Source organism: Phlebotomus papatasi, chromosome 2, assembly GCF_024763615.1.
Source record: "Phlebotomus papatasi isolate M1 chromosome 2, Ppap_2.1, whole genome shotgun sequence".
In the NCBI taxonomy this organism is placed as follows: Eukaryota; Metazoa; Arthropoda; class Insecta; order Diptera; family Psychodidae; genus Phlebotomus; species Phlebotomus papatasi.
The window spans coordinates 82,040,866-82,329,223 of NC_077223.1; the positions used below are offsets into that span (position 1 = coordinate 82,040,866).

General features: G+C 34.0%; 6 protein-coding genes and 3 long non-coding RNA genes across 29 annotated transcripts in view; 5 read left to right on the forward strand and 4 right to left on the reverse strand.

Moving 5' to 3' along the window:
- Positions 1 to 41,690, reverse strand: part of LOC129804647 (prominin-like protein) — an 89,656-nt gene extending 47,966 nt beyond the window's left edge. For 17 of the 21 annotated variants that reach the window (XM_055852168.1, XM_055852164.1, XM_055852163.1 and 14 more), the window contains exons 1-2: positions 41,271 to 41,684; positions 1,403 to 1,698 (exon numbers count right to left, since the gene is read on the reverse strand). In XM_055852168.1, the coding sequence (XP_055708143.1) occupies positions 1,403 to 1,649 (247 nt within the window). In that variant the 5' untranslated portion in view covers positions 1,650 to 1,698; positions 41,271 to 41,684. Of the gene's footprint in view, positions 1 to 1,402; positions 1,699 to 5,586; positions 5,710 to 41,270 lie in introns of those variants that run through there. The other 4 variants (XM_055852165.1, XM_055852151.1, XM_055852147.1 and 1 more) reach the window with 2 other exon arrangements.
- Positions 41,691 to 44,679: 2,989 nt separating this feature from the next.
- On the forward strand, positions 44,680 to 45,850 carry LOC129804662 (brachyurin-like). Its single transcript, XM_055852191.1, has one exon. The coding sequence runs from the start codon at positions 44,682 to 44,684 to the stop codon at positions 45,627 to 45,629; it is 948 nt and encodes a 315-aa protein (XP_055708166.1). The 5' UTR covers positions 44,680 to 44,681; the 3' UTR covers positions 45,630 to 45,850.
- Positions 45,851 to 47,716: 1,866 nt separating this feature from the next.
- Positions 47,717 to 50,784, reverse strand: LOC129804663 (brachyurin-like). Its single transcript, XM_055852193.1, has 2 exons — positions 49,744 to 50,784; positions 47,717 to 49,006 (listed from the first exon to the last, which is right to left on the reverse strand). The coding sequence occupies exons 1-2, from the start codon at positions 50,459 to 50,461 to the stop codon at positions 48,831 to 48,833; spliced, it is 894 nt and encodes a 297-aa protein (XP_055708168.1). The 5' UTR covers positions 50,462 to 50,784; the 3' UTR covers positions 47,717 to 48,830.
- A 2,354-nt stretch (positions 50,785 to 53,138) lies between these two features.
- Positions 53,139 to 69,570, reverse strand: LOC129804664 (alpha-tocopherol transfer protein-like). Its single transcript, XM_055852194.1, has 7 exons — positions 69,140 to 69,570; positions 59,777 to 59,871; positions 59,559 to 59,712; positions 54,123 to 54,211; positions 53,843 to 54,055; positions 53,388 to 53,538; positions 53,139 to 53,310 (listed from the first exon to the last, which is right to left on the reverse strand). The coding sequence occupies exons 1-7, from the start codon at positions 69,315 to 69,317 to the stop codon at positions 53,270 to 53,272; spliced, it is 921 nt and encodes a 306-aa protein (XP_055708169.1). The 5' UTR covers positions 69,318 to 69,570; the 3' UTR covers positions 53,139 to 53,269.
- A 13,128-nt stretch (positions 69,571 to 82,698) lies between these two features.
- LOC129804665 (uncharacterized) lies at positions 82,699 to 83,791 on the forward strand. Its single transcript, XR_008752012.1, has 2 exons — positions 82,699 to 82,997; positions 83,080 to 83,791. It is a non-coding gene; the product is annotated as an uncharacterized LOC129804665 (long non-coding RNA).
- A 5,580-nt stretch (positions 83,792 to 89,371) lies between these two features.
- LOC129804666 (uncharacterized) lies at positions 89,372 to 90,356 on the forward strand. The gene is made up of 2 exons (XR_008752013.1): positions 89,372 to 89,721; positions 89,804 to 90,356. It is a non-coding gene; the product is annotated as an uncharacterized LOC129804666 (long non-coding RNA).
- Positions 90,357 to 92,240: 1,884 nt separating this feature from the next.
- Positions 92,241 to 196,469, reverse strand: LOC129804678 (protein rhomboid). The gene is made up of 7 exons (XM_055852215.1): positions 195,162 to 196,469; positions 117,893 to 118,005; positions 115,808 to 115,925; positions 97,605 to 97,747; positions 97,404 to 97,525; positions 96,832 to 96,978; positions 92,241 to 93,664 (listed from the first exon to the last, which is right to left on the reverse strand). The coding sequence occupies exons 2-7, from the start codon at positions 118,003 to 118,005 to the stop codon at positions 93,360 to 93,362; spliced, it is 948 nt and encodes a 315-aa protein (XP_055708190.1). The 5' UTR covers positions 195,162 to 196,469; the 3' UTR covers positions 92,241 to 93,359.
- LOC129804680 (chymotrypsin-1-like) lies at positions 135,151 to 136,111 on the forward strand. The gene is made up of 2 exons (XM_055852218.1): positions 135,151 to 135,237; positions 135,298 to 136,111. The coding sequence occupies exons 1-2, from the start codon at positions 135,180 to 135,182 to the stop codon at positions 136,038 to 136,040; spliced, it is 801 nt and encodes a 266-aa protein (XP_055708193.1). The 5' UTR covers positions 135,151 to 135,179; the 3' UTR covers positions 136,041 to 136,111.
- A 90,398-nt stretch (positions 196,470 to 286,867) lies between the features above and the next one.
- LOC129804693 (uncharacterized) lies at positions 286,868 to 288,188 on the forward strand. Its single transcript, XR_008752014.1, has 2 exons — positions 286,868 to 287,215; positions 287,826 to 288,188. It is a non-coding gene; the product is annotated as an uncharacterized LOC129804693 (long non-coding RNA).
- Positions 288,189 to 288,358: the final 170 nt, after the last annotated feature.

The following is a 288,358-nucleotide window of genomic DNA, read 5'->3' on the forward strand; positions in this document are numbered from 1 at the left end:
TGCAAAAATAGCCCCGTTTTCCAGTAATATTTTGGAGATCTCACAGGAAAATTTCTTCGGAAAATCGGATAAATTCAACGACCCTCCCCTGCTATATCATTGAAAAAAACTCACACTATTTTAAAAATATTACACAATATTACCCGGGGAAATAAATGTGAAATTTTCCCTCAAAAATGGAAATTTCATACAGGTACTTTGCTTAATACTTCATTGTAGCTTCGCATTGCGGACTTCCTAAAGGATTCATCAGGTACGAGAAAACAAATTTTCTCCCGAGGAATGAGTCAATTTTTTTTTAAAGTCTTCCTAGGGAATTTTGTAAAAAAAACTAGGTAGATTTTTTTTGCAGCCTCCAAAATTTTCATAAAAGGCAATTTTTGACGAAAATTGTTTCCAAGCAGAGTTCATAAGACGACGATAGCTACGTAACCTTCTATTACAGGGACCTTATATTTCTTGTAGATAACAATGAGAGGACAAAATCAAGACTTATCAAGAGGACTGGAAAATTCTCTGCAAGGTAACGTGACTTTCCAGTTCAGCTTCCTTATAGGTTTCTTTCAGGACTTCATTACAATTAAGTGCCGAATTTCCGATGAGAAGGCACGGAAAATTCCGTGATATTTCTTTAAGATTTCCCCTTGATATTTTTTATTGGATAATTGTACTATTCCAATGGATAATGAAAGGGGAAAACATTCTCCTGAACATTTTTTTAGAACAGACTTCTTCTCAAGTGCTTCTGCATTATCGCCTTTTCTATGCGTTGGTTTCTGTCTCGACTGTTTTCTTCAGTCCTCGTCGTGTTCTAAAACCATTTAACAGCTGTGACTTGAATTAATACAAAAAAGTAGATCATGTACTAAAAAAATGTTCAGGAGAAAGATGTCTCCTTTTCATTTATCATGGTTCCTGTTCTAAAAACACCAAATAAGACACATAAGAACGAACAAATACTAAAAAAAAATGTTCAGGAGAAAAATTTCCCCATTTAATTTTTCATTGGAATAGCACCATTTTTGTCCTTCTTCCCATTACATTAACTTTTAAAATGACTCAGTTAAGCAAAAATCTATTTTCGTAAAATTTCAAAATTAAACCATATGTAAAAACATATATTACACCCAACAAATATGCAATATAATTACCTGAAATGCAATATTTACATAAAATGAAAGTAGCGATAATATCATATTTCAATTGAATAATAATGAGCATTTAATTTTAATCACTTTGAACAAGGCTCAACTTCCATTGAATCATTATCCAATTTGGAACATTATGATTCATTGATGAATTAATAAGGACTTTCAATTGTTTATTATCACCACATATTCATCAAATAGCCCATCATTATGACTTAACCCAAAAATAGATCAGTGAGATATCTTGAACTTACCTTCGGGAATTGCATCGGGTCCAATGAATAAATCAAGAACACGATTGGTAATATGATACATTGGGGCCATTCCTCGAGCATGGTAGCCCGTTGAGCTCTTGTACGTGACATTTTGCTCCCAATTGGAGAAGGAAGTCTCTTTGAAGTCTAGAATTCGGCCACCATCGTGAGCATATCCAGCCATCACAACCATTGGTAGTGAAACCCAAAAGAACAGTCTTGGTAATTGATAGAGTATCGCCATCATTGCGTGCCTCTTCGTGCTCCAGAAACACAACCACCGAGTAAAATTTCTCCTGCAAAAAAAAAACTCAAGTTGAAAGAAAAAGTAATAATGGATAAGCTGAAAGAATATCAGCAACGAATCCGCGTATTACTTTCTACTACAGAAAAAAACACACACAGAATATAATGGCTCTTTTTATCTGTTTTTTTTTCTTCTTCAGCAAATATCCGGAGATATGGGTACTTTCATGGAGGGAAATGATGTGCAAAGGAATGCCAGAGAACAGACAAATTATTGTCTGTGGGACACATAAACACATTTTGCTCTTCCATCATCCACGGAAATATATATTGCCCTTTGAATATATCGCGCTTTGTCCAAACTCAAATGCCCCTCAACTGTGAGAGGGGAGACAATGCTGTAATCATAAAGACCTAACATCAGTGAAATGATGGAGCAAAAGAGCCACATCAAAGTGGGTGATTGGGTCAGTTATGTGTTAAAGCAATATAGGCGCTAGCAAAACATCTACAAACTCTCCCCTGAATGTGTCACCAGAGGCGAGAAAGTAGTACAAATAGCATAACTTTGCCAAAGTTCTTTTCACACATCCCCCAAAAGCAGAACTCCAGAAAAATCCCAAAATATAGGCCACAAAGGTTCTTGTTCAACATTTTTCCACTTCATATAAAATTTCCCAACAGAGTATTGATTTTCATACGAATAAAAAATGCGACACAGCTCACAGATGACTGAACTTTTCGAGACAGAATGTCAGTATGTGGTATATGCTTTTCGAATTAAAAAAAAAAAAACACTCATTTTTCATGATGTGCGCAAAAGTTCACAGTAAGCCCAAATGGTGATGCCGCGGAAAATAAAAAATAATCAAAAGAATGCAATACGTTTCCTTCCATTTTTGGTAGATGATTTTTTGGCATAAAAAACAAGTTTTTAATTAAAATTCCAAAATTAAAAATGAATAAAAAAAACTAACAGTTGACTAACATTCTGTTACAGGATAAATCCAACTCAGACATGTTATAAATCATATCACAAAAAATAAATAAAACGGCATAGCTGATGAACAGAAGAAAAAAATAGGCCACGCCCCCTTAATGAACCATACAAATTGGTTCAAAAACCAACCAATTGATTAGGAATTTGTTATTGTTACACGTTAGAACAGATTCAGAATAAATTCGTATAATTAAAGAGTATTAAAAAAATTAGCCACGCCCCTTTTAGAAACTATGGTCAAGTATTGCTTAAATATCTGCATATTCAGTGTCAAATAAAGAAATCCTACAATAGCATTCAAGGAAAATATTACAACCTTTGCAGTTTTTGGCATTACCCGAAGGATTCCGGCTACTAAAATATAGACCACGCCCCTAAAAGTTTCAATAGTGTAAATATATATTTTTTTTTTTCAAATGGATTTGTATTCTTTATCCAATACATCTAAAAATCTTAAAGGGCAGTGCATAAAATAAACTAGAATAGAAACACTGAAAGCAAATGGGCGGGGCTTAAAAAGGCATAGAACCAGCGTACTATCTTTGTACCATCTTAAAACATCAAAGATACACTTATATGATCAATAGGACACTTAATGGATTCAATAGGATTCAATAGGACACTTATATGATAAAGTTCCTCAAATGTAAACATTTGAGGAAGGTTAGGGGAATGTAGGCATGGTTCGCACAGAGTGAAGCTACAAACGATGTGAATTTTCTCTTTGTTTGCAAAGAGCTGACTTACCATTTTTTATCTCGTCTCATGACCTTAATAACTATTTTATGCCCAAGAAATGACAAACTAGCTCTTTGTAGACAAAAATAAAATTTGCGTTGTCTGAAGGTTCACTCTGTGCGAACCATGCCTACATTCCCCTACATTTCTTGATAAACTGTGGACAAATTCTTTTGCAAAATGTGAACAATATTTTCAAAAACTTGATGGGATTTTTGTGAAATGCACATAAATTAAGGTAAATAAGTTTAGAGGATTTATCATAATAATTTTTTGGTAAGTTAATTAGAATTCATAATAATACAATAATATTGAGATATCACCAGAGAAAATGTTTTTAATTCAGACCTCAAAATTTACATTTCGAATTCAACCCTCGTCCTTTATATTTGAGGAATTTGAATGTAGCTCCAATAATTTAAATTTGCGAGTGAAAACACTTCAATTAGTGCAAAAACTAGCTCGACCTCTGTCGAGCTATAAAAATACATTTCCTTGCTCCTTTATGGCATACCGAAAAATTATGCAAAATTTGTGATAAGATTTACGCATGGAAAGTTTGACAACGCTTCGATTTTGTTGATAATTTCCTTCATTCTCTTTCTTGAATTGACTTCTGTGTGACAAATTCTTTTCTCAGATAGTTACACTACAAAAACAAATGGTTTATTGGAATATTTTTACGTATATGGAATTTAAATTCAGTGAACGTTAAAATGCGTATTAAATAGCATTCCCCTGCGCACATTTAAGAGAGTTTTTTTCTTTTCAACAATATTCATCTATTAATCTATTCCAAGATATGATTGTACTATCTCCAGTATTTCTAGTAAATTGTCTGAATGTGTTATGGTACTACTGAAATGTACTGAGGTACTGAGAAAAAACAGTTGGGACAGGAACCAACACAAAAAAAATTCGATTACACATACGCACATTAGAACAATCATGTACTAAAAAAATGTTCAAGAGAAAGATATTAACTTCTACTTTTTCATTGAAATAGCACCGTTAATCTTTTAAAACAAAAAAAAAGTCAAGTATATTTGCATATAATTCCTTGTAAAGAGATCAAATACTGCGTTCTTGAGAAATATGAATTTAAAAAAAAAATTAGGTCATCTAAAGGATATGCAATGAATCAAATTTTCAGTAAAATAATTGAAAAATAAATTTTGCACATTTTGCAGAGATGTTTGATGTTTAACATTGGTAATCTAATTTCATATAAATTTTGTTTACACTGCATAGATTGAGCTAAATTGAATTTCTCGTGACGTTTAAAGTAAGAAGAAGAGTGCGAAAGAGTGAGATAGACATATGCAATGGATTCGAGAAGCGATGCGAATTCCGTACTTTATGAAACTTTTCTGAACTAATAAATGGTGTGCCGGAGCCATGAGAAATTAAATTTAGATCAATAAAAAAAATTAAAAATAATCATAAATCCCTTTTCCAAGAACATTTCGCTATTTTTGACTATTTACTTAAAATCCTTACAATATAGCAGCCATATTCATTTCTCATGGCCTTTTTTCCCAAAATGCTTCAAAACATGGTGCAGTAGTGCAGTACAAAATGATAGATTAGTCAATCGCTAATATATTTAAAAGTAAAATTACTTGTGCGCAGCCCATTATATTCTTCAAGTATTCCGCGGAATAGTAGTCACGAACACGAGTATAATTATCAAAATCCAACGAATAGAGCAAGTTTTATAATAATTTCCGCGAGTGTTGGGAAGACACTCACTAAGTCAGCAACAGTACATTGAGCTCAAACGCAGCCCCAGAGGCTATTTACATGATGTCGCCGGTCGGTTCAATGACATACTCACAATTAAATGCGGGTCCCCTACATTTTTTTCTTCAATTTATCCCACCCAGAGAAGCTCCATAGGGCTCAAATGCCACACACACACGCTGGAGGAGTTGAGAATTAAAAAAAATCAATGAACTCAAAATGCAACAACTACAAACAGCTGTGGCAATTAGCAGTGAATCAAGATTTTTTTTTCAGTGTTATTCTTGAATTTTATGGAGAAAAAACAACACTCATAGTTATTTAGCAATTAAAATGAGAGGTGAGATTGAAAAAAAAGCAAGATTTTTTTTTCACTGCTTTTTTTATGTAACATATTCAACCTTTGTGCTTTATTTTCGAAACCATAAATATGTAATTCTAATTGCTTCAAACTCACACTGCACTTTTCCCTCTCCTATCTTAAACCAATTTTCTTTTGTGAGAATTGCGTTCTTGAGGAACGAAAACACTACACAGAAACGAGTGATGAAGTTATACTGACGATGGTTTCCAGTAGAATAAACAAAGCTCCGTGAGATTAGTATCCATTATTAGACATTCTCACTTTGATAATGTCTTGAATTCTTATCGCTTTTGCTATCGTATGAATTCACCTTATCATATTCGTGTGAATTAATATGCTATGACTCAATAAATTATCCCACGGTAAAAGCTAGTGAATAGATTGTTTTAGCTTATGTATGATTCAATTTACAACTCCGAATAAGTGACGGATTTATCTCGGAAACTGCTTGAGAAATTTTTCAGCCTCAGGCACGGTTTTGGAACAATTTAAAGCCCCAAAGCAAGAGCCTATAACCACCACCATTAAAAATTTTGTAATTGGAAGTGAAAATATGATCGGCCGACGGTCCTTCAGAAAATACCTGTTCTCTTGTATAATTCAAAATTTCTGGATATTAGAATCCATTTGCCTGGATAGTACGCTGAGTTACTTTTGAGATAACACACAATAACGAAATTCGAACATCTAAGTTGTAAAATTTACAAGATGGCTTTATGTGCTACTATTTCCGAATGATGAATCCTAAAGTTACATCTAGAAGATCTGAAAAATAAATTCTACAATAATGTTGCAAATACAAAGAATTATAAAGAACTGGAATACTTCCAGAAACTATAATTAAGCCAAAATTCTCAAAACATTTTAATAGTCTAGTAGGGTAAGTGTGCTAAAATCCGGCCAGCTTGCAATTCTGTCCACTTCTTTTGCTCTTCAAATTTCCTTGAATTTTTAGTTTTTACATACTCTAGAGATTATATAATGCAAAAAATAACAAAAAAAGTATCTTCGACAAACAAGATGACGTGAAAAAGGCTTTGGGAGAATTCCTGAAAGGCAAGGATCTACGAGAATGAAGGTGGCCGAAATAGGCCACCAAAGTTATGTCTACATTTTTATTAATTTAAAATGTATTAAGAATGATTTTAGAGTAAATAAAGACGATAAACTTTCTACAAGGTTCCTAGCAACACTCCTTAAGAATACGGAATAAAAAAAATCAATTTGCATTAAAAATATTAACATTTCAAACTTGAGACAATATTACAGGGTAAAATTAGCATTTCCGGAATATTATTTTAACTTTTTCGGATTTCTCTCCGTGCACTTACGGTATTAGAGTTTTCGTCAGGCAGAATGGATGGAGCATGTCCTTTAGTAGCAACTTTACATAGTCGGGTATGCGTTGCTCGCACGAATTATACCGGTAAACAAAAACCTCACTTGGTTATAGCACATAGCCCGTTCAAGACGAAATTCAGGTTAGCAAAAATTATAATATCTGTGGAGCATTGCAAATTTCAAATATCTTTTAATACATTTAATAAAGGAAACTTTCAAATACAGAAATTGTAGAAAATACAATAAATTTTTGATGAATGATCAAAGGGTTCGGAATACATCTCTACTTATTTTATTTCAATAAGAGCTTTATTTCAATCTCTCAATCTAATAAAAAAAATCGTTAAATTATATCTTATTTATAATAGATAACTTACAGAAATTCTATAACATGAATATAACTATAATAAAACTCATTTACAAAATTCTCTTTCACCAAAAATTTCATAGATGTATGCACACAAAAAAAATAAAGTGATATTTTTCATAAAAAATGTTTCAAGGAAATACAATATAATCCTGAAAATGGCTCAAATGATTTTATAAAACCTCACGATTAAAAAAAGTTGTCAAAAACATCAACAATCAAATTAATTTATTTTTAAAAATAAAGAAAAAAGACCTTTAAGATATTAAATTTTATAAAGTATGACTCCAATAGTCATAATGCATAAAGAATGAAATTCCCTTGTTCATACTGTAATATTCCAGGGAAAATGAACTAGTGCCTGTAACAATTAACAACATAAAAAACTTAAAGTTGCTGGCCCTTCCGGAATTTTTCCAAAATCTTTATCACTTCATCAAAAGCTAAAAATTCATAGAAATTTGAAGAACAAAACAAGTGGCCGAAATTGCAAGCTGGCCGAAATTTGCTACAGTTACCCTGTGTATTTCGTTCCAAATCGGATTATCAGTAACCTACGATCAACTGGTCGGTCAAATATGTTTTGCAACTGCTCGTTTTCGGAATAGACTTTATCAAAAACCTTACCTACTCTGTAAGTAAAAGCTCGATAAAAAATTGTTGCTTGAACTATAGCATCGCAATAGTTGTGATAATAAAAGATTTACACCCATTCTGAATTTATATGAACTATTATGATTCTAACAATCTCAGTATACGCTTACAATCTATACATGGGATTGATTTAAACGAGTTCTTATCTAAAATTAAAATTTTATAGCATATACTTTGGAAAACTCACGATTTACCAATTAATTCAGTCTTAAAATTTGCGCATGAAGAATTTCAAATAGAAAACCTTCACTGAATCATCAACGATGATTATTAACTTTCAGCAAATTTTCTATGAATGAAAGTGACACTTGAAAATTTCTCAATTAAATAAATTGAACTTCTTTGTTAGCAAAATAATCATTCTTGTACAATCAAACAAGATAAATGTGCACGTGTAAAATGGCGCTAAAACAACGCAAATACGACATTATTAAATATGATTAATAAGCAGTAATGTTACATTTCATGAGCACGAAATAATATCCAAACAAAAGAAACCAGAACATTTTCGTGTTAAATTAAAACAAAGAATATTATGATGAAATAGCGTTTTCTTCCTCAAATCGACAACCAAAAAAAAAAAGAAAAACAATTCATTATCATTATTTTATATACCTCAACATTTTCCTCCTTCCCATGAACTAGACCCGCATTTCGCGTATGTAAATAATTTAAATGTGAATGTGAAATTTTCACGCACTTTACACCGCAACTTTTATTTCATTTTGTACATAAAACACGCGCAGCTTTTCTTTGATATTATAAAAGAAAATTTCAATTCCACCTCGACCTTCTTTTTCTCTCTCTTCAGTCCCAATTCCTCTTTCTCTCACCAGCTGTTTCTCAATAACATACCCTCATTCATTCATATTTTTGCATTTACGCTGCCTCCTTATTTATTTTATGCCATCATGTAATGCGACTCGTCATCTGATGCAAATGAACATAGAGAGAAATTCAATTCTTTTTTTTTTGAAGCATGGATTGTTCCACCTTCGCGGCCACCATTCATCCCACGTGTATCAAATTTAGGGTGACAAGTAACAGCAATGTTCAACAAAAAGAGTGAAATTCAATACATTTCTGCATGCAACAATTTTTTTTACGAAATTATTCATAGAGCAACTTCCTCATGAATAAATAAGTAAATGTTTTTGGACATTAACAGCGCAAAATATTAACAACTTATTTTATGTTTTACAAATTTTACTGCACGTGGAAAATAATTGCAATAATTGCTTTTTTTATTAGATTTTAGCAGTTTTTTCTACGTATAGGCAATATTTGTCATAATAACTGAGTTCCTCACCAAAAAAATTAAGTAGTATGAACATTGAATTATTCAGGAAAATCACGTGAAACTTTAACAATTACTTCGTGAAAATTTTATGATTATTGCTAAGATTTTGTGAATATTTTTTGAATATTGCGAATATTTTACTTAGTTAATATTCCGTATATTCTTGAATATATTGTGAATATTGCAAATGTCTTGTAAATATGTTAAATATTTTGAAAATATTTTTCAAAATCTCGATACCCCTTGACAATTTTTATATCCCACAAATACACACAAATTAAATGGAGTATTTTCCAACTTATTAAAATGGATAAAAAATTAACATCTAGTTCAATGCCATTTTTACAGAGAATATTTGCCTAGACAAAACCAACCTTTCGTGTTTTGTCTACCAACATTTTATGAAATATTCTGAAAAGAATTTCAGCAATTTCGTGTAAAAGTATATTATGCAAATTCTCTTTCTCTATCTCCCCTTCCCTTTGTCCTAAAATATTAGTTTCCATTATTAAGCGAAATGACTCTTTGTGCATAGTTCAACACTGAAGTTCACAGCAAACAAAACCAAAGTTAATTGAAACGCCATATTGACGGGATGCAAGTAAAATAGCGATTTATGCAAGACTCGCAAAAAAATCTCAGCATTGACATACAAAAAAATAGCATGATATCATAAAAGATAATTTCATCATCGATGATTGTCCAATAAAAGTCGTTTTTTACCATCTGTCTTTGCCATTGAAATAAAACTGAAACGAGTTGTTCGATACATTGAAGATGCTTTGAACTTAAAATCAGATACCCAAATGGAAAGGTACATGCCACCAAATCAATAGAGATAACATAAAAATAAGTATGTCTTAAATTGAAAGGTATCAAAAAAGTCTACATGATATTTTGCCCTTCACTTTTTTGCAGGAAAGAAAAACATCACGGAAAAAATAAAACTTTATTGCTGACCTAACAAGAGAATAAACTAACTAGGGTGGTGACATAGGTTATGGCCAGTGTTCTTATGGCCATCTCGTACATTTCTTAAAATTTGATTGCAAAATATTATACATATATCAGATTAATGATTAATGAATTAGTTTAAGTAATTTTAGAGATTACCCAGGCTGGCATTTCGTTCTTATACGTAAATACCATTAAATAATCCCTAATAACGTTTTTTTAAGATCAAAGACTTAAAATGCTCTAGAACGCGTATTTCTTATCCGAATGGAAATATGTGTGAGCTCTTTAGAAAGGTCTTGGACTTCCTGATAAAACTGAACCGGTTCATAACCGATAACACATGTATTTTAAACAATGTTTTGAACGATTTATAAATCAGTTGAAATAGGTTGCGAACCGTTAATGAACCGGTAAGTAATTTCCATTCGATAAAATCAATTCTATTACTCTTCAAACTATTTTGTCGTATCTCTTCAGAGATTTATAAGTCAGTTTAAATCGATTGAGAACCGGTAAACAGTAAATGATGTGAATGTAAGTTTAACGTATAGCATCTAAGTGGCGACTTTGAGCACTTCGCAAAGACTCGGACACTTTGCCACCCCTATAATAGAACCACTGAAGATGAAAATTATCTTGATTACTAGCTGTAAATGATACGTTAATTCAAAGTGGCCATAAGTGGTGAATTTAGCATAGACATAATAACTAAACTTTATAATCGGTTGTTTACAGAAAGTTATGAAAAATCAAACTGAATATACAAAAAGGGACTTTTTGTATAATATTATATTATTTCATTTGAAATAAAACTATCAAATCCGTAGCAAACTTATGCCTTTTGTGGCCATAAGCTTAGTCTCCACCCTACTCTATCATAAAAATTTCATGTGGATAAGAATTGCGCAAAGACTAATTTTCTCATGAAAGTCCACTTAGTTTAGAAATAAGTAACACAATTTAGTCTCACATTGGATAATTTAAAAAACAATTGCAATTGAAATTATTTAAATAAATCTCAGTACATTTTTTACGAGTTTATATTAGATAAAAATCCTAATAAAAAGAATGTAATTTCTGGTTTCCTCTACAAAACTATCGTCATTCTAGATAACATTTTTCTCATCGCAAAGACCAAAAAAATGAGTGACTGACGACAGAATGGCTGCGCGAATAGATAAATAAGCACTTGAAAAAGACAATCTCAGTGTTGAGGACATGATAAGAAAATTAAACAATGTCCGGATGCCAACTTTCCTACAAATTTAATTTACCGCCATCGTACACAAAAATGCAAAACTTTACTTCTGTATGGTAGTTTTCAGTGTCTTGTCCATATTCTTCTAAATAAATATTTATCCGGAATTGTAGCCGACTTTTGCTCAATGCCAATTTATCTCACAATTACGAAACTTCGTCTATTGAAGATTGCGTTTCCGGCCGTGCTGGTAAAAACTTTTTCATCCTAACCGAAAATAAAGGCCCTTGTTAGACATACAAACAATTTTTTTTTAATCTTTTGTTATGTCCATCGACTGCACAGAAGCACTAACAAGTTAAGAATTTATGTGCCATACTTTTCATTCATTGATCATTTTCCTGTAAATATTTACACAACTTGGCACAGACTCTCAATTTCTTATAAGACTTTTTTATCTCCATTTCGCCAAGTATCTTCTTTTCACAATCGCAGCACATTTTTTTTCTGTTCGTTCATTTGAAACCTCTGAATACATAAACACATTATTAAATTGCAAATTTATCGCAATATTAATTTCATTATCACTTTACATAATATTTATAGCTGATCATATCAATTTAGCACAAAAAACGGTTGATATTGATATGTTTAATGTTTGCAAATTTTGCTTCTTAAGTAAATGAAATTCGATTAATCGGAAAAATGGTGATTAAAACCGAAACAGAAGAACCACTGCGTTAAGAAAAAAATTGTATCTAAAAATAAAATACAAAAATATATTCTTTTATGGTTTATTATTTGTTGTGAAAATTTATCTGAGGAATGCTGACACGTAATTTCAAACTAAGACATTCCGAAGCTTCGTGAACAAATAAATAAATAAAATTTGAATTTATATTCAAATTTTCTTTTTTAGAGGATTCAATCTGATATCAGGATTCCAGGACTAAAAATTTATAACAATAAAGATAACACCCCGATGACTTCAAGGCCTTCTGTAATTGTATAAGTACTGACGTGAGAAATGGTATTGGAAATAGGAAGATGAAAACTTCCTCCGGTTGCGTCAGGGTTGTTTATCCTTTCAGGACAAGAAAAACAGGAAGAACGAATTTTCCTACGACTCGAAAGACCGTACATAAGACTATCCACAAAGACGATCAGAGAAGAATCAAAACGACGCGACGCCGAACATAGTCAAAGCCACCCCCACACCAACTATGACAGACAACCAGTCCTAAATTAAACAAAGCTTATTAAAAGTTTAGGACAGGATAAAATAATTAAAAAATCTAATCAATTTTATTATCAGATTTAAAGTTTAGAGCTTTTTAGGGAATCTTAGGGAAGATTCAAAAAGGATCTTTTTGGATCTTCCAAAGATGAGCTGCAGCGCACACTTGACCAATTTGTCAATGCTTGTGCTGAAATATGTATGAAAGTGAACGTGGTTAAGTCGGAGGTAATTGTAATCTCCCGACAGCCTGTACAATGCACTATAATTGTTAGTGGAGTCCCATTGAAACATATGGAGAAGTTCAAGTATCACGGGATTTTATTCACGAGTGATAGACATAGTCCGTAACCGTAGGACATTCATAATTAATTGACCTTATGTACTTTGTCCCTAAGCCAAGGAACCGGGATTAAATGCGATAAATAAGCATACAACACTTTAAGAGATATAAAATAAACCTTTCAAAGGAACAAAAATATGATCCATACTTTTGAAAACGATGGAATTATTTTTTTATCAGAAATTTTCAATATTCATCGGTAGTCCTGAAAATTTTTAGGAACTACTCTCGGGAACCCCTAGTAATGCGGAAATTCTCGAAAATTCCTAAATTCAAAAAGTTTAGAAGCTCACAAGAGCCCCTATAACCCGAAACCGTTTCAGGAACTGGCAGGAAATCTAGGAAATTTTTAGGAAACCCCGATAACTCATGGAAATGCTATTATTATTAATCGTATAGAGACATTGATGCCATTTACACCGCCGCGCCGCATTGGATTGAGATTGAATTTTCCCAAAATTGGTTAAATGACCTCAATTAAATCGTTTAGATTGCGGCCTTATTAAGACTTAATTATCCTAAATCCGGTTTTGGAATAGTTCAATCCCAATCTAATGCGGCGGTGTAAATAGCTTCATTGTATTACAAGGTAAACATTTTTAAACAATGTCAGTTCTCGTATTGGAAGAATCTGGTAAGTCCATCCAGGACCCAGGAGCGCCTTCCCATAGTGTGGATGCTTCTTGCATGCTCCCGGATTTGTTGGGCGAAGGTTAATGTGTTATATTACGTTAATGTGAAAATAGTTTAAATCAGACATTCAGATCTTTGCACCGGGCGGGACTCGAACTCACAACACTGTGAGTCAAGCCAGGGATCGATCCACCCAAGAGCCAACGGTCTTGCCTATTGCGCCACTGAGATCTCCATGGAAATGCTAAGAACTCTTGAGAACACGCGGATCCCTTACGAAACTGGGAAACCTTCGTAAATGCAGATAACTTTAGGAATCCTTGTGAACTCGGAAAATCTTTGGAAACTGTTTGAATCTTGATTATTCCAAAGTTGTGTATATCTTTTACAACAACTATTACACAATTTATGTAAAATAACATAAATATTTAATAAAAGGTGCAGATATTACATAAATGTGTAACAGTACACAAAAATTACACATTTACGCAAATTTACAATGAAAATCACAGTATGACCGCCCAAAATTTCTTACAAACCCATTTTTGCAATTGCCTATTTTTATAAAAAAAAAGTAATGATTTTTTTTTTTTTTTTTTTTGTAAAATTAATACCGTCAAGATATTTACGGATATAGAACATAACAACGCAGGATTATACCAAACGCACTAAATATTTTGTTTTTCAAATTTTTTTTTGACATTTCAGCGAGAGTGAAAGAGATCTAATCCTAGTCATCTCACTCACTCTACCAAGAATTTTAAAAACATGTTTACAAAACAAAAATTATTATGCGTTGGGTATTATGCCCAACGCATAATAATTTTTGTTTCGTAAACATGTTTTTGACATTTCAATGAGAGTGAATGAAACATAGATCTAGTCATCTCGCTCACTCTTACAGGAAATTTCGGAAACATATTTACAAACAAAAATTATTGTGCGATGGGCATTATACCTAACTTCACGTTTCTATAAAAAGGCTTTATTTGGATTACAAACCTTCTTTCTAGTCACCAACGAATTGAGGCCAATCTATCAATAGGATACCACACTTTGGGTAAAAATTGTAAAGTACACAGCCATTTATTAGTCAACTTCCGTTCGCATCGTTTATTTATTTATTCATTTTTTTCAAGATGAAAAATTGTGTCATAAAATCAACACAGATTTAATGGAAAATCGAGAGTACTTCAGGGCAAAATGTAGGTGAGAGAACTTCAGAATCGCCAATCCAATTAATCGGTGCTTCCCGAAGCTATTGCAAAAGCATACAATCCATAAAAGAACCACCACATAAATCCAATACCACAATAAACAGACTATTTGGCACACAATGTGCTTGCGTGAAAGGAATATGGAGCAATGTGAATTAATCTGGGAAGATTTTATGGAAGAGAGAAAAATAGGTAGTGTAAAATTTGAAAAATAAAAAAAAATAACATCACATAATCTTATTATATCTTGTCTCACATTTTCTCCAAGCATCACGTGTCTCAGAAGCATAAGAGTTCCCTCATGCAATGAAAAAAAATACTATATTTTTCAAAAACCTCTTGTATTGTTCCTCCATGTTATGCATATTTTTTCCACACGAAAAGGGTGAATTTATCAAACTGACAATTGCTAAGCTGTTTCTTTTCTCTGGCAAAAGCAAAAATTTCAGCTTGGTTGCAGATTGTGAGAATAATTCCCATAATAGTGATTAATTGTAAATTATACTTGAAGATGAAACAGGTTTATGCGTCATAGGTTTCAAATTAGCACTTTAACGGTAGATTTAAGAGTGTTAAGTTACAAAAAAAAAGTACAAATGAGAATTTTTATGATCCACAGGCCGAAAGTGATTCATACTTTTAGTGCTTTTTCCCCACTAAAAATTACCTATTCAGTTGGCATATTTTTTGCTCGGTTTTTTGAGAAAAGAACCAAAACAAAAAGAAGTTCCATTTCATTTCTCATACAAATAATACCAACAAATATTCTCAACAGAGTGTAAAATGTCGCACATTTGCAATAGAAATGGCCAAATTATTTCTTTATAGGGACTGTGGGAAGTGGAGTGAGGTCAGCTGGGATCGATAACTTGGTTTCGATTTCGATAAGTCGATGTGTTTCCCGGATGAAACGTGACAGCGCAAGAACAAGTCAAGAAGATGAATGAAAAAAAAGTCGAATGTTGGAGAGTCGAGATCGAAAATCAAAACTAAAATTTTCCAGGTTACCAAAATTGATCCCTTCGAAATCGAGTTAGAATATCGAAACTCGAAATTTAGAAACTCTATCCCGCAGTTGCGGGATGTGTGGCACCTTTAAATTTGGGGTAGCTTAGAAATTGGGATTTTCCGCCTATTTTCAAACAAAATTGAGCATTATTAGAAGCTAAATTGCATTATGATATGGTTCACACAGCTCTCTCCGATATCCGGCACTTCGATATCCGACTGACAGCTGCCAAACACTGACGGTTGATGAATTCGAACTTTTTTTTTTACTAAGTATGCAATAGGGTGTTTCAAAAAAAAAAAGTCTTTTTGGCCCAGGCGGAAAAATGTTCTATATGATGAGACAATTAAATGCTTCTTAGACATGAAAAATATCGGACGTTGTTTAGAGGTGCTCCAAGGCCACTTTAGGTACAGTGAAAATCACCAAAAATTCATAAATTCGCCCGGAATAAATTTCTCTACGACAAACTACTGAGAATTTTATCTCAATATTTTAGTGGAATATTGCTAATTTAGTAGACAATGTTTTTGCAAAATTTCATTGAGATCGGATAAGAAATAGATTTAAAAAAAAAACAATTGGTAAGTTCAAAACTTTAAGAAATAAGAATGTGCCAACTCACATATTCGCTAATAATTCATCTTCTAGTGATCAGAAATTAATTAGTGATAGCTCATTGGAAAGGTTATGAGTTGTACTACAATGTTTGTAAACATACCAAGTTTGGAAAATCACCGCAAGGTGGCTCAAACATGAAATGTCAGTAAAAATTGCCAAAATTTTACCCTAGAGTTGGTAACTTGAAAATTCATCTATAGAAAACTTAACAAAATATTGAAGTACTGTTTTTTGCTGATCATAAAGGATACGTAGGATTACTTATTATATATATGATCCCCCGTTCGGACCACTATAAATGCATGATTTGTGTGATAGAGGCTTCCTACAAAAATACAAACACTCTAGCTTAGAGCAAAATTCATTGGAAATTGTCTAGAGCGCACTGAAAATGTAACTCTATGGAAACTCTATCAAGTGGAATTCTTCAGGGGGCCACCTTGATTAGAATCAAGCGTCAATTTGATCTTTAACATCTACTTATTAAGCACAAAGGAAATTTCTTGAGGACATAGGACGTTCCAAACATTTTATTTTCTTTTTTTTCCTCACTTTTTCAATTGATCTAAAAAGTAACAAAAAATGTCCTAATGTTTTCTTATGTTTTCAGACATAAGAAAAAGATTGGGCGCTGTTTAAAAGTGGTACAATGGATTTTAAATTGGTTAAAAATTAAGAAAAATAAGTACGATTGTCAAGAAATCAATTTCTATACTGAAACTCAAATAAAAAGGACAGATAATCCTAACCGGCTTATGTAGGTGAGATTCTTAACGTGAGCTAACTCGAAATGCATAAAAATTCGATTTAGAGCTGAAGTAGGGAGACGCCATTCAGTTATCTTGAATAAAATTCGTGAAATTATACAAATTTTGTATTTAAACCAAAATATCAAGGATTTGGATGAACTGACAGAAAAGTGTTATATGGGTGAAATGTAGACCAGAATGTTCTCTGTAATTTTCCCATAGAACATGATCTCATCGATTACTCAGAAGCCAAGATAAGCGAGGTTTTTTGTTTCTTAACTCGTTTTTTCATCCAGAGTGCCCCAAGTAGTCATTTGTTGAGCTTCAACTATTTCAAAGAATTGTTGTATTTTGCGGGACTTTCCATTTAAAACCATATTTTAAGTGTCTTGGTGGAGTAGAGGCAGTCAAATTGGCATCTGAGTGATTTCAAAGCGTTATTATGGGAAAAATCAATTTTTTCACACTTAAACGGCAAAATCGGAGTGATAGCGTAGTCTGACCGGAAAATGATGTATGGACGAAATGTAGAGACAAATGTTCTCTACAATTATGTCGAAGCAATCATCAAAATCGGTTCAGCGACAGTCGAGATAATTGAGGTTATGTGATATTGAAATTCGTTTTTTGACTGTGGCGCCCCTGGTGTTGGTCCCACGAAGTTCAAATGTTCTAGAAAGTTGTAGTATTTGGTGAGATCTTTCGTTTAAGCCCTCATTCATCAAAATCGGTCACATAGAACCGGAGATATGATTTTTTTAAATTTTGTGAACTTTGACCCCTCATATCTCCGGTTCTATTGAAACCACAGCGCACATACGCACCATTTTGGAAACGTCCTAGACTGGACTACAACATACTAAAATTTCATTAACTTGCACAATGCCGTTTTTGAGAAAAGTGACTTTGAATTTCGATGAATTTTGACGCTATCACAGCGCCACCTGTAGTGACTTTTTGAACTTCCATCTGAAAGTGCTCATCGAGACGAAACCAAAAAGGTAAAATTTATGTCGATATGTTAATTAGAACCGGAGATAGAGGCCGGTCAATGTTCGAACTTTGACCCCTTATAGCTCGGGTCAGGGGTTATGGATCGACTTAAGGTTTTTTTTGTTTGATAGGTATAATCAACGGCTACAACATACTAAAATTTCAGCCCGATTGCATAAGGAATTTTTGAGTTATTTAACTTTTAAGATTTAAAAATTTTCTTTTTAATAATAGCGCCCCTAGAGGTGGTTTTATGAACTTGCGATGTTAGAAGAGGAAGTGGCATTTCACGAGAGCTTTCGAAAAAGCTCTCATTTTTTTAAATTCTGACAATTAGAACCGGAGTTATGGCCATTTTAAGAAAATTTTTTTGGACCCTTATAGCTCGGGTCAGGGGGGTCGGGGGACCTTAAGTGTGGTATTGATGGAAAGCTCTAAGGCCCAGCTATAACATACTAAAATTTGAGCCTGCTCGATGCCATAGGGCCGGAGCTATTGAGAAAACAAAAAAGGGGGGTCTTCAAAATGGCGGAAGGAGGGGTGGGGGGTGGGGGGTCAATGCACCATGTTGCAATTTTCATACGATATTTAACCTTTGCCGAAAACCGCAAGTCGATATCTTTTTTAGTTTAGGAGCTATTAAGCTCCAAAGAGCGGCCGGCCGGCCGGGAACGTAACTTAGCCCCCCATATATTCGTGATCAGGAAGTGGCGAAACACATTTTGGCCAAGTTTGAGCGCGATCGGAGGACATGAAATTTTGTTAGGATTATAGTAGGTGAGATTGTTAAGAATCTCACCTAATATTTAAGAAGTCTCTTTTTCTTCTTGTAAGGAACACATAGTACTGCATTTCGTTTGTCTACGAACCCCTGCTCTGATTATATAAAAGGTTCCATTTCAGTGATAAAGGCATGGATAGAGTCACCGGAGTTACCTTAAATATAAAAATTGAAATCTGTCTTATCCCTTTTAGAGAAATTTTGTTTTCCACTTTACTTCAAGATATTTAAAAAGAATGCCTTAATTTCTAATTCTTTTACAGTGCTATTACACAAGGCTTTCCACAATTTAACTTTACATTAAATTTTGAGCATTAAGATGTTACAATGATAATGATTTTACAATTTAATTGTTTTTACAATGGCCTAAAACGCAAAATCCTTTCCTCCTAAGATCTGTCCTTGACAAATTTCTTTTAACCCCCAAAAGAAATCTTCATGTAAATTTTTTACGAAGCTTTTTTTAATTTACCCAAGTGGCAAAATATTTTTCTTTTATTTTTCTTGACCCGGTCTTTACATCGTCCTAAAACACAATGTCCTTTCATCCTAAGACATATAATAATGATAAATTTTTTCTAGCCCCCGCAAGACGTTTTCACGTAAATTTTTTACGAAGCTTTTTTTAATTTACCCAAGAAGCAGAATCTTTGTTTTTTTAACCCTGTTTTTACATAGACCTAAACCACAAAATCTTTTCCTCCTAAGACTTGTCCTTGATATTTTTTTAGCCCCCAGAAGACGTTTTCGCGTAAATTTTTCACGAAGCTTTTTTCTTTAATTTACCCAAGTAGCCAAATATTTTTTTAATTGACCCTGTCTTTACGTCGACCTAAAACAAAACACAAAATTCTTTCCTCGTAAGACCTGTCCTTGATATTTTTTTTAGCCCCCAGAAGACGTTTTCATATAAATTGTTTACGAAGCTTTTTTTTTTAATTTACCCAAGAAGCAAAATCTTTGTTTTTTTAACACTGTTTTTACATAGACCTAAACCACAAAATCTTTTCCTCCTAAGACCTGTCCTTGATATTTTTTTAGCCCCCAGAAGACGTTTTCACGTAAATTTTTCACGAAGCTTTTTTCTTTATTTTACACAAGTAGCAAATTTTTTTTTAATTGACCCTGTCTTTACGTCGACCTGAAACAAAACACAAAATTCTTTCCTCGTAAGACCTGTCCTTGATATTTTTTTCAGCCCCCAGAAGACGTTTTCACGTAAATTTTTTACGAAGCTTTTTTTTTAATTTACCCAAGAAGGAAAATCTTTGTTTTTTTAATTTTTTTTACCCAGTTTTTACATCGACCTAAACCACAAAATTCTTTCCTCGTAAGACCTGTCCGTGATATTTTTTTATCCCCCAGAAGACGTTTTCACGTAAATTTTTTACGAAGCTTTTATTTAATTTACCCAAGAAGCAAAATCTTTGTTTTTTTAACCCTGTTTTTACAAAGACCTAAACCACAAAATCTTTTCCTCGTAAGACCTGTCCTTGATAATTTCTTTTAACCCTCAAAAGACTTCTTCATGTAAATTTTTCACGAAGCTTTTTTTTATTTAGTCAAGTAGCAAAATCTTTTTTTTTTAATTTTTTTTACCCTTTTTTTACATCGACTAAACCAGAAAATTCTTTCCTCCTAAGACCTGTCCTTGACAAATTTCTTTTAACCACCAAAAGACTTCTTCATGTAAATTTTTCACGAAGCTTTTTTTTTTAATTTACCCAAGTGGCAAAATCTTTTTTTTTAATTTTTTTGACCTTGTTTTTACATCGACCTAAAACACAAAATCCTTGCCTCCTAAGACATGTCCTTGACAAATTTCTTTTAATCCCCAAAAAACATTTTCACATAAATTTTTCACTTAAATCATTTTATCCCATTTTATGGACAATATGATGGAGATATCAACTTGGAATATTCTGAGTTCCCCCCATAAGTCGATCCAGTAACTTCAGTTTCATCCCAATGTCTATTCTTCCCCTCTAGAGATCACTATTTTGGACATATCTTCAGATCGAAACCATAGATCCTTTTCATTTTTGGATATGTTTTAGATATAGCTAAGGCGAACATTTTATCCTCAGACATCAATATCGTTCAGAAAATACTATTTGGAATGTAGGAGATAAGCTTTTAAACTTTTACAGCAGTGAATTTCAGCATAAAAAATTTAACCAAATAAACGGGAGGCAGAGCGTCCCAGGCTTGGCGAACCGCTCGAACACCAGAGAAAAAGCTTTGCCTTTATGCATTTTCGAAATTCTTCTGGTGCATATAAAATTATTGACGAATTTAATTTGTCTATAAATCACCACAAAACCGTCTTGAAGTTGAAAATTGTTCATGAAGAGGGTTTCAAAATTCAAGTTTTAAGTAATTTATTGACCAAATCGGGTGAAAATTAGGCCTTTGACCTTTAAAAACTGACACTGACGATTTTTTCGGTGAAAGGTGTCAAAGGACGAAATCTTCAGCTGGACTACCTCTAAAACATTTCCAAAAATGAGCGAAATCGCCAAGGCCAATTGTTTTCAAAGTCAAAAACATGTTTTTGGAGGGGATAAAGGGGTGGGGGTAATTTTGGTAAATTAGTTCGATAGAAAATGTTGACTCGTGGGGGTGGGGTCAGCGAAGGCCGGAAGTCAATATCTCTTACCGTTTGGTAACCAGGATCGAGATATGTTGATAAAACTCGATTGTTAAAACTGTTCTTTCTTGACGTTTGAGCATTTAAAATTGATCGAACGTGTGTAAAACTTCAAGATCTATCAGAAAAAACTACATTTCTACATTTCGTCTAAATCAGTTAAAAATACATACGGAATTTTTTCATTGGCCTTGAAAATTCCAAGTCGTATAATACAATGACAAAAAATGAAACTAATTTTCAAGCGCTCTTGCAGCAAAAAGAGAACAAATAAAAAAAAACATTGAAAAAATTGAATTGAAATAATTATTTTTATTTATTTATTTTATTTTATTCTGTATTACTTTATTACTCTTACCAGGACCGAATTCGCGTGGGTTCCCAAGGATCTCTGGCACTAGATCTCCATATCTAATGTTTTATAAAAGCATTTAAATTTTAGTTTTTTTTTAATCCAATGATTTCTCATTGAATTATCACACCTTCTTCCTAATTCCCCCAATTAGGGACTTGATAAACCCACGGTTTTGAACGGATTTCTAACACTTCCTATCAAAATCTGGTAAGCTTTCAGATGTCTGACCCATTTTCCTGAGATTTGTCTTCAAAATTCCCCAGTATTTCTTAATCTTCCAGAGTGTAGGACGGGTTAAATATGTTTCCCATAGCCTTGAAACCTTTGAAAAGATGAACTTTGAGTTTCCGCAACCTTGTTTTAGCATTTTGACGCTGTTTGTCGGTCCAATGGGAACAGCCTGAAGTTTGAAAGTTATTAAATCATTCCTCCTCTTGATTTTATGAACGAAGCTCCAATGTATTCCCATTTATTTGCCAACATTTTACAAGAAAAGATCGAATTGCTTCTCAAAAACCTCTTGCACTTTCTGTTACATCCTCTTGTCCTGAATATTAGAGGTTCGGCCACTTAGTCCTGGCTTCTCAGCAACAGTCATAAAATTCTTGAACCGAATTATAATCTTTCAGATAGTGGTATGACACACCTTCCGGTTAATTTCTCGATTTCAGCATTACTTACATTTGGACTCTTAAGATATCTGTCAAATTTCAATTCTCGCAAGGAAAGGATTTTGCGTTTTAGGACGATTCAAAAGCAGGATAAAAAAAATATTTGGCTACTTGGGTAAATTAAAAAAAAAGCTTCGTGAAAAATTTACTTGACAACGTCTTCTGGGGGCTGAAAAAAAATATCAAGGACAGGTCTTAGGAGGAAAAGATTTTGTGTTTTAGGTCTATGTAAAAACAGGGTTAAGAAAACAAAGATTTTGCTTCTTGGGTAAATTAAAAAAAAAAAGCTTCGTAAAAAAATTATATGAAAACGTCTTCTGGGGGCTAAAAAAAATTATTAAGGACAGGTCTTACGAGGAAAAAATTTTGTGGTTTAGGTCGATGTAAAAACAGCGTAAAAAAACAAAGATGCTTCTTGGATAAATTAAAAAAAAAGCTTCGTAAACAATTTATATGAAAACGTCTTCTGGGGGCTAAAAAAAATATAAAGGACAGGTCTTACGAGGAAAGAATTTTGTGTTTTGTTTTAGGTCGACGTAAAGACAGGATCAATTAAAAAAATATTTGGCTACTTGGGTAAATTAAAGAAAAAAGCTTCGTGAAAAATTTACGCGAAAACGTCTTCTGGGGGCTAAAAAAATATCAAGGACAGGTCTTAGGAGGAAAAGATTTTGTGGTTTAGGTCTATGTAAAAACAGGGTTAAAAAAACAAAGATTCTGCTTCTTGGGTAAATTAAAAAAAGCTTCGTAAAAAATTTACGTGAAAACGTCTTGCGGGGGCTAGAAAAAATTTATCATTATTATATGTCTTAGGATGAAAGGACATTGTGTTTTAGGACGATGTAAAGACCGGGTCAAGAAAAATAAAAGAAAAATATTTTGCCACTTGGGTAAATTAAAAAAAGCTTCGTAAAAAATTTACATGAAGATTTCTTTTGGGGGTTAAAAGAAATTTGTCAAGGACAGATCTTAGGAGGAAAGGATTTTGCGTTTTAGGCCATTGTAAAAACAATTAAATTGTAAAATCATTATCATTGTAACATCTTAATGCTCAAAATTTAATGTAAAGTTAAATTGTGGAAAGCCTTGTGTAATAGCACTGTAAAAGAATTAGAAATTAAGGCATTCTTTTTAAATATCTTGAAGTAAAGTGGAAAACAAAATTTCTCTAAAAGGGATAAGACAGATTTCAATTTTTATATTTAAGGTAACTCCGGTGACTCTATCCATGCCTTTATCACTGAAATGGAACCTTTTATATAATCAGAGCAGGGGTTCGTAGACAAACGAAATGCAGTACTATGTGTTCCTTACAAGAAGAAAAAGAGACTTCTTAAATATTTTATTTGAGTTTCAGTATAGAAATTGATTTCTTGACAATCGTACTTATTTTTCTTAATTTTTAACCAATTTAAAATCCATTGTACCACTTTTAAACAGCGCCCAATCTTTTTCTTATGTCTGAAAACATAAGAAAACATTAGGACATTTTTTGTTACTTTTTAGATCAATTGAAAAAGTGAGGAAAAAAAAGAAAATAAAATGTTTGGAACGTCCTATGTCCTCAAGAAATTTCCTTTGTGCTTAATAAGTAGATGTTAAAGATCAAATTGACGCTTGATTCTAATCAAGGTGGCCCCCTGAAGAATTCCACTTGATAGAGTTTCCATAGAGTTACATTTTCAGTGCGCTCTAGACAATTTCCAATGAATTTTGCTCTAAGCTAGAGTGTTTGTATTTTTGTAGGAAGCCTCTATCACACAAATCATGCATTTATAGTGGTCCGAACGGGGGATCATATATATAATAAGTAATCCTACGTATCCTTTATGATCAGCAAAAAACAGTACTTCAATATTTTGTTAAGTTTTCTATAGATGAATTTTCAAGTTACCAACTCTAGGGTAAAATTTTGGCAATTTTTACTGACATTTCATGTTTGAGCCACCTTGCGGTGATTTTCCAAACTTGGTATGTTTACAAACATTGTAGTACAACTCATAACCTTTCCAATGAGCTATCACTAATTAATTTCTGATCACTAGAAGATGAATTATTAGCGAATATGTGAGTTGGCACATTCTTATTTCTTAAAGTTTTGAACTTACCAATTGTTTTTTTTTTAAATCTATTTCTTATCCGATCTCAATGAAATTTTGCGAAAACATTGTCTACTAAATTAGCAATATTCCACTAAAATATTGAGATAAAATTCTCAGTAGTTTGTCGTAGAGAAATTTATTCCGGGCGAATTTATGAATTTTTGGTGATTTTCACTGTACCTAAAGTGGCCTTGGAGCACCTCTAAACAACGTCCGATATTTTTCATGTCTAAGAAGCATTTAATTGTCTCATCATATAGAACATTTTTCCACCTGGGCCAAAAAGATCTAAAAAAAATTTTTTATTTTGACACACCCTAGTATGCAACTTATCCAGCATGAATTAAAATGTTATTTTCACTTTATCAAAGCCTTTGATACTTAATTGTGTTACAAAATGAAACATAAGCGCACCACAAAGAAAATTCTGTTGTTTTTCGACAGAAAATAAATTCACACAGCGCAAAATAGAAAAATCGTTAACCAGATTCAAAAAACCCAAATGTCATTTTGTCCCTCCGTCAGCCGGATATCGGAGAGAGCTGTGCAGTTCCATTTTAAAATAGGACAAAAATCTCAATTTCAAAGCTGCTTAAAATTCAAAGGTGCCCCACTTCCCCCTACTTAAAATAATCAAAAGGCAAGTTGGTCACCTTTTAGTAATTGTACCTAAAACCAAGAAATTGACTTACATGGAGTAAATTTTACCTTAATTTTAGTTCGGTTAAAGTAAAAATTTCATGTTTTTAGCCGAAGATTTTTCTGCGTGTACCACGAAATATATATTATACCACGAAATATTGTGAACCTTTATACCGATTAGACGTATATTTCTTTAGACAATACAAAGCAGTTATAAGGATAATTGTATATGTAAGACTAATCGGTTCCGCGGCTAAAGACCCTGCCGTTATTTTGAATTCCCAAAGACTCATTGGGTACGTAATGTGCCTTGTCCCTTAGGGTTAGCCCTCTGAGTGGGAGGTGAAGGGTGTGCATCTTTAAGCTTATGTGCCTTAGATGGTGCGCTCTCAACAGAACGTCAGTCGATCCTGAGCTACGAGTTCATCAACACACCCTTAACAAGCTTTCCAAGATCTCGGTCATCTTAATCTCACATATAGGACATTATAAGGAAAATGAAATATAATCTATGCTTTAACCATGGTTGAAATGGTTTAAAAAAAATATGGTTAAAGCATAGGATATATTCGATTTTCATTGTGACCTTCATAATTGAAAAAGCTCAGAGAAGCTTAATTCGAGCTACCGGAGCTACCTAATCTCAGCATTGAATAACCTTTATTTGCAAATAATTGATACTAGTAGAACATCTTTTTGCAAGTGAATTGATTTCCTTTTTTTTTTTTTTTTGCCCACCCTACCTTAGGTCTTATTGGCGAATAAGACCTAAGGTAGGGTGGGCAAAAAAAAAAAAAAAAAAAAAAAAAAAAAAAAAAAAGGAAATCAATTCACTTGCAAAAAGATGTTCTACTAGTATCAATTATTTGCAAATAAAGGTTATTCAATGCTGAGATTAGGTAGCTCCGGTAGCTCGAATTAAGCTTCTCTGAGCTTTTTCAATTATGAAGGTCACAATGAAAATCGAATATATCCTATGCTTTAACCATATTTTTTTTAAACCATTTCAACCATGGTTAAAGCATAGGATATACTCGATTTTCATTGTGACCTTAATAATTGAAAAAGCTCGGAGAAGCTTAATTCGAGCTACCGGAGCTACCTAATCACAGCATTGAATAACATTTGTTTGCAATTAATTGATACTATAGTAGAACATCTTTTTGCAAGTGAATTGATTTCCTGTAGTCTTGCAAAAAGTTGCATAAATTATTTTTTTTAATTTCAGAACCCAAAGTTTTATTCGATTTAGGAAAGAAGCTTTGAAAGCTTCTCAGATTCGGACAGAGAATGCTGCTGCCTCAAATCGTCCATTCTGCCGCACTTTGATGTCTCTGAATGTAACATTCATTTTTTAAAGTAGTTTCATGTGCAATAAATTATACTTAACCCATTCACATCTCATACTATTGAAAATATTGTGTAAGTCGTACGCATTGCAAACACATTTAAAAAAAATGATATGATGATCCAGATTTTAGAGACAATCGTTCGAGTATTTCTCTTACATGGAAAATACGCTTTAGGCATTGAACAAAGAAGAATAATGGTGAAATTCCAAAATGAATATGTTTTTTATATCACTTTACTGTGCCTCGGTATTATCGACTTTTGTTTGTGGTGGTTCCTATCTCGAATATTTTCCCCAATCATCGCCATGTTTTAACCCTTTATGGACGATTGGAACACCGGTGACCCATAAAGAAAATAATTTTTCTTCACTACCTAAAATTATTTTTTTCTCATGTCCGTACATAATTGTAAAGTAGAAGGTTGAAGGAATCTGGAATATTTTTTGCAAGTCTCTAGCTATTTGCTATATATAGTAAATATTTAAGCTCAAAAATAGCGAATTTTTGAATTCCCAAATTCATAATTGATTTTATTTATTATTTATACTTCCAATTTTTTTTAAGCAAAACCCTTTTGGCAATAAAAATCACAATACTCATACGTAATATTTTTCATTAAAGCGAAAAATATTATTCATTGGTATTTTCAGAAAAATTACTTAAATTTTTAGGCTATTTTCGTTCCTATCGTTCATAGAAGCAAAGAACATACCGAATCAGACTCTGTTGGATTTCAAGGTTAGATGTAAGACTTATCATTGATTATGTTTCTCAGTTTAATTTTTATTGTTGATTTTCATTCCGTGAAAAGTGTCTCGTCGTTAAAGGGTTAAAACTATTTTCAAAACAACTTGTGCCCCTTCTATTGCAATTGTACGTTATGTGAAAAAAGCGTTCTTGGAAGCCAAGAATATTACGACCAAAAGAAAATAAAAGCCTCAACCAAGAGCAACTTTTGCGATCTAGAGACCGTTGTTAAGCAATCAACTTCTTTTTCTACCATTTAAAAATTCAGTCTTTTAGTACCGCTCTCTCTCAGCAGCGGCGACTACCGCACTAATCAAGTGAGGCAAATTGGAATAATTTCCAACAGAGAAGTCGAAAAATTCGTCCATGCGTAACATCCTTTTTTCCTCATCCCTCTTCAGTGATTTCCATTTTAGCTACTGTTTAAGAAAGAAAAGAAACTGAAAAAAAACTTTCTTTCTCATATTCCTTTTGAATTCATCTCATCTTTCCCAAGACATATCTCACCAAAGAACATTTTTATCCACCATCCACTAAAACAAGGTGAGGCAAAAAACTCATTTACTTATGAAAGACTGAGCACATGTGTCTCTTTCTTAGAGGGGCAAAACTTACACCATACATAAGACTCTAACATCTGCAACATTCGCACAACAAAAAGCCACTAACTTGGTATAATGCTCCAGAGAAACTTTATCAAAATTCCTTGGTTCAATGTGACAGATTTAGAAAGAGCGAACATATTACCGCTGTCTGTCTGGATTTAGAGTAAATTTTGTGCAAAAGGAAAGATTCACATACATTATGGTCTTTGTCTTTGGATTTAGAATAAATTAAACTTCCATCCATCAAAATCTTATGCACCCAGTGTAGACCAACGTTAGCTCACACATTACTCATCCATTTGGAATTTTATGCAACTCAAACAGTCTCAAGAGAAATGTATTTGACAGTGAATTCTATTCAAAGGTTTCATAACACAAACTCAAAATTCCTTGATAATCCTATTGTCTATGCTCACTAATGCCGGAGAATAAACCATTACTGAGGAGGTCATTGTGCTCAAGTCTTTTGACTGACCTTCTATAGCAAAAAAAATCTAATATTCATTTGGGAGTGCAATTATGTTCATGATATGCGGCTTTAAGCTTTCAATGGTTCAATTATGACTGAAAATTAGGAAATAGTCGAGACGCATACCCAATAGGCATAAAAGCGTAGAAAAAACTATTCCTGTATATTGTAAATGATGCTTTTTGATGCATTTTTCTCTGCGAATCTTCAGTATAGTACAAGAATAAATCCTTTGGATAAGTAATACAGATAACAAATATGTTTGGTGTGTGTCTTGGCTAAGACATTTTCATCGCGCGGATTCACCATTCGCAGTTATTAAACTATAAAACGAGTAAATCGAAAATGCAGTAAACAATTAACAAAAAACGTTGGACAAAAATCCTAGTTTAGCTAAGACATATATTTCAATCATTGTCCCAAAATCGTATTTTGGTACAATTCGTATTTTGGGACAATTCAGTCTTAATGTAGGGAAGCAATCTAAAAAAATTCGATTTTGGAACAGTTCAATCTCAATTTAGCACAGCACTGTAAATAGCCTCATTGTTTTTTGTCATACCTTGCTAAAATATCAGTAAGCCGAGACATCTACCATTAAAGAAATCGTTTGGTTATTTTTTTTCGTTGGAAAGCTTCTGAGCAAATTACAGCTAAGTTAGTTAGCTGCTGAGCAAAATGCAGTTACATAAGTTTTTCATTGACATTGACCACCGGTCGAGACGAGGAACCGGTCGACTCGAGGGCACTTTACCTTATGTGGTTTGAATCCCGGCTTATCATTTTCTAGCTTCCAAAACAAATATATTAATATCAAACCCTAAAATTTCAAGGAATTACTACCAACGTCATCTAGGTTCAGCGAAACTTCAGCACTAAACTACTAAGAAAAAAAATTCCAATAATCCCTCAACTAGAAAACTTTTGATAGTTTTTCTTCTAGAGTGCAAATTACCCAAAAAAAAAAAACAAATATCCAACAACTCAGCATTATATCTCGTGCTCAATTCAACGCTTATCACATCATTGAGTTCAAGCGGTAATTGCGAAATATTGAGTTAGAATAGAGGAAATGATATAAATATGTGTGCTTCAATTATAGGACAATTTCCTAAACAATTTCTCACTTTTATTATTGCACCTTTTTGCCTTAACAAACACCATTGCACTTCTGTAAACAATTTTTCTCTGCTCTCACAGAAAAAAGCAAAAACCCTCTAGAAATGGCGATGTGAAGTAAGAGAGGCAGATAATGACCGGAAACGTACTCGTCTTTATACAAAAAAGGGCTATTTAAGTGTGTTTCTGTATATAGATTTCTCTCTACAAAGAATAAACTAAAGCTCAGTGAAATCTGTCACAAGAAGACTCTCCTGCAGAAGATACGAAAAAAAAAATAAGAAGAACTGGAAGTCATTTAAAATGTCATAAAAATAGGAGATAATTTATTGCTATTGCTTCTGAATTTGAATTGGAGATGCGACAATATTAAAATGTGTAACTTTTAGTCATTTATTTTCACTGAAACATAAGCAATTCTCTTAAAAGAAAATATTAGGTCATAAATACAGGAGAGAATAAATTAATATTCTCTGAAGTAAAGTTTATAATGGGGGAGGTTCAGAGCTCCCCAAAGTTTTATTTTCGGTCTCTAATCCCTTCTCTTTATACTATATGGATTTTTACCAGTTCTTTGGTGTTAGGCAGCAAAAAAACATAACACCAAAGTTAGACTAAACACGTTTCTCAGATAATCAATGTGCCAGTGTTTTCCGTAGCAACACTTTCCCCCACATTGCACATCCAATTATAACCACATTAACCGATCCTAGTGATGGCGAGAAAGGAGGCACGAGCAATTAGAGGAGAAAGCCCAAAATGGGAGCAGGATGATTAATAAAGAAAGCTCCCATCGGAGAGTATTTCCCGAAAAAAAGCACATGGGTGTGGCTCTTATGTTCACCTATCACCTTCATGTTATTACATTAATACATTGCATTTAATGTATCATATAAATATATTGTAATAAAATATTTAATTACAGTAAAGAATTCACATTATTCATAAAGTGTTGAAATGCAATGCTTTTTATGGGATTTAAATTGGAAGTATAAACTAGAATATTGCTTGGCATTCTGTATTTTAATGATTTGTATTAATTATCTAAGCTCCGCCCATAAAAAATAAGTCACGCCTTTTCGATATCCAATACTTAAAAGAACTCAATATTTTTGAGTATTTATTACTAAATAGGAGAGTATTATAATATAAATACATTCGTTCTCTGCCTACGTTTATAACTGGAGAAAATTCCAAATAAATCGCCCATTAAAAACAAGCCACGCCTCTTATATTCAAAATGTTTAGTTTCTATAAGGCACGTTAAGAGTTGGATTTTCGGTTTAATAATTTGGGATCTTATATAACTGTTTTATATTTATCTTAAGAAAGGCTTAAAACTAAACGTTTATACCCTCGTTTCCGAAGAACTCCGATTTCTAAACAAAAAGCAAGATCATCGAATGACTTTTAATACCCGACCTTTAATTAAACTATTCAAAAGAAAACATGTGGCTGAACCTTTATCAATTTCGGAGAAGCGAAAAATTGGGAGTATGAATGATTTTGATCCAAGAAAGACTCGTTTTATCGTCGAGGTATCCATGTGTTGCCAAAGAGATGGCAAAAGTACGTAGCTAGCAAAGACCGATACGTAAATAAACGAATTCGTCTACGAATGCGTCTATAAAATTTCCATCTTTCATTGGCAAAAATATTTTGGTTTTGCCAAAAACATTTTGCAAATATTATCAAGCGAATGGAACCATGTTTAGGCTCGTGGAAAAGTCTTGGAATTTCTCACCAAACTGAACCGGTTCCAAACGGGTTTGATCCGATAATTAACCGGTTCATAAATCGATAATTAATTTTTATCCGAAATTAAATTATATTAATCCTTAGATATTTAGGGCAATGTTTTGAGTGATTTATAAATCGGTTCAAATCACATTGAAAAGTCTGGGACGCATTTGCTACCTCTTTTTAATCAAAGTTTGTAAATATTTAGAATATTTGACAGATGTCTGTCATTTTAATATGTTTATTATTCAAAACCTTTATGCGATTCCAGCACCCCTACCGCAATCTTGGAAAACTTTTAGTATTCTACACACACTTTTTGTCTATTCTATCAGTTTTCAATTTAACTCAAAATAATCTAGATTTCGCAATCATCAAAAACACAGGCCTCTGAATTTAATCATAACGCGTAATTTAACATCACTACCTTCACGGGAGAAAAATGTTGCACGTGAGAATTTGCGCGAAATGAAGAAAAATTGGCCAAGGAGTCCATATCATAATTGATGATCATCTAACACACCTTTACCACTCAATCTTCCCTAGATTCTCTTATTCAGCTCTTCTCTATTTTTTTTTCTTTCAATTCTCTCATAAAGTTTTGCAGGTGAATTGATTCCCCTTGAGATTAATCCGAATGAAAATCAGTGACCGTAACATCACGCAATTACCTGCAATTTTTTATTATTTCAAGTGTACTAGCAGAAGAACAAATCTCATTATTCAGTATATTGTTTATTATTGCCATTTTATTTATTTTTCAATCTCTTCAGACAAGTTCACTTCCGAATTCAATCTCTTATCTAACCTTGTTTTTCCTGCAAAACACCTCAAGTTCTGCAGTTGAAATTATTTTATATTTCCCTTCCCACAAAATAAATAAAATAATAAAAAAAATCCAGTCATGCCGCAATTCCATTTTATCCAGGAAATAAACTTGGGAAGATGTCACTTGAGATATGAATTTTCCAAACTTAGATGACACATATTAAATGGGAAAAATTCTCCATGGAAGGATGTGCCAAGTCACATAAATTTACTTCTAGAATTGCCAAGAAACTTATATTTCTACAATTTTGGCTTAAACCCGAATTTTTCCCACAACTAATGGACAATTGCATACTTCTAAAAGGTACTTCAACACATAACTTTGATTATCTTCAATGGGTTAAAGTAAAAATAAACATTTTATTGCTACCAAATTTAGAGAGTTTAAGGGCCATTAGCCTGAAAGTATTGTTAAGAACTTGCTGAGTAATATCGATTTTACTTTAACAGAGACAACAATCTAGCTCAGGTACAATCCCAAGAAAAAGAGACTATCGATGGGTCATTTTTGAAAAGGTTAACAGCCTCAGAACTTCAGATAGAATCACTTGTGATGGATATCGAGGAACAGTAAAATACTGTTGCAGTTCTTTTTTCTCTGAAACATCGACTAAATAAGGTTCAATTGAATACAATTAATGCATCGTACCAATAAAATATTGTGATATAGTTAGCACATTAAAGTGTTCATTAGAATAGCGTACCAAGTCAAACAATAAAGTCATAATTAATACCCAGTACAGCAGCTCGACCACCAGAACCAAGAGTCTCTATTCAAGAAGAAAATTGCCAACACTGTTATCTTTCCATTAAAGCAAATTGCTCTTGGAGTTCAATTCAGCATATTGTGTGATCCTAAAGCATATGAAATAAACTAATCCCCATTGAAATGTCACTTTTATAAGCCCGAGAGGATTAAGGCAGAAAAATATTAAGCCAAGGATCAACTGAAAAGCACTTTGGCAAAATGTTCTTATGCAAGATTATCGTGACAATTTAAGAAAGTTCCCTGAGAACCAAAAATAAATTAACAAGAAATTAAATCGAAAGGTGAATAACCTCAAGTAAAAAAACGTAAAACTCCATTTAATCAAAAGTTAGGCTTAGAGGAGGGTGGGACAGTATAAGGCAACTAGAGATTGTTTGAAAGCATTTGAAAAGTTACGCAAAAAGGAATACAATTTGAGATATAAAATCTGCATTAGATAATGTTGAATGGATATCATTTGTTTGTTTCTTTGTCATTTGCGAACATTTTTAACAAACTTTCACAAACAAATAACAAAAAAGAATGTAACATTCCCCAAAGCACATGTAGGGGAAAGTGCTCTCCCTTTGAACGTTCATGCCTTCAAATAATGTCAATTTCTTCCGTTTTTCGTAAGAGATTTACACTAAATTATCACGGAATTATCAACAATAATTGATGATAAGCCAACTAATATTTGATAGAAATGTGTAAGTCTCTCAGGTAAACTAAAAGAAAATTTACATTATTTGAAGGCATGAACGTTCGAAGGGAGAGTACTTTCCCCTATTCATTAAATGTTTAGTAAAATATTCAGTCAAATAGGAAGCTATCACACCTTTGGAAAACCTTTCCAAACTTGTTTGTCAATTTTGCTAACTACACAAAAATATTTTGATAAATTGTTTGTAAATGTTTGTGGGTAATGTCCTAACCTACAAAAAATTTCGTAAAAGTTTTCTGTTTAAAGAGCATTTTCTGTTCTTTTGCAAACATTTGTTCGTACACTTTTCTTTATTTGACAAAACTTTACGAACTAATGAGAAATGTTTCACGAACATTTTTTCTGTGTTTACAAACATTTCATCTTACGAACAATCCGAACAATGTGCAAAAAATACGAACTATTACCAACTTTGGGTTATAAGATTTTCAAGCATTTCGTAAGTCTCCAGTAGGAATTCACAAACATTTACCAACAATTTTATGCAATATTTTTTCCTTTATATAAAAACTACAAATTTGTTTGTAAAGAATAGTCTGCTTTTGGCTTTTGACAAATTGTTTTGTTAAATTCAGAAAAGTTTTGTCACTTTAACAAGATAAATTTGTCAAAAGTATATTCTTCCATATAGAATATGAAAATGTTTGTTAAATGAATGAGAAAAAAAGTTCGTCAAATTGGGAAACAACATTCTTTTCACAAAATTTTAACAAAATCCAGTTGGTCGCTTTACAGACTTTTTGACTTTTTCTTTCATATTTATTAAGCTACTGTAAAAAAAAATTGTTAAGCGGACAAATACATTTTGCTAAAATTTTCTCAAAAGGATGTTGTTCATCAATTTGACAAAACTTTTTGTCACATTTTATATGGAAAAACTTCCTTTTGACAAACTTTTAACAAAATGCAGTTGGCAGTTGATCCGCCAAAACTTTTCCATATTTTGTTATGAAAGAACATCCTTTTGACAAACTTTTCTTGTAACTTAGATCAAATTCAGAATAGTTTCATGCTTGCCTGGAATTGCATCATCCTCCCTTACTTTAAATGGATAAAAATATTATTTTTGCTTTTTCTCAAACTTGAATATTTATATTATGTTACTGTAGTGACTATATTACGGAAATAAAAATAAAAATATTATTTTAAGTGGATTTATCATAAACGATCCAGATAGCGAAACGCCCGGATTAGCACACTTGAACTTTTCTTAACGATCTGAGTTTCTATCATCACCACTAGAGGCGCTGTGTGGTAAATATTGAAGAGATTACCTATTCCTACCTGGCCAATTACCATAACATAAGGCACAAATGAAATATCTTTAACAAGTTTGCTTGAGAATAGTTAGAAAGTTCCTCAAAGGAAATATCGATAAAACCTGAGAATTTGAAAATGAAACGAGATCTCATAAATGCACGAACAAATAGTGACAAATTTTCCTCATTTTCTCACGTTTTCCTACAATTTTCACATGTTTAAATAGAGTTATTTTGATTTTATGACAGAGACACCCGATAGTGTTGATAAGCCTAGAAACGAGAGAGCTTCAGTCAAATCACAATTATTTCTCATTGTGACAATTTGACAGAACACATTATCTAATCCCCAACTAAATGACACTCTCAGCATTTGAATTGTCCACAATAATACTATTTCTGCCTCTGTGGCAGCTGTTTCAATTGTTACAAGTATGTTCTATATTTGCTCAGCGATTACGATTTCTTGTTATTTCTTGTGCATAAAAGATCCCACACCGGACTTTTTAGAATAAACAAATAATATCCTTTAACTGAACTGGAAAGAGGGTTGAAGGTATATTTGTAACCCCCAGTGAACAACTAGGTACCCGTTTTAATCTTGAAATTCTCGTTATACAAGAACAACTTTTACTGGAATACTGTGAATAATTTTGTTAACAAAAGAGGGTTATTTTATCCACAGAAAAAGCTGGGAATTTTGTCCGAATGACCTAATTTTGTTAGGAAAATATTTTGCAAAACAACTCTTAGTATAACTTGTAATTGGTATCAATTAAAAAGATGAGAAATGCTTATTTTTGAATTCTTATCAGTCAATTTGTTAAATTGGCTTCTTTTTGTATGCTTTTCCCGCAAAATGCTTCGCAATTCACTGAGATTTCTCGGCAAAACTTCTATACTAAAGATAATTAAAGTGTGAATATGATCGACACGCCATTGTTTTTGTTAAAGGGTAGATAACTCTGCCGTTCACGGTTCACGGAAAAACTGCGAATTGTGCCGATTTGCCGATTTGTAACGAATTTTTGTCGATCTCCTGCCAGTCTGCCGAGTAAGTCTATATGATTAGTGTTTCCGCTACAATACATAAAAATTTACCAGTGGAATTGTCTGTAGGAAATTCATGATACGAATTTATATGAACACTATACTTCATAAGAGCTAACTGATATTTAAATCTGCCGATTTTTCGGTAAAATCGTGTCGATCTGCCGATTTTTGGTAATGATCACGCCGATCTGTCGATTTCTGGCCAAATTGTGCCGATTGTTGAATTCTTAGCAAAATAATACCAGATCGGCACAATTTTGCCGATCGTCACTCATAGTTTGTTCTAATAGCCACTAATTCACCCCCCGGTTATTGCGAAGAACTTCGTATTGCTTTCTAGCAATATCTAATGACATAGAAAATTTTTTTTTAAACATTTGTAAAAAAAAAGAATTAACAATAGTTCTCTCTTATATTTCAAATTTTCAGTAAGAAATAAAATACTAAAAAATTGTATTTTTAGTAAACAAAATTAGCAGAAAGTCTTGTGTGCACAACAAAAAAACTAACATTAAAATAATTTACTAAAATAATAGTGCTATTACAATAAAAAATGATTGTTTAGCACTCTTCTGTTCTCAAGTGTTTCTGCATTATCGACTTTTCTTTACGTTAGTTCCGGTCTCGACATTCTGCATTCTGAAGCAATTTGTGTGCACCTGTGCAAGGGTCTAACTTCAAAACATTCCATTTTCACCAACATTTCTCAATGTGTATAGCCTTTAAGAAATTGTCTTTTTTTTTCTTTTTCGGATTCCTAATTTCACTTATATCCAAAATTTTAAATATTTTCAACTAATTTTCCGGTTGGATCCGCTATTCATTCAAAGCGATTTAATTCGGTTATAACCTGTTACGGTTATTACCTGAAACAATAATGAAATCTTGTAGACATAAGTACTCTGCAGATATTTTATTTCTCATTGTTTCTTCTATAATATAGTTGATTTAGTAAATACTGAAAAAATATTGGTTTTTCTTACTGATAAAATATGAAAGTTTCTTATCAATTAAGTATTTGTTTTACAGATTGAAAAAAGCAGTAGTAAAACGTAAAAGTTTTTGATAATTTTTAATGCTTCGGAATCTTGCTAAATGGGTAATTTACTGTTATCTATCGCAAATATTATTTGAGACATTAAATTTTGAGTAAAAGCTGAACGGTGTAAAGTAAGCTACACATTGATTAGAAGATATCTAAATTAATAACCACACTATCACTGCAATCAATAATGCAATATTGATATAAATCGTTTAAATTTTTGCAAAAAATCACAGGAAATTGTGGGCCCATGATATAAAGGTTAACAGCCCACGCCTGTCGATCCTCTACCACAGGCAACAAATTTCTCAAGAAAATAAAACAATTTAAAACGCTTAGCATTTGGAAAATTTAAACAATAAACAGGGAAAGTGCTTATAATTTTGGACAGTCTGCATATAAGCATCGATATCCTAAGTTTGAAGTGCCATATTTTCAATACTAATTGACTTTTCTTGTTACTCTCTTTTCAGAAGGATTGTTTAGAAACTTGGCAAGCTATTTATCATCTCATTTTTACCAAAATTAGTTTTAATACGTTTAAAAATGAATTGATATCTAGAGGTGAATTTGACTCTTATTTTGGACAACTTGGTTATTAATTTTTACAACTTGTCTGTAAATTTGGACAGATAATCCGCCTCAACAGGATGCCCATTGTTCTTCATTTTATGAGCCAATCTTACCAAGTCCTCTTCCTGGTCATGTAAGGGAGACGTGGAATGTCACAAGAAGCCCAGAAACTTTCCATATCATTCATTAAAGTGAGTTGACTTCGGTACTCCAAGTACGTGCGGATTCGCTCATTCCCTGCCCTTTCCGGGAGCCTTTCAAGGCATTTCTCACTGCATCTCTTTCGTAGAGATGATGCTCCTTTATTTCTCCAGGCATTTGTCCAACCTAGTCATCACAAAAGCTAAAACTTCACGAAATTTCGTGAGAAAAACACCTGTCCAAAATAAGAATCATCACCTCACTGGTGAATGTCTTAAAAAATTTCCCATTTTTCACAAGAAAAATATAATTCACAAGGCAAATCTCACTTCAGGTCAAATGTACAAATCATCAGTAACGTGAATCAACACAATATTCAATGAATATTCAATAATATCACTCAAAAACAGCGAACAAACTTTGTTAGTACTTCACCAAAACTAAATAAGACTGAAGTAAGCCACGAAGTTCTGTCATATTTCTCGTAAGCAATTGCTCACACTGAATTTTCAACAAAGCAATTTCAACTCAAATCATATTCAAATTTTAACGTATTTAGTGTTAAAATCTTCCAAAAAGAACAAATATTTAGATAGAATTCATTATTCATCAAATATTGGAATAAAAATCCATCATTTTAATCAATTTATTTTTAGTGTCCAATGTTATCCTCAAAGTGTCCAAAATAAGAAACTGGACAAAATTAGAAGCATTTCCCCTATGTGCCAAAATATTGAATTATCGCTATCAGACAACAGAAATTGCGGATTTAAGAGAATTGAAATAAATTTGTTTTGAATGTAATGACCTTTATACACTAGAGAAATTTATGTCCATATTGAATAGCTTTTCCAACACAAGCGTAGGGAATTTGCTTCAATATAGACATAAATTTCTCTAGTGTGTTGAGGCCTGAAAAGTCTCTACTAGCAGTAATTTTGGTCAAAAAATGAATTTTTGACATATTTTAGATATATCTACCTACGGAGTGCAGACAATTTCCTTCAAAAAATCAGGGGTGGAATGATAACTTTTCGACACTATCGAATCCATAGTATCGATAAATCTAGGGGAAACTGGGGCACCACCAAACACGGGGTACCACCAAACACTGCGATTTTTTAATCGGATATTCGTCTTCATAGGATAAGACCTATAGGAATTTACAGGCACTATAGGGATGCTTGTCCACTGAAGAAATGATCGAGATAGTCCAAGTAGTTTAGAAATAAAAATTACTGTTTGGTGGTACCCCGTGTTTGGTGGTGCCCCAGTTTCCCCTATATCTGATAGATTAAGTGAATGTCGATTTTTTTCGCATTGTTGTGCCATTCATTGTGACATTCTAAAAAAATGTCCCTGTTGATAAATATTTATATTAATTTTAGTAAGTCCTGGGTTGATATGATAACATATTTTCGATACTATCGACTGTTAATTCTGAAAAATTTTAACGATACCAGGACGTCCTGTAACTAATATAGATATTTATCAACAGTCACATTCTTTTAACTCTTTCCGGACCGCAGCATATGCTGCAAGCCAGTTTCACCCTTTTTTAACTCTTTCGTCTCTTTTGGGACGAGAGTACCCAAAGCAGCATATGAATGTTCTGTGAAAAACAATGTTTTTTAAGTATTCAGAACTGATAAAAATCCGATTCTTGTGGATGATTACAAACTATAAGGATGTCCAAATGTAAGATATTTTTTGTAGGACCTCAATTAATTCTTGAGCTTAGATATTTTTGATTAAAAATTGTGAAATTGGCTTGCAGCATATGCTGCGGTCCGGAAAGAGTTAATCAAAAATATCTAAGCTCAGGAATTCATTGAGGGCCTACAAAAAATATCTTACATTTGGACATCCTTATAGTTATACATCCTTATCCACGAGAATACGATTTTTATCAGTTTTGAATAATTAAAAAACATTGTTTTTCACAGAACATTCATATGCTGCTTTGGGTACTCAGAGTCCCAAAAGAGACGAAAGAGTTAAGAAAGTCACATTGAATGGCCAACAATGCGTAAAATATCAACGTTCGCTTAATATCAGATATAGATTTATCGATTCGATAGTGTCAAAAAGTTATCATTCCACACCTGCTATCGTTTAAATTTTTCAGAATCGACAGTCTCTGGTATTGAAAATAAGTTATCATGTCACCCCAGTTTTTGACGAAAATTATTCCCAATGTGTGGAAGCCGTAATGGCCTCTATTTCAAGACAATTTCGTCAAAATGGAGCATTTTGACGTTTTCAAAGAGATGTCAAATGATTTACTTCAAAACGATCCAATTTGATGAACATGCAAAGTTTCTCACAAAGTGTAAAAGTTTTAAAGTCATTTTTAAATATTATCTTTGAATTCTAATGATTTTCAATATCATTACTGACATAATTTGCCTCGTGTGTAGACAGCACAATTGCATCTACAAACTATAAAAAGTTTTCCTATATATTTAGCAAATTTAAGCAAATTGTTTGTAAAAACTGTCGAAATTATTTCAAAATCCACAATATTAACAAGAATTTCTCTGGAAAAAAAGTTTGGTATAGCGGACAAAAGCGTTTTTGTTATTTTTTTAATAAAGGATGTTTACAAATTTGACAAAGCCTGTTACTGCGGAACAAACATCCTTTTGACAAACTTTTCCTCTTATGGTGTCTACACACTAGAAACAATTTTCATCAAAAATTACCTTTTTAAAAAAATTCTGACGTTTCTGCCTACAAGGATAGGGGAAATTTTCTTTAAAAAGGCATTTTTTTAAAGAAATTTCTACTAGTGTGTAGACGCCATTAAATTTACAAAACTATTTTTTTTACACCGTAAAGACCTCTACACATTGGAAGGACTTCCTGAAGAATGGCAATTTTGACCGAATTTTTGACATTTCCACCTACAGCACTGGATGTAATTTCCTTCAAAAAAGCAATTTTTGACGAAAATTGTTCCCAATGTCTAGAGGGCTTAAGGAAAAACAAGTCTAGAAAATGTTTAAAATTTCAAGGAATAATCATCATAATTTGTCTTTGACAAATGCAGATAAATAATCTTATCAAGTGCAAAACTGTTACAGAACATCAAAGGTTTATAAAATCACCGGTAGAGGATTTGGTAAAAATTTTGGCAGATTTTCAATTTCTGGGGAACAATCTTTTCAAAATAGGAAAAAATAATCTAAATGGGACTATTTTCGATCCTAATGTTGTCAGAGAAACTTTCCATGAGAGATTAGAAGGGACAAGTGGTTCCCTAATATCATCCTTTGTTGTCCTAAAACGCCCTTTTGTCCCCCCAAAAAAAGGGAGTTTGCTCGCTGGGACAAAGAAAATCAATCAGGAGGTCGTTGAACGAAAGTGGCGAGCCCAAGAAAACTCCCTGGGGAACTCTTCCTAATCCACACCAATCAATTCCAGACATGTTCCCACAACTTCGCGACGAGACAGACAAAAAGAAGACCATGAGAATCTACAGAGAAGAACTTGTTCTTTTGGGCGAGTTGCTTCGCCTCTTTGGGGCCAGAAGGAGGAGGACTTTTTCCACTCACCTGTCTGCTTCTTGCGCGTCTTTGTTTACAGTTATCCACCCAGAAGCCACTGTCCGGGAAACTGGCTTGATCTGGGCCTGGAAGCTGGGTCACTTCCTGTAGCCCGTGAGCACAAAAGTGGGACTCTCACTCCCAAATGGCCAGAGATAAAATCACTTTTACCAGAAGCAACACAAACACTTTTTTTTGGCAATTCACTTCTCTGGCGTCCTGGAGGGCTAATCCCTATCTTCCCAGCACCAAACACTCTCTGCCCAGATAGATGGGTTCTTTCTGCACGGATTGCACACAATTTCAGCGACAAAATGAACACTTTTCACCACAAAATTGACTGAATAAAAACTTGAGAAAGCAATGCCACAAAGAAATTAGCGAGCGACCAACACTCTCGCCGACATCTTGCTCCGAACTAAACTGTTTGGCCACAATTTTTCTCTCTCTCTTTCAATCAGCGCCCTCCGTAGCTCAACAGAGAAGCAAATTTTGTTCTAGTGCCATCTCGCAGCGCTAGCTGAGACATACACCTACTGCATAAAATTTCTTAAGAGAATCCTCCAAAGCGGGAAGTTGAATGAATTTCAGCACGTGAGGAGAATATTGAATCCATTGATAAGGTTCGCGTTAGTAACGTGCGGTTCGTGTGGTACTTTCGGAGGTAATTCCCATTCATAAAAACAAGCTTATCAGATCACATCGATCAAAGTGCCAAGATTTTGGAAGAAGGAGGTCTTTAACGGGAAAAAACATGGATAATCTCTCGTGTTTCCAAATCGATTTTAAATTTAATCAATTTAAATTTAAATATTTAATTTTTTTTCCTAAAGTAGGGTAAAGTTATAAAAGTTGGACATAGTGTTACAAGTTGGACAATTCGCCGGTGCAGGTTGGACATGGCTTTTTTCTTGATAAATACAGTACAAAATTTGTTTTTAAGCACAAGGAACCAAATTATAAAACTAAAGCTTTAAAAATATACAAATAAAAATGAAGTACTAAATTTATCAAGAAAAAACTTGTACCACTTTACCCTAGTTTTCGTCTCATAATTTTGAAATAAATCTGAAAGATATAAATTATAAATAGCCGCAGCAGAATGGATATCATTTTTGTAAAAATGACCAGTAAAAAATTGTTTTTGTTAATTAACTAATCTATTATTTTATAATTATAATTATAATTAATCAGTGAAACAATCAGTGATAATAGGGTCTTACGTAAATACTTTGTATTTTTGGGAATGAATAAAATTCAATTTATAGTGAATTTCAACTTATTCGATCCATTTTGCTCAATAGAAAAATCAATTTTGGTCAGGAACACAATAATTTTCGATCCGTAGAGATAAATTAATTTTCAGTAAGATTGTGAAAACTGCTCTCTCTTGGAGTTCGAGCAGTTAAAAAAAAAGTAAATAAAACGAATTTTGTAGGTAAAATGCTGAAATTTGGTCAGGAAAAATCGATTTTATCCAGTAAAGATAACGAATTTTTGTAGGCAAACATTTCAGATTCGGTGAGAAGAAAAAAAATTATTTGGATCAGTACAAAATCAACTTTGGTCAAGTCAATTTTGGTCAGTAGAGAAAATAATTGTTGTTAACAAAGAAATCAAATTTCTGCTCGTGAAAAAAATTGGTTAGAAACAAAATCGATTGACTTAGTTAGTCAACAAATTAATCAGTTGATCAGTTTAAAAAAAATTGGTCAGTAAAAAAAACAAAGTTTTTCAGTAGATAAATCAATATTGGCCAGAAAAAAATGTCGAACTGTGTCTGTAAAAATCTCATATTCGATCAGCAAAAACGATTTTGGCCAGGAAGAACTGAATCTTTAGTTAACAGAACATTTAATTTTGGTCAGTGAAGAGAAGCGAATCATGTCACAATAACTTAAATTTTGTCTAGTGAAAATATCGTATGTTCGTCAGTAAAAAATCAATTGACTAAACTAAATCAGAAAAAATCAATTTTGATCAATGAATAAGTGATCAGTGAAGAAGTTATACTTTTCTGTGAAAAAATTAATTCTGATCAGCAAATCAAATTTTGTGGGTAAAATACTCAAATTTGGTTAGTAAAAATTCATTTTGAGGCAGTAAATATATCGAACTTCGTCGGAAAAAATCTCACATTTGGTCAATAAAAAATAAAAACGAGTTTGGTCAGTAAAAAATCATCTTTGATCAGTAGAACAATCAATTTTGGTCAGTAATAAAAATTAATTATGTCACTCAATTTTTTGCCGCCAAAAATTCAATTTTGATCAGTAAAATATTAAATTTTGTTCAGTAGAGGATACACAGTTTCTCGGTGGAAAAGTCAATTCTGGGCAGTAATAAATTGAATTTTGTAGATAAATTACACACATTTGGTTAGTAAAAATTCAATTTTAACTAGTAAAAGTAACTAATTTTGTCTGCAAAAATTTCACATTTTTATCAGACCAAAGAAAAGATTTTGGTCAGAAAAAAATCAAATTTTGTCAGTAGAACAATCGATTTTGATCAGTAAAAAAGCAAATGTTGTCAGTCAAAAATCGATTGACTAAACGAAATCAGTAAAAATAAAATTTTGATCAGTAAAAAAGTAAGTTTTCGTAAATACATATAGATAAGTAATATTCTTTCATTACAAAAATCAATTTGGGCCATTAAAGTCTAATTTTGTAGGTAAAGTACTGAAATTTGTTCAGTAGAAAATAATTTTTAATCTGTTTGTTTACTTGGCTAATAATACAATCGAATTTTGTTAATAAATAAAGAGATTTTGGTCTCTTTTAAATAGTTTTTCAAATTTGACTTGTTAAATTAAACCCTTAGTTCTCCTGTGGATTTCCATAACACTTTGTGAAACTCACAAACCACAATCCAAATTTACAGTGAAGGAATCTCACCTCTATAAGCTGATCTAGGCTTATCACTGGTCTGATATTTCTCCCCAAAAGAAAAGATTTGATTTGACGCTCAAGAAAATATTTGATTAAAAATGTGTCAAAACTATGTAATTTTTCAAACAAATACAATATTGTTTTAAGGTGTCTTTTTTGACCAGATTTCCAACAAATTTTTAGGATAATATTTTTTATAAAGATGACTAGTATTACCATCACATTTTTGAAAATGTTTGTATGATACTCTGAGTTGAAGAAAATAAATGATTAAAATAAAAGCAAGATTCAAGAAAAACGTTTTAGCGGGAATTTTTATTTCCAAAATGCTTTTAATTGCAAGATTAAGAAAAGCCCCTTTTTGCGTATTCATTCATCAATCCTCAAATTATCTTATTCCTGCGCGTTTCCCGCTATCAATGGGTATGTTCAGTAGCAATCGCAGGTCAGTGATAAGATTCTATCTGAAATTGTCCCATGGTCAAAAACAAGACCACCGAGCGTATAAAAAGCCCAGGAGAGGTTCATGGCAAGATCAGTTGTGAAAATGAAGACAATCTTGCTGCTGTGCGTTGCTGTGTTTGCCCTGGCCCAGGCCGGTAATACCGACATTTATTGGTCAACTGTGAGGCCATTGTGGGAGATCCCATCATGGCAGGAGACCCATCCTAAGCTTATGGAAATTGTGGAAGCGCACAAGGAACTACCACAGATTCAGTACGGACCAGGAGGACGCATTGTTGGCGGAACTTATGCCCAGCCTCATCAGTTCCCCTACCAAGTTGGTCTGATCCTTCACTTGGACGGTGGCAACGGCTTCTGCGGAGGTTCCCTGCTGTCTAAAAATTACGTCATGACTGCTGCTCATTGTCTGGATGCTGCTGGTTCGGCTATTGCCATCCTGGGAGCTCATCATGTGTTCGAGAACGAACCCACCCAGCAGCGTATCTTCTCTCCGGGCAGTTCCTTCAGGCTGTATCCCAACTGGGATGCTTCCCTCGTTCGCAACGATCTGGCCACTCTGCGCATGGAGAACTCAGCTGAGTACATTCCAGGCCTCGTTAACAGCGTTCGTCTGCCCAACTTCCGTCAGATCGATGTAGACTTTGCCGGTCAGATGAGTAGCATCAGCGGCTGGGGACGCTTCAATGACTCCAGCAACGAACTCTCCCCAACTCTTCGCTATGTACGCCTGCCCATCATGACCAACCTGGCCTGTACCCTCCGCTGGCCTGGAATCATTCAGCCCTCCAACATCTGCGCCGATGGAGCCAACGGTGGTCCCTGCAACGGAGACTCTGGTGGACCAGTGAGCGTCATTGAAGCTGATGGAGTCACAACTCAAGTGGGTATTGTGTCCTTTGGACTGGCTCTGGGATGTGAACTCAACTGGCCCAGTGCCCATGCTAGAGTCACATCCTTCCTCGAGTGGATCGACGAGAACACCGACCACGAGATCCGCGAAAACTGGTGATCAGTTCCTTTCTCATCCCTTCCCGAATTGATTATGCAATAAAAATCACCTAAATTGCAAAAATGTCTCCCTGTCTCAACCCAATGGACAAAGCCAAATAATGTCACCATCGCGATAAGATAGGCATGAACATTTTACCTGGATCCAAAGGTAGATTATTTCGCAGCTTCAGGGTGCTCGAGTTCTCTTGGAATAAATAAATTTAAAAGCAACAGAAACCACTTGTTATCACTTGAACAGAAAACTTTTGATAGCTTTTGATTTGCAATCTTTCTGTAATCATGAGTATCCTTCTCATGTTTTGGACGTGGTATCAGATATTATTTAAGAAGGGCAATAAAACGATAACTAAGTACGCGTGTTTTGCTAAGGGAAAATTGTTATCAGATGTATTGATAGCGCTTTTGAAGAAATGATGAATGGTTTAGTAATTCCTGGGTTAAATATGAGTATATGATAGGGTGAGACAAAATTAAGCTTGAACTCAAGTATGACGCAGTTTATTGTTTAAAATACATGATAAACCTTATTCAAATTCTTAACGTTGTAAAGTTGTTCTGGCCCCTCCCATGGAAAATCAGGCCACGCCCTCATGGCTAGTATCTTGAAGAATGAAGAGGAAAAAGAAGAGTAACAGGACGTCTTCTTTCAGCACTTGTCTTCTTCGGTGAATGAGAATCCTTAAGGTCCTTAAACTTCAATCGGCCAACAGGGCCATTAGTTGAGAGACATTACTTAATTTATTTCGGTCGTTTTGGAGAAGTCTAAGCCATAATCGTTGAACAACTCTATATCTTTTAGGTAAAAATATTGAACATGTCTAAAAAAAATCCTCATAACACTCTACAACAGAACTTAATATGGTTTTCAGAGATTTCAAAATATTAACGTTCTAATTTCCTACACAGAGTCTACGCCAAACTTCTCTATATCGCTTAAATAGTATATGGTCAAAGCCAGAAATATTACTGCCCGTGGATAGTCTTGCAACCAGGGTTGGGCGAATTTTTTACATTTTACATCATTTTTCACATAGTAAAAAAAGCCTTTAACATGTGTTACATTTTTAACATGTAAAGTTAAAATGTAAAATTGATTGACACTCATCAAATATCAAATTCATTTTTTTTATTTTTTACTCAATCAAAGATTTCGCTGTAATCAGTAAAATATTTTGCGGCTTTTTGCTATAAAGCTTGTCGTCTAAAATGCATGATGAAATTTACTAATTTTCTACTACCGTGTTGAACCAATACAATAGTAACCATCAAAACGATTAATAATTTTTGAACTTCTATATCTACATGCTGAGGGAGTTTTCCAACTGTTCTGTGGTTTCTGCTAATCATCAATATTGCAAAAACCATTGAAATTAAGATATATTTTAAGATTGTTATTAAGATATACCTTGTCCAAGACATCAAATTCCTGAAAACAATGTTCATAAGGAGAATCAGTGTCTCCTTGCTAACACTGATTCTGTGGTAATAAATGTTTCTGTGATAATATTCTAAAAACCATCCTGCTTTATTATTAAAATGAGACTAACGTATTAAACAAAAATTCATCCCTCCTACAATAGATAAAGAAAAAAGAAAAACATGTTAAAAACAGCAATAAAAAAAGAGAAAGAAAAATAAAAGAACGATTTACAATAGTATAAGAAAGGTAAATGAAAATTAAATAAGAAAAAAATCCAATAAGTGTTCTCTTAAGATTCAGCCTGAAAAAAGCGTCGGATGCCATCTGCAGACCTACGCAGATCTCTTGGAACGGAGTTAAAGATAACTACGCCCTTTAAGTCACTCCTGACCTTAGGCACTATGAGTCCCCGAACCCTGGCCGAGCCCCCCTAACCAGAAGACTCGACAGGTACTGAGGACACCCAAATATTAACAAATTAAATAGAAAAAGCACAGCTCTTAAGTTTAAGTGTGAAGTAAGGTCACAGCCAATAAATACATTTCTATGGGGAGTGATATTATATCGATTTTTAATAAAATCTTCATAGAATCCGAGTAAAAACTATCTAAATTGATAAACGTTTCATTCCAAAGCTGTGAGGATTTTATATTCAATTTAAACCGTTTTCTGCTGCAACTGTGCGCTCTTTATTTGCAATTTTAACCTTTTCGTGTTGAAGCTATGAGTGTATCACATACAAGTGAAATCATTTTAAGCTTAAGTTGTGAGGGATTTGAACATACACTGGCCGCTCTTTAATCCGGATCGGCGTAATCCGTTTGTTTTCTTGATGTTGTTTCTTCTGATGATTCTGGTGATAATGTTTTCTTGATATTCCTCGTAATCAATATCAATATTTATATAGCTTACAGGAAATGTTTAAAAGATTCAAAAATGCCTAATTTTCCTTTTTACATTTTGCATATTTTTTACATTTTTACATATTTTTAACATTTTTACATGTAAAATGTAAAAAAAATATTTTTTAGTATGTAAAGGCACAACACTGCTTGCAACAAATTTCTTAATTTTGAAGTTATCATCATTCTTTCTATACTCAGTAAAGTTCATTCAAGACAATTTTTTGAACATATTACCGGCTCCTTTTGACCGTGCAAAAAATATTAGTGTTCTCTGATTTTAGATAAATTTTACTATAATCCTGCTTTTCTTCTAATACAAAAAATTATATCTTATTTCTAATAATTTAATACAAAACTCATTTTTAAATATATATTATATAATCTTGCAGGTTCATTTGACAATATATTAACTTTAATACATTTTGAACTTAAACTCAGGTCAACAATTTATTCTAGGTTGTTTTCATAAATCGATATTAAGTGCGTTTATAATGTCTAATACGATTGAGTCTTCCATTAATAGACTTTATCAGTTGAAATTGCTTTACAATCATCTATTTATCAATTTACAACCACCATATAACTTTATTTCCCAATAAGGCAGTATTGTAGTATTTAAGATATGCCCTCCTTTTCAACAATACACAACTTCCGCAGTTAAACTTTCAAGTCATACTGCAAAATCACTGAATGTTTCCTGCTGTAGACTCGATGAGATTCCACATATTCTTTCCCAATTCATCATAGCGAAAAGGCATGACGATAAGATATGGTATTACATTATCAATAACAGCTCAAATTGCGAATGAACTCCGTTTTATTGCCAATGTAGATTATAAGGCTTTCCTTTGTCCGTTGGATTTCCCACGACTTGCTACAAACGAACTGGAAGATCGGTATGACAACCGAGCCAGCAGAGGAAAGAAGTCAAGCGCACGAAGACATTTGGCCAGTTGAACGAGCATCCGATGCCACTTCCGAAAGATACGATGCCGATTTGAGTATAGATCCCATCGTCTTCCATGATTACCAAAGGTCCTCCAGAGTCACCTTAAGGAAAATTTTGGGGATTAGTTCTCAAAAATTCAATTGAATTGGAAAATATAATCGTTATCTTAAGTATTGGTACTTGGTTCGTTTTTAGCTTAGTCACCTACGCGATTTTTTAAGTTTAAGCATCTCATACTAAATTCGAACGAGATTTCACGTAAGCGAACACTCAGGTTTAGATTTTCTAACATTAAAATAATGAGAAAATTCTAGCTATCAATATGTCTCACTTGCCATATTTGGGATCTTAGTATTTAGCTTAGTCATCTATAGTGAAGAGCTGATAAGTTTGTTTATCATGTTGTTTTGGAATACAGAAAGATTTGGAGAAGACAAGTTCTATTAAAAAGAAGGCGTCAGCTTAAGAAAGCGGGGAAAGGTAAGTAACCGTGTACGAACTAGATTTAAAGAAAACAATGACTTCAGATGAACCAAGATTGCCCTGCTAGTTTAGCTTAGTCATCTAAAAAGGTATTCAATTTGTAATCAAGTAGTTTGAAAATTACAAACCCTAATCATGGAAAGGTTTACTCTTTAAGAGCCGGAAAGGAAGATAAGCTATTGTTGAAACAACTTCGAAATTTAGTATTCAATAGTTCTTAACCTAGTTTGCTAAAACGAATGGCTGATTCATTTCCTATCAGATTGATTTAAGCCTTACGCAAAACCGAACCTTATGTTTAGGAACTGAATAGTGTTCAAGCAACGCGAGCTAGTTCACTAGAAAATTTACTTACCTTGACACGTTCCTGACCGATTTTCCCCACGTGTACAAATGTTGCTTTCCTGAAGTGTAGGGTATAGAGCCCTACATGCCGTATTAGAAATCACAGATAACTTTACGTAGTGCAGTACATCCGTTCCATCCCAGGAAGCATCAGTTGTTCTCCCCCATCCTGATGCTATTGTTTCCTCATTCTGGAATGTTTCATCGATGTGCTGATAACTAGGCAGACGAACTGGTCTGATTGCGTCATTAAATGTGACTGGCATTGGCATCTTAATCACAGAGATATCATTCTGGTAGCCAGATGTATTGTACAATTCATGTACAACAATGTCGCTACGGAAGACGGTTTGTACAACCCGAGTCCCTTCCGTATAATCAGACAAATTGTGAACCCCCAAGTAGACCGTAACAAAAACACTGAGGTCCGTGCAATGGGCAGCTGTTAGCACATAACTCGCACTGATCAACGATCCCCCACAGATAGTACTCTCATTCTCGAGACGCACCACAAGGGCCGTCTGATACGGAAACTGATGCGGAAATGCTTCATTCCCGTTCACAATACGCGATCCAAAATCAACGTTCGTCCGTTTAACTAACTCCATCAGTGCAGGATGCTTCTCCTGCCACTCGGGAATCTCATAAGGAGCCCTCAAACTCCTCCACCATGGCAGAGCCGAAACACTCGCAATCAAAAACAGAGAGCCCAAAAGTAGTGACCACATGTCGAGAATTCGTGAAGAACAGACTGATGTGAGTTATTTGCAAGAGACTTTATAGAACGATATTGTATCATATCAAAAAATGCTTCGATAAGGTAATCTTTATCGCTCATTGAGTTATTCGCATTCTTTGATGCTCTGACTGGGAAAATAGCCAACGGAAATATCTCAACATTGTTCTGCGGACACACCATAACTTCGAATCATGAGTTTCCTCAATTTGGAGGCCTATTGTTTGCCTAAAGATTTATAGAGGCACGCTTCGTAGGGGACATAAATTTGAGGTTTTGTGAGACAATTTCAAATTGATTGACTCATTCTGGGAAATTGGTTTTTATAACTTAGTAATAGATTCCATAGAGTTAGCTCGTTTTGGGCTTATGCTGCTTTGAGATTTAAGCAGTTAAAGACGGTACATTTCGATGATCGGTAACCTGTGACCTACAGTTCAAAATTAGTTCTTCTCAAATACAGGATGACTGACAAACTTGAAGATTATTAAGGAGGATAATTCATCGTTAAATGTAAAGACTTTTATGAGTTCCTTAGTCATAAGTCTTAAACAATTTAAATGGAATTGAGCACTTTTGGTAAAAATAATGTGTTCGAAGTGGTTCAAAGTACGAAAGACAAAATTCCTACTGTATAGAATTATGATCTTCCTAGTCCTCACGTATTCTTCTGAAACGTGGGTCCATGACAAATAGAATTTACGGATCCTAGGACTTTGAGAAAGGACGATTCTGAAGCCTACTATCATAAGTTGTATAATGCTACAGACAGATAACTGTCATTAAATAAATATAGCATAATAGGTTCCAGTAGACTAGTCATCTAGTTCGCAGGAATGAGAACGAACCAACTTTGAAGGACTTTAGGAACAAATTTTATGCTTTGGAATGTAATGGAAAAGGACGACAGTTCATTAGGAATGTGGAATTGAAGAACAGTGGCGATTAGTTCAGAGTCAGGGTAAGACCAGTACTTGATCGTAGGAGCCGTAGGAGCGGTTAAGTAAGTTAGTAAGTTTGAACTAAGGACCGCTATAAAATCGAAATCGAACCCTAATTTTTTTAATCTTAATCCAAGCACCTAATCTTTAGACGATTATTTACTCTAGATTTTTTCTAAGAACGCGTTTGAAGCAATTACAAAGCTGAGCTTATATTAAACTTCAGCTAATTACTTTAATACATTTGAGAATGTAGGGGACTTAAGAAGTAGTTTTGCTCACGTGTAATTTCGGAAAAAGCAATGATGACTAAACTAATTAATAAAGCCAATCTTCTGTGTTCCAATGGTTTCAATAGATTCGATTGAGCTTGTGCAAGCTTGTACTTGTCCGTTACTTATGTTCAGGGGCCTCGCGGCATTTCATTTTTCCATACGTTTTCGCATATAGGCACTGAGGGCTATTGGCAAGTTTTTTCCTAAAGAGAATTGACTAATCACTCTGATATATTTCGTTATCGTTCAATAAAAGCTATCTATAAACATATATTTCATAATGTTAGCCGAAATAATACAAGAACTACGAGCAAATTTGTTTAAGTCACGGTGCAATGTCTGCAAAACTTTTTCAAGGAAAAGTGAAAAATAGCTTCACTTTTTTTTAGGCTTGATGAGCCCCTGCTTTATGTGACTGTCCCAGTTTTTACAGCACAAAACGAGTATTACTGGATAAAGCGGTGCTCTCTTGGGAAGTATTATCAAAACTGAAGCCGAGCTGTATAATGTAGTTTATCCAGAAAACTGGCTGGCTTAGTACACATAACCCTTAAACTAAGGGGTATAACAGACGGGGATACATGGGCCCATATTGAGGCCTGAGTGCAGACGATGAGCTGGAGAGGACATGCAGTTCGTGACTGAGAGGCTGATGCAAGAATCGCGGTTGGGGCTGAGTGTGGAGCTGGATTGTATATGAACGGAGCTGTTCACCGCCCCCAAAATCTAATATAATCAACCTCGTGACTTTTTCTATCTCGAAGAGTTGTTCCCGAGTGACGGTAGGATGGTTACAGAACTCTCGTCGCGGATCGGTCACGCTTTTGCAGTAATGAGAGAGCTTGGCAGAAGCGTAGTGAGGAAAGCCAATGTAAGAAATATAAGTCATTGTAATAAATTTTCGGTTTTCAAAGCTGTGTTCAATCTAATTCTCAATTATGGACATGAGTTTTGGGTAATGACTGAAAAAGTAAGATCGCGATTACAAGCTGCTGAAATATGTTACTTCCGGGCAGTTAAGGGGATCATTCGTCGAGATCGAGTGAAGAAAGTAGCCATTCGTGAGGAGCTAAGAGTCGAAGAGTTGCTTCTTCAGGTTGAGAGATCACAACTTCGTTTATATAGGTATGTCCAGTGCATGAATGAAGAATAATTCCGCAGAAAAGCTATGCAAGCCATTGTAAGGAGGCGTCGACCTCGAGGCAGATCTAGGACAAGGTGGCTGAATCATCAGAATCTTGTCTTGCAGCGTTCTGGGATCGACCGCAAATGTTCTTCTGAAGTGGCGGAGGATCGACTGGCGTGAGCTGCTAACCTGGGTATTCTAGGCCCGCAACCGCGATTGGTAAAAGCTCTTTAAAATTATAATGCGATGATTATGATTTTTACCACTTTCGTACTAAATCCGTTTCATGATATCGCATCTTGTGAAACTCTATTGAAAAATTCTTGATTAATTTTTCACTTCCTTTATTTCGTCCATAATCCATACAAAACAAAATGCGAGAACGCGTGGAGATAACTTCAATTGGAAGGTGGAAAAGTTGCAAGCGACATCTAACAGTATAAGTTTAAAACTCTACCCTAGCTGTTACAACTATTTGTATACCCAAAGTTGCTGGCAGCTGAAAACAAATAGAAATGGAATTAATTATTTCAATTGTATTTTGATTTCTATTGAGTCATAAGTTACTAAACTCACCTTCATATTCTTTACTGTGGAATTGGAAAAGATCCGCCAGAAGAGTTCCATCTACTTCAGGAGCCATAAGGGTGCCCCCGTAGGCTTGACGGAGACAATCTTTGCCCATGTACGAGGTGAGGGTCTTAAAATCCTTGTTGAGAAAATGAATCTAAGGATAAGAAAATAAACAATTCATTTAATCGCTTTCATTGAAAAAACTTTATATAATTGAAATTGAGAGTGTTGTGAATGAAATATTCAGGTGTAAGTGCAGATTGAGTATATTTATAAACTTAATGTGACTCTTAAGTGGACAGGTAGCCTTCAGGAATGAGCTCAACACTCAAACCTCAGTGAGACATCAATATGACACTCGAGACATGCATCTATTCTACTTTTTTTTGTAAAATGTATTAAAACTTATAAAAATGCTTCTGAAAAAATTAATTTTCAGATCAAAATTTGATACTCACTCTTTTGCGTAGTTTTTCATTGAGGAATGGTTTGAAGATGGCAAATAACATGTTGAAGATGTAGGAATTGTTAACGATGTGCACCTCTTTGAGGCGAATACCAATGCACTCCTGCACCCAGTGAATCAGCATTGCCGCGAATGATGGATTAAATTGTGTCAGGTGCGAGAGGGACAATCCTTCCATGTTGAGAATCACAACTACGCCATTCACCTGAAAGCAAGACATAAATTCCAATTAGAATGCAAATCGAATCAATATGTGTATGACTATAGAGCACCTGAGTTTTGGGTTCAGCCATTGCGGCTTCCAAGCAAATCTCCACCGTTCTGAATAGTTCATCCAGAGAGCACTCATTAAGTTTCCATTCTGAAATATAAAAATAAATATGATTAGAAATATAAATGATTTTCTGAGTTAAATGGAAACTTAAAGAGCTTTCTCTTTGGCTTATTTTTAATATTAACAATTTTCTTATTTTCAGTCATTAAAAAATCAAAATTATTATATTTATTGACGAATGAAAGGTCTTTAAGCCCGTTTTAAATATTCTAAATATTATAGAAATTTTAAAATTATTATTGAACACTTATGGCCTCTACACGTCTACACATTGGTAGCAATTTTTGTCAAAAATTGCTTTTTTGAAGGAAATTCCCTGCAGCGTTGTAGGGGGAAACGTCAAATTTGTCAAAAACGCAATTTTTGACGAAAATTGCTCCCAATGTGTAGACGCCTTTAGATGAGATTCTTTACAATCTCAGCTTTTGTGGTCCGAGGTGGAAATGTGACCTCGTCAGATCGGATCCAAATTTTGAATTTGCACGTTTTGATACTCATAGATCACGAATATCAAATGTGCTAATAATCGATTTTCGTGGACGTCCGTTTGAAGTGTAATAAAATTCCAAGGCTTAGAATTAGCCCGAGAAAAAGAAAGAAATATAAACTTGTATGAAAAATATTTAAAAACAAAAAAAACAACGATTCTGAAAAATACTACAAAACTCAAATAAAGATATTTAAGATATTTATCCATTTCTTATATTAAAAAACAATCACTGTACAATTTCTAAAAAAAAATCAAAATTCAATAAATTGAATTCTAAAGTTTTATTATTTAAAAAAAAATCATAAGGCTTTTCAAGTCTCTTGAAGAATTATCAAAGTTAAATTTTCGCTGTAAAGTTTTTTGAAACCCCTTCAAATATCAAATACATTGCACATTTCCAAAGAAACTTTTTTCCATCTCATTTTTCAATTTTAAGACTTATCTATTGCTTAGATTTAAAAAATCGTAGGACTTTCAATTTATTGACAGATTCTCAAAATTTAATACTCCTTAGAAAAATTTAATAAAATCTTTCAAGAACATTATTTGTAACATTTCAAGAAGCCCCTCCTTGAATATTTTTTTGAATTTTCAATTTTTCTACATCCAGGATTTAAAATAACACCATTTTTTCATTTATTAATAAATCTTTTATAAATTAATAACTATTTGTGAAAAATGCCATGGGAAATCTTTCAAATTTTAGGTATCATACAAGGCACAGACCAAAATTTAAAAATATCTAATTTTTCTTATTTGCAAGTAACGTTTTAATACCTTCATAATCCAAGATTTTTTTATTATTGTAAATTGTTCGAATCATTTCCATTAAAAACGCATATTTATTTAAAATTTATTATACAATTTTATGAAAAAAAAAACATTTTAAAGATTGGCTTTCATTAAAAAGTAAAATTAATAAAATATTATTTTCTAATATTATTTTTTAAAAACTCTTGAAATAGATATTTAAATTGTTAAATGAAATAAATTCAAATCTCTCTCGGTGTGTATATTATCTTGTGAGAAATTAAAGTTGACTATTTTGTAGACAATGAGGAGGTTTTTATCTCAAAAACAAATAAAATAAAAACATATCGCAATCTGTGTATTTAATTAACTTATGATTTGTACCTGTTAATTTTCCGGAGTCCAGAACATTAATTTAAGTTTGTGAATTTATTTTTAAACATTTTTTACTAAATAAAATATCCTTGACTGAACTTTAAAAGTGCTTGATATTCATTTACTCATTTTATTAAATTCAGCACAATATGAACTAGCATTTTTATTTACGGAAAAACAATGAAAATGACTTGAAAAATATTAACAATATTAGAGCGACAAATAAATTACAATCTGAAACTTTACGATTTTAAAGCTTATTGAATTACAATTAAATTACAAATATTACGATTTTTACCCTTTTTTACCAAATAAAATTAGTCAATAATAAATTTTATAATTGTTAACTACATATGAAAAAGCTATTAAGAATCTATGAGTTTTCTTTCTTATCTAAACATGCTTTATTTCTACAGAAAGTATTCAAAGAGAGAATTAAGTTACTAGCCCTATTGCCTCCCCAAAAAGTTCATAAATCATTTGAATTGACGTTAGTATTACAACAAAAAGTCGAATGACCGGAAAATACGGCTGGAATACTCAGCTGACATTATTATTAAATTTTCATCTAAGAAAATTACATCTTGGTGTATTATTATAACGCAGATATGGAAACTTGTGCATATTTCTTCTGCTTAGGCTGGAATTTTGAAAGGTTGTTGGTTAATTATGAAATGGAAAAACTTGTTTATAATGCAATTTTCTGATAAATTAAACTCTTGTTTGCCATCCCCCGAACGCACAAATTTGAAAGTTAAAATAATTCTCCTCTTGCTTAAGCTGCATTTTACTCTAAGATTGTTTGCTGCACAGTCCTCTGACTTTGAGAGAAAATAATTGTGGATTTTTCCGGGATAAATTGAAATTGTCTGATTAGAAGTTGATAGGTCATTTGTGAACGTGAGATAGGCGGAAGTGGGAGGATATAATTTGTGTAGTCTTTTAGTAATAGAAAAGCACCAGGTAACAGTGAAGAATAAAGAATACTCAGTCATCTTACTAGCAAAACACGCACGTTGGTATTCTCATCAATACTGATCATTAGGGTGCATTAAACACTTTTGACCAATGAAGTAACATACTTCTCCGTCACGTTGATTAAATGCTTAATGGTTTATATAATAATATCGAATATTTGCCTAAAAATAATTCTTTTAAAAGTACAAAAAAAGAAAGATTCGAACATACTCTGGCTTCGAACACTTCATATTTTTCCCCATGAAATGTGTGACAAAATACTAGATTATTAAAATTATATTGCCAGGTTCATTTAAGGAATTTAGAAAAATATGAAATGTTTGAAGCCAAAATGTGCAAAGCTTGAAAGCCTTGCCTTTGTTCCCTGTTTATATCTTGAAGATATCCTAAGTAAGCTTAAAAAAATTAAATCTCATTTAATGTTTTCAGCTTAGAATTTCATAATAACAAAAATAAGAATAATGTGCTAGTAAATCTTGTAAATTTTCAACAAATTTTTAAAATATTTATATCAATGATTTAATTCTTTTTTCTTAACCATCAAATAGATATATTTTAAGTATTTAATGGAATTTGGAAATGGCGCGAAAGCGGAAATTTCTGATAAGCTTTCTTCTTTGATAAGCTTTTTTTTCGCCAGCTATTTCTAGTAAGTACAGTAGAGTCTCGCTATAGTCCATATTTGGTTTCAAATTTGATACTTGGGTCGCACTATAGTCCATGTAATTTTTTAAAATTATCAACGATTTTTAGTATTGAAATTGCTCGACGGCTTCCACTTTCTTTGCGATTGTGGTACTTGTCCTTGCTGTCTTCATTGTGGATCACAATTATCACAACTACTTAATAAAGTTTGCCAAAAATATTAAAATAATTATGCATGTCGCATACTAAAAAACATAACCTAACTTAAAATCAGTGTTTTGAAATCAACGGTCGATAAATTGTGGACTATAGAGCGATGGCCTATAGCGAGGCTCTACTGTAACTCTTCTAAATTCAAATAATTTATAATTTTCACTAAATTTTCGTGTTGTTATCATTTAAATCAGACATTTAAAATAATTCTTATACAGAAAATAGATAAAAGAATTATGATTAAAGACTGCAACATATTAGACAGTATTTTGGTAAAACGGTCCGTAAAAATGAAAATTTGCATAATAGTGAAATTAGAATATTATTTTAAAATAGAAAAATTAAAAAAAAAGTTGTAAAGCTTTTAAATTTTTTACTGAGCGAAATTGTTTTTTAAACTTACTAAAATTGAATTACTTACTTATCAAAATTGAATTTTAATGATCATTTTGAATTATTTACTAATTTGGTTGTTTTTGATTATCGAATTTGCAAATTTATTGAATAAATATGTTTTTCCCTCTTCATTTCAAGAACGATTTTTAAAGGCTTGAGTAGACTAGCAAAAATGGTCTGTAAATAAAATAAAACGTGCCTGTAGCACGTATCAAGTATGAAGCTTGCATCATTTCCTCAAAATAAAATGATTTTTTGAAAATTATTCATGGCTTGACGAATTATCTTTGGCAAACTTGTGTTCATTAGTAGATGATGCATGACACTTTGCAAAAATAGCAACTTGTAAAATTCAATGGATAATTTTCAAAAAATTATTTTATTTTGGGGTGACGATCCAACCATCACGGTCGATACATGCTTCACTTCTTCACTTTCCTTGGCAAATTTTAAATAAATTATGCATTTTTTAAATTCGTGAAAACTGTAAAATATTATTTGCAAAAGGAAAATTAAGAAATTATGAACATTTTTAAGTTTTTTGCCAAAGATTTACGTTTCTTATTAACAAAAATAAAATATTTTACTATCAACAAATGTTTGCAATTTTTAAACGTAATTCAACTTAATTTGTAGTATGAAAGCTCCCATTATCTTCAAGTTGTAATTTTATCGCTTGTTAAAAGTTAAAGGGGCATAGAGGGCGCTTAAGTGGTTTTCAGATTGTAGATTTAGCGATCTTAAATCTAACTTGTTCCTTTAAGGCAATTATTGTTGTATTACTGCCAATATGTTTTGAAAATTTGGTGGTATGGGAAAGTAAGGCACCTTTGAATTGAGGCAGCTTTTAAATTGAGCTTTTCTGTCATATTGTTAAATGAAACTGGACCTTAATTTAGCTCAACAAACCAAATTCAAAGCTAAATTGATAAGGCTCAATTCCATTTAAAAATAGAAGAAAAAAGCCCAATTTTAAAGCTGCCCCGACTTCCCTTATTGTAAATTTGTTAAAAGACCCGAGATAAGTAGTTACAAAGATGGCCGAAAAGTGGACAAAAGTGGAAAAATTTTGCTTAGTCTTGGAGAAAACTATTCTTAATTTAGAAGTAACTCATTTCGGGAAACTCGGCGGTTACCCAAATATTTATTCGGGGAACTGACACCTCGATCTCGAACCATTCCAATTTTGTACCAAGATTACCACCTTTTCTTAAACGCCTTAGTTCAAACTTAAGAAAAACTACATGGACATATCGATGAGTACTGTTTCTCAGTACCTTTAAAGCTATAACTAAAATAGCGAAAAGTGGCTTACCCATCATATAAACCTGATCACTGTGCAATGTGTAAGAGATCAAAGTAATTCAAGGTCCTCGACGTTTTTCTCACTCAGAAAATTGCATATTGACTGTTATTTTAACATTCTATTGCCATTTTCTAGCAATTAAATGAGATTTCTTCCCGCAATTGCAATTTCTCCGTCGATTTTTTTAATGCACATAAGTCTGAAAAATCTTCTATACTCACTCTTTATCTCCACAATGAGAATTCTACAGCCATTCCTTGTTCGCAATGGACTCAAGTAGATGACTTCCTTCTCAAAAACATGTCTCACAGTTCGTGGTACAAGATCTTCAGCGTACTTCTTGTACTTGATCTTGAATTTGTAGTATTTCTTCATCTGCAAAAGAAATATGCGTATTCAGCAAAGAAAGTATTTTTGATAAACTTAAATAAATTCTTACTCTTTCCAATGCACTTTCTGGATAAAATTTGCATGGTCTTAAAAATTTAAGGAGAAAAGCATCCTCAGATAAGGGAACGTTCAGATCCTTCTCTTCTGCAATGAAAAAAAAATAGAAAAAAATAAAAACAATTATCTTAATCGATTAGAAATGCAGTTTTATCAATTATAAATCCAATTATAAAGCAGTTGTTCTGAAATGTAAATGTTAAGATGATGGTATTTTTATTTCTATTTTTATAGCGATGAGAATTGAAGAAACATGTGAAATTCCATCTCCATAGAAAGGTTATTTGAATTTTAAATTTGTTTTTAAATTATCATAAAACATGATTTTTTCAACAAATTGGACATCACGGTTACTAAAAAGTAAAAATTGATATTTTTACTCAAATAATCTTTAAGTATTATTTAATTTGATTTTGTCTGAATCACTAAAGAATAATTAAAATAAATTATGAACCAATTAAAACCAAACATAAATACTAAGAAAAGCAATTGCGTGGTCCAAAAATCATCTGAAAACTCTAAAGAATGCTAGTTGAAAGGGTCGCCAAAGACCATAAGCAACCATAAGACTGAATATCCCTCATCGTATTCCTCTAGTACGGCAACAAAAAGGCAGGATAATGAACAAACACCGTGATAAATTCTCTAAACTTATTCAGATATCCAGAATTTTGATATATTACAATCATATGATAAATAAGACGTAAATATTTCTTTAATTCAATCAGTAAGAATAATAAAGTACTTTATTCGTGCCAGATGATTTTTTCTTATTTAATATCATATTTAAATCAAGGTTAAAATTACACAGTAAATTAACGTCTATCAAATCTGTAAAAAAAGATTAAGAATTTTTATAGCAATAATGAAGAGTTTATATTGCTGATTTGCAATTTAATTTACAATTTGAACTTTGGCTTTTTTGTGATGCTAAATGTGGTTGAAAAAGACATGGTTGTTAAATAAATGGTAAAGCTATTACGCCTTAATCTTAATGTTACCTTAGCATATAATTTCAAAACAGGTTAATTTAATAAATCATTTTGTCTGGAATAGTTCACTAGAATTTGTAGGCAATGAGCCGATTGGAGTAGCAGATATTGATTATTTAAAACAGAATATCCTTATGGTTAGCATCAGAACTTAAGTAAAGGGTGATTTTTAAGGAAAAAATCGGTTAAAAATAGTCCCTCAAAGTGATTGACCTTTGACCTTCAATAATTCGAAACGATGAATTTTCCGATCATAGGTTATGTTTGGACGAAATGTTCGCCTTCTAAAATATTTCCGAAAATCATTGAAAGGGGTGGCAAAGCGTCCCAAGCTTTGCGAAATGCTCGAACTCGTGACTTAGCTTCTATATACCTCAGGAAGTACTTTCGCACCATTTACCATTTACCGGTTTTCAATCGATTTGAACCGATTCATATATCATTCAAAAGATCCTGGGTAAAGAAAAAAAATCTACAGACATTGTTTTTTTTAAGGTCAACGAGGATCAGAAGTTGATGTCTTTTACCGTTTAGGCTCCAGAACGGTAACAAGTTGAAAAAAGTCGATTATCTAACTGCTCCCTATTAGAGTTCGAGCAGTAAAATATAAACTCCCTTTAGTGTGCATCTAGATTACAGTGAAGGCGGTATCTTACAGAACCGCTGGACTGTGCCCAGACCAGATGCTCAAGCGCTAGATGAATCAAACAAGCCAGTTTCCTAGATAAATTTCATAAAACACTACGACTTCTTATTCTTGTCCTTATTAAATCTTCATCAAATTAGTAAGTCTTCAACAATTATCCTATTTAACTTAATAGGGACCATTGCTTACTATATTTTACGCAAAATAGGTAGTTTTAAAGATATTTAAAGTTTTTGTACGAAGTTACCCACAGATAATTTGGCACTGCATTGTTTTTCATTATATTTTCCTTCATTCTCTTTCGTGTTTTGAATTCTGTATGATTAATTCTTTCTTTAGACAGTTACACAATATAATTTTAATACTAGGCAATCAAATTTCGAACATCCATTTGGTTTACAGTGGAATCTTCTTGCCCGCGACCCCAATAGGGGTATGCGGTCGAAAATGACGACAATGATGATGGTGGAATCTTCTAAATTCGAAGAGTATAAATAACATTTCTCACCTCGCTAGTTCGAACGATATTTTCGAAACTAGCAAAAGTGTCTTCTTGAAGTGGCAGAGGATCATCTTTGTCTTTCTAATTTGACAGACTCTACTGTATTTGGAATACTATATTAGGAGCTCAGAGCAATGCATAGGGTAATGCATAGGACTTGGAGTTTTTTTGCTCCGAGCGCCTCATATATCCAGAATTCCTTAACCTCAAAATTGTGACCATCAAAATGGGAGTCTTTTAACGCAAATTTTTCACAGTATGCAGCAGCCTTTATTGATGTATACGAGTATTAATCGAAGCCTAACTCAATGTGGAGAGAAGTAGTTGAAGCACCCGTGCTTTGTGCGATTCCAAGCACCGTAATGACTATTTTTTTCATTTTCTGAATAAACATTACCCACAATATATTTTAAAAACTGGGCACTTTACTCTGGTTTTTAAAATATGGGTGCGATGAGTCAAATTTATTAAGAAACATACAAAAAATTTAGTCATTACGAAGCTTGGGATCGTACGAAGCATGGGAACTTTCCCCTATAAAGTTAACAGTGACTTTTCCTTTTGCAATTTCTTCTTTGATTTTATATCCTGATATAGAAAAGTCACAATCTCATAACCGATCATAGTAATACAGTGCGAACTCGATAGAGTCAACCCCAGATAGAGGCAATCTCCAATAGAGTCAACAGCTATTTTTTTACTCTACGGACTCCGGTAGAGGCAACTTGGACCTAAATTGACTCTGATAGAGACAACTTTTCCTTTATTGTTGAACTAATATGATCTTATTATAATTTTTCTAAATTAAAATCAGTGTTTTGGTGTATCAATGTAACGTTTTTAGCACAAGAAAAAGTAGTAGCACAAGAGTAATTTATACTTAAGATATACTAATTATAAAAACATTACCTAATCGTTAAATTTTGCCCAAACATACGACTGCTTATGGGCTAAAGGGAGTAGAATTTATGGGTTAATTAAATAAAATATTTTACTATAGTGTTGAATTTATCAATTATCCAGTACAAACATAAAGTATAATTACCCCATTCTAATTGATTTCACATTCTAATTGATTTTTTTCGGACTCCGATAGAGTCAACAAATCCAACAGAGTCAACAGGCTTGGAAATAATTAGTTGACTCTATCGAGGTCCCACTGCAATTAGTTACCGTTCACAACCGATAACTAATTTTTATCAATTCTATTACTCCTAAGCTATTTTGGGCGATCTTTTGAATGATCCAATATGTCCAATAAATCGGACGTGAACCGGAAATCGGTAAATCGTGCGAAAAGACTTGTGATGTATAACATCTAAGTCACGACTTCGAGCAATTTGGAAAGCTGGAATGCTTTGTCACCCCCTTTCTTTTAGTAATTTTAATATTGTTATTATTACTATCTGGGATAATATTGTTTTTGTTAATAGTAACCCTGAAGTGCACAAGTTAATCCAGTGTTAACATTTTATTTTTCCCTCAGTTGACTTCCATGAACTTAAAATATCGTCTTGCTAGAACTCAATGATATTAATGCTCTTTGTACTCTGTTCTAGATGTGATTGTTCTATTATTTTAACAAGTTCGTCGCCAACAAAAGACTGATTCATTGCATCAACGCACATCGACATCCGATGAGTTAAATGACCATAGTTTCTTTAAAAAGACAAGAATTGATTATATTTTACGATGCAATCCAAGGCTGTAAATACCAGAAATTGTCCCGCCAATGTCGAAGATCACTGTACAACCTTTGGTACAAAGAACATTTTTTCCGCAATTTTTTCTCAATGAATGTCCCAAAAATCGGCAAGACCAGTTTAGTTTACTGAATTAATTATAAATTTATTTTCTGATGACCACAAATCTCGTTTAGGCCCAAGCTTGAATTTATGCAAATTTGCTGTGTTAAGAAAGCCTTTGAATCATTTTTAGGTGGTTTAACAACATCAACCAAGAGAAAGATTTCAATCGTACATAAAATGTTAAATCATCAAGGTTTAGCGCCAAAAATAAGGTGTTTTTTGTGTGGAAATTACAGTGAGTGTCAATAATTTGTTGCCTAATGGATGTTTGAGAAATCAAGTGAAAAAAATGATAGAAAAAAATACTTTTCCAAATTTTTCATTTTGCAGATGAGTTCCTTGTAATCCGTAGATATTATTTATAGTTTTCAAAAAAAATAATTAATTTTATTTCATATCAAAAATAATTGTTTTCCAAAAGTTGGTCATTTTTGAAAAATCAAAAGTTTGTTGCCTCATTAAAAAAACTAATTTTAAATGATCTAAACATGCAACCAACTTAATGTAAACCAGTTACATTTTGGGTTTATGTCATTTGAGAGGCAAATGGTGGGTTTGTACATTTTTAAAGTTGTCAATGGTAAATATATGTATATAAAAGTGATTATAGAAAACAAGAAATAATCAGTTTTTTGATAATTCATAATTTAGGTTATAATGGCAAATTACAAAAAGTTGATAGGTGGGATATTGTCCAGAGATACTGCTGGAAGGAATCGGCGTCGCTTAATTGCCAAATTTTATGGAAATTCATGAAAAGTTATACATAAAATGGTCAAATATTATAGTTATGAGGCACGAGTACATCTGAAAAACGCTACTGGTAGACCCAGGGTTTCGACTCAGAAAGTCGATAACCGCATTCTAGGTATCTCTGATAGTAACCTCATGATGTTTGCTTCAAAAATTCAAAGTCGGCTGGTTACAGAAGGCATACAGGCTTCAAAACCAACCGCAATTTAATGAAAGTGGTAAGAATAATTACTTGGTTTGCAGGTTTCCATTGGTAAACAAAACCAATCTGGTTAAAAGGTTGTAAATTCACTTGGAGCATGCTAAAAACGTAAAAATACAACGTATTACGCAGTTTGGTTTTGATTACCAATGGAATCTTGCGTGCCAAGTACCTATTCTTATATTTTCTTTCATTTTGAGTTTGATTTTCGAAGCATTTGAAGCCTGTATGCCTTCTGTAACCAGCCGACTTTGAATTTTTGAAGCAAACATCATGGGGTTACTATCAGAGATACCTAGAATGCGGTTATCGACTTTCTGAGTCGAAACCCTGGGTCTACCAGTAGCGTTTTTCAGATGTACTCGTGCCTCATAACTATAATATTTGACCATTTTATGTATAACTTTTCATGAATGTCCATAAAATTTGGCAATTAAGCGACGCCGATTCCTTCCAGCAGTATCTCTGGACAATATCCCACCTATCAACTTTTTGTAATTTGCCATTATAACCTAAATTATGAATTATCAAAAAACTGATTATTTCTTGTTTTCTATAATCACTTTTATATACATATATTTACCATTGACAACTTTAAAAATGTACAAACCCACCATTTGCCTCTCAAATGACATAAACCCAAAATGTAACTGGTTTACATTAAGTTGGTTGCATGTTTAGATCATTTAAAATTAGTTTTTTTAATGAGGCAACAAACTTTTGATTTTTCAAAAATGACCAACTTTTGGAAAACAATTATTTTTGATATGAAATAAAATTAATTATTTTTTTTTGAAAACTATAAATAATATCTACGGATTACAAGGAACTCATCTGCTAAAAGAAAAATTTGGAAAAGTATTTTTTTCTATCATTTTTTTCACTTGATTTCTCAAACATCCATTAGGCAACAAACTATTGACACTCACTGTACATCAAAAAAATAATTTTACTGAATCAGTGGAGCGAAGTAGAAGAATCATGTGAAAAAATACCCAAGAAACATGTGCGTGTACGTAAAGGTGTCTACACATTGGAGCTGATTTCATCAAGAATTATTTCAAGAATTTTTTAGAGAAAAATTCATATTTTTGAAGGAATTTTTGAAGAAAAATGCCTCCACATTGGGTTTTTTATTTTCCATCAAAAATTTTTTTGACAGATTGCCATCATTTCCAAGTCTCTACCTCTTCAGACTGTTTTTCACGAAAATTTGTTGTTTCACTACTGGAAAAAGTGAGAAAAGCGTTTGGTGAAGTTCCTTGGGATAGTATTTAGTGAATTTGTGAAGAAAATCTTCTAAATATGCAAGGAAATAGTGTTTTTCTGGAGATGTCGTTCCTGGTGGAATCCAACCCAGCCTTGAAGGAACATTTCCTGTGATTTTCCTCCAGAAATTGCCGGAAGTTAATCCATTTGTGTATTCTTGAGGTGTTCCACAGTACAGTGGCCTCGTACTCCATGGATTGCAAGATGGATGGAAAGGAGAAAATTTACGGGCACTTTGGAATCTCTGCCTTGGTTACCAATCAAAACAAGAGCTAACCAGAGCCACCGAGGAGATCTCAATGCAAACGAGAGCTGTCCGGAGCTACCAGAAGCCATCACTTGAACCCCCAGAAGAACATCAGAATGATCTTTTATATCATTCACTTTCTCAACCACTAGGAACTCTGTGGGATTGCTTCCTTTCGAGAACATCAGAACTGGATAGCCACATGCCTTCAATTCCTCATGTCAATGGAACATGGAACCCAGTAAATAAATCAGTAGTGGAATTATTTTGGAACATCCATGGAATTTTCACAGGAATATTCTTCTATTATATTAATTTAAAAAAAACTACATTTTTTACATAATAGAGATCCTTTATGTATTTTTTTTTTAAATTTATTAAGGGGTCCATCTGGAAGATGTTTGCCCCGCCTTTATGTAATTTCTAATGATTATTTATTAAAAATTCCTACTTTTAATAACATAATGAAATGTAAAGTACTAGATTCAAAACTCGATTTTTTGGGAGTCTTAAAGTGTAATTTTTGGAAAATACTCTTAAGATCTCATAAAAAAATCCTCCTGATATTGATAAAATCCTTTCCACAAGCGTTAAAAACTTGAATGAAACTTTTTACTGATCAAAAAAGACAATAAATTTCAAAGGCTGTCTCTTATTTGAATTTTAATGCGAAATTAAAATTGAAATAAATTTTATTTAATTTTTGGGAAACTGCTCTTAACATATTATACTAGATTTTTTTTTAGTTCATTTATTTTAAACCGCTTGTATTATATTATAACATCCCCACATCAGATATATTTTCCACTACTAAAAATAAGCAAACCTAAATATTTAAAAATCCACGTAATCTTCTAAATTAAAAGTCCTTTACATTGCATTATGTTATTAAAAGTAGGAATTTTTAATAAATAATCATTAGAAATTACATAAAGGCGGGGCAATCATCTTCCAGATGGACCCCTTAATAAATAAAAAAAAATTACATAAAGGATCTCTATTATATAAAAAATGTAGTTTTTTTTAAATTAATATAATAGAAGAATATTCCTGTGAAAATTCCATGGATGTTCCAAAATAATTCCACTACTGATTTATTTACTGGGTTCCATGTTCCATTGACATGAGGAATTGAAGGCATGTGGCTATCCAGTTCTGATGTTCTCGAAAGGAAGCAATCCCACAGAGTTCCTAGTGGTTGAGAAAGTGAATGATATAAAAGATCATTCTGATGTTCTTCTGGGGGTTCAAGTGATGGCTTCTGGTAGCTCCGGACAGCTCTCGTTTGCATTGAGATCTCCTCGGTGGCTCTGGTTAGCTCTTGTTTTGATTGGTAACCAAGGCAGAGATTCCAAAGTGCCCGTAAATTTTCTCCTTTCCATCCATCTTGCAATCCATGGAGTACGAGGCCACTGTACTGTGGAACACCTCAAGAATACACAAATGGATTAACTTCCGGCAATTTCTGGAGGAAAATCACAGGAAATGTTCCTTCAAGGCTGGGTTGGATTCCACCAGGAACGACATCTCCAGAAAAACACTATTTCCTTGCATATTTAGAAGATTTTCTTCACAAATTCACTAAATACTATCCCAAGGAACTTCACCAAATGCTTTTCTCACTTTTTCCAGCAGAAAATAACAAATTTTCGTGAAAAACAATCTTGAATCGTGATGGTTTCCTTCAAGAATTCTGTCAAGAATGACTTTGATGAATTTTATTCCAATGTGTAGCCGATAATTTCTTTCAAAAATTCTTGATGGAAATTTCCTTCAATTGGATATGATTTTTGAAGAAATTTGTCTACACATTAGACAAATTTTCTTCAAGAATCCATCTTTTTGTCAAAAATTCTCACCAATGTGTAGGCAATTTTCTTGAAGAACACTTCTTGAAGCTCATTTTTGATAGAAATTTCTTATAATGTGTAGACACCTTAAGGGAATGAAATGGTTTAGTTTTAGATCATTTAAATAGTGAAACACCTTGTCTGCCTGGTGACCTTACACGAGGTGTCTTTTCTGTTTTGATTTCAAATCATATTATATAGAAAAAGCAGAATTTCCACATGGAAAAGCCAACGGATATACACGCTTTTACTCAATTCAAAGATTATTTCCTATTAAACAGAACCCAGTATTTTGCCATTTTTATTGGCCAACATAATTCTCTATTGAGGAATTATATCGTATGATTAAATACAATTCAGGCGTTTGCATTATCAAAAACTTCAACGATGTTTATTTTAAAATGCTAAATTTCTCACATTCACTTTTAATTTGAAGAGTAAATAAAACGGTTTAATGTAGATTTTAGCTGAAAATTATTGAATTAGAACAAGTCAGTTAAGAAACTTAAATTAATATCTCACTTGTCAGAAGTTCAGCATCAACTTTTTTTTGGTTTTATATTTGTAAACACTCAAAATAATGTTGTTTTCCAGCAATTTATGATAATTATACTTGAGATCACTATTTGATTTTCAAAATTGTCAAATATTCTTCCGAATATTGAAGATCAAATAGTGTTCTTAAGCACAATTAACATAAAATGCTGGAATACAACAAAAGTTCAAACATTAGAAATTCTTTATTCCAGATTCTAAAATTAAAAAATTCACTGATTCAAATCACAAATACTCCACAATTCTAATATCCTGCTAAGAATTAGAACTCAGAAGTTCAACGTTAAACTTAAACTATTCCTCACTCAGGTCATTTGGTCACTTTAGTAAATAAATATTCCACACAGAACATTCTATTTACCCAATTATTTATCGAAATGCGCGAGACAATTCTGCCTTCAGAGAATTCTTAAGCAAAAATACGAACAAAGTAAAATCTAGGACTTTTTGCAACTAATTTGCAAAATGCTGGAGTTACTTATAAGTCGTTAATTTTATCACAAATTCATAGAATTAGTTTGTTCTCCTTACCTTCGAGCAGTTGTCGTAATTGCATAAAACTCTTTTGCTTCAGATCTTCCGTTTCTCTTAGCTCAATAAAAGCCTTTTCGCGGGTTTTTCCCTCAATTTCCTCCTTTTCCAAACGGATAATGTATCCATCACCCAGATCAATGAAGGGGATCTTATTTTCGTCGAATTTCATAGACATCTTGTTTGTTACTGTTGATGTCTTTAGAAAAAAATAACAATGCACTCCACTTCTTTGCTTAAAATAAAACACAAAACCGATGTACAAAAATCTAACAGATTAATAGAAAAACGTAGATTGATCTCATTTAAAAATAAAACTGTTTTGTTTTAGAGATTGCACACTGCGTGCAATCTCGAGACTAACTCAATGTGAAATGATTCTGAAGCGCGTACGTTTCTTCCACCAATGTTGGATTTCGATATCAACCAAGGCACTATATGACTATATTCACTCAATCACCCACAAATACACACGCGAAACGTGACAAGGTGCAATACTTCTGGGAGTAATGTACATTTGATTTAAAGTGACCATAAATCCTACGAATTATGACTAAGATTTTTTTTTAAAGTAAACATGAGACTTTTTGGATCTTTCTCAAAACTGTGATATAGGGTGGAGGCATTACTTATGGCCAGTCTATAGGGGAAGTGAGGGATGGTTCGCACGCTTTTTGGAAGTTAATATTCAAGATTTTTTTCTGGCTGAACGGTAAAATAGACAATCAATTGCGCTATACCACAAGAATCTCTGGTCTTTTAATTTTCTATACGTGCCTCAATCACTGCCGTAAAATCTTTTCTTTTTCCTGGACAGGAAAATGAAAAAAGTATGATGATTTGTGCGAACCTTGCCTGTGAAGGCAAGATTCGCACGATGGGTTGTTAAGGTTCGTCATTGCATTTTTTTCCTGGAATAACTCTTGCTCACAATAAAAAATTATTTACCGATTATTAGATTCAAGTTCCACGAATCCACGGAAACCATTATTTCACTAAAAGAATATATCTAAAACAGTTTTCTTCTAATTTTTCTGAAGCACTGTTTTTCTTGCAATTTTATATCGAAAAATCGACTGAAATGTGTAAATTTCAAATGTGACAACCCTATAAATTTATTAGCTGTCTTTTCTTCATTTTCCTTTTCCTTTGTTTTCCTCTTTGAGGTTATGTTGTGATTTTAAGCTGCTGGAGTAACCTGATGAGTTGGCGAACCATAACACTTTCAGTGGTTGAACCAATACGCAGTGTAGTATTTAGGATTTTTTCGCCACTCGGAAAATAATTTTCCTCCGATGCAAAAAATATTACGTAAATATCAACCCAGATTAACCCTTCATCTATTGGTGTAAGTGATTATTTCTGGAAATCAATTTAACTGTGAGATATCACACGAAATGTGAGTCATTAAAATTTCCCATTTTAGGCCATTTTTGCATTTGTGATTCTAGAACCTAGGAAAGAAGGGCTAGGTTGCCTATTTTTGCAGTGAAGATGAGGTTTATGATTATCTATCTAATGCCTAAGAAATGAGGAACTAGCACTTTTCAAACAAAAAGAAAACTCGGATTGTTCGAAGGCTCGCACGTGCGAAGCATCCCTCACTTCCCCTACTTGTGGTCACTTCGTAGATTCTTCAATTTTTTCCCCCAAATTAATTTCGAAGAACCACAAAATTAGGAATATTTGATGTGCTATCATTAAATGAAACTCTTAAACTGATTTACTTTTATATTTCGGTAGAATTTTAATTATTTTGTAGGAATTATTTCACTGATGCGGCAGACGGTCAAATATACGTCAAATCGTTAAGAAATTTACTAACGATCTCACAATTTTTAATGACTAAATTTTATATCATCAATCAAAAATATTTACTACTATTTTTCAAAACTTGTTTTCTTAGTAACTATATTTTTATTTACCACTTGATTTTGATGATTTAAAAAAAAAAAGTAAAATAAAGACAAGGCCATAAGTTATGACCTATTTGATAAGATTATTAACTTGTGGCCACAGAATTTGACGTGTGGCGCCCTCACAGATATTTGGTTTAGCGAGTTGACAGTTGTGTTATTTTGATTCAGTGAATTTGAGTTTTCTAGCAAAAATTTAATAAAATTTAAGGTAAGTGTTGAAATTATAACATAAAATTGATTATAAAAGAGTAGTGTGTAGATCTTGCTGATTTTTTTCAATAAACCTGCATTTTCTTGTAAATAACCTAACTTTTTCTCTTATATCCCTCTTAGGACAATACAAAATACGAAAAAGAGCCCTATTATTGAACTCAAAGGATGCAAGAAGTATTGAGAAGCATTGAGAATGGAGTGATCACGACTGCGCAGAATCAATGTTAGTAGTCTGCTACTATTATGAGTAAAATGTTTGAAAAACTATGAAAAACTTGTTAAGAAAAATAATAAAAACTTATGAAAGTGTTTAAGATGCTTTTCTTTTTTTCTAGTAAAATTATTTTATTACTAAGTTTGTTTTATATCATTTAAAATTGTGGCCATAAGTTATTCCGCGAATGGTCATAAGTTCGTAAAAGTGGCTACAAGTTATGAATTTTACATGGTTGGGAAAACTACATATTTTTCGAGGTTTCAGGGATTTTCATAGGAAATTCATTTGAATATATCGAAAGAAACTACATGAAAGAAATTACTCTTAAAATTTTGTTTTAATTGGTCTAAAAATAATCAACTGCTATAGGCAGATATGTCCTTAATGTGGCCATAAGTGATGCCTGCACCCTACATTTAAAAAAATCCGGAATGCTCAATGACTCAATTTTAAGGAGTTAAAGAACATCCAACTACTTAAAAAATATATGAAAATGTGATAAACGTCAGCGCTTTCTAAGGAAGCTAATATGGCATAACTTAATCTGAATACCAAGTACTTAATTAAGGCCTTTCTTAAAGTTTTTAATTAAGTAGCTTGCATTAGGGCCATGAAAAGTATTTTCGACGTTTTCGATAATTGATTAATTTAGAACTTTCAATTAAGCGCTTTTTAAGAAGTTACCCTAATGTCTGTAAAGCTAATATGGGCCAATCCATCTCAAAACGACCGAAAAAATCGCAAATCGAGGGGTCATGGTCTTAGATGTTTTTGAATTTTACATATGTTAAAGTACACGATAAAATAATATACCCCTATTTTTTTTTCGTCTGAAAAAAATTCCTGGCCGGAGATACATGGCGTCAAAGATGGCGCCTCGCGCTTCATTCCTCAATTGCGATTTTTAGCAAATATTTTAAAATGCTCTACTTCGGGAACGGGTTGAGATTTCTTCTTACTCTTTTTTTTATTTGAAAGATAATTTTATACTCTTTAAAACGATATACTTGATTTTGCATTATCTGCTTAAGTTTTTTTGTAACGGTATTTTAAAAAAAAATTGAAAAAAATTAAAAATTAATTTTTCTCAAAAACCCCATTCTCAAAAATTTTGATTTTTTTACTGTTGATCAGTAACATTGAGTACTACATTCCCTGAAAAGGCGAGCTTCCACTTTTGCACTTACTTTTTTTTAAAAATATTTGAAAAATTACCATATTTTCAAAATTAAAAATAACCAGTAAAACTCAAAATTTTGAGTTCAACTTTTCAGGGAATATAGTACTCCACAATACTTATAAACAGCCAAAAAATCAAAATTTTTCGAAATCAAGTTTTTGAAAAAAAATTTTTTTTGAGTTTTAAATAAAAATGTCTTTTATTGACAAAAATCAAACTTTAAGATACATTTGACACATGTGTCAATATGTAGATTTTTTTTTAAACGGAATTTCAAAAAAAATTTTTTTTTAATATTTCCAAAAATAATCCAAAAAAATTTCCAAATTTTTTTTTTGAAAAACTAAAAGAAAATAAAAAAAACATAATTAGTACATGTGTTTAATATGATTTAAAGGCTTATTTTTGTCAATAAAAGACATTTTTATTTAAAACTCAAAAAAATTTTTTTTTTCAAAAACTTGATTTCGAAAAATTTTGATTTTTTGGCTGTTTATAAGTATTGTGGAGTACTATATTCCCTGAAAAGTTGAACTCAAAATTTTGAGTTTTACTGGTTATTTTTAATTTTGAAAATATGGTAATTTTTCAAATATTTTTAAAAAAAAGTAAATGCAAAAGTGGAAGCTCGCCTTTTCAGGGAATGTAGTACTCAATGTTACTGATCAACAGTAAAAAAATCAAAATTTTTGAGAATGGGGTTTTTGAGAAAAATTAATTTTTAATTTTTTTCAATTTTTTTTTTAAAATACCGTTACAAAAAAACTTAAGCAGATAATGCAAAATCAAGTATATCGTTTTAAAGAGTATAAAATTATCTTTCAAATAAAAAAAAGAGTAAGAAGAAATCTCAACCCGTTCCCGAAATAGAGCATTTTAAAATATTTGCTGAAAATCGCAATTGAGGAATGAAGCGCGAGGCGCCATCTTTGACGCCATGTATCTCCGGCCAGGAATTTTTTTCAGACGAAAAAAAAAATAGGGGTATATTATTTTATCGTGTACTTTAACATATGTAAAATTCAGAAACATCTAAGACCATGAAGGGTACCCCTATGGTCGTCTTGAGATGGATTGGCCCATATATACTTCTATTTTCTTAATGTTTTTTCGTTTTTAAAAATTATTCACTCTTGCATACACCATTCACTGATATCCTTGTCAATCAATACAATGTTCCAAGCATTGTTGGGCCCGACGTACAGATTCACTGTTCGAACTTTTCCAATCGAGCTCCTGAAATTCCTCTGTAGAAATTCCAAACGAATCTGGAATAAAAAAAAATCATAATTATGATGGGTGAAAAAAATAATAGTTAAAATTTGGTAAAATTTTATTACTGAACAACGGAGTTTATGAAGCTAAAGAAGAAAAATATAGGAGTTTGTTAGTCTTTGGGGCACTCTACACTCCCGGATTAGACTCTCTGGTGAGACTAGGGAGAGGATTTATCAGAATTTAGTAATCTCTTGGGTAATTTAAAATCCCGGATTACGATCTATACCTCTAACAGTATTCGCTCCCGGATAGCAAGTTGAGAACATGATAAAAAAGATCCAATAATTGGGTCAAATTCAAAATAAATTTTCTACAAATTTCACGGTGCTATCACACTAGGATTTTTCACGTTTTAATTTTAAATTCAATTGAGCCAATTGAGCATTAAGATTTCTAGAATTTACTTGAAAATTCTCACAGCCAGGGCACATTTTGCAAGAAATTTGCTCAATTTTAAATAGTGCCGCGAGATTTTTGATTGTGAATGACTCCGGAAAATGTTTGATAGTAAAAATGTCTTATAAGTCACTTATCTGTTATTCAGAAGGATCCCAAAGGCCAGAAAAAAGTTTTGTAGGGAAAGGGCTCATGCAGAGACTCTCATGCAGTTTTATTGAAAATCTGTGTGAAGTCGTCCCAGTTACAACTCCAAACTGAGATATCTTAACACAACAATTTCCTTCGAAAGGCATTGGAGGAATTTAATGAATTACGCACGATAATCAAGCTTCTCTTCATACAAGTTTATCACTAAAACACTGTATTTATTTCGTTTTCTTTTGCCTTAAATAATATTATTTAGAGTAAAATAATTTAATTAGAACAATTTAGTTCAAAACGACTATTTGTTTAAATGCTATAAAATTGAAATTAATGAGCAAATTTAACTTTATAATTTGCTGAATTCACATTAATTTGAGCAACTACATTTATACTATTTTAACTTATTTAAACGTGTTGGAATAATCCTAGTGTGATAGCACGGTTAAGTTGCTAGGACTAAATGGAAGATGTTCAGTAATCCCTTTAAGGACAAATGGCACACCGGTGTCCCAAAAATTATATTTAAGTTTTCGGGCTATTTAGAGGGAAAAAAACTTTTTTATTTAGGGAAAAAAGTGTAATTTGTTTTTGGGACACCGGTGTACGACTCATCTTTAAAGGGTGAAACTTTCCAAAGCATAGTCGGCTCCATAGGATTAACTTATTTTGACTTAATAATTTTGCCACTGAATGACTAAAAGTTTTGCAAATGGAAACACATATTTGATATATCGTCAGTTGGATCAGCGACTGTACTAACTGCGTTTGTTTTGTGTTTGCATTCGTCGTAAACCGATGCATCGCTGCTTGCCGTGTGCAACGAATACAGACTAAAAGTAAATTTAGAAATGATTCTGTATTCTAATTTTCACTTTCTACTGCCAGATGTCACTACCATCGCCCAAAAAAGCCTTAATGAAGTACTTATTAAGCACTTATTTTATACACTTGGACAAAGCCCTTATTTAAGAGCAAGGAAAAGGCCTGTAATTATAGTATTGCGTCAGTAACAGCTTACCTTGTGTTTGCCAGGTAATTACAATTTTTATAAGTAAATACTAGATGAATTCAAGCTTGAGTTTTAAGTTCTAACACGTCGTTCAATATAACTACAGTAAAGCAATAAAAGATTTTTTCTTTGATCAAATTTCTGCGCACTTATAGATATATTATATACTTACGTCACTTACTTCTCTTTTGACTTGACTATCTGGAAATACGTAGCATGATCTATCTATTAAGTTACTATACTTAAAAAGACACACTTTTCAAAATATAAAAAAAAATCAGTAAACTCCCACATCATCCACCACTTTAAATTAAATATACTCAAATAACCATATAAATATTATTGTAGAATGTAAAAATGTGTCAATTTAAAGATTAAAAATTTTTGAAGATACAAATTTTCCTAATCTAAAAGATGTACCGGAATCATTAGGAACCATAATATTTTGTTATATTAAGAAGTTACCTATTCGACTTAATTCTTCAATTTAATTATTAATAGGTTCGAAGGAACAGCTATCGGCATATTAAGAAATCGTATCGTGGTCTATTGGCACCCTATTTTCTAGCATTTTGGATATGAAATTTAAACATATATCCTTAAAAAAAAGAAAATTGATAAAAAACCCCATATTGCTTGTATTAGGTGTGATTCCTTCATAATTACACCTATTTTATTAGTTATTATTATTATTTCAAGTCCCGCCCGGTGCAAGCAACTAAATATCAGAAAAATACATTTTCACTGTGATAAAACGTAATGTAATACACCGCATCTTCCCACAAAAACTCTGAGAGCATGGTAGAAGCATCCACATTATGGAGAAGTCGCTCCTGGGCGGTCTACATATGAACTTAGCGGATTCTTCCACCACGGAATGCAACAGAAATATAACATGATTACATTGTAATAAAGTATTCCGATACGATTAATAATAATAATTAAGTTTCAATAATTTGATGATACTGCCAATAGGTATTTTTGCCAAACAGGTGTTCCTTCGATTTTAGTCCTTAGGAAATTATTTTTCATAATTATTGAATTATTTAAAATGTTTAAAACAATACAACAATAAAAGAATTGTAAAAATGAACTTAGGTCGTATAGTTTTAATTATATGTTAGTAAAATATTATAACACAAATATTAGCTTTTTATTAAACTAAAGTTCTTACTTTTATCACAAAGATTTCTGGCAAATTACTTCAAAACGATAAAAAGTCTACAATTTTCACATCTGTAAGTTTTCTTATAAAAATTTAGTCAGTACTTCATAGAATTTAGGGGAAGTGTGCCTAATTTCAGCCAGCTTCTAATTTCGGCCACGTTGAGTGTAATTTCGGCCATGGAAATAAATTTATTAGAATTATGTATGATATCTTCGAATAGTCAATGAATTCATTTTGCTTTTAAATATTTATTCATTTTAGGATGTATTAACACTAAGACCGTTAAATTTTAGGTATAATTTGAATTTAAATTGCGTTGTAAAAACTCAGTGCGGAAAGAGTCCTACAAAAAATGTGAGAGATAGATTGTGTTTCTAGCAGTCTTACGATTTGTGGTGAAATGCAAAAGGTTTTCTTTCGGTGTTTTTCATGAAAATTGAATAGTTTTCATTAAAGTTTGTTTCTGTTTATGTTAATAGGGAATCAATCTTTAAATTTCGGTTGAAATTTTCCAGCTGGATCCTGTATTTTTCGTAAAAAAGTATATACTTTGTGAGCGTCTCTCCGGTGAGGTAGTGTTGGATATTCCAGCAACATCTTTTGCTTTCCTAAATTTCTTATTTTGTGTTTTTTTTTCAATTTCTGCGTTCTACAATGTCCAGAGAAAAAAACCATCGCTTCTATGAAAAAGATGATGTGGAAAAGGCCTTGGAAGAGTCCAGGAAGAGCAAATTGCTACGGGAATCTGCGCGTAAATTTGAGATGCAACTCTTTAGGTCTTTAGGATAAATTACACGGAAGATATCAGGGCTTGTGGGTCATATAAACGTATTAAACTAAATATTAAACTCGTTCCGTTTGACGTTTTGAAATTTTCTATCCATTGCTTCACAAGAGGTGGTCACAAACAAGGTGGCCGAAATTTCACTCAAAGTGGCCGGAATACTACCCAAAGCAAAGTTCATATTATTATTAATTTTTCAATATTTTAGGAAGTAATTTAAAGAAAACAAATTTGATAAACTAGTCTTCAAGGTCCCACACAACCCTCCAGAAAAGGAAGTAACAAAAAATATCAATATGAATTAAAAATATTGCATTTCAATTTTAGGACTTCGATGCTTATATGCAACTATGCCGAAATTTGGCACACTTACCCTAACCATGTTAATTTTTCTGAGTGTAGGAACATCAAAGAAAACTATAAAGATGATGATTTTGTTTTTTGGAAAATTTCAGAAGTGCTAAAAAAGGATGTACTGGACACTGTACAGCCATTCAAGTATTATTATCCACGCCTTGACACGCGATGATTTTCCCATAGAAATGTAGTGAAAATAACTTATTTATTTTATGTCCAAACGAGAAGTTAAAACTTTGTATTTTAGTTTCCACAATGTCTCTTTTTATCTTTCTCTTTCGCCCATCTACTTCCTACTATGTATTTTTCACGCTAAATTAACTTTAAATTTAAAAAAAAAGCTGTTGACATTTGTTGATCCAATGATTTTATTGAATCAATTGCGAAAGTTGAGGCTGCTGCTTTATTGGAAGATAGTTTATGGATCATCTAATTAGAGTACAATAATGAAATTAAAGTGCCTTCAATTTCTTTGACGTCTTTCATCAATGCTTCACAATTTCTTCCGTGGAAAAAGGGAGCATCAATGAGATGGAAAATGGTAAAGTTTTAACTGGAAATAGTTTTATATTTTCATATGCAAAAGCGCCTAGAGTTAAGCAAAACTTCATTTGAAACATTTTAAACATCTTTTTCTTAATAAATTTTACTGGTTTTTTGTAGCACTTATAGTTTGACTTTATTTTTGGAACAAATTTTATTTAATTCGAAATTATCATTCAGTAGTATTTTTAAAAGAATTTTTTAATGATTATTATGGTATGAAGTAAGTCATATCTTATAAAATGCCAACAGATGAATCTATGATAAGCTATCAGTGTTAATTAGTATCTTGACAGACGTTATGGCTTTTTGTGTTTTTGTGTCGCCAAATGATGTTCTTGAAATAATTGCGGTTAATACTTATACTTATCCTCCTTATCCTCAGTGTATCATCTTTCTTGTATCCCATTGAATTTTACTCGGTTAATAACAGTAAATACTTCCACGATTGGGTAAAAATACTCCAGATTATCTCTGACCTCTATAAATGTACAATAATCTCATGCAGAAAAAATGTTGAAAATTCTACAATTACCTGAAGTTTAATCACTCCCAGTAGGGGTATTCTGTAACAATATTAAAATGTCACATGACAAATTTAAAATATTTTATGAAGTAAAATCGGGTATACTGTAAGAAGATGCGATTCATGTTAATCACTGACTTAGAGTAAAGTTGTAAAAACTTGTATAAAATAAACTGAACAAAATATTAAAAATCCATTGACACCAGACGATAGGCACCACTTAATACTACAATTTTGCTCATCTAAGACATCGCGCTCCGATCACTCTATAGGGGAAATGCTCATAATTTTGTCCAGTTTCTTATTTTGGACACTTTGAGGATAACATTGGACACTAAAAATAAATTGATTAAAATGATGGATTTTTATTCCAATATTTAATGAATAATGAATTCTATCTAAATATTTGTTCTTTTTGGAAGATTTTAACACTAAATACGTTAAAATTTGAATATGATTTGAGTTGAAATTGCTTTGTTGAAAATTCAGTGTGAGCAATTGCTTACGAGAAATATGACAGAACTTCGTGGCTTACTTCAGTCTTATTTAGTTTTGGTGAAGTACTAACAAAGTTTGTTCGCTGTTTTTGAGTGATATTATTGAATATTCTTTGAATATTGTGTTGATTCACGTTACTGATGATTTGTACATTTGACCTGAAGTGAGATTTGCCTTGTGAATTATATTTTTCGTGTGAAAAATGGGAAATTTTTTAAGACATTCACCAGTGAGGTGATGATTCTTATTTTGGACAGGTGTTTTTCTCACGAAATTTCGTGAAGTTTTAGCTTTTGTGATGACTAGGTTGGACAAATGCCTGGAGAAACAAAGGAGCATCATCTCTACGAAAGAGATGTAGCGAGAAATGCCTTGAAAGGCTCCCGGAAAGGCCAGGGAATGAGCGAATCCGCACGTACTTTGAGCACCGAAGTCAACTCACTTTAATGAATGATATGGAAAGTTTCCGGGCTTCTTGTGACATTCTACGTTTCCCTTACATGAACAGGAAGAGGACTTGGTAAGATTGCTTCATCAAATGAAGATCAAGGCGGATTAGCTGTCCAAATTTACAGTCAAGTTGGACAAATTAATAAACAAGTTGTCCAAAATAAGAGCCAAGGTCACCTCTACTTATCAATTCATTTTTAAACGTATTAAAACTAATTTTAATAAAAATAAGACGATAAATAGCTTGCTAAGTTTCTAAACAACCCTTCTGAAAAGAGAGTAACAAGAAATGTCAATTAGTATAGAAAATATCGCACTTCAAACTTGGAACTTCGATGCTTATAAGCAGACTGTCCAAAATTATGAGCACTTCCCCTATGCCCCATTTGTTGGTTTTTGTCATGTTCCAAAAATATGAAATACCTATTTTAGAGCAAATTCCCTAAAGATAACTCAGAAAATACCTTTTAAAACTTGCGTGAAACATACATAAATGTTGAGATTCTTCTATAAATAGAACAGGGGACCATCAACATAACTTTCATTTACATTCCCAATCAACATTCAGCCGCAAGAAGAAACCTCTAAGCCCCTTTTGGAATACTCTTTTATGATAAGTATAAAAACGCATCAGCGGACATTTCGCAAATATATTTCAATGACTTTAGATCATACTTTCATTTAAAATTAGCCTCTACTAGAAATAGTAATAGATGTATGGATGGAAATAAATAAAAACAAAAATTTAATACTTAAAGGAAAAGTGGAAGTTTTTTTTTAACTCTTTCGTCTCCTTTGAGACTCTGGGTACCCATGGAAAAAATAATTCTTTTTAGACTAACGTATGGCCAGTGAAATCTGCACAAAAGTTTGAAGGCTTAAAAAAAATTAAAATGTATTACCAGTCACTTTTATACCACTTTACAGTGTTGCCAGATGTATTCTTAACATAACATAAAAGTTTTGCTAGATTTAGTTAGGAAACATGGCTCCCACAAATAATACTGAAGAGTATAGACGAAAATTAGTTTGTAATTTTCAGAACAGTCATCCCACATTGAATAAATCTGAAGTCGTAAAACATTTTGTGACTATGGGAATATCACGAAGGAGTATTTATAGCATCTTGTCGAACTATGGGAAGCAAAAAATCACTACACGAGCTAAGGGATCTGGAAATTTTAGCACCCTTAGTCAATCGAAGATGCGGGCTCGACTTGCAAGTTAACATCCAATAAAGTTGCAAAGTCGTACCGTGAGCTTGGTAACAAACTTGAATGTAGCAAAACAACGGTGAAGAAGTATCTGGAGTCTATGGGAATCAAGAGGAGAACCAGAAAACCGAAGCCAGCTGTCTCAGAAACTCAGGAAAAGACTCAGAAAATTCGTTTGTCTCTTTTGATCCAAAATGTTTTTCACGCTCAGAGCGACATTGTTTGTGTCATGGACGATGAGTCCTATTTCACCATGGATGCTAATAAGTGGCAGGGGCAGTATTATTATGTACGTGACGATAATGTAGACAAGAAAGATAAGTACGTTGAGCATACTAAGTACCCGAAAAAGGTCCTTTTGTGGCTTGCAATCAGTCCTGCTGGAATGTCTGAGCCCGCGTTCCTCACAAAGAGTCTAACGAAAAATTCTGACGTCTATATCAGAGATTGCTTGCCTAAACTGGAAGCTTTTATCAATAAGTATCATCGAAGGGACAATGTGATCTTCTGGCCAGACCTAGTACCCAGCCATTACTCAAGGAACACAATGAACGCATTGGAGGAACTTGACATACCTGTTATCAAGAAGGAAGAAAACCCCCCTAGCATCCCCTAATTGAGGCCTATTAAATCATTTTGGGCTAATATTAAGTGAAAGGTGTATGCCCGAAACTTTCGACCCAAAACCGAAGTCACGCTGAAGGGAAAAATAAAACGAGAGTTGAAGAAGATGCCAACATCCACATTTTCGACATCAATGGCGGAAGTTCCCCGAATGTACCGAAAAGCTCATCGGATCGGGCCGGATTTTTTCCTGAAATAAGTTCATACATATACCTTTCAAAACATGTAAAAAAATTATAATAAAACTATGTACAAATATTAGAAAATTGTGTTTGAACTTTATGCAGATTTCACTGGCCATACGTTATTTAGAATCGATAAAATTCTAGGATATTTTTTGCAGAATGCTAATTAACTCCTGAGCTTAGATATCTATGGTTATATCGTATAGAAATATTTCATGTAATGTAATCATATTATAAATATTGCTGTTGTATTCCGTGATGGAAGAATCCGCTGCGTCCATATGAGACCGCCCTGGAGCGCCTTCTCCGTAATATGGCTGCTTCTTCCATATTCCTGGAGTTGTTGGTCGAAGGCGGTGTATTTTATAAGGTATTATAGCGCTGCTTGTCCACTGAAATAATGGTTGAGATAGTCCTTTAGAAATAATAATTAGTTTTTGGTGCTACCCGGAGATTTTTGGTACCCCAGTTTTCCCTATTCTTTGGCTTAGAAGCAATTTTTTTTTAAAAATGCCTTTTTAAAAAAAATCCCCTATTCTTGTAAGCAGTAACATCAGAATTTTTTAAAAAACGGCAATTTTTGACGAAAATTTCTTCTAGTGTGTAGGCACCATTAGTGTTATAAAAATCCCTTCAAAACTTCATAATGGACTAAGTCTTAGGTCTGAAGCCCGTATTGCAGTGTCCAAACGGAGATCATCTCCAACCGGCAACAGTGTCGATCATTTTACCACGATTTGCCGTGACAAAATGTTAATTGTTTTCTTACGTTAAACCCATCACGAACTTTTCCTGAATAAATGTGTTGCTATCTCGATTTTTTTTTCAATTCTTTGTGGTTCTCTTACTATATAAAGAGTCAGTTCCAAAGTGGAAATTTGTCAAAAGTAAGGTTTCACTTATAAAATCGATAACGTGTCTAAAAAAAAAGTTTCGTTTGAAAATGAGAGTGTTTTGGCAAGTTTGTTTTCTTGTAATTTTTTGTGTAATTGAAAAAAATTTGGGACAAATCTGCGATAGTACCGACTCAAGAGATGCATATTGTAGAGAAAATCCTGCATCATATACCTGTTGTAATGAAGTCATAAAATTGTGCTGTGAGAAATGTTTAAGAGATGTTAGAAATTGTGTGGACTATTTTTGTAGTAATGTAAGCGTAAAATTACATACATTTCTTGCATACTATTGTACAATTAATTTTTAATTAACGTCATTTTGTTTTTATAATATAGAATTGTGTAGTCAACGTTATAGAAGTCCACGTTAATGCTGATACATCAAATGATTCATGTGATGATATGGGGTGCTGCGATTGTCCCGCTGATTGTTCCACCGATTGTGCCGTCGATTGTCCCATAGATTGTGCCGCCGATTGTGCCTGCTCAGAAGACAAATAGGAAAAATTAAAAACGGTTTTGGCTCATTTCGAATTCACGGCAACCTATCTCTTTGTGGAAAGGATATTGTTGGTCAGCTCAACAACCGGGGCGACTGCGTTTATTATAAATATCTATGGAGCGATGCATCATTTCCAAGAAATACAAAGTTAATGCAGATAGCACAGTGGTTGTTCCAACCGACCGACAATATGTTGAAATTTTTTAAACAATTCATTTTGGTAAATATTTTAATAAGACAAGAACTGGAATAGTTTGTAATATATGTTTCTTTGGAAAAACTATGTGAAATTGAACAATATTTTCTATGTAGGGAAAACTGGGGCACTACCGAACATAGGGTAGAACCGAACACTGATTTTTATTTCTAAATAAAATAAAGCATGTAGACCTGCATGTAAATAAATGATAAATTTTTCTAAAATGAAAAATGGCTGTCACATGTTAAACACAGTAGGGTAGAGTAAGCCCTTTTCGCCACCTTAAGGTTTTGTACCCTTGTAATTATTACAATTTTTGTCGAAATAAAAAGAAATTTTCTGTACAAGTGCTTTGATGCATTGTCTCTCTAATGAACCAGGAGACTTTCCGGGAATCTTTGGGCATCTAGTTGAAAAAATACATTTCCTGCAACAATGCATGTTTCAGTACTTTTCGCCACTTTGTAAACACTTTTTCGCCACTGTGTAAGCACTTTTTCGCCACTTGTTTTTAATTGATTTTTAAGAAACAGCAGCTTTCGAAAACTCGCAAAAGTACATTGCACAGTACTTTTCTTATTTAACACCTATATTAGACAATTATTAGAGTATTTCGAATGATTTTTTGCACATTTTTTTTTGCGACAAAAATCAATTGACAATTACGTCTGTTTCAACTAAATTCCGCGAGGTGCGCCACTTGTAAAATACTTGGAAAAATGAGTGGCGAAAAGTACTTACACAACCGAAAAAAGTAAGCCCTATTTCACCACATCCGTATTTCTTTATTTTTTGGAAAACATTATTAAATAATGATATTAGAGGGAAGCTTAGTTAATAACAAAGTGACTTTCAGTGAAAAAATATCAAATACTGTACTGCAAAAACATATAATAAGGCAAGACAATTTGTCTGAGCGTTGACAAGTTTATTAAGAACTCCATATTTTTTTGGTGACTGTTCACCTTGTCGACAATTTCTTCAATTAACTTGCAAATAATCTAGTCGGTGGAGCACCAGTTACGGTTTTCTGATCCGTTGGACTAGAGGTTACGAAGTAATAGTCATTTCGTAGTTCCATGAGCTCATAATTCCCTGAAAAAGTGATTTTATTTGTAGGTGGCGAAAAAGTGCTTACTGGCGAAAAAGTACTGACTCTACCCTATAAATGACAAAAATAAACGTATCGGAAAGATAATTTTATTCGTATATATTTCTCTAGGATTTTGTTTTTTTAGTCCAATGACTTCTCGCCGAATTTTCGCACCTTTTTCTTAATTTCCTTTAGTAGGGAGTTGACAAATTAATCTCCATGGTATCGGAGGGCATTGTTCCACTTCCTCTCGAAATTAGGCAAGTTTTCAGATGTCTGACTCTTCTTCCTAAGACTTATCTTCAATATTGCCCAGTATTAGGTGAGATTCTTAACAATCTCACCTACTATAATTCTAACAAAATTTCATGTCCTCCGATCGCGCTCAAACTTGGCCAAAATGTGTTTCGCCACTTCCTGATCACGAATATATGGGTGGCTAAGTTACGTTCCCGGCCGGCCGGCCGCTCTTTGGAGCTTAATAGCTCCTAAACTAAAAGAGATATCGACTTGCGGTTTTCGGCAAAGGTTATATATCGTATGAAAATTGCAACTTGGTGCATTGACCCCCCACCCCTCCTTCCGCCATTTTGAATACCCCCATTTTTTTGTTATCTCAATGGCCTCGTCCCTATGGCAACGTCCCTACGGTCCCTACGGTCCGTAAAGCAAATAAGGTCCGTAGTAATAAGGGTCCAAAAAACAATTCTTAAAATAGCCATAACTCCGGTTCTAATTATCAGAATTTAAAAAGTGAGGGCGTTTTGGAAAGCTCTCGTGAAATGCCACTTCTCCTTCTAACATCACAAGTTCATAAAACCGCCGCTAGGGGCGCTATTTTTAAAAAGAAGATTTTTCAATTTTCTAAGTTAAATAACTCAGAAATTCCTTAATGCATCGGGCTGAAATTTTAGTATGTTGTAGCCGCTGATTATAGGGGAAAGGCTCATAATTTTGTCCAGTTTCTTATTTTGGACACTTTGAGGATAAAATTGGACACTAAAAATAAATTGATTAAAATGATGGACGTTTATTAAAATATTTGATGAATAATGAATTCTATCTAAATATTTGTTCTTTTTGGAAGATTATGACACTAAATACGTTAAATTTTGAATATGATTTGAGTTGAAATTGCTTTCTTGAAAATTCAGTGTGAGCAATTGCTTACGAGAAATATGACAGAACTTCGTGGCTTACTTCAGTCTTATTTAGTTTTGGTGAAGTACTAACAAAGTTTGTTCGCTGTTTTTGAGTGATATTATTGAATATTCTTTGAATATTGTGTTGATTCACGTTACTGATGATTTGTACATTTGACCTGAAGTGAGATTTGCCTTGTGAATTATATTTTTCGTGTGAAAAATGGGAAATTTTTTAAGACATTCACCAGTGAGGTGATGATTCTTATTTTGGACAGGTGTTTTTCTCACGAAATTTCGTGAAGTTTTAGCTTTTGTGATGACTAGGTTGGACAAATGCCTGGAGAAACAAAAGATCATCATCTCTACGAAAGAGATGTAGCGAGAAATGCCCTGAAAGGCTCCCGGAAAGGTCAGGGAATGAGCGAATCTGCACGTACTTGGAGTATCGAAGTCAGCTCACTTTAATGAATGATTTGGAAAGTTTCCGGGCTTCTTGTGACATTCTACGTTTCCCTTACATGAACAGGAAGAGGACTTGGTAAGATTGGTTCATGAAATGAAGAACAATGGGCATCCTGTTGAGGCGGATTAGCTGTCCAAATTTACAGCCAAGTTGGCCAAATTAATAAACAAGTTGTCCAAAATAAGAGTCAAATTCACCTCTACATATCAATTCATTTTTAAACGTATTAAAACTAATTTTAGTAAAAATAAGACGATAAATAGCTTGCTAAGTTTCTAAACAACCCTTCTGAAAAGAGAGTAATAAAAAAAGTAAATTAGTATAGACAATATCGCACTTCAAACTTGGAACTTCGATGCTTATAAGCAGACTGTCCAAAATTATGAGCCCTTACCCTACCTACCAAACAAAAAAAATACTTAAGTCGATCCATAACCCCTGACCCGAGCTATAAGGGGTCAAGGTTCGAATATTGACCGGCCTCTATCTCCGGTTCTAATTCACATATCGACATAAATTTTACCTTTTTGGTTTCGTTTCGATGAGCACTTTCAGATGGAAGTTCAAAAAGTCATCACAGATGGCGCTGCAATAGCGTCAAAATTCGTTAAAATTCAAACTCATTTTTCTCAAAAACGCCATTGAGCAAGATAATCAAATGTTAGAGTGTTGTAGTCTAATCTAGGATGTTTCCAAAGAGTGGCGTGGGTTCGTTGTGGTTACAATAGGACCGGAGATATGAGGGGTCAAATTTACCGAAATTCAAAAAAACATATCTCCGGTTCTGTTTGACCGATTTTGACTTGTGAGGGCGCAAATGAAAGATCTCACCAAATACTATAACTTTCTAGAACATTTGAACTCTGTGAGACCAACATCAGGGCGCCACAGTCGAAAAACAAATTTCAATATCACATAACCTCAATTATCATCTTTACACCTGATTCACCGATTTTGATGATTACTTCGACATAATTGTAGAGCACATTTGTCTCTACATTTCGTCCATACATTATTTTCCGATCAGACTACGCTATCACTCCGATTTTGCCGTTTAAGTGTGAAAAAATGGTTTTTCCCATAATAACGCTTAGAAAACCACTGAGATGCCAATTTGACTGCTTCTACTCGACCAAGATACTTAAAATAGTGTTTTAAATGGTATGTATTTATTTTCATCTTGAGACATCACCTACCTCCCATGCGTCCATCCCGTCTTAGCGTCGATTACCAACCTCCAGAGTAAAACGATGGAAAAACTCCTTCACGGGTTGTATAAGCCATATTAACAAATACAGGGTACATTGTTTTTGTTTGTATAATTTCACGAATTTGATTCAAGATAACTGAATGGTGTCCCCCAACTTGAGCTCTAAATCTAATTTGCATGCATTCCGAGTTAGCTCACATTAAGAATCTCACCTACATAAGCCGGTTAGGGTTATCTGTCCCTTTAATTATAAATCGCAATGTAATTTAATTTAATTTAATTAATAAGTAAATTTCAAGTAGAAAAACCATTTTTCGTATTAAAAAAATTCACAAGTATACATACACTTAAATCTCCGATATTCCGGTTTATGATTCCCGGATAACAGCGGTCAACTACTTGAAAAATTAAAAAAAAATTGACAAAATATTTTTGGTAAGGAAATTAGTTGATTTGGTAATTTCGTAATTCTTTTGCAGTTTTAATGCCTTTTGATAACATTAATTACTTTCGCTTCCTTTCCACATATAATTTGTTGTCTTTTACTTCTTCAAGTATAATTTATTTTGAATCCGGTCACGTCGAATCCAATTTGGTTAAATTTAACCTTGTTCCTTTTTTTCCTTAGGCTATTCTAAATTTTTTTCCTACAGCTATCGAGGGCACTCAATGGGTCAAATGGTAGAGCACTCGCTCTATGATGCAAGTTTCCCGGGTTCGAATCCCATTTAGGTCACCAGAAATTTTTCTGGCATTAAAGGTGTTCGGATTGCATCCTGTGAGCTCCATTGCACTTTATTTCACGGGCATGGGACTGAAAAACTCATCCCGTACACACTGAGAAAAAAAAGAGGGTGCGATTAACTTTTTTCCTCAGAACTTTAACACTTTTTAGGTGTAAAAATATATCAACATTTTTTAATGTTAACTTTACACCTTTTTAAGGGTAAAATTAACATGAAAAAGGGTAACTTTAACCCCCAATACACCTAAAAAGGGTAATATTTACACTGATTTCGGATCAATACTGCAGGGTAAAATTAACACTTTCGGAATGTTATTTTAATTTTTTCGGATTTCCTTCCGTACAAGAAAAAAATAATAATGCATGTCTAGAAATCCCCTTGTGGGAGGGCCTAGTTCCTTCATGGAATGTTGTGCCAGCATTATTATTATTATTATTATCGAGTAAGGTTAAGTTCTTTACTCCCTGTTCTTTCCTATCTGTATTATAATGACTTAGCGACCGTCTTAAAAAATTAATTACGTTGATTTCCACTTTTATGTAAATGATTGCTGTTATGTCCTCTGCTCATTTACAGGACTTTAGAGAGCCTTCATTTTACAATTTGACACATTAAAGATTAAAATGATGCAAATACATAAATCTCAAACCCTGTGTACGGAGGATATTCTTCACTATCGTATTCGTCATCTCTGAGTACGTCATCATCTGATCATACAAAGGAATCTTAACTAATCCACTTAGTTTTGCTGTCTTTACATCACTACCGTAAAAATTAGGTAGGGGAGAGCAGGGCAAAATTAGTCAGCTAATGATTTTTTTTAATTATAAATTTTAAAAGAAAAACTTGTTTAAATTAGACTGATATTTCAATGAATTGTAAGGGAGTAAATTACTCTGGGATAAATAGTAATTTGCTCAATATTCTTTCCGACCCCTCCTATTGTGTTTCTTTGAAGTTTCATATTTAATGGTTTTGCTTTAATATTGTAAATATCCCTTCAATGCTTTTTAATGGAAGAATGATCAATCAATTTGAAGAAATGATGAAGATGGGCAGATTTAGTTGGAGTTGGATACAAGGAAGGTTCCTTTCTATTTCCGTGCCACAGTGTCCAAACGGAGACCATCTCCAACCGGCAACAGTGTCGTTCATTTTACCACGATTTGCCGTGACAAAATGTTAATTGTTTTCTTACGTTAAACCCATCACGAACTTTTCCTGAATAAATGTGTTACTATCTCGATTTTTTTCAATTCTTTGTGGTTCTCTTACTATATAAAGAGTCAGTTCCAAAGTGGAAATTTGTCAAAAGTAAGGTTTCACTTATAAAATCGATAACGTGTCTAAAAAAAAAAGTTTCGTTTGAAAATGAGAGTGTTTTGGCAAGTTTGTTTTCTTGTAATTTTTTGTGTAATTGAAAAAAATTGGGCACAAAACTGCGATGATGGTAGTGAGCAAAATTCATTCTGTGAGAGATACAGTATAGAGACATTTTTGGATGTCACTTTTGAATGTTGTATGGATGTTTTTGTATACTGCTGTAAACGTTGTCCAGATCCAGAAGATATATTTGGATTTGAAAATTGCGTGGGTTATCTTTGTGATGGTGATGATCTTGTAAGTGCAAGAAATATATTTCCTTCCTAGTTATCTTGTAAAATCGATGTAACGAGTGATTTGCATTTTTTTTATGTTGTAGCAATGTCCTGGAGTGCCTGAACGAGTTGCTTCAGTTGATGTTGACTTATGGGGTAATAGTCCTTCTGCTGATGTCTCTTTGCGCCCTATGCAATTTGTAGATGGTACTATAACAGGAATATTCAACACTTTTGAAGGAGATTGCTGCCCATGTCCAGATTAAGCTTTACTGGCTCCGTATGCGTTTTGAAATTTTTGTCAGATTAAAATTAATTGTTCTATAGAGATGTTTTAAAGCAATATCTATCTATATATCTTGTAGAATTCTCGTGACTTTTTGTAGATCTCATTTAAAAAATACATTTTTTTCCAATTATTCTTGTTACATTCGTTGCAGTACTTTTAGCTACTGGTTCTATAATGATTTATTTTTAAATGCGTGATATAATACCTCACTGGAATGTTAGAATAGTGCATATTATGTGTGTTGAAGTTAAATTAATTTGAATTAGTTGTGTTTATTTTAGGTGGCCAAAAGGGCTTACTCTACCCTATAATGTAAATCTGTTATAATCTCTAAATAATTCACCTCAATAAATATTTGATTAAAACAAGCTGTTCAAGGGTTTTTATTACTTTGGAAAAATGGTGTGAGATTCGTCGTCATTTTCGAATTGACTGTGAATTTCTTTTAGTGGCAAAGTATTTTATTGCAGAAGTACACAAATGTCGGTATAAATTTGGTAAAATTTCCATGGTATTTAATACAAAGAAATAGGGGAAACTGGGGCAACACCAAACACGGGGTAAGACCATATACTAATTTTAATTTTTAAACTGTTTGGACTATTTCGGTCATTTCTTCAGTGGACAAACATCCCAATGCTTGTCCACTTCTATAATTTCTATAAGTAAAGCCCAATTTCTATAAGTAGGGTAACGTGTGGTATTTCGGGACACATGTTAGCACTTTCAAGCTTCAAACCGCTTAACGACTTCTCAAATAATTTTTTTTTCTTTGTTGATACAAATATTTATGTTCCTTATGCTATCCAGACTAAGATTCTTATCGAAAAATGTTGAAAAATGTAACATTTTTTATACAAAATAGCAAAAACTGAAAAAACGTAAGAGTGGTTGTTAGGAAGTACTTATGTTCACCACTAGATGGCAGTATTAAGTTACACTGAGAGAAGGTCTTCAAATAAATAAGTGTGGAAATGAGCGTTGAAATAACTCCGCCCGAAATTAGACTTGATGATACACACATTCTTTACATTGAGTGTTGAATTTAAGGTCATTTTTTTTTAAATGAGTGTTATAATAAATCGCACTAAGGCTTGGGTAAACTCCCATCATTCTTGAGCGTATGAGTGTTGGTACAAACCTTATATTTCTTTGAAGAGACTAACCCCAACGCTCAAGTAAGTGTTCATCGAGTGTCCCATAAACACTCGTGAGTGTTGAACACTCGCCTGCCGCATAGTCACAAAATTGACGTACTCGAACTCTCAATACAGAAGTTAATTGCACTTAATAATCATAATGCCCCAGTATTTAATCACTCCATAATCACTGACTGCCAGCTTTTTTGGTGTGATATTTGATAAACTTTCCCCACCTGGTTCGAAAATTAGGTATATGAAAATTCGAAATTAAATTTGAATTCTTTGAACTTCAACGACTTTTTGTGCAAATAGAGTTCCATTTACATTTTATCCAAGACACTATTGGAGAATCAAAATCTACTTCTGTTTGGGCTCATTGAAGTTCTTAAAAAGAAATAGAGAATAAATATACCTACTTACCTGAGATTTTACGTGTTCGAAAAATTTATTCAACCGTTTGGAAATCCGAAAACCACAATCCCAAAAACCAAAAAAAAAATTGAAAAAGAATAATAAAAAACTGCAATACTGTGAGATTATGTGATTTTATTCATTTCTTTTTTTTCACTTTCATTTTCTTCTTCATTATCAATTTCATTTTACACATCAATCCATTTCTTATCAATTTTGCTCACTGAAATATATTTTCTAGTACAAAAAACATTCAATTTTTGGCAGTGTTTGCAGTTCATGAAGGTTAGAAACAAAAACAATTTTTCTTTCTGAAACCAAAAAAAAAAAATATCCAAAATTCGATGAAGAAAAATGCAATTAGAAAATAAGAATGAAAAAAATACCTATGGAATAGTCTGAGATTATTTTTCAGTTGTTTTTGTTTTTCTTGTGAAAAATATAAAGTTATTAAATAAATCTTTGGCATATTTAGATAATTTTTTTTCTCTCTCACGTGGATACTCTTTTTTTTCTTTTACTCTTTGCTCTATTTCTCTTCCTACGAAGCTCTATAATTTACGCTTTTTTAACTTTTTATTTTGTTTTAAGATAATTTTTCATCGACCAATTTGCATATCGCTTGGATTTCTTTTCAGTTTTCATTTTTACTTTATTTTTCCTTTTTTTTTTAATTATAAGTTACTATACGCTAATGCATCTTTGAATATTGTGACTTGAATAAGTTTATTTCTTTTTTTTTTTGTTCCATTAAATTACTCGATCATTTCACTATCTCAATATTTCCAAATACTTTCGAAAGATCAAATGAAATTCAATAATTATTATCTTACAGTGCTAATCTTTGCGATTTCTTTTTATTTGTTATAATTTCCTTTCTACATTTCTCACTTTATTTCTACATTGACTAGTTTAATATTTATTTTATTCCTTTTATTTTTTTCTATTTTTTTTTTGCCCACAGAATATTTTTCTTTACGTCTTTTTTATTGAAAGAATTTTTTTAACCCAGTTTTTGTGAAGAAAATCTATTTTGCAGCCCTGGAATATTTCATTTGTAGCAATTTATCTTTTTTTTCTATGTTGGATTTCAGTCTTTGGTTTAAATGCACAACACAAACGAACAATGCATTGAGTTCAGAGGTTAATAAAAGAAAAAAAATAGTCACAATTAGCAACAGAATAAACAAATAACAAGTGATAAAGACATGAAGAGATAGGGGGAACAAATTGCTCCAATTTTCAATAGAAATTAGGCCTTTATTCTTCCATTTTGATAAATTTTTTCATCGCTAATTCAGTGGTCAAAACTCCCATTTCCTTTTCAAATTTGAAAGATAAAAGTGACATGATTTTGTGTTGCGTCTCTAGAAATATTCACTATCTCCTCTTCCTATTTCCTACAACTTTGAATTCTTTGTGATGCATCTTGTGGGACAGAAAAAAAGTGGGATTATTTGTAACATCATCCACAGCAGGATCCAGTTCCTTCAATTGTATTTACACAAAAAAAATCTAATAAATACTTTTTTTTATTTACAGAATAATCAGTTTTCTCTCAATCAGTTTCTCACTCCCGAAGAAAAAATCCTATTTACACAACATAAACATAAATAGATGCAAAAAAAAATTACAGGAAAATAATTACATATTTTGTTCAAAATTGGAGAACAGTAAAAAAAATCCTCCAATTTAGACTGAGAATAAATTACAGGGAAACATTTTTTTTTCAATGAGAAGTGTACAAAATATACATTTTTCCTCGATTCATCCTACAATAAGGACAATAAACCCAAAAAAGACGCCTTTTGTAGTCTCTTAAATACCGAGATCGTGGAATATGTGCTCCTTGATCACCTCCCCCTGCTCCTCCAGTCGCTGTACCGTGACTGTATTGAGGAGATTGAAGACCACAGCAAAGATTGTGCAGGCTGCATAAACACCCAGAGCTACCCACCAAAGGAGTTGCTCATGCAGTTTCTGCTCGAAATTCTTGAGTACCAACAGGCCAATAGTAAGGCCAGCCAAGGCACCCGTCAGATGCGCCACATATGACACAGATGGCGCCGTTGTGTTCTCCACAGCATATCGCGAGTAGATCGCAAAGCCAACATCACAAGAAGCTGCAAAGGCAACAAATAAAATACAAAAGGTTAAATAAAATTGCCCAATCTTGACAATTTTTATATAAAAAAGGTTTGTGTCTTTGCTAAAAGAAGTAAGAAAGCTAGAAAAATACAAGAACTAATGAATAATTGTGCTATTTTAATTTATTATTAATTGTCTTGAGGCTCCAAAAAATTTGATATGTCTTGCCCATAAAACGGACCACGTTAATGGCACGCGGACTTGCCATCATCAAATCCCCTACAAACAAAACCCCCTACAAACACAAAAGTAAGGAGTGGTTCAGATTACCCAACCGCCACACAGGATGTTACAATATATTCCAATTAAAAATTTGGATGATTTTTTTAGCGCTTCACTGTTAAGTACTTCTACATAATTCGTTGCCTATTGGTTCCTGTCACGACTGTTTTGTAGTTTTAAATCACAGAGAAAACAGTTGAGATAGAAACCAACACAAAGGAAAGTTGATACTGGGCTCAAACAGAAGTAGAGTTTGATTCTCCAATAGTGTCTTGGATAAAAGGTAAATGGAAATATTTGCACTACAGTAGACTCTCGCAAATTCGGCTCTTTTAAGATCGGGCTACTTTTTAATTCGGGCAGCGGTTACATTTGAAAAAAGTTTGTTGTCATTCTTCAAGTTTGATTATAATTATCAAATGAATCAAACACGCTCAAATTTGGTATGGTTTGTCTTAGTTTTGATGTGGTTTTGCATTATTGAGGGATTTTCATGCAAGTTACGTTATATATGAGTGTGTAAACTCAATATCTATATGCACATGAATAAAAAATCGTTGGATTTCAAAAAGTTTGTCGCCCGAATTTCTGTCTAATTCGGCTGACATTTCGGTCCTATATGCCCGAATTTGAGAGAGTCTACTGTATTTGCACAAAAAGTCGTTAAAGTTCGAAGAATTCAAATTTATTTTCGAATTTTCATAGTAAATTTTCGAACAAGGTGAGGAAAATTTATCAAATATCATATTAAAATGCTGGCAAAAGGGTTACTCAGTGATTATGGAGTAATTAAATAATGAAACAAGAACAGTAAACGTCATTATTCTGTTATATTCCCCACAAGAATGTGAAGACCGCCACATTTTGACACTTGAACACTTCAAAATTCGAAATAATCTTTCCGTACAGAAGTAGATCTTGAAAAATTCGAAAATATATTTGGAGATCCAAAAAAGAGACTTTCTTACTTCTTAATACTTTCGCAAGGTGGCGGAAGTTACATCCTGTTCGAATTTCGAAGTGATCAGTGTGAATATGTGACGGTCTTCACATTGTTATGAGGAAAAAAACAGAACAACGACTTTTACTGTTCTTGCTCCAGTATTTAATCACTCCATAATCACTGAGTCTTTCCGTACAGAAGTAGATCTTGAAAAATTCGAAAATCTATTTGAAGATCCAAAAAAGAGACTTTCTTACTTCTTGATAATTCCGCAAGGTGGATGAGGTACATCCTGTTCGAATTTCGAAGTGCTCAGTGTGAAAATGTGACGGTCTTCACATTGTTATGAGGAGAAAAAAACAGAACAATGACGTTTACTGTTCTTGCTCCAGTATTTAATCACTCCATAATCACTGAGAAACCCTTTGCCAGTTTTTTTGGTGTGATATTTGATAAACTTTCCCCATCTTTTTCGAAAATTTATGAACATTCGAAATTGAATTTGAATTCTTCGAACTTCAACGACTTTTTGTGCAAATAGAGTTCCATTTACCTTTTATCCCAGACACTATTGGAGAATCAAAATCTACTTCTATTTGGGTTTATTGACCCCATTTCATACAAGGTGTTATAACTTGTTATACCCAACGAAACCCAAAGATCACTGACACACTCGACCACTGAGGAAGACACGGAGCGTGTCGAAAGCTCTGGTAAAAGAGTTGAGTTTTTGATCCTGGGTTGAAAACTCCACCAGTTGTGTTGCCGCATCCGGGCGGAGATTCTCTCCGAATAATTCCACTGTTGCATCAATGGCAATTTATTTCTTAGAAGGTTTACTTAGAATAGTTTACTCTTTTAGCTGAATTCAAGTATTTACAAAAAACAAACTTTATAAGCATTGGTAATGTGACGCTAAAGATCAGCAATCTGAGAACAGTTGCGGCGAAAATGAGAATAGTTTCGGCAAAATTGGGAACAGTTGCGTCAAATAAGGGAAATTCATATATAAAATATCCATGTTATATCAGATTTTCTTAAGTTCTTCAGTATTTTGATAGCCATCCGAGTTTTACTTAGGATCGGGAAAATGCTCTAATTCAAAACCATTTCCAGACGCTTTAACTTTGACAGAAGATTCAACACATTAAGTTCATATTTTTTCTGAAGAGAATTACATAAATTTGCTCCTTGACTCTTCTAGAATGTTACTGTTTAGTGAAAATTCTTTAATTATAATTTGAAAACTTCTTAAATACAAGAAAAATACACAAATGCAAAATGCTGCAATTGGAAACATATTAATCCAAATGGAGACAAGGGAAAGTTTCTAATTGGAGACAAACAGTGTAAGTGAAACCGCGACGAAAGACTTCAAAAACCATGTTGAGTTGGTCTTGAGTGCAGAATTTGTTCTTATTCCTGGTCTTATCTTCTTTTCCATCTAAAACAATAACAAAATCTCTCCAAAAAATCATATTTCCGAGGTTTCCTATTAAAGCATTTGCAGACACTTCAGAAAAAACCCTTTTTGTTCACGAAATAGGTAATTATTTCATTTGAAAACTCCACGTACCGTTAGCAATAAAGATTAACATTTAATTTAACTAAAATTAGCCAGAAATATGACGTAAATGTTAAACAAAACGAAAAACAACAGTCACTTTATTGTGTTTTTCATTGCAAAACATGGTCGATCGATGAAAAATTCAATGGTGAAAAGGTACACTTTTAATATTTCTGAGAAATCAACAAATTAAAATTTGTGAATATGAATTGATTTTCGCTTCATTTGGAGCACAATTAACTAAATAATGGAACTGTGGTATAGAAAATATATAAATATAATAATTTAGTACTGTATTTATCATGAAAACAATGACGTTTCCATTTGGAGCAGGTTTTAAATTAGCTTAATTTACCCTATAAACGTGGTCAGTGAAAAAAGTATCCAAAAAAAACCAATATTTTACTTACCGAAAATGAATATCGCCGCCAATCGGACGATTCCATACTGCATATTGCTGTAGTTCAGCATCACATTGGCCAAATGAGCGGCCAGGAGAGCGTAGACGCCTCCACTGGCGCCCACCAGGTACACCTCTGGATCAAAAACGCTGGTTCCTGCCCAACAAAAACAATCATTAGGGCCTTGACAGATCTGAGGATTAGCCGAGAGACGGCTTATATGGGCTTCAGACCTAAGACTTAGCCATATGGCTTAACTTCTCTAATATCTTATCAGTCAAGATTTTTTTGGAAAATTTTGACCTAGGAATGGATTATTAAGGGCAAATTACCTATTACATTTTGAAATATCAATAAAATCGGTTGTTGTTTAGGGTTTTGAGACCCTCGGGAACTGGCTAAACCTCTAGTCTGAAGACGGTCTTAGCGCAATTATACTTGAAATAATGGTCAAACTACATTTCCATCATTTTCCACTAAGTCGTCTCTCGGCTTAAGTCGTAAGTGATCTAGGGCATTAGCCAAACTACACAAGGGTTAACACTAAGAGGTTAAGAGGGGGAAATTAAGAGATCTCTTACCGAGTGAACCCGCCAAAACTCCAGCAAGATATACGCAGCCGATTCTAGTAGAGCCATGAACCATCTCAAGTGGCAAACCAACCAGCAGTTGCACCACGAGATTGAAGCCCAAATGGAACCACCTGCAAGAGGAGATTGAGAGAATTAAGAGACGGAATAAGAGAATAAGAGATTGAGGAAATGAGGAAGAGAAATACTCACCCTGCATGGAGAACCATGTAGAAGAGGAATCGCCATACTTCCTGCCTCTTGTCCGGCCGGTAGATGAACATAGAGTCGATGGGAACAGGTCCAGCTGGATCAGCTTGACCAGAGGTTAGTGTATGGTATGTGAAAAAGCCCAGCTGCAAGAGGCAAAAGCCACAGAAATCTTCGTTAATAATAGACATTTGAATTTTAAGAGAATCTCTGTGAAAATTCTCACGCATAAAAATCCTTTCGCAACTTTCCACTTAAAATCCCGCGGTAAATGTGCCAATTTGGAGGACAAAATAGGAACAGAAAAAAACCCTTTAATTTCTTAACCCAAGCATAAGAGTGAAAAGAAGAAAAAAAAACTACTCAAAGACATAATATTCTAATGTTGAGTGATTTTGCTCACCTAACAGTCAATTAAACCCAAATTGTCATGAAACCGCCAATGTTATTCACTTTTTTCTCCTCCCAAAATTACCTTCCCAAATAGCCACAAAAGAAGCTGAGAAGACATGGCACAAAAAACAGGCCCCCTCAATCTCATGGGGAAAAATCACTTGGGCGACACGAATGAGATTCAACTAAAAGTTCCAGGGGATTGAAAGCAAAAACTCCATCAAAGTCCAATTGGGAACAAAGTGAATCGTCTTGGAGTTTAATTTAAATTAATTTCAGGTGGAATAATTCATTTGTGTTTGATGCATTTTGACCCAGTTGAGATGTGATTAATTCATAATTCACCATTCCGAAGATGAGATTTCAAACACCTCAATGTATAGATGGTTAGAGTGTCAGGTCTCTCCTAGACTTTGTGGACTACCCAGAGAAGATTAATTGATTTTAGGATAAATGAATAAAGAATCTTTCTCTCTATCCGACAAATTTGATAGATTTCCTATTCATTTTGTCAAATTAAATATTCAGGAAAATTGAGAATTCCAGGTGAAGTCAAATGAATGTCACGGAAAATGATTTACCCAGGGAAATTCATACAGAAAATGCTTTAATTGATTTTAATAATTCTGCATACATTCTCAATCATTTGTCCGCCAAAAGTATTTAGAGGAAGACTTCCCAGGAAGCTTTCTATCTGATGTACTTAATTAAATTACAAATTAATAACTGAAGCATTTACTGTGACATATTTGCACTTAAGTAATTAATTTAGGAAATTAGTTTAATGATAAAAATCATGAAATACTTTGAACACAATTACCGTATAAAACGTAATACATTTTGAAGCATTATAAGTGTCTTTTCGTGAGAATTTTTAGGAATATTTAGAGATTTTTAAATCAATAGGGGAAAGTGCTCTACCTTCGAACGTTCATGCCTTCGAATAATGTGAATTTCTTTTGTTTTCGTAAGAGATTTACACTAAATTATCACGGAATTATCAACAATTGATAATAAGCCAACTAATATTTAATAGAAATGTGTAAGTCTCTTAGGAAAACTAAAAGAAAATTCACATTATTCGAAGGCATGACCCTTTGAAGGGAGAGTACTTTCCCCTAGTAGGGAAAAGTACTCTCCCTTCGAACGTTTATGCCTTCGAATAATGTGAATTTTCTTTAATTTTTCCTAAGAGACTCACACATTTTTATTGAATATTAGTTAGCTTATTACCAATTATTGATAATTATGTATAAATCTCTTAGGAAAAATATTAAAAAAAAAACAACTTTACTCGAAGGCATGAACGTTCAAAGGGAGAGTACTTTCCCCTATCTCTAAAATTGATTTACAAAAATTTTAAGGCTGAAATACATTGACTGATTTCAAAAATCTGAATCGAGACACACACCTTATAAGCCTTTAATTTTAATACTTAAAATACTTTAAAACGTTTTTGGAATTTGAATTTTTGCATTCCCAAGCGAGACAATTATGTTTTCCGAGCATTAATGATTATACTCAAGAACATTTAAATAAATTATACACTGAAAAAAATCCGAAAAAGTTAAAATTACATTCCGGAAATGTTAATTTTACCCTGCATTATTGATGCAAAATCTGTGTAAATATTATGCTTTTTAGGTATATTATGTGTTAAAGTTACCCTTTTTCATGTTAATTTTACACATAAAATGGTGTAAAATTAACATTAAAAAAATGTTGATATGTTTTTACACCTAAAAAGTGTTAAAGTTGCGAGGAAAAAAAGTTAATCGCACCCTCATTTTTTCTCAGTGTAAGAATGTAGTCTAATCAATATTTTGATTATACACTGAGAGAAATCCGAGAAAGTTAAAATAACATTCCGGAAATGTTAATGTTACCCTGCAGTATTAATCCGAAATCGGTGTAAATATTACCCTTTTCAGTTGTATGATGGGTTAAAGTAACCCTTTTGCATGTTAATTTTACCCTTAAAAAGGTATAAAATTAACATTAAAAATTTTCGATATATTTTTACACCTAAAAAGTGTTGAAGTTATGAGGAAAAAAAGTCAATCGCACCCTCATTTTTTTCTCAGTGTAAGAATGTAGTCTAATCACTATTTTCATCATAATCACATTAAGCTGTCTCTCTCTACTTAATCGGTAGGTCAGTTCAGCCCATAAAAATAAAATTTAAATCATTATTCAATATGATTTTAGGTAAGATCATTTTATAACGTTTTGATAATTGTTTATTTATTGCGTCCCCCGCCGTCTTAATTTCAAAAACCAACCACCAGATTTATACTATGTAAGAGATCCTTCACATTAAGCTTAAAAACGTCTAATAAATGTCTGATTCGTTACTCAAGAAGCATTTTTTTCTTAATATAGTCTTGTGGAAGACTCTAGTTAATCCTCTAAACACACTTACGACTTAAGCCAAGAGACGGGTCTACACAAAAAAAACAATTTGTAAAAATGTTCGTAAATGTTTGTGAATTCCTATGGGGGAGTTACGAAATGCTCGAAAATCGTATAACCCACAAACAAGTTCGTAAAAGTTTGTACTTTTTTCACAAACATTGTTCGTAACATGGTGACTTGACGAGCATTTTTTGTACTTTTACAAACATTTTTGTTCGTAAATGTTCGTAAACACACAAAAAAATGTTTGTAAAATTTAATCACTTGTTCGTAATATTTTGTTTATCTGACGAATATTCTACGAACATTTACGAACAAATGACGAACTTTAACGAACATTTTTTGTGTGTTTACGAACATTTACGAAAAAATGTTTGTAAAAGTACAGTAGAGTCTCCTAAATTCGAACGCTCGAGGGGTATTTTTGACATTTCTCACCTCCCAAATTCGAACGATTTTTTCAAAACTAACGAAATTTGTGTGAGATTAAATTGTACTTTGAATCAAATTCCCGTACTTTCTCGCAAGTCTTAGTGCTAACATACTTCCTTTTTATTTTACACGACTATAATGTATGTAAACATTCAGGAAGAAGCACATAAATATGATTTTCATTCACCAAGAATACGAACTTTCTAACATAACCTCACAATTGACATTTTGAATTCAAACGGCGTTCGAATTTGAGAGATTCAGATTTGAGAGACTCTACTGTACAAAAAATGCTGGTCAAGTGATCATGTTACAATCAATATTTGTAAAAAAAGTACAAACTTTTACGAACTTGTTTTTGGCTTATACGATTTACGGGCATTTCGTAACTCCCCCTTCAATTTCGAGGTTAAAAAACAATCTGAGAGAAAAGTTGCACATGGACAAAAATGTAGCTAATAAAATTCTCTATCAAACCCATAAAACAGATTGTTAGGGACAGTCCTAGTTTTCGAGATATTTTTGATTAAAGTTGATAAAAAGTTTGATTTTTCCAGGTTTTCTGACATATATGGGACTACAGCGCCTCTGGTGTCAGTTGTACGAAGTATATCTGTCTAAAAGATTATCGGGCATATAAAGGAGGACAAATTTTTCCATATTAAGAAATAAATCGGTTCAGCAGAATAGGAGATTATGGCACTCAAGTATCAAAAAACGCCAAAAACGATTTTGCCTAGATTCCAGGCGCAAAATCCAAATGAAATCAAAATGATAAGTATTTTCGTAAATCATTTGATTCAAGCAATAGAAAAAATAGCATAAGAACCTATGGACAAAATCACTGTTGCACAGTGTTATCTAATCACTTCATAATCACTGAGTAACTCTTTTGTCAGCTTTCTTGCGTGATATTTGATAAATTTTCCTCATCTTGTTCGAAAATTTAGTATGAAAATTCCAAAATGAATTTGAATTTTTGAAAGTTGCATTCACCTTTTATCCAAGACACTATTAGAGAATCAAAATCTACTTCTGTTTGGGCTCATTAAGGGCTCATTGGCTCGGCTTAAGTCGTAAGTGTGTCTAGGATATTTGACATTTGAGAAATATTTGACAGCTTGCAATTTTGATTTTGATCTTGGTCTCAGAATAGAGGTCATTATTCATTTTTTAGGATTAAATTTAATGCGTAACTACTTCAATTCCGAGGCGATCGCAAGACGTTCCTAGGCAAGATCCTCAATTTTTATTATTATCAATATATAAATATAATTTTAAAGTAAATTTTGTCTCTGTTAACGTTTAGATTGACGTTCTCTCTAAAAACGAAAATGTGGTTCTTTAAACAAAATAGTATAAATGATCCCTGAAAAGGCGCCAGTTTGGATTTTTCGATTATATCACCTGAAATTTCTCTTTCGCATAATTCAAAGAAAATGTCCACATTTTCCTGATGGCAAGAATATTGGGTATTTCTTGAGCTAGAAGTTGAGGGGTTGAAATCTAAATCAAGAGGTCAATACACCCCAAAAAAATTTGACCCCCTTCACCCATTTAATGAGTATGTTTGGTGGGATTTTTTGTCCTTTCGGCATTGATTGTAGCATTTCGTGAGTGGCGATTTGAAGCTATGAATATTTAACATATTAGTGTTCCACATCCAAGAGAATGGGAAAAAAATAAGAGCCCAAAAAATCTTGTGTCAGGGAGGTGGATCAAATGGGCGTCAAAAATTGTGTGTAAAGTGATTGTTTAGCCGCCCCCTACGCATTTCTCTTGTTCTTCTTCATGTTACTCTTTGTCACAAGGAATATTAATAATTTTTTGTATTCATATATTTCAACATTAGACAATAGCCGCAATACAGTTTATTCCACGGCATTTTAAATAAAATTTCCACCACTTAATGGAGCGACACTTTTCTGGCCATGAAACTTTTGTGCATAATCATTTTCTTTTTTCGGTTAATCCAACACAAAAATCTCTCACAGCTTTTTTTTCTCAATATATCGGTTGTTTTTTTTTTATTGTTATTTCTGGGGACCACCCGCACTTCTTCAAGAACCCGGGATAAAAGACAAAAGGTGCCATCATTTGCATATCTATGCACCTTTTTTGAGAGATGAGAAAAGAGGTCCATGAGGGGCGCACACGGGGCTCGTGTCATTGCTCAGAATAAAAAGAGAACCCTTCCTCCCAACTCACAGAGGAAAAGCCCATTTATCTCTTTGAGAGTCTGACACAATTCCCTGGTCCAGGTGACATTCGAAGCCACCTTTTAGTGGTGACTTTTGTCAAAATTACATGCCACATTTTCAATTGAATGCAAATGGAAATTTGTCATTTCACGGAGAACAACCCTCGAGTCCTCTGCAAGTGCCGAGGATAATTTACTCGATCCTGAATGATGATTTATGATGCCTCATTTCAACCCCTTTCTCTTGACACCTTTTCGTGTGGACGGAGTATTAGCAAATATTGAATTGGTTTTGTGGTGCAAGACATTCCGCATCCACCTCTATTTGCCAGAGTGTCTTGTAAATTTTAAATGAACCCCATGGTTGTACCCGTAATTGTTGAATATTTCAAATGTCTCAAGTAATTTAATTCGAATTCTTCATTTAAAATAATGAAATTGCTAAGAGGGTTAAGTAATTGAATTTACGCTTGGTGAGAGTTCATCAACTAATAAAAGTTCGCACCAGTGAAAGCTCAAACAATATCATCCAATACTGAATTTAATTCTACTCTGTGAGAGAAATCCGAAAAAGTTAAAATAACATTCTAGAAATGTTAAATTTACCCTGCAGTATTGATCCAAAATCGGTGTAAATATTACCCTATTTAGGTGTATTAGGGGTTAAAGATACCCTTTTTCGTGTTAATTTTACCCTTAATAAAGTGTAAAATTAACATTAAACAATGTTGATATATTTTTACACCTAAAAAGTGTTAAATGTCTGAGGAAAAAATGTTAATCGCACCCTCTTTTTTTCTCAGTGTATGATTTAAAATTAAATGTGAGTGAATACAATTTCTGAAAAAAAACAAGACAATTTGAAGAAAGACATTTAATTTTGAAATTAAAACATATCCAATAATTTTTGAATTTACGAACTAATATTTCTTTTTATAATTGTTTAAGGAATGATAGGGAAAGGCTTTTAAGGTTCGCACATAGTGTGTCTTCAAACATTTCATACTTTTCTCATATTCTTTTAATGATAATATGACTTTGTTCAGAAAATATGTAACTTACTGGGGGAGATCGGGGTAGAATTAGCAAGCAAATGAAATTTTTCATTGCGTATAATTTGTACAAAAAATGTTTGTATGAGGCTGATAAATATTTGAATGAATAGAAAGGGAAGTACAGTAGGACCTCGATAGAGTCAAACCCGGATAGAGTCAATCTGCAATAGAGTCAACAGCTATTTTTTTCTCTACGGACTCCAATAGAGTCAACTTAGACCCAAATTGACTTCGATAGAGTCAACTTTTCCATTATTATTGAACTAATAATATTGTAGGGTAATTGTGCCAAATTCCGGCCAGCTTGCAATTCCGTCCACTTCATTTGTTCTTCAAATTTCCATGAATTTTTAGTTTTTACATACTCTAGAGATTATACAATGCAAAAAATGACAAAAAATGTATCTTCGACAAACGAGATGACGTGAAAAAGGCTTTAGGAGAATTCCTGAAAGGCAAGGATCTATGAGAATGAAGGTGGCCGAAATAGGCCACCAGAGCTATGTCTACATTTTTATTGATTTTAAAATGTATTAAGAATGATTTTAGAGCAAATAAAGACGGTAAACTGTCTACAAGGTTTCTAGCAACACTCCTTAAGAATAAGGAATAAAAAAAATCAATTTGTATTAAAAATATTACATTTCAAACTTGAGACTTTGGCGCTTGCATGCAACTATGCCGAAATTTGGCACACTTACCCTATTACTTTTTCAAAATTAAAATCAGTGTTTTGGTGTATCAATGTAACGTTTATAACACAAAAAAACAATATTATGATAAAATTCGTATATTAACCGTGTAATCAAATTTCGACAAAATATTTTTTTCGTGATTTTAAGCATTTTGACCGATCGAAAGTTCTCTTATCTTTGCTCTCTTGTCTTAAGATTTTTTGATTAAGCCCTATGATCCCGTATGACGTATTTTCCTGTAGTCACAAAAAAAACTATGTTGGCGCTAAAAAGAAGAAATGAGGGTAATAATAATAATCCCTAGGTTGACTTATTAGGGGGTCATCTAAAGACTCCAAGTAGATATCTCTAACCATTTAGCGCCCATTTTTGAGAACAAGAAGAAAATGAGAAAAATTGGTTTTATTGCTCTTTTTGTGAAGTTTAGAACCATAGTTATATCATAACGAAAAGAACAACTATCAATCTCTTCTTTCATACTATAAAAGTTTAAAATAAATTCTAATCAATAGCGTTAATTGCATCAAAATTTTCAAAAATTAAATATGTACCGGAGCTCTTCTAAAAAAAAAAGTGAAAAAAGAAATCTTTAAGAAATCTTTCCTTATCTTAACATTGTGGATGGATTTCAATATTATCACATGGATAGTAATTTTCATTTAAGATAGTTACTAATAATAAAAACATTCTGTAAAATCATTCCTTATTCTTCAACTTTTGCCTGAACATATGACATTTTTGGACAAGAGGGTGTAGAATTTATGGGTTTAGTAAATGAAATATCCTACTATCGTGTTAAATTTATCAATTGTCTAAAACAGACATAAAATAATACCCCTTTATATCAAAATTTCACATTTTAATTTATTTTTCCCAAATTCCGATAGTCACAGAAACCAATGGAGTCAACAGGCCTGGAAATAATTAGTTGACTCTATCGAGGTCCCACTGTATATACATATTTAGAATAAAGAGTGGTTTCCTTAATATTCCTTCAGAGGCAAACTATAAGATACCACTATCTAATACTATACGTGACTAAAACTACCCCGGTGTCCCCTGGGCATGACATTTCCTATGTTTCCTATATGTTTCTAGCGAGCCGAAAAAACTTTTGAGTTTATTAGCTGTTTTCTGTTATTGTAGAATGAATTAGCAAAAAATACTAATACAAAATAAAAGCCAATTTAATAACGAAGAGGCAACCGAAAACCCCAAATTGACAACCTACGTAGTTTTGGAGATATCTTGTGAAATGTGTGCGAAAACAGGGAAAAATTTATACTAAAACTGGTCGCATTTTTCAGAGCTAATGTCACCCCCCTGGAAAAAAATATGAAATATTCAAAGCCAGAGTATGTGCGCAGCCTGAAAAGTCTTCCACTACAAGCATGTGAATAAAGCTATTGTTTGAATCATTGAATCATTTTGACTGCCTATCGTCTGACAACAGTGACAGATCGGCGCCGATCGGCCGATCTGTCACTCATAGTTCTTTCGTTAACCCAGAGGGTGAATAAGTATAGCCACAGAGTGAACTGTGAGTGGCAGATCGGTAGATCGCGCTGATCGGCACCCAAAGTGAACCATGACTGGCAGACATGTTTACCCCTGCGCTAACCCTACATTGTTCAAAGTCACTCATTATAGTCAATTTACAGGTGTTAATTTTATTTTTCCTAATGGACAAGTTCATTAAAAAATTATCGACAATTTGTCGATAAGTTTGATCATGAGCCCGATTTATCGACAATGTCTATTTTTTTCAATATGTATCGATTTAGTCGTTTAAATAGAACTTCTGTATAAATTTAAGTGATTGTATCGCCGATTTATCAATTCCAACTTTCTTTTTGATCTCTTAATTAACCGATTAGAATGGCATTTCTGCCAAAGCTATTGATAAATGCGACACTCTCCGTACTTTCTCATTGTGAACAATTTGAGCTATTTTGTATCTAACCCAAAATTCTACATTTTCTCAAGTGTTTCAAAGAATGTGCATCACCATTTTAGAGTGTCATCAGCTAGTGTGCATTTTCATTAAAAGTCCATGTGTGTGGCTCTTTCGTGTTTTCTTGGCTTCATGTAAATGATCTGTAATTATCTCCATTTCACGGAGACTGCCTGAAAAGTGTGTAAACGATCTGCCGCTGAGTCTTGGCATCTGGCTTGTGTACATTGAAAGCTAATTGCATTTATCGCCAATTGCCTTGCCATCGTCAAATTATCATTTATTGGCACTATGTTTTTATTCCTTTTGAACTGTGAGGGTGAAGGATTGAGTGTTGCTGTTACCCAGAAAGAAGAAGTTCTTCGAACTGAAGTAAATCCCCAAGAAGCAAAATTAAATGATTAAGTAAAAAAAAATTAATAGCTTTGTAAGAGACTAAAACATGGACTAGAGAAAACGTTTAAGTGCATTTGATGGGATTCGAGTACAAACATTTAAAATTTAAATTTAAAATTAATAGGAAATTTAAAAACAAAATTACAAAATATGCTGTATTCGACAAAAATGGTCTTTATCTTCACTATCCTGGGTAATACAAGGTATTATTCGAGTTGTCTCATTCTCAATCTTTTCATAAATAATTGGTTGTTTAACAAATATTTAAAATTAAAGCAATTCCTTAAATTAAGTACTTTTTAAGTACTTACTAAGTTATTGATGTGTCTTTGAAGAGGATTATAAGGTTACAGATCTATAGAACTCTCTTTAAAGACGATGTAAAGAATAAAATGCTGCTTGGGTTGAGTGTGGTTTCTCGGGATAATTTTCACGTGGGGAATGTTACGCAGGAGAAAATCTTCCGTGTTAATTCATTTGGAAAGAAGTGGCAAGGGAAACTCTAAAAACGTGGGCTCTTGTAAACAGAAAACACATGTAAACAAGTCATAATTCAAGCTGGTAAATGCTTCTTGAACCACTCTCTATCGGTTTTCCTATGGACTATATCTTGCACCCTCTCTATAGGTGCCTATCGATAAAATGCACAATTTGTCACCGGTCCAGGCCACCGTAATCCCTCTAACCAGGAAAAAAAAGGGGGACAAAGACACACTGATTCTATTCTTAGATGCGCGGAAAAGTTGTGTCTCTTCTCAAATTTTTCGGTATTTCAGCTGAATATTTTGACAAGACACTTTTTTCCAGCATCTCTCAATTTTTCAACTTGCAGGCTTATTTTTCCTTCCAAAAACTCTGCACTAATTCTATTTTTGGCCTGGAAATTCTTCTCTTTTTTTGGGTGAAATTTTTTTCCATGGCGGAAACACCAAGAAGCCATGAGAAACTCCCGGAAAAATCGTAAAAATAACCGGGAAAGAGACATCAAGAAGGACAAATTACCATTTTACAATCCCACCGGAAGACACTGAATAGGGACAAGTGAAGAGGGACATAGGAAGTAATTCAATAGCATCATTTACTTCTTCATTTGATGTCGCATTATGTGGGGATAATCATTTCAATTTGAAGAGGGAAGAAGGAATTTTCCTTATTTGAGAAATTATCCCAAAGGGAGGCTCGTTTTTTTTTAGGCAGAAAATGAATGTGTGGAGAGATTTAATTTTATTACAGTCCTCAAGGCTTTTTCCATAAAAAGAAACTTATAGTCAGGAGAAAGCCGGAAAATGAAGCAATTTTGCCATATTTACCTAATTTTCATTTATTTGCATTGAGAAGTTTCTTTATGCTGAATCCTGAGAAATCTTTTAATGATGGAGAAGGGAAAGGAGGAATTATAATGAGAAGCATAGAAGATTAGAGATATGGTTGATTTTGCGATAATTTCGCTAAATATTAAAGTAGTACAAAAGCTCTAGAATAAGCCCCGCCCACGCATTATTCCCAACACTCCTTCTTTATTCTTCATAAAATTATATTTAAGTTTCGTAAATCAATTTCAAACAATTAAGTGAAAACTGAAAATAAACCTCTAATTCGGACAATAATCCGAGGATAGATCAGAAAGGCCACGCCCCTAATAAAATAGGCCACACCCTCTATAAGACTTTCAATTGAAAAATAAAGTATACCTATGACTATTTCAAAATGTTTCTTTTCTTTTAATAATATTCACTTTATTCATAATTCTTTAAAAGCAAATCACCATTTAATTTATAATTTTAATACAGCAAAAGCGAAGTTATTTAAAAATAAACCACTCCCCTTCCAAAACATGTATTTGAAAAATAATGAACATGAATAACTACGTCTGGATTTTATCTTTGATTTATAAAAGCTTAATAATTTTCAAATGAAAACGTTCATTGGGATAATAATCTAGAGACTAGAAGTAAGTCACAGCGTATAAAAAATAGGCCACACCCACAGCACAACTTTTAGTTTTAAAACAAAGAGTAGGTGTGACCTATTTTGAAATATTTCCTGAATTACTAAGTTACTTTATTTTCCAAAGCTTACCAAAGCAATTCTTAACCCATTCCTTACCATTGTATTATACATCATACGCAAATTGAGTGATTTTAGATGATTTATTCCTGGGCAATTTTTATCCGAATTGCTGTCGGGAACGAATTTTCAGTAACTTTAGTCCTTCAATTACTTGGAAAAAATAGTCCAACAGAGATGAAAATACATTTTGTTATTGTTTTATTGCTTCGCAGAAGGTCATGCAAATTTTTTTCTCAAAATGGCGTACGGAAAATACGACATCCCGTCGAATTTGTTAAAATTGGTCTCTTTCCTCTCCCTGATTTGAATTCTAATTGCCAATTTGTTTTCTTGGATAGTTACTCTATCTAAACCAATAGAGTTTGTAATGAATTAATGCACAGAATTTAAATTCAGTGACCGTTAAGACGTGTGTTTGACAGGGGCTCCCCGCGCCCCCATAATAGGTAAAAAAATTTCAAAAAATTCATCTATTAATCTGTAGGAAACTAATCCCAAAATAATGAACATTATGTCTCAAGTATTTCTGGTACATTGACTGAATGGGTTAAGATGGCAATCTGAAGAAGGATTGGAAAAAGTAAGCTCATTAAAAATAGGCCACATCCCATCAAGGCTTTCAATTTAAGGTCAAAGAGCATATGTAGCCGTTTTTAGAATTCTTCTGTCGTTGATAAAAATTCTGTAATTGGTAAATTATCGTATTTCTCATGACAATATGGAAACAATGCGTGGTTTACAAATGGGCGTGGTATCACAAATTCAAACTTTAGCGTAAAATTTAATAAACTTTAATGACCAAAAGCCCAGAATATACCCCATAGAACAGATCAATTAAAGACCTTGGTAATAGATAATGCTTAGTATTTATCATAATATTATTCAACAAAAATGCATTCCATGCAACGGATAAACTAGAGAGCTTGTAGGGGCGTGGCTTATTTTTCTAACAGCACCCGTTATTAAGCCCTTACCTAAATTATTATCGTGGTTAGAGTTTCGATGTTGCGCCACAAAGAAAAAAACAAAATACAGATACGACAATTACATATTTCGCTCTCACTGGGAAACTGTTCAAATGTTCTTGTAGGAATCTCACCTTTATTAAATTATAAATATAGATTCCTGAAAAGTAGTTAAAATTCCGTTACAATAATTGTTGATCCAACCTACGATGTATCAATTTTATCGTACTAACATCCCACAAAACCTGATCAATATTTATCAATTGGTATTTCGTAAAACCAATTCTTCTTTCACTTAAAGTAGCGCAATTTGGTGATCATCTGCAGCCGAAGCATCATCCAATTTGCCGTGAGGATCAAAAAGTGCCTCTAACGAGAGATAAAATGATCGTAATGTGAGTTGATTGAAGGAGAAGTTGGTGAAGAAGACGTTGAAGTTGCGAAAATCTCTCTCAGCTTGGATTAAATGCAAAATGCGAAATTCATTCAATTCGCACGTGATCCTCCTTCATCGCCTGTTCCCGTGGCTTCTGGGCGGGTGGCATTTGGGGAGGTGGAAGACGAAGGCAAATGCCGCGAGACGCATGCTGGCAAATTGTCTGGCAATGTGTGGACTTGGATGAAGTCAGGAGAGCGCCACAACAAAATTAGCAAAACGCAATGTGGAGAAAAGAAGCAAACAAAAAAGGTCGATTCGAGCGCATACAGCACGCGCCTACATTAGCATCATTTGGACCCCGAAGATCGGGACTTGATGCTGGCAAGTGAGAGAGAGAGGCGAGTATCTTAAGTGGATGTGGTGGATACTCACAGAGCTGACGAGGAGATATAAAAAGCCACTTGGCATTTTCATTCATAAACCCTCTATAAAAAGTTCTGCGATGATCTACGGAGTTTTCTGATGCACGCATTGGAATTGTCTCCGATATGACATAGAATATTCCGGGATATTTCCGTGGAAGATCTGTGTAAAAAGTTCCACTACGATACACGGAGTCTCCATGACAACGTATTGGAATCATCCGCGACCGGGTGTGGAATTTTACAGGATATTTCCATCAAGACTCCATGGAAACTTCTATGAAAAAATCCTCTCTTTTAAAGTTCAACTTCCACTGGTAAAAATAAAAGGATCAAATTGATCCTTATGCAAAGGATAGATCAAATTAACATGTTCTTTTATGAAAAATGTGCATTCAGAGTTCGAAATTTGATCCATCCTTTGCAACAGGATCATTATTTGGATCAATTTGATCCTTTTATTTTAATATTACTTAGAAACCAAATTACAATCTTTTCTCTACACTGAAAAAAAGTTTTCTTAGGCAGATGGATATCTTGTTGAAATTTTGGTAAAAGGATGTTGTTTATCAATTTTACAAAACTTTTTGTTAAATTTCATATGGAAAAACAACCTTTTGGTAAACTTTTCTTATCAAATTAATAAACGATTTTTTTCAGAGTATGAGATTTAGAAACTTACACAGAATGACTATCAGATATCAGTTGTATATGAGCTAAACTGCTAGTGGAATTCTGATGGAATTAGTAAAGAAAAATATCCCCTCTTTCATAGGAATTCCTTGGGAATTCCTTATGACTTTTCCAAGTTAAGATATTTTTTACACGACTTATTCGTGGAAATTCCTGTACAATTCCCAAGGTAATCGCAGTTTCCGAATGTAAAAGTTGATTGGACATATCCCTGAACTTTCCACACCTCCCTACAAAAATTTCCATCGCATTCAGATCAAGTTGAAACATTTTTTATAGGGAAGCCCCTGAAAATATTACATCTGTCGCGAGTGATTCTGAAAGAAATCCAACTCAATCATAAGTCAATCCAATAGATCACGATTACCGCTTAATTTTTTTTTCATCTTAGAAGAGGGGAAAACAGACATTCTCTCTCTAAAACCGTGCCCTAAATTCCTCCGCAGTCCCAGACAAAAGTGAAATGATTAAAATGTCGAAGCCAATTAACGTAATTATCTCCAATTTATTGCGTCGTAGCATTAACAACCTGCTCCCATGATGGAACCTGACATCCACTAGCAAGAAGCGCGATCACCAGGAAAAAAACAAACAAGATGATGACGTGAAGGTACAAAAAAAAGATCCACAGAGACATAAGGAAAGAAGGCCCGAACGAGAAGAGACAACAAACAAGTGACACGTGCGTTTAATTCCGTGAAAAGTCCTCGCACAGGAGAGAGATTCGGAAGATCATCCTTATTTGGGCCTGTTAATGACACAACGGGAAACATCTGCCTCTAAGGCTTCTCGCCACCAGAGATTACAGAGAATCATATTTCTTCCACAATTGTTTCTTTTCCTCCTGAAGAAGAAAAAAAGAAAGGCATCACATATTTTTCTCCCTTCATCCTCTCACTCCCTTTCGCCGTGATCTTTCTCCGGCTGCCTCTGGATGAAAATGCCAGAGAAATAAAATGCCCAAGAGATCGGCAAGACAAAAAAACAATCCCATTACACTTGAGAGATTTTCTGTAAATAGAGGTCGAAGGACCTCTGATTCAGCTACATAAATCTCAAACACGGTTAGAGAGGGTTTGAAAAGAGGCATTTGACGAAGGATCATTAAACGAATTATGGAGATATTCTAAATTCTGTTCTAATTTTGGTCTAATTCTGTTTTAGCACAATTATAAAACCTGGTCAAATAATTTGCGATTTTTTTCAAGTTAAAAACATAGAAAATAGAATGATACGTTTAGCACATGCATGTACTAAATCAACTTCAATGCGAAAAATTATATTTCCTTTTGAAACTCAAGAAAAAGCTGGTAAAGAGACACGAAAATCTTGGTACGTCTATTCTTTAATAGCATTAGAAATATATTAGAGGACAGTGTACTGTTGAATACCTAATTGTCATTTAGTACAGACATTAAATTTGTCAACTGATATGAAAAATTTAATATTTTACTACGAGCTCGAGGAAAAATCACTCAAACGTGTTCCTTTTTTTATAATACCATCAGATACAGAGCTATACGTTTAGTACATATAAGTACTAAATTAGCAATAGAATCTCTCAGAAATTTGAAAACTCGGCATAAATTCAATGATTATCTTACTAGAAACTGAATTTATGCTACACGATCTATTTAAGACATTTAAATAGGCACTAAAATATTGCATATAATATTTAGTACACGTAAGTCTTTAATAATTTTGTTAAAAAAGTGAAATCCTTGCACGGATTAAAGATGATAGTCTAATTCATAGAAATAAGAATAATGGTATACCAATTATTTCAAGGTATTTGCAACATTCAAGTAGCCAGAAAATGCATTGGAAAATGTGTAATACATTTAGTACATGCTTAAATACTAAACAAAGGCGTTCAAAAAATTAAGATTACATGCCTAACCTACGAAAAATTGATTCATTCTCTTCAAATATTTCAGAGGTTTAAATATAAGAGGAAAATATCAGATGAAGAACATCAAATTAGTACACGTCAGAGTTCTAAATGACTTCTCTTTCAAAAAATTGAAATCCTAATTAATAGGAAATATAATGATCGAAGACGAATTTCTTTACGGTTTTTAAATGGATATTTTTTAAATGGACAGAAATAAAACAGAAAAGAATTATTCATTTAGTACATGAATGAACTAAAACTTCCTAATGTAAAAATGTTGCCTTGGGTCTTGGGATATGCAATTAATTCACCTTTTCAGACCCAGGACACGGATTCAGATACATTCTTTACTTCGCTCCAACCGATACTACCTTCCTGTCCTCACGGCTAGTCGTCGCAGTTGGGGGGCAAATCATGAGAAAAATTAGACACATTTACGGTACAGCATGACGTCTAGCCGTGTTCGTGAGAACAGGAAGGTAGTATTGGTTGGAGCGAAGTAAAGGATGCATAGGAATTCGTGTCCTGGATCTGAAAAGGTGAATAAATTGCATATCCCAAGACCCAGGGCAACATTTTTATATTAGGAAGTTTTAGTTCATTGTGTACTAAATGAATAATTCTGTCCATTTAAAAAATATTCATTTAAATGACGACTAGCCAACTGGAAAATTCTATTTTGCAGTTGGAAGAGAGCAATAAATGCAATGAATTAAACTGACGGCCTCCTGGTATATGTCTTGGCTAGCATTTTTTTTTCAATTTGTGGATTATTTATGATGCTATTCCAATGAAAATGTAACATGTTTCTATCACTTTACTGTTCTTAGGTGCTTCTGCATTATTGACTTTTCTTTGTGTTGGTTTCTGTCACGACTGTTTGGTGGTTTTAGAACACAGCAAGGACAGGAGTAAACAGTCGAGACAGGAACCACCACGAAGGAAAGACGATAATGCAGAAGCCCTTCAAAACAATAAAGTGCTAAAAAAAACATGTTAATTTTTCATTGGAATAGCACCATTATGGATTTTGCTCTACTTAAATGAACCTTATAGAAATTCGAACACCATATAATCAAGAAAGATTTTTCTGATTATCCTTGCCCTAACCAATTTCTATCAGTGCACTTCATTTCTCCGGTGATCCTCATCGAATGGCCCGGAAAGTGGGTGCGAGCATCGAAGTGAAAACGGAAGTTGTCGGCATGTACTTCTCATGTGACACAAAAAAAGCACCAAAAAGAAATGCCCTGAATGCAGAAATACAAACACCCTCTGCATCTTGTGATTCATCCGCCACGGAGATTGAAGAAACACGGGTTTCACAGTATTCAGGGAGAGGAAAGAAGAATTCCTGGAGTTCCGGAAATCCGATGTTCTTCCATTCTGCATCCTTTTCATGTTTATTCAATAAACTTGATAATTGGAGAATCAGCCCAAGAATGCATAAATGGGAATTTTAGTGGCATGATTCACACGAATAATCATTTCTATCGTTTCTCCTGAAGTCTTGTCCGTGGAAGGAAATGGCAAAGGACCAACGTGATATGAATGATTAATGAAGAGTTTATCGGAGATATTCCATAAACTCACTCCCTCGACAATTTTATTGGGATTCTTCTGGGAAGAGCAAAAAAAAAATGAAGAGAGTGCTAGAGGCCTTCGATACTGATGGATTTTCTCTCCTAATCTCGCATGAAAATGCATCAGGGCTTAAAAATGGGGTATTCCACTTTATCCCTCCAAGAGTTCATCTTCTTGGGCTCTGACAGCGTCCTCAGCACTGTAAATCATTTCTACCCCAATTTCCCTGCCAGAAAACACATTCCTTGTCTCATTCACTTTGAGAGTTGATTCATTTTGTGCGCCTCAAGTGAAACTCCCGCGCGTCTACCATGGAAAAACCTTCCCTCACAATTTTCAACCACAATAAATAAGGATACCTCTCCATAGGGTGGCATAACACCAATTTATCTGACTCCCTCACCCACATTTTCCCAAGATCATCTACTGCCTTTTTTCTGCCACTTCACCGCATGGAAATATCATTGTCAAGTTTATGGCATATTGCTGGCATTTTCCACAATAAAATTCCCACTTTACCTCCCCCCAGGCACTTCTACTCCTGTTTATCAAACACCCCTCGAGGTGTAATCTAATCCCTCAAAAAATCCCCATTTCACAATAGGCACAGTATCGTGGAAAATTGCAAAAGATGATTGCTATTTCTGCACTAAACTTACCTCAACCAGCGTCACAAATATCACAAAGAGTGGAGGTGGACAACATGAATAATTGTCTGCATAGTATTTCCGGTCTCGTTCCTCCGGAAGCACTTCCATCGCAATCACGTGAACCATTCTGCATATTGGGAGAAAAAAAATTAGCAAAAATTAATTAAGTGGACAGTGCTTTTGGTACCAAAAATTTTTGTTAAACATTTAGGAAAACTAGGGGAAAGTTCCCATGCTTCGTACGATTCCAAGCCTCGTAATGACTATTTTTTCCTATGTTTCTGAATAAACGTGACTCATTGCAAAATTTTAAATGAAAATGTTTAAGTCTCTTAGGAAAATTTAAAGAAAATTCAGATTATTCGAAGGTATAAACGTTCGTATTCGAAGGGAGAGTACTTTCCCCTATGCAAGTTTTCTAGGTGCTAAAAGCCATTTCGCGCTTTTCGCGAAATGGCTTGTTGCTTGAAATTTGTAGATCAGGGGTGAGCTAACAACTGTTTGAAACCGAAATAACGTCAAAATAAGTTCGTCCAGGTGGCGTTTGACGTACAATTTTGATTTGACGTTTGTTAGGTTACAAACGGTTTTTGCTCACCTCTGTTGTAGATAGTTGATCGTATTTGTTTTCTCTAAAATTATTCTCAATATATTTTAAAATGTATCAAAATAAAGACATAGCTTTGGGTAATAATTCGGCCACCTTGATTGTCATAATTGCTTGCCCTTCCAGAATTATTCCAAAGTATTTTTCACATCATCTTAAAAAAAAACATAATCACATAAAAAACAAAAAAATATGGAAATTTGAAGAACAATTGAAATGGTCGAAATTAGAAACTGGCCGAAATTTGGCACACTTATCCTGAGGCGATATTTTTACAAAAATTTTGGTTTGGGATTGTACATTAAGGACAATTATTGATCCTTTACACGTTAAGAAACTATTAAATTTGTTATTGAGGAATAGGAGACTTTAGGGAACTAAGCTATATCTACAATCTGAAACCCGCATTACATTGATAGGAGAGACTGGGGAGGTTTGGGACACTTTTTCATGTTTTGACTTTGAAACAGTGTTCCAAAAAATCACGATAGTGTATTACAATTTTATGCGGTCTATAGGAGACTTATAGGTATTGACTTTATAAAAAGTACTCGATAGATCTTGAAAAACAACTGAGTTTTCTTGGAGAAGATAAAACATTTTACTTGACACTTTGTACCAAACCTCCCCGATGTGGGGCAGCATGGGACGCAAAAGGGGCTGTTTGGGACATGTTCTTTCTCGCATAATTTGCATTATTGGAGCACATAAAAAAGTTTTGATTATATATAGCTCAAATAAAATACAAAGAGGAAAACTGAGAAATTAATAATATACTATTTTTATCAATTTTTAAAAAGTGTTCATATAATTAAAACAATAAAACTGAGGATATCCATTCTTTTAGTCAAGATACATCTTAATATTGCCTACGATTGAGTAGTGGTTAAATCCCATTTATTTTAATAATTAATGAAATAATCGCCTTGTCCCACACTACCCCTGTTCCAAACCTCCCCGGTCTCCCCTATGCTCTTACTTTAGAGGTTATAGCAAATTTTATTTATTTTACATTTTAGGCTATTTCTTTGATTAAGGAGGATGGGCCAGTTTTACACAAGAATTACTTTTAAAAATATATTTTTGGAAGAATAAATTAGTAGGGGAAACTAGGGCACCACCGAACATAACATGGGGTAGCACCGAACACTAATTTTTGTTTCTAAACTACTTGGACTATCTCGACCACTTCTTCAGTGGACAAGCATCCGTATAATCCCTATAATTCCCAAAGGTTTTGTCCTCTGAATGTCCTCAGAATGTTGCTGTTACCTTCCCCATAGAATATTTTTAAAGAGCCAAGAGAGTCTTGCTGAACATAGTTAGCTTGAAATTAATCCCGAAAAATGTGGTAAAGTTTTGAGAAAAACTTCAAATGCGTGAAAGTGCCCCATTCTCTGCTACACTAAAATTCTTGTAGCTTTGGCATAACGTCTTTAACTAATAGAAATTCCACTAAATTTCTAAGCATAACAAAAAAATCTTACCTTTCGAAAAATGGTGGATCCTGAAAAATGATGTGAAAATCGTTTTCAGAACAAACTTCCCTGTCACGATGATGGACGGCACACTTGAAACTGCGCGATCTTTTGCCGCTCATCTGAAACAATAAGTAAAACAGTGGCGCATGAGGAGTTGGATCATTAAGGACAATTTCACATATGACTTGACACCCAAGAATGAGACAAATTTGCTTTTCAAGCACTTTTTTTTGTGCATGGGTGAGAATAAAAATTGCTCATCTTAATTCACCTGTAGCTGGTACGTGTGAATAATTAATAACAATAAAGTACACAGAGTTGGGTCTATGGCCAGTAATCTTGTTTTATTGTTTTCAATCAACTCACAACTTGCGAATAAATCATTTTGCTGGGGAGATAGAATCTCACATGTTATAAAAGAATTGCAGGAGTTACACGAAAATTGGAAATAAGGAAGATAAATGACTTTTAGCTCAGACAAATAGCTACATTTACCAACTTCTTTTTTACCCTCCCGCCAAAAACTGAAGTTTAGAGACTATGTCTCTCATTTTTTTTCTCTACTTTAGTACAAGAGCAAAAAAAATACACAGAAGGTATTTCCCACCTCCATGGTGAATTTGTAGGTATTGCTGGTAATTTACAATTTAAAGGTGAAAATACAGTAATTACAGCAATAAAAATTGTGTTCACAGTGAAATACGTTCAATTGTTATTTGAATGCGACGACGACGGCGGCAAACATTTAGTATGCAAAATAATATACAAAAGATCCATCGTTAAAGACGGTTTTAGAAACTCAAGTTCGAATACAGCATAATATATTAGTTTAAGATGCGTAGGATATCAAAGGCGTCATAAAATTATGCAATAGGGTAAATGTCCTAATTCAAAACCATTTCCAGACGCTTTAACTTTGACAGAAGATTCAACACATTATGTTCATATTTTTTCTGAAGAGAATTACATAAATTTGCTCCTTGACTCCTCTACAATGTTACTGTTTCCTGAAAATTCTTTAAATATAATTTGAAAACTTCTTAAATGTAAGAAAAATACACAAGTGCAAAATGCTGCAATTCGAAACAAATTAATCCAAATGGAGACAAGGAAAAGTTTCTAATTGGAGACAAACAGCGTAAGTGAAACCGCGACGAAAGACTTCAAAAACCTTGTTGAGTTGGTCTTGAGTGCAGAATTTGTTCTTATTCCTGGTCTTATCTTCTTTCCCATTTAAAACAATAAGAAAATCTCTCGAAAAAATCATATTTCCGGGGTTTCCTATTGAAGCATTTGCAGACACTTCAGAAAAACCCTTTTTGTTCACGAAATAGGTAATTATTTCATTTGAAAATTTCACGTACCGTTAACAATAAAGATTAACATTTAACTTAACTAAAATTAGCCAGAAATATGACATAAATGTTAAACAAAACGAATAAACAAAAATAACTTTATTGTGTTTTTCATTGGAAAACATGGTCGATCGATGAAGAATTCAATGGTGAAAAGGTACACTTTTAATTTTTCTAAGAAATTAACAAATTAAAATTTGTAAATATGAATAGATTTTTGCTTTATTTGGAGCAAAATTAACTAAATAATGAAACTGTGGTATAGAAAATATATAAATATAGTAATTTAGTACTGTATTTATCATGAAAACAATGACGTTTCCATTTAGAATAGCAAAAAATTTCCATTTGGAGAAGGTTTTGAATTAGCTTAATTTACCCTAGTGACATTTTTTTTATAAAGAAAAATCTATGAACCAATAGAAAACAACTATTTTCAATATGGCTGACTTTTCCTTTAACCTGATTGGCTGATAATTTTTCCTCAATAAAAATTCTACTTTATATTTGATAAATGAACTGAATACAATTTCTTTTAAATTCCTCTGCCCTTTTTTTGAACTTTGTGACTATTAGAGTTACTTAGAGACACCCAATAGACCTTCACCTTTCCCTATGATCGACTTTCTCACCGTTTTGTGGATGACAAAGTGAAAGAATTCCAAGTTGTGTGATCCGAAGGAGTGGAAAAAAGTGCGTGAGAATGGGAGACAGCTCAATTATTTCACATTCTTGTCAATGTTTGCTCTCATGTGGTCTTGTTTGAGGGACAATTTATTTCGTTTGGACAATTAGATGTCTAACACTATGCTAATTAGTTCGGTTCTCTTGCTACCTTTTTTTTCTCTCCTCCCGGTCAGAGATGCATTCTCCAAAATGTCTCACACTTTCTGGCATCTCTATTGGTAAAAGACCTTGTTCGTGATTGTTGGATGTCTCTTCCAACTTCTTCTGCTTTCCCGCGATATAGCTGCCTTTTCCATATGGATTGGCCTCTGCCCCCGCATTGAGAGAATAAAGGAAGCTTTCTGGAGGCAACTTTATGACTTCTTGTTTGACTTTCATATTTGTACGCGAAAGACATCAAATAAGATGAAAGAGAGGGATTCGTGGTGGAATAATTTGTTGTTGGGAAAAACAGCATCATCAAACACTTCAATGGGATGTTTTGTGCGTGTCAACAGCAATTAATACCATTTTAACGTCAAGTCCCGAAAAGGTGAACTTCACCTCATTGAATTTCTGATGAATTCGATCATCTGTGCGTGAGAATTTTCCTACTTTTCTATCATTGGAATAAGGAAAATTTAGGGAAAGGTGGTAGGTCACCGATTATTCTATTTGTGATATAGTTCATCTTAGTACGTAACATTTCGTCGACGAATTGTCCCCAAGATTTCGTCTTCAAGAATTTGAATTCCAACATTCCATCATTAAGAATTCGTTATACTTCATTTCAAAGAATTCGTTCTCAAGATTTCGTCTTCATCTTCAAAATTTGGTCGTCAATAATTCGTTATGAATCCTTCTTCAAAAATTCTATCCTAGCATTGTGTCTTTCTTCATGTTTAAGAATTTGTCCTCAATATTTCGTTGTTAATGCATCTTCGATACTTCGTCCTTAACATTTCGTCGGTTGCGTCTACCTCTGTCGTATCTGCATTCGGTGCAAGCTATAATACAAACGTCCCCTCTTGCGTGAAATGCTGACACAAACGAAATGCAGATACGACAGAGGTAGACGCAACCGTCGATTTCTTCTTCAGTAATTCGTCTTCAAAAATTCATCTCTGAGATTTCGTCTTTAACAATTCGTCTTCGATAATTCGTCTCCAAAAATTCATCTAAACATTTCGTCTTTAAGAATTCGTCTTCGATACTTCGTCTTTAACATATCTTCTTCCGTATTTCGTCTTCAAAAATCGTCTTCAACATTTTGTCTTTAATGGCTTCGGCACACCTTTTATATCAAGAAAATTTCATGAAGTCGACTTCATGAAATTTTTCTGATCTAAATGGTATGTTGGGGCCATAAGAATTCGTCTTCGATAATGTGTCTTCCTTCTTCTGTATTTCTTCTTTAAAAATTGCATCTCCATCATTTCATCTTGGAGAATTCGTCTTTGATAATTCGCCTTCAACATTTCTTCTTCAGTAATTCGTCTTCAAAAATTTATATCCAATATTTAATCAATAAGTCTTTGCCTTAAAGAATTAATTTCAAACGTTGCGTCTTCAATCCTAAATAGTCCTTCGTAATCAAAATTTGATCTTCATAATTATATGTTCAAGGATTTGGTCGAACCATTTCGTCCTTGTCGTTTCATCTTTAATATTTCGTCTTGAAGATTTTGCCTTCGATATTTCCTCTTTGATTGATCTTTGGAGATTTAGCCTTCCTAATGTTAACTCACTGATAGCCGTTATTCTGATCGTCAAAATTAAACAATTTTTAAGTAATGAGAACTAGTGAGGAGGGGGGTCATCTAAAACCAAAGTTGATGTCTCAAACCGTTTAGCTTCAACCCCTATAGTAGCCAAACGCAGAGCAGATAAATTGTGACGTATTTTCATTCGAAACTTCAGACTTCAAAAATTTGCAAATAATGACCCCTGGAAGGCGTGTGAGGAATCAAAAATACAAAACCAAAACCGATATTTTAGTTCGTTCAATAAATTTCAAATCAAAACGGTTATTTCTACTGAAATCCAAATCTTAAACAGCAATCTTACTGCATCAGTTTGCTTGTTCCAAAATCCAACTTTCCCAGAGATTTATCTATTTACAAAATCTCAGCAGAGGAATTCAAGTACCACCATGCAAGTCTTATCACGTGCTGCCATGTGAATTTCATTAGGTGAAAAGTGCCTCATTCTACAAAAGGTATCATCAGCTGCAGACACAAGAAAAATTCATGACAATTTCCCACAGTTTTTAGCATTATTCCCTTTCTCCCATATTTCTCAATTTTCTCCCTCATACTGCTACATCCTCCTGAAGATTCACAGGTTTACAAGAAAGAACGGAAGATACATAAAAAAAAATCCCTATCATGCAATTCAGAAGAAATCCCCTGAAGAATTGTGCACGGGAGTTTCCTTCCTGAGCCACCAAGAAAAAGGTGTTGTTGGTGCGTTTTGTCATCACGTCAAATACTTTTCCATATGTTTTGTGTGGGAATGTGAACAACGGTCTCAAACAGAATTGATAATTCATGGAAGAATATTCATATTCCCGCGAGTACCAGAGTTTTTTTCCTCCGCACTTCTTGAAAATCACATGACGACAATTTCTCACCCATTTAAACATAAATAAGGTGTATTGTAGGCGGTTTATCGCACAATATTGCCTCACAATCAACAGTGGCTAGTATTGTTTCCAGGGACTAACAACACCTCCTTTTCCGAGATGCATCATCCACCTAATATTCCCTTAAATGGCATTTAATGAATTTTTCATGCAAGAAAATTACCTTTTCTTTTCACCTTTTAACAAACAATTAACGCTCTGTTTCACCAAAACCAACTCCCAAATTCATACTCAACATAACCTCTTTACTTTATGTAATTGCTACATTAATAAAAAAAATTACAGAAAATTCATTTCACCTATCAAATCGATCATATGCTATAAATAAACATTAAACACTGGTGAATTGCTCTCTTTAAGCAGGAAGAAAAACCACTTAGCAAATTTGGAGTGAAACAATTGTGCAGAAAATACACTCCTAAATTCACTCAGACAATTAACATGTGAGAAAACTAATCAAAATTGCCAAGTAATTCGCAATGAAATGGGGTTAATTGTATTGAAAATTGCTACAGTGAGATTTCTCGCCTTCTCCATCTGATTTTGTGTGTGAATTTTTGCGCAATATGATCCAAATAATTTTGCAAATATTTGGTGTGCCAAATGCCAAAGTCTTCTCACACAGTGTCTCAACGTAATTCATTTAGTAAAGATAAATTCGGTAATTCAAATTTGAATTAACGTCAAAACGACGTTTCAAAATTTGTTATGGAAAATCCTCGCTATCAAAATGACAGTGAAAGCTATCCAAAACAGCCATTTAAATTTAATTTAAATAACTATCACTATTAATAGTCAAAAGTCTGTTGTTTATTAATTTTGCAAAGGGATATTACAATAAAAAAATTATTAAGACATTTGAATTTCTGTCAAAATGACATTCAAAGCCTTAAGGTGTCTACACATTGAGCACAATTTTCGTCAAAAATTGCTCTTTTGAAGGAAATTGGCTGCAGTGCTGTAGGCAGAAACGTCAAAATTCTGTCAAAAATGCAATTTTTGACAAAAATTGCTCCCAATGTGTAGAGGCCTTTAGCGAATTTATGTAAAAAAATTGCTTCAAGTATAAATTGTGAAATCTTTGCTTATTAATTCTGGAAAATGGTCTTAAATTTAATTTGAAAAAATGTCAAAATACCAATGAAATATTTCGAAATTAAAAATATATTTCTCTTCGAATAACTTAGAAGTTCTTCATTTACAAATTTGTCAAAAATGTAATAAATGAAATGATTGTTCTTTAATTCGAATTAAGTTTGAATGGTTGTCAAAATTGAGATGGGATTGTAGTAAAATGTCAGTTTTCTAATACTTCGGTATAATGTTCAGATTCTGCCAAATGTCAATGACTGTTTCCAAACTTGACAGGTGCCAAATTCACAGGTAAAAATTTGATATCCAGCTAAACTTTTTCTGTAAACTGGGACTTAAATCATTGGAAATTAAAAGAAACAAAAAAACTATAGAAGTTCGTAAACATTGAATTGTTTTTATTAAAACCTCATTTCAAATACCTTAAGTACTTAAGAAAATATAGTGCAATAGTTTCCTGATATTTAAATAAAATTTGTCAAAGTTATAATAATAAGATTTCAAATTGCCAAACCATAGAAAATTGCTTAAAAGACCGTATTATGATCCCTCGGGCTATCCAAGGTTTTTTGAAGAAAAATGCATTAAAGCAGTGTCTGTCAAAGTGATAATGACAGCTGTCACGTTCATGGTTGAATGACAGCGAAAATAGTTGAGGATTATTACACATAAGCTTATTTTATTAAATTCAAATGACGTTTCAAATGACTGGCGGTTAATTTAAATTTAATTTGATGTCAAAATGACAGTGCCCAGCGGGCACCAATGCTGAGTAATTGCAATTCAGCGCAGATGAATTCAGCTAACCTTAAAACGACACTCCCGAGGTAATACCGTTTCCAGATATTGGGTTAGCACATTTTGTTTGAGAACTACTGATTGGTCAGCATATTTTTGCTGATCGATTCAGCAAAAATATGCTGAAAACGCTGTTTTTTTTTTCAGCTAACTGTATTCGCTAGGTGATTGTCATCAAATTCCAGGTAGATTTATTGTAAGGGCTTATCTTCGAACGCTTCTATAGTTCATAAATTAAAACTGGAATATGTTTGCTGTCAATATCACAGTGACAGCTGTCAAACAAGAGCATTTCTTAACAAAGACTTAAACTCACACAACTTCAGCAATCTTCACTTAAAATTTAACGAAAGAATAATCCCGCTAAATGTACTAATTTCAAGAAACATTCAAGATTTGCAATTTGAGCTGTGGGAAGATTAAATTTTGCACTTGTAGCGCCATATGAAAAATCTGTGGTCAGTATATCACTTTTTTTTAAGAGAAAGGTTGACGACACAATCTGAACGTGGTATTTAGAGCAAAAAACCACTGACCGTGTAATCAAATAAAAGACTTTTCTAAAGAGGGAATAAGATATCGTCAACCTCGAGAGGATTAAGAGACATTTGAGATGCTTGGCCAGAATTGAGACCTCCAAGATGAGATGTTGTTTTTTTTTTCTTTCAGAAATAAAGATTACTGTATGAGGAAGTTTATGGTCCGGAATCGCCTTCTAATGGCTTTTAATTATGTTGATTGCGTCGTGTGACGCCAGTTCCACCTTCCATTGAGCGCGGGAAAAGTGCTCTATGTGCATTCCAGCCCATTTTTTTTTCAATTACCATCCCGGTAACGGATAATTTGACAGTGTAAATGGCACTTTAGAGGCAAATGAGCGCGCTGACTGGAAACAAACCGTCGTCACACTTTGAAATTCAAATCACTCTTTGCGAGCAATCTTTGTCCGATATGTTTTTTCGGGACTAAAAGATGGGTTATTAAGGAGGAAGGCAGACTTATTCTCACTATTCTAGATATCGTGGGAGACTGAGATGGAAGGTCTCACCCAAAAAAAAGCAGCTGAACCGTCAGCACTCTCAACCCCCTTCTGATCCATCAACAACAATAAATTCCTCCACACCATTATTAAGTGATGAATGCATCAAAAGTCATTGAATATTGTGAAGAAGCGGAAGGTACAGCCAAAATAGAAGAAAACAAAGAAGAAGAGTCAGAGGGTGGTCTCTACCATAATAGGGCATTCTTGTAGGCCAAAGAAGTATTTCAAGAGAGTAACCACCACCAATTTACTCGGACTCCCTCCTATTGAGACACCTAAGAACAATCTCCCCACGTGAATTTGGCTGCTAGTCCGTGAAATTATTTCGGGCACTCTAGCACCATGTCTCAGTCGACCCCCAGTATCAATCATTAGGGTTTCGACACTCGAGGTTTTACTAGAGCACTTGTGACGTTGGAATACAAATCATCGTCTTCCTGGCCCAATTATATTTGTCGGTAATTGATTCATTTGAATGTCAAAGGAAGTAAGAAATAAGTACTCTATTCTTGAGCATAGGGTCACATCAAAGGGTTTTAAAAGAAGAGATTTAAGTGCACTTAGAACATAAGATTGAGCTTAATTATGGTTTGATTCTTATAGTATTTACACGTATTTTCAATTTAGTGAAAATTCATTAGATCGATTAGATTTTTAGAGGTTTACAGCCCAGTTTCCGAAGACCTCAAAATCTTAATTCACAATCAATTTGTTAGAACCGTCAGGGAATCTGTAAGGGCGAAGCCCTTAAAGCAATCGCGTGGATGAGCGCCTTGGCCGCCAGAGATTTCTCCAGAACCCTCAGCGTTCCTCTTAACGATCTATATCCTACAACGACGACGATCCAACATGAACTAAGGGCCCAAATAGATTCAGGCTGATCCTCGAGAATATTTAGCCTGTGGAACTTAACAATAAGGATTTATCCCAAACTGTCATTTACTTAGGGCTTAGGATCATCAGTTAGAAGTCCTTTGCATAAATTTCCTTTACGTAATCTTTTATTATCGAATTTTAAAACCTAAATACTCTCGAGGATCAGCCTGTGTCTATTTAGACCTTAACTCTCACGTTACTAATCCTCTCTACGATACCCGTCCCGAAGGGGTAACTCACAGGCAAATACTAGGAACGCTCTTAGGATCATTACCTTTGACAACCAATCCTAAGAGTAAGTAAAAATTCCCAAACAATCTTAACTGATTTTGACTGAGATAGAAATTACAAAAATTAAGTCATTTAGCTAATCCTTAGGCCTAAGGTCCTTGGGTTGAAGACCACGAACGCAAATAGACAATATAATCAGCTGATTACATCTTGGTTATTGTTCCGAAGAAGGAAAAGTGTCTCGGATTAAAGAGAAATTGTGTGTTGCACGAGACAAAGTATTGACCATTATTCAATTTCTCTAACTGAACAATTGTCAGATATAAACAGTGATTAGTTTCGTTTATATAAGTAAGACTTCGTATTTGTAATGATCGAGGAGATAACACTGGAAATGGAGTAGCCAAATTGTGGTTCCTTCAAGCCGTTACCCAAAAATCGAGTAAGGAACGTTTCCGTGCGTGAGAATCTGGGAATCGAATCATGACAAGGACTCATTTAGAATAAAATGTTGAAGCAAATTCGAAAGCACAACCATCGTCTTAAAATGATGGAGGATTAGAAGACATAAAAGGTTATTCTAATGGTAGGTACAAACGATTTAAAACGGATAGATCTAGGTAGTGGTCCTAGTTCTTCACTATTTGAAAAAATCTCTGGATTCCCAAGCGTTCCTTATGGATTTCATGGGTTTCTTATGAATTTCTAAAGTTCTTTGTGTGTCTTCATAGTTCGACTAAGTACGGTCTGGTTTACTGCAGTGACTATTAAGAACGGATTAAGACCCTTCTCGCTTCTTTGAATTTTTATCTTCTGCTACGTATCGGGTTCTATCTCCATGGTAATGAGCTAAACTATTAAGTTCCCTACGTTAGGAAACAAATTAATGTTAAATCAGTTTTCTTATATCTTGCGTAGGACCTTGGTCACAACTTAGATCTTAAGAAATTCCTTCCGTAAAACATAAACTGAAACGTAAAGTTTAAGATTACTGAAGTCAGTTCACTACTGTGAGAATCTGTAAAGATCTAAAGTTAGCCGAAAGACGACTTAGTGTACTTATAATAGTAATAATTAACCTTCATATCGAATTTTTCAGTAAACGAATACTCGGATTAACTCTTTCGTTTCTTTTGGGATTCTGAGTACCCAAAGCTACATATGAAAGTTCAGTGAAAAACAATGTTTTTTTTTAATTATTCAGAACTGATAAAAATCCGATTCTTGTGGATGATTACAAAGTATAAGGATGTCCAAATGTGTAGGACCTCAATTACTTCCTGAGCTTACATGTTTTTGATTAAAAAATTGTGAAATTGGCTTGCAGCATAAGCTGCGGTCCGAAAAGAGTTAAGCAATATAGGTCTGTCTGTGGTCTGAGGGCAATTTGAATGAAGTAACTTGCAGAACACAGCTATCCCTGTTCGGCAAGTGAAATAGCTATCAATAGGGGAAAGTACTCTCCCTTAGAACGTTCATGCCTTCGAATAATATGAATTTTCTTTAAGTTTTCCTAAGAGACTTGCACATTTCTGTTAAATATTAGCTAGCTTATTATCAATTATTGATAATTATGTAACGATCATGTGGAAATCTCTTAGGAAAAGTAAAAGAAATTCACATTATTCGAAGGCATGAACGTTCGAAGGGAGAGTACTTTCCCCTACTTCTCTTTGTGAGCAGTGACACATTGATCAGTAGCATCGAGGCACTAATTTGTAAAGCGGTAAATTGTTGATACGAAGATGTGATCTGTTGGATCCTTATCGATTCTATTTCGATTAGGCCAACTTCACTAAACTTGTGACCTTGAAATATCCAAAGGAATGCTTCAAGGTCATCGCTTCTGCTCTATTGGAAGATCTTTTGTTCCCAGAGTCGACTTATTTGAAAAGCCTTAAGTCGTTATCCCTCACGGTTTAGCTTCTTAGCTGACGAAGACATATTTAGTAGAAACAAAACATGCAGTTAATTAAAATCAGACTTAAACCTTGTACTGAAGTCAGTACTATCATCGTTCCAGATTGCCCCTCTTTCATTAATTTCATTTCCCTATTCTTCTACAAAAGTCATAAATCGGAGTCCAAAACAATAAATTAAATTATGCTTTTAGCTTTTTCTTCAATATTTAAGGAAGTTATTAATCATTGAAGTCTTTTGCAGTATTATTCAATCAATGCAGCCCAGAGTGCAGAGAATTTAAGTGAATAAGTCTGATGAATTTGAAGGTTAAATTTTATACTTCTCTCAACAATTATCATCCCTGATTTTAATTACCATCGTCATGGTAAGATTATAACCGTCAGATGAAGGATTTTTATCGCAAAATTCACTGTTCATCGTGCTTGAGCACAATTTGTGCAAGATGTGGAAGAACTGATGGGAGCAGACTGGTAATTAGGTGCAAAATACCAGAACGCGCACTGATTTTAATTTTTACATTGGTACAAAAAAAAAAACAAGAGCAATATTTACGCAAAAAGAACTGTATTGGTCTTTTCTTATTCTTTCGTATTATTTTTTTCTTCTTCAATTTTAGTGCTTTGTTTTTATTTTGCACGCAATATTTACCACTTCAACGCAATTTCCCATGCAAAATGTCAAGATAATTGCTCAAATTCTTCCTTCTTCGTTTTTGACGCTAAAACACTTTTCTCGTGAGTCAAAACTTTTTGAGCCTGCACATAGCCAACATCAACATATGGATGATGGAGGGAAAATTATAGTGCAGAAAAATTATCCGGTCAATAAACTCATAAACAACTAAAATACTAATTTTTCGTGTGCATCAAACGCAACTATTTAAGCCAATTTTCATGCCAATGGGGGTTGGTTGCCTAGGAAGACATGGAGAGAAATTGTGTGTAAACAATTAAAATTCTGTATATTTATCTTTAAACACTGATTAACGCACATGTTATTTATCTCAGCAGCTAATCATTCACCTCATTAAATTAATAATACGTGCGATCATATGGCAGAATGCCAAGAAATTGCTCCCAATTGAATTCCCTTCGGACAAGATCATCTCATCCCCAGGAATTCCTTCGACATGTCGCAGTCTTTTTTTTCTTAAATTTATTTCTTCTTTATTAATCTTAAACTCATCCACCAGGTGAAGACCTAACCGACATCCAAGAGAAATTGTCTGGATCAAAATATTCCATTTAAAGAGACATCGAGGTCAATAAAATGAAATTTCATGTGGAACAACGCAAAAGAATGCCCGTGTAAGAGATCAACAAACTGCAACACCTGTCGCTCAATTAAAAATCTTAATTTTTCGTATGTCCCGCAGATCAGGTAAATCGTCTCAATCGTGATCTTTCACCTAGAAAATTTTGCGGAAATTCTCTTGCACGAATTTCAACGCAACGTTTATCACCCTCTGCACAACATTAATTAAGCAATTGGCCAGGCTTTAAAAAAAAATATGATAAATAATACAAATAAGTTGTAAATATTGCCCGATAACGGTGCTACGATTCAATTGCTCACGTTTTAACTTGAGTGAATAAATTGTAGTTAGACAAGAAGTTCTTGATCAAATGCACAAAAAGTTAATAAATAAAAAATAGTTGAAAATTGAAAAGAAATACAATTAATTTCATAAATAAATTTGAAATTAAAGTAATGAATTTACATATTTTAAGACAGTGAATCCAATTCTTAAACCAAGAACAGGTTTATAGTTCAAAACATCAATATTAAAAAGAAATTAAGGTTTTTTTTTCAAATATGTAATTTTTAAAATTTTCTAAACTCATAGAGAAAGCAAATCTCATAATTTTTGTGTTCTTAGATTTTTAAGAACTAAAATATTTATGTTTCTATTTTAAATCGACCAATTTATTTATCTAATAATTATTTTATTAATTAATTAATTTATTTATATGAAAATGAAAATGGGAACTAATTTTGGGGAGTTAAGAAATAAGTTCAAAAACCGTTATTATTCCTCAAAAACTTTAAATTCAAAGAACATTTAATTTATACGATTATTAAATATCAAATATTTTCAATAATTCCCTAATTGCACGTTTAATTTTGAAAACCGAAAGATACAAATTGGGAAAAAAATTGAATCGGTTTACGGTTTTTATTCTTAGTTCAAAAACTTTATTAAAATTCTTCAAACACCATGGATTTAAGAACAAAATGCGTTGCAAAATTCTCAAAGCTTAAGCAATTATGTTATTTTTTCTTTGTAAACATAATTTTTAAAAATAAATAACTCGATTTTGAAAAACAAAATTTGAAGTATTTAATGGAATTAAGGCTTATTTCGAAAACCGTATTATTTCTTCAAAAACTCATGCCCAAAACACTGAGCTTTTTAATTCTCAAAGAAAAAAAATTTAGATACTTTTTTTTGAAAATGTAATTTTTAAAAATAAATTATTCGATTTTGAAATACAAAAATTTAAATTATTTTATCGATTTAGAACTTTGTTGAAAAACTATAATAATTCTTTAAAAACATTGAAGTTTTATGGTGCCTACACACTAGAAGCAATTTTCGTCAAAAATTGCCTTTTTTTAAAAAGAAAATCTGACGTTTCTGCCTACAAGGATAGGGGAAATTTTCTTCAAAAAAGCATTTTTTAAAGAAATTTCTACTAGTGTGTAGAGGCAGAAAAAAATATGTTACACAATTTTCAAAACCAAAAAATTTTTAAAAATTACAATTTGTGAATAGAATTCTGAAAAATAACAGATCCGATTTTGAAAAATCAAAATTTATTTTATGGATTTAGGACATAGTTGAAAAACTAAGTTTTCAAAAACTTGAATTACAAAATTTTCAAGATGAAAACATTTTGAATAATTTTGATTTGTAAATTTAATTTTGAAAAATAAAATATTCGACTTTGAAAATAAGAATTTGAATCAATTTAGAGATTTTAAAATTGTTTTAAATTATTATAAATAAATATTTATAAAATATTATAAATATTTCCATTTCCATAACAGTTTTTTTTAATTTAATGCAAAATATGAAAGAATATCTTTGATCCAAAAATCAAGATTTAGAACATGAAGTAATTTCATTTTCGTATTCATTCCCTAATTAGTAACCCTTTAAAGATTTCTCATGCGAGAACTTTTCCATCAACCCATACGATCATCGTGCGATCGTGTTGATCTAGTCAATGACCAAGACGTGACCCGAAACCAATTTGACGCCTTCAAATCAACAGACTGGATAATTAAAAGCATCGGGAAGAGAGAAAGAGAGCAATTAAATGTGAGATTGAATACCACGACCGGAGTTTTTAAGTAGAGAAACGTTAGGTGCACATCGGGGTATTGCGTGGTGCAATACCCAACGCAGAAAATCTTTCCTAAGTCTCTTGGGATGGAATTTAGCGCGGGAAGCAAAGGGGAACATTTAGCATGCCGCCCGTGGCTTCTACGGTGGCTCTCGACGGCATCATTATCGTCATCATCGTGCGATAATCAACGTGAGCAGCCACGACTTCTTCACCCAAAACTTCTCCCTCGTTCCTGCTCCCAAGATCACCTTCTCTTCGCACCAAGTGGTCGATTTTATCGCCTTATTGTCTCAACAATTTCAATGCTATAAATTTCTTTAATTTTCTCCCTTCTTCTGCTCCACAAACTCAAAGCCTAACTCTCTAGGCCAGGCCGAAGCTGAATCAAGAAGTAGAAAAAAAAAACACATAATACTTAAAGTAGCCACACGAGTTGAGGTCATTAAGAGGTTGTAATTAATTAATTAATTGGACAACAAATGTGTTAAGATGATCATAGGGTGAGATGTGTTGGAAATATTCAAATTGCAGAAATTACTTCCTCTATTTAGCAAATTACCTAATTTGCCTTCCAAACAATTTTCATCGTATATTTTGCCATCCTAATAAATCAGTTTACATCATCCATTTCACAATGAGTGAATCACATGTTTTTCCTCCTGTTTTTAATACACTTTTCTCACTTTGGGCCCATACAATAAATCACCACTTAGTTAACTTATTGCTGCCATCCTGTTATTCTCATATACTTCTTCCTCCGAAATCTTCTTTTGATGACTGCTTGGGACAATAGAATTATTCCACCGAAATAGGCCACAATCTTACTTGCAATATTATGCAAATTCCATTGCATATATTGCATCGCTCTGTATTATCTTTTTTTTCTTGTTCGAGCTGGTGAGATGAGGCAAAATACTTCAATTACCACCAACTTAACGACCTCTTCGTGTTCTCAATAGAAACAGAGTCTCGGGAAAGATGATGAATAAAATGATTAGACACTTGGAATCTTAATAATTCTTCAACGATCCGATTTGATGATGTTGATGATGTTTTATTTGATACTGATACCCATTTCAATCAACCGCTAAGTAATCTGTTCTCACTATCACTGGCAGATCAAGCCAGTTAATAATAAATGCAATGACACATTTTGTTGGAATGTCGATCGATATTAAACGGTTATCGACAAGACGAACGTATAAGAAACTTTATTTGGAGAAGACCGTAGACTGTACGACAATCTGAAGGATATTTAAACGAAACAACGATTGATAAATTCCACGTCTAATTGTTCTGAAAGACAGATCGATCGATATTCATCAGAATTTCAATAGATTTGTCTCTTGGTGTCAACTACGAAAATGTAAATTTCTCTTTTAGCTCCACCGTAACTTAGCCATCGCTCAACCTTACTGATCGACATGCTGATAGACAACAGAACAAAATATCGATCGATAAATTCCAAAATTAACCTAAGTGTCAATGAGTTGCAACAAAAAAATCAGATTTGAAGGTACATATTGAATTTTGATACAGAAAAATTTGCTATAAAATCGCGGTATGAAGCTATATGATATCCTATAAGACATGTCGATCGATATTCCAACACAATTTCAATAGATTTTTCGTTTAGTGCCAGAGATAAAACAAAAAATCTTGATCGGTGATGATCGTACTAAACCTTGCCGATCGACATCTTGAAAGGCAGGTAAACAAAATATCTCATCTAAACGTATAAGACCTTCAAAAGAAAGTTCAAAATTGTTGAAATAGAACAAATTGGACAATTTCAAAGTTTTAAATAGCTATAGAGCAGGGGTGAGCAAAAACCGTTTCCAGCCGAATAAACGTCAAAATAGGTTTATCCAGGTAGCGTTTTGATCATTGACGTACAATTTTACTTTGACGTTTGTTCGTTTTCAAACGGTTCTTGCTTACCTCTGTTCCAGAAAGCGTGTTTCCCAACCGAATGGTTAGAAAGGTCTATAAAATTCCTGATAAGTCTGAACGGATTCCTATCGGTTTTGAACCGGTAATAAGCCGGTTAGGAACCAAAGTAGTTTTCATCCGAAATTCAATTGCATTACTCCTTTAGGCGAGCTTTTGAATGATTTCTAAACCGATTAAAATCGGTCGTCGACCGTTAAGCGGTGCATAATGCAAAAGCACTTTTAAGGTGCAGTATGGAAGTCACGAGTTCGAGCATTTCGCAAACAAAAATAAACAGATTAGCACAGCTAAAATATGTTTAAGCTTCAGATTGGGTGTCGAATAGTCGCCTAGCTTTTGATAGGTCTATAACCAACCAACTTTGCGATGCAGAGTCTCTGGAAATTAACTTCAGGGAAGACTAAAACCATTAAAATAGTGAATAAAAAATACGATAAATCTTCATGAAAACTTACGAAAACTTGCCCCAAGAAAAGAAATGAATCAATGGACAGACTGGAATGTCTTTAGGGGAAGACTCTACGCTTTGAGCCGACAGACCGACAGCGTGGACCAGGACCCCAGCTCATTAGGGATGTGGAATTGTACAACAATGACATACGCAGCCCAAGTGGCAACAGTTCTTAAATTAGGAAAAGACCATAGCAATTGTGTATACCGCCGATTAAGTAATGGCAATATGGACAGGACTTAACGATATCTTCGAAGCTACGAGCATTGTGGGACATCAAAAACCATTATCATCCAAAAACACTTATCAGCGCATAACATCAATCTTACAAAATGTTATCAAATTCACCAGAGTTTATCTAGCCGAACGATGAGTGGACTACCCTAATCAAACGATTTTCAATCGCTTAAATTGCCAGCGCTATCTTGTGAAGTTCTTATCATTTTCATTGTCAAATCTGCTACCTGAATTTTTAATTCTCATAGAGCTCTTGGGAGTATTCAAGAACCTCAAATTTCATTTATCTGAAAAAGGTTAATCTTTCTGATGTCTGAATGATAAAGTAGACACAAATACAAGCTTAATAAAAGATGAATATGATTTTGGAAAGGTGAAGACTATGTTGAATACGAAATTTTCATGCAATATTGCGTATTCCAAACATTTTGGTTGTGTTTTGACCTTCATTCCAAAATTGGTACCTAATTGATTTACTGCCAAACATTTTAAGAAAGCTTCTCCATTGTGGATTGTGGCCTACCATTGAAACGCCCAGGGAAAACCCGAATGGACCGATAACCAAATCAAACCTTCTTCGATAAGATAACTTCTTCGGAGACTTCTTACGCTGATATAAAAGCGCACCGTTCAGTCTGGTCGGTAGTCAGTGTTGCTGGAAGTGTTGAAAAAATGATTCGTGAAATCTGCCTTGTTGCTCTGCTCTGTGTTGCTGGAGTGTTCTCCAGGAGTAAGTTCCTGAAACATTCTCTAATCTCGAGAGTTTAAGATAATGCTGTTTTTTTTGCAGCCGTGGAGATTGATGATGTCCAGAAGGAAGTCCCTGATTGGTCAATTGGCTGGGAAGGATTCATTGTGGGTGGTCAGAATGCCGTTGCTGGACAGTTCCCACACATGGCATCTCTGAGATCCACTGCCAACAACCACTTCTGCGGTGGTTTCATCATCAGCAACAGATGGGTTGTCTCTGCTGCTCACTGCACCATCAACCGCAATCCCGGAAACACCTGGATCGTCGTTGGAGCCCTGCAACTCAGCACTGGTGGAACCAATGTCTTCACCTCACAAGTCGTTAACCATCCCGGCTACCAAGGTTCCACTCTTGCCAATGATATCTCCCTGCTCCAATCTCGTGATACCATCACCAGCAGTAACACCGTTTCCCCAATGGCTGTGGGATCTGACTTTGTTGGCGCTGGTGCTCAGGCTACTGCTGCAGGATGGGGACGTTTGGGAGCCAATCTGCCACTTGCCAACACTCTTCAGTGGCTCAACACAATGACCCTTACCAATGCCGACTGTCGCAATAGGATGCCCGGCGGAGCTGCCAACAGTGTCCACGACAACACCATCTGTGCCTTCACCCAGTCCGGCCAGGGTATGTGCAACGGAGACTCTGGATCTGCTCTCTTCATCGGCAACACAGCCATCGGTGTTGTCTCCTGGGGTATTGGACCTTGCGCTAGTGGCTTCCCAGATAACTTTGCCCGTGTCTCGTCTCACCGTGACTGGATCAGTACCACCGCTATATAAGTCACATCATCGACGAAAACAATTTTTGAGAAATGATTCACAAATAAATCATTTTTGATAGACGGCCAAGAGTAGTTTTGAAAAATTTAGTTAATAATGGTCTTGTTGTAGTGCTTGGGTTGAACATTGGAAGTGAATCCAAATAATCGGGTTTCTTAAAGTAATTGATTAATCGATTTAAAACGGGTCATGAACAGGGCGACTAACCGCTTTTATACCAGCTAACCGCCTGGTTAACCCGTTACAGAACCTGGTTAGCCGTAGTTGGAAATAGTAATTGCAAAATATACCGACTCCTAGGAATGTTACGACACAAAGTGATTCAAAAAAGATCACAGAATAAATAGAATAAGATTCAGTGATCATAACAATCAATTCTAAACCCTTATTATTCTAGATTCTTCTTTCAAAATCCATGGTAATTACACCGTGAAATGCATTCCTAGATAGCGCCACTATCACCCAATATGAAACATAACGGTTAGCCAATCGTTTCATGAATACTTTTGCGAAATCCCATGGTGATCTATTTCTTCATTGTCTCAGAATTTGTCCCCATTTTTGGTGCCCTCCAATTACCATCGAATAGAGACTATTCTAGGCATCATTCCAATAATCTAATTGGGGCTGAACATTCGAAGTGAAAATACTGTGCATTCACACGTCTTCTCGTCCGGAGATTTATCACTGAGTCCTCCACTTAGATTGTGATCTCGATGCAGAGATAGCAAAAAGATGAAGATGAAGGGGTATGGGAGGAAGAATTCAGAACCTTGAAGTGATTGTTTCTTTTTCTTCCTGCCCCAAAGTGACTTTGTTGGAGAGTCAAGTGAGGAGGCAAAAGTGGAATTTCGTTTGATCTCTCGCCTAGCTTTTTGATTATTGGCGAAAGATGAAGTCAAATGGGGATCAATTTCGATTGGGATGATGAGGGATGGTTGGATTGGGATTGTTGGGTGGTAAGGGGGAATTTGGCGGTTTGCTTCAATTGTTTTGAGAGAGAGAGAGAAAGAGAAGTCCAATAGACCGATTCTGGTGGATAATTGATGATTCTGCTATTCTTGGACAAGGTGGAATTCTATGGATCTGGAGGCGCTTCATCTGTCGTATGGATGAAGGTTTGGTGGAGACATACAATTCTCCTAGAGAAGACCTAAGGTTGCCCATCAAAAACAGCCACACAAAGTGGCTAAAGCCGCCCCAGAACACACTGAATCTGGGTGTCCATTGAATTCAATAAAGAAGAAGGGATCTCCAGTAAGTTCGAACGGGTGCAAATGTTATTCAATATGTGATCATCTCCCCTTTTTGCTGTGGCTTAATTTAGTCGTTGTTGAAGTCGGTAGTGCTGAAATTGAATATAATACAGTCGTTTCGATTTCCAAAGACTTCTTTACTATTTCGCCTATGTTGGAAGAGAGAAAAATTGCAGTGGAATCAATTTGGTGCGCTTAAAGGTTTCCTTTCATTTTGGCACAATTCCCTTCCAATGGGCAAAAGAGATATGGGAAAAACTTATGGTTCAATTGCTCCGTCTTTTGTCCTTTGCGGTATTCATTATGTCATTTGGATGGGAAATGGGAATTGAGAAAGGTAAGACAAGAGGAATTCGCTCTCTTTGGTGTTTTTCTTTTTTTTTTATTATCAAGCACTTCTTCCTTCAGTCCATTCTTAGCCAAGATTCAAGCACAAACCTATACTGGCGGTTGATCTAATAATAGCGCCCCGCGAGAAGCCAACAAGGGATTGAGCACTTCATCCATTTTCCATTCAATTGTACCAACACCGGAGCTCTCAGTACCTTTCAGCTCCCCTGTGATTTGTGCCATTGGGTGCAAAATGGGGTTGAGGAAAAACAATAGGAAGGAATTCAATAGGAGCAAATCATTTCAATTGTACTTGGTAAACTTCACATACACTCTGACCTCATGAGAGATCCAATCGGCGGTTTTTTTTTTCTTCATTACTTTTGCCTCAAGAGAGTGATTCCTACCGATTTCTTTTCATCATTCCAACCTGGATGATACTCGATGATAGGGCTTCCCCATCAGATAATGTCTGATTTGTGGGAAAAAGTTGTCAGGAAGGGGTTTTTGAAAGGAGATCTTGAGGAATTTTAAACCGTCAAATTTTTGTATAAAAGATAAGATCTCAAAATTCCTTTTACACATTCGCTGGAGAAATTCAAAAATCGTGGCCGGATTTTTTGAATAAGAGTATCAGTAGAGCTTTCGATTGAACTGAAAATTCTTTTAATCCATTTGCATCTATCGCATTATACTTTCTATGCAAATTAACAGATTTTGGATAATTCAATTTATGCGATATTAATATCCAATTTGCTACTGAGAAAAAAATTTTAAGTTCCTTTAGTTCTTTAATTACGAAGGACAAATTGCTAGACAAAGGTTGAAAACAGTTAAAAGCCCAGATAAACTTATGACAGCTGAGATTCTCGGGGACCTCGGAGTGCTTGCAATTCGGAAAGCGTGAAAATTCGATTTTGTGTTGAATCTTAGGGATAAAGAATCGAATCGAGTCAATTTTATCCATTTCGGGAGCCAAGAACAATCGATTTTTAGTGCATATGACAAAAACGATCTATGAGTGTCAAAACCTTTTTATGTCTGATCTAGCGACAACAGTTTTCACCTCAGACCGCAAAAGCTGAGAACGCAAAGAATCTGCGTTAAAAACGGTTGCACAAAATTCTGCAAAAAAAAAGTTGGACGTCGCGTCGATTTTGATAATATTTTCCTTCATTCTCTGTCCTGATTTGAACTTTGGATAAAATTTTTTTTCAATCAACTGTTACACAATGTAAATAAATGGTTTTGAAAGAATTTTATATTTAGAATTTAAATTCTGCGACCATTAAGACGTGTTCAAGCGTTAAGACTTTATTCAAATGTCTTCATTTTTCTTTTATTCAGAAGTGAAGATTCGAATTCTAAAAGACATTCACGATTTTTTAATTTTATTTTGAAAAGATTATGATAAATCCCCAAATTTTCAATTTATTAATGATTTTCTTTTAGATTTTTCACCTTCATTGGTAATATGATTATGATCTATTTTTGTGCTAAATTACAGACCTCAGACCTAGGTTCATTATACATATACCATAATTATTCTAATTTAAAAATCTAAATTCGTACAAAACACAGGAGCATTCATAATTTATTAATTTAAAAAAAAATGTATGTACTAAAAAATAATTCACAACATATAATGATTGATGATGGTATGATCTTTAATTTTTTAGTACACAAGTTATACTAAATCAGCTATAATAAGTTCAGTGATTAAAATTCACAATACTAGATATTGTAGACACAAAGTGTGAAATAATCAAGATTTAGTACTTAAAGTGTACTAACTCTGTTTTTAAATATTTTTTAGTACTTTAAGAGTACTAAATTCAAAACCAAAACTGAATGTAACAAATATTACTGAATATTATAAGATGGATATCTATTTAATTTACCATAAGTCTCCATAAATTCTTAGTACTCTCAAAGCTAATTTTCAGTTCTAAAAAGTGTTAGATGCGAAAATAGTTTGATTAACCGATAGAAATTCTTTCAGTACGTAAAATGTAAAATTACGAGGAATAATATATACTAATATCATGTATAGATTAGAAGTAGCACATCATTAATATTTTAGTACAAAAAAGTGTACTAAATTCATTTTAATTCTTAATTAAATGTCTAGTAAGAAATGGTAACACCCTGTAGTGTCAAACCTCATGCCAGTATCCCTTTCTCAGAGAATGAGCAGTCAGCTGGTCGGAATCAGTTGATATGCAGAGATACTCCCGAAATAGACTGCGGCAAAGGAAGACTTTTCCCACTTCTTCAGCACTTGCCCACCCTCTGTTGGTATCTATCTCTCAGAGCCCAGACATTATCCACCAGACACTCTTGCTTTTTGCCTGTTGATTGTCGCCGCCGACGTATTTTTGGCACGGATTTCCGATGGCACATTCCCAAACACGCCGCCATCCAGCCACGTCCCATAACCCCGATTCAGACATGTGATGACTGTGACAAAGACCTTCAGACATGCACTGGGCTTTTTTGCGATCGCGTGAATTGCAAGTGACATTGATCCCTGCAACACCATTTTGCCTAACTGCCTGCTGGGCATCAGCTGGCTTTTGGTGCTAAAATCCCCCCTACTTATAGATCAAATCTCTGCCCTATCCAACACCCAAAGAAAATGGAATCACGATGGACATCAATTTATCAATGATGACAGAGAAATCCCATAAAAATCTCTATCAACGATAAAAAGTGCCTCCATCAAGAGGGAGACCATCAAATGTCTCAATTTACCTCCAACTCTCGTGGTCCCAATCATTTGGGTTGATTAATTGCCCTGGGTTGTAATCTTTTTGGCTATGGATAGAGAGGCGAGGAAATAAAGAAGTTGGATGAAAAGAGGAAATAAATGTATATAGCACTTCATCCACCAAAAGGGACGCTGGAAACATTGGGATGTAGTGTTGTCTCGATAGGAAAAGTCGTCTAGACGTGGATGGAGAGAGTTTATTTTAGTAGTTTGTCAATGGAGAAACTGTCTTCAAGTAAAGTGATTTAGTTATTATGTGAAAGAGGAGGAATTTGTCCAATTCTCAATCTCCCCAAAATCCATAACGACAGCTCAATCAGCAAATGTCGAAAAGGGATTTCATCTCTGGGCAAGTGCACAGTGAGGGATTATCTTCAACGAGACACTCTTAAATCAAATAAGATCGATGAGTGACATACATAAAAGGTTTAAATTTAGTACAAAATTAGTACACAGACAAAAATTACCTAACCTCAAATTTAAAATACAAAAACCGCCATTCACTTTCAACCTCACATATCTTTCTGACATAATCAGCCCCAATTTAACTCAACAATGCACCTCAACTTATTTGATGGTAAACCACCTTCGACAAAAAAGAATGTCGCTCCCGGTACAACAAAAAATTCTTATGAGTTAAATGGTGAAGAAAGAGAAGAACAAATTTGATGCGTCTAATTAAATCCTATGACAATTTAAGTAATCTTTTCCGGTGTTTTACCAAATACCACAGTCGTAATTTTCCTTCCCAACAATTCACCATATTCTTATTTTTTTTTTTGAGACAGTACAAAAGTGCGACTTTAATGCACACCACAAGAGCCACAAGACATCAAATGATCAAATATACTGCCAACAATGCGCAATTGAGGGCTCTTCTGTACAATTAAGCATCATCTGTGAATTACTCTCTGCTCCATGTAATTGTGTCAATTTAAGCGCCCACGAGTTCCTCTCTTTGCTGATTCTTTTATATCTTTTGCCCACTAACTCTTCCGTTGTCTCTGCATCCCTTCCAAGATTTAATATTACTCCCGCATGACTTAGAAGTGAAGATTATGGTCTTGTCGCATATTAAAAGTTTTTCTTTTTGTTAAAAACACTTGGAGAAATTACAAGAGTTCCATAGTACTAAAATTAAGTTTGAATGTATTTCTGAAAATACTGTAGAATTGAGGAATGAATTCTATTCGTGTACTATAAAGTAAGTTAGATTTAGTACTGAAATACGGGCCAATCAAAGCGGATTCTATAGCAGAACCAAAATTTATAAAACTGATATGTTTGGTATCTCCTTTTGAAGTTGTTCTAAAAACTATAAATGACAAACGATTGTTAAACTGTACTAAAATTCATTTAGAGATTTTATCAGACGTGTCAAGGGGTTAATAAGGGGCTCTCGGAGTGAATCGTGAGCGGCAATCGGGAAAATAGTGCCAATCTGAAGCTAGATATCGGCTGATCGGCACCATTTTGATAAGAGATCGACAGACCGGCACAATTTGACCAGAGATCAGCAGATCGGCATGAGATCGCCAGATTGAAGCGAGATCGGCAGATCAGCACCATTTTTGGAAGAGATTAGTAATCGAGTGAACCTTAAGCGACAGAGTTATATACCCCTTGAGACGTGTATTCTGCTATATATGAAAATTTTAAACAAATCACAACAAAACTTATCAAAATAGTACATTACATTACAGTAAATCAATTTACTGTAATGTGATTTCGATCTGCAAAAGAATTGTGGAACTAAATAAAATATTTCTGAGGCCCAATTTTCTTTAGAAAAATGCGAATAATCGTAAATATAGCACCACAGGTCAAAATCGCCTCGATATTTAGTACTGAAATCGGCGATTAGGCCTTCTAAGAATTTGCTATTGAACACCGTCATTTTAACTACAGTACCAGATTGTTTTTGGATTGAAAGTTCTTACTAAAAAGTATCACTAAAATTTTAATAAACTCAAAATGTACTAAAACAAAAATATAAAACTATTTTTCCAAATGAGCAGAATATTTGGAATGATTGGTTTTCATTGAGGACTCTTTACGGAAAATTATTATTCAATTTGAGAGTGAAAACATGTACTAAAATATATTAAAATGAAATTTAATTTTAAAGATCTTTTTTATCATGATACTAATGACTAAAATCATGTTCCAAAACATTAAGAATTACATACCGCGTAGCATAATGGAGTTCCGAATCCTTATTAAGTCAGAACCTGTACTAAAGGTTTACAAACACAAGCCGTGTGTTTTAAAATAATAACATTAATATAAGCCCTCTATGAAAATAAAAAAAAAACTTTTAATTAAATGACGAACTGTACTAAAAGATAAGGCTCTGATAAAGTTGTCTTTTTTATAGCATTTGGATAATATGGTGTATTTTTCATTAAAAGTTCTTCTACAAAACTACATAACACCTAAGAATAATAATTAGTACGGAGTTTTTATTGAATAATAAGTTGGTACTAAAAGATAAAGATAGTACGTATTTTGTAAAAGGTCAACGCTGCTTCTAAAGACGAGTTGCATTACTGTCCTTTGACAAATCTTAATTGACAAGTCTGTACTAAATCTGTACTAAAAACCGTAAGTAATCACTTTCAATTGTGGAAAATGGTAAGAGTGTCGCAAGAGATGGAAACATGACAAATTCAAGTAGTTGGCAGTCCAATTGGAGCCACACACACTGCTGATGGGCAGAAAGGCGGGAAAAGAAGTCTCCCAGGAGAGACTGTATTTTGCAGCAACTCATAAATCTAAAGCCATCAAATCGCAGATATAATGTACTGTACTTAACATGATGTACTCGGCACGCTAATTGTTGGAAATGAGTTTCAATTGTTCTCACGAACATAAATTTGAGATTAGAAACGATAATTTATAACTCTTCGGGTCAGGACAAATCGTCAGTGCGGGATCCCACGGAAATGGAAATTGAGGGAGTCCCATGAGAGTGGGTGACAGTGGGATTTGTGGTGGCTCTGCAAAGGAGTTTTGGAGAAAAAAAAAGTGAGACCCTGTAATCTTGTACCAAAATATCATTTAAGAGCCATTTATATGCTAACCTCACCACTATTTTTCCCTTTTTTCTTTAAATGTGTACAAGATGTGTGAGAAAATTCCTCTTGGACCGGAAGCAAGTCAATTCGTTTCATTCGTCGTCAAACAACACCACTTAAATCTCTCCCAATGACTTGAGTCATTTGTATATTTGTCCATTTGACTCACTTGCTTTAGGTTTACCCAGCAAAAAAAAAACGACAGTGAACATTGTGCCCTCTTCCACAAATTACCCACTGAAGAACATGCATTTGAATAATTGAAAATCATCCAATAATTTTGGGTGCTTAAGGAGAGAAAATTCCACAAACTCATTCTAAGATGTTTCTGGGGAGATTCTTATCAGCCCAGAGACGAGTCTTTGTTGGCCAAAACCATTTTCACCACTTTTTGGGCATATGTCTTCTAAATGAACTTTCCAGCATAGGAACATTCTCTTCTGGCGTTGAATGTTTACAAACACTTCTTTTTCGAAAGGTTTATCTCCCCCTTTTTTTTGGGTTAGAGAACATACTTTCAAAAATGATGAAAGACGCGGGAAAATATTGTTACAATATAACAAGAAAACAGTCAATTCATCATAAATTAATTATGGACACTTTCTTCCGGATTATGATAATTTTTTTTTCTTAGAAATCTGGCAGAGTTTTTAGGTGCATCTTAGATAGGTAATTTAGCTATTAACCCTTTAAGGCTGAAATCATTTAAAAAAAAATGCACCGGTGTTTTTGGCCCTAGGTAACCCTAGTTCTAGCAGATCAACATAAATTGTCAATAGCAAGAATATTATCTTCTTTTATCTACGTTATAAATGTCATTAATGCTAAAACTGCTAGAATTGTGTTGCCCGATGCACTTGATATTCTTTTCCTTCCATTGTCTTTAGATTTAGTTTCTCATATACAATATATCAAACATCGAACTACTAGAAATAAAAAAATACATATGCGAATTCCAAAATACGGATCTGTTCAGGATTAGCACAATTTTATAGAAATTCTGAAGCAATTGAAGCCTTAACAAGAAATGGAACAAATAGCATTCCTATCAATTTTGCTAAAAGAGCTAATGTTAAAACTGCTAGAAAAGGTCTTTCTTATAAAATCGATACACATTAAATGATAACAGAAGAGATAAGTGATCTTACTTGATTACGGCATTGTTTTTTCGATAGAGTTCAAATTTAAAAAGTGCTAGAAAAACATTTTCTGTATGCAAGATAATGATCTGCAACAGATTGAAAAGAGAGCGACTGCAATTAATCTTATGAATATAAAACATAAGAATGTCAAAAGTGACAGTTGTGATTTATAGCTATTAAATTTCAACATTTTGAAAATAAAAGCCATTACATTAATACAAGAAAATGATTTTGTGCTTTTTTATTTCGTAATGTCAAAACACGTCAAAACTGCTATAATGAGAGCTATTGAAAGCAACTGTGATTTAAATAATATTTATAAGAGAATTAATTTCGGCGTTTTTTTTTTGATAAACGGACAAATAGGTCCCGTAAACTAGGATCCCGAAATCCTAGTTTTCTGAGCTCATAGACTCCGGGAGATCCTGCGATCTTGATATCTTGGGAACCCTAAAATCCCGAGATTTTGCATGCTTTTTGGTCAAAATACCGTAGGATCCAAAAATCTTATATATCCGATTTCACATAATTGGGAAGATTCTGAGAACTCGAGATCTTATAGGAACCCGGGATTTTATGTGCTTTACGTGTCAAAATTCCGTAAACTAGGATCCTAAAATCCTAGATTCCGAGATCACAGGATCCGTAAGAACTTGCAATCTTGAGATCTTAGGGAGCCGAATATCCCGCGATCTTATGTGCTTTCTGATGTCGAGATTCTATAAACTAGGATCCCAAAATCCCAGATTTTGGAGGTCATAGGATCCGGATGATCCTGTGATCTCGAGATCTTGGGGACCCAAATATCCCGGGATTTTGCGAGCTTTATGGTGTCGAAATCCCGTTTACTAGGATCCGGAAATCATAGATCTCCGAGATCATAGGATCCCTCCTAAATGCTAAAGATCCCGGGATTTTGGAAACCATAATAAATATTTAAAAAAAAAAAATGTCTGTGCGTTTTAAGAGTTAAATACCTGTCAGAAAATTATAAAAAATCTAACACCTACAAAAAACATTAATTTTCTCATGTCATTTATCCATGGATTGAAGACAAAGACTGCGAGACAATAGATTGCAAATTCATACCAAATAATGTTTCGGCATCGTCAAAATAAAATCAAAGTATAGAAAATTACTGGATAATTTCATTTCCATCAAAATCAAATCCCAACAAGTCACCGTGCAATCAATCTCTTCGAAAGGTAAAGCAAGGAAGGTATCTTGGGAAGAAAAAAAGATTGGCCCAGAGTCTTTCAATTGAATCGGGAAACACTCCCCAATGAATTAAATTGTTCCAGTGAGCAAATGTTGGAATGTGATGGTTTCTTCCCTTGGGACTTCTTGCATTCTGATTTAGTGGCAATTGTCATCGATAAAGTTGTCCGTTTCCGCATTGATACAATCATTTGCTGGTTTTCTGCATCGTCCTGACCTCAGCCCCATTTGATGGGTTGTACACATTCTGTGACTATTTCTTCCCCTTCCTCTTCTAGGTGGGACAAAGTGCAGTTCCACCAGAAGCCCCAGAAGAAGACAACAAGCCGCTCACATATAAAACATCGTTTGCAACAAGAATTTATGCTTCGGCCTCTTCATTTCGCCTCCTTTAGTGTGTTGAGTGAAAAACATAAGAAATCCTCTTCAAGTGGTGGTAAGATATATAGCAAATAGGAATAACAATAAAGCAAAAGGAGGGAGAAAAGAGTAGAATAACAAAAAAAAAATACAGAACCAACAGCACTAAGAACCAAATGAAACAAATGTGAAAATTAGCATATAAAATAGCGAAAATACATAAATTCCACACAGTCAGTCTGTTAAAATCGACGAAGCGAAACGGACATTCTTCTTATGCTACTTCTCCAGCCACTCATCCCCCAAGAGTGAGAGACACATTCTTGCAGCAAAATCCATCTCTTCCACCAGCCCATGTGTCCAGGAAGAGATGCTCTAGTGTTCAACTCCTTCATATCAGGCAATCCCTTCCTGACACAAAATGACTGCACGAATGAGCAGAAAATGGGATTTTCGTCATCCCCTTTCTTTCCCAGCAAAACCACTTGTGAAAGTTCTTTTTTGGGGACCGAGACGCCATTGATTCCGACACACGCTCAATAATTTGTCTCCCCCATTTATTTTTCCACATCGACGACGTCGCCACAGCATCTTTCCCTTCCAGCATAGATACAAGTCCCAGAAAATCGGGAAGGGAAATGGCAATCTGGTGTTGGGATTTGAGACAAACAGGCGTCACACACTCATGTTTATGTACTTTCGCCCAGAAAGATAGCGACAACCAAAGCAATTTGTCCATTTCTCCATCGGCTGGAAGGGTTTATTGAACTCTCCTCCAGCCAGATGCATTAAGGAAATTTGATAGTGATTTTAATTGCTACACCAAATTATAGGAATTTTCTATTGACAGAACACGAGTAAATTACAGACTTGAGCAGATCAATACACTTTGAAGAAATAATATCAAAACAGGGGTTGAATTTAAACATTATTATTTTGCAAGATTTTTAAAAAGTGCAATATTAAGCATTCTTCTGAGATCACAATAGATCAAAAAGATTCTAAAATCCAAAGATTGAAACGATAGGAAAATTTAAGATAGGTAATGAATTTGTAATTAAAACATGTATAGATATTACACATAATTTCTGATTTTCAGGTTTTTAATCCATGGCACACTTTGGAAAATTTTATATTGAGTACAATGCAATTAGAACGATATTTAGAGTCATGTGTAAAAATAACACTTCCTAATGTGTTACTTCTACAACTTGGTTGATTTGAAGACGTATATTCCCCTTTACAATTGCTATATCATATCAATATATCTCTTTTAGAACTAATTGTTTGCACGGATCAATGAATTTTGAAGAAAAAAATTAGCATAAAGGGGTTGGACTTACACACTAGTATTATGCAGTACTTTTGAGAAGGGTAAAATTAAGCAACATTATGTCTTGATAAGTAAGAAAGAAGATTCTGAGATCCATAAGTATTAAAAATAGAAAAATTTGACTACATTAGGATGGCTGCATTACTTATGGACTGATTTTACTTTTGGCCTCCTCGTCAAAAATTTCACCTTTTGTCACAAGATTATTTTGAAAAACCTCAAAATTAAAAATATTTGGCATGTTATGGTAGCACATCACATTTTTTTTGGTTTTCGTGATCAGTGACAAAAATTGAGACATGGCCATATGCAAAGACAGGCCACAAGTACTGCCGCCACCCTATTGGATTTCTAAAACGTGTGTAGATTTTACACATTCAAGGGAAACCGGTACACAATTTGTTTGTCAGTTTGAATAAAACTGATAAACATTTCAATGAATAGGGAGGGTAGTGGGTACTAAATGAATAAAAATCAGGTACTAAATGAATAAGGTAAAATACAACACTTCACTGTCTAAATCAACCCCTTGCTAAGTTCTGCCTCGGTTTTCCATATGGTTTACTCAAATATCACACGCCACACTGGAAAATTTTATATTAAGTACAAATGCAATTAAAGCGATATTTAGAGTCTTGTGTAAAAATAACACTTTAGAATATGTTACTACAACAACTGGGTTAATTTTAACACATGGTCCTTTGACAAAACTTACCAAATAACCACAAATATATCTTTAGCATATATTTTTCACTTGGCATACATTACAAGTAAATTAAAATTGAATAAAAGCATCTGTAATGTATTTCATATGTGTAAATTTAACACAGTAATTCAAGTATATCCCCAACACCTTTGTAATTCTACCTTGCAAGCTGTATTATTCGACCAAAATTATTGTAATTTGCAATGGCACAACAACAGTATTTCCACCACAATTCCCTTCATCTGACCCCACTTTAATAATGGACCAAGGGAGTGCTTTTGTAATAAATTTAGCCAACTCTCCTGAACAAAAAAAACAACGTGATAATTAAAATAAAGCAGAGCCTGAGCCCCATACAAAACTCCTCTTATGCATATTCCCCAATAAACGCATCTGCCACAAAATTGTTCTTTTATTGTAGCCGCGACTAGCCAATTTGCAATTAATTCTGGAACGCGCGGAATTCCACTTTTCGGATTCCGAACGCCTCTCGCCGTATTCGACGCCCAGAAAAGAGCCAAGGCATCAGCCCCAACGGAAGATGATTAGGCGATGGCAGCCGCCGGAGATTGCTGTTCACTTTGGGGGCAGCATATGAGCGAAAAAGGTGGCCAACAACGGGCAGACACTTGATTATTGCACCAGACACACGTGCAAAAGGGCCCAGGCAAAAATTACCATCAGAAGAACATAATTTGATGAAAGGCGCCAAGCCTCTAAAAACTCCTATGAGAACCCATTAACAAGACTGACCAGATGAGAATAGACTGATCAGGGCCAAAAATGAGACAATCTAGCGGGTGAAATTTAATCCTGGTCGCTGATCAAAGTCAACTGTCGGGATGATTAAGAGAAGATAGAGGTTGTTTTCTGCTGATAAAATTCCTGGTGAGAGTTAGTAAGCTTAAAGCATCAATGATTCTAATTGCATGTTTAACGTAGTCGGGTAAAACAGTCTTTAGACCTCAGGTTTATCCATAGAGGAAAGCACCCATGCTTTGCACGATCCCAAGCTTCGTAATGACTAAACTTTTCCTATGTCTCTCAATGAATGTGACTCATCGCATCCATATTTTAAAAACTAGGGGAAAGTTCCCAGTTTTTGAAATATTTGCGAGATAAGGCTAAACCTTTAGTCTATAGTCCGCTTAAGTATGTTGTACTAAATTTAGCACATATTTTATTTTAGGCTATATAGGGTAAAATAGGTTAATTCTGAACCGAATCTGATCCTGAGCTTTTAGATTTTCTCATTCTTTCAGAAAAAAATAGAAGAAAACCACGAAGTAAAAAACCTAATTGAAAAAGTATTCTTCTCTCTAGAGTATTCCTCGTTGTCTTTTACTTTAACCCATCTGAAACAGTGAAAAAATATCAAGGTTCAGGATTAGGTCCGGTTCACAATTAACCTATTTTGCTAACCCTTTCAGCTGGTTTTCTACAGATCTGAACCTAAGTGTACTAAATTTAGCACAAATTAGTAATTAAAATAAACTAATATTCAATAAGGATATCAAGATCATTCGAAAAGAAATTAAGATTCCATTAGTCAATTTAAGCATTGATTTAAAGAGAAGGGAATAATAAATCCCTTACAACTTTAAACAAAAAACTAAGTATAAAAATCTAAGTTGAATAAAATAATTGTTCTAAAATTGACGGCTTTGTCACCTCATCAGAGCTCTGGATAGCTTTAAACAACTGAGATCACCTGCGGTTAAATATCTAACTATACATTAAGATTTTATTCAAAGATATCTCTTGAGCCTAGATTTTAATAAAACAAACAATTTAGTACTACTGAGAATATTAGGAACTTGGCTGTTTCTATCATTAAAAAAAAACAATTTGTGAAATTTCAATCAAAATATCTTAAAGAGCTGCTAAAAGTTTAAAAAAATCTATTCTAGCTAAATTGATAACTCTCTAGAACTACTCAAAAGTATTTAATATAAAAAAAAAAATTCAAAAATAAGATGTTCTAAAACTTGTGCCCCTAACAAGTTCTACAAAAATTCATTTACAAAGTTTCTTATACTCGATTAAATGTAATAGCTAATTTGAATTCATTTTCTTACAGAGTTTCCAACATAATACAAAAGATTTCAATTCAATTTTTCTATCATATTTTTCATAACCAAAAAAAGCTTTTAAAATCGTTCTTGATAAATCTAGGGCAAAAATCAAACACTAATGTTTAAATTTACTTTCCAAAAAATATTTTTTCTAAGCTACAAAACGAAAGATTTCATCTTAAATATTATGTTAAAATCTTAATGACTTAGCCGATATAATTAACCTCAAAATATTAGTTCGGTAAAATTTGAAAATCTGAAATCTAAAAATTAAATCTAGATTTTAGGTGACATAAACCTGAATGAAAATATTTCTGAAATTTTTGCAAAGGCATTACAATAGAAATGTTGGAGTCTAAATGGGACAGTCAAGTCAGAGGTCACACCGCCCGAGAGATTAATGTCCAGAGCACAATAAGTTATGTTTATAAACATGTTTTTAAAATTTCCTATGAGAAAGAGCGAGATGACTAGATCTCTATTACATTCACTCTTATTGAAATGTCAAAAACATGTGTTCAAAACAAAAGTTATTGTGCGTTAGTCATAATGACCAGCGTACAATTACTTTTGTTTGTAAATATGTTTTCAACATTTCGCATGAGAATGAGCGAGATGACTAGATCTAGATCTCACTGACTCTCATTGAAATGTCAAAAATATGTTTACTAAACAAAAGTTATTGTACGTTGGGCATAATACCCAATGCACAATAACGTTTGTTTTGTAAACATATTTTTGACATTTCAATGAGAGTCAGTGAGATCTAGATCTAGTCATCTCGTTCACTCTCATAGGCAGGTCTGCAAACAAAACAAAAGTTGTTGTACTTAAGGCATAACGAATTAGGCATAATCAACCCTTACCAATTAGGGGGAAATATGGAACTTTTGAATAAGGGGCCGTTTTGAAATTGGCATTTTTCACCTACTTTTAAATAAAATTGAGCCTTATTGTAATATAATTCAGCTGCACAGATTGAGAATCTAAATTACATTGTGATATGGCTCAATTGCATTGAAACGTAGGAGAAAAATCTCAATTTCAAAGCAGACCCACTTCCTCCTACACTACGAACCTCCTCCAATTAAAAATAATAATTTAATTTTCTAAGTCTAGCTTTTATGGTTTATTCGATATGTGTATAGATAATCGCAGTTTTAGGTCTATAAGCGTAAGCGAATATTTAAGACGTAGAGAGATCGTTCCACAATTTAAGTATCCTGGGATCGAATCCTTATTAGGTCACTATTTTTTTCGGCATTAGTGATGCTCAAATTTATTCAAATGGCTTAAACATTCCCTATCTAACAAGACATTCCCTATCTAAGACATTATCTAAGACATTCCCTATCTAACCTAACCCCAATAGCTGTGATTGCTTCCAAAAAATTCCAAGAAGACAAAAAGGGTGACTTGAAAAATGCCCACACGACAGCATCGCATCTTATATGGGTTTTTGCATCGAAATCCAATTAAGAATCTCTTGACCCTGTTGCACAATAAAAGATTTTTTGGGTTGGGAATCACAAGAAAAAACGACCATCATTGGGGAATAACACAATTTTTTTAACATCATTTTCCCATAATCCTGAACCAAAACCCATACCATAGTGATCTCATCTGTGACGCGACAATAGCCAAATTTAGTATAGTGCCATCGATCTCTGAGGCCAAAATCTTAGCCAATTGCTTGAGATATTTTTTTAGGCTGAAAGAACTGAGTAAGAGATGATGAGCAAGCTGAAGAAGAACAGCACATGGGGATGGAAATTACAATAATCAACGAGAGAGTGGAAGCCAAACGATATCCTTTTGATTTAGCCCCGAGGGCCACATGGGTTTAATATAGAGCCGGTGCGAAAGATTACTCATTATCCAAACTGGAAAGTATCTGCATCTCTTTGGGTTTTGCCTTTCTCGATGCAAGTGGAAAGAACCCGCGGAATTGGATGGTAAGAAGAGTCAAGAAGTAGCGCAAACCACAAATAGATCCGACAGCCACAGATATGTATATAGTGTACGAAAGATGTGAGCACGAGACCATTTAGTTGTGGAATCCAAACGATGATGAAACATAATTACTAATGCATCTGGACGTTGGGCTATTTTTTCAATTTTTTTTCTTTCGAAGCATGTTTTGACTTTCCAACCTGGTTCTTGTCCTCCAAATGCTTCAGGTTATGTGAATAGAGATTTAATTTCACCACAATAAATCCTCGCAGCGCCAAGAATTGGGGCCTCTAACATAAAAAAAATATAAATAAAAGAAGATAGAAGAATCTCCTTTGCTCCATGATAATTTGATTTTTTAGCTTTAAGCTTCTCCCCTTCTTGGCCAATTAGAAAACCCATAAGGTTGCAGTTGGTTTTATTTGCCAAAGTGAACACCGAATTATAAATTGTCTGCTGTTGTAGTCTGATTAGAATTTAAGCAGCGTAAAAATGATCGCCTCGAGCGCCGACATCGTAAGATTGTCTTGGCACCAAAACGATCTCATCATATTCCACCTCTGAATTGCTTTTGAAAAAAAAATAATAAAAAAAAATAAAACCCTCCAAATAAAAAGCATACCCCTCGCTCCATCATCTCCCAAGATCATTGCCACCTTTCCCTTGGATCCTGGGACTCTTTGGCTTGGAAATCACGTCAGAAGGAGGGGTGCAAGAAAAAAAAGCAGCATAAATTGTGCGCTACATACAGAAAAAAGAGGGACAAAATGCAAAAGACAGCAAGCAGCACCAATAAACTAACTACTAACACGGATGGGATGCAAAGAGAACCACCAGATAATTCGCACATAGCCCTATTTTTCGCCAAGATGTGCATTTAGCTGCTTTTTTTCGCTTGCCCCAGCAATACCAAGTGGATTGATTGTACGATGCACACCAAAGCAACATCCCTTGGGGCTATAAATCTGTAAATATAAATATTTTTTGCTGCCGCTCCACATTCTCCATCTGACGATCCGTGAGAGTCAATGTCTCTCCATGTCTGTCTTGTACCTCTCTCTCTCACACATCTGCACCAGGATCGCGATCACTGCCACAGTGCAATCATAAAATGTGTGGCTAAATTCAACTATATATACAGTGGGTGGCAAAAAAGTCTGGACACATCTCATTAGTACAAGGATGAGGACAAGACGGTCAGAAAAACCAGACAAACGTCAAGGACTGAATTCACTAAAGGACTGCTCAATAAAAAATGTTACAGAATATTGAATTTCATCTTCCGTAGAGGATAAAACTGTTTTAGTACATGTGCTAAAGAGTTAAATATGACGAAATAAAACTAAAGAGTATTTCATATAGTTCGATAATTTGCGTAATGTGACAAAGAAGGAAATTGATTTAAAACCCAAAGTAGAACACTGTAATTTGTAGTACATGTTCTAAATCCAAAGGATAGGAACCAGTATAAAAGTTAAGCAGCCAATAAGTAAATTTTTCCTTTTCAAAATACTATTCTTTTAATCTAAATTACACTAAAATTTATAATCATAAATATAACTATAAAATCGAAATATAAGGTTGAGTGCTAGGGGAAAGTACTCTCCCTTTGAACGTTCATGCTTTCGAATAATGTGAATTTTCTTTTAGTTTTCCTTAGAGACTTACACATGTCTATTAAATATTATTTGGCTTATCATCAATAGTTGATAATTCCATGATAATTTAGTGTAAATCTCTTACGAAAAACGAAAGAAATTCACATTATTCGAAGGCATGAACGTTCGAAGGGAGAGCACTTTCCCCTATATACAAAAAAAAACTAGATCAATAAAAGTTTATCGTACCATAGATGCAGGTGACTTTGCACTGCGGGGGTGACTTTGCACCCCTGCTTTTCATAAGCTTTTCTTTAATTCAAGAATTTAAAGATGGTCTAAAGACCACAAGGGTTCTTAGTGATGGTCCAAAAAACCATCTTTAAGTGTTTGAATTGAATAAAAGTTTACGAAAAACAGGGGTATAAAATCATCTCCGCAGTACAAAGTCCCCGCATCTACGGTACTAATATAGTACGATATTGCATGCTAAATTAATCATAACATTTCTAAGTTAAATACAAAAAAAATTATTCTTAGTGATCTAAAGACTGACTGATTTTAGTGTAATTTTTTATTCACAAATTTTATTAAATTGAATTCAATGGATATTTCGAATATTAAAAATTTTCATTTTATTATTCCAATTTTTTAGTACTTTTCTAAAATTAAAACATTTCTTTTCTTTTCATTTACTAATCATTATTGTTTTGTACGAGTGCTTTTTTCTACTCAGACACAGTTGAAATAGAATAAGAAACAAACAATTGAATATAAAACCTTGACTTGAGTTCTAAAAATAATAATATACAAAAATAATTTGTTTAATTTTCACACTATACGAAAAATTTATATAATTAAGTCCGAAGTTAAATACCAATGTCACCTTTAGTTTTAAAATCGTGTACAAAATTTATCAATATACCCAAGATTTTAATTAATTAATTAACGATCATAAAATTAGTATAACAAGCTATTTAAAAAAAAATATTGTGCCATATTTATTTATAAACTTTGCCGAATCAAATAAAAATAAAATATTGTTAAAATATTCGAAAATGAAGAAAAATATGTTCATGAATTAAACAGAAGCTACAAAAAAAGTAATAACACTTTTAGATCCTGTGTACTAAAATTATTTAAGATTTTTCTTTTGTTCTAAAATTAAATACTAAAGTTTAAACTTACGTACTGTCTCTGTCTTGCTTCTTGATAAATTTTACATAATATAGAATATGAATTTGGAAATTGGTTATTGATCCATTTTCGAATGAAATTGTACTAATTGTAAATCTTGCTGCTACGCTCTAATCCAAAATTCTGAGATATTATTAGATTCCGTTTTTCTTTCAAAAGCAAATGGTCCAGCAATTATTTAAAAATTTAGTACAAATTGCACTCAAACATTGTAAATAGACGGATACCTTTGAATTGGGATACCCTTGATATAGGGCTTTTCTCCTCATTTTAATTTGGAATTAAAATTCCCAGAATATTATTTTTTTGCGCAATGTTAACTGCGTACACACTGCTAGTAAAGGCTTGTAACGTGACCAAATATAATTTGTCCAAAGTTTCAAAAAGACAATAGGGAGAATTGGGGTACCTCTGAATAAGGGTACCTTTGAAATTCAGCTTTTTTATCCTATTTTTAAATGGAAGTACACCTTATCGTAATGCAATTTGGCTTCCTAATTGGTTTGTGAAGCTGAATCGCAAAAGGGTACAAGGTAATGAATCATAAAAGGCACAGGTCCATTTAAGTTCCTCTTCATTTTAGAGTGGTACCCAAATTCAAAGGTACCACACTTCCCGCTATTTTTCAATTTAATTTTTTTTCGTTCTATAATGAAGAACATAATTTTGAGAAAGTTTAATGCAATTTTTGGGGGAGGGGGTCACCGAAGACTGAAAGTTGTTATCTCGTACGTTGTGAGCTCTAGGACATTTACAAATAAAAAAATTCTTTATCACTTGCCCCCTCTTCGAGTTCGATCAATAAAAAGCGGAAAATCTTTTCAGGGTAGTACACAGTTTATGTTCAAATCAATAGCTGCAGGCAACACAAATGAAAAGCCAGTTGCCTACACAAACCTTTAAGTTCCAGTAGCCAGAGAAACAGCCTAAATGCGGTCAAGTTGGGTTAAAAGCCCTACCAAAATTTCTGCCCAAAATGGGGTGGAGACAGTTCCCGCCTAGTTGCTGGTAGTTTTTGACTTTTGCCCCCAAACTTTTGACACCCACTGTTAGCGGAATCCTTCCCATCCGAAGTGGTGATCTTCATCAAATGAGCGGCTAAACTTCATGTGCACCAAAGATCGCGATCATGGGGAGTGACCCAAAGGGAGGATCGGTGGAATCCGTTTTCTCTCTCTCGAAAGAGAGACCAAAAGACCCATGTTCCCCCCATGGCATTCACCTTCGAACCCCATACCTCTATTAACGCCACTTTCAGTTTAATTACTCCTGCAGATGGGAAGTCCCCCCTGCGTTGGGGTCCTCAAATGCAAAAGATCATCTCGCCAGTCCACTTACAATGTTGTTAATCAAATGTCAAAAAATTGCCCCGTGGCAACAAAAATTCCTCAGCGACGTTCTTGAAATGTGTTGATTTTATTTACTGCAGCACCCATTCTCCAGGGAGTTGTTGCCTGAATCCCGTTGATCAAAAAGTCAGAGCAGCTGGAAGATTCTTCAGTAACAATTTTCGCATCTTTTCATCATTTTTTTCTTGTTTTAGGTTTTTTTTCTTGCAGCAAAGAAGTAGCAGAGAGTTGGATGTTGACTGCAAGTGAACCAGTCATCCAAGTGAAAATATCACCACTTGGAACAGAAATTCCGATCATTATTTGCAAATTAACTTTAGCATTTCCTAGAATTAATTGAAAGTCCCCCTGGAGGTTGGGAAGACACAAAACTCTGGGAAGGTATATAATACTTTTGCTGGGAGTCCACAAATGATAATTGAATTGTCATTGTCCCGAACTTTCAAAAACTCATTACAATATTGGCATGAAGCACCCATTGAGTAAAGATCTCTTGAGGTAAATCACTGCCTTACGTCGCGATCTTTATATTGGTTTGCAATGCTCGATCATTCGAACGTGCTTCTCCGCGATGTCACCTCCTGATATCGTTAATAAGACAGCATTGAATGGCAATTTCTTCATTGACTCGTGCAGTGATCCTCACCAATGATCATATATTCCCTCTATCCTTGGGAGTCCAATTGTCTTTGATGCAAATGAGCTGAATTTCGGGGAAGTGCAATTAGGGACAAGTTCACAATACTACGAGAGATCAACTAGGACCGATAAGTTTGGCCATTTATGGTGACATTATTGGCAAAATAGGTTAATGATCAATTTGTCCATTTGACGGAGAGTCTAAAGCATATAGAGAGAAGGTCTCTTCATATACCAACATAAATAAGAGACAAACAATATACCTTGGACTCCAAACACAAAATGCAAATTGAATTTCCCATAGGAGTGACATTAAAAATGAATTTGATATTAAATGGTCAAGATTTATTAGATAAAATGAAAGCCGCCTGAAAAACGATCATCATTTTGTAATAAAAGGAAAGGCAAGATGGGATTTTTGTTGTTGGTTGGTTTGAGAAGCGCGGCTTGAGACAGAGTATCACCACACACCAACAGTCCTCCCCATAAATGTCCCCATAAAAATACCCAAAGAAATAGTCTCTTTAACGTCATATTAATAAAGGCAATAATAATGATAATCAGACAGAGATGCCACACACTGTATAAAGGCCCCATGAAAGGCCATTTGATGGAGCAAGTGAGGGGCTAAGAGCCACCCATGTCTTAATGTGACACACCATGATCATCTTGTTTCTCCTCGACCACCACGAGAATTTGTTTGTCTCACACGACATCCCAAACCCCAAGAGAACTCTCCTGCCCAAGAGAGGTGTCTCACCCGGCAACTTAGGAATGCCACAAAAAATAAAACACTTTAAGCACCGCGCACACGGCAAATGAAGCAACAACAGGGCAAAAAAAAAAGAATCAACGATAGTAATAAAATTAAGACAAAAACGTTCACATATTTCCTTCAAAATTATTTCACCCGAAATTCCAATGCCAAACACCCATGACTATCGGGCCGAGATCATCGGCTTCGATCCTTACTCCCTGAAATCTGCACAAGACCCATGGTCCATATTAGTGACGATGCTGATTGAAATTTAACAATTTTATTAGTCACAGTCTGTGAAGCTGATAAGAACTGACAGAAAACGTCTTTTTCTTGTTTCTCCTGTCTTCTCATTCTACCTGAATTCATAGTACAGTGGCACCAGGTAAAACCAATGCCTTATGCAAAACTGATCACTTTTCCTGGTCAATTTTTTCGGAAGGGTTTAGGTTTTGAAAGTAGACATATTGACCATCAAAACTGGATAGTAATTAGCAACCTGCCACATTTCGGTTTTAAAACAATTATGTTCAATTGAATTTATAAGTTATCAATATAATATACCAATAAGTTATCTAGGATATATTAAAGCTTAGACTTTTTAGGTGTGTTTAATAATTTAAAACCTTAGATCTTTAAGAATAGTCTAGACAGGATCTATAAAAATCCAAGTACAATAAAGCACCCTAGGCCATTAGAAACTATACAGTTCTAAATCTTTTAAAACTTGGCATAGGTCAGTTCAGACATTCTGATGCCATTATATCAATAGAACAAGTAAAGTATATTGAAGATTTGATCCCTTAAGATAGCCTACATAGTTGAGAATCTGTTGAGTATGGATTTGCTAGAACAGTTGGGATCAGTTGGAATACCGGACAATTAGGACCTGTTAAAGCTCAGATCAGTTAGAAGTAGATCTTTTCGCTGAAACAGTTGAAATCTGTTAAGACTCAGATCTGCTAGAATACCATAGACAAGATCCAATCTATTAAGACAACCTAGACTACCTAGACACTCAAGATATGTTAAAGCCCAGATTATTGATAGGGGACTCTCCGGTGGTGTCCACTTGTCCTGGATGTGGACCTTCTTCAGTGGTCATCCATTAAAGTCGACCACTGAAGATTGTCCACATCCAGGACCGAAAGCTCTGGGAAAGATTGAAGAAGTGTTTTTCTTTGTGAAGTGACTTCAAATCTACTTGCCACCACCGGAGAGTCCCCTATCAATACACATCACGCCAGTTCTTCAACCAATTATATACAAAGCCCAGATCAATTAGGAGTAGATCTGTGAGGACAGCTGAAACAGTTGGTACCTGTTACACCCCAAATCAATTAGAAGTAGATCTGTTAGGACGACTTAAACAATTAGGGTCTGTCACAGCTCGGATCATTTAAAATAATATAAACCGAATCTGATGTGTTAGGATAGCCTAGATAGTTAGGACCTGTTAAAGTCCAGATCAATTAGGAGTAGATTTTCTTTAGGATATCTTAAATAATTAGGATCTGTTAAAGCTTAGATCAGATAGAATAGCATAGACAGGATCTGTTCTGTTAGAATAGCCTAGACAATCAGGATCTTCTAAATCCAAGATCAATTAGAAGTAGATCTCTTAGCTTAAAGCGTTTAGATCTGTTAAGGCCCAGATTTACTATAATACCATAGACAGAATGACATCTGTTAGGACAACCTGGACAATCAGGATATGCTAAAGCTCAGATCAGTTAAGAGTAGATCTGTTAACTGAAACAGTTGAATTATGTTAAGGCTCAAATCTACTAGAATAGCAAAGACAGGATCTGATCTATTAGGACAACCAAGACAGTCAGGATCTGTTAAAGCCCAGATCAGTTAGCAGTAGATCTGTTAGGACGGATTAACCAATTGGGATCATAATACAAACTGAATCTGATGTGTTAGGACAACCTAGATAGTCAGGCTCTGTTAAAGACTAGTTAAATATGAAGTCAAAGTGGGAAATTCGGTCTAATTTTTTGTTCCAGGATCGAAACGTTGGCAAAATAAAGTCAAATTGGAGAACAAAAAACTAGACCGAATTTCCCACTTTGACTTCAGCTTGTATACATCTACGGTCGAAATATAGCACTAGACCTAGTTAAAGATTTTCTATAAGACAGCTTAAACAACTGGGATATGTTAAAGCTTGGATCAGTTAGAATAGCATAGACAAGATCTGCTCTGTTAGGACAGCCTAGACAGTTTGGATTTCTTTAAGCCTAGATCACTCTAGATCGTTCAAGAGAGTCTAATCCGTTGGAATCAGTTAAAGCACTTGATAATCCCGCTGACCAGTAAGTGCGAATACGCAAAAAATCCCAATCCGTAATGCCGAAACCCTAGATCATTTCCCAACCCTTGCTTATAGCTGTGATTTTAAAGATCAGTCTTGTGTACACTTTGTGATCAGCCACTCGGAAAGGGAGAGAAGCATGTTGAAAGGAGAGAAATGATCCAGATTCTCTCGGTGCTGTGGGTACACATTTCGATACGATCACCTGCGATCGCGTGTGGTCATTCTCTGTCTCTCCCAATTGTACCCATGGTCGTGTCAGAGACAGAAATTGACTCATTATAGTCTATTGGGAGTTTCAGCAGTCTTTTGGAGGATTATTAGGTGTTGTCGTTCATTTCGATCTACTATATACCTCTTGCCAATAGCTTAAAGCCCATTGGAAGTCGGGCGTTAAATTAATTATATGTGTCATATTTAATTATTGAGAAATTCTTTGGATTCTCCATCCTTCTGATCTTTTTCTCTCAATTTCTTTTTTTTTTACTATTTTGATCTTCGGCCTTTAGAATGCTTCATTTGCACTTTTTGGCGCAGAAACTTTTGTGTCTTTTCCACCACGTATTAAATTAAATGCGATCAAGCAGCGATCACCTCACATATTGCACGTGATCTTTTGTTTTTATACCCATCCCTCTCTTCCTTCAGTACATTGGCTGTTTTTTTCACTCAACATCATAAATATGAAAACATAGTGTATTATTTTTATTTTTATTATCATCTCACTCAACAACTACGGGGAGGATGGCTGAGTGAACAAATGGGGGAAGAAGGTGCACACGGCATGGAGAGACATTAACACAACAGGAGGCACCCAGTATGATCACTGATGAATTGTACAATTTATCCATAGTGAAATGTGTGGTTGGGATTTTTTTTGTCTTGTTACTTTAAAAAATCTCCCGTACACACCAACTTCTTAATACAAAACAGATACACACATTTTGTGTATTATTTTTATTTTGGTGTAACACAGAAAGGGGTTGGGAGGTGGGGTCCAAGAAGAAGTGATCATGCGGCATCGGGTACTCATTATTCACGCCAAACTTGTGAGTGGGTGGAATTCTCACGGATTCACGAAAATGCCGATGAGAGAGATGGCAGGAGAATAAAATACCAAGAGAGCAACAAACTACTGATGTTAAAATACATTACTTATGTATTTATACAGCACTGAATTGCATAAATGTAATTTATATCAAGAAACACGAGATTATTTTTTAAGTAAGGAATTCAAAATCAAATTTGTCTGAAAATTTAAGTTTACATTTAGAATTCTGCATCAAATAAATAAATAACAATATTAGATTTTGAGATGTTCAAATTTGTCGTACAAGAAAATTCCATCGAAAGAATTCCTGTCTCTAGAAATTTATTTTAGATTTTTTTGAGGTTATGTTTCAAGTAGTTCAAATGCCCAAAGCACAATAACTTTTGTTTGTAAACATGTTTCCAAAATTTTCTATAAGAGTGAACAAGATGACTAGATCTAGATCTCACTCACTCTCATTGAAATGTCAAAAACATGTTTACTAAACAAAAGTTATTGTACGTTGGGCAAAAGAATCTGTCTCCACTATTTCCAAAAACATTTTTTTTTTACTTTTTTGAAAGCAAATATTGCAAGATAAACCAACTTTAGATCAATTTATTAGGAAAGTCGCAAGAAAATGCCACAGCGAAACAATAGTTTTTTTTTTGGTTAATCTGGATTAGAATGTATCTGGGATTAAAAATTGGGTGAGTTACGCCAGGTAATTGTTCTTCTTCTTGGCTTAATTTTTGGTTAAAACCTGAAAATCGCTGGTTCAGTTTCATCATCGTACACTCGTTAAATTTAACCTCACAAATTGAGGTTACGTTCAAATTAATATTATTAACTTTTTAAAGGTAATAGACTTAAAAACTTATATTCATATTGTGTCAATAACTTCAAAAATAAAATTTGTCATTCGACTTTAAGAAAAATATAGAGAGAACGATTAGAGAAAATGAAGGCTTGATGATTTTAGGTTATGCACAGAGTTCGGATTTGTATCCGAAACTTTAGCCCCAACTAGTGATATGAATAGAGAAATGCATGCATTGTGGCAATGTTCAAAAGTAATCTTGATTATTGAACTTCAGAATTTTTAAACGTTCAAATGACAGTTTCAAAACCATTCAAAACCGTTTTAACTGATAATAACTTTCATGATGAAATTATGAGAATCTATTTTCTTTCCATTACTGGATACAAAAGAACCATGTCAGCTAAACACGATTAAATAAATTTAAACATTAAAAGATTTGAGGTTATGTGCAGAATATTTCTGTGGCTCCAATGCTTAAGATGGTAGTGCGAAGCACTGAGAATCTACTGCCTTTCCATAGATTTTTAAAAACATTTTTTTTACATTCGGTAAATCTTACATAAGCTAGAAATGATAAAATTATCTAAACATTGAAACATTTGAGGTTATGTGTTTTTTTCTTACATTTACTGTCTTAATCGTCTACTATAGTGAAATTAAAGTATCTGTAGTTTGTGAACCTAATAAAATGTCACTTTAGCTTCGTACTTTTAAAAGTATCAAAAATTGAACGATTAAAGGTTATGTTAGTTTGCAAAATCTCTCTAGAACCTTTGGCATAATTCTATGATTATTAATTTCTATAATTCATTACAAATTAGTTTGAATTAGGGTTTTTATTTAAGATAAAAGTAATCATCTCGTACCAAGAAGTAAAGAAAAAATAAGTCTTAAGGATTTGAGGTTATGATCAGATCATTTTTTCTACCAGCAGCGCCTCACATGGCGAGCTAGGAAAGTTTAATTGTTCTACAAACTTGTATATGAAAATATTACGTAATTGAATTTAATTTGAACAAAAATTCAGCATTCTTGCATAATTATGATGCTGTTTTACCATATTCATTCAAAAGAAGTAATAAAGAGTGTAATAAAAATCTTTCTCATGTAATTTATCATTGGTGGTGCAAACATTGCAAATGTATTGGGTGTATTTTGTATATTGGAATTTGTAATATTTATTTGGAGTCGCCGAAATAAATAATAAACAAGATCGCTGGAGCAACAAATAAAGCAAAGTGGACGATCACATTTTTTTTTGTAACTCAACATTTTAACTTGGACATTAGTTTCTCCTTTAGAATATTAAGAACAGAAATAAAGTACACAATTGCCACACCTCTTCACATGACTGACCCAATGATTGTGTGGTATGAGGTGGTCTTCAGGAACCTGAACATCTCCTGGGGATCATTCCCCTGTGCGCGATCTATTGTTGTCCCTATCTATCTATCATCTATGCTAAACACCACTTATGTTAACCATCAGCGAAATGCCATTTCAATGGGGATAATTTGCTGTGCGAAACAAAGACGATCTATTGCTATGTGACCCAATGTCACATCAACTATTCGGTCGATTAAACCATGCTAACAGATTAAATTGCATCAAGACATATGCAAAATTAACCTCAATCTTCTTTCAGTGGCTCTTCAAAGGCCAATCATATCGGTAACATGATAATTAGACCTATTCCAAGATCATGTCTAAACCCCAGAGAGACAAAAGACAGTCCAGCAACTCAATTTAGGCACGGACAAGCAATAATCTTATGTAAATTGACTCAGTAGATCTAACTTGCGACTATTTCCCACATTTTCTCCATCAGTGTCTAATTTAGCATGTAAGATCTTTTATTTTATTTTCTCTTTTTTTTGCTGAAGTCATCTTCTACCACCAACATATCATTCTTCTTCTTCTCGCTCTGTCTCAGGGGGAGAAACACTTGTTTTTGGCGCTTTGTCTTACAACCCATTGGCGCAATTAATGAACGCAGAAATCACCTGGTGGTCTTCCACATGCCATGGACACAAGGTGATCCTCTCTCTCACTCTCCTCACCATGTGTGGCTGCCGAATGCACCAAGTGATCCACGGATTCGCACCACCATCGACGATCACTGATTGTCGCGCATAGCCAAATCACGAATGCAAATTCTGTTTGTCTGGCCAATGCGAGATTCAAGCACTTTCAGTGCCACCTCAACCACTGAACTTCTTGCCTCTTTGACCAAAGCTGCCCTCCTGCCAGACCATTTCAGAACCGAGGTGCGGAAATTCCAAACGAGATCATCGATGATCGGGGGGCAGATCAATGCTCATATGTAGGGCAATTCTCGATTTTACCCAAAACTTCGCATGACATTACGAAAACTGTGATATGACTTCAAGGTCTAGGTTCTTCCCCTTATTAGATCCTTAGGGGATCTTATTCCCTTAAAAAGACCCTTGTGCGCTGGGCAAACTTACGGCTTTAGCCGAGAGAGCTTAACGTAATTATAATCAAAATAATGATTAGACTGCATTCCCATCAGTTTCCCAGTAAGCCGTCTCTCGTCTTAAGCCGTAAGTCTATTGAATCCCTTTTGACTAATAAGGATCACTACTAAGAACCAGTAAGATCAATTGCAGAAAATTTTTAATCAAGATGGAGAAAAGTAAGGAGAAAGGCATATCGACTTAAGAGGAATCTCTGAAGACTGAAAGTCGATGTCTCTTACCGCTTAGCCTTAGATCGATAACAAGCATGCGGACGAACGTACAATATTGACGCAATCTTACTCAAAAAATCAGGATTATAAAATTTTGTTAAAAGAACAGATGAGTCTTTTAGAGTTAAAGAATCGAGACAATAAATAATAGGGACTTGAAAACAAAGAAATCTGGTAAGAACCTAGTATAATGCCCTAGACACACTTACGACTTAAGCCAAGAGACGACTTGAAAAAAAGTCGACTTGGAAAATTATGGAAATGTAGTTTAATCATTATTTCGAATATAATTACGTTAAGCCGTCTCTCGGCTAATCCTCAGATCTGTCGAGGCCCTAATAATAAGGTCAGTAAAATGATAGTACTAAATCCAACTTCTGTCAATCCTAGCAATAAGTTTAATTTTGGAATATAAATTTTAATATGTAAAGATGAAAGAAAACAAAATCAAAATTTGAAGTTCAGTTCTAAGTGAGATCATAAACGTATCGGAACCTAAATGTTCCTAAACTATTGATTTTTAATCAAAAGTAATATTTTTTTGTTTTTTTTTAAATTTTTAAATAAATTAAGTTTCAAATTAAAATTTCTTTTTAGCTTATCTTGAATATTCAATACACGCATTTAAAATTCAATCCTAAACTAGGCGTTAGACTAGATGGTTTGAATCTTTGAAGTTCGTCAGTTCTAGATCTTTTTAATTGAAAGTTAGAATTCTAACGTTCTACCACATTTTCAACTTAACTAAATACAATTAAAACTTGAAACTAGAATCTAAAATTTTAAATAGCATTAGATTATTTGGAACCTAAAAGCTGAACAATCCTACTATTAAATTTGCCTTCAGGTTTCGTTTGAATACTTTATAGACTCTAAAACGATCTTAAGTTTTAAAAGATTTATACTAAATTTAAGCTAAACGACATTCATTCTTCGAAAACCTTTCAGATTAATCCAAAACCAGACACCGACCCTACTTTGACCAATTATGAGCCCTTGGTCCATAAAACCGAACCTACAAATCCCCAAAAATTCCTCATCTAATTAAACTCCATCGAGAGCATTCACGGCTCTTGGAGAGAGACACAGGATCCGCGAAGAAAAAAGGTAAAAAAAATCAAAATTTGCAAGAACTAATTTTCTTGTTGGAATTTCTCTGCCTCTCTTCACCCACCTTGTGTGCACCTTCCCAATAAAGATGCAACAAATTTCTCATACAAACACAACGAACTCCAATGGCAATGATAAATAAAAATTTATACATCTTCTCTCCATCGAATCCCCCAAGATATTCGCGGTACCATTTTATTTGTTGGAAATGATCCTCGCGCACTAATTAAAATTCATACAAGATGCGCATGGAGATAAAAAGATGTGGAGAGAGATCATGAGTGTTCCAATGGTGTTTGTGTTTAGGTGCTTTTCTGGGTGTCGAATTCCAGACGCCAGGCAACACAAGAGACCCTCAAACAAGAGGGCCCCCAAAAAACCGGGCCAAGAAATTGTTTTTGGGGAAGGAAGGTGGACACAAGGCAAGAGAAGGAGAAAAACGGAGGGAACAAAAAGGAGCCACTTTTTGGGCAGATGGAAGCAACAAAAATTGAAAGATATCTCTTGGGAGAGGTAGAAGACAGAGACTCCCCAAAAAACCCAGGGATAAGCCTGTTTTAACTCAATGTAAGTTAGATTCTCTAACAAGATTTGTCGACTTCATCACTATTGGCGGTGGGCGTACAAAGTTATGATGTTTGAAATATTATAGAATCTAACCAGACAGACCTGTAATTTCAACAATTGATGGATCTTTCAACTTAAGGATTCAAATCGTTAAATCTAGACAAAAATTTACTATTTTGTGGTTATAGGTTCCTTCTGATAATTTGGATCGATAGTAACAGGAAAGAAATGTATTTCGATCTAGGGTCTGCTTGCAAAATTTCAACTGCGCAGAACCCTTATCTTACCAATTATGCCATATTCGCCCAGGTCTTTAGATACTTGAACAGAAGAATTTGGAGTACATAGCTGTATTACTACACGATGATTCTGTGATGATTCGCTAGCAAGATCCTGAACCTTACTTGCTTCGGTCTAGGTCTGTTTTATGTCGATACTCCTTCATAATTTATACGAATATCTTTTAAGCAATATCGCTGCTAACCTGTGATTCCGACACGATAAGATCGTAAATGTGAGCTTTCGAAATGGTATTTCCTCGAGAACGGTTTACCAAGGACCGATACCGGAATCTCTTAGTTCGTAAAGATCTGAAGATCGAAAAATTGTATCGTGGAATTGATAGGCCATATCTGGTGTAAAAGAGATTTTAGATAGTGCAGAAAAGCTTTACAATCCAAGGAGCGTACATATAGAGATACACTTGGAATTCAAGATTACGCAGAACGTTTCGTAATCTTACAGAACCACTTGATAGTGGCAAAGGTTTCAAAAATATGAAAGGTTATTTTGAACATCCTAAGCTTTGAATCCATATCAAATCTTTTCGTTTTGCGCTTTGTCACAGCCGAACGTGGATTGCATCATCTAAACTACAGAACGAGGAACCACTTCATTAAATATGGTCACAATAAGGAGGAAGCAAGCTATGAGTGCAAATGGAGAAACTTGTCATTCCTTCCGGGATGACGATAGAATCACAAGAAAGAGGACCCAAAAGTCTGTAAAAGGATGGAGTAAGGTGGCATAAGGCAGATGATAAGTTTGCCTAGGCAAAGATACATCTACAAGTGGACAAAACTCTTAAAGCGCCAAAGGCAGTAGTAAATCAATGAAGCAATAAAGTAGGAAATATCGGTTTGGAAGTAGAAGAAAGGATGGATGCATGGGATATTTACACGCTACTGTGATTGCAATACCTTAAAGCAAGAACGCTTTACTAGGCTACGGGACTGTCAACCTGGGGTACCGGGTCAATACGGGATCTCGGGATACTATGAAAATTCCAACATCCCGAAGATCTGAGAGACCTGAAAATCCCGTAATTTTGAGTGGTTTTAGTGTAAGGATCATAGAAAACCAGATCGTATTAAACTAGGTTACAAGAGTCCAAGGCACCCAAAATTTGAAAAATCCCAGGATTTCGGAAATTGACAATGAATTCTGAGTAAGGCCAACTTTCAGAAGGATGCAATAGAGACGTCGCTCCTACGATACGGTCTGTAACAATGTTACCAACCAATTAACCGTTCTCGGTCCGGAAACGATCTCGCAAGACAGTTGACCGAACTTTTAAGAACTAATGGGATTGCTAATTTCTGTAAACTAAGGGACTTAATTCTTTCTTCCCCTACTTTAAGTTCCCACCAATGACTTTAATATTTCGTGGTAATTGCAATAGACGTGATATGAGAATTCCATCGTAAAAGTTTGAGGTTTCATCGTTTCAGAGCGTCTTATAACCCATTTGCTTTGACTTTTGAGAAGATGAACGAGCAAAAGTGCAAATTTATTATGCAAAAAAGACATTCTTTCCCCATTATATTCTCCCCCCATTTTTTTACTCCACCCTTCCACCAACTATTTTTGGGATATGGAATTTCGGACCTCCCTAAAATTCACAGTTCTCATTAGTTAGGTTAATTCTCTTTCTGCCTCACTCCCATGAACCCCAATGTGGTCGGATCCAATTGTAGGTCCTCCAGGTTGGAGAGCCTTGAGGATGACCTCTTAGAGAAAAATCCAATTAAAAGGCCGCAGAGATGCATCATTAAAATTCGAACCCATAAAAGCGAGAAAAGACTTTTATGAAAAACGGGAACCATAATTGCAGATAACACAAATTATAAATGTATGCAATAATAATAATAATAAATTCCATGTATAATACACAATGTGCGCTTGCACATTCCGGGACGCAAATACTCTCCTCTCATATTGTGATTATATTCCCTCGACTTCTTGCATTCTCATTTTTGCCCATTGGCAGGTAAGGGAGCACCTTCAACAAACTCTCACACGCTTTTCACAAGCCACCAACTTGCAATCATGACTTTTATAGCAGCATGTGTCTTCTCAATTCTCCACAGATACATATCCGCGGCATCTGTGCATCCGCGAAAATTAATTGATTAATAGAAAAGTGATTGAGGTGTGAAGGAAATACCTGAACTGACCAATTTGACCCATTTCAGACTGACTCACGCTCTCTACCACGTAGTTAATTACCAGAGAAGATGCTTACCTGTAACGAGAAATAGAGAAAAAAAATACAACGTTAATACACCAATACCACTCTCTAGCAGGTGGAATTATTTATTTGCAAATTATTCAAATGATCGCAGTCAGAAGAGAGTCAACAATTCAACAATCTTGTTTGACTTGGAGAAAGAACATGCTCATCTTACACGGAGCATTTTGTGATTAGAGAGGTATAAGACAAGTGACGTCCCACGTTCTCTTACATCAAAAGCTCCAAGGAAGACTCTTCACTCAATATGATCCCACAGTACAATGTCCTCATCATCTCAATAAATCGCTCCAGCACAATAAATTACATCGAAAATTGCCACACAGAAATTATACCAAAGTATCATTGCCGATGGATCAAGAGGTGAGCTTAACCCATCATCATAAGAGTAGGTTTATGACAGATAAACATTTAAGTACGGGTAATGTAGGGATTTTTTTATTCGAAAGTACCTGGAATCAATTACAAGAAGCGAAATGGAAGTAATAAAGTTACAATCCATGTAAAAATTTAGTGCAAATTTGTGTTTGAAGAAAAATCATCTGGTTCTAGCCTTTCAAGAATGCAATAAAAAAGAATTAAAGGAAACTTATAAGTTCAATCTTCAGTCGTTCTGATATCTTCAAGGTTATGTCTTCCCAGGATAAAAGACTTCAACATTTGATATCAAAATAACCGAAGGCTTGAAAAGCGGGTATAGTAGCACAACTGGTGGTGGCGGTCCGACAATATTACTCTTGCTAAGGGTATGTTGACGTACTCGTAGTTCAGGATCAACTGACGGTCTGTTAAAGATGCACACGCAGGGTCTTCACCCTCCAATCATAGGGCAAACCCTAGGGACAAGGCACATTGCGAGCCCAATCAGTCTTTAAAAATTCATAATAACGGCAAGTAGTTTAACCGAGGAACCGATTTGTCTTATAAACATGTCTTCCAATCTTCAAATTGACTTAGTAAACATTTTAAGTCTTTTATTCAGAAATGAGGTAATTCCTAATAAAAACAATAAAAGAGCTGAAAATTGAAAAACGACTTGATTGGATATTCTAATCCAAAGAACAACGACAAAGTACATATAGTGGTCCCGTCAGGAACAACTTCGACAACATCTACGGAAAGCATCAAACAGGCGAAACAGGGTTTTTGATGAGGAACTACAACTTTGAGATTGTATACTCCTTCGTCTATTTTGGGTGATCAATAAATAGCCGCACGGCTGCTGAAAGCCAACAAAACCTATTTCAATCTACACTGATAAAAGTACACGGATCAAATTTATCCAAATTTGATCCGGATTTGTATCAAGAATGTTTCAGTCCAGGACCCTGGGGTGTATAAGCGAAACTACTTATGTCTAATAGATTGGGTAACCAACCCCAGTGGAAAGTCTCGAAACTAAGGCTATCGAACAAAGGATCCTTCTTGGATCTGGTCCTTCTAGAGAGAGGGTTGGGCAAGGGGCTATCTCAACAACCTCCCTCCCCGTAAAAGTAAGATTGTTACGAAAACTCGCAAGGAGCCTCCGATAGGATGAACTTTTCGACGGGACCTATGCTACGTTCCTGGAGCGTGCTGACGGAGAGTCGCCAGAACTGGAGGAGGTAGTGCGAGAGGCTTGGTCTGTTAAAGGGACGTTGCAGTCACCTAAGTAAGTAAGTAAGTCCCCACGTATTCGTCTGAAAAGTAAGTCCACCGCAAACAGAGTTGCGAAGTCTTGGCTGTGTTTGAGAGAAGAATTATACGAAGGATTTTTGGTCCTGTACGTGAGGAGGGACGATTTCACAGCCTTGGGGTATTAGCGCTACCAAGGAGTAACTGCCTTTAAACAAATACGCTTCAATAGGGTCTGGTTGGCTATAGTCATTTGTTTCGCAAGAATGAGAACCACCCAAGCTGGAAAATCTTTAGGGTTAAAGCTTCAAAGAAACGAGGACAAGACATTCTTTGATGGACCGACGGTATGTACCAGGACGACAGCTCATTAGGGGTACAGAATTGGAAACTTTCGCGTAACAGGCCCGAGTACGGAGTCACGAGTCATTTTAAAATCGAAAAATTCGATCGTGAACGCACAAAAGATTAGGGACATGATTTTTTAGAAAAAGGAAAAGTTAAAGTAATATAGAGTAATTTGGAATCATTATCAATTTGGAATTTTAATATTTCCTTAGTGTTTTAGAAGCGTAAAAGAAAAAAAAAAGACGAAGAAGTGTTTTTCCTTTGATTCTTGCTTTTCTTTGTCTTCTTTTTCAGGGATTTATTTTTCTCTTTTTTTTTCATTCATTTTCAACCGCTTACCCCTATTGGGGTCACGGACCCATGACATCCAAATTAGCAGCCCACGCTTGTCGATCCTCAGCCACTTCAGGAAAATGTTCGGTTTCAATCCCAAGGCGTTCCAAGGCAAGATCCTGAATTTGATTCAGCCACCTTGTCCTAGGTCTGCCTCGAGGTCGGCACCTTGACACAATGGCTTCCATAGCTTTTCTGGGTAATCTTTTTCTTATTTTTCTCTTTGGTCATCTAAAACACTTAGAAAATCTCAAATGTTTTAAATTGTAAATTTGCTCCAAATTACCCTATTTTTACACGGCATTAACACAGGGCATGGTTCCTAAATAATGATAACATATCCTAAAATTATTAAAAATGTAGCCTCGTTTTTTTTTTAATTTTATTTACAATATTTTATTTAAAATGTGTAGAGTTAAAAGATTCACTAATGACTCCTTTCTTCAATTCTGATGTTCCTAAATTTGGAAGAGGGAATTCTTGAAAAACCTTTCAAAGTCCATCTCGCGATGATAACACTTAAAGAAGTCAAATGGCTATCTTGGTGAAAAATAGAGACATTCACTCTCTGGATAAAAATGTAGCGTCGAGAAAATGACAATTTGAATTGAATAATTGTCGATGGCAAAAACGGACCGAGAAGAAATAAAAGAAGTCACACAGCTTCTTAGAATTTCCAACCCAATGCCATTCCATCGCGATCACCAAAGAGAACTTCATGTGGTTGTCACGCAAAAAGCCGGTGTAAGTGACTCACATGGTCGGCCTTTCGGAGGCGATCAATTGTTTTATTGTTGGCTGGACAGTGTCGGTTAATTTTATGCGCCAATCACACTCTCCTTTATATTCCACCTCAAATTCAAAATCCTATCCACGGTCTTTTTAGAATTTATGTGTTCACGGAGACGTGTTTAGGAAATCGATGAACTCTCACCCTCTGCCCCTTTGGATTGTTCCCCTCCCGAAACATATCAAACCAATTTGGCGGGAAAAAATATGATTCTCCATGTCAATTTAATTCCTCACACCCAAAGTCTCCCCCTTTTCGGAGAGGCCCACAAAAAGAAAGTTGAACTGGATTTTTGGTACTGATTTCCATTTTACATTGTATGGGGATTGTCTTACCAAAAAAAAGACCAATATTTTTTTTCACCTGAAATTAACACGAAAAAAAGACAGATCGCGAAAGGAGATCACACAAAGGCGTAAATTGTGAAAGATTTTTTTACAAAGTCCATCACATGGTCACCGCACAGAACCTGAAGATCGTCAATTTCACTTTCAATTGATGCACCTCAAAACACCTCCGTATGAGACTCTTGCACCTCCAGAGATCAGTTGTTACCTTTTGCGTAATACAAATAGGTGGAAATTTGCACTTTTGAGCAGAAGAAGACGAAAAAAAAAGAAGGTGATGATGCAGATCAGATGAGATCCTCGTGCACACAGAGCTTCAAGATCCGAGGCATGTGCCGCTGAGGCACGCTGAAAAATGTCTAACAGCCTACGTGAAGACACGCCGAGAAGATTTTCTTGTACCTCATCGGGGAATGTGCAATAAAACACAGAAAACAATGTATCGATCGAGGGCGCCTATTAATGGATCTTTGGGGGAGATCGTCCGTGCCAATTGGACACTCCGTCACGATGCGTCCCACAGTGGAGTGCGATTTTCTCAGGAATGTTATCAGATCATTTCAGGGGGTACAGCCTCAACTTGTGACAATTCCCATTACCTTTTGTGAACTGACTTTATGAGGGAACATTGAAGGTTAAAAAATACTTAAATGTTCTGGAATGTTGATGAAATGCAAAGCTGTTTGAAAAATTTCAAATAATTGTCACATTGACATTATTATTGACAGCTGTCACTGTCACCTCATCGGGGAATGTGCAATAAAACACAGAAAACAATGTATCGATCGAGGGCGCCTATTAATGGATCTTTGGGGGAGATCGTCCGTGCCAATTGGACACTCCGTCACGATGCGTCCCACAGTGGAGTGCGATTTTCTCAGGAATGTTATCAGATCATTTCATGTTAATGTGACATGATAAATCGACGAATTTTTTTAAAGCTGACTTATCACTTAGCATAAATTAGAAACATGGTCAGTGGACAAATTAGACTTAACTCGAAGACTTTTCGCGAGAGGACTACCTTGACAGACAAAATGAGTAGACGTAAAACAATGCATTAAACGGGAAACAAAGCTCTGGAGTAATACTGAATATTAAAGTGTCTACGTCTTAATTATGATTCTTTTTCAAAATGTGACAGCTGTCAAATAAATCATATAATTTTGACAGCTACCACCAACATTAAGGTTATGTACATTTTTTTAACAGCAACTGTTAAAACAAATAATAGTGACAGTTGTTCTGTCAAAATTTTCTGTCAGTCAATCCTAGAAACCCTAAATGTCATTTCATTCCTCGACCTTGGAAAGGTTAACGTGATTTTTTTAATTTTCATAAGGAAAGCTGTCAAAATACAACTGTCAAACCATTATGTAGATTAGTTACTGTACCTTGCTAATTCGATAATGCTCAATTAATTTGTGGTAATTTGAAAATTTAAAATAAACTTAAAAGAAAATTTTAGTTATATTCTTTTGACATTATTTAATATTCTGGAAAAGAAACTTTTTGCTTTTATGACATGTGTCAAATTGGCAGATAGTTACAGCCATATCAAAACAGTTGAGATACAACTTTCCCTTGACATTTTCCATTTGACAACTTTTGGAATTTAGATGAATTCACAGTTGATATCAAACCGATTTTGCTTGTTTACTAATAACCTAATAATCCTTTTAAGTGTTAATTATTTAATTCTTCAAAGGGAAAACTCAAATTGGATCAAGGATTTCCCAAGAATTTCAAATTCAACTATCCCTTGATTTTTCCCTTGATATTTTCCATTTGACAGCTGTCAGAATTTCATGGGATCGTTTTTTATATCAAATCGATTTTTCTTGTTTACAAATAACGTTTTAGGTGTTAGATGCTTCATACAGGAAACACAAATTAAAACAAAGTCTTGTCCTAATATGACAGATGTCAGGATCGATAAGTAACTGACAGCAACTGTCAAACTGACGTAATTTACTTGTCATTTACAATTTAATAAATTTCACGAAACTTTTCACTCCATTTAGATTTCTAGTCGTCAATTAAGACGTGATTTCTCGATAGAGAAAACATATCTACAGAAATTGTAGCATGAGAGATGATCATAAAAATAAATCATACAGCGTATCTATTTGATTAGGAATTTTTATGTGATCGCCATGAAAGTATGTTGGTGGAGAAGTGAGCATTTAATTAATCACATGAGACAAAATTAATGATTAAAAAACGAAAGATAAAAACCAATGGCACAAAGGACCAGTTGCCGAATGCCCAGAATCATCTGAGCATGGGAGAGAGAGAAGATCATGGAACAAAAAGATGAAAGTTTTTTGGGTAACAACCACAAAAATATCAAGCTCCAGTCACAACACTAAAAACCGTCGAGACATCAGCGCCCACGCAGTGAGAGATTCTTATTCGGAATCCCACTTTGTGGTTCAAATGTGGTTTGTTCTTTTATTGGTATCCCAACCATTCCGCCTTGGTGGAGGCTCTCCACCGTAGTTTATAATAATCAAATAAATTGAGGCACCACACACAAAAGACGAGATATCGAATGAGATAAAAAGGAGTCACCTTTTTTTTTTACTTCTTCTTCTCCAAGTTGGAAGAGAGCTCAAAGGTATAACCTCTGGGGTAACATCATGATTCACTTAAAGCACCGATAAATGATTGTGGTGTAGTTTTGAATGGTGGAATTTTCGATAGAAAATACAATTTCTGAGTGGTTTACATTTTCTAAAATAGGAAATTAAAGTAAAAGGAGTGATACGCTGCTCTCTTGCCCTACATTAAATGATTGGTTAATCAAGAGTGAAAACCTTCCCACGACCTCACACAGAGTCCCATACACGTGGGATAGCCCACAGACCATTAGATGGTGACAATGTGAACCAAAAAGCCAACCTCCAAAGCAATTCCGGCGGAAAATGTGAATTGTCACTGATCCAAAAGAGTGAATTGCAAGGTGAAGAAGATCAAATAGATCCGCGGTGGGAATGATTATAAGGCACAAGAATGGAAAATTGATCGATTCAATTCAATTTGATTCGTTACGGTTACCCGCAAATATATATATATGTAGCAACTGTGAGATCAATGTAAAGGACCAATTCTTCATGTTAACTTTATTGTTGCAACAAAGTCTTTCTTTCAAAAATAAAAATAAAAAGAAAAATTTCATACGATCTACAATTGTTTTCCCCGTTCGATCATGGATCCATCCTTATGATCGTGCCTGAGAACAATTTAATATCTCAAGCCCTTCTTTATACCCCAACCCCACCTCTGGAACATTAATCCAGCATGGAGTGCCAGTGATTTATCCCAAACACTCACAATAGCGCCTTGATCGCGATCAAAAGCGTGAAATGGATCAATTGCTGAGTGATCGTCATGTGTGATCACCGCAGTTGCTCCCATGGCTTTGCCCTGTCTTTTGTACTACACACAATCTTCCACATTGCCATCATCTTGGGATACTTTACTGTTTACAAATTTACACAAAGAAATTGACTTATCGACTTGCTTAGCGTCAAAATCAAGACATAACGCTAAAATCGTTACATTTTGAAACTTTAATTGTGTACTTTTATTGATATCTCAACAGAGGGAAACACAGACGAGATTTAGAAATTTTAAAAAAGAATTACTGTACGATCAATCCCAATCCCAATCAATCCCATCGCCTAAAATGTTTGGGATTGGAAGACTTCAATCGAACTCCGCGAAATGGATTTAAATCTCTTTTGTGATTGAATTTAAAATAATTGTAAAATCAATTTTAGTATCATAATACTATTTTTAATTGTGAGACAGGCATTTTGCAATATATTTTGAAATGAACTCAATCCCATTATGGGATTGATTTTTGGGACTGATTCACACTAATTTGAAATCAGAATCTTTCTTATTCAACCGTAGAATTTTACGGTAGAATTTTAGATCATTTTGGAACTAATTTTGTACCAATAATTTTAATAGTACTTGGGATTGAGAAAATTCCATAGTTAGATTTATTTGATGGAGTTGTAAGATCAAATATTTCAGAAATTGAATAAAATTTATATGTCATATTTGTATTTTTTCTCAACCATCCTGACAATGGAATAATCTTATAGAATATTGTGAACTAAATTTAATCCAACTTTGAGATTGACTTTTATAACATTTTGTTTGGAATCGATTAATTTATTGAAAACTGTAATAATAATAAATAAAAAAATGATATATGATTGTTTTTTAAGGATTTATCGGAATTGAAGTAATCCCATAGTGGGATCGGTTTGAACTTATTAAAAATCGCTAGAATAATATTTAAGAAATTTTACAAAATTTATGCCACATTTTACTTGTTCCATCCCATAATACCATAAAATGATCAAAAAGTCTTTTCTCTAATTGTATATTTTGTAATCGAGCATTAGATTATCCCATCAATTCAATCCCATTAATTGTGGTATTGATCTTAGACAAATCTTGTGCCTGAAGTATTGTGGTATTGATTTTAGAAAAATTTTGGGATTGCTGCAATCCCATTTTGAACTACATTTGTTTTGAAATTTCCATATGTCTTGGGATTGATTCAATCCTATTTGATTTCACAAATTGTGATTGGTATTACGCAAATGGAATTCGTTGAATCCCAATCTAGGAATAATTTTAATGATATTTTAGAATTGATTAAATACCATTATGGGATTGATTCTATCCCATACGTGCCATTCCTAGTGGGATTAACATGACTTTTCATAAACGACTCGTCATAATTTTAAATTTGAATTAACCGAGTTTTTTAGATACCAGATGGCGACACCAATATTGTATCAACCAAGAGAATTTAAAAATGCAACCGTCATATTGATCCTAATAAATTCCCATTGGTTTTTGCTATTCCCTTGCACAGATCTCTAACTGATCTCGTCACAAGAAGCCTCTGGTGTTTATTTGTGTCTAATTGTTTACTGCATCTCCCCAAATACACCCAATCCGTAACAAAGTGCAACATCCCAGGCTCATCAAAAATTTAACCGAAAAAAGTGCCTTAGATGAAAAAGTGGCATATAAGAAGAGGGAGGAAATACCAAAAGTGAGAGAGATAGACATAATTTATTTATTATTGTGTACGCAGCGGGAAAAAAAGCGTGAGAATAAGCGCAAGTGACCACAAGTTAGCGTCCCACAGTCTCTCTTTTTACCCAACCATAGTCCCACCGGCCCGGTCTCCAACACATCAACAATCAACTCACCTCTCAAGAGGCAATTGTTGGCCGTCCAATATTGAAATTATTTATTGGTAACTTCTTTAACGTTAAATTATTTCACACATCAAACACTCCGAGGTGGGGAAAATTGTTTAAAAGTGTAAGAAGAATGACAACCGTGTCGAAACTCAACTGATTGAACGATGGCGCACAGTGAGTAAAGTGGCTACCCGAAAACAAAGCCAAATACGTCGGAGTGATGAGAAGAAATCCAGCCACAAGAGAGACATATGGAGAAGTGCTGTGTGAAAGATATCGCAAGAACTTACACCAAAGAACCATCAAGTCAATAAGCACAGAACATTGGCAGTGGATGAAAATCCATCTGTAGCACCGTTGGATCTTTATTCGATAAGTAAGGAATCAAGCCCTATTAAGTTTAGAACGATAAGTATTTAAAAATTTAGGATGTAGGATACATATTGGGAGATCGCATCTAAATCAGAATAGAAGACAGATTTTGAAAAATGAATCTTAAAGTATGAGCCAAAGTTTTGGAATCATGCCCTATTTGGGATAAGAACCTTTCCCAATTTGTTACATCTCATATATCATCCAATTGAGATAAGAACCGAGAATTGGGATTTTGAATATTAAACCCCTGGAACAGTCTGTGTTAAAGCTGACCTGGATTGTATATTATCTTCATTGAGATCAAGCCCTATCTATAGGATCGGGAGGATCTTTTCTAAATTGAAGTTCCCAACTTCTGAACTCATTTAATTAAAATAAGTATTGATTGTAATTAGGTTTTCTGAGTCAAGTAATATGACCATATATCAAAGGCAATATGACCTTTGGGATAATGCTTCTTATAAGTTTAAGGCCTATTCTAATTGAAATTGATTATAGCAGAATTATCTAATTAGGTGAAAGATCGATATGAATTAGGCTTTATAAAACCAAGCCTAAGAAGAGAACCAAATTGAAGAAGGTTCTCTATCACTTTCTGAGTAAAGCCCTATAGGTAAACCTCCTAACTTGATTGAAGTTCGTCGTATTTTAGATCGTGTAGTTTAGGATAAGGATAAATTTAAATTTCGAATCAGGAATTTCGAAAAATCATATGTCCTTACCGAAACTGAGCTAGATTTTACATTGCTATTAGAATCAAGCCCTATAACTATGGGACCTGAAGCTAACTTACCTCAAAGCTCTATATGCTTAAAATTCTTTTAAAATTAAACTTCTCATCACCTATGCATGTCATAAAACCCATTCTCATTTATATATCAGTCTTATTCAATGGATATTAATCCCAATCTACAATATCTTATTAACCTCGACCTTGCTAATCGGTTTCCAGACACCTTAACCAAAACAATGGCGTACGCATTAATCCTGACATGAAAATAAGACGAAAAAAAACTCCAATGAGTATCTCAAAAACTGAAATAATATTGTGAATATTTTATTGGGATATGATGGATTTTCGACTGGATAACACATCAAATTCACGGATTAATTGACTCAACTCACATTCACCATCATACTTGCGATCTCTTTGATCTCTAACCCGACGTTTTACACACCATTAAATGAGATGATGGGAAATCTACCCAAGAAAGAAGTCGCTTTTCGGTGTGAATTATATCGTTATACACCGGTAATTGCACCCAAGTACTTTCAGTAGTCACCCTCCCTGGATCCACCATACAAATTGAAGCCAATCAATTGGTTGGAAATTTTTTGATTAACATACAACATACAAGGAATTCTTCAGTATGACAAACAAACAAAACTCCCATGGGAAAGTCACTCTTGAAGGCGCACACAAATTGAAATTAGGCTCATAAACACACGAAAATTATTACCATTGCTCTTACATGAGTATTATCTTTACGCAGAGTACTTTTTTTCGGTGCATTATTTTTGTGATATTGTATGACAAACTGGAATTATCCACTTCTTCAGCCTGGGATTGTGAAGAGTTTGGACTTTACAAAAAAAAAAAGACCTAAGATCCACATTAAAATAATTGGCACAGGCGAGAGATGTGAAATAAAAGCGCAAAATAAACATTGGCTGATATACAGTATGATCGCCCAATTCGTGGTTATGTACTAAATTTTGATAAGGGGTTAAATTGGATTGTTATATTTAGGAATGCCTTGTTTTTTGTAAAAATACCCCACCTACCTTAAAGAATTCGCGATTACTAAATAAAAAATTGATGTATACTAAATTTAGTACAATGCACTTAAAGGGATTAAATTGATTGATCTTCTCGGGATTCACACCTCATGTTAAAATGAATCAATCTTGAACGTGTCTGATTTTAATGTATTAATCGAAACATAAAAAAAAAACAAAAAAGAATCATGGTGTGATATACAATTTAGTACTAATCTGGCTTATAATAAACTTACATCATCTTAATACCGAAATGAAATTACTTTCTGAGAACGTTAAATTATAAATACTGAATTTTAGATTTTAATAGGTAGTGGAAAAATGGTCAACGCGGATGTGTACTAAACCGAAAGAAAATGTACTAATTTGGATTAAAATTACATTTTCCAAACACAGACCTTAGAGATAAAATGAATAAAGCAATCAAAGTAAAATAGTTTGTAATTTAATAATAAAATAAAAATGTATTCCGTAAATCCCAAACTTTGTCCTGAACTAAAACTCATTAGTGTATTCCTACCGAAATACAAAAATGTTGTTAGATTTTGTTGATAATTACCAGAAAACCTTTTATAGTGCACACATTTAAATCAAACTTGAGCAATTGAGAAAAAAACACTAAGCTATGAGTTGTACTAAATTTAGTACAAAACACTATTTTTAGTAATATTTATTACTTTATTCATAATCACATTAAAAAATTAAAATTTTCTAAGCAAGACAAGATTCCAAAGTTCTAATCCTTGGAGAATTATCGTATTTATTGCTTAGTTCTAAATTTTTCTACATAGGTAATAATTCTGATTTCTTATAAAAAATAAACAGCACTAATTTATCGGTAAGGTAAACATCTTAAGACTGCAACATTTAGAAAGACAAAAAATACTGAGGTGTACTAAATTTATTTGTAGCTCTTCTGGTATGCGTCAGAGAATCTGATTCCTTTCAAGGTAAAAGCCTCCGATTTTTGCCAAAATTCGAATATGAAGAGAAACGAATTCCTTGGCGAACACCGGAAGAGCTGGAACTACATAGAACTCCGTCAGATATATATTGCATAAAATTTACTAAATTTAGTACAAAGTACTAAAATTGTAAAATTAAATTTTAAGGTTTCAACCTTAAATTCAGTGGATCATAATCCATTGAACGATCGGATTAAGCTTTTTAATGGTCTGCACCAGCCTTAAGGTGAGAGTAGGTAAATTGCAAAGAATGAACGCGAATCAAGGTCAGACTGTATACATATATGAAAAGTGTAGGGGAAAAAACAATTAAAAAGCAAATAAATATAAGATCGAAGAATTGAAGGGAAAAAAAGAAATCAAGGAGTGAGAAAGAGGCAGGAGGTGGGCAAAAAAAAGAAAGAAATTGGAGTCGCGAGTCCGAAGCACAATGTCTTGGCGCTGGCGATGGAATGTGGCGTGGGAACAGGCGAGAGAAAAAGAAGAGACCAAAAGGAAAGGTAACCAAATGGACCAACGATTGTAGCACCTTTGGTGGCATTTTCATTCCTCCTCTCTGCATCCCACATTTCTTCCCTGCCTTCCCAGCATCCACTCCCCAGCATCCCAGCCTAGACCCAGAGTCAAATGATACCTTTGATCTCTCCACCAGCAAACCCATTTATCCTCATATAAATTCCCCAACCTCCCAGGGCACCATCACTCTCCCCTTTGGGCATCCAAAAGTGACAATAAGAACTCTTCTAATTTTTTTTCAACTCTTTTTCTCTAAAATAAATTTATGCCATCCCAACATATTAATTGACAGTCACACCACGAAGCTGCATCCACCTCTATTATGCTCAAGAAAATTGATTCACTTAAATTCACGCTAAAATATACCTTTATACCACAAAGTCATACTATCAAAGAAACACTCCGAGATAATTGAGTCATTTTCCCCTCAATGAAATTTATAACAATTTATACATAGAAATATACAATCTACGAGGCACTAAATAAACCTAAGAGATCATCGAAAGTAAATAAAACAGGTTACACTCTATTCAGAATATCACCTTTAAGCCATATAAAATAAGTTAATTTAGTAATTTTCAAAAGCACACACGCGCCACTCTTTAGCATTTACGATGCTGGGAAATCTTATCAGAAAATCAGGCAAAGGAGAGAAAGAGACACTTTTTTTTGTGACTTCCCCATTAAAAGTGAGGCAAAACTTTCATGGGTTCATTTAATGTTAATCACTGTGATTAATTAAAGTAGATTTAATATAATACAAAATTCGCGGAAAGTTTCAATGAGCATTTCTTTTCCTGGGTGCGTTTAATTTTCAAAACAGCACCAATTGCATAAACACGGTAATGTACACTGTTAGAAATCTTAGTACCATAATTAAGTGCAAGTTCGTATATTCAAGAGAACTTCTTTGTAGGATTCGCCCATTTAAAACAGCGAGAATATCTCAAAATTCTTAATTAGAAATCATTCAGAATTGTCATTTATGAATTTGTCATAAGTAATCCGAAAAACTTGCAATATTCTGAAATAGGAGATTTAATACAGGGAGTTCCGCTTTTAAAAAAATTCTCGGGACCGAAAAAAGCCTGCGAATCCACTCCAGTGACAGAAAAATTGCATTACTCACAGGAGAAGCCTTTGGAATAAGTTACGGAAACGCCGTGATGTATGCAACAAATTTTCGGCGCTGATTTTTCAGACTATTTTCAGAACTAACGGTTCCTAATAAATGTATCGATTTTATATAAAGGAACATAATCAACTTACAGGGTGTTCCGCCTTAAGTGAAAACGCATTGAAAGAAATTGACATGTATTGCCTACCATTGGGAGGTCACTTATAAAATAATTTTTGAAATGCTCCTAAATGTATGCTAATATTTTTCACCCGGTTCACAAATTTACCGGGTGAAAAATATTAGCATACATTTAGGAGCATTTCAAAAATTATTTTATAATTGAGCTCCCAATGTTAGGCAATTCATATCGAATTCTTTCAATGCGTTTTCACTTAAGCCGGAACTCTCTGTAAGCTGTTTATGTTCCTTTATGTAAAATCGATACTGTTCCTCTTCATAACCACCAAAAATTCAACTAAAATAAATAAGGTTGTAAGCTGCTAACAAGAGAACTATGCTAAAGTTTTATCTAACCTTGGTTTAATTATTTTTACCGAATTGATTTTCTACTGCTTAGTTTGAATTTTTTACTGACCAAATTTGATTCTTTTTACTGGAAATATTTACGAAAGCAGTAAGGTAAAGTGATATAAGTTGGACATAGTGTTACAAGTTTGACAATTCGCCGGTACAAGTTGGACATGGCCTTTTTCTTGATAAATACAGTACAAAATTTGTTTTTAAGCACAAGGAACCAAATTATAAAACTAAAACATTAAAAATATACAAATAAAAATGAAGTACTAAATTTATCAAGAAAAAAAGTCCTACCCAAATTGTACCATTGTTCAACTTGTACCACTTTACCCTTCACAGAATTGCGGAAAAGCTAAACTGTATGAAACTGTCTCATTTTATCCCCTGAAAAACCTATGTTCTTTGCGACCGTTTTAACGGTTTTAACTGTGTTGATAGTGTATTTTAATGTACTACACATACCTATTGCTTAAGCAGAGAAGACGACTTAGCGTCATTATAAACAAAATAATGATTAAACTACATTTTCATCAGTTTCTTGCTAAGCTGTCTCTCGGCTTAAGCCATAAGACCGTCTAAGGCGTAATTTACCACACTTCTGCCTTTTCTACTTGAACACGATCAAGGTATTCCGTAGACAATCCTATTTCTAACAGTGTACTTCTTTTAAGCGTGAGATTACAAATGTTTTGAGTGCAGCAGCGAAAGGAATTTAATCGTGAAATAAATAAATCAGATGTACTCCATTAAATTTGTATTGCTATAAAGTATTTATATAATCAATAAAATGTAACTTTTTTTCTCGCACTCAATCACAAAATGCAATAATCTGGCATAGAAAAGTAAAGTAAAAAAAAAAACAGCCTTAAGCCCATTGGACAGCAATGAGGCAAATGAGCCAGTAATCGTATTTAAAGTAGACAAAAATGTTTTCTTCCTTGTCTTGATGAAAGGCACACAATAGGGCATGAAATGTGTTTAACCCGTGTTAAGTGAAATGTGGAGATAATTGGCCGAAAAAAAATCTGCAGACATATTGCAGTAGTAAGGGAGATGGCATTCCATGGGTTATTTTTCAGTTTTACAAACTAGACTCCGGTTGATAATTAGATCTCCAGGTAGATGCCGGGAATGCAAAAAACGCGTGTTGGGATGCCTGTGAACGTGTGGGCAAACAAAAAGCCCAAGCGGGAATTTGTGGGACACAGACCACTGGACACAATGGACAAGCCTGAGGCAGAGATGTGCATCCAGCCAGGAGATGAAGAGCACAAAAAAAGGAGCATATTGAGAAGACAAGTGAAGAGGTTGGTTTACCATTTCAAAAAAAAAAAAAAACAACTAAATAATAAAATAAAATCCAGCGGCCTGGAATGTCGTTATCGGTTTGCCCTAAAACTATAAATAAATATTTTAAGCATTTTGTGGAATTCCCACAAATTTCCCAACACCAATTTTCCCATCTACAAAAGGTGCTCCATGGTCTCAAATTCACCTGAGTTTGTCGACACACCATCAGTGTACATAAATTGCTCTTCGAAATGGCCCAAGTGACTTGTGGAGCTTAGAGTACACAGACCCCATTTCTTGAACTTTGAAAAAAAATGTATATAACCAGGCACTATATTGGAACTCATGTGAAACAATTCAAATTCACATGAGATTCAGAACTCCCTCTCTCCAACACCCATGTCACTCTTTAGCAAAACACGGGGAATACCCCTGCAACCCGCTCCACCACTGTAACCTAATATTTGTCCAAGATTAAGACGTTTACCCAACTCAGCGCACAATCGAAAGTCATTAATAAGTACTATAAATAAATGTCTTTGGCCACAAAGAAACCAAAAGAGAGACAATCAGGCTTTGAAACAAAAAGGGGAGACCAAGTGGATTAGACATCGCGAAATGCCCGAACATTGCACGTATTTTTAAAAAAAAGTCAAACCGGTTTATACCGATTTAGATTTAGAGACAATTTGAAAATATTTCGAACGAATACAATTTCGTAAAGTGTTCAATTACAAGTGTTCTTTTTCATGGCACGACTGTCTGATTTGTAACACGGCGAGGACTGGAGAAACAGTCAAGACAGGAACCAACACAAAGAAAAGACGATAATGCAGAAACACTTGAGAACAGTGTAATTCCAGCTGTTCCGGTGTTCGCCAGAGAGTTTGTTCTTTTCAAATTAAAAGACTCCGAAATTTTGCCAAAGCTTTCAACCCTTGGCGTGGGTCTTCATCAGTGGGCTGAGAAATTTTTTATTAATTTTAGAACATTTTGGACAATTTAATTTGAAAAGAACGAATTCTCTGGCGAACACCGGAACAGCTGCAATTACACAGAATTCCGCCAAATGTATAGTCTTTGAGAACAGTATTATTCCTAAAAAAATGCATGTTCATTTTCCATTGAAACAACACCATAAATCATCAGGAAACTTTAAGTCAACTTATGGTGTGATAATAATGCATCAACCCGATCAACCCTAAGTAGCAATCTCTCACCGACTAGCCTTTTATATTTCAGATTCGTAAATTGAATCTTCTAGGTACGCATTTATTATTAATCCTGTTGAGTTTCGTTCAATTTCGAATTTTTTCTCGGTGCCATCTTTAAATAGGGATACTTTAACCACGCTCACTTTACTAAGTTTCGTTTTTGGTAGTCGCCGTACTTGATCAGATGAGCCTGGGACTATGTTACCAGTTGCACAATCTTTTTCGAAGAACAGATAGAGCAACCTCTTTTTGAACCAGGGACTTTTCAATGGTCCATTCAGATTCCAGTACGTAGAACGCAGAAAGAAAAACAGAGCCTAATGCCGAAAATAGACACAGGCTGATCTTGGAAAATACTCAGCTCGAAAAATTTGGCGGTAAAGGATCAGCCTAAATTATCATACACTGAGGATTTAGGATTAAGGATTAGCGTTTTCAGCGTAATTTCTTTTAAATGTGCACACTTTTATTGCTGAAAGACCTCTTAAATGCAATATCAATGGATTTTTCGTACAGGAAGGAGCAGTCTGATCTTCCCTTTACTCCAACCTTAATGCATTTTAAGATTTTGCGACATTGCGTACCATTAATCTCCATGTTTTTTCACCCAATTGACATTTAGAAAAGCACCCAAAAACCCCCAAAGTGAAGCATTTTATTTTCAGCACTGGCGCTGATGTCGCCCAATCCCCGTAATTTCACTAGACCTCATGAATTTAGAAGATAAGCCTGATCCTTCAAATTATAGGCTGTCCGTTAGTGTATCGACACTAATCCTCATTTTTCGGGCTGATCCCTAAGCCGATCCCTGTGCCTATTTTGGGCTTAAGAATATGTTCATTAATTGATTTTAAATGTGACAGAACCTTCCAACAAGAAGTTTGAGAATTAAAAGTTGAGAACAGTTGACAGCGCCACTATTCGGAGATAGTGGCAGTCTTGGTGACAGTGCCCTCGAGCGGAGAAAAAGTTTGTCGGTGTGAGTAAATTCTCAGCAATATTGACAGAGCGAAAACATTTTCCTTAAAAAAACGTTTAGCACCTTTGACGTAACAAATTCTTAAAGAAAAACTAGATCTTCCAGTATTTTGACACATTCAAAATCAGTTAATTAAAACTCTGTAAATTCGAATAATCATTTATTCGAACTTTAACGATTTTATCGACTCGCGGGCAATACATACACCTAACTCAAAATCGATAGATTACACATTTCTTCCTCTCAAAGTTCGAGCAATAAAGATTGAGTCAATCTGATGACTCTATTAATTGGTCATACAAAAGAAAGCCCATCATATACGAAATTTTCCCATTAAATATTGACAATCATCCAATAATCCCAGAGAATGAGCCAATTGGCAATTTCTTTCTCACCTCTTGGGATTCACCTCCACAAGTATATCTGGAAAGCTGTGACTCATCGGCAGTTGCATTGAAATGGCTAAATGACGTGAAGGCGCGCTGCACAGCCCACACACTTCCCTTTGGCACGATGAGCAAGATCACACCTCAAGAGGAAACTTCCCACTGTGACATCCCACCAGGCTAGATCTCTCGTCCTCTATACCCCAGGAAGCCCTCCGATCCTTCCCCTACACAAGGACACATTCCAATCAACCTTTCGCCCAATCGGAATCCCCCCGCGCACCAATCATTCCGGAACTCCGGTTTCACTGCAATTTTCCCATGGCATCGAAAGTGCGTCTGGTGGGACACACCTTTGCATTTAAAATTTACGTAATCGCCACAATCGTCTCTTGGTGTCTCACACGGCGAGGTATTTGGGTCTCTGACACTATCATAAACTGCCAATTCACATTTACAAGCTCTGTGATTCAGATTGGCAAACACGACACTAGGAAAACCTCTCACTCATCCACATTCTGACGCCCAAAGGAGGAAAACCACAATTAACTGACGGTTTTTGGTTTTCGAAGTAAATTCCGGGAGGGATTTGTATGAACAAACAGAAGCACATCATGTTGGTAAACAACGAGCAATCCATGGGGAAATTGAGGGTGATGAATTGCATTGATGTTTGAGTCATTTGCACAGAGAAATCACGTTTGACAAAAGACCAATGCTAACTTAATATCCAAAGCATACTTTAGTTACAATACGATCCTTATAAGGATATTGAGAATAGAAAAATTTTCTATTTCAAAAATATTTGAATATGATAAAATAGATTTAAAATGAAAATTTCATGGAATATGTAACGAAAAATCTGTCAAATACGACAAGGACATGTCAAAATTGACAGTTAAAAAATAATGTTGTTAAGTAGAGGCAATTTTTAGGTAAAACTTTAAAATTCTTGAAATGTCGATTAATTCAAGCACAAAGAAATATATAAAAAATGTCAAAAAACAAACGAGCAGCAAAAAATTCAAAATGGACAGTAAAAAATTAAAAATAAGCAGTAAAATATCTAATTATGGCCAGTAAAAAACTTAAATCTTTACAAAAATAGGTCTAATTTAAATATTTACCGTCTAAAATTGTTGTAGATAGAATGAAAAGCCCTTTATTTTCCCTTTACCAAAATTTGGACAATAATATCACTATTTCAAATTTTTTTATTATAGCGTAGGCACACCTTTTAGATCAAGAAAATTTCATGAAATCGAAATTCACATACTTGTCCTTTTCAAATTGGTTGCATAAGCCTATCCTATTTTTTCATACTCTTCTTCTTCTTTTGAACATCACACGAAATTAAATTTAGTTCAATCCAATTTTGAGACCGAGAGAGTGGGAGACAGTTATATAAATCTTTTGAAAAAGAAAGAGAAGTGAATTTTTACTTTATGAAGTTTTACCAATCTAAAATGTGTGCAGGAGCCATTACTGCTCAATTTTAACTTTTTACTGTTAATTTATACAATGCCTTAAAAAATTAGGAAAAAGAAGAAAATAGAAACTTAAAATGTTTATTTAAAATTGTCAATCTTAATATATCTGAGGAATTTATATTTCGTACGTTGAACAGCAAGATGCAGATCGCTGGTGCTCTTCCCTTATTGTACCGGACCTGAAAGCCCCTGGTTCCCTAGAAGGTATATTGCCTTATCGTGTCTACATATCTTAATTCAAGTAATAAATCGCACAATTAATATCATTAATATTATAATAAAACAATACCACAGAAGTTTAAGTGATTAATTCTGCTACTTTACTTAAAGTAGCAGAATTAGTCCCTTATGGCTCCGGTACACCTTTTAGATCAGGAAAATTTCATGACCTCGAAATTCGAAACCTTTTCTTTCTCACATGTTTTGCATATGACTATCTCATTCCTTCGCATACCAAATTCGATTGAGCTGAATTGAATTTGGAGTGATGCCTAAGAGAAGAAGAAGAGTGCGAGAGAATGCGACAGACATATGCAAAACATGAGAGAAGGAAAGGGATCCGACATTCGACTTCATGAAATTTTCTTGATCTAAAAGGTGTGCCGGAGCCATTAACTTTAATGACGATCTTATAAAGTGTCTTTGGATTTTTTTATCCAATTTAGGCTTATATCTTAAATTTAACAACAATCAATTGTTGAAATTCAATCAATATATCCTACCGGATCTAACGGATCTATATATTGCAAACATCAAACCTATCACATTACTTAACATTTTTTTACTAGCAGCTCTTTCAGTCTAAAAATAGCTCAAGTTGAGTGGTCTCAAAACCAAAAGCCGCAGGTAGGTAACCAATTAATAGGTGTTGTGCAATAGTCGGTGATGTGCAAAGTATTATCCTCTCAGTGAGCAAAATTAGAATGAAAAAGTGTCCAGAGCAGAGAGGAGATCTTATGGCATCTGCCGGATGTATTGTGAAATGGTGTATCTGTGCAGAATAGAAAAGAAAAAGTTTTCCGCCATTCATTTCCAGCAGCCAACAAAGCAACTTCCGGGGCACTTTTTTTTTCTCCTCTCACATCGACTGATGCCTCCTCTACCCTTCTCGCCATCCCATTCACCTCTTCATCATTGGGCAAAGCACTCCTGGCCATCGGTAACCACTTCATTGACCCGCTTGGTGAATGGAATGTGTGTAAAATGCTGTGTACCGTAGAATAATTTCGTTTTCATTGATAATCGTGTGACATGTTTCAATTCAACATGCTCTAACTCTCTCACCATCGCACTCTGACAACCAACCAACACAATAGCCTATGCTCAGCATGCCATTTGGACCATTGAATCCGTCAAATGCAAATAGTTTCAGCAACAAAGGAGGCATCTTGGCGAGTTGAATGTCAGTAGCCAAGATCGGACAAACAAATTTTTCCACATACACATCTCCTCTGGAATCCTATAACCATCAGAACATGTCTCAACAAGTTTGAACTTGAACATGATTTCTCTTTTGACTATTTGCTGGCATTTCTTCAAACCACTTCTTCAGCTTCTTCTCTCAGGGTTTCCCCACGTCACCGTCTCAATTTCCGTGTATAGCTGACTTTTTTTTGTGCTCTCTTGGTACCCAGCTTCAAGTCTTGAGAAGAAAGCCCCAGAGGAGATGGAAAAAAAACACAAGACAGCCGAACGAGCATGTTTATATCGCATATTGACGGATCTTGAGCATTGAAAGAGAAGGTGGAGAAGGTGGACCAGACAACAGCTGGCCACTCAGTCACTTGACCACAGACAAATTGCTGCGAGTGAGAGCGCAAGTGAGATAATAAAGTGCGGGAAGCTTAGAGTTGGAGGAGAAGGCACAAAAAACAGCGACCCGAGAAGCTGACTTTATGAATGAATCTCCGAGACGTGAGATAAGCCAGAGAAGATGCTAATTGGGTGGCAATAGGCAGCACAACAATTTTTGCGCCAAACATCATCCACAACGCACCAAAAACACGCGACACTCGTGAGAACATCTCATCCGCCATCAGCTACGTCATCCACGGTTAGCATCGGATGTCCGAATTGCAATTAATTGTGAAATTAAAGATTGTCTGGGGCAAAGGGTGAGTCATGCTGGAGAAATGTGTCCCAGATTTCTTATTTCATTCCAAATACACTGCCTGAGTAAGGGCCTCGACAAACCTGAGGATTAGCCGAGATACGGCTTAGCGTAATTATGTTCGAAATAATGATTAAACTACATTTCCATCATTTTCCACTAAGTCGTCTTTCGGCTTAAGTCGTAAGTGTGTTTAGGGCATAAGGGCCTCGACAAACATGAGGAATAGCCGAGACGGCTTCTTAGCGTATAATTATATTAGAAATAATGGTTAAACTACATTTCCACAATTTTCCACAAAGCCGTCTCTCGGCTTAAATCGTAAGTGTGTCTAGGGCATAACAATGGAACGGATAGAGATCGGACAAGTAAAGGTTCTGGATATGATCAGTAATACGGGCCAAAAACTTAGTCAAATGGATTAATTGCTACAATATCTGAATAACCTATATTTTTGGAAAAATGTATTTTAAATATTGTATATTTATACCAATTGGCTTAATATACCTTAACAGATCACCGTAACTTCTGGTTGTATAGAAAAACCAGATCTTCCAGAACAGGGCTAAACCTCTATTCTGAAGACTCCTTACGTTTTTTAAGGGCATTAATTCTACCAATTATAAAGAATCTGAGTCTTTAGGAGAATGCTTTCAGGCTTCGCACGTATTCTGGCTTCGAACACTTCATATTTTTCCCACATTCCTTTAATGAATCTGAACTGAATTCCTTACTTCTCAATGTTGTCTTCATTTACGATTACTGACTTCGGCACATGATCCTCTTAATTAGTATCGACATACTAGGAAGGACGTAACTAACTAGATCAAGGTTTTAATCATAAATCCCATATACAGTTCGCCTTCGGTATTGCAAACACCTAATAATTTCAAATTCTGTAAAATATATCGCAAAATAGAATGGAGAACTTCGATCATATCAACTACTTCAAATAATATTGAATTTCCGAGTCTGACCACCTTCATGTGCACATCGTCCATTAATGTAAAAGTGATAGTGAAAGAATACCCTGACACCCTTTTCCCACCAATTTTCATACCTGAGGAAGGAGCCATCTAGCTCCGAAACGTTGGCTAGAGAATAAAGGAGGAGAAGAACCAGGTCGTAGTTCCGTGTTTTCTCTATTTACATATTAAATAAATCCTTGTAACTACGAAAACTACCTACTGTCGTAGAAACTTAAAGTTTAATAGCGCCAACCGACAGTACTGATCTCTTAATTTTGAATATAAAGAACGGCCAACCTATTAGCCCTATAAGAGCCTATGCAAACTTAATTGTTTATTTATAAAAAAAGATATAGAAGATCTAGAAAGCGCCTTACATAAAATAAGAACTTATGACAACTCAATAAGAATAAAGAATTCCGAGTGTAGATAAGACTTCCGACGGGTTTTCAAATAAGAACAAAACGAATTGGTTGCGGACAACAATATTACAGATTTCAAACAAACCACTTTCAATCTTAAATATCCTAATTTTAAAATACTGTTTTACGATGACTAATGAAATACGATTACTTCCTCTATCGGTAACTTTTTGCAAAAGGCGTCATTCTGTTTAATTCTCTTCCGAGTGATTACCGTATTTCTGCGTTTGCTATTCGTAATTTCTATCTTTAGGCTGGATCCTAGAAGCATTTAATTTGTTTCTTGAACTTTCTTAATTTTAAATTCTTGTCATTCTCTATTTTTATGTTCCTCTTTTTTCTGAAATTTTGTTTTTATCACAACTGTAAAAGGGATGACCATATTCTTGTGATTACATAAAGTAATAATAATAATAATAAAATCTACTTTCCAAACTAATTGGGAAATCTAAAGGTTCTAGCCCTATTTGTGAGCTGATTCCTATAACCTCACGTTAAAACGGTCTTAAACCTCATTTCAATCAGTTTTTTATATACAATGGTTTTGCTTTTCAAATTCCATAATGATTCTATTGATTCTGCTTCGTAGACAATTAGTAATTTTCCTTACAGAACTAAATAAAAATTCTACAAAAACTTAATAGGTTCTGTCTCACAAAAGCAAAATAACAAGAATGAGAAGAAGTTCTACTATTCTATTCGTCTAAAAATATTTATTCATATTAGTCCTGAAGATATTATCCTAATTATTCCTTATTCTACTTTAAATATTCTTTTCCTGAACCTTTTATTAGATCTTCATAGATTTTTATAACATCTGTAAGGTTGTAGTTATGACATCGTCTCTAAAGTACCTAATTAATACTTCTATTGCAAAAGATTTCCCTTCAAAAGAATGTTAATTAGGTACATAAGTTAGTATTAAGTCCACGTTTAAACATAATTATTTGTTTCAATATCTCATAAGTGTCATAATCCTTGATTGATGTTTTACACCAGAAATTTAAAGTACTTATTCTGATACAAGAACTAGTATTAGAAGTCTATATTCATCCTGTCCATGATTTTAGTCCACTTCTTAATCGGAAAACGGTAATAGTTCTTCATCAAATTAAAAAGCAGAAGGTGTTATTTGGACAGTATCTATATTAAGTTTTATTATAGTCAAAATCTGATTGTTTATCTCTATTTTAATTTGCGTCCTAAATTCGTAACTGGAATTGAGGACTCGTTGTTCATACTTATATTCTTTAAAACTCTTAATCTGCCCATATGTATAGGTCACAAAAAATAAATTAAGAAGCGTAACTAAAATGTCGAGATACGGAAATAAACAAATTTCATGTCTAAGATTCACCTTCAGACTAAACCTCCCAAGATCTATCACTATCAAACTTTATGAATTTCTTAAAATATGCATATAATATATTTTTCAGTGTTTAAATTTTAATTTTTTGCTCTTTTCCAAGACAAATTTGTGAAGTATCCTACCCTACTGCGGTTTGTCACTTAACCGAAAAACGATCAAAAACGGTCGGTAGGTTTAGTGTTAATTTCTTTTCAGAAATTGACAAAGACCTCTGTCTGAATACCACTTTACAGCTTTTAGCCCTATTCTATTCTCCTAAAATATTTAATTCTTGAAATAAAGCTGTCTTCAGATTAGAGGTCTAGCGTAGTTCCCGAAGTACTCAAAATTCTAAATAGTAAGTAATTTTATTAGTTTTTCATAATCTAATAGATCATTTTTTTCTTTTTTAAATCCAATCCTAAGTCAAAAATTTTGAAAATCTTCACTGAAAAAAAATTTAAAAAGCTAAGCTACATGGATAAGCCTCATAAGGGCTTATGATCTAAGGTTTAGTCATATATAGTTTACCTTCTCTAATTTTTTTTTAGACAAGATTTTTGGGAAGTTTTTAATTTAGGATTCAATATAAAAGGCAACTGATACTTTCCATTTCGAAAAAAAGCTGCTAAAATTGGATTTTGCTTAGGATTTAAAGACCTTCTTGAACTGGGTTAAACCTCCAGTGTGAAACCCGTGTTAGGGATCAAATAGACCTAGGCTGATCTTAAAGAACATTTAACCAGTAAAATCGGACGGTAAACCGCTAGTCGATGATTCTGAGCCGTCAGTGCATGACTGTTAGGCCGGCTTCAGACCTAAGGCTTAGCCATATGACTTAACTGCTCTAATTTCTTACCAATCACGATTTTTTGGCAAAATTTAACTTAGCATTCGATTATTAAACATGAAAGACCTATCAGGTTTTCAAAAAGCGATAAAATTGCTCGCTATTTAAGATTTTTATTTCTTCGGGAATTGGACTAAACCTCTAGTCTGAAGACCGCTTTATGGTCTTCGAAATTTTACAGATTACATTTTCTCGAGGATCAGCATGAGTGTTTTCGGGACCTTATGCCCTAGGCGGACTTACGGCTTAGCAAGAAACTGATGGAAATGAAGTCTAATCATTATTTTGATTATAGTTACGTTAAGTAGTCTCTCGGAATAATCCTTAAGTAAGGGCCTTGACAGACCTGAGGATTAGCCGAGTGACGGCTTAGCGTAATTATATTCTATATAGTGGTTAAACTACATTTCCATAATTTTCCACTTAAGTCGTCTCTCGGTTTAAAGGCGTCTACACATTGGAAGCAATTTTCGTCAAAAATTGCGTTTTTGACAGAAATTTGACGTTTCCCCCTACAACGCTGCAGGGAATTTCCTTCAAAAAAGCAATTTTTGACAAAAATACTCCCAATGTGTAGAGGCCATAAGTTGTAAGTGTGTCTAGGACATAACAATGGAACGGATAAAGATCAGACAAGTAAAGGTTCTGGACATGATCAGTAATACGGGCCAAAAACTTAGTAAGTGTGTCTAGGGCATAAGTAATTAAAGCAGAACTCTTTGGTCTTAGCATGTAGCAAATACGAAAATTTTACGTTTGCAGTAGGATCTTCCCAACGTTCCCAACCCATTAACTCCAACGTCCGTCGCATTTGTAATTTCCGTAACTTCCGCGACGTAACAAAGAGAGTTCCTCAGTAATTTCCGTAGGCAATGAACCAGAAACTCTCACTAGTACCAACCCTCCTTGTCTGGGCACTTCAGCAAAAATGCCGCACATTTTCTAGTGACACCTTCACCGATGATCACTTTTCTCGGCACTCCATTAAACGGCTCACGTGTCAACAACCGGTTAATTGGCTAGTGTGAGAGATTACGTAATTTAATTTATTAAACAAACTCTCACACTCTTTTATTGGGTGTATCGATTTGGATTTATCCCAATCGGGAGATTAGGCATTTTTGGCAAAAACAAGTAAAAATCCATCCCACGTACCCAGTGAGAAGTCATCTATTGTGCTCACAATTCGGAGATCTTAATCTTTTGGGTGAAACACCTTTTGGAAACTTTTGGGAAAAAAAAGAACTCACCAACTGACAACGTAGAGATTTCGTGCAGGTCCTATCTCGAAGTGATGAAAAGTCCTCCAGTGGAATCAATCATCGTGGAAAATTTATTCACCCACCAAGGAAATGTTCTTCTTCCCAAAAGCACTATTATTCACTTTTAATGGTCCTTTTATGCAAAAGTGGTCAGAGAAGGTTCTCTCTCTTCTCTTAAGAAGGAAAAATTGCGTGACACTGTCTAATTTAACTTTCTAGGCGTTTTTCTTTTCAATAATCCAAATATTTTTCCAACTTCCACATTCACCAAAAAAAAATCCGAAAAGAAACTCGAAATCGGCTTTATGAACTCTGTCAATTTTCCAGGGTAAGTTATCACACCAATTTTCTCACTGTGACTTTTCTTGGTTCTTTGGTCCGAAGAGTTCCTCAATTTACTCAAAAAACCACTCGATTGAGGAAACTCACCCCTGCGTTACTCGGACATGAAAACACTGTTTGGGGTCCCCCTTTTTTACACTCTTGCACGCTTTTCCTCTTTTTTTTTCAGAAGTTCTCTAACGGTGGAGGCAGCATAAATTCAACAATCAATACGTTACAACCATTTGACGTAGCACGCGATCAAATGGAAAATTCATGGGAGTTTAGGGCTAAATTCCACCCCCTGCCAAAAAGAAAAACAAAAACTAATTCAATTGTCCACCGAAAAGTCCAATGATTTTCCACAGGTGAATCTCTCACAAACAACAGTTTTTTGACCAATTTTCCTCGGTGAATTAATCACAAAACATCATACACTCTATTTCCTCCGAAATTCACCATAAATGTCGGTTTATTTCGAAAAAGAATCCAAATCTGCGTGCAATACCGAATTAGAGAGTATTTTTTAATTTTTTTCGAGTGAAAACAGCACTGAAAAACTTTTTCTTTAATTAAAAATCACACTGCGATTTAATCTCCCAGGGATTAACGTTTTGTCTCTCAGTACCGTTAATGGATTACAATTTTTGCCAGACAGCCTAAGAGCAAAAATTTTTCTGGAAAAACACAATCCGTAAGGGAAAAAAAACTTTCTTTATTGCAAGCCCGAAAAAACGACAATTAACTTCGAAAACAAAAAGAAAGATAATTTGGCGAAAAGAGAAGTTCGGTTTCGGGTGAAATGAATCACTTTTTGTTTCGTCAAACGATGTCACTCAGGTGCGTATTATTTGAGAACATTTGAAGTCTCCAAGAGGTACGATCGATCGACACGAGTTACCGGAGATGACTACAGAAAAACCGTCTGCACTCATTGGAGTCCAACACAAAACTGTCCTATGTTGGCACTTTGAGAGAGAGAACTAACTTCCACCAAAATAATTCTCTGCAATAATCCAAAACACTCACACCAACACAACAATTCCTTCTTCCGTTTCACCGGCGAGAGAGAAAAGTTGCCAAACACCAATATTCTCCCGTGAGCAAAAAAAAACATTCTCTCAGTGCAGAAGAGAGAGAACAAGAGAGAATAGCAGCAGCTGGAACATCGGAAGTCTCTCTGTGTGCATAGAAAAACAGCAGCAATGTGAGACAGCTGCTGGCGCTTTGGCAAAAGCACGTGGTCTGCATGAGAGAAACAACCCAATATCGCTAACCGTTTGACCGTCAAAGAGCGAAAGAGACACAGAGAGAGGAAGTACCAGGTGAAATAGCGATAGTGCAGTGAGAGAGGAAAGCTCCTCCCAGCGAGAGAGACGGCTCTCTCGCAAATTAACCATGTGCAGAGCTTTCTCTCCCACTCTCTCGGGTGGTCGATGCACAACACAAAAAAAAACTATCAAAGAAGCTAAAAAAAAGTCGTGGCTAAACTGCCAAGTTCAAATAAATCAAAATCACCTCGTCATTGAAATTTAATTGCACTTGCGGGTTTATTGCAGTGAACTTTCCACGAAATTTCCCACGCACTTGAGGAAATTCTGATGGAAAATGGACTTTTGCAAGAAGTGAAGGAAATGACCAAAAGCACCTGCAAAATACCTATCAGAAATGTTGACAATCTCTATATGACAAATGCAATTTGACAGGTTTTTTTGACAGTAATTTAAATATCAGGCATATTGAGTTTGAGTTGATAATGTGGATTAATATGTGAATCAGGGGAAAAAAGCCCATGCTTTGCATGGTCCCAAGCTTCATAATGATTAAAATTCAGCCTCAGGCACCTGATTTTCCGATAGGGTACGATGGGTAATTTGGAATCATGTCTATTTTGGAATTTTGAGATTGTCTCACTGTTTCAAATGGTCAAAGAGAAAAAGGAAACCACGAAGAAGTACTAGTCCTTCTACGTTGCTTTTCCTTGTCTTCTTAAAGCATCTTAAGCTGTTTCACGCAGTTCCAAATTAGATATGATTCCAAATTACCCCGTCTTACCACACCTTTTTGAAAACGCAGTTCCTTGAGGTGAAGAAGATTATTTAGAACAAATTCATCTGAAGTCAAAAAAGCAAATTCTTCCTATTAGATGATGAGTTAAACTAGGGATAACTACTGTGGATAATAGATACAGTAGACTCTCGCTCAATCGGCTCTTTTTCTATCGGGCGAACAATTTTGTTGACAATTTTCACGTTTAATTATGAAGCTAATTTGCTATTCACCTATTTTATCGTGATTCTTTTTAATTGAGTGCTTTTTGTGGAATTTACAAAGGCTTTGGCGCCCAAATCTATCGATAAACCGGATGACATTTTGCCAGAAATGCCCAATTGAGAGAGAGACTACTGTAAAAGTTTTGGTGTCCCATAGTAGTGCAAACAAAACGAGTAATAGTCATCATCATCATTTTCAACCGCTTAGCCCTATTGGGGTCGCGAGACTCCAGAGTATGTTCCATTATTCTGGTGCCCTCCGACCCCGGAACCAGCGGTTGAAACAACACCTTGTCCGTTGTGTCGCGTAGATCGTAGGCCTCCTTACCCAGGAGACACGAGTTTTGGGGTGGTCCGTAGTTTAGTTTTTACTGAAGACTTCTCGAAGACGCAAAGATGCCGATACGCCTATAGCTCCAAACAAACTATAGCCAGTTCAAGAACTAATTGCAGCCATTCCCTATCCGCCACCCGGGACCCGGAACGCGCCCGATGTGTACCCCAACCATACTGAATAAAAGTGCACCCAGGAATAATCCGACTTGATGGTCGGGAATGAAAATGTAAAATTTAAATGTTTTTCAGTCTCGGAAATATTCAGAATGAGGAATCCAGAATGCCCACTAGAACAATATCTAAAGCATATCTAAGAAAGTGAGGGAATCGATAGTTTAGTACCCTAGAAATTTCGTGTAGGGGAAAGTGCCCGTGCTTCACACAGTCCCAAGCTTTACAATGACTAAAGTTTTCGTATGTTTTTCAATAAATGTGACTTATCTCATCTATATTTTAAAAACCGGGGGAAAGTGTCTTGTTTTTAAAATATATTGCAGAGTCGCATGTATTCAGAAACTTATGGAAAAATTAAGACATTATAAAGCTTGGAACCGTTCAAAGCAAGGGTACTTTCCCCTAGTAATTTATTTGTATAGGAGCCGGGTGGGTTCCGGCCAAAATCCCGAAAGCCAAAATCCCGAACGCCAAAATCCCGAAAGTCAAAATCCCGAATAGACCAAAATCTCGAATTCTTAAAAGTGTCATAGCTACTCCCACGATTGGACCAGCGCTTGCTGGAGGCAAAGAGAAATCTTCTGTGTCTTGGGAAATCATTCTGAACATTTTCCTCCATATAATTTTATCCCTTTCACGATTTTGAACATTTGGGATTTTGACTTTCGGGATTTTGATTTTCGGTATTTTGGCTGCCACCGGAACCGGGTACCACCGTTCGGAACACGGAATTGGCGGGTCAGTGCCACTCGGCCGGTATACTACTGTACTCCAGGCCGAGATCACAATAATTCTAATTGGGATACAAATCCTGGCTGAATCTGGTGTTTCTAGCAAGAAGATAAACATATTCTCTGATAGTAGAGTTGCTTTACTCTCCATATCAAGATCAGGAAACAAATGCCGCTTCCTTACTAGTGATCGAGCGCCGGAAAATGTTAGAAGCAGTTGTTTAAAAGGTCTTGGAAGTCTTGACAAGCCTGAACCGAATCCAATCACTTATGAACCAGTATTGAACCGGTTCATAACCGCTACGTAATTTTATTTTTGTCCGAAAATCAATTATAGTTACCATTACTAATTATTATGGTATTATGGATTATGTTTTGAGTGTTTTGATAATAATTTTGAGATAATGTACCGGTTATGAATGAACCGATAAGAAATTTTTGTCCGAAAATCAATTTTATTGCTCTTTAATAAGAATCCTTTGAGTGATTTATGAATCGGTTCAAATCGATTGACAACCGGTAAACGTCATATGATGCGAAACTACTTTTGCGGTGTAGTATCTAAATTACGAGTTCGAGACTAAAGCCTTTGATGCTATGTTACCTCTTTTTCGATAAAAAATGGCTCGATAATCACAAATTAATTCCAAAATTTATCTAACCCGAATAAATTGATCTGTGTTTAAATTTTAAAAGAAGGGTTAAAATTTTGATTTTAAACCGATAATAACTGACGATCAATGTGATTCTGTCCTTAGTTCAAAAATGTAAAACCTACTCGAAAACATGACCCCTAAGGGCATCAAGCAATTAAATTTTGAGACTAAAAATATAAACAGGTGCTGGGATTTGCATTTACTTTGAGAATATTCTAACACGATAAAAGGTGTGGAAATCCCTTGAGGTGAAAATGACGATTTGTAAGTACCACAAAAATTTATTTATGTGGCAAGCAAAACAAATTGAGGTGTGTATCCCATCATGAAGTGCTAGTAATAACAAAATTTTTGTAGTGCAGTAAATAATTTTCTTCCCTGGGGTATTACCGCCTATTCCAGCTAATGTTGTCTCTGCCATCCCAAAACGCATCCCAATGCTAAATAAATGAAGAGATTTACATTTGCTGGAACAGAAAGTGTTTATAGTGTGTTTTCTAGCTCTTGTTACCCAAAGTCCCGCACATCTTTAATGCCTTAGAGCCCATCTCTCATCGAGCCCATGTGCACCTTCTTGGGAAGCCCCAAAGTCACCGGAGAAGTTGAAAATCAAACAAACTGTCAAAATATAGTTACAGTGAAGGAGACTTGTATATTTTGCCGGCTGCATTCGACACCAACTAATTAACTGTAGGTCGTCGCTTTGCCCTCATTTTCACTATAAAATTAACAGAGAGTGCCCAACAAGTATCTCTAGGAACTAATTGCATTTTCATTTAAAGGAACATACAGAGAAATATTCAAATTTTCCTCCACAAACAAAATCCCAGAGAGGAAAAATCATTAGCAACTCTTTCTCTAAACATTAACATGATTCTAATTGGGCTTCAGTTACGAGAACGTTAATTTTCAAAAGGTGTTTTACTCCATTAAATGTTTGTTTAGTTAGTTCGCCACAGGGAGAAAATAAAATGGATCATTGCAGCATCATAAATGCGGTATGCATCTAAATTGGCAAATTTACTGCTAGCACAAGTCATTTGTTAGTCTTCAATAATGCAAAGAACAGCATGTTATTCTAAAACAAAGTTTCTTAATAATCCTTGCCCAGGGACGGTGGTTCTGTCAGGAGTGACAGAAAAAAGACGCTTTTGAGCACATTAGTTAATTGATTAATATCTTATTTGTTTCCAAAGATCTAGTGGTGAAATAGGTAAGAGCCTCAGCTATTGATCGAAGAGATCCCTGGTTCGACTGTTTCGGTTTTGCGAAGGGGTCCATCCCGGTTAAGTTATTTGTTAATATGCAATAGAACATCCCCACAGAGGAATTAGGTTTTCTAAAAACCGAGATTTTAAAGCTTGCTTTTTGATTTTTGTGATCTGAAATGGACTCGAAACTCGAACCCCAGGCTCTTGAATTTTAGATAGGCAAACTGACAGTTTTGGTACAGAATTGTACTGAAACAATTTTTGAATTTTTTTAGTTCAGATTTTCCATTTTAAAACTGCTTTCAAATGATAAAAAAGTTAAAGTACGTCTTGTTTTATGCAGGCAATCTGTTTATCATAATTTTGGTACAGAACTGTACTAAAACAATATTTTCAATTTTTTAAGCTGTTGATTTTCTAATATAAAATCAATTCCAAAAGGGAAAAGAATTGAAATGTATCTTATTTTAGAAACTAATGAAATTATCATCAAGTTAGTACAGTATTGTACTAAATCAATCTGTATTATTTTTTAAGTATTTTTTTACTTATATATATATATTATTTTCGAAACTAAAAACTAAAATATTCCTTTTTAGAGCAGGATATTGAATTAAAGTTGCTTTTGCATGGAGATGTACTAAAGTTTGAAATTTTAGATGCTCATTTGCTTTTACTACAAAGTACTTTTAAAAATGAGTAAAATATTTTTTTCTTCTTTTTAATCGCTTATGTGATTATTTTATCTGTACTAAAACAAAATTTGAAATTTTTAACGTTGGGATAAATTCTAAATATCTTCCCAAAATGCAGAGAATAATAATATTCAACTGATTCAACGAATCCAACTAATTCTGAATTTCTGAAGCAGATGATCATGAGGTCACTATCAGAGATGCCTATAATGTGGTTATCAATCCTCTGAGTCGAAACCCTGGGTCTGCTAGTAACGTTTTCTAGATGTACTCGAAAATCATTATCATATAAATTTCAACGATTTTCTATGTCCTGTCATGATTTTCCATAAAATTAAACAATTGACGACACAAATTCTTTCTAGCAGTATTTCTAGACGATTATCCATTATTTAACTTGTTCTATTTTGCCACTTTAACCTGAATTATAAAGATAATGTAACAAAAAAAAATACATTTTTTATTATTATTTAGGGGAAGTGCTTATAATTTTGGACAGTCTGCTTATAAGCATCGAAGTTCCAAGTTTGAAGTGCGATATTTTCTATACTAATTGACATTTCTTGTTACTCTCTTTTCAGAAGGGTTGTTTTGAAACTTGGCAAGGGTTTATTGTCTTTGTTTTTACTAAAATTAGTTTTAATACATTTAAAAATCAACTGATATGTAGAGGTGACCTTGGCTCTTATTTTGGACAACTTGTTTATTAATTTGGCCAATTTGGCTGTAAATTTGGACAGCTAATCCGCCTCAATAGGATGCCCATTGTTCTTCATTTGATGAACCAATCTTACCAAGTCCTCTTCCTGTTCATGTAAGGGAAACGTAGAATGTCACAGAAGCCCGGAAACTTTCCATATCATTCATTAAAGTGAGTTGACTTCGATACTCCAAGTACGTGCAGATTCGCTCATTCCCTGACCTTTCCGGGAGCCTTTCAAGGCATTTTTCGCTACATCTCTTTCGTAGAGATGATGCTCCTTTGTTTCTCCAGGCATTTGTCCAACCTAAACATCACAAAAGCTAAAACTTCACGAAATTTCGTGAGAAAAACACCTGTCCAAAATAAGAATCATCACCTCACTGGTGAATGTCTTAAAAAATTTCCCATTTTTCACACGAAAAATATAATTCACAAGGCAAATCTCACTTCAGGTCAAATGTACAAATCATCAGTAACGTGAATCAACACAATATTCAATGAATATTCAATAATATCACTCAAAAACAGCGAACAAACTTTGTTAGTACTTCACCAAAACTAAATAAGACTGAAGTAAGCCACGAAGTTCTGTCATATTTCTCGTAAGCAATTGCTCACACTGAATTTTCAACAAAGCAATTTCAACTCAAATCATATTCAAATTTTAACGTATTTAGTGTTAAAATCTTCCAAAAAGAACAAATATTTAGATAGAATTCATTATTCATCAAATATTGGAATAAAAATCCATCATTTTAATCAATTTATTTTTAGTGTCCAATTTTACCCTCAAAGTGTCCAAATTTAGAAACTGTCCAAAATTATGAGCACTTACCTTATCATCACTTTTGTTTTCATAAATTAACCATTGCAAATTTTAGAAAATATGAAAACCCACGATTTACCCCTCAAATGACATAATTTCAAAATAAAATTTGGTAAAAAGAATCTATTTGTACAGATTTGGGCATTTTGAGTAACTTTTTCGAATGTGTCAATTAATTTGTGGCAGATGAAAAATGCTCAACTTTAGGAAAACAATTATTTATAATATGAAACAAAATGAATTATTTTTTATTTAAATGCATAATTATCTATGTATTATAGGCAACCTATTTACAAAAAAGAAAAATTTTAAAAAGTCATTTTTTCTATCATTTTCTCCACCTGGTTTCTCGAACATAAATTTGTCAAGAAACTTATGGCCGACAATGTATCCAAATATTAGACACATTAACAAATGATTAGCATTTTCAAAACATACCTTCTCTTTTCAATTCAAAAATAAACTCCATTATTATAATGTATTTATAATGAATTAAGTTTATTTTGCCAAGTTCAATTAAAAAGAAAACAATTGTTTATACTTTTTATTTCTTTTTATTAAAGCGTAAACAATCGAGTGCGAAAATAATTTGAAATTTCACCGAAATTGCGAATAAAAATGGTATCATTGAGTGAAAGGCTGGTTGGATGAATTTCTTTTAAATTAGTTGAGGCAGAAATTGGATCAAGTAAATAGGAATTAAATTGTAAGATGAAACTGAGAGTTGAATATTGAATTTAGGTGTTGGGGAAATTGTTCGAAAATAGATTTCCAAGCCGAGTAACATGAAACAGTACGAGATGCAGTGATCCAATTAATTAGTGTGAGAGAAGAAAAGGAATTTCCTTTGGCTGCAACACAAAGATAGTTTCGCGGTGGAAGAAGTTTCAATTTGTAAAATGAAACTTGGCTGTTTTCCCTTCTTGGGATTGTGGTGTTTACAATTTCGGAGAAAATTCAGGCGGCTTGCGGTGGTAAGAGGAAAAGAAGTCAATAGAGAGGGTTTAATTATTATAAACACACGCACTCAGTTATAAAATTTCATTGAATTCGACGAATTCGTGGCGTAATCTTTCTTTTTTTTTCTTGTATTTTACTTGGTGGCGTGAAAGAAGGTGGGTGAAGTAGTAAAATTCATTGAAATTCAATGGAGTTTTTGCTGTTCTTTAGCTCTATTTGAGTGCAGTTCACATCTGGAAATTGCTACTCAGATATTTGTTTGGATTTTTCCACCTGACAGTTATTGCAACAAAATTGTAACATATTTATTCAAAAATGTGCTAATAACCAATGGAAGAATGTTCTCAGAACCATTCGTCAAACTTCTAGAGTTTTCGAATGGACTTCATCAAAGTATCTTTAAAACCTTTGAAAATAGAGAGAGGATACATTGTGAAATCTTCGAATTTAAAATACGATAGGGTAAAGTGGTACAAGTTGGACAGGGCTTTTTTCTTGATAAATTTAGTACTTCATTTTTATTTGTATATTTTTAAAGCTTTAATTTTATAATTTTGTTCCTTGTGCTTAAAAAAATTTAATACTGTATTTATCAAGAAAAAATCCCTGTCCAACTTGTACCGGCGAATTGTCTAACTTGTAACACTATGTCCAAATTGTATCACTTTACCCTAGATTTCAAGAAGTTCCAGAGATCGAGAAATAACAATCGTTATATATTTAGGGAGAAAAAAATGGAAAAATATCTCAACTCATATTCAAAGCCTTTTCCAAATTATTATTATTTCATACAGAAAATCACGATGTTAGAAAATTTAACATTTGTTTGGTATTAGTACAGTTCTGTACTACACCTACTGGAACCTAAAATAAGGAATATTTTTATTATCTTCATTTTGGGAAGATATTTAGAACTTATCCAAACGCTAAAAATTTCAAACTTTGTTTTAGTACAGATAATAACAATAATCACATAAACTATTAAGAAGAAGATAAGAATATTTTACTCATTTTTAAAAGTTATTTGTAGTAAAAGCAAACGAGGATCTACAATTTCAAACTTTAGTTTAGTACATTTCCGTACAAAAGCAACTTTATTTCAATTTCCTTCTCTAAAAAGGAATATTTTAGTTTTTAATTTCGAAAGTAATTTGTATATAAGTAAAGAAAAATACTTAAAAATAATACAGATTGATTTAGTACAATACTGTACTAACTTGACGGTAATTTCATTAGTTTTTAAAATAAGACACATTCCAATTACTTTTCCTTTTGGAATTGATTTTACATTAGAAAATCAACCTCTTAAAAAATTGAAAATATTGTTTCAGTACAGTTCTGTACCAAAATTATGATAAACATTGCCTGCGTAAAACAAGACGTATTTGAACCCATTTACCATTTGGAAGCAATTTTAAAGTAGAAAATCTAAATTAAAAAAATGCAAAAATTGTTTCAGTACAATACTGTACCAAAACTGTCAGTTTGCCTATCTAAAATAGGAAATATATATCTAATATATCTTTCAATATATAAAATATATCTACATCTAAATAAATATCTTTTAGAAGTAATTTTAAAGTAAAAAAATCAACACATTCTAAATTGTAAAAATTGGTTTAGCGAGTCTAGTACAGTTCTGTACTAATCAACTTTAATTAGATTGCTTACGCAAAACAAGAAAAAGTATTTCAAATTCAAGTAGTAATTTTGAAGTAGAAAATAAAAACTTTTAAAAAATGCAAAATTTGTTTTAGTACAGTTCTGTAACAAAACTAATGCATTGAATTTTCCAGTCTATAACAAGAAATATTACAATTGTTTTAATTACTATAACTAATTTTAGTAGTAAATCAAAAAAATTAAATAAAATTTGGAAACAAATGTTTAGTGGGTTAAGTACAATTCTATAGTGAACCAACTTTAATTTAGATTTCCTGTTCAAAACAAGGAGAAGTATTTCAATTCTTTTACATTTTGAAAGCAATTTTAAAGTAGAAAATCAAAATTTAAAAATCGAACAAATATACTAGTTTATTTACTAGAGTTCTATACTAATCTTACTGGGGTCGGATTGCCTGTCTAAAATAAGAAAGGTTTTATTTTTTTACACATTTAAAAGTAATTTCCAAGTGAATTGTCTAAAACCTAAGTCATTGAATTTCACTTTCTCTTATCACTTTCATCGTCTCGGGTGGCACTTGTCCTTTCCCTTTCTTTTTTTTTTCGGGACAGAGATTTTGATCATGTCTTTCTGTTGACAAAATATTTCGTAATAAATTTATCACCATAAAATCATCCCTTTCCTACGATGATCACGATGGTTAAATTTATTTCTCTATCTTGTGGCTAATTTAATGGCTTTCTCTTGTATTTACGGTTGGTTGTGTTTTTTTTTCTATGTTAAATCAACACCATACAAATAATATCATATGCGTCTCGTGAGTATCTTTTTCTGCGAATTCCCAAAAAAATAACCTACGATTCTCACGGAGAATTTTAACATGATTCTGTTTTTTCAATGTCTTTTAAACAAGATGTTTTTATTCAGATGCAGTGACCCAAAAGGAGGTAGAAAATTGTTCAAGACAGTCGCACCAATGACAATTTATCATTCTTTTTCTGGTTGATTTTAGAAGAATCTAAAAAGATGTTTGCGAGATAATCTGTCTCATTTTGTTGGGATCTCCCAAGACAAATCCGTTACTGGTTTTAATTTCTCGCACGGGCGAATTTTTGATCTTGCGCTGAAAAATTGTACCACCTGAGCTATTCTCGGTATGTCCGGAAGAAAGACTAAAGTCATTACGCCATAAGATGAGGAATTGTACGGATGGAGGTATATAGAGAGTAAAAAAAACATCGTGCAGACATTAATCAGACAATGGAAATTGTGTGAGAGTAATTTTAATGCGATCTTTGGGAAGAAATATGCGGCTCAGTGTACAAAAATTATGGATTATTTGTCCATTGTTTGCCTCAATGGCTTCGTGAGCAAGTGGAAAAAATGTGAGATAGCAATTTTGGACACAATTGACGCACTTTTTGCGTAATTCGTCTCATTCATTCATTAAATCAATTAGTCTGCAAATTGAGAGTTGTGAACGACTCTGTGAGACGATTCCGTCAAATCAAATATGGCTCATAACGGACTTGAACTAGTTTTGACATTTTTGATGTCAGTGGTGAACGACAAGAATTTTCGCTGTCAAAATCGAATACTAAACGGATCGTCGTAGCGCGTGGATGATGTTTCTTAAGTTCAAAGTGATAGCAACATATACTAATCCCTCGATTTTATGTTAGATTTAGCATTACATCCTACAATACTCATGTATCATAATATTAACGAAATTTTGAAATTTCGAAATTTCGAAAAAGTCGTCATAATATTTGTCAATCTATCTGTCTGTTCGACCGATAGGAGAATTAGAAACCAATCAGTTTGATATAGAGACTTGATATCTTCAGGTACTCAAAACAAGACGTTTAAAAAAGGATATAAAATAAACCTTGTTTTTTCTCAATATGAACTTTTCTGCATTTTCAAAAGTTTTATAGGAAATCTTACATTTTTAGTGTAAGTCCACTTAAAGATCTTTAATATAACCTTGACTTTACCCCATCTTAAAAGGAAAGGAAGTCCTTCTGAAACCGTTATTGAATTATTTTGAATTGAATTTATCGTACGAGTTTTATTATTTTCAAACACACTTTAGTAATTGTTCAGGACAACTCTTAGTTCATATTTGAATATGAGCTCTTCTGCGTTCTAAGCCGGTTCCTTAAAATCAATAGTTAATCACACGTGGAGAACGTATTTTTCAACCTATAAGGGCAAGTTTGGTTTGGAATTCCGTAGAAATCTTAGTGGTTGCAACCGGTTATGAATCAGTAAAAAAACCTACAATGAACCGAATTTTGTCAATATTCTAAGTTTTTTGTGAAATTGTTCAAACAAGTTCAAATAGCGAAGTAAAAAAAGTTTAAGTAAAAAAAAGTAGGACTGCAAAGGAACTTTATTTTGCTTGAACACAATGATGCAGCAATATATTATAAAGTCCTTAATGAGGCAGCGATATATTATAATTCTTCAATTCCGAGTTATTTTATAGACCCCTAATCTCAAAATGAACCATATTTTAGATAAATTTTGCGAATTTTGAAAAAATAAAGTTTCTGAGCTTGCTCATAATTTTACTTGTTCTATTTAGAATTTAAGGCCAAACGGTTATGGATATCAATTTAGGATTTTGGATTAAAAGAGTGCATTCTACATTCTGTTTTTTGAAAAATAGAGAATTTTTAAAAATTTGATAGTTAATTGATATAGAAAAATTAAAATTTTTAGGATAGCTCTAAAACGATATTTGTTAACCTGTGAAAATCTATTAAGGCTTTGCACAATTTGGCTGCGAACATTTAATATTTTTCCCATATTTCTTTTATGAATCTGACTAAATGGCAATGTATTTTAAAGATAGCGTTAAGTCACATATTTTTTTTTAAAAAATTTGTCAGATTAATTGAAGGAAAATGGGAAAAAATGAAGCGTTCAAAGCCAGAGTGTGTGCGAAGCCTATAATTGTACTAAAATCACAATCATCACTTTAGTACAAAGTGTACTAAATCAATATATATTAAGTATTAAAAAATAAAATAATCACTCAAACTTTTTTTATTGCTATACTTATTGCTTATTAATTGGTATTCATAAAAAAAGACAACGCAAATTCTTAGTACAAATGGAAAGTAAAACATCTGAACTACCGATAAAATGAAAAAAAAAAAAACAGGAATAAAATGTATAATAACTTAACAACATAAGAGCTCTTAAAGACTTCATCAAAACTATTAATTATGTGAACGGGTAGTAAAACTTTTATTAATGTGACATTATTTTATAGATTCATGAGAAACTTGTAGAATAATTTCTTTTAGTACAATCGCGGAAAATAATTTAAAGAGTGTTACATTTTGTACAATGATGTGGCACAGAAATTAATTAAGTCTTATCGTCACGAAATCCAAATAATAACCTTCGTGTTGAACATCTTGGGAATAATGTAGAAATCAGAGAAAATTAAAGTGAAAAAGTTACAAATTCAAGAAAAAAAACTAAATTAAATGATGCGATCATTATTAAGTAGTTGGCCTCAGTAATTTCGTGGTTTTTACAATTCATTAATTTATCGCATTTAATGAATTTATCAAGAATAATTAGTATGGACAATTCAAAAGTGTAACTGAAATTAATTCACGCGAAATGCCGCAAAAGATCATTTTGAGGTGGCCAGTTTAAAAAAAAAATAAAGAAGAGAGGAATACAGAATCAAGAAAATTCTCTTTTTTTTTAGCAACAATTAACTGTTATAACAGTCAAATAATATTGAAAAGGACCACTATAAAAAGCTTATATTCCAGTGAGAATAATGGAGATTGAGTTTAAATTGGGCGCCGTCATCAAACTACCGCAGATATAATAGAGTGTTGTCCATAAAAATGAGCCACAACACGAAAGACATGGTAAAAAAAAACGTTTCACAGACCGCTGGACATGGGACTTTTTTGTGTTATTTGCACACAACGTGACAGAAATAATTAGCAATTATCATTTTATGCAAGGTTGAATTGAGTTTTTTGACACCTCCGTCATTGATAAATTTTCAAATGACATTAAAATGTCATCGCCACTAACACCATCTTGCGGGATAATATCTCAATAAATCTTGCACTTTTTGCTCTTCACTATACCAATGATAAAAACTCTGGAGATGCATTTTGAGGAAGATTTATGATTATTTCGCTCCTGGATTTATTTTTTCCCGGACACATTTTATTGAGATGCGAAAAAGATTATTGGTGCAAATAAGTAAAAGCAAATTAAGAGTCTTATCAAAAGTCATTTCAACTTCCACAATTATTTTATAAACTGAATATTTTATTTTTAAATTTATCAAGAGATTTCACTAATTATTAAATGAGATTCTTTAACAATCACAGCTTATGTAATGATTCTGTTCGGTTAAGTATCTTTGATCGGGTTTATATTCACAGAGCAGACGTTAAGAGTATAAATATTCCTGATTTCGAAAATGATCAGCTGACAAAACTGAAACTGCTTCTTTACGAAATAAATTTTTTCACCTTAATCTTATAATTCATGTTAGCAACACATACCTAAAAAGTCAAAATAATACTAAAAAAAAAGAGTTGATTGATTTCATGTAAGATATTCAGAAACGATAAGGATATAGGTTTAGAAAAATAACCCCGAAGCCCTTGTACCGCATTGTCAATTTGCGGAAGAGCAAAATCAAAGAACAACACCTCTGCCAAAAACTCATTAAGAACTGACATGGGCCTAAGGGTCTAGACAGACCTGAGGATTAGCTGAGAGATAGCTTAGCGTAATTCTATTAGAAATAATGGTTAAATTACATTTCCATCATTTTCCACTAAGTCGTCTCTCGGCTTAAGTCGCAAGTGTGTCTAGGGCATAAGAGCCTTGACAGACTTGAGGATTAGCCGAGAAGCGACTTAGCGCAATTATATTCGAAATAATGGTTAAACAGCATTTCTATCATTTTCCACTAAGTCACCTTTCGGCTTAAGTCGTAAGTGTGTCTAGGGCATAAATAAACTCAGACTGATCCTCGAGAATATTTAGCCTGTAAAAGTTAGCAAAGGAAATTTATACAAAGGACCTTTTATCCATGATCCTAAAAGCCCCAGTATATATGATAATTTCCGATAAAAAATCTTCAGTGCCAATTAGAAAGGAGACTTATGAAATGTTTCCGTATAAACTACTAAAAAGTTCTTAAAAGTTTGTAGGGTAAATTACTCTCCCTTCGAATGTTCATGCCTTGAATAATATGAATTTACTTTTATTTTTCCTAGCTTATCATCAATTTATTGATAATTCTGTGATAATCATATGTAAATCTTTTAGAATAAATTCACATTATTCGAAGGCATGAACGTTCGAAAAGAAAGTACTTTCCCCTACATTTTTCGCTTTTTTTTCAGAAAAAAATATCTCGTAAAATTGTCCGTAAATGTTTGTGAATTCCCATTGGTACTTACGAAATACTCACAAATCGTATATCCTACAAACCAGTTCGTAAAAATTTGTAGTTTTTCACAAACTTTGTTCGTAACATCATCACTTGACGAGCATATTTTGTTCTTTTAGAAACATTGGTTCGGAAATATTCCTAAATACACAAAAAAATGTTTGTAAAATTTTGTCATTTGTTCGTAAATTTTTGCCAGACAAACAAAAATGTACGGACAAATGTATGTAAAGGAACAAAATGTTCTCGTCAAGCTATGATGTTACCGAACAATGTTCGTAAAAAAAAACTACAAATTTTTACGAACTTTTAGTGGGTTATACGCTTTACGAGCATTTCGTAAGTCCCCAATAAGAATTTACGAACATTAATAAACAATTCTACGAAATATTTTTTTTTCTATTTGCTGAGCAACAAAAGCTTTTTAAATACCAAATTAAAGAAAAAAATATTCGAAATGTTAGTTTTTCAAGTAAATCATATAACTTTTTCACATTATAGGGTAACGTGTAGTATTTCAGGATACTTTTTAGCATTTTCAAATGTCAAATAACCTAATGACTTCTCAAGTTATTTTTTTCTTCGTTGATATAAATATTTATGTTCCTTATTATATCCAGAATAAGATTCTTACCGAAAAATGTTGAAAAATGCATAATTTTTTATTCGAAATAGCAAAAAATGTGAAGAGGTAAGAATGGTGTATTGCGGGACAATTGGGTATTTTGGGATAGATAAAAGTCGCTATTATGGAAATAAATTTCGCGGAGCCTGACTATTTACCTTTAAGTAGAAGGTCTAAACTTCACTCTTTCATAAAAATTTTGTTTAAATTTCACTAGTAAAGTGAATATGAAATTATAAACTGAAATCTGAAATCTAAAGTGTCTTAAATCGATAACAACTCAGCACTGTTTATGTTGAAATCTGCACAATTGACCATACTGAAGGTTTAGTATAAAGTGGAATGTGATACTCACAATTCACGCGAATTTCACACTTTAAATTAAATAAAATTTCAGAATTTTTATATTTGTCTGATACGTAAAGAACTTAAAATTCAATATAGAACTTAAAAATAATGAGAAAACAAGTATTTAGAGGATTTTTGATGTGTCCAGAAATACCACACGTTACCCTATATCGACCGCTCAGAATAAGAAACGAATAACTCGCAGTAGACAAATTTTACAGAAGAGCGATTTGAAACTGAAATTTTACATGCAGAGTATAGGATTTTTGAGATATAAAATTTCTATAACTTTGAAAATTATCACCTTTCAAGTATAATATTCATAGCGAATGTAGAGGGTATAAAGACGTATCCAAAAAGCGAATAAAACGATTTTTGTAAAAAAATCGAGTTTTTCGACTTATATTCTGAGTCGTCGATATAATGTATTGGAACTGGAAGTATTGGAAGATTATTGGGATTGTTGGTGTGATAGAGCATAGAGTATAACAGGAAGTAAATGTAAAAAGTGATTTTCTAAAACTTCTGTTTCATTCTTCAATGACATTTCTTTGACATCATTTTCTTAAAGTCTAAATAAAAAAAAATCAAAAACAATTAACCTTACGATATAGATAAACAACACTCTAAAAAGTATAGAGCTTCGTAAATCCATTCAACTTTTTGATAAATTTAATTTTGAAATGATTTAATAAATTGATATCTGATCAAATTTTTCAAATATTAGATCTAGATTTGAGGTTAAAACACGTTTTAATAAAATAATAAATAATTATAAAGACAGTATTAAAAATGTTACATTAAAAATTTAAAAAAAATAACACAAATTGTGAAATTACTAAGTTGTATAAATGTAGGGGAAGGTGGAACTGCTTTGATATACAATTTTCCGCAAATTTTTAAATGAAGCTGGGTTTTACAATTATTTTATTTTGTTCCACATTTGTTTTTTAGAGCTAAATTGTACTACTTTTGATATTATGAGAAGAAATTGTACACTTCAAAGTAGCCTCACCTCCCTCCACCTATTCAATATCTATTTAACGAAAAAGGATCCCTATACCATATTCTGCTCGTACAACAGGTAGTGATTCAAGTGACATTACCTTATTTATTTTTGTAAAATGAAAGAATCACAAATCTCATAAGCTCATATCATTGTATTACGGGTCCATTTTTCTGTAATGCTAAATTTCTTAATTAAGAAAAATTCTCACTATCGCTCTCATTATTTTCTGCTTTCAACGGCGAATTAATAAAATTCACTGAGTGCTTCAAGTAATTCTTATTCGTCAAAAATTATCCATTTTAATCGTCATTAAGAAGAAAGCCCCAAAACATTTCTTTTAAATCATTCTCCATCTCTTAGAATTACCCTTAATAAATTTTGTTCTCCAACAAGGAGAAAGTAAGAGAACATCAAACAATTAATTTGCAATTTTTCCCCACAAATATCGTAAATCATCCCGATCTGAACAGTTTCCTCGTTCAAAATGGTGCACAAAGGCACTTGGACGTGTGCAAATTAGATGGTATAAATCACATTCCAGGTGTTAACCCCTCGATACTTCTGTCACAAATTCCAAAATACAACTCACCGGAGGTGAGGGGGTAATAATCTCTTGGCTCAGCGGAAATTTGTCCGCGTCGCCCCATCGGAAGTCATGTAAATTGATGAACGTGATTGGACTATCGAGGGACCATCTCTATGGCTGGTTTATGGGTAATTTCACGTGAATATGGCCAGACGGAGCTCTTTGACTCTCTGCTGACTCGTCATCGCGAACAATATTACCGTGTCAATGCAGAGTGTTGAAAAAAATTCAAATTATAGAAACCACGGAGGGTTTCTTCTTCGCTGGACACCGTTTCAATGTGAAGCAATTGAGCCATTTCAGCTACTCACGGTAACCTTTAATGGACTTGAGAACACTCCCAAAGGGAAGGAAAGAATGTTGCAAGTATTTGAAACGTTAGAGAAAATTAAAAAGTGAGCCCTTTGGCATTTACGAGAATATCTAAATAAGACTTCAGTGTAATCGCAGCAGTTCCTCCAAGGAATTCATCATCATAGATAAGCAAGTAGATAAAGGTAATTATCTAAATGCTATAGTTATTATAAATAAATATGGCATAAGTCAGAAAATCATAAAATTAATGTAGCGAAGTAAAATTTGCAGACTGCTCGAATTCGCACGGACTTCCCTTCGCCTTTGTTTTTAAGTCCGAAACTACCAATTAAAACTGGTTTGTAAATCATCAAAAAACGTCTAAAAATCTAAATGTCTTGAATAAATTTACCCTTATAAGTTATTCAAATCATATTAACAAGTAAGTAAAAGGTGGGCACTTTAAACAATGCCTTTAAACAATGATGTGCAACTTTTAGTGTCCGGTGCAAAATTTACGGTGAAAATGGGGTGTTCAATGATGGCGTGAATCGTGTGCGAAGATGGAAACTTGATTGATCTATCGCACAAATCGCCATTAAATTTTCATTTTCCTCTGGAGGAAAATCTAAGGATTTCCTGGGATTTTGTGGGGTGGGATTATGAAACTTATAAGTAAGACATTTTTTTGGCATAGGGGAAACTGGGGTACCACCAAACACTTTTGAAAGATGCGATTTTGACTGAATTTCCTAAGAAAACTGTGAATTTTAGAAAAATGTTGCTTACCCCATGTTATAGTCTTAGGTATAGGCTGCATATTAATGTATACAACGATCATGTGAAGCACTTCAATTTTCCGTAAAAAGAAAAATTGTATCACCATGCATTTTTCGCTTTTTTCCAACCACCCGGGGTACCAATAAACACCTTCTGGGGCACCAAAAAACACCTGTTTTTCTCACCCATTGAAGTTATTTTGGGCATTCACTAAAACTCTTAATTATAAAGAAGGTATTGAAAATGCAAATAATTCTCAAAAAAGCACTGCAAAATTTAGAATGAGTGACCAAAATAGCAGAAAACTAAAGCACTGCACACCGAACATATTTTTCAATGGATTTTTCATCATTTTGACAACATTCGACTTCTGACTGGAAAGCAGCGCCACTAAAATCGTGGCAAACACTATACCTAAAGTTCAAATTTTGCGCGCTATTCTGATTATTTGTAATAAAATCGAGAAATCATTCGTCAATCCTTGATTAAAATCATTTAAGAATCATTAAGAATCATTTTATGCAAAATTGGGTTCTTGAAACTATATTTCTCCTGAGTCTTGAATGAAAATCTCATGAATGGATATAAATTTCTGAAATCGAACAAAGAGGGAGATGAAGAGTAAGAAAGATAAGAGGAAAAATTTTGCCATTCAAGCTACGCTCGCGACATCTGCAATTGTGAGAAATTTGGCTGTTTGTTGGTGCCCCAAACACTGTTTTGTGATGGATTTTATATTCTTTTAAAAAAATGTGAACATTAATTTCTTTAGTAGATACATAAATATTATCCCAAAACATGTAGGAAAGTACTGGTGTAGTGAAATTTGATGTAACTTATTTCAGTTTTATTTTCCAGGTAGATATATAAATGATTAAAATTATCAAAATCTCACAATTTTGCGAAAAAAGATTCTTATTTCTAAACTACTTGAACTATGTGGATCATTATTTCTCTGGACAAACATCCCTATAGTATCTATGATTTCATGTAAGTCTCATTCTCTGAAATCTTATACCTATTTAAAAAATCGCAGTGTTTGGTGGTACCCCTGTTTGGTGGTGCCCCAGTTTCCCCTAGTTGGAGAATCCATACACTGAGAAAAAAAAGAGGGTGCGATTAACTTTTTTTTCTCATAACTTTAACACTTTTAAGGTGTAAAAATATATCAACATTTTTTAATGTTAATTTTACACCTTTTTAAGGGTAAAATTAACATGAAAAAGGGTAATTTTAACCCCCAATACACCTAAAAGGGTAATATTTACACCGATTTTGGATCAATACTGCAGAGTAAAATTAACATTTCCGGAATGTTATTTTAACTTTTTCGGATTTCTCTCAGTGTACGGTTAGCATGGTAGTCAGAAAAAATCACTGAACTTGAACATCATTTTTGTGTGCGAAATATCAAAGCCTCCCCCTACAATCATTTTAGATTTTAAATTATACAAATTCTGCCGATCAAATTTCACTTCTTGACTGATCAATTTTAATTTTTTACTGGCCAAACTTATTCTTTCGCTGATCTTGATTAAATTTTTACTGCTCATTTGGTTGTACAAGTACAAGTTAGGGACAAAAAATCTTCAATAAAAAGTAAAGTTTGAGAAGTTGAGGAAAGCGTGTTACCTTCGGACGACTGAAGCCTCGAACAACTCATTTTTCTTCTATGTTCACTCAGAAAAGAGCTTATTTGAGGCAAGGTTTAAAATCGACTATAAACAGGGTTAGTCACGGTTTGATTTTAAAAAGGTTTTAAACTGTAAACATGAGTTAACCCTGTTTCAACAATTTTAACTCCTTTTTTTAGTGAAGGATTTGACTATTAACCTTAACACATCGGTTTAAATCTTGCGCAAGGTTTGAATGGTTTTAAATTTCTATCATGGCGAGATTCTTAATGCATTTAAGGGTTTCTCGTGTAAACTTGTCAAGTGGAATCAGTAAGAGAAGAATGGTGTTTAGTGTTCAGTGTGCCTCAAAGAATGGAGGCATTCGCGTTGACATTTCTGGGATTGGGGCTCAATATGAGCCCCCACAGTGACCACCCAGGGACATATCAGCGACAAGAAGAGTAAATTGTGAAAAGTTCTGTGGTAAGTGGTGCTTAATTTTCTTTTCAAGTTTGTAACCAAACGTGCGCGTCAAGAATCAAAGTGCGGAGTTTTCTCTCTTTTTCATGAGATTTTCACTGAATTTAGGGTTAATTTTACCGTAAATGTGTAAATAAATGGTGAGCAATATATTTTCTAAAAAAATCTCGGTGAAATTCTTGAAGATTTTAGTGGAAAAAGCGTGAAAATTCTGTTCACTGAGGATTATCCGCACGCCTAAATTTTAAACCCTGTCAAGATTAGGATTTTACCCCTGTTTTAACCTTGAGTTAACCGTGTTTTAATCTCTCAAGGGTTGATTTTCATCCTTGCCACGGTTAGTATTGGTGCAATGTGTGCGCGTCTAAAGCCATTGTGCGGCGTTTCCTCAAGTTTTCACAGAATTTATCCCAATTTTCCACCATCAATGCCTAAATAAACAGTGAGAAATTAATTTTCATGAAAAATATCGGTGAAATTCTTGAAGGTGTTAGTGGAAAAAGCGTGAAAATGCTGTTCACTGAGGATTTTCCGTACGCCTAAATTTTAAACCGTGTCAAGATTAGGATTTTACCCCTGTTTTAACCTTGACCCTGTTTTAATCTCTCAAGGGTTGATTTTCATCCTTGCCACGGTTAGTATTGGTGCAAAGTGTGCGCATCCAAAGTTCAAGTGCGGCGTTTTCTGTATTTTTAACGGGATTTTCACGAAATTTTAAAAATTATTATTTTCTTATCTTTATCTTTATTTTCTAAAAAAATCGATAAAATTTCTCGTGATTTTAGTGAAAAAACTGTGAAATGCTGTTCACCACAAAATATTCTAAAGACTTTTGAATTTTAAACTGTGTCAAGATTACGTTTTAACTTCTTTTTTTAATCTCGAGTTAACCGTTTTATACGTTTTCTATTTTCCACGGGATTTAGCCTCATTTTTTGCTAATTAATAAACAACTATCTATCTATCTATCTACATGTCTAAACGGTTAAGATAAATTTTGTAATTTTAGTTTATGTTACCATTTTTTCTTAGATGTCGGAACTACAGATTTGCAGAAGTTCGAACGAGAGGATCATACTGAAACATGGAAATTCTACCTAAAATTTCAAGAGGAGAGAGCAGAAGCACGCCAGGGAGCAGTGGAAAATGCAAAATAAAATAATTGCCACCGTCCTGCTTACACATCCTTTGAAGTGGTGCAGGCTGAAGCAGGATTGATTAATTTCAGGAATTACGTAGGTTTCAGAAACCAAATAATATGCCCTCTTTAATTTTTTTTAAATATAATAAAGAATATTTCTTCAAATCCAACTCTGAAACATAAAAGTACAACATTAGAACAATATTTTCTAAAATTTTCATTTACAAATCTTAAGAGGCTGATCTTTTAAAATGATTTTCGGAGACATAACTCACATAATTTTTCTCTGAAATCAGAAAACTAAATATTTGCTATTAGCAGTTGAGTAAAAGTTATATTTCAACGAAAGTTTAAAAACATGAAATTTGTTTTCAATAGCATTATTTAAAAGAAAAAAAAAATGGCGTATTTTACACTACATTTCGCCGTACAAAATAAGGTATGATCAAGGAAAAAAAACAATCCTTGTTTAAGTTTTAAACAATCGACTCTAGAAGTATGCAAATTTTTGATGAAATTGATGCATTAGTTTTCGAAAAAATTTGCATATAAATCTCACAAATTGAGATTTTAAAAAGAGCTTTTACAGTTGATGCTTCTCAATTGGCTTTAAATAAATTTGTAAAGGCTCTATCCTAAAATTTCTCACTGGCTTGAAGCTTTGAGATGAGAAAATATTCTTCACATGTTGTACTTTGTTATCAAAGAATATGTATATACTTTTTTTTAAAGTTCCAATACTACAAAAAATTTCTACTAGGGTGTATACCCCATGCTGGCGTATACACACTAGTAGAAATTTTTTTTAAAAATGCCTTTTTAAAGCAAATTTCCCATATCCTTGTAGGAAGAAACGTCAGAATTTTTTAAAAAAGGCATTTAAAAAAAAATCTACTAGTGTGTAGACGCCATAAAGCTGTTAAGGTAATCTAGATATATTTATTTATTTTTCATTGAGATAAGATTAAATATTGAAAAAGAATATATAGGTAAACAAATACTGTCAATTTTTCTTGATAGATTTTCTTAAGTTTTTGCTTAATTATTTTGAAAATAACTTTTCTCATGCTGTTGTAAAATTTACTCCCTAGTTTTTGCCAATATTGTTTAAAAAAGCATAACAGATATTTTTATAATACCTTAAAAAATAATAATATAATTAAGTTTAAAGTAATGAAATAACTAGGAGTTATAAATTCTTATATTTGTGTTAAATTGTAATTATTTAATAGTAAAATAAGGAATTATAATGATATATTGTTAGAGAAACAAGTACTATTTTATTGTAATAAATTCTAAATGTTTACTTAACCTAATTATAATTTTTTTATACTTCTACACTGATGTATGTATATGAGAAATTCAAATCTCACTTAAGTAAACTTCTTGGAGATCATTTTTCAATCTGTGTTAGAATTTAAGTCAAATTTACATGTAAAACAATTAAATAAGGCTTAGAAATTCCTTTTATAATATTAGATGAGATCATATATTCTGTCAGTAGAAGAGGTAAAAAGTTTGGAGTGGTATATCTCAGCTCCTGATGAACATAATTGGATGAGTGAACTATTGTTGGAAAGCTTGGTTCATTAGCTTTCAGAATCTGGTATATGTAATTGGCTATGGGTAAACCATGGTCATCCAGAACCATTTATGTCGAAGAAGACACTTTTTGCAACGTCATTTTTGACCATCTACTGCTGGGACCAGGAGTGACCCACAATTCTCGCACTTGGACTGTGCGTTAGAGGAACTCAAAGGGTATAATTTGTAGAAGAAACTTTTTTTTGGACATCTTACTTTTTTTTATTCATCGACTTTTGCAAAAATTTTAACATTTTACACGCATAGAAAAAAATGACAGAAATCCTTCTATCTTATTTTCTGGACAAACTAATGAAGATATCGACTTGGAATGTTCTAAGTACTCCCCCATAAGTTGATCCAAGGAATCCAAATATCATATCAATTTCATCCCCACGTCTATCCTTCCCCTCCAGAAACCACTCTTTTAGGATTTTTGTAATTTTTTCCTTGCGTGTAAAATGTTAAAATTCTTGCAAAAGTCGATGAATAAAAAAAAATAAGATGTCCAAAAAAAAAGTTTCTTCTACAAATTATAACCTCTGAGTTCCTCTAACAATCAGTCCATGTGCGAGAATTGTGGGTCACTCCTGGTCCCAGCAGTAGATGGTCAAAAATGACGTTGCAAAAAGTGTCTTCTTCGACATAAATGGTTCTGGATGACCATGGTTTACCCATAGCCAATTACATATACCAGATTCTGAAAGCTAATGAACCAAGCTTTCCAACAATAGTTCACTCATCCAATTATGTTCATCAGGAGCTGAGATATACCACTCCAAACTTTTTACCTCTTCTACTGACAGAATATATGATCTCATCTAATATTTTTCTTCACTGAGAAAATAAGAAAATAACGACTAAAGTATAAACTTTTTATTCTAGCCGTTACTTTTTATTTCCTTAGTGATGCAAAATATTATAATAAGAATTTCTAGTTTTATTTAATTATTTTACAAGTAAATTTGATTTTAATCTTAACAAGGGTTAAAAATAGTCATCCAGGGGTTGAAGGAGGCGAGATTTGAATAAACTCATGACAAGGGTTGTTTTTCCGCTTGCCAGGGGTTGATGGAAACAAGGATTGAGTGTAACCCGTGTTACGGGTTAAGCCATACTCCTTCCAGGGTTTGACGAAACAGGGTTTAAAATATAATCGTGACGAGGATTGGTCTTCATTCCTGCCAAGGTTTACTGACGGCAAGGTAAATCAATATCCATAACAGGATTTGACTTTCTACCTTTTCAGGGTTTGGTTGAAACAGGGTTTAAAAAATACTTGTACGTCAAACCTTGTCACGTTTAGGTTGAAACAGGGTTTGGCATCAGTTTGATAGACAAACCCTGTTTTACATACCCATTTAACCGTGGATTTTTTTGAGTGTTCTTAATGGATTTGATCAATTGTTCTTTTAAGAAAATTTAAGAAATTTTATTAGCTATTAAAACATATTATTATAATGGATAAATTTAAATTTAAAAAAATATAAAAATATGACTTATTCGAAGCTTGAGTTGTCCGAAGGAAGCCCTCTTTCCCCTAACTCAATTTCGAATTGCAAAATTGAAGGGATTTTCATGCAAGTTATGGCAAAAGCGAAATAAAGACGTTTTCTTTTTATCTGCAAGCATTTTAGATGTTAATTAAATAAATTAAACCCATTTTTATATAATTTTGGGTTTTTACTAAACAAAACTTAATATTTTACTGACTAAATTTAATCTCTTTATTGCTCATTTATATTCTGCCATTTTAAAATATCTGATCCAAAAAGTCGAAAGTTACTGGATCGTTTTCCGAAAAGTGCTACTTAAACGCTTGTTTTTAGACTGATGAAATTGTTTTGACTTCTTCTAAATCCATAGAATTATTCACTGTTTCATTCAGAAACATAATATTAAAAAAGTTATGAAAAATATTAAAGAAAATTTATAAAATAATTATAATACTGAAATAAGTCAGCATGCACTAACTGGGTCGCCTTTTCGCTAATTCACTTTTAATTAAACCTTTGGATTTAAAATACTTTTCATAAGGAAAAAACAATAAATGTTTTCAATCAACCAGCTGTCATTAGCGAAAATATCACTGACTAGAAAATTTTTAGTGAAGAACCCGGCTGGCACAAGATTGAAATGATTCGATTACACTCACTTATTTAATGGATAAAAATATTATTTTTGCTTTTTCTCAAACTTGATTAGTTATATTATGTTACTGTAGTGACTATATTATGGAAATAAAAATAAAAATATTTTATTAAGTGGATTAGTCATAAACGATCCAGATAGCGAAGCGCCCGGATTAGCACACTTGCCTATAATATCCTTTGAAATATATCTAAATCTATATATTGTATTACAAATTATTAATTTATTATATTAGATATTATTTTCTTTTAACCTTGGAATAGGTTTTTTAGCTGAGATTATTTACAATCTCCGGAGAAAAAGCCCGAATTCAATGATGCCCCACTTTGTACTAGTATTTTATACACTGAGAAAAAAAGGGGGTGCGATTGACTTTTTTCCTCGTAACTTTAACACTTTTTTGGCGTAAAAATGTTTTAATGTTAATTTTACACCTTTATAAGCGTAAAATTAATATTAAAAAGGGTAACTTTAACTCATAATACACCTAAAAAGCCTTCACTGAGAGAAATCCGAAAAGGTTAAAATAACATTCCGGAAATGTTCATTTTACCCTGCAGTATTAATCCGAAATCGGTGTAAATATTACCCTCTTTAGGTGTATTTGGGGTTAAAGTTAACCTTTTTCATGTTAATTTTACCCTTAAAAAGGTGTAAAATTAACATTAAAAAATGTTGATATATTTTTACACCTAAAAAGTGTTAAAGTTATGACGAAAAAAAGTTAATCGCACCCTCTTTTATTCTCAGTGTTGTAAAAAGCATAATATTTATACCGATTACGGATCAATAATGCAATGTAAAATTAACATTTCTGTAATGTTATTTTAACTTTTTTGGATCCTTCAGTGTACCTTGACTAATTTATTTTATCATGCAGTTACTGTTTATTTATATGTATTTGTTGATCTCAAATGAATAATAAAAACAAAGTCTGAACTTTAGAAATTATTTTGGAAAGTGAATAAATTATTAAATTTTTACATAATTTAATATTTCTTACTGTCCTTAAAGTTTTTTTTTCGATTTTGCTGATTAGTCAAATTTTATTATTGGCATAAAATTATGAAATCGTTCTAAAGGGCTTAACGAATTGGTTGAATTTTCGGTTACAGGGATTTGATAAATGAAGGTGGTGGTGGTGTTGGGTTAGAGTAAAGTTAAAAGAGAGCCCCCCTTTTTCTGGCATCCACAATCCATCCCTCAGGAGTGCATTTGATCTGTGGCCAAATGAACAAAGGGCCTCCGCGTGAGAATGGGCAGAAAAGACGCGGCGGAGGTGAAAGAGGAGGCACACCATTAAATATGCTGGAACTGAACCAGAGGCTCACAGAGTCACCGCCAGAGCCGCGAGATTGCACCTGTTCGTCTCCACAGGTATACACCTCAGTGCTGGAAATGCGGGAATATGCCTCAGAGAGGTGAATGTGTGAGTGGCAGACGCGATACGGTCCGATGCCTTTCTCTTTCACTCCAACTCACCTCAAGATACCAGAAGTCGAGGAGGCAGTGCAGTTGGACTGCATTCCTCTGGCACTGGGGTTGAGTTGAGGAGAGGTGACTTCAGGAGGCTCAAGTGCATTGAAGAACATGCAGAAAAAAACCACATCTCTTGGCCTCTTTATTATTATCGAGAGCATCACAAAAGAAGGCGCTCCCCACTTCGTTTCCCGGTCCCAAAAAACTGGAAAATTTGCAAATTAGCGGAAAATTCCCCAGATCCATCAAGCCCCCTCCCCCTTTACCCAGAGATCCTCACCAGAGTTCCAGGAGACTTTGTCAAATATCATCTCCATAAATAATACTCCCGAAGTAATTGCCATAAAAATTCCATCTCAATGCCAAATGGTTGAGGTATTTTAAACCTTCCCATTGACGCATTTGGATGGTCTTTAAATATGTTGTTTTTTTTTTGTTTTCTTCATCTCTGCCCAGCTCCCCTTTTGCGCACACCAAACTCAGGTGAACTCTTTTTTTCACGCCATCCGATGGAGTGAATAACGAGAATTCCTTTGGCCACCGAAGAGGCAGATGAGAGCAGATGAGCAGATGCACAGACACGAAAAAATCCCAATAGCCAACGCCAATATTACAATCGATTAACTCTAATCCGCAGATGGATTATTGGCGGATTGAGCCCTTCTGCTGTCCGAATTGCCCAAGCGTTCAATCCCGCTTACTTCACCCGAAAAAAAGAATTTTTTCAGCTGCAGACCTGCAATGGGCCCCCTTCACAATGTGCAATAAATTAACTCATTGAGGTATTGAAGTAACAGTACGGAACAATTAGATATTGAAGGCAATAAAAGTGAGATCTCCATTTGCATACCGATGCGCTAAAAAAATACTCCAGAGTTGACCAATCAAAGTAAATTAAACCTCAGGTTTGGAATCATGCAACGTAAATTAAATCGCTTGATGCAATGATTAAAACGATTAAGACCTAAATTCAAAGCAAAAGAAAGTTTATGAAGCTAAATACTAAAATGCTGAGTTCCTCTAAAAAATACGAGAAAAAAAGCTACATGTCAAAGGTTTCTTTATTCAAAGTATCCTACTTCCCCCTATACTGATATACCGAGAATTAAGCAACAGTCTAAATCTTAAAATACATTTTTTTGCTTACCAATTCAATATTATTGTGAAGCTAATATAGCTTTTTTGCTTAGAATCAGAAAAGTGTCTCGAATTAATGAGAAAAAATGTTGTCGTCCAAGATACATAAATTGATCTGCATCACAAAGGCCGAAAACTCTAAGTGTCTTGTGATTCAAAAAAAAATTGCATTAAATCATAAAATATTTTGGTAAACCTGAACAGTAAAAAATCCAATTTAATAAGAAGTTAATTAAAATGAAAATCTTAATATTTAAATTCTTTAAAAAAAAATTTTGGAAATATTTTTCTTGGATAAGTAAATTTATAAAAAATATTAATTATCTTACCGATCTTACCTTTACACACTGAGAGAAATCCGAAAAAGTTAAAATAACATTCCGGAATTGTTAATTCTACCATATTGATCTTAAATCGGTGTAAATATTATGCTTTTTAGGTGTATTATGGGTTAAAGTTACCCTTTTTATTTTAATTTTACACTTAAAAAGGTGTAAAATTAACATTAAAAAAATGTTAATATATTTTTACACCTAAAAAATGTTAAAGTTACGAGGAAAAAGAGTTAATCGCATCCTCTTTTTTCCTCAGTGCATGAACTAGGATTACTTCTCTTAAGTTTCATGTTAATTACTGACCAAAAGGATTCCGTTCAAAAATCAAGAGATTAGCTATAAAGAAAGTGGGAGTACATTGAACTAGGGCTAATTGATTGTCAAAATTTAGCGTAGGAATTTGTGACATTAACGAACGAGTGTTCCTTGCTCTTTGACCCTTAAATTTTTAAAAAGAATCTAACAAAAAAGGTTTCGACTTTTCTTATGATTATATTTAATCAAAATTAAAACTATTCGAGGATATACTCTCAATTCATCAGTGATAGACATAAAATACCAAATAACCTTCAAATTTTGAGTTGTTCTACTTAAAAATTTAGGATTTTGATCTAAATTCTCCCTATTGTCCCTGTCCCTAAATATGGCATGCATTATACGAATATGAACATTTTTCGTATATAAAATATAAATGATTTTGAAAAGAAGCTTTTAGGCTAAAATCAATATAGGGGAGATCCTGCATCTTTGAGACACTTTTTCGTATTTTGACTTTAGGCATTATTTCCAAAACTCAGAAAATTGTTTTGAAATTTTGATTAGTATTCTCAATAGTATTGACTTTATTAAAATAGTCCGATTACTGTACCATACCATTACCATGTCTAGAACCCAAACGGTTAGACATACAGTGGAGACAAGATAAATAGCACAGTTTCGAACACTGTAAATATGCTTTGTTTTTCGAAAAATTATGCTTTTAAATGATGAAAGTAATAATAACAAATGAACTTGTATATAAATACATTTTGAATATGAAGAAAAAACCTGTAAGTTCTATCAAGAAATTTAGTATACGATCAAAAAATTATTGAAATGGCACATATTAAGAGGACAATATAAATAGCACACTCTATAAGAAGTGATAGTTTTTGGCTTCTACTGCAATTAACAACTTACGAATTCTATTTGAAAATTAAATTTGGATTAATTAGTACTTAGTTAAGTAACATTTGGAAAAAATGTTACTGTCAATGGATAGACATTGGTATAGGTAACAGCTTTTGTTCTGGAACCAATGTTCTAAACCATGGAGGAAAAATTCTAGAGCATAAAAACTATTCCTTAGAAGAAAGAATGGTCAAAAGTATATATGGGCACCGGTTCATCTTTATCCAGAGATGAGAGTAGGCGCATTTTGCAGATACTGGTATAAGATTAAAAAATTCTCGGGACCCAGGACGATAAACGCTGGGAGTCCTTGTAAAAAATCCTCTAACTTTCCGATAAATCACTATTTTGACAACAAATTATGCAAGAACGACTAAAGCAATCTTGATGAAATTCGGTATAGGTTCAGTGTATTTCTTAAACTTTTTATCCATGCATACCACTCCCTCCCCCAACCCTCCATCCTGGTAGTCCCCATACAAAATGAGAACATTTTACTTTATAACTCCTTTCTGAGAAGAGGTATTTCCAACATTCCTCACGAAGAACTTTTTGACCGATCTTGATTGAATGAAAAAATCGAATAAGTAATAACGTAACCAATCATTTTCTAGATTTTTTATATTTCATTGTTCGCCTCATTAAGATCTGTTGCTACATGAAAAATAGAAACATATCCTCATTGTATAATCTAATTAGCATTATTGGTGATTTTTTTTTGATACTGTAATCAAGGTTTTGGAGTTCCTTCTCAATTTATTATCTACAGAAGTTGTACTAATATGCAATTCAGTGGATTAATAACTATTTGTGTGAATGAATTCTTTCTATATTGGGTCTATCAGACAGGTGGGTGTTGGAGTGATATGCCAGTTAAAGAACCTTTCCTAAGCTTTGTTCCCATATCGAATTTCAGCTTTGTACCTCTTCTCAGAAAGAAGTCGTATGATAAAATGCTCTCATTTTGTATTGGGGCTACAAGAACGGAGGGTGGGGGGAGGGGGTGGTATGCATGAATATAAAGTTTAAGTAATACACTGAACCTATACCGAATTTCATCAAGATCGCTTTAGTCGTTCTTGAGTAATTCGTTGTTAAAACAGCGATTTTTCGGAAGGATAAAGGTCTTTTTACAAGGACTCCCAGCGTTTATCGTCCTGGGTTCCGGCAATTTTTTAATCTTATATCAGTATCATCGTTTGTGGCGATTCCGGGACCAGTGCCCATATATAATTGTTTTGACCATTCTCCTTTCATGTATAAATAAATTAAATTCAGATCGATTTTTTGGAAAATTCGTTCTCAGAAACACTGGTAAAAATAAAAAAGATTAAATTGATCCAAATTTGATCATTTTGCAAAGGATGGATCAAATTAACTTGTTTTATTATGATAAATGTGCGTGCATTCAAAGTTTGAAATTTGATCTATACTTTGCTATTTATCCTTTGAATCAATTTGATCCTTTTATTTTTACCAGTAAATTTAACCGGTTCATCATGGATCAAATTATTATCAATTATATGCATCAATCATTTATCAATTGAAAATCCACAAGATAATTGAAAATTTAGTACATACATTCAAAGAATTTTATTGTACTTTACTTTGTACTCTGAAAGCGAATTTTGTATAAACAGGAATTTACTTAGAAGATTCAATAGAAAAACTAAGCCTTAATGCTGTAGCATTTATAGCTATCTTAAAAAGATTCAAACTATGGATACTAATATCATAAAACAAGCGTTTAACAAAATAAACCGTTACAAAAAGCTGAGATTGTGAGTAATCTTACGTAAAATGTTATGCCCAGCGCACAATAGTTTATGTTTGTAAATATGTTTTCAAAATTTCCTATGAGAGTGACGGAGATGACTAGATCTAGGTCTTACTCACTCTCATTGAAATGCCAAAAACGTGTTTACAAAACAAAAGTTATTGTGCGTTGGGTATTAAACTACGTATTATTATTATTATTCGTATCGAGACACTTTATTTGGTATTACAATGTAATCATTACAATCAGCTACGTGAAACTGCCCCATATTTCCCTATAAATATTCTATACTTTGATTTTTGTTCCACGATAAGCAAACCATATTTTTGGACAATACTTATCAAAAGGAGCAGCAACAAATAAAGTATAGTGACGGTCTGTTTGGTCCAGACCGTTCAGACAGATCCACAAGGAGCAGATATGGAAGATGTGCGAGAAAAAGGCCAAAAATGGGTATCGGTGAATCACAAAAGGTGAAATATAAATTATCGTAAAATTATTGGTATTAGAGGAAGCATGCTGTAAGATGCAGACATCGGGGATATTAAAAATGTATGGCACGTGACATGAAGGAAAAGTAATAAAATATGTTGTGATTCCTTAAGATGGTAACGCAGTGGCAAAAGAAAATCAATACGAAAGATGAATACAATGTTCCTCCTGGGGACACGGTGAAATATTAAAGGACTAATTTTGAAATGGAACAATAGAGGTGAGATGCTATCGCGCCCATAATTGACAAGTGCTCAATGTCCATCAGAAAAATGATGAGACAACTGTTTCGATTGCATTCCGCGATAAAACAGGAGGCAAGATATTGTATTCAGACTTGGGACATCGTTCCTATGAGGGGCATTTGGCAGTGTCATCTTTGTGATTTGGCGGACAATGAGACAAGTTCAAGGGCAATTATCTCCACTAACGCACGCCTCGAGGATGAAGGGAACCTTCATTTTTTTTTACTAAGTTCAAGACATGGGCCAGAGAAGGGGCCTTCTTTCTCCGCGTCAGATGGGCATACGAAGTGAAAAATCTCTTCTAATAAATAATTTATGGTATGGCTAAGAAATACCATTCGAGAGAGAGAGGTCCAAGACCACAGCCTCAAATTATCAATTCCTCATCAAAATTTCATGCAGAAACTCTCCTGTTTGGCGAATCTTTGGGCCCCTTTTTCACTGTGCCGCCGAGCACTAGGCTGACCATCTAACTCGCACCGCGTTATGTCCACTCCATTTCTAACGGTACATTGCCTAAAACGGCAAAACAAACATGAACCAACCATCACGCGGCGCATTGTTCCATCCGCGGAATTCTTTGCATTCGAACCAGAAGCCCTCTATTGAGCCGGTGCACCGTTTCGTTGCTGTCTGAAGATTCACCCAGTGCTCCCCCTAAGATGAACAGAGAGGGCTACAAAGGCAGAAACGAGAAGACCGAGCAGACAACGACCCACAATAGCCCTGCAGCTCCTATCACTTTGTCCTCCTCCTTCAGCACAACAGCAGTTGTTGCCATTTGGCCCGTCTTGCAACTTTGTCCATTTGCACCGCCGCCAAACTGATCTCTCCTGCTCCCTCACGGACGGTGTATTTGGCAAAAATACCGCTCGATAGCGACACAATAGATACAGCGTCTCGATGATCGACCAGGGGGCAACTCAAAACACAATCACTGTTCACTTGGACTTACAGTAGACTCTCTCTCAATCGGGAATATGGGGCAAAATATCATTCAAATTATCGACAGATTTGTGCATCAAAGTCATTGTTAATTCCACAAAAAGCGCTCAAATATAAAGAATCACGATAAAACAAGAGGAACTACAGCGAATTTGAACAAATTTGCTTCAAAATCAAACGTGAAAATTGTTAACAAAATCGGAAAAAGAACCGATTGAGCGAGAGTCTACTGTCTACTGTATTGAGAGATCATTCAAAATTTAAACCGTAAAACGGTTGACGGAAACTGAATTCAAATAAACTGTCACATTGACAAGAGGTACTGTCAAATTTGACAGGTATGTCACCAATATGGGTACACTTAAAAAAGAGACTATTTCCAAGCATTCGGTTAAAAATTCACCACAATAGGGATTCAAATATAATGTCAAATTGACAAGACTTGCTGTCAAACTTCAGACTATGTCACCGACTTAATGAATAAGAAATAGCGCGTGAGTGCACCCTACATTACATATTAGATACTAATCTAAAACAAATCCCACAAGAATGAACATGAATTTAAAAAGCTATTACATTGACAAGAGGTACTGACAAGTTTAACAGGTATGGTACTGACTTGGTTATAAACATAAAATAGGAGAAGAGAATATAAAAAAAAAAGAATACACTGGGTCTACTCTAAATAACAGCAATTTATCTCAAATAAATCCTTAAAAACCGTAAGTCGGTAGGCAGAACACAAGGTCAAACGAACTGTTATTTTGACAAAACTCACAAGTCTTTTACTATTGTCGACTGGATACAAATTTAAACAAACTATCACATTGACAAGAAATATTGTCAAATTTGATAAATCTGATACTAACTTGATTAAAAGAATGAACTTATCCCATAACGATAAAAAGGTTAACGATATAAACGATATAAAGGTATAACGATATTTAGGGCAGAAGTGCAGGGTATACGTCATTAAAAGCAAGAGACAAATACATATGTCGATAAAGTCGTAGTGTATTTGTATCCTAAATAAAATACAATATCATTATACTTGGATTTAATTACAAAATCAAATTTTAATTCTTGGCCAGAATTACTGAATGATAACCTGTACGTTCAGAACGGATTTCAAAAGTCTGTTACACTGACAGAACATTTTGTTATTTCGTGAAGAGGTTAGGAGAAAACAATTATGAAATTCTGGATTATAGACATACAAAATTCGAAAAGAATAGAAGTTGTGTGAAAGAACTGTCAAAACTTCAGAATAATAAAAAAAATCTTAAAATTGTGGATTAAAACTGACAAGCATTTTAAATTTTCAATGTTCAATTAACCGACGCATTTAGATTTTGTTTTTCAATCTGTCATATGAGTTAATCTTTAACTGTTATTTTCCACATTTGTCAAAATGACGGTTTTCAATTTGTCAACTTTGTAAATGATTTCCTACAAACCGTCATCCTGTTGACAAATAATGTACTATATATGATTAATAAAAGTAGTGACATAAAAGTGATAATTCGATTAAAATTGAAAAATTTTACTCTTGTACAATGAAAGAGTGTTTTGGGCGTTATTTATGAAACCAAGATCAAAGTTATAAATTTATAAAAATGTCAAAGTAGTTGTACTCGATTTGCCTTACATTTTCGAATATGAATTACAAAAGTGAAATTAAATCTTAGCGTAATTGTTATTAAACATAAATTTGACAAACATTAAATTCATGTTTATTGAAAAGAACGTCACCAAAGAGGCTGTCACTTTGACAAGTGAAATATCTTAAGTTGACAAATGTAGTAATTTTGGCAGTTGCATATGTCAATGAGGTATTCTGTTAGCAATGTCCATATTAAAGAGTTTTTCCTACATAAGCGTATAGGGAATTTTCTTCAATATGGACATACATTTCTCTAGCATGTAGAGACTATTAAGGAATGTGTTAAAGATTCTACACATTGAGAGAAATTTTTGTCAAAAATCCCTTTTTTTAAGGAAATTGCTTGTATATGTGGAAACGTCAAAATTTTGTCAAAAATGCAATTTTTGACGAAAATTGCTCTCAATGTGTGGAAGCCTTTAGAATATCCAATGGAAAAATCCTTCAAAACAAATGGGAGCAAGCAAAGCTAAAGTATCGCACATTTGCAGATGATATGCCCTCGGGGATGATCTTAGATGCTGAAAGCCACGATTGCAGAGTCAAAGATCGTGAAGTGGATACCAATTGTCTTCATGATCGCGCCATGAGCACGCATCTGTGCATTTTTCAGGTGGAATTTTTAGGCACACTGGCCACGATTGCGATCCGCAAGATGATGGAACCGCGGAGGATGGAGCAGGTGACTCGACCTTGAAATACCACCAATTTCGGCATACATTTGATGCCCTGGCAAAGGCGATGATATGAATTTTCCAAACAATTCCCTATGCGATGATGCCCAAGTGATAAGAGTCATGAATTCATGAGATGATCTCTCCATGGAATCAAGGAGATACATCAAAATACGGTTAACCATTCAAAAGTGATTGTTGATGCTCACGCCATTAATTTGCCACTGCATTATATTCCAGTTGGTGATCTTGTTGCATTTCAAATGTGCCTCCTCTGGCTTCAGTTGATCTTGGCACTCACAGGGATCGCAAAGAAGACCATTGGGCCCTGAGATGGGCGCACTTCCAGAGCTCAAAATGCGAAGAAGGTGTGCAAAGGAACATGGTAAGGATGGTGGAGATGAAGATGAAGGGGGAGCCCAGGCAAGAAATATGCTGGGCACGTCAACTAAATACGAAATTCCACTCTCCGTTTGACAGAAAGGCGATTGGGTAGGGCAAAAAGTAACGCGCGACGATCACGGGATTCGGACATGAGAGCTATGTTGCGTACGCTATTCAACACAGGTTGAAGACGAGAGGCTACAATAAAACGCATTTCATTTCATTTTTATGTGTACACGGTGTATAAATAAGAATTATTTCAACGCGTTTTTTATCGCTTCTTCACGTTCTGCCTGGGCTTCTGGCTTGGATGCCCTTTTACTAACTGTTTATCATTGTGATTCAAGGATTCCTTATGCCCAGCATCCGCGAAGCAATACAAGGAATATTTTAAAATCAAATTCATACCATCCGTTGTGGGATGAACAATCAATGAACACTCCAACAAAACAAGATCACCAAAGACAAGCAATTTAATTCACTTTCCACTGTCTTTGTGGATCGGTATTTGCCGTATAATTACCCATTTGAGATCAAGAATTCTCATTTTTTTTATTTATTTGAGCTAACTTGCATCATAGGGCTAGTAAACTATCACAAAATTAATAATTTTCACCAAATTTTGTAATTGATTCTACAACATTTAATCCATTAATGCTTGATTCTATTCATTTTTGGAATTGATTCTACCCCATTTTATTAATTTAATTATGCTTTGCTAGAAATTTTTCCTATTTTGTAAAACTTACACTTACACGATAAAATCTTATTAAATTTAATCAAGCTAAGTAATCCCATAAATAATTTCCCAGAAACCGATTGATTTCAACAACACTCTTGGGCCGTTTTTAATGTGGTGTTTTATTCTAAGTAATCATACATTTCAGTTATAAATTAGTCTTTTTCACGTTTCAACAACTGCATCAATATTTTTTTAAGACTCTTACAGAATTTAATAAATTACAATAAATTAGATTACAGAATTTAATAAATCAAATAAAGTGTAAATCGGCGAATATACAGCACCATAATTACCACAATTAGAAATACAGACAACATTTAATCTAATATTAAATTTTTGAATATGATTCTCTGCTCATTAAATATCATTTCTTGCTTTTAACATTTTACTGAAATGCACGACAGAGTATCATAAAAAATCTCATAAAAAATAAGTCTCATTATGCACCTAGGTAAAGCAGTTCATTGCGATAATAATTAAGTATTTTATATTTTAAAGATAATAACTGAATTCAAACATCAAGATCAAGGTCAAAATCAACAAAAGATTAAGATCTTTTTACTTTGCTTTGAAAGAAATTTTAAATACACAATAAGTAACAAATAAAAAATAAAAATAAATAAATAAAGTTATTTGTTTATCTTATTAAAGCCTTGAATACTTAAAGGAATGCAATGAGATCAAATTATTTTAACGAATTATGTCTAATATCTTTAAATTTAAATCACTAGAAAAATATTAAGATTAAAAACATAATTTTTATATTGAAATTTCCATGTTATCTTTAAAGAATCGAAGTGAAAATTTTACGCCGTGAAAAAATAAAAAATAAAACTTAACAGGATTATACGATATCCTGGCAGTTTTCAGGGGTTTCTCGAGTACCTGAGGATGTTTAAAGTTTTCTAAATTCTAAATGCTCCTCAATGGGTTTCCGAGTTTCCAAAAGTACTTAGAATTCCAATGAGACATTAAGATTTCTCCAAGATTTCCTAATTCTCCAAATAGTTCCATAAACTGTCCCGGGTTATAGGGCTTCAGCGAGTTCCTAAACGTACTTCCATAAAATTTACGCATTTATGAAGGATTCCTACAATTTCTCGGGCTCACGAAAGTTTTCCGTTTTCACAGGCAAAAGTTAAAATACGTACACGTTAAGACTTTCTTGCGTCATTCATTCATTCATTCATTTTCAACCGCTTATCCCTATTGGGGTCGCGGGCCCATAACATCCAAATTAGCAGCCCACGCTTGTCGATCCTCCGCCACTTCAGGAAAATGTTCGGGTTCGATCCCAAGGCGTTCTAAGGCAAGATTCTGAATTTGATTCAGCCACCTCGTCCTAGGTCTGCCTCGAGGTCGACGCCTTCTCACAATCATTAACTATCAAGTTTTACAGGCTAAATATGCTAAAAGATCAGCCTAAGTCTATTTTGGGCTTGGGCTCTAAAAGGGAAATCATCCTGCGTTTGAACCTGCCAGTCATTGAATATTGCAATTTCTTTCTTTTTGTGCTCAAAGCATTCTATTCTATTAAGGAGAGAACCTAAACTACCGAAAACTTGTTTTTTTTTTTTAATTTCATTACTTAAACCGATAAGTAAACTATCAATTTACCCATAAAAAAATCTAGAAGCAAATTCGAAATATTTCTAGAGATACAAAGACAAAGACTAAAGAAAAGAAAAGCGTAGCAGGTTTGCAAGCACTCGGACGAACATCCAAAACATTGAAAGGCGTTTTCTCTAGTTATGATTTTTACGTTTTTGTCCAATTGGCTGCAAAAATAGCAAGAAAAACCTTATTGACCTTGAGAAACGAAATTTTCAGTATTAAATCCTCTTCTTGTTGAACAAAAATGATATTGGGTTTTTTTTATTTTAAAGTCCCTAGAAAATGTTTCGAGTTCCGATTTCACGATTGTCTCCGGCTTTTCTTAGTTTAATCCTTTAAGGAGGAGTTCAAAAACAAAAACGTTATGTTTGACTATAGAAAGTTATTGTCCTCTAAATCGTCCGAAAAATTGTTTTTTTTTTTATTTTTGGGACACCGGTGTCTCATTCGTCCTTAAAAGGTTAATTGTAAAATACACTTATGAAATTTTTTTTACTGGTATTTTTTTCACGAAAACATTACAAACTTCAGATTTCCCATCATTTCGGGACTGTAGTGGCGAGACGTTTTAGTGAACTTCTCATTATTCCGCCATTATGTAATATTTTGTTTAAAAAAGAAATAGGGGGCAGACTCACCTTTGAAATTAGGATTTTTCTCCTACTTTCAAACTGCATTGAGCCTTATCATGATGTATTTTAGCTCTACAAAATGGCTTGTGAAGCTAAATTATTTCACGGTAAGATCCAGTTCCATTTGTAAATAGGAGAAAAAGCTCTATTTTAAAACTGCCCACCATAGTGGTGGGGCATTAGAAATGCCCCACCACTTCCCCCAATTCAGACACTTCACATATGTAAAAAAATATACCGAAAATTTCAAGAAGCCTAATCAAAAAAAATCTGAAAAACATCTAATTTGTGGTCTCTTAATTCAGGCTCACCCCTTAAGAGGCAATTTTGGAATAGAAATTTTGCTTTGAGAAAAAATGCAGGGAAAACAAGATAACTTAGAAGTGGGACCATTTGAAATAGGGCCTTTTTCCAATTTTTTTACTTGATCTGGACCTTACCGTAATATTAACGTCAAAAATCAATTGTGAAGTTAAATTTCATCACGATAAGGGTCAGTGCCGTTTGAAAATAGAAGAAATGTAGGTGAGATTCTTAACGTGAGCTAACTCGGAGTGCATGCAAATTCGATTTGGAGCTGATGTTGGGAGACGCCATTCAGTTATCTTGAATCAAATTCGTGAAATTATACAAATTTTGTATTTAAACCAAAATATCAAGGATTTGGATGAACTGACAGAAAAGTCTTATATGGGTGAAATGTAGACCAGAATGTTCTCTATAATTTTCCCATAGAACATGATCTCATCGATTACTCAGAAGCCAAGATAATCGAGGTTTTTTTGTTTGTTAACTCGTTTTTTCATCCAGAGTTCCCCAAGTAGTCATTTGTTGAACTTCAACTATATCAAAGAATTGTTGTATTTTGTGGGACTTTCCATTTAAAACCCTATTTTAGGTGTCTTGGTGGAGTAGAGGCAGTCAAATTGGCATCTGAGTGATTTCAAAGCGTTATTATGGGAAAAATCAATTTTTTCACACTTAAACGGCAAAATCGGAGTGATAGCTCAGTCTGAGCGGAAAATGATGTATGGACAAAATGTAGAGACAAATGTCCTCTACAATTATGTCGAAGTAATCATCAAAATCGGTTTAGCGACAGTCGAGATAATTGAGGTTATGTGATATTGAAATTGGTTTTTCGACTGTGGCGCCCCTGGTGTTGGTCCCACGAAGTTCAAATATTCTAGAAAGTTGTAGCATTTGGTAAGATCTTTCGTTTAAGCCCTCATTCATCAAAATCCGTCACATAGAACCGGAGATATGATTTTTTAAATTTCGTGAACTTTGACCCCTCATATCTCCGGTTCTATTGAAACCACAGCGCGCATACGCACCATTTTGGAAACGTCCTAGACTGGACTACAACATACTAAAATTTCATTAACTTGCACAATGCCGTTTTTGAGAAAAATGTCTTTGAATTTCGATGAATTTTGACGCTATCACAGCGCCACCTGTGGTGAGTTTTTGAACTTCCATCTGAAAGTGCTCATCGAGACGAAACCAAAAAGGTAAAATTTATGTCGATATGTTAATTAGAACCGGAGATAGAGGCCGGTCAATGTTCGAACTTTGACCCCTTATAGCTCGGGTCAGGGGTTATGGATCGACTTAAGGTTTTTTTTGTTTGATAGGTATAATCAACGGCTACAACATACTAAAATTTCAGCCCGATTGCATAAGGAATTTTTGAGTTATTTAACTTTTAATATTTAAAAATTTTCTTTTTAATAATAGCGCCCCTAGCGGTGGTTTTATGAACTTGCGATGTTAGAAGAGGAAGTGGCATTTCACGAGAGCTTTCCAAAAAGCCCTCATTTTTTAAATTCTGACAATTAGAACCGGAGTTATGGCCATTTTAAGAAATTTTTTTTGGACCCTTATAGCTCGGGTCAGGGGGGTCGGGGGACCTTAAGTTTGGTATTGATGGAAAGCTCTAAGGCCCAGCTATAACATACTAAAATTTAAGCCCGATCGATGCCATAGGGGCGGAGCTATTGAGAAAACAAAAAAAGGGGGGTCTTCAAAATGGCGGAAGGAGGGGTGGGGGGTGGGGGGTCAATGCACCAAGTTGCAATTTTCATGCGATATATAACCTTTGCCGAAAACCGCAAGTCGATATCTTTTTTAGTTTAGGAGCTATTAAGCTCCAAAGAGCGGCCGGACGGCCGGCCGGCCGGCCGGCCGGGAACGTAACTTAGCCCCCCATATATTCGTGATCAGGAAGTGGCGAAACACATTTTGGCCAAGTTTGAGCGCGATCGGAGGACATGAAATTTTGTTAGGATTATAGTAGGTGAGATTGTTAAGAATCTCACCTAAAACACCCTATTTTAAAGGTGTTCCAATTCAAAGGTACTCCACTTTCCTTCTGAAGTTCGAAAGCAGTAGACTTTCCTCTATATGAAATTGTAAGTAGGGGAGGGCTTTCAGGCTTCTAACATATTCTGGTTTCGAACACTATATATTTTGCCCATATTCCTTTAATGAATTTGACCTATTTCTAGTATAATATATTTTAATAGCTGACCTTAAATTCCTTAAGATACATTACCTGCAAAAATAGGCCAGATTCATTAAAGGAATATGAGAAAATATATGGGGAGTTTGAAGCCAGAGTGTGTGTGAAACCTAAAAGCCTTCCCCTGTTTATAATTATTTATTTTGCAGTACGTATTGATCAGTTTTTACTTTTAATTACCAACAAAATAAATTTAGCTCAAAAATTCCCAAAAATATATACACAAGTAGCACTTTCAATCTTTGATATGCTTTAATAATAATTTAAAATTTCATTTATCATTCCACTTTAGCTCAAGGGATCCTTTCAGTCGAAATAATGGCTTAATGAAGAAAATTACTTTTAAATTATTGCAAGTTTGGACTTTATACATTTTTAAATACATGTTGGCAAGAGAAATCGAAGAAGAAGAAATATTTTAATTAACAGTGTATCACTGAAGAATATTTTAATGGGTTAGACACGAAAAAATTCCTGCGAGACAGTGATCTTCGGAGGATTTAACTCAAATGCGTTAATTTAAATGGTGATCCTAAAGTGTTTGGTGTAGAGATTGTGATCGATCTATGGCAGACAAGAGCTGGGATGTTGTTATAAGAGAGAAAAAAAAAGAAAAACAAGAGTGGAAAATATGTGGGGATGACTGAGGAGCAGCATAACGCCACCGCCACCACTTGCATCCCAAGAAACTGTGCACAGAATTGATTTTTATGATCAATTAGTGTTTTTCACTGACATTGACGTTGGGCAGATGGTTGTCGATCAGGTTCTGGCCTGGCATGCGGCGTTCCAGGGCAGCGGAGGCGGAGGTGCAGACCGGCGAATCTTGTGCAAATATATAGTGCACACTCGACAAGAAGCCCAAGTGAATTAATTAGAATTGCCAAGGAGGCAAGAGAAAAGGAGACCCGGAGAAGATGTTTCTACGCACATCGACAGGTTGATTTGATGATGCACACGTCTGTTGCACCAACAGGTTCCAGAATTCAGAAAATTTTTATTCATTTATTGACTCCTCCGAGCCCCCATGTCTCTCTTGGCATCCACTCTTCTTCGTTTCTGATCTTTCTCGCAAGAAGGGGCTCACTTTTTTTTGTACTTGTGGCCACTCTCACCATGAACCTCTTCATCTTCACTTGGACGCGCAATTGCACTGGCCCATGCAGCTCAGGTGATCCCAATTGAAATTGCATTCATGCAATTTATGGTGAAACTCCTTGCTGGATGCACCATGAATATTCCGTGGCAGGTCGGGTGAGTTACTCGAAAAGGAATGAGCACGCGCTTCCTCAATGCGAATCACTCCCCAATTTGGCCTCAGCGCCATTACAAATTAGTGCTGGCGTCACTCAATAAATCCTCCATCCTCAAGTGATCATTGATGAGATCAAAACATGCTCTTTGCCACCTCTATAGACCCTCCCTCTGCCTTGCTCAATCCCCTGATCATAGCCCACATCAGAGCCATTGTTACTTCTTCTGCTGGAATGCACATCAATTTTCGGTTGTATGCAAAACGCAGTCGAGAAAGTTTGGACCACCTGTTGCGCAAATTAACAACTCGAGATCAATCGAACCATCATGTCACGATCGAATGCTTTTTGGCATTCACCAACCAGCCTAGGTCTAGAGGATCAGTTGCCAAGACGACAAGACGTCTGCAAACAGTGGCTTGCAATTACAATTATTGAGTTAATAATGGATATAAAAACGATTAAGTTTTTTCAATGTTATGCTACTTTATATCATCTTTGCTTAAGATATATTAATAGTGCCATTCCAATGCAAAGGAGAAATATCCTCACCATTTCCTTTCAACACATGACCGTTTTCAAACGCTACTGCATTAACGACTTTTCTTTATGTTGGTTCCTCTCTCGACTATTTCGCCCAGTTTACGACATGTTCTAAACATCAAACAGTCGTGATAGGAACCAACACAAAGCAAAGCTGATAATGCAGAAGCACTTGAGAACAGCAAAATGTTAAAATATGGTAAAATATTGTTTGAAAAAGTTTTCCTTAACCCATTCCTTACCATGGTATTATACATCATACGCAAATTGAGTGATTTTAGATGATTTATTCCAAGGCAGATGATATTCGAATTTCTATCGAAAATGGATTTTCAGTTACTTTAGTCCTTCAATTACTTTGAAAAAATAGCCCGACAGAGATGGGAATACATTTTGTTGTTCCTTTCTCGCTTCGCGTAAAGTCATGCAAAAATTTTGCTCAAAATGGCGGACGGAAAATTCGACATTCCGTCAAATTTGTTAAAATTGGCCTCTTTCCTCCTTCCTGATTTCAATTCTGGTTGCCAATGTGTTTTCTTGGATAGTTACTCTATCTAAATCAATAGTTTCTAAGGTTTCTAATGAATTAATGTACAGAATTCAAATTCAATGACCGTTAAGACGTCTGTTTGAGGGTGGCTCCCCGCGCCCCCATAATGGATAAAAATTTTTTCTTTTCAAAAAATTCATCTATTAGCCTGTAGAAAACTAATCCCAAAATATGAACATTCTATCTCAAGTATTTCTGGTACATTGACGGAATGGGTTAAGTAGGGAAAGTGTTAGAAGTCTCGTATGACGGATTTTTCATACTACACGATTTTTCCCTAAGTTCCTTAATAAATTTAACCCATAGCCGTATACAGGAATAATTAAATACAGGGATATTAAAGTATTTTTCCGGATTTGGCCGGACGGTACAACGAAATGGAAAGCACAAAACAAAATTAAAGAAGTTTAACTTTAAAACCAGGGGCCTCTCGACATTTCATTTTTCCATACGTTTTTGCATAAAGGCACTGAAGTCTATTGGCAAGTTTTTTCCTAAAGAGAATTGACTTGTCATTCTGATATATTTCGAAATCGTGCACTAAAGCTATCTAAAAATACATATTTCATAATGCTCGCCGAAGTAATGCAAGAACTACGAGCAAATTTGTTTAAGTCGCGGTGCAATGCTGCAAAATTTTTACAAAGAAAAGTTAAAAATAGCTTCACTTTTTATTAGGCTTAATAGACCCCTGTTTAAAACAGTTGATTTACTTCAAAAAAACAATATGACTTAACCCAGCTCAAACTTTAGATCATAAGTTCACGTATAACTGACTTACTTCATTTAGGGCATGAGTTTTTCGTATGAAGTATAGAATTAAATGTAAATTTTATTTAAAAACGGCATTCACTGCTTAAAAACACCGCAGAGCATTCCTCAATCAGAGCATGCCTAAAGGCAGAGTAAAAGTTTCAAAGCCTTAGGACCTAAATAGACTCAGGCTGATCCTCGAAAATACTTAGCCTGTAAAATCTGGCAGTAAAGGATTAGGTTAAGGAAATTTATGCAAAGAACTTCTAATCGATGATCGTAAACCCTCAGTGTAAGACAGTTTGGAATAAATCTTTACTGTCAAATTTTACAAGCTAAATATTCTCGAGGATCAGCTTGAGTCTATTAGGCCTTTACTCTATTAGAGCCAAAGCTACTCGTCATGCCCATGAAATAAGGGTTGCAATTGAAATCTTTTTGAAAAACTTGAAAAATACATAGAATTATTCTCGTATTTATTGAACTGCAAGTAATGTAAAATGATTTATGTTAATAAAAGGGAACGTAACTGAGGTAATAGCAATAAGTAGTTCAATTATCTTAATGACATGCGATATATGTAAATTTTTATATTATTAAATTACGATAAATATTGATTAATCATAAATCAATATCATCGCTAATTGTGTCGCTCGAAGCAAGAATTAAGGGAAGTGTGTATATACGATAAGGCCCATTTGCTCTGAACGTCCCATTTAATAGCAAAGCTTTTATTAATTTCAATTAAGTTTTTTTTACAAATAATTTTTTTAACGGTTAAAAGCTTTGATATAGGGGAACTACACAAAATTCGTGACAGGTTGTGTGTAAGCACTAATCTTCCGATTTCGAAGCCTCATATTTTTAATACCAATTGTAATATTTTTTTTGCTTTCTTTATAAGAGTGTTGTTGGAATTTTGAATAGGAATAGGGGAAACATAAGAAATTCACATTATTCGAAGGCATGAACGTTCAAAGGGAGAACACTTTCCCCTATATATATCTTCTTAGTTTTCTCTTACATTATCATTATTGTTTAAAACTGAAAAAAATAAAAAGTACTTTGTGCCCAAAATATGGCACACAGACCTTTTCTACGGTACCTCTTTCCTAAACCTTATGCTCTTTTGTTTCTTGGGGACTGTAGTCCTAAATACCCGAAAATCATTGAAATCGCTAGGGCTAATTTTTTTGCAATGTTAGAAAACTTCATTTTTGACTATTTTAGGGGGATAGGGGACGCATGAAGGGGGAGGGGGAAAAACTAAAGAGATTGCTATCGAGGTAACGTCATTTGAGGAAGGGTCATCGAAGATTGGAGGTTGATATCTCTTACCGTTTGAAGTTTATATGTGTCAAAAGACTAAAAAAGTGCGAAAAACAGTTTTTTTTTAAATTAGCACCATTTACTGTTACTTTCCCAATCCATCACAGATTGTGACCGATGCAGTCGAGTTCAGAATTAAAAGATAATTAAAAGATCTTTCAAAAAAGTCCAAATTTAACCAAATCCGTTGAAAATTAGGCCCTCCAGGTTGGTTGACCTTTGACCTTGAATAATTCAAAATGGCGAATTAACCGGTGAAAAGTGTCTAAGGACGAAATGTTCAGCTCGACTAACTACAAAAAATATCCGAAAATGAACGAAATCGTCAGGGCCAATTTTTTGCAAAATTAGAAAAACCTCATTTTTGACCTATTTTTGGGGGTTAGGGAATGCATGAAGTGGGAGGGGGAAAAACAAAGAGATTACTTTCGAGATAATGTCATTTGAGGAGGGGTCACCGAAGACCGGAAGTTGATATGTCTTACCGTTTGAATTTTATATGTGTCAAATTTTTGTGTAGCTTTGTGAAACCTCAGGATGGCTGAACATTTGAACTACAATTTCATTCAAATAAATGTCCTTTTGATGAACTTGTTCACTTTTGTATAACTCGTCGGTTCAAACGTTCGAACTGCGAACGGGTTTTTAGATAAATTTTCTCTGATAGGGTAAGTGTGCCAAATTTCGGCATAGTTGCATGCAAGCGCCAAAGTCTCAAGTTTGAAATGTAATATTTTAAATACAATTTAATTTTTTTTATTCTTTCTTCTGAAAAAGTGTTGCTGGGAACCTTGTAAAGAGTTTACTGTCTTTATTTACTCTAAAATCATTCTTAATACATTTTAAAATGAATAAAAATATAGACATAGCTTTGGTGCCCTATTTCGGCCACCTTCATTCTCATAGTTCCTTCCTTTCGGGAGTTCTTAAAATATCTTTTTCACGTCATCTCGTTTGTCGAAGCTACATTTTTTGTTATTCTTTTGCATTGTATAATCTCTAGAGTACGTAAAATCTAAAAGTTCATGGAAATTCGAGGAACAAAAAAGGTGGCCGAAATTGTAAGCTGGCCGGAATTTGGCACACTTACCCTATACCTTCAAATCGGTAGAGAAAAAACTCAATCGGAGCAGCTTTAGCCACCATGCGGAAGAAACAAGAATAAAGATCTCTTTTCTTTGATTTTCTATAGATTTTCCGTCGACTATCTGCTTTTTTTTAGCTTTCAAAATCGAGCTTCGAATATCTTTTTTCTTTGAAAATTTCCTACTGTGAGCGCTCGGAATAGAAGACAACTAGAACACTTTGTAAATTGAATTTCGCTATCTCAAATCGTTTAGTCTACATTCTGTCTGATTTTGAATAAATTATTTTATTCCCTCCAGCCATTACTTAGATGAGAAAAAAGTTAAAATATAATATGAAAGTGGCGGAAATCCCAGAAAACTCTCTGTGACCTCTTGAATTAACCAAAAAAAAAAACAATTGCGATTAAGTGCGATATGCCAAGAATAGGAATTGAGATCAAGTCTCAGCACAAAAGAAGTGAAATGAAGATGAAAAAAGTGTCGAAAATTGAAAAACAATAAAATACAATTAATAATGCTATTGTTGCAGCTCGCGAGATGACTATCACTTGCCATCATTAATCATTGCAATGAAGAAATGGAGAGAAAAAGTGAGTTAGAGATTATTGAGGCAGAAGACCTCATCTAATTGCTATTCATGTTTCGTCGTTGATCTTGCGATCATTTTCACCGGCTGCATGAGATTTGGCTCGAACATATTAGCACGCATTATGATTATGTGGAATTCGAGATCAGCCCGGGAAGAGAAATTACTATGGAGGAATTTCATTTGTTTTCCGCATCATATTGCCACCGCACTCGATCATCTCGATCACGAGCATCACACGTGTATTCCTGCTCCCCTCTGGACAATTCTGAGCCACCAAGAAGTGAAATGTCTTGCGGAACATTCTTGTGTGAGAAAAAAGAACACTGCCACGTAGAAATTTTTGACATAGCGCACGCAAAAAAAAATAACCATACAAAACAATATTATATGGAAGATGGATAACAATTGGAGTTCATTGTATACTTGTGACTTAGTTCCCAAGACAAATTTTCAAGACACAGCTAGACTTCCCAGGCACTCGGTAATTTGTCCGTGGTCACAGAGGAGAATAATTTAGCGTGTCATTGCTGTTCCATAAATTCAAGTGGTGGATTGTCATGAAAATTAAAGAGATTTTTAGCCTAAAATTTGCACTTTATAGCAAGATCTTGGCTTATTTGGCTCAAAACGATTAAGAAAAAGTTATTACAGTTTCTCCAACACTCTATCACTAAAAATGATCTCTGAAAATATATGGGATACATATAAAATCATACATATACATAGGCGAAACGATTTGAGATAGTTACGAAAGAATTACATAGTACACCCTCGATGCCCCCGGTATATTAAGTATATTTTAGTATAGTAATGGTGAAGGTAATGTTAATGATGAAAATTTTATTAGCCTATTGGAAGTTTCTCGAAGACCCTAAGTCACAATATCTAACCGTTTGCCCTCTAACGTTAGTAACAGCCATACGGTTTATAGGGCTCTCTCCTTATAAAGGAACTAGATGTTCTTCCAAGTGAGGCTTCTAGACCAGCATTATCATTTTATTATTTATAATTGACTCGAATATTCCTTATAAACTAGAGTTCTTCAAAGAAAAATTTTGACAGATATAAGTGTTCAAGGAATTCAATGTTTGTGAAATAGCGGCCACCGCCGTCTTAGCGTTGGTAAGCAACCTCCAGAGAAAACTCTTAAACTTTTGAATTTGTCTTCAACAAAGATAGAATTTTCTGTCCTATTCCTTATAAAATTAAATGAAGTTAATGCATCAAATGCAAAAAATATTCTAGTGGCTTAAAGGGGATTTGGTAATGGGACCCTTATGCCTTAGACACACTTATGACTTAAGCCAAGAGACGGCTTACTGTAATTTTAATCAAAATGATAATTTGACTAAATTTCCATTATTTTCTCACTAACCAAGCCCCATTTCTCAGCTTAAGCTGAAAGACGGATTAGTCAGAAACGGTGCCAAATATAATGTCATATTCAATTCTACAATTCTTTACTTTTTACGATTTTTCAAATGGTTCGTGGATAAAAATATGCAAAATGTTTGAAAAAGAGAGATGTGAATTTTGATTTAATAAAATTGTAAATTTGGTCAATAAAAAAATAGTAATGCCTCTATTACAACTTAAAGATCAAAAAAAAATTCATAAATTCGAAATTTACATCTCTTTCTTTCTCAAACGTTTTGAATATGTCCATCCCGTCCACTCGCTCTCAAAATTGAATTGATCTAAATTGAATTTGATGTGATGTTTGAGGACAAACAAAAATTGTCAAAGAGTGGGAAAGACATATGCAAAAAGTTTGAGAGGAAAAGGAACGTGAATTTGGATTTCATGAAACTATTGTGATCTAAAGGGTATGCTGGAGCCATGACAAATATCTTTTAGATCAGGAAAATTTCATGAAATCCAAATTCATATCGCTTTATTTTCCAAATGTTTTGCATATGCCTACACTACTCTTTCACACTCAAGGGTTGAACTACAGTAAAGGTCCTTAAATATGAACTCCTGAAATATAAACGACGACTGTTTAACTCAAAATGTAAAATTTGAGGTTATGTGAAGAAAGTTTTGTGTGAAATCTATATTGATCATTCTTCTCTGGCGCTCCTTCAATATTATTGTATTATAATAACTTTCTCAAAATATTCCATTTATTTAACAATAAAAAAATTATAGATTTATTTTTCTTGATCTAAGGCCTGTACTGTACACATTCGGAGTAGTTTTCGTAAAAATTATATTTTTGACATAATTTTGACGTTTCCTCATTCAGCAGTACAGACGTTTTCCTTCGAAAACACCATTTTTAACGAAAATTGCTGTCAACGTGCTGAAGAATTTAGGATAAGTGCATTGTTGTTCAAATGTTTTACCTGTTTTGAAAGGATTGTTCAAATTTTAGGATTGAAAAATGTTATCAATACCCCCCAAATGTCTATATTTTAGAGGTACTCAACTGTAATTTGTATTTGTTGTGACGTTTAAAAGAAGAAGAAGAGGGTGATAAGATACAACTGACTAAACAAAACGTTTCAAAACTAAAAGTATGTGAATTTTGATTTTAAAAGGAGTCGCGGAAGCATAAAAATGTAGTAAAAATCGTATTCGTTATGCTGATTTTCATAATCGAATAATCACTGAGCGAGATTTTACTTGATCGCAGCGCCACCTAATATACAATCATTGATAAAAAAAAATATTTGAAATTTTCAAATGAGACTACTTTATATTCAAATCTATTACAAATTAATTATGTACAGTAGAGCCTCGCTATAGGCCATATTTATCCAGATTTGACACTTGGGTCGCACAGTGTTTAAAATTATTAACGACTTCTAGTATTGAAATTGCTCGACGGCTTCCACTTTCTTTGCGATTGTGGTACTTGTCCTCGTTCTCTTCATTATGGATCACAATTATCACAACTACTCAATAAAGTTTGCCAAAAATATTAAAATAATTATGACAATATTGCATGTCGCGTACTAAAAAAACATAAGCTAACTTAAAATCAGTGTTTTGAAATCAACGGTCGATAAATTGTGGACTATAGAGCGATGACCTATAGCGGGGTTCTACTGTATCAGCAATTGATATAGGCATTTCACCTTAATGTTAATATATTTTGAAACAACTGTTATTACCGACTTACACAGCTATAGAGGTAAAACGGTAAGAGATATCGACTTCCGGTCTACGATGACCTTAGCTCTGTTCTCAAGGAGAACGTTTTGGTGAAGGACAAGGCGAAGGAGACAAACTATCCCCACGATTTTTTTTTCGTTAATCTGAAGGTTATTCAAGGAGTTATATAGTTATAAATAAATCTGAATAATTTCATGGAAGATAAAGAAATAGGGGAATGGTTTGTGTTAGGAAAATCTTAATTGAGTCCTCCTCTAACAATCATGATTTGACACCAACATCAATGAATGTACTGTTATTTTAAATAAGCTTAATCAATAAGAACTACTACAAACTTTTTCACTTTAAAATATCAGAGAATTACTTAGGGAAACTGGGGTACCACTAAACACGAGGTGGCATCAAACACTGCGATTTTTTAATCAGATATTCGACTTCTGAAAACAAGGCCTATAGGAATTTATAGGCACTATAGGGATGCTTGTTCATTGAAGAAATGGTCGAGATAGTCCATGTAGTTTAGAAATAAAAATTAGTGTTTGGTGCTACCCCGTGTTTGGTGGTGCCCCAGTTTCCCCTATTGATAGCCATACCATTTTTGGCTCTTTGATCGGATTATTTTGCACAAAAATACGACGAGGCTCTAAGTAAACCCATGCCATAAGTAACGCCGCCACCCTTAATGTATGCGAATAAAACTCGCCAGTTAGAGCACTCTGCAAAGTTTGATAGCATTGTCATTTTTTGTATTTAACTAATGAAATAAATAAATAAACTTTGCAAGCTGAAAATTTGTAAATCAAATATTTGATACTATCAAAATAATTGGTTCATCTGCTCCAACCTTTGCAACGAAATTCAAACAAGAACTTTCCACCTGACTTAATGCCTAATTTTCGGACTCTTTTGCCGTTCTTTTTCGCAAGAGTGAACAAAGTTTCTCGTTCAGTGCTGCCAATGAAATGGTGAGAGTGGAGTGATCTTGGTTGCAATTTTCATTATCATCCTGCATCACGTGTGATCGTTGGGTGCACTGGAAAGAAGTGGAGGATAGAGATGAAGGAAGATGGAAAAGAGAAGATGAAATCCGACCTGGAGAGAAGAAAAGAGTGCGAGAAGGTGGAGGAAGTCGCGTGCGAGAGACAGGTGGTCGCATTTCTACATTACAAGATTACATTAGTGCTCCCAACTGGATCGACATGGAAACTGAAGAAGGATCACATCTCACGAATCACCAACAATGTGCTATAGTACTTAATGATGGGATGCTGTACTGGAGTTCTGTCTCTCTGATTAAGGACGTGACACTTCGCTAAGATAGTCCTGCGTGTCCACACTTCTCCCGGGAAGATGTGCGTGATGCACAGAAATTATGTGATCATTGTCACAAGTGCAAAATCCTCTAAGCACGATCGAAGAGTCTGCCTGATCGATATTCTGCCCTCGATCCACCAAGTACATCTCATAATTGTTTGTTGTCAATATATCTACTGGTAAGTGGTGCTGGTGCACAAAAAAAGAGAAGCTGTCTCGTGAAATATTTCTTCTTTTAATGAAATGTTTTCCTGACTCTCGACATTCTTCACTATCTCGATCGACAAGTGGAAAAATGTAGACAATTTTTTGCTCATTGCATTCCCACTGAGATTTTTTCTCGCCAGCACAAATGGGGGAGACTTGATGCCAATTATCCTTCTGCACAAGCTCTGATACTTTGATTGAGAGGAAAATCCTGAATTTCATTAAATTACTTGAAGTTTAGAATAAAGTCGAATGAAAAGTTAGAAGAATTCTATGAAAATTATGCTGCGGAAGAACTAGTTTATTATGGTATTTGTTTATTTCTTTATTCAAAAATTTAAACAATTTTAGAAAAGACATTAATTTTATTAATTAATTAATTTTTAATTAATTAATCTCTATCTCGAAAGAAATGTGATTTTCGAATCATTTTCTAAAAGTCGATTTTGTGGAGATTCTCAAAATTGCTGGGGCAAATTTTGTCAGTTTTCGGATAATTTGTGACGTTTTACTCTCGCAAACGTTAAAAATATCAAATAGATATATTTTTATAGGAAATTTATTCCTCTACAACTTTGTCGAAGATAATTTTTCTCTATCTTAACGAGAAATGTGCTTAAAAATTGAGCTAATCAGTATTGATATTTTCTGTAAACCAAATATTCCAAAAATATTGCTCAAAATTTCAATTTTTTTTGTTTTACTTAATCCTTCCTCGAATCCCTGGAAACATTGTAAGTGTAAGAAGGTTCATGAAGGCAATCATAATAAAAATTTCAAGCCTCCTTTTATTTTAGAAAATAGTTAATATTGAAATTTTCGTTTTGACAAATTTTGTCCCAGTCTCCCCTAAGACAAGCGAACAACTGAGCAAGTACGAAAATACCGTTTAATCAGTCCTCATGACGGTTTTTCAAGATGAAAAGTCAAAAAGCTCTAGAAAGCACATTGATCGAGCGAATGGGGTCATGTTTGGGCTCGTTGGAAAACTGAACCGGTTTCAATCGGTTTTCATTCTAAACTAACTAATTTTCATCCGAAATTATATTACTCCTGAGGTGTATTTTGGGAAATCTTTTGAGTGATTTATAAATCGATTCAAATAGCTTGTGAACCGGTAATAAACCAGTTATGAGCCATTAATTAATTTTTGTGCGAAAATCAATTTTATTACTCTTAAAATTATTTTGTGGAATCTTTCAAGTGATTTACAAATTAGTTTCAATCGGTTGAGAATCAGCAAAAGGTAAATGATACGAAAGTACTTTTGAGGGATAGTATCAAAGCCACGAGTTCGAGCACTTTACAAAGCCTGGGATGTTTTGTTACCCCTGTTCCCCCACCCCTCCCCTTCCCCAACAAAACCATGTTTTTTGGGATTGCTCGAAAACGCGTCGTGCGTTATTTTTTTTCATTTTTGGATATGTTTTAGAAATTACCTAGACGGACATTTCGTCCTTAGACGAAAGTAGCATTGAATCATTCCTAATAACGGTTTTTCAAGGTCAAAAGTTAAAAAGACACTAGAGAGCACATTTATCAAGCGAATGGGGTCATGTTCGGGCTCGTTGGAAAGGTCTTGGAATTTCCTATAAAACTGAACCGGTATTTGAAATTATTATGTGCGTAAAATCTAGGATATCTTTTCGAGAATTTTAAGTAGGAGAAACTGGGGCACCACCAAACACTAATATTTATTTCTAAACTACTTGGACAATCTCAACCATTTTTTCAGTGGACAAACATCCCTATAGTGCCAATAAATGCCTATAGGTCTTGTCCCCAGAAATCGAATATCTGATTAAAAAATCGCATCACTACTCCGTGTTTGATGGTGCCCCAGTTTCCGCTAAATTGTGTAATATCTTACTTAGGTTAATAAGAATAATATATTTGTATAATTTCTTAAAACTCGTTTTTTTTTTTAAAAAAACAATAAAATTAATGATCTTTTTAAGGACGATTGGATCACCGGTGACCCAAAAAAGAAATTTTTCCTACGGTCATCTAAAGTTGTATTTTTCCCTAAATAACCTGAAAAGGTAATTTTTTCTGACCCCCGATTTTTGACCCTCTTGTCCTTAAAGTGTTAAACCTGTATTATACAATGGTACTTCTGATAAACTGTCCCTAATCCTTAAATCGTCATACCCCTTACACTTACACCTTTACTTAAAAGATATATACCAAATGTATTTACTTAATAAAGTTCCTCAGTCAATAGGAAAATTAAATTTTTAAAATAAAGGAAGCTTCCAACTTTGTGTGATTCAGTAAGGTAAAGTACCCTTTATTCGACCGGTTCCTCTATTTGACCGGTAGATTTATTTATTTATTTAATTTAATTATATTTGCTATAATATTTTGTGTATGATCTAACATTAATAGGTCAATTATTCTTTAAATAATACGAATCAGTGACAAATTCATAGAAATTGATGAAATTCACCATCAAATATTCAAAAATTGACCCACCGGTCGAATAGAGGAACCCGGTCGAGTAAGGGTACTTTACCTTACTTCATGTTGGAAATATTTCAGAACTAATGCATTTTTCATTCTGTATTGACATAAATTTATTATCCAACCAAGTAAACTATATTCATATCAAAATATTAACCACATGAAATTAAATATTTAAACTTAGAAAATCAAGTACAAAAACGCTCCAATCCAAATAGTATATTTTATTAAACGTTTATGAATTATAATCAGACATTTTTGTTGCCCCAAATTGGAAATTTTCTGGAAGAAAAATAGAGTTTCCACGATTGTTTTCTCAATAAAAAAAAATAGTAAAATATACCGTGCGTGACCGAGGAGTATTTTATTTTCCATGCTGTAGAACCGTGTAAACTTAAAAACTTTTTGAATCACTCCTCATTCGGTCACACTGCCCTGTACAAGTACAGTGATGCACAAGAAACACTGTTGCTTCTACAAGGATTTAAAGTCAAAGCCTTATTTGAAGATCCGTTTATAAACTCGTTAAAGGTCGACTGATAAGAAGGACTTTGTTCTCCTTGAAAGATTTCAATCGAGTTTTAGTTATCAAAAATGGATAATTTCCACATACATATTTTTTGGTATGTATTAATTTTTGGAAAAGAACCAAGTCAGGGCTTTAAGAAAAAAACGAAAATTTCGTAGATATTTTCACTATCAATGATATCAAGGAAATTGCCAAAAACTAAGTGACACTTGGGATGTTTCACTTTTCGTAAGAAGACATTGTTTTCTTCCGCGAGTGGCGCTGACAACTGTTCTAAATTTTCAATAATCAAATTTTTTAGAATAAAAATTCACAAAAAATCTGCCTAGAGCAAATTAAGCTAATTCAAAACCTGCTCCAAATGGAATTTTTTCGCTACTCCAAATGGAAACGTCACTGTTTTCATGATAAATACAGTACTAATTATTATATTTATATATTTTCTATACCACAGTTTCATTATTTAGTTAATTTTGCTCAAAATAAAACGAAAATCCTTTAATATTCACAAATTTTAATTTGTTAATTTCTCAGAAAAATTAAAAGTGTACCTTTTCACCATCAAATTTTTCATCGATCGACCATGTTTTCCAATGAAAAACACAATAAGGTGACTGTTGCTTATTCGTTTTGTTTAACATTTATATCATATTTCTGGCTAATTTTGGTTAAATTAAGTGCTAATCTTTATTGTTAACGGTACGTGAAGTTTTCAAATGAAATAATTACCTATCTCGTGAGCAAAAAGGGTTTTTCTGAAGTATCTGCAAATGCTTCAATAGGAAACCCCGGAAATATGATCTTTTTGGAGAGATTTTCTTATTGTTTTATATGGGAAAGGAGAAAAGACCAGGAATGAGAACAAATCCTGCACTCAAGAGCAAATCAACAAGGTTTTTGAAGCCTTTCATGGCGTTTTCACTTACGCTGTTTGTCTCCAATTAGAAACTTTCCTTGTCTCCATTTGGATTAATTTGTTTCCAATAGAAGCATTTTACGCTCGCGTATTTTTCTTGTATTTAAGAAGTTTTCAAATTTAATTCTGAAGAATTTTCACTAAACAGTAACAGTCTAAAAGTGTCAAGGAGCAAATTTATGTAATTCTCTTCAGAAAAAATATGAACTTAATGTGTTGAATCTTCTGTCAAAGTTAAAGCGTCTGGAAATGGTTTTGAATTAGGACATTTAATCCAACTTCAAACCAAATTACATACTATCCTCTCATTGCTGAACTACATATCTAGATAGTTCTTTTGAGCTTTATACCTTCATGTAGCTTTATTATCTTTCAGTGTTTTTTTATTGTTTAAATTCAAAAACAGTTAAGTTTTTTATTTACTTAATTCAAATTGGCAAAGTGAAAGAACCAACCATCACAGTTTCTTTTTCCATTGAGTAAGTGCAGAAGAATTTTTACGATTTTTATATGATTGGATATTGTGCATTGTAGCACCTTTCAGGTGCTTTTTTATTGCCTTTCGATTCATCCGTATTGAGTCATTTGGGCAGCCCTTCTCACAAAAATATCGTGAATGCCTAGGGCATCCTATGAGTCTCTTGACCTCATTTTCATTGTCAGTTCTTGCGTGGTTCACACAGTTGTCTCTCGATCCCTGACCTGGCATACGTCAACAAATTTGCATAAATAGTCCATCTCTTCTCCCTCTCCCCAAATCACTTTGGACACTTTGACACGTGAGAAGTCGAGGCCACTTCCCTCCACAAAACTTCTCAGGTGAATGAGGAAATGTATTTATTGGGACTTTTCATCCCCTTGGGCTGCAGGACAGGCATCCGGTCAAACAAACAGTATAAAAGTGGAGAGAAATTCCTCCTGCAGGGTTCTTTCACAACTTCTTTCTTCCCATCGACCGCCTCTGCCTCCGGAAGCTCCTCGTCACCCAAAATTACTTTGGCATCTTGGGATGGTATTTGGTCGCCTCTCCCCCTGCCGCATGACCAAATCACGATCCCAAATGGCGGCTCTCCAGTTGGTTTTTGTGCACGATTGGAGGCATCGCGTGTCCAGTCTTTCCAGGGTACAAAATGAACCTCATTCAGAGACTCTTTCAGCATGTTCTTGGGGCCCCTTTTTTCGCCTTGACAATGAGACCACCAATTTTCATCACTGCCACTGAAAGAGTCTTCGAAGGAACCTTCATGGGATTAATTGTCCAAATCGAGCTGAATCTTCTGGAAGTCCTCTTCAGCTCAAGCTAAACTGTGATTCATTACGGTTTTGAAAAACCACAACATTTCCCAAAACTCACGCAATTTATCAAAAATCTACCGCTTTTTGTGGTTAAGAGAAATTTTAAAGGTTTGCATTTTTTTTTGAGTTTGCTGAAATATTCACGAGTCACGGAAGATTCTTTAAAATTAGATTTTGATTATCTTAATACTATAAGTCAGACCTAAATTAATATTTAAAAAGAATATAAAACATTTTAAAATAAAATTAAGAAGCACCATATAAAAATTTAAACAACTTTTAGCAATTTTTTTGGTAATTTTTAAAAATATTTGTGAGTTTTTGATATTAAACTAATAATAATAAGACGTATACGCTGTTTTAAATGATTTAAGAGTAAATTTTTATGGAGAGGAAAGTGCCCAAGAAACATTTTTTTCTTAATATAGTCTTGTAGAAATCCTTAAGTAAGGCACTATAGAACCAAAAATCTTTTTATTTGCTTATAACGCTCTTGGTTCCATCACTGAGATTACTATAAGTTAAGTTGCACACTCTTAAGGATCTTAAGAGCGTCTATAGGAATTTCAACAGAAAATTCTGAATTTAAGCTTTTTAAAAGTGCACTAAAAGACTTTTTTAATACTTGGTTCTGTAAGGCAGCTATTTTGCTTCTTGGGTGCCCGTGCTTCGTACGATTTTAAGCTTCATAATGACTAATTTTTCTTTTGTTTCTTAATAAATACTTCGTGATATATTTTAAAAACAGACCGCTTTTTTCTCCAAGTTTTTAAAATATGGGTGTGATGAGCCAAACGATGAATCAAACGCTCTGATCGGCGCACATCAGTCTCTATGATCAGCTGATCGCCCCCAATCAATCGCTCTGATCGGCTAATCGGCACTGACTTGTCTCAATAATCGGCTGATCAGCGCCAATCAATTGCTCTCATCAGGTGATCGGTGCTGATCAGTCCTCATGATCAGCTGATGGACCCCAATAAATCTCTGTGATCGGCTTATCGGCGCTTATCAGTCTTTATGATGAGCTGATCAACACTAATTAATCATCCTGATAGGATAATTGGCGCTGATTAGCCTCCATTATCAGCTGATCATAGGTATAATCAATCGCTCTGATAAGCTAAACGACGCGACGTTGATCAGTCCCCATGATCAGCTGATCTGCGCCAATCAATCACTCTGGCGTGATGATCGTAACGATCAGTCTCCATGACCAGTTGATTACTATTGATCGTATTATTGATCGTACAGGATAAGAATATATTTTTTGCAATGTAATCATGCTCCAAAATCGTATATTCCGAGTTAAAATAATATTCTAAATCCATTGTAGATCGCCAAGGAGCGCCTTCCTCGAGATATAGAGAGCAGAGGCGGTGAATTTTATTACGTTTTCTCAGATGTAGAAATGTTTTTTTTTTTTAGGGATTCAGTTGCTTGCACCGGCACCAGAGGGAACTCGAACTCATAAGTATGAGAGTCGATTCAGAGATCTCATCCACCCAAGACCCAACGTTTTTGACTATTGCGCCACCGAGATCCCCAATCAGCTGATAATGGTCAGTCAATCCCTCTGCTCGGTTGATCGACGATAAACATAGTCTCAATAATCGACTGATTGGCACCAATCAATCGTTCTGACAAGATGATCGTACCGATCAGTCTCCATAATCGGCTGATCATGGCAAATCAATCGCTGTTATCGGCTAATCGTGCCGATCACTCTCCATGACCGGTTGATCATGGTCTATCAATCGCTCTGATCAGTTAACGGCGCTGGTTTGTCTCAATGATTTGCTGATCGGCGCTAATCAATCTTTCTGACCGGAAGAGCATGCCGATCAGTTTCCATAATCAGCTATTCAGCAGCAACAGTAAACCATAAGTGACAGACCTATCCCTCCAACTTTTGATGAAATATACACTCAGTCCCGGCATTATGCACTTCGGAATTATGCACCTGACGAGATTATGCACATACAATTATGCAAGTTTGCCTACCATTGGGAGTCAATTTATGAAATCATTTTGAAATACACCTGAATTTATACTATTTTGTGACACGGGAAATTTGAAGATACTAAATTTATTTAATTGTATTCTCGGTCTTTTGTGGATAATTTGGAGTCAAGAAATACGGTAGACTTTTTTTTAAAACTTCTCTTTCCTCCTACTACTTAGCAGGAGGAAATAGAGAGGTTTTTAAAAAAGGTCTATACCGTGTTTCTTAACTCTAAATTTATTTTTCAGAATAAAACATTTTAATTTCTTTTATTAAGATAAAAAATTTAAATATTCTAACAATTTATTGAAGAACTCTGGCCAAAGAGTACTGTTTATTGATGAATATTTTTTTAAACAGTTGAATCATTTTGTTTTGACTATTTTTACTCCGCGCGAAATTCGTTCTACGGCAGATTCATTCAAAAGAAATCGGGTATGCAAATTTTCTCGATGCATAATGCCATTTTGTGCGTTTTTATTCGGTCCAGAAAATGTGCATAATCCCGGGACTGAGTGTATGTCTTCTAAATATTCCTTCTAAAACAAGCAGTAACTCCTGAACTTTCCTACACATCATTTTTATTGAAAGACTTTTTATAAGTGGTATATAATTTTATGAAGTAGTAGTAGTGGCCAAGAGAGGTTAAAAATTACCATTATACGGGCTTCAGACCTAAGGCTTATCCATCTGGCTTAACTCCTTTAATTCCTCATCACGCATGATATTTTAGGAAATTGTTATTTAGGATTGGATATTAATGACAAATGTTCCATTAGGTTTTGAAAAATCAATAAAATTGCTTGTTATTTAGATTTTTGAGACCTTCGGGAACTGGGCTAAGCCTTCTACAAAATTTGTGCTATCAGCACTTTGAAAATCAGTAAATAAGATCATTTTAAGTATTAGCTGAGATTTTTCGTTTTGTAAAACAGACATTATGCTTCTTGGGTATACCAATGCCAATCATGTTCAATTGGTTTAATTTTCATTCCGTTTAACATTTGAACAGGATTAAACAGCTCAATTGTGTCATTGGACATCCTTTCAATTTTTTAAAAATTATATCATTTCCCCCAAGTCAATCCCAGTTAATTATACCAAACCAAACCATCAACACTTTCTTCGGTCAAGTAGCATTCAACCGCTATCTCTGCTAAGCAGATGGATCTTTCGAAATGCTGACTTTGTTGCTGGAGCATTAAATTCAATCCTCTGAGAGAAAGACAGCGATGATCGATTTAAAGCTTTGACAGTGCTCAAAGTGTGCCTAATGCTCACCTCTTCGACCCAGTGATTTTTCACGCAGGAACTCTCCCATACAGCACACCTGTACAAGAAACTATTACTACGGTGGTATGAGGCTGAACGATTTTAATTGCGGTAATTATTTTTCCTGGTGGCTCTACAACTTAATGCTGGTGGTTCAGCGGTGCGTTTAAATGCATTTAATGCTTTAAATATGGTTTGAGGTCATATTTATCCATCAGCCAATACTGTGGATGGGTTTTATGGTGATTTAATTACTGAAGCGATTAGCCTGACTACTTGTGTGTGCGTCCATCATTTTGTTCCATTGCTGCATTTGTGTGCAGAAGAACCCTTTGAGATTTCTTAGAACCCAATGTGCCAGGATAAAAAATCATCGGACCTAGGAAACTGATGCCCAAGAAGCAAAACTTAAAACAATGCTGTCTTTACAGAACCAACATTTCAAAATGGTCCTTTTAGGCAATGTTTTGAGTGATTTATATCGGTTCAAATCGTTTGTGAATCGGTTATGAACCGGTTATGAAGTGATAAGAAATTTTTGGTCGAAAAGTAATTTTATTACTCTTAAAACTATTTTTGTGGAATCTTTGGAGGGTAAGTGTGCAAAATTTCGGCATAGTTGCAAATAAGCACCGAAATCCTAAGTATGAAATGCAATATTTTTAATTCATATTGATATTTTTGTTACTTCCTTTTCGGGAGGGTTGTGTGGAACCTTGAAAACTAGTTTATCATCTTTGTTTTCTTTAAATCACTTCCTAAAATATTGAAAAAACAATAATAACATGGACATTGCTTTGGATAGTATTTCGGCCACTTTGAGTGAAATATCGGCCACCTTTTTTTGACCACCTTTTGTGGCGCAACGGATAGAAAATTTCAAAACGTCAAACGGAACGAGAGTAATATTTAGTTCAATACGTCTATATTACGACACAGGCCCTGATATCTTCCGTGTAATTTGTCCTGAAGACCTGAAGAGTAGCATCTTAAATTTACGCGCAGATTCCCGTAGCAATTTGCCCTTCCTGAACACTTCCAATGCCTTTTCCACATCATCTTTTTCATAGAAGCTATGGTTTTTTTCTCTGGACATTGTAGAACTCAGAACTTAAAAAAATTATATGAATAAGAAATTTGGGATAGCAAATGATGTTGCCGGAATAGGCAACACTACCTCACCGGAGAGACACTCACAAAGTATATACTTTTTTACGCAAAATACAGGATCCCGCTGGGAAATTTCACCCGAAATTTAAAGACTGATTCACTATTAACATAAACAGAAACAATCTTTAATGAAAACTAATCAATTTTCATGAAAAACACCGAAGGAAAACCTTTTGCAATTCACTACAAATCGTAAGACTGCTAGAAACACAACCGATCTGTCACATTTTTTTCCACACTGAGTTTTTACAACGCAATTTAAATTCAAATTATACCTAAAATTTAACGGTCTGTGTGTTAATACATCCTAAAATGAATAAATATTTAAAAGCAAAATGAATTCATTGACTATTCGAAGATAACATACATAATTTTAATTAATTTATTTCCATGGTCGAAATTACACTCAAAGTGGCCGAAATTAGAAGCTGGCCGAAATTTGACACACTTCCCCTACTTATGAATCAGTTCAAATCGGTTGAGAGTAAAGGCCTCAACCAGTAAGGTAACCAGTTTGACAGAATTTTAACGTTTTCACGTACAGCACTGCAGGAAATTTCCTTAAAAAAAGCAGTTTTTAACAAAAATGGCTCCCAATGTGTAAACGGTAAAACATGTGAAAGCACTTTTGATCTACAGCATTTAAATCACGAGTTCGGAAACTTCGCAAAGCCTGGGACACTTTACCACCCGTTTTCTATTGCATAATGTTTTTTTTTTCTTTTTTGTCATACTTTACGAAACTCTTCTTGGATGGCTTATACAGCCCGAGAAAGAATCTTCCACCATTTTTACTCTGGAAGTTGATCAGCAACGCTAAGACGGTCGCTACTACTGAAATGCAATTCTTCATCTGTTTTTATTCTATAACTGTCAAATTTGCTTTCAAAAGCACTATCTCGAAAGCAGTATTGAAAATAAATGTAAATTGAATTTTAATTTAAAAATAACGCTCTGTTAATAAATTATAGGGCTTATTACAAGGATTTTTGACGTTTTTGAGAAGAATTTAATTGTTGGTTTTTTAGCACCGCCTACAATGAAAATAGGAAACAACTTTGGCAAGAAGAAACGTCACTAAAGAGTTAAATCACAAAATTAATAAAGATGGCGTGGTTTAGAACAATTTCTTGACTGACTTTATTGAAAGAGGCCTTTAGTAGAATTATACAGGCGTGGTCTATGTTTTAAGACGCATAATTTTCTACGCCACGCCTGTAACTGAAAATGGGAGTGACCTAAAAGTTCACAATATGCTCTTTTGAAAGCATGATCGAATAATTTCGTACTTTGAGAAGTCTCCAAGAAGATATGGGAAATAAAATGTTTCTTGGGTGAAGAGAAAATTTCTAACACAGGCGGCATGGGTACGATCAAATGATCTATCCGCCTCATGATCGATCACTTTGACTTGGGATGAAGTCGTGCTTGTGGTCAAGTGGTTTATCAAATGTGTCAAAAACAGTTGCAACAGTAATGACAGTGAATTTGCAACTAATTAAAATGTTTATTTTACTGTGTCTAGTCCCTTGACTACCTAGCAAAAGGGGAAATATAATAAAAGACATTCGCATGTGATTGTAGTTGGGGTTTGGGGAACAGTGATTGTTGGTGGAGCAAAGAGATGGAGGATGAAGATCATGGGATGAAGAAAGAAGGCTTCTTGCACCCAAGTTTTTCATCTGGCGTTATTTTATTAGTGGTGTGTGCTAATAAATTGTCTGATTTTTCACAAAAATGCCCCCAAGCCATCCCCATAATGACTTTAATACACTTTGACTGGGCACAAATCCCCGCCTAAAGATGAAGAGAATGCTCTCCTGGTGCACATGAAAATCTATAATTGCAGACACACTGTTTCCCCCCTGTCCCGGACTTCCCATCACAAGAATGGAGATTATGCAATTTGCAGTGTTATATAGCATTCACTCAATTATTAAAACTTGAAGTAAACCATCAAAATTGCACATCTCGATGCGATTGAATAAAGTGCACGCAACCAAATAAGTCAGTTTTTCTTCTACAACCCAAGCAACATCTCCTCTAGACCACAAAACACACACTTTTGCTCCCAACTTTAAGAAAATGGGGGCATCGACAGTGAAACAAGGCCCTTGGACGGGCCATCAAATCATATCAATACCGAATGGATTGGCTTCACAATAATTTTGAGGTCTTTCTATACAATATTCTCGGGGTTTTTGGGGAGATCCATCGATGGCCCTTTTCTTAAATTACACTGGATTCCCTTATGCATACCACAAAAGGGGAGGCAATTGGGTTGGAAGCAAAGTATTTAGAATAATGTCAGATAATGTCATATTCCCATTCTCGCACTCCCGAGACATACACTTTGGGCCAACGTTCAATTACCCAGGAGAGACGACTTACTAAACTCATTGCGTGACGTTTTTCCCGCAAAATGCTGGTTGCGACCCCATTTTGGCGGAGAATTCTTGAGGTCGTGTGAAAAAGTCAATGGTAATCATATGTCAGCTTCCAGGACCTGTGATCCAGAATAAATTAGCTTTTGGGGATAATAAAAAGTGAAGATGGTGCAGGGCTTAAATGGTTGAAATATAGGCTGGCTTCAAAATAATTACAATGTAATGGTGCTATCTAGGTTTAGTGTAGAGCAGATACATTCAGTTACATTCAAATTTGTACGAAGTGTCATGATATCAGTCAATTGAATTCTGTCACTTTCACAACTTGTCGCTATAATGGTAAACCAAAATGTGATGAAAAGAAACTACATAACCTAAATTTCCTAAGAGGAAGATTTAGATTAAAAAACAACATTACTCAGAGTAAATCTTTAGTCAAACAAGTGAAAAATATAAGCCAACTGTCATTTTGACAGACTGAAACACTACTGTCACATTGACATCATATAAAAGATATTTCAAAGAATCTCAGCAAACTGTTAAGAAAAAACCTATACGTCCCTAGATGAAATTTTGCGATTAAAAGATAATCATCAAGCGGTAGACAGTGCGACCGAAAGTGGTATAAAGATATGGAACAATTATCATATAATTTACGAAAGTGTTCAAGAAGTATCAGCCGACAGCCGTAAAAGTAAAATAAAGAAGAAGAAGAGAAGTATCAGGAAATCTAGAACATAATTATTTTCATAATATCTCCGCTAGACAATTTCTTCTTATTGAATGCTATCAAAGACAGTTCTTTACATCAGAGGTGAACAAAAACCGTTTGAAATCGATTAAACGTCAAAATAAGTTTGTACCAAGTAACGTTTTGACCAGGGGGGGGGGGGTGACATTAGCTCTGAAAATTGCGACCAGTTTTACAGTAGACTCTCTCTCAATCGGGAATATGGGGCGAAATGTCATCCGGTTTATCGATTGATTTGGGCGTCAAAGCCTTTGTAAATTCCACAAAAAGCGCTCAATTATAAAGAGTTACGATAAAATAGGAAGAACTACAGCAAATTTGAGCGAATTAGCTTCATAATTAAGCAAGAAAATTGTCAACAAAATTTGACGCCCGATTGAAAAAGAGCCGATTGAGTGAGAGTCTACTGTAGTATAATTTTTTTCCTGTTTTCGTACACACTTCACGAGATATCTTCAAAACTACGCAGGTTGCCAATTTGGGGTTTTTGGTTGCCTATTCTATATTAAATTTGCTATTATTTTGTATTTGTATTATTTGCTAATTCATTCTACATTGACAGAAAAGTTTTTTCGGCACTCTAGAAACATATGGGAAACATAGAAAACGTCATGCCCCTGGTTTTGACCATTGACGTACAATTATCATTTGACGTTTATTCAGTTTCAAACGCTTCTTGCTCACCTCTGCTTTACATTTTACGTTTAATCTACCGAATAATAATTTTGACACAATAGCGTCACTTTAATGTTTTTCTTGAAAGAAAACTTCAATAAAATCATCATCATTACCATTTTCAACCGATTATCCCTATTAGGGTCGCAGGCCTATGACATCCAAATTAGCAGCCCAGGCTTTCGATCTTCCGCCACTTCAAGAACATGTTAGGATTCGATCCCAAGGTGTTCCAAGGCAAGATTATGAATTTGATTCAGCCACCTTGTCCTAGGTCTGCCTCGAAGTCGACGCCTTTTCACACCTGGCTTGAATAGCTTTTCTCTGGAATATTTTTCTTCAAAAATTACAAAAGTTTATTCACTGGTTTCGTCACTTTCGTGACATTTTAGCTAATTTGTTATGCAACATTTCGTCTTCATTGACATATTTGAGATGTTTGTTGTGTTATGTTTTTCTTGCTGGATTTTTCAGGCAAAAGCCGCTGGATTTCTCAAGCAAAAGTTACTGAATTTTTCAACAAAAGTACTTAAATTTTTTCGGCAAAAGTACTTAAATTTCTCAAACAAAAGTTGCTGAATTTTTCAACAAAAGTCGCTAAATATTTCAACGGAAGTTGCTGAATTTTTCAACAAAAGTAGCTGAACTTTTCGATAATACTAGCTGAATTTCTCAAGCAAAAGTAGTTAAATTTTTCAACAAAAGTAGACGCATTATTGAAGCAAAGGCTGCTGAATTTTTAATCAAAAAGAACTGAATTTTTCAAGCCAAATGTCAAAGTTGGTGATTTTTTCAATAAAAGTAGTTGAATTTTTTAATAAAAGGTTGCTAAACTTTTCAACAAAAATAGCAGCACTTCTTAAGCAAAAGTAGCCGAATTTTTCAAACAAAAGTTGCTGAATTTTTCAACAAATGTTACTGAAGTTTTCAATAAAAGTAACTGAATTTTTCAAGCAAAAGTAACTGCATTTTTGAAGCGAAAGGTGCTGAAATTTTTAAAGAAAATTAAACAAATTTTTCAAGCAAAAGTTGCTGAAATTTTCAACAAAAGTAGCTCCTAAAACAGAGCCCTAAAACAACAATTCAGCATGCGTCATGATTACAGGATTAAAGGGGTCAGGCGTATCAAGAGAATAAAGTATTTGCATAGAATGGTCCGGCCTTCGCCTGGGTTGGCATTTATCATATAGGCCGTACGCTTTACATGTTGCACTTCCACCTAAGGTTTTTTTCTTTATTTATTTATTTATTTATATTTTTTTAGTGATCTCTTAATCCTGGATACTTTTCATTATCCTTTTAATTGTTAGTTGCTTTAAATTACGTTTTACTCCAATTTTACTGATTATAATTATTATAGAATATTTTATTGATCTATTTCTTGTACATTTACAAAAAAATTACATTGTAAGTGTTCCAAATCACTGATTTGCTTCAACTTTAATACATTGTTAAAAATATTTGAATTATATTAAGAAATAAAAGATTAAGAAAAATAAATTAAGCACAAGGTAATATGGTGCGTACTAATTTTAAGTGAGACAGATATGTTTCACTGCTCGTACTCCACAGAGAAAGCAGTTAAAATCTGTCGAATTTTTACCTTCCACTCTCCTGATACCACTTGTCTCATCAAATCTAAGGCGGATATTTCAAAGTCAAAAATTAGAAAAACTCTAGAAAGCGTGTTTCTCAACCGAATAGTATCATGTTTGGGCTCGTTGGAAAGGTCTTCGATTTCACGATAAGCCTGAACCAATTCTAATTGATCATGAAATTCATAATCGATTCAAAACCGATAACTAATTTTCATCCGAAATTCAAGTATATTGTTCTTAAAACAATTTTGGGGATTTTTTGAGTGCCATATGAATTAGTTCGAATCGGTTGAGAACCGGTAAACTGTAAATAATCCTAAGTATTTTTGAGGTACAGCATATATTATGTAAGTCACGAGTTCAAGCATTTCACTAAGCCTGGGACGCTTTGGCACCCCTTTTTTTAATTAAATTATGCAAGACCAATATTACAATGTCTTCGCAATTTAATAATAATGAAATGTAATTATCAATGATACCTGCTTATTAAATAATCCTTAAGCGATTTGAACATACATATGCATAATAGGGGAAGGCTTTCAGGCTTTGCACACACTGTGTCACAGTATTCACATACATATTCCTAAATGAATCTGATCTGTACTGAGGATAGTCTAAGAACCATTAATGCTCTCACTTTTAAAATTCAGTGATACTACACTGAGAAAAAAAAGAGGCTGCGATTAACCTTTTTTCGTCATAACTTGAACACTTTTTGGGTGTAAAAATATATCAACATTTTTTAATGTTGATTTTACGCCTTTTAAGAGTAAAATCAACATGAAAGAAGGGTAACTTTAACCCATAATATACCTAAAAAGGGTAATATTTACACCGTTTTCGGATCAATACTGCAGGGTAAAATTAACATTTCCGGAATGTTATTTTGACTTTTTCAGATTTCTCTCAGTGTACTTACTATAGAAATTACACATTCGTTAAAGGGGTTAAGCCTCCCATCTTAAGATCATATTACGGTTAAACTCATTAAACTGATAAATAGATATTTTAAACTCATCGTTTTTTATATTTTCGATGTACATTGTATTTTTCAGTGCTTTTAATTAGGATTCAATTATTTTTAGTAATTGATAATTTTATAAGGGGAAATGAGGCAAATCGAACTAAACGAAACTGTCCCAGTCTCTCCATAGAAATTTACAGGATTTAATTTGTAATTTAGCGAAAAATATAGCTAGCTAATATGATTGATAAATTCAGCAATTTTAGGTTTTTAGAAACACCCGCCTTCCAAAAGCCAAACTGTATGTCAGATTCTTAATAAAACGGACGGTCAGCTAAGTGAACTTATCCTCTTTGATCTGCCCCATAAATGGTTATAAATCTGATCCATAAAACCTGTGAATTCACATAAGAATGAGCTAATCAGAAGTTGAACCAAATATCAACTTTATGTTCCCGATATATTCATCTTCATCCAATCTAGATGCGATCTCTATCCCATGCTCAACTCCAATGTAGGTTTTTGTGATCATGGAGATGGACCCACAGAAGATTTTTCTGACTCAATTATATCAACAAGATTTGCTCTTCTCGTGAATAAAGTCACCGCGAAAAAAATCCACTAACTATGCCACATTTTAAAATTTCTTATTCTCTTTACATCTCCAGACTGTCGGGTTTTTTGCTCCCTTCCTCCTGAACAGATTTTTTCTTCATCTGCTTCAGCTTGGGGACTTGTTGTGGGTTCTTTTTTTTTCATCCATGTGCCCATAAGAATGATTCTCTTTGGCTTTTGGGATTTAGAGGAGAGTAGATGGAATGCAGTCTCCGGAGGGTTGCGTGTCATTCGCGGAAAATTAATTTGATCTCTTCTCAGGTGACTATGAGGTATTCAAAGGCACCGAATGGCCTTTCAATGTCACCTAGACGCCTCTTGTGAGCAACGAGCCACTAATGAGGTTGTCGTGGAATCCAATGAGTCAGGGAGATGTCTTTTCTAGGTCAAGTTTGTTCAGTAGTTGGGATCATAGATCATAGCTGATGGAAATGGTCTTTTCGCCCGAAAAAGGAAAACCAATCTGCCATGATCGAGAGATGTCCAGTACAGAGAAGAAGTCTTGAGCCCCCATTTGCAGATGCCACCGGAGTAAAGTCTAATCATCGAGACGCAAGTTGCAAGTAAATAAATGGTTGGGACATTGATGGTGGTCTCCTGGCTTGTGACATTCTCCCTCGTTTTCGCGAATCAAAGTCAATGTCTAAGACTTTGGCTCCCACCAACAGTACCATTGAGATTGGTTGCACCGGCAGACAGAAATAGGGGGGAACAATCGGCAAGAGAATTGGATGTAGAAATGTATTCAGGACGAGTCAATTTGCGGATTGTGAGATTTATTAAATGGACAAGATACGAATACGCGATCTTTCTTGGGACTCCAGCTAATTGAGTCGCATCCATCGAAGAATCTCCTGCAAAGACATCCAATGTTCAACACGCGAAAGGGTGGCCTTCCCCGTTATCCAACTTACTTCCATCATCTCGGGAATTGTTGTGGCATAATAAATTTTTTTCCATCCTATATACCTCTTTCTTTTGCCATCCGGCATGACGGGCTTTTCAGGAGGAGGCGGTTGAAGTAAAAAAAGCCCATGATTGCCATCTTTTTGCTCCTGATCGGACTTTTTTTCGCCGCACTTAAATTCCTTTGGAAATGAAATGTCTCACGTAAAAAAAACAGACTTAATTGAGAGCAATTCAGTAGTTGATAAGCTTTCTGAACTTGAATTAAAACTTTTTAGAAATTTCTTTTTTAAACCTTTCTTAAAAGTATGTTAGCTAGAAATTTAATTGAAGAAAATATCGTTGATGTTCGAAAATTAAAAATAAATTTTCGCACAGACTTCTAAGTATTTGTTACACACTTTTATCACATTTAGGAGAAGCTGAAGGACTTGGACAAATTGTTATATTGTAAATCACAAAATATATTATTTTCCTCATAAAGAGAAGACTTTGACAGATGGCAGTCATGGAATTTCGAAATTCGAACAAAGATAGTAATATACCAGCGAGCACCGAATGCTAACCAATTTCAATTCAGCTAAAAATATATGTTTTTTCAGCTGAATTCTGTTATCCTTAAAATTATACTCGCGAGGAAGTACGTTTTTTAGATATTTGTTTAGCTCTTTTTGTTCAAGAACTGCTGATCGGTCAGCATATTTTTCCTGATCCACTGGGCAAAAATGTGCTGAAAACGCTGTTTTCAGCTAACAATGTTCGCTGGGATGAACCCGATGAACCTTTTTATGGGCGAAATGTGAAGCACAAATGTCTTTCCATAAGTGAAACAGATGTTCTGATTTATCATACCAAAATAATATTTCAAACGGTGCAATGTATAGGAAAATTCGAATTTTTCTTCGAAACTTCAATTTCTAAACTAAATATCCAAACGTAAATATCGTCACTTGGGTATCTTTTCTTCCTGAAAGCTAGAAAGTTAAATTTTGAATATTCAATACCGAATCCAAATGTTCAAAGAAAGTTACGATTATGATTATGCAGGAAGTCATAGTGGTACAAAAATTCTGCATTACGAACTTTGTAACATTGGTTTTCCACACAAGAAAGTAAAGAATGCCACCGTTTAAAATCTCAAAATTTCGAAATTCAAAAAGCGAATCTAAACCAATTGGTAAACGACGAATCGAAAGTATAAGATGTGTTTTCCTTTCGGAGATATGAATTCCGTGATTAGGTCGACGCAAGAGTTTGAAAAGTTTAACATATCCTAATGTCCTAAAAAATGTAAAATATTATCTGAATTATGGTAATCACATTTGTAAATTATTTCGTTTATCCCGTTTATACAATTTTACACCGGTCTTTATATCGATTTTATCACTCATTTTAAGATATTGATGTCTCCTGATTAAAAATTGTAACAAAACATTCTGCATGATAATAAAACTCATTTTATTAAAAGATTTTAAACTCTTTTTTAGGCATTCTTTAAGAAAATGCAAGTTACAAGAAGGTTTTGACTTATTTTCGTTGAATTGGTACTGCTTTAATGATGATTAAATAAATTCAAGCATAATTCTTTGTAACTTACATGGTTTAATTTTTCCAAAATTAAATCACTCTTAAAATCTTGTATTAGAGTCTCATGCAGTATTCGACGAGGTGGTTTAATCCTATTAACTTTAAGATCCTGCAAGAAATTGTTTACAAATATTTCCTTGACTAAAATTTAAATTAGATAACATAAACTATATTGATAATACAGTTATAAACAAAAAAACAATATTAAAAGTGTTTGCATCTCATTGCATACCAAAATAATAAAAAAAAGTCATGTTAAAGACAATTTATTTTTTAAATTCATTAAAATTTTTCTTTGAGAACGTGTCCTATAAATTTCCAAAGGGGTCCCGGTCAAAATCTCAAAAGCAAAAATTCAGAAAGCCCAAAATTGAGTCGAAATCCGGAAACCAAAATCCTCAAAAGCTAAAGTTTCGAAAATTGTCATAGCTACTCCCGCGATTGTACCAACGCTTGTTGAAGTATGGGGACAAATGGAAAATTTCTGTGTTTTGGGAAATTATTCTACAATTTATAATTTCGTCCCTTTCAACATTTTGACCATTCGAGAATTTGGCCTTCGAAATTTTAGTTTCGGAATTCTAGCTTTTCGATATTTTGACCCATTCGGGATTTTGCCTCTTGAGGATTTTTCCCTTCGAAATTTTGCTTTCGGGATTCTGGCTTTTCGAGATTTTGACAGCATTCAGGCGGGATTTCAACCCATTCGAGATTTTGTCTCTTCAGGGTTTTGGTTTTCGGGATTCTGGGTTTTCGAAATTTTGACCCATTTGGAATTTCGATCCATTCAGGATTTTACCTCTTCGTGATTTTGATTTTCGGAATCTTAGCTTTCGCGATTCTGGCTTTTCGAAATTTCGACCAATTGGGAATTTCAACCCATTCGGGATTTTGTCTTTTCAGGATTTTGGCTTTCGGGATTCCGGCTTTTAGAAATTTTGATCCATTTGAAATTTCGACCTATTTGAGATTTTGTCTCATCGAGTTTTTGGCTTTCATCATTTTGGCTTTTTGGAATTTAAACCCATTCGGTATTTCGACTAATTCGAAATTTCAGATTTTCGGGATTTCAACCCATTCGAAATTTTGTTTCTTCGGGATTTTGTCTCTTCAGGGTTTTGGTTTTCGAGATTCTGGCTTTTCGAAATTTTGACCCATTCGGGATTTTGACTTTCGGAATTTTGGCTTTCGCGATTCTGGCTTTTCGAAATTTCAACCAATTGGGAATTTCAACCCATTCGGGATTTTGTCTTTTCAGGATTTTGGCTTTCGGGATTCTGGCTTTTAGAAATTTTGATCCATTTGGAATTTCGACCTATTTGAGATTTTGTCTCATCGAGTTTTTGGCTTTCATCATTTTGGCTTTTTGGAATTTAAACCCATTCGGTATTTCGACTAATTCGAGATTTCAGATTTTCGGGATTTCAACCCATTCGAAATTTTGTTTCTTCGGGATTTTGTCTCTTCAGGGTTTTGGTTTTCGAGATTCTGGCTTTTCGAAATTTTGACCCATTCGGGATTTTGACTTTCGGAGTTTTGGCTTTCGCGATTCTGGCTTTTCGAAATTTCAACCAATTGGGAATTTCGACCCATTCGGGATTTTGTCTTTTCAGGATTTTGGCTTTCGGGATTCTGGCTATTCGAGATTTCGATCCATTTGGAATTTCGACATATTTGAGATTTTGTCTCATCGAGATTTTGGCTTTTTGGAATTTAAACCCATTCGGTATTTAGACTCATTCGAGATTTCGGTTTTTCGGGATTTGAACCCGTTCGGGATTTTAGCCCATTCGGAATTTTGGTCCTTCAGGATTTCGAGTTTTAGGATTCTGGCTTTCGAAATTTTGGTCGGCACCCGTTTAAACATGGGTAATTAATTTTAGTTTTGCATTTCTATATGCCGGGTAAGAAATTCACCAATCACAAAAATCCGTTTAAAAAGAAAAGTATTACAGTTTTCAATGTTACTTATTCAATAAGAACGGTAGCCGCTGACGAATTAAAATCAGTATCTATTACCGTTTGTCTCATATGTTGGTAACAGATGGGAAAGCAAGCAAACAGTACCGCGACTGGTTAACAGTTTATTGCCCCAGCCCTTTTATCTAGTTAAACTTCTATTTTGGTGTTCTTAATGCGTACAATAAAGCTACATGGACGAAATCAGTTTATTATCAATTCGTAAAAGAGTTCTAAAAATTTGTTGACCTGCGTGAAACTATTCCACACTCTCCTATCAAATAAACTTTCTCTCTAAATTTGCGTGACATAAAGAATTATAACATATTTCTTGCAAAGAGGCGTGGCCTATTTTAGTTTGGTAAAATACAGAACCCTCTCCAAAATGATACATATTGATTGATTTGCTAACAGATATTACTCTTTCGAATAATCACATATTAAAGATCCAGATATTGTAAGATCAGTTAGTTGTAGCTCATGAAATGGGCGTGACGCGTGACTTACAATCAAATATGGGCGGAGCTAGCAATGAAGATTAAATACCACCTCCGTGAGAAGAAAAGATTCCAGGCAAGTAAACAAGTCTCACTTTATAATCCCCATGAACATGAAGTAAAAAGCAGATTGATTTATACAAATTTTGTTATTTTAATTAAAGGGTAAGGAACACTTTTTGGAAATAAGAAGAAAAGTCAAGCGGTAAATTTTTGTGAATTCCAATTTTTCATGCGAAACTCCCAAATTGTCGAGTAATCGTGTGTCTCTTGCGGTATCTTTGGCAAAAGATGTGGCGCAAGTTTAACCACACAAATGAATATGACTTTCGCGTGTCTCAAGTGCATCGACTCACTGTTACAAATCTCTTTTTCTTTAATTTTTTTTTCATACCACGGACACTTGAGACAGAATATGGAAGCTCCTGCAACAAACTAAAAACACCCATCGATCATTTACAATTTTGAGTTTTTGTTACCGTCAAATGATGAAAATTTGTACCTTAAAAACCGCGAGACTCAGGATAAATACCTGACGAGAGAGCGAGATAGAGGCTGGCCATATGAACCTTAGACCAGACACCTGGCTCCGAACGCAAGACTTCCATTTGATACAGAGATTGAAATTTTGCCAGGGCAATTTTAGGGCCAGAATATCCCCAAAATTGGTATAGAAAAGTGATTGTGAAATTGCAGAAAGCACGGGCCGCGATCGATGGAAGGGTTGATGGTCTTTTTTAGAAAAAAAAAATGTTTAAAAAAGTCTCGTGTTTGCAAGAGCCACCGAGAAGAAGATTGCGAGTGATCGAGCTGCATGCAATCCGGGACAAGATCACTTGCATCCAGGATCGAAAAGACGCAAATGGTCCAAGAAAAGAAGGAGCCCTTTTTTGAGCATTCTTGCAAGATCGCATAATTATAGCAAAATATCTGAAATCTCACTTAATCGATTCGAGATTCTTAAGAAGCAGCCAAAAATGATCGCGATCTTTGATCGCACGTCTCGGGGTTGTATACATCAAACAAAACACGGAGGGGGGAATAAATGTTTGAGGTAAGAGGAACTTCTCTGGGCCACAAAATACATCATTTAAGTGCACGATCACTCGCGATCACTTTTGGCGCGGTTTTTTATTTGTTGTATTTGGAGCTCCTCATTCACATCATTCTTTCTCTCTCGATCTTTCACTTTCAAACTCCTTGGTCCATTGAGGCTCCCCACATAAAAAAGTGCCTCCACTCTTTGCTTTTGTTATCTTTTCGGAGAATTCGAAAATTACACCGATAAAAGCCATGTTACACATTTTCTCCAACAAATTTCTTTAAAGAATGGCACCAACTGAATAAGTGCAAGTCTTTTTTTCCGATCTGATATATATATTTATCCAGATATATTGATTTATTTACACTGAATTTATACCGGGTAATAAAATAAATCACAAGAAGACTAGAATAATTTATTTTAAGCGAATGCAAAAAAAAGTACTTTTGAAACTTCGGATGTCAAAAGCTTCGTACCATTCAATTTTTCCTTATATTCCTTACTGAATCAAACCCAAGGCAAAATTTGAACTGTAGGAAAAGGCTTTTAGGCTTCGCACAGACTTTGGTTTCGAACACTTCATATTTTTTCCATATTCCTTTAATGAATCTAACCTTTTTTTTGCAAAAAACATGTGACTGAAGACTAACTCTTAAAAATATGTGATAGATAAGAGAGATTCATTCACGAAAATGGAAATACTATGAAATGTTCGAAGCCAGAGTGTGTACAAAACCTGAAAACCTTTCCATATAGCTAGATATTAGTTCGTAGAATTTTGTTCGTTTGGCAAAAATTTACGAACAAATGACAAAATTTAACGAACTTTTTTGTGTATTTACGAATATTTACGAACAAATGTATGTAAAGGTACAAAAAATGCTCGTTAAATGATCGTTTTAAGTACAATTTTTGTGGGCAAAGCACAAACTTTTACGAACTTGTGTGTGGGTTATACGATTTACGATCATTTCGTAAGTTCCCAATAGGAATGCACAAACATTAACGAACAATTTCACGAAATATTTTTTTCTGTGTATTAGCTTTATCAACTGAACAATGAGAACTGGCGCAATTTTCCTGATAGGGGATTATCTTTGGCATTCATCAGCGAAGAAATTGTCACCTTAAGAGGAAGATACTTTTTTTGGTCTAGCCCAGCGCTTTCGGTCACGATATGACCGATATGGACCGATGTCAACCGATATGGACCATATGAACCGATATGGACTAAATTTTATTCTTCATTATGGAGTACCGAATGAAATTTTAACTGACAGGGGCAAAGAATCATTTTTTTTAAAGCAATGGTGGAGCTGTCCTGCCAAACTTGGACCAGGGGCCTCTCGACATTTCATTTTTCCATACGTTTTTGCATAGAGACACTGAAGACTATTGGCAAGTTTTTTCCTAAAGAGAACTACTGACTTACCAGTCTCATATATTTCGAAATCGTGCATTAAAAGCTATCTAAAAATACATATTTCATAATGTTCGCCAAAATTATACAAGAACTACGAGCAAATTTGTTTAAGTCGCAGTGCAATACCTGCAAAATTTTTACAAGGAAAAGTGAAAAAAAGGTTTCACTTTTTATTAGGCTTGATGGGCCCCTGCTTGGACATTACATGGTGACCGATATGGGCCGATATTTAGTGATATGGACCACTGAAAAAGGTGCTTTTCTTTACTGCTTTCCTTTTAGTGTGACAACTTTTTCGATTATGAATATCGAAGATACCCCCTATTAGTTCTGCATTAACTGGACCAGAAGAACAAATTCTATTCGTTCTGTTAAAATTCTTTCACAGCCTAAAATGAATTTTTACTGTAAATATTTTCCTAAGTACTAACAACTCTTCTTTAACCTATAAATTAGGCTAAAATGTTTAAATTTTATGGAAACTGCTAGAACTTAGTGAAACAAAATAAAAGTTGAATACTAGACCGATTCCAAAATAGATAAACTACAGCTATAAATTTATAATTAAATATGAATTTAAATTAGGCAAGAAGTGTGAAGGAAAGTAACTCATTCTGTAAACTTCTAAAAAATAAAGCATACATCAAAACTGCTAGAATTTATACCTAATAGCCAACGATAATTGGGGAATAATTTCAAGGAAAGGAATTACTTCAGTTTTGTCATACTACAAATAAAATAAGTAAAACAACAAATGACAAAAGAAAGCAACATGATATGGGATAACGGGGATAACACAAGCTGACACAAATAAAAATACTGCTAGAATTTGGTCATAAAACTTAGCAATTATTAGATATTTTTCACATTATGAAAAAAAACAAATGTACATATTATAACCTTTTTTGCAAAAAAATAAAATACCATGACTGCTAGAATCTGAGGATAAGGAAATATCATAACGTAACAAAAAAATGTCAAAACTGCTAGAATTTTCTTATAACAACTGGTAGTTGAATGTTGAACGTCAAAAGATAAAATTATTTTTCCTACGACTTTGCACTTTTGCTCACTTTAATTTTTTAAACGAATGGATATTTAAAGCAGATATAAGCGGCTATTTCCATACATTATTTCAATATAGGGTAAAGTGTCCTCAAGTCGACCGGATCCTCAATTCTACCAGTAGAGTTATTTATTCAATTTATTTATATTTGCACTAATATTTGGCGTATGATCTAACATTAATAGGTCAATTCTTCCATAAATAAATACGAATCAGTGACACTTATATAGGAATTCACCATCAAATATTCAAATATTGACCACCGGTCAAGTCGAGGAACCGGTCGACTCGAAGGCACTTTACCTTATTCTAGTAATTTTCACTTTAACATCTCGAGAGAACGTAATCAAAAATATTTTTGATTCACTAAAAATTCACTATCGTAATAACTTTTCCCTCCGCACGAGGGCACTGATTTCTCCCGCGAGTGGCGCTGGTAACTGTTCTCAATTTTCAGTTCTCAAGCTTTTATTTTATTTCTCAATCAATTACCTTTTTGTCTAAATACGAGTAAAGCATAAAAAAAGTTGATTTCTGATTGAAGTCAGAGCGACAAATTTTGTAAAAAAAACGATAGCTGAATAAAAACATTTTGCATACAATTTAGAAAAATAAGTTATTTATTTACATCAGTAGTGTAATAATCTGAAAATCAGGTAATTTAGCATTTCTTGTGGTCAGATGGAGAGAGCAGCAAAAAAGTCCAGAGAATTGGTGGGTAATTGGTTAATCAATAAAATTTTATTGACATTAATCAGTGACTTCGATATTGCCTTTAAATTCGCATGAGTGTCAATTACAATGGCAATAATTGAAATTTATCTTACGGAATGCAATTTTTTAGCCCACTGTGCAAAACATTTAGTCTTCGACCCAAAATGTCCCAAAGAAAAAAGAGCCTTAAGAACAAATTAGGAAATTTCATTGATTTTCCGTGAACATACGCGAATAATGCGAAAAATGTTCCACCAACAGGTTGACCACTTAATTCCAAATGGAGTCCAAAAGTCAATGTGGAAAGGGAAAATGCTTTTGGGGGTATTTGGGATTGTTATTAATATCACAAATATTCATTTTGCAAAATATTCTCACGAAAAGCGAATACTTGGAAGTTCTCGCACCAACTATTTATGAAATGCAATAAAAAAAGAGAACTTTTTTTTTATTTCAACAATGAAGTGATGAAAATGCAAGTCAAAAAAATAATAATTTTTTTCCTAATTAAAAGTGTTTGCCATAAAATTATATTTGTTTCAAAATCCATAAAAATCACCAAAGCATGATGAATCTCTTTTTACATTCTCGTAACATAATTATTATCGTGTGTTTCTTGCTTGCAATTAAACGCCACGTTTTACCATTTGAAGCTGGAGATGAGGGACCATGGAGGGAATGAGAGTAAACAATGAATTTTCATTATGTTATTTATGTACAATTTGGAATTCTCAAGTAATAAGACGCGAAATGATGAATTGCTGCCCTGTTACAGGTTATATTGGTCAATAAAATCATTGTCCCAGAACTCTTTTCTGCTCCTATTCTCCCTTATTCCACTTCATGTGGATTTTTATCACGTGAAATCTTCCGAATCACCGGACTTGATCACGGAGAAAATAATTTATCGAATACCTTGAGTTTCATCAATAAAATTTATTTTAGTTTTACAACTCAAATGGAATTTGCTGAAGTGTAAGTGACGAGTTCCAATGTTTTTTTTTTTAATTTTACAATTACTTTTTTTTTCTAAAGAAGACCAAAGCGATTAACATCAGAAGAATAAAAATTTCTAAGTCATTGTAAGTTTGAGTTTATTATTTTAATTTTAGCATGTTTTTTTGCCCGTCACCTAGTCAAAACCGTTTTTGGAATATTTGATACTCAGATGACGATAGCTCCGATTCTATTTAACTGATTGCATTCTTCAGTAAAAAAAAAGGTAAAAGTCTACAAATTACTGAATGTACTCCAAAACAAGAGAACAGTAGCGCCGGTGTTGCGCTAATAAGAACCTACAACTAAGTCAAATACAAAAACTTTCAAAACAATCCAAGACTTCGACTTCAGATCGAAGTTTGAAGGATTCGGATTTCGTATGAATAGAGGATCATGATCAAGATCAAACGCCAAATGGGTTAACAATTTTCGAATACATTTGATAAAAAATATCATCTCGAATTGTCATTGAATTTTAGAAATTCTCAAAGTTATAAATCTCGAAGTATTGTTTTCTAAAACCGGTATGAAACTCTAATTTGTGAAAAATAATAACAATACTCATAACTTAAATAAGAAGGTTCACAGTTTTAATTATAGATACAGGATAAGGAAATTAGGAAGTTACGACAATTGCTGATCCATACGACTAAATATAAAATATTGATGTTTCTCATACAGTGACAGCTATAAACCTGACTGAAGACCAAAGTTCCAAAAGCTAAATTGACTAATAGGAAAAAAACCCGAAATAAACAAAACTCCAGAAGCCAAAATCCCAAATGGCCTATTATCTTTAACAGGCTCTGAAAATCTCCTTTTGTCCCAACAATAAAAATTAATATTGTCCTAGAACAATGAAAATGTCCCTTTTCCTAAAACGGTTCTTTGCTCCAGCAAGTGAAACTTGTAAATTTCCCAAAATAAAAAAAAACCTTTAGCTCCAGCAAGTGAAACTCAATTTCAATTCAATTAATTCAATCTTTTGATTTAAAGATTAAATAAATTGAATTGAATTGAATTAAATTGAAACTTCTAAATTTCTCAAATACAAACAGTTTTCCTTTGCCTGAGTAAACAAAACTAATAATATACCAAAACAAAAAAAATCCTTTGCCTTTGCAAGCTAAACTAATAATATCCCGAAACAGAAAATTTCCCATTTACAAACGAATCTATAAAAATGAATTACAAATGAATAATTTCTCAAAATAATCAAAATTTCCCTTTCATTCCAGCAAGTGAAACTAATAATTCACCAAAATCGGTAGTTACAGCCATTCGGAATTTTAGATTTCAGAATTTTTGCCCCATTCCGAATTTTTTGCTTTCGATTTTGAGCTTTCGGGATTTGGGGCTTTCTGTATTTTGGTTTTCGGGACTTTGACCATTTCGGGATTTCGGCGTTCAGGATTTAAGCGTTTCGGGGTTTTGTTTTTCAGGACTTTGGACTTTAAGCGATTTTGACGTTCACGAGTTCAGATTTCAGAATTTTAATCGGGACCTGAACTAACTTTTCCCTTTTTGCAGTTTTAATTTAAAATATCGTTATTACAAAAAACTTTTTATTACTTTAAAAACACATTATATTTTCTAAAACCAAACCTAAATTCTCTTTTATTTAAATGTTATTTATTATTTATTATTTCTATTTTATTTATTATTTTACTTAAAATTTTAAGCCATAAACTACGTTTATAACCTGACAACCCTTTCGCAAAGCAGATATTCTGTTAGATATGCTACATTTTCCGACACCACATTTTTTAATGCTCTTTAAATACATACACATATAAATTAACTTAATCCAAAATCTGGAAGAATTAATCAAAATTCAAAATTGAAATATTGTTTTCAGAAAACAAGTCAGCATAGATATACATGCTGAAAAGGATTTCAAAACCTTCCAAATAGTACCATATTTGCTAATATCGAATTAAAACACTTGACAGAAAATTTGAAAAAAATAATCTTAAGAGATAAATAATGATCTTTAAAGGTGCCATCTTGATTTTTTCTGAGGTGATCCACAAACTACAAACCTATCTAAACTACATAAACTACTAAACTAAACCATCATCCGTTTGTTTAGAGTGAGAGTTGTTGTCTAAAACTGTTACAATTAGAGGATAGCGCCGGGTTATTAGCACATAGTCGTTGATATTCGAAAATTTGAACTGAATTACGAATATTAATGGTGCAGGCACACCTTTTCAATTTAATGAAATTTAATGGTTTGAAATTTTACCTCTTACTCTTTCAACTGAAATCAGATATTGCTGTCTCTTTTCTTTCAAATGGAAATTGGAATTTCAATTTCAATTTTAAATTTCATTTGGTAGAAAGAGACAACTCTATCTGATTTCAGTTTGAAAGAGTGAGAGGTAAAATTTCAATCAATTGAATTTCACTCAATTGAAAAGGTGTGCCAGCGCCATAAGTATTGAATTTTTTCGTAAAGTCTTGAAAATTTGCATAATAACACTGAAAAGGTGCCAAAGAAGTTGATAAATTATTGTACAGTTTATTACCTTGTCAATTTTTGACAATTGTTAACAGAAATATTTCGAAATTCGAGCAAATATTGTTTAAACCATTTTGCAGTAATAAGTTTACGCTTATGATTTTTAATTTTTCCCTTTGGGAATTCCGGTAAAGTCCATGCATACTACTTACTTACATAGTACATCAAATAACTCAAAGATAAAATCAAGAATTACTGGTAAAATTCAAAAGCAAACTTATCCAATCAATTTAGCACTCTCCGAAGTACAAAATCTTTCCTTCTCGATTATTTTCAATTATTACAATTTTAGCCACTTGACGCTCTAGCGATCACGGCAATTGATGATCATGATCGAGAAAATCCTCAGATTCAATATTGGCAGATGGCTTGAACCATGTTAAATTACCAAAAGAATTCAAACGTGAAATACTCTCAAGATAGACCATTTCGTTTTTTTGTGTTCCAACGAGCACATGAAGAAAATATGGTAATTTCGGAGGATTTATTTACCTGCAAGTGCCGAAAGCATTAAAGTGTTGCGGTGGTTATCTTATAAAAAGAAAGAAAAAAACTGCCTCGTGTGATTATTATTTATGAAATAATCTCACCACCCACTGAATTCTCTGTATAGCTTCTCTTGCCCAAAATACGACTCAATTATCTTGCAATCTTGTTGATTACTGACAAAATTTATTGCTCTCATCAGCATCATTTGTAAAAACAAATGATCATCCAGGGTCAAAAGAGTGATTTTGGCGAACAAACAGAAAATCATGGAGTTCTTTAGTTGTTTAACCATCAAGGGATCTTATGGGCAATCTTGTAATTTTGTGGCGCAACATCAAAGATCTCTCCCTCTGCCACCCGCTTGCAAAATGATTGGCCAGGCCAAATTAAATTTACAAGAGCCCAGAAAGTCAGAGACTATCCGGAATGGAATTGGTAGGTGGGAAGGATGAGGAGAGAATCACCAGAAATCACCACAGAGACATAGGAATCAAAAGGTCATTTTGGGTGTGCGGTTTAGGAGGAAAAAAACCATGATGAGACGACCGCAAAGAAACCCATCGTGGCAATTGGATTGTGTGGAAAATCGAAAAACCAACACCTATTTAGCTCACATTCGCACTAATTGAGATTATGTTGCTCCTTTTGCACCCTCACAGAATCTGCCGACACTACATGGGAGGTGCACTGTTAGAAATCACAGCAGAGGAACTTATGGTTAATTTTAGGAAGAGTAGGGTCAGTTAAAACGAACTTAAGATCATAAGTTGAATACTTCAATGGTACATAAAGATCAAACGGTTTGCAATATAGACTTACAATTTACAACGACCCCATCGCATTTGCTGACTCTCGATCGTTAAAGTCTTGAAGTCCTTACAGTCAAAAGTTTCTCGACAAAGTTACATACGAGAAATCATGTGTAAGACTGATTTAAAAAAAATTATATATTTAAATTTTTCATTGTAATCCATAGATGTCATTCAAGCATTTCAAAATATTAACTAATTTTATTTCATATCAAAAATAATTGTCTTCCAAAAGTTGATCATTTTTAATCGGCCAAAAGTTTCTTGACACATTTGAAAAAGTTACTCAAATGTTCAAATACATGCATGCAATATTGTATTATCCTTACATATTTTGAAGTTCCTTTATTTAAAAAAATGTCATAAACTCCATGAACACCTACATTTCTTTAAAAAAAAAACAACGACATATAAAAAGTGAAATTTGAGGTACGATACGAGTAGCAATGTGTTGCGTTTATTTTTTTTCTGTGTCTTTTATTTTATCAGATATCGAATCTACTAAATTTATTAATTTATAAATTTTTCTTTATTTTTGAAAATGTCTCTAATTTTATAAAATATTTTTTTCGGAATTAAATTCCTGAGAAAAGTAGATAAAGAGAAAAGAGACGGGTCAGGCAATTTCAGAATCTTGCCTTGTGGCGCCTTGAAATTGACCGCGAACATCTTACTGAAGTGACCTAGGATCAACAATTTTGAGCTGCTAACCTCGATGTTCTGGACCTGCGACCGGTTAAAAGTGAATGAAACTTTTCCGATTCCTGTATCTAGTATCAGTCACAACAGCTCTCAAGCTTTATTATCGTGAAAGACGAGTTAAGAACGATTCCATCGTTTTATCCCGAAGTGAACGAGTTAACTAAGACGGAGATGGACGAATGAATGCAAATTTCATAGAAAAAAATTTAAAAATGAAAATAATTATTTTTAATATTTTTCGAAAACCATAATCCAAAATCCTCCTACCACAGAAATTCTGTAAAAAAGTATTTAAAAATTCGATGATAATTTTTAAAATTGTAAAACCCACTTTAAGCTTAAGTAAACTAGCCTAATTCGAGCTTCAGACTAAAGACTTAGCCATATAACCTCATTTCTCTGTTTTTTAGCAATCAAGATTTTCGGAAAATCTTGATTCAGGATTGGAGTATTGAGGGCAAATAGACTTGTCACAATAAAGTCTAATAAGTCGATTTTTGGCAAAATTAATTTTTTTCTACCGTAAAGCTGATAATTCCCAAAGTTATAGGGATTTTAAATCTTAAAAATTCTATACTCAGCATGTAAAATCTTGTTAAATAAAGTTGGTCATTCGCAACTAATTCGTTTTATATTCTGAGCCGTCGAAATGATCCATTAGATTCTGAAAATCCAATGAAATTAGTTGCATATTAGAATTTTGACTCCTTCGGGAACTTGGCCACCCCTTTAGTCTAAAGACTGCTTAACCCTTTAACGAGGAGATACTTTTTACGGATTGAAAATCCAGAATAAAAATTAAACCGAGAAACATAATCAATGATAAGTCTTACATCTAACCTTGCAAAGTCCAACAGTGTCTGATTCGGTGTATTTTGTGCTTCTATGAACGATAGGGACAAAAATAGCCTAGAAATTTAAGTAATTTTTCTGACAATACCAATGAGAAATATTTTTCGCTTTAATGAAATATATTACGAATGAGTATTGTAGTTTTTTTTTGCCAAAAGGGTTTTGCTTAAAAAAAATTGGAAGTATAAATAATAAATAAAATCAATTATGAATTTGAGAATTTAAAAATTCGCCATATTTGAACTTAAATATTTACTACATCGACAGACAAACAAAAATTTACGAACAAATGACAAAATTCTAGAAACATTTTTTTGTGTGTTTACGAACATTTACGAACAAATGTTTGTAAAAGTACAAAAAATGTTCGTCAAACGATCATTTTACGAACAATGTTTGTGAAAAAAGTACAAAATTTTACGAACTTGTTTTGGGTTATACGATTCACGAGCATTTCGTAAATCTGCCATTAGATTTCACAAACATTTACGAACAATTTTACAAAATATGTTTTTCTGTGAAGATCGATTTCGAAAGCCAAGGAAAAGAATTTTCTACTTCTCATTTTGTCCGAGTGGTGAGCAAGCTCCAACTGCGAATGTTCAGTATACTTCATACTCACCGAAAAAAGCCTATGCCTAAATGAGCTTACAGTAATATGGGTTTCAGACTAAAGGTTTAGCCCAGTTTCTGAATATTTCGAAATCCCAAATAACAAACCATTCTACTATTTTTTTATCTAATGGATCCGGTGGCAGCCAAAATCCCGAAAGCCAAAATCCCGAACGCCAAAATCCCGAAAAGGCCGAAATCCCGAAAGCCAAAATCCAGAATGTTCAAAATCCTGAAAGGGATGAAATTATATGGGGGAAAATGTTTAGAATAATTTTCCAAGACACAGAAAATTTCCCTTTGCCTCCAGCAAGTGCGGGTGCAATCATGGGAGTAGCTATGACACTTTTAAGAATTATGGATTTTGGCTTTCGGGATTTTGGCCCATTCGGGATTGTGGCTTTCGGGATTTTGGCGTTCGGGATTTTGGCTTTCGGGATTTTGGCTTCCGGGATTTTGGCTTTCGGAATTTCGACCGGGACCCACTATAATGCCCTAGACACACTTACGACTTAAGCCGAGAGACGGCTTAACGTAATTGTAATCAAAATAATGATTTGACTAAATTCCCCTTTGTTTCTCACTAACCAAGCTAATAATTATTTTGATTATAATTACGTTAAGCTGTCTCTCAGCTTAAGTCATAAGTGTGCCTAGGGCATAAGCCATATACATGGCTTATTCTTAGATATGAATTTTCTATAATTGTTCCAATGTCAGTATTGTTTTATTTTAAATGTATTACAAATTTCTAAATTACAAAAATTACGAAATTCTACATGAAATACTATATCATTCTTTAATCCTAATTTTGCATTATTGCACTAAAAGATTATTGGAAGCTTTGTCTTCTTAACCAAGAACATCCAAATAAAGTATAAATTTTTAATATTTGATAAAATAAAATAATAATAAAATTAATTATATTTATGCACTCTTGAAGGGGATAGTGAAAACAAGTGGGCGGGGCTTCAAAAGGGGAGTTCCATCATCAGTTTACCTTTTCCTACGTATTTTCAATGAATAAATTTATCTTGAATTATCAGATAATATTTAGTATAATTAGGTAAACTAATTAATTCTAAAGGAGGCGTGGCTTAATTGTTTAGAGGCCTTGCATTTGAAGCCCCACCCACAGTTGTAGCTGTATCATGCTCATGACTGCATTATATTATATTTTCTCACTACAAGTTTAAAATATAAATATTTCATCTTTAATTGGTCAAGACTCTCAAAAGGGGCTTGGCCTAAAATAATTTTCGAGTGGAGTTTACTAAGTTTGGAGATTACCAATATAAGTATAATATTCGAAAACAAAGTTACGCTTATCAGAAAAGGTCTTCTCTTCTTTTCCATGCCTTTTGTTTCAGTGTTTGGTGCCGTTGTGAGTTTTGGTCAAATAATTCACGGTAAATCGACAACAAACCGTTGAAACTCCCCATAAAGATGTTATTAATGCCCGGGAAACTGTCAAATTCCCACCACGGGGAGTGAGACACCAGCGAGAGATTGGCTTTTTTAAGAGAAGTCTATTGGGTGGTCGAAACTTTTGATCCCATAAATAAGCGGCACGATCACATCATAGAGTCTTGATCAAAACACCGCCAAATATCAACAACTTGTTCATCAATTTCTCAGTCATTTTTCTTCGGAGCCTCCTCCCCGAAAATTTCTAGCCGTTGTCTTTTTGGAGGATTTCACCGCAAAATAGATGGACTCTTGTCCTATTGCAGGTACCAAACAATTACCTCCACAGAGAGAGGACTAAAGTGGCAGAAAATATTGCTGGTTTTTGCTGCAAAGACATCTTCAGAAGAAGGCCTTTCATCGTCCGCCGCATTAGAGCCTGGGAAGGGTCTTAAGGATGAAAAAAAACGGCCAAACCCTATTATTAAGGTGAAACAACTAATAACATGGTTTGTCTCACTTTTCTTTTATTTTACGCTTCCCCAAATCATTAATATGTGGCATCAATAATCACTCTCTGATGTCCCATTTGGCGGCTCCTCCAATTTTGCCCAGGACACCACCAAGAGAAGCGCCTAATTGGTGAGTTGATGGGAAGAAATTAGAGGCAACACACACTAATTACCTCAACATCCTTATTAAATTTCTTCCTGATGGTAATCAGGAGAGAGAGGCGCTTTAACATTTGCCCCATTAAAAATGAGGCAAAACAAAAATCTTTCTCACTTTTGCGACTTTTATAGCCCAATAAATTATTTCGATGAAATTTTCGAAGTATTTTAAAGCAAAAAATGTGACGAAAGTTGTTTGTTACAGCAATTTGACGATTTACTGTCTGAAAAAAAAATTAATTAGCAAGGTTGTTTCGGGAGAAAAGTCGCTTTTTTGCACAATAGGATCCACGTTTTGCACAAAAAAATACACGAAAATCGTGCAATAATCAAGTTCAAAGTTGTTAAATTGAGTTGTAAACAATTTTTTTTCAAAAGAACGAAATGAATTTCTTATTATTGCCAATTCAATTACACGTGTTTTGGTGCTCCAGTTTAAATGAACCCATATGGGATTATTTGTTAATTACCATCAGCACAAGCAGGAGGTCATTAGTCAATGAAAACCTAAACTAAATGATTTTGGTCTTCAACAATAGGGGAACTGTGCCAAATTTCGGCCAGCTTCTAATTCCGGCCACTTTGAGTGTAATTTCGGCCATGAAAATAAATTAATTAAAATTATGTATATAATCTTCGAATAGTCTATGAATTCATTTTGCTTTTAAATACTTATTCATTTTAGGATGTATTAACACAAAGACCGTTAAATTTTAGGTATACTTTTAATTTAAATTGGGTTGTAAAAACTCTGTGTGAAAATGACGCGTAATTTCATCCTCTATAACTCTTGTGAATGTATCAAGAACCTACGATGAACATAAAGTATATTTTTTAAAGATTTTTTGAACAAGGACACCCAATTTGTGCATTTTTCTGTGTTTTTTCCATCTTATAATAATTCTCTCATTTATATAGAACATTTTATATTCCAACTAGGGGAAAGTGACCATGCTTGATACTGTAAAATGATGTCCAAGGTTTGTGATTTTTTTCTGATTAACACACAAACCGAAGCGATTCTTCCACTATGACAAAAAAATGTCTCACTTATTAGGTTCATAGTCCTACCTCACATAGTTCCTGGAAATCCTTAGATTTTCCTCAAGAAGAAAATGAAAATTCAGTGGCGACTTTTATACAAGTTGGGTTCTGGGCCTTCCTGTATAATAATTGATTCGACTATTCGAAGGCCCATTTTTACTGTGAAAATTTCACCGGATACAAGAAATTGCACATCAATATTTAGACGGAACTCTAATCTATCAGCTTAAATCGTTTGTACGACTGGTTATTAGTTTTAAAATCACTTTTATGTAATTTTTCTAAGCCATGTTTTTATGACATTAGGGCGCTAGCGAAAACCATTTTTTCACTTTGAGTCCATGAAAATGTCACTCTGCAACCTTAAAATTCAGGCAACAGGGATGAAGGCTATGTCAATTGTCGATAAAATTGGCGGATTACAATAGGTGTAATTATGAAAGAATCACATCTAATGATAGAGTTGCCACAATTAAATCATCATTCATGGACCCTTTTTAAAATATAGGATGGACACAGGTAGAATTTATGAATTTGTCACCACCCACAAAAACAGTGTCCCCATTTAAAAATATTTTTACATAAATATTAATACTGATGAACCCTCTATGTGCCTATGATAGTAGTTTTCCTGAACAGCGACATTAATTAAGAAATACTTATAAAATATCATGTATCAAAATTACAGTTTTGGACCTATTTTTGATTTTTGCTTCGTGAAACTAGGAAAAAAGAGCTAGGATCCTAATCTTTTTTAGGAAATGTGAGGCTTAGCACCACCTATTGAAATATATTGCGATAAGTCATAACTATTGATTAACATAGAAAATAAATAGTTATTATTAAGCTTGGATCGTATCAAGCATGGGCACTTTCCCCTACTATGCCTAAAAGTGAGTGAATTTAATATTCTTTCATATCTTTTTAGTTTGAATTTTCTATCTTAATTCGTTTATTCACAATAATTTATTGAAAATAAAATGCATTAAAATGTATATATTTGCGGTATAATACTGGTATCTCTCTGTCTATCCTACGGTGAACCGTTCTCTTTTTCAATCTCGCTTACACATTTCATATAAGAACAGGAGAAATGAAAGAAAAGGAGGCGTATAGAGGAACCGTTGTATTTCTAAAAGTTTATCGCCCGAATTTCTTTCGGGTGACATTTCACTCCTAAATGCCCGAATTTGAGAGAGTCTACTGCATAACATGATAAAAACCTGTTTCATTTAAAAATAGGAGATAAAAAAGCCCAATTTCAAAGCGGCCCCAATTCAGAAGTGCCCCACTTTCCCCTATTCTCAGTTGAAAACTAATCTGCTTATAAAATATCATCGCAAACTTTCAATTCTAGAAATGTCAAAAAATTCAAAAAAACAAAAATCGACATTTCAAATTTGTCCGATAATACGAATAAGGCTTAACATTGATTTAAATGCTCCCGACACCTTTTAAATCAACTACATTTTACAAAATTTCCATCAATTTCTTCCTCAAACATATTGGATAGGGTAACTGTATCAAATTTCGGCCAGCTTGCAATTTTGCCCACTTCTTTTCTGTGTACTCTACAGAATATACAATGCTCGAAAACATAAAAATGTCGCTTCGACGAACGAAATCATGTAAAAAATACTTTAGAAGAATACCGGAAAGGTAAGGAACTATGAGAATCAAGGTGGCCGAAATATACCCAAAGCTATGTCTATATTTTTATTAATTTCAAAATGTATTGAGAATGATTTTAGAGAAAACAAAGACGATAAACTATCTACAATGTCCCAAGAATCACTCCTTAAAATGAAGTAATGAAAAAAATTCACCTTGTACTAAAAATATCGGGGAAAGTGTCCAGTGTCCATGTTTCGTACGTGTACGATCCCAACCATATTTTAAAAACTAAGGGAAATTTTAAAAATTTAGTCATTAAGAAGTTTGGGATCGTACGAAACATTGGCACTTTCCCCTACATTTCAAACTTAACACTTTGGCGCTTACATGCAACTATACCGAAAATTGGTAAATTTACCCTATCTCTATCACAGTTTTTAACACTGAAATATAAATTGAATTTGTTTCGATAATCATGAGAAGAAGAAAAAGAGTGCTTAAAAGTGAAACAGATATGAACAATACGTTTGATAAAGAAACCGATGCAGCTTTTGTTTCAAGCAATTTTCCTGGTCTAAAAGTCTAAAAAATTCATGAAATCGAAATTCACATCTCCTCGTTCTCAAACATTTTGCATTATTTATCCCGCCCTTACACATTCTTCTTCTTTTTCTTTTAAACATCACAACGTGGTTCAATTGAGCGCCGAAGAAAGGGACGAACATAGCAAAACATTTGAGAAAGAAAGGCATATGAATGTTGATTTCATTAAATTTTTTTTAATCTAAAAGCCTGCGGAGACTTAAGACATTTAAATTATTTAGTACTGTTGGTGTACTCAAACATAGACCATCTCAAATCGGTTAACTGCTTATCATTTTAACTCACTTTGTCGTGATAAAAAATGTTTATTATATTCTGTAACCCATCACCATCACGAACTTGTCCTGACTAATATATTGCTACACAAATTTAACAATTCTTTGCGGATTTCTTACTATAAATAGACATGTTCCTATGTGGATAATATCAAACGTGTGGAGAAAATTGCGAAATCATCACTTGCACGGAAAAAAATAAAGATCCAAGTGAAAATGATAATATTGTGGAAAGTGTACTTTTTCGTTGTAATATCTTATTTTGCGGGAAAATCCTTAGGACAAGGACAAACTAGCTCAAGTTGTGTCAGTACTGAAAGTATGCAAACTCACTGTAACAATCTATACGATCCGGAAACTCAGCGAGGGGAAAATGAATGTTGTAATAGAGCCATAGCAATTTGCTGTGAAAATTGTAACCAAGATGATGGACGCTTTTTAAACACATGCTTGTATGACGTTTGTCAAGTAAGTATCAAATGTAGAAAATGCAGGATATGACTAGAAGAATATCGATTTTGATCAGTAATCGATCAAAGAGAAGTCTTTCAGATTTCGCACATACTCTGGCTTCGAACGCTTAAATTTTTTCCATATTTATTTAATGTATATGTATTTAATTAAAAGAATATTAAAAAATACGCGAGTTTTAAACCAAAGTTTGTGCGATACTTGAAATACTTCCCCTTTATTTGTTCAGCTTTATCATCCACTTTCAAACATTTAAGGCAGTGTAATCGTGAATCAAGTTTTAACAAAGGAAGAAATGTTTTTCATTATCGCTACGATCATCCTAGACTTAGGCCTCTACACACTAGAATCAATTAAAAAAAAGGCATTTTTAACGAAAATTTCTTCTAGTGTTTAGACGCCATAATGTAATAAATAAGACCCATGTCAGAATCAATATATTATAAACGTTTCTTACTACTCAAAAATTTAAAATTTGACTCACCAAATTTAATTATATACTGCTACATTACTTACAATTGCATAACTTAATGTAATCTAATAAGTTGTTTACTTATTTTTTTAATTTAATTTAAAATTTATTTATTTTTTATTATATTTGAACTAGATCATTAGTTCTTGCAGTAATACTGCTCAAATTGCAACAAGTATAAATTTGAACGTACAAGGTCCTGCTTTAGTTTCATCCCCTGGTGATTTTTCAACAAACGCATTAAATGTCATTTCTTCCCTTGGCTCATCAGTTAAATTCAGCGCTCAACCTATACAGATTAAAAATAATTGGTTCGATCAGCTTACCAGTGTCTCATGTACACCATGTATCTGTGGTGACCAAAATGACAAAAAGTAAACTTTAATAATGTAGTAAAGTTTTAAAAAGAATCATCTTTACCTATTTTTCGAAGACATATGGCAATTTATTATTCTTTATTGGAAATAAAGTATGCTCTGAAATAATATTTTCACTTCCACTGCTAATTTTTCTTACTTTCAATACAAAATCTAATAACAGTAGTTGTTATATCGTTAGTTGGTTTGGTAGCACTGTCGCAAAACCCGGAAGAACTGATATATTGACTGAGGTTATCAGTTGAAGTAAAGTATCAAGCATACACATGTAATTCTCCGATATTTGGCTTT

Excerpts from the sequence above, each read along its gene's own strand:
- LOC129804680 (XM_055852218.1), top strand. The coding sequence starts at position 135,180 with ATGATTCGTGAAATCTGCCTTGTTGCTCTGCTCTGTGTTGCTGGAGTG. Across the intron at positions 135,238-135,297 it reads TGCTGGAGTGTTCTCCAGGA|CCGTGGAGATTGATGATGTC; the intron begins GTAAGTTCCTGA and ends TTTTTTTTGCAG.
- LOC129804662 (XM_055852191.1), top strand. The coding sequence starts at position 44,682 with ATGGCAAGATCAGTTGTGAAAATGAAGACAATCTTGCTGCTGTGCGTT.
- LOC129804663 (XM_055852193.1), bottom strand. The coding sequence starts at position 50,461 with ATGTGGTCACTACTTTTGGGCTCTCTGTTTTTGATTGCGAGTGTTTCG. Across the intron at positions 49,007-49,743 it reads TCGGTCAGGAACGTGTCAAG|GTGACTCTGGAGGACCTTTG; the intron begins GTAAGTAAATTT and ends ATTTTCCTTAAG.
- LOC129804678 (XM_055852215.1), bottom strand. The coding sequence starts at position 118,005 with ATGAGCGGCAAAAGATCGCGCAGTTTCAAGTGTGCCGTCCATCATCGT. Across the intron at positions 97,526-97,604 it reads TACATGGTTCTCCATGCAGG|GTGGTTCCATTTGGGCTTCA; the intron begins GTGAGTATTTCT and ends CTCCTCTTGCAG. Across the intron at positions 96,979-97,403 it reads AGTTTTGGCGGGTTCACTCG|GAACCAGCGTTTTTGATCCA; the intron begins GTAAGAGATCTC and ends TTTGTTGGGCAG.
- LOC129804664 (XM_055852194.1), bottom strand. The coding sequence starts at position 69,317 with ATGTCTATGAAATTCGACGAAAATAAGATCCCCTTCATTGATCTGGGT. Across the intron at positions 59,872-69,139 it reads ATTACGACAACTGCTCGAAG|AAGAGAAGGATCTGAACGTT; the intron begins GTAAGGAGAACA and ends TTTTCATTGCAG. Across the intron at positions 54,056-54,122 it reads TGGCTGAACCCAAAACTCAG|GTGAATGGCGTAGTTGTGAT; the intron begins GTGCTCTATAGT and ends TCTTGCTTTCAG.